The sequence below is a fragment of the Miniopterus natalensis genome, chromosome 2 (assembly GCF_054644295.1).
Source record: "Miniopterus natalensis isolate mMinNat1 chromosome 2, mMinNat1.hap1, whole genome shotgun sequence".
In the NCBI taxonomy this organism is placed as follows: domain Eukaryota; kingdom Metazoa; phylum Chordata; class Mammalia; order Chiroptera; family Miniopteridae; genus Miniopterus; species Miniopterus natalensis.
Window position 1 is genome coordinate 147,021,722 of NC_142082.1, and position 288,358 is coordinate 147,310,079.

The 288,358-nt window shown below is 36.8% G+C and overlaps 1 protein-coding gene across 1 annotated transcript; it reads left to right on the plus strand.

Moving 5' to 3' along the window:
* The first annotated feature begins 17,253 nt into the window (after positions 1 to 17,253).
* On the plus strand, positions 17,254 to 175,864 carry ADAMTS20 (ADAM metallopeptidase with thrombospondin type 1 motif 20). The gene is made up of 39 exons (XM_016201022.2): positions 17,254 to 17,403; positions 18,027 to 18,388; positions 41,105 to 41,267; positions 64,443 to 64,702; positions 71,644 to 71,727; positions 72,252 to 72,376; positions 73,517 to 73,557; positions 79,266 to 79,371; positions 81,814 to 81,960; positions 82,851 to 82,992; positions 84,621 to 84,725; positions 90,542 to 90,687; positions 91,888 to 92,069; positions 92,171 to 92,307; positions 94,453 to 94,570; positions 96,943 to 97,038; positions 99,359 to 99,525; positions 99,677 to 99,806; positions 104,398 to 104,524; positions 106,097 to 106,307; positions 106,425 to 106,589; positions 107,164 to 107,328; positions 108,792 to 108,911; positions 109,432 to 109,539; positions 110,311 to 110,475; positions 110,801 to 111,094; positions 112,027 to 112,188; positions 113,420 to 113,596; positions 139,254 to 139,421; positions 147,765 to 147,938; positions 148,021 to 148,191; positions 153,563 to 153,763; positions 154,449 to 154,578; positions 154,787 to 154,881; positions 154,970 to 155,064; positions 155,591 to 155,724; positions 157,973 to 158,064; positions 173,375 to 173,479; positions 175,775 to 175,864. The coding sequence occupies exons 1-39, from the start codon at positions 17,313 to 17,315 to the stop codon at positions 175,862 to 175,864; spliced, it is 5,751 nt and encodes a 1,916-aa protein (XP_016056508.2). The 5' UTR covers positions 17,254 to 17,312.
* Positions 175,865 to 288,358: the final 112,494 nt, after the last annotated feature.

Sequence of the window (288,358 nt, forward strand, 5' to 3'; positions counted from 1 at the left end):
AGAGGTTGCATTTACTGGAGGAAGGGGAAAGGAGCATGTTCAGCAGACCAAGATATCACTGTTTACTATATGAAAAATTAAGGATATAGTGAGAATTGCGAGATATGCTGTCTAGCAAGAACTGGTAATGAGATATTCTATAGAAGATGACCATGTCCATTAGTTATTCAATAGGCATTTCTTAAGTGTCTACAACTATAACCCTTGACATGCAGGTTCTCCTATGCTGGGATATAGGAGTAAGAAGTAGGTGGAAGTCAAATCCAAACCCCCTTTTCCTGGTGGAGTTGTTTTACACGTCTCCTGTGACTTACAGCGTGTCCCCCTGCAGCCACAAGAGGTTGCTTCTGTAATTCTGAATTAATTCTGTAATTCGTCAGAGGCTGCTGCTGCTGAGAGTTCACAGTCACGGCTGCCCCATGGATTCTGTTTCCTTTGTGCCTGTGTATACACTGACCCACATGCTTCACTGCTCCACCTCTCACCCTGTTCACATAAGCCGGCAGAGTCATGACTTGGGGTGCGTCAACTCCCCTTTGATATTATGCACATAGCCTCATGCTTGACAATACTTTCTTTTTTTCCATTACTCTGCTAGTCAACTAAGGTAAGAAAAAGTCTGCTTTTCTCCAATGAAATAACTGGTTCCTAAATAGCACCCTTTGCAGTGCCCTAGATATAAAAGCCCTTTATTAGGCTTAATTTCTTAAAATCCTTCATCTGAAGCTTCTAAACCCAATTATTGGTAGCTGGCATTGCTTACTATTGATCCCTCAAGTTCTGTATCTGGGCACTCTTGCTAGTGCCCCAGGACTAAGTTCTAATATCTCCACACTGATCATTGGGGTTCATCTCAAGACCTTACTTCTCACAGGTCCTGAGACCTGCTTGATCCTGGACTTGTCCAAGGGTTTCAGTCACTGCTCTTCTAAGATGACTTTTTGAGCTCACATGCAACTAAAATCCTCCAAGTTCTTTTTATTATTATTATTATTATTCTTTGATATGTCGGAAATTTACAGTGAATGTAGATTTGGGGTTTTTGTCTTGTACCCTTTTGCTACATGAGTAAGTATAATGTGAAACAGAATGAAATAAGATCAAAACCAAAAGAATACAGGAAAGGTCAGGGGAATACAGGCAAAGGACTAACTGATTCCAACTGGGGGAATCAGGTAACAATTTTAAGAAGAGGTGATATTTGAGCTGAGCTTTGAAGGGTGGGTTGGATTTTGATTGGGGGTGTGGAACATTTCAGATTAAAAGGCTGGTATAAGGCAGAGAGTTGTGACATCCATAGTACTTTGGGGAAATAAAACACACAGTCACAGAAGGTTGGGGGACCACAATATATTCTCAGAGATCCATTAAAAATTTCCCCTTCATAGTGGGCCCAAACATATGAGTCCAAACATTTGTGTTGGAAAGTGAATATACGGAGAAAGAATTATTGAATCCCATCTCTGAGTACTGAAAAGGAGTTCAGTCTTAATTGTAGGGAGTAGGTATCAGGAAAGAGCCTGAGCAAAGTAATATTTTTTAGAAAACTCTTGACAGCAATGTAAATGTTCGATAAAGAACTGCTAGATTGATGATAGGGTGACTCACTAAGAAATTGCCACCAGTTGAGAGCAAACCAATTTATTAACTTGCTTGGATGCAGAGAAAATGGATCAGGATATAATTTTGGAGGTCAGGAGGAAGGAATGGGCTGCTCTTGCTCTTCTCTGACTGATACTGCTGTTGTTAGCTGGCTGCTGGTGCCTCCTGTAAGACATATGCCAAAGCGCTCTTCCTTTGATAGAGGTTCTTTTGTGGCTGCCTCTGAGACTCACTCCATAGGCCTGAGGACCTCCACACGGTGCCATTCCCTGTCATGGGCGATACTCTCTCTCCAGCTGACCTTTCAGGGCAACCTTCTGTTTTTCAGGCTTCTGTCCTGAAAGTAGACCCCACCCAGTCTTTTTCTGTTGGATCCCTTTATCCCATCTTAGGCAGGGGTTAGGCAGAAAACTCTCTTAGGCCAGAATACAGATCACTTCTTTGTTATTGATTTGGTCCACCAGAACCCAGGGATTCAGGTCCTGCCAAACTCTGGAAATGAAAGCTGGCGTTTTCCCACTACTGCCCTCCTCTCTCTACTCACCCAGCAGCAATACATCACCTCCAGACTGCTCCAGGTGAGTTACATATCTAGACTCTCTTCTCTCCAAGCTCTACAGATTCATTAGGCTCTCTCAAGGATTCATACTTCACTCTTGTATTAGCCCAGGATGAGCCAAGGAGTTTATGCAGATTAGGAAGCATCCAGTTGGGGAATGAGGTGCCAGTTGACTTTCTTTAGGGGTATGCAATCCCCACCAATTCATCCAAAGACCCCCTTCCCTCTATCACTAGGGATTCATCTTATTAATTTCCCTAGAAGGAACTTCTCTAATGAATCTCTAGCCTTATCTAGAGATAAGACTGTTAGAGGCGATGGCCTCCGGAATAGTTGGAAACCTCTTAGTAAATCTGTGATGGTGTGTGTGCCTTTTAGAGCATAGACATGGCACTTGTTATCCATTGATCTCAGATCTGGAGCCTCAGCTGAAAATTCAGGAAAACCAGAGAAGTCCTATTTAACATCTTTTTCTATTCCTAAGTGTGAATATGAATAAAAAAGCTGTCAGTAAGAGTGTGGGCTATGGAGCCAGACAGCTGAGATCCATTTCAGAGTCTGCCACTTCCTGGCTGTATGAAAGGGACTCCCAGTACCTCATTTTTCTCAGCTGGAAAATGGGAATGCTAATTACACCTATTTCTGTGATATACTACTATGAACATTAAAGGAATTAATAAATTTAAAAAGCATAGGTATTGATTGACCATACTAATATCTAGCTACTATTACTTCAAACATTTTTTTTAGTATTCTCCCAAATTCTTTTTTTCTTAACCTAAATTCTTCTTATAGTGTTCTTTGCTTATTGCTCCTCTCATGTTATGATACTGGGGAAACAGTGAAGAGTATTAGGACATAATATTTTAATAATATCTGAGTTCAAATTATACTTTCCACTTAAGTGATGAATTAAAATTGATCCATTTCAGTTTGTTCAAAAGTGTTAAGATATTAATGTAAGGGTGAATTTTGTTCATTGAGTCAATGAATTGGAGTTGGGTAAAGTTCCAAATATTAGGAATTAATGTATCTGTGGGCTTATGGCTTTCAAGAATAGACAAGAAATTACAGGGCTGAGGATGAAGGGACCCAAGTTCAACTTATGGTCTGACAATAACAGAGTGTGGGAATATAGACAACTCATTTTATTCCCTGGGATTCATTTTCCACATTTGACAATGAAGATGTTTGATAAATGGATAGGAAGACAGTGTGGTGAAGAGTGTGATCTCTGTTCACAGAGAGAACTGGGTCCATAGTAGCCCTGCACCTTACCAGATCTGTAATCATGAGCAAACTATTTCACTTGTCTAAGCATCATTACCTTATATGCAAAAAGAGAATGTTAATAATAGTAATACCTGTCTCTTAGGGTTGTTGTGAAGATTGGAGAATTCATCTAAGTACTTAGCCCAGAACATGACACATAATAAGCACCACAGAATGTTATTTTAATAATAAATAATTAGTATCACTTTTTATTTTATGATTAAGTCCATTGGCCGTCAATTAGGGAAATCTGTATTTGTACTGACTTTATTTCCTGAGGTCATCCCTTTGTCATTTGCCTCCTGCCTCCTTCTACTGCTCACTTGATACATGAATTAAATACAATGATCTCCTTTTAGTCAGTGTACTTGGGTGTCTTTTAAATACATATTCTCCTGAAAAAGTAACAAATTGAAGGCATATTTATGTCTTTCCACATGAATTTGCCAGTAAGTAATCTACCTTCCCTTTATCTCATATCGATACTTTATACTGATTTCTTTTGTCCCTAATACATGACTCCAGTGTTTTATTTTCACATCCATCCACTTAGCATTGATTTCAATAAATATTCATCAACATTTATTAAGTCTGCCATGTACTTGGCCCTGTTGGGTCCTTGAGATACAATATCAGAAAGACATGATTTCTGGGCTCCTCAGGCTTAAAGTGATATTATCTGGAAATACAAAAAATCTTTTTATTCATGTATTTAAGTTGATCTTAAAGGCTGGCAAAGCTATGCAATTTCCATTAAGTGGCACAATTTTAGAAATCCTTAGAAGCCCCCCCCCCCCCCCCCAGTTTCTTGTCTACTGACGAAAATAGCCTAAACATGAGTCTGGTGCCACTACAAGCTCTTCCACCTTTGATGCCTTCTCAATACTTCCTGGTCATTCTAAGTGTCTACCTCAGCATCTCCCTCTGTGTCCCTGTCAAGACCAAAAGACTTTTCAAACTTTCTCAATTTACCTGAAACCTCTTAGCCTCTTCTCTGACCTTCATTTTAAGAAGGTAATTTATTTACCTACATCACAAAGAAAATGCTTCCTGTTGCTATACTGACATATTTATTTAAATTGTAACCCACCCTTTTACCAGCTGGATATCTCTTTGATTCCAGACCAATCCATCTACCACTTCCCAGGAGCCCATCTTGCTCCTGTTTCCTCTCTCAGCCTTCAACTTGCTCTGTCCTATCAATTTTTGAATATGCTCAAGACACCTATGCCCTTAAAAAGTTTAGAAAACACAAGCCATTTTCAACCATGTATCTCTCAGAGACCATTCTCTACATAATGAAGTTACTTGAAAAGGTGCCTAAGCTCATTTTCTACTCCTTCTTCCACCCTGGTCCACTTTCATTCTACCAATTGTTCCAGCAAGGTCATCAATAACTTCCTTACTGTAAAATCCAACAGATATTTATCAGTCCTCATTTTATTTGACCTCTCCCCACTCCTTAGTTAACTATACATGTCCTTCTAGAAAATCTGATTCTTAAATAATCTATTTTTGTGTCATATTTCAACATTTTGTCCTGATTCTTTAAGATGACATCTTGAAATGAACCTCTTAATAGCCCTCTTTTCCAATGCCAGCTGTGATGAACCAATCCCACAGAGGTGAGCATATCTCTATTCTTGTTCTTCTACTAAAAAGAGAAAAGATATGGAGGGTGAGAGAGGGGAGAGAGAGAGAGAGGAAAAAGGAGAGGGAGAAGGAGAGAGAAACAGAGAAAAGATTTCTTGGAGATGCTAGATTCAAGTTTTTGGAGAATGGCTGGTAGGGATTTGTGGTTACATAGCACTTAGGAACTACTCTGGGAAAAGTAAAACCCTGAGCATTATATTAAATCAAAAGAGAGGCACAGTGAGAGGGAATTTAAGCAAATTCACATGTGGGGCTTTATAATAATTGCAGAATCATGCCTGCCAATTCTCAGTGATTAGTCATAGATGTGGTTTCCATGGTGATTTTTACATAGCTCATACTCCCAAACTAGCTTCTCCTACCTTCACTATAGCTTACATTAAATGAATCAAAGCACAAATAAGGATAATTAATAATTATTTCAATGTTATAAATTCTGGTCCTGATCCTGGAAAACCACTGTCAAAAAGTTAGACAGTGGTTTAAGGTTAGTAACTTAGCCTATCATTCCTTACTTTGTATTTATTGAAGGAAATGGGGATCTAGATATTTTCAAATTTCCAAGTCCATTGGCACAAGCTCAGTGTGCATGTTGGAATTTTTGTTTCTCCCTGGAATGGAGAAAAGATGATGTTAAGAGGTGATAATATCTGGTCTACATTTCAGCAGCATTTCTATTTTGGATACCACAGTTTTTGTCTGTTCATAGCATCATCTCAAAAGGAAGAAAAAGTTAGAATAGCTAACTTTTTAATTTATATTTATCTAAACCTATGTGAGTGAAGAAAAACTCTAAAATAAATTATAATTTTTGAAAAATGTGGTGAATCGTATTGGAATAAAATAGCCTAGGTAAATTTTTGCTCACTGTCACATTCTCCTGAGTGCAGGCATTTAGTTGGCTCTTTGCAAACTGTGACTAGAGTCTAATATTACCATCGTGTTAGCCTGATAAATTTCCAGGTGCCTCCCCAGCTAGAACGGTCTTGTATTATTGCTCTTCCCATTGCTTCCAGAGTTCTATCATTTAAGCTGGACAGCCAGAGAGCACTTTCTTCTTCTGCCCTTGGGATGATGCCATCCTTCCCTTCATTGACTTGCTAAAGGCTCCTTGCCTTATTTTCACCCCATCCTAGTGGTATTCCACCTTATTTGGCATTCAGTCATGTCACTGGGGTAACTGCAAGCCTGGCTCCCATGTTCTTTGATCTTTTGCCATTTTTGGTTAAAAGCTCTACTGGTTAAGCGCCAGTGTCCATTTTCAATTTAACACCTTCTTAAAAGGAAGTTATTTTTGCTTTTCTTAAATATAGTAAATTGTTTTAATACAGGATTTTAAGAAATTTTAGTGGTAATTCTTTTGATTTTTTCTATACCTAATAGATTGCTAGAATTTTGTCTCATTAGCAAAATAAAATGCAGACTATATTACTTATTAAATAATTTGTTTAGAAGGAAGCATTTTATTTATATGGGCCTTAGATCATAAACTATCAAGACTGTATGACCAAAAGACCAATTTTCAGGAGCAAGACACTTCAGTTCTTTTTACTTTACAGAATTCCAGTATCAGATCATTAGAATAGAAACAACTGTGTACTTGTTTAGAAAAATTTATTTCCTTTTAAAGCAGTTAATTCTTCAAATTATATTTCATTCTTCATGGAATACTAACATTATTCTCTATAGAAAGTCAGTTAATATATTCAGGGTGAATTCACTGTGTCAAAAAAATACTATCAAGGAATTCTATAATATTTGTATGACAAACAGGTTATGGGCCTTAATATGCAGTAGAGTATAAAAGGTCAAAAGGTTACAAATAAGATGTAAAATTATGATTAGACCCATTGGAATTCTACATTCTCTTGGATAAAGTTAGCACTATATAGTTTAAAAGAAAACCAATGAATTATTCATGAATCCCTCAAGAGATCAAGAGAAAGTTATTAGATTTCCCTTTTTCCCTCTCTCTCTCTTTCCCTCCCTCTCTCTTTCTCTTCCTCCCATCCTTCCCTTTTTTTCTTTTCTAACTCATGAGTTAAATACCAGGAAATTAAGCAATATATTTTAATTAAATATGTTCTGTGGAAGAGTATATATGCCTTGTTCCCTTTTTATTTTTAAAGTAAAAATTGAATGTATGGTTAAGTGACTGATAATAGCCATGGAAGATATTTGTGCCAGAATTTTCTTGATTGTTTTGGCTTGTGAGATTCTAGTTATGGACTCTGGTTATTGAATTAAATCGTGCCTGGAAATAAACATCTACCCCCAACAGATTATCTAATATTTAATAACCAGAACTTCTTTTAAACTTTTTCCATATAGTACAAAAATAGTGTGTTTTTTATAATAAGATATTTAAATTTAAAAACTGTTTATTATGGTACTAAACACACATATACATTGAAAATAATACATATTATTATATGAAAATATGTGAGTTCAGATGTATGAACTTACACAATCAAACCCACCTGTACAACTAGAACCCAGATTAAGGCAGAAGGGAATCAATGGGGGGGAAAAAAGAAGACATCTGTAATACTTTCAACAATAAAGATAAATATTTAAAAAAGAAACAATGCTACCAGTGTCTTAGAAGCCCACTTATCTTTACTCCAATCTCTATTCTGCCCATCTCAGGGGTTAGCCACTATCTTCTAATGACATTGAGTAGTTTTGCCTGCTTTTGTACATTGCATTTAGAAATGAATCATAGTAGGTAGTGGGGGGGGGTGTCTGAGACTCTCTGAAGAATATTTATGGGAGGCATTTATGTTGTTGCATATATATTGTTGAAGGTTATACATTCTCATTTTGTCTAGAATTCCATTGTGTGCATATACCACAATTTGTTGCTCTGTTTTACTATAAATTGGCTTTAGGGTAATTTCTAGTTTTGGCTATTACAAAATAGTGCTGCTGTGAACATCCTTGGGCATGTCTCTTCTTAAAGTTACAGGTGCATTTCTTGTGAGGGTGTACTCGGGAGTCACACACTCTGCATGTGTTCAGCAGTTTCCAAAGCAGTTGTAGCAATTTGTGGCCCTACCAACAGTGTCTGAGAGCTCCCGCTACACCACGTCCTTATTATCACTTGGTAATTTCCTTTGTTCAAATTGATCCATTCTGTGGGTGTCTGGTAGAAGGGATAAATGTAAAATTGTGTGTTTTATTTACATTTCCTTGATGACTAATGATGTTGAGCGAGTTTCCTATATTTATTGGCTATTTTGATATTTTCTTTTACCAAATGTATTTTTAAGTCTTTTGGCTATTTTTCTGTTTGGTTATTTTTTTCTTATTTAAAGGAGGTTGTTTTTTTTTCTAATATATTTTCGATACAAGTTTTTGTGAGATAAGTGCATTACAAATAATTTCTCACACAGTTTTCATTCTCTTGATAGTGTCTTGAATAAAAGTTCTTAATTTTACTATAATTCCATGTATCATTTTACTTGTATATATTTAGAAACAAGTTCTTTGTAATATATATGAATTGTATGTAATTTCTTTCACATTCTTAATTTTTCTAATCGTATATTTTGATTAATGAAAATTTCTAATTTTACTACAATTCAGTTTATCATTTTTGGTTGATACTTCTGCATTCTTTTAAAGAAAATTTTGTTTAAGGTCTTAAATATGTTATCCTATGTTTTCATTAAAAGCTCTATTGTTTTATCTTTCGCTTTTAGATCTGCCATTCATCTGGAATTGATTTTGGGGTATGTTGTGAAGTAGGAAATCACATTTTAATTTATTATCAAATTTTATTTAAATTATTTAGAGATATGTGTTATTAAATACTAATATTATTAAATGTTACGTATATTATATATTATATAAATATATTATTACATTATTATTAAATATTTATCAATAAATCACCATTTATTTTTTTAAAATTTGTCTTTATTGTTGAAAGTATTACAGATGTCTTCTTTTTTCCCCCCATTGATCCCTCCCACACCCCCCTCAAGGAATACATGCTCATTGAAGAGAAAAGTGGAGAATAGATATCAATTATGATCTACTATCCAAGAATATCATCACTGATGCTGTGGTGTGTATCTTTCTACACACTGCTTTTGTTATTATTTCTTAGTTTCATTACTTAGTGATGCTATTATAAAAGTTATTATTTTTAATTTTTCTTAGTTATGTGAACTGTAGATAAGATGTCTAGTTCTTTCTCTTGGAACCTCACCCTCATCACCCATAACAAAAAACAAAACAAATATCCCTAGGATAATGTGAGTACCTTTTTACTTTAAGCTTTGTATATTACAGGCTAACTTCTCAAGTTGACTTTCAAGTTTTCCTTCTCCTGTGGCAAATTTTCCCACCGAAACGAGTTAAACACATTATCTTTACTATAATTTGAAGGCCTATAGTTTGTTTTCTAAGTCTTTCATTTTCATTGTATCTTTATTAATTCCTTTATTCTGCTTTCCTTTACTTTCCCCCAATATTTGAATTATTTGTTAAATTAAATTTGTATTACTTTTTAAAAGGGATCTAAAAATTTAAGGTTATAGATTTTCTTCTGAGTCCTGAATGTTACACAAAGACTAATACATAAAGTTTGTTTTCAAGATACAACTATTTTATTAATTATGTTATTTAAGTCTTTTATATTCTCACTTATTTTCTTGCCCCTTTCCTCTCTCATGAACTGATAGATGTAAATTTAAAACTCCCACTACTAATCTGTTCTTTCCTGTACCTACTTATAATAAAATCCCTGCAACATGGAGGTGGTTGCTCTGCTATGGAGTAATATATTTATAACTGCCATGTATTTATATATTTTTTATTTTACTTTATAAAATTGGCATTCTCTTCTGTTACTCAACATTTATTTTAGTATTAGATCTAAGTTAAAATTCTTTAGAAAAATATCCTCTGAGTTTTTGTATATTCAAAACTGTGTACCATTTAAACTTGAAGGATAGCTTGGCTACAATCCTTGCCTCAGATTTTTAACTTGAGGTACAGGGTGGGGAAAATGTAGGTTTACAGTTGTGAGTGTGCAAAACGCAGAATTTGTTGTATTATTTTTTATCAATGTATTATTTTCCATATGAACAATTGTAAACCTACTTCTGCCCCACGCTGTACAGATTAAGGACGTGATTTCACTGTTTTCTGATGTTGAATGTTGCTGTGGAGAAATATGAAATGACCTAATTATTTTATCCTTATAAATAACATTTATTTTGTCTGACTGCCTAAAAATTATTTTAAAGCCCAATAGCTTTACCAGGAAACGTCTTGATGTTGATCATTCTTGGTCAATTCTTTTGAGTCTTTCCAACGTGTAGATTCAGGTCTTTTCACTTCAACAAAAGCATTGTTGAATCACAGCTTTACATTTGTTCTGTTCCTTTGACTCTTTTTTCCTCAGGGGCTATTCCAAGTGTGTGTATGTGCATCTCCAATACATATCTTTTCTATTTGTTGTTTTCTCTCTAGTCCTTCCTCCCTACCTCCCTTCCCCCTTTCTCCTCCCTCCCTCCCTCCCTCCCTCCCTCCCTCCCTCCCTCCCTCCCTCCCTCCCTCCCTCCCTCCCTCCCTCCCTCTCCTCCCCCCTCCTTCTTACCTCCTTCCCTCCCTTCTTTTCTCCCTTCTCCCTTTTTTCCCTCTCTTTATTTCCATTTCAATGTGGTTGCTTTCCCCATTTTTTCCATATTCCTTATTGTTTTATTCATATGCTCTATTCTTTCTCATGCTCTTTTCAATTTTGTTTTTATTTTGTTGAGGTGGCCTTTTCTCCCCTACTTCTTTCCTGAGTTCTGCTAGATTATATTTTATTTGTTCTTACAGCCTTCCATATCTTTCATGGGTTCTTATTTCTGCTTTGAGGTCCTACTTCAAAAGTAATCTCTTCATTTTTTAATCTAAAATTTTTATCTGCTCCATGGCAAGATTTTTCTAGTGTTTTTCTTCACCTGTAGGTAAGTTTTGATGGTCTATCCCACACTTGTTTCTTACAGTCCATTTGCATTTATTGTATGCAGTCCTTTAATAAAAAACCAAAACTCACCCTTGAATTAACTGAATTTTCCTGGACTAGTTATTTGTTGGGGCTGAGAGGTTCAGAGTAACCTCCCAGCTGCTCTCTGTGTCTGCTGTCACAGAGACAGATGCCTCATGTAGCTCTGGCTCCTCTTTATTATTATTTGCATAGCCCACTTCTGCTTCTCTGGAAAAACACAGGCCAGGAGGACTTTTGCTAACAGACCTGCTCAGCTACTCATTCTCTGGCGTTCCACAAGAGGATTATAGCTTTCATGAAATGGTGAGCACTCACCTTCAGAAAATATATTTTTTTCTGGTGTTACTTGATACCTACCCCGGCTGAGCCTTATTGCTCCTTTCTGAATATTTACTTTTTTCACATGGCTCTTACCTCGCTTGTTCATGGTAACTGTTACCTGGTCTTAGTGCTTTTTTTTTTTCTTTTTCTTTCTTTAAAGCAGTTTCTAGGAGGAGAAGGTGAACTATCCCAATGTATAGCAATATTAAGCTTTTGTGTTGATTTTCTTGTTATACTTGAATAATATGTAATATTTGAGTCTAAAAGTAGTGGACATGCATGTGAAGAAATTCTCCAAGAATAGGGGAAGAACCACCTAAAAAGATTAGAAGTAGCAGTACCCCTGGCTCTTACAGGGCTAGGAATAGGGTCTGTTCCCATTAATCAGGCTGGAAAACCTTTTGAGACATGAACATTGGATAAAGTACACAGAAGGGTCTTGCCTCAGTAGCGGAGAATAATTATCCCTAGAGTGAGCACTGCTTTACTCTCATTTTTAAAAAATCTTAAAAGCAAGACCAGAAAGGCTCTAACTGTTTCTAAGCAACCTAATTACACCCCAGCGCAAAGAGCAAGAAGATGTATAAGAACCCAAAATTAACCAGCACACAAAAAATGCAAAATTCACAATGCATGAAACCCAGTCAGAAATTATCAGGGATTCAAAGAAGCAGGGAAATGTGACCAATACTAATGGGGGGGGGGGGAGATAAATCAGTTAAAACTGACCAAGAAATGACCAATATGTTAGCATGAACATTAAAAGAATTATTATAATTGTATACCATAAGTTTAAAAAGTTAAGTAGATGTACCTAATATACAGATAAGACCCCAACTAAAGTTCTAGGGATAAAAGTATAACACATGAGATGAAAGCTACATTGAATAGGAATAACAGCAAATTAGACATGGTAGAAGAAAAGGTTACTGAATTTAAAGAAAACAATAAAAATTATCCAAAATAAAACACAGGATGAAAGAATTTAAAAAACAGTTTCAGAGAGTTGTGGGAAAATTTTGTGAAGTGTCATAAATACATAATTGGAATCCTTGAAGGAGAGGAGAGAGAGAGGAACAGAAATATATATTTAAAATAATGGCCCCAAATTTTGCAAATTTGGTAAAAATAAACTCATAGTCCCCAAAATTCAGTGAACTCCATACACAAGAAACATGAGAAAAAGCACATCAAGTCCCACTATAAAAAACAATTGCACAAAACTAAAATCTTAACACAGTTACAAAGAGAAATACCCTAGCAGAAGATAAATATAACAGTTTTGTTTGTTTTTTAATTTGAAAAAACTCAAGCCCTGGCATTTCACTAAGTGGTTAAAGTGTAGGCCAGCAGACTGAAGGGTTTCTGGTTTGATTCTAGTTAAGAGCACATACCTCAGTTGCAGGCTCAATCCCCAGCTGGGGTTGGGGCATGTGTGGGAGTCAACCAATTGATGTGTCTCTCTCATATCAATGTTTCTCTCTCTCTCTCTTTCTCTCTCTCTCTCTTTCTGAAAAACAATGAAAAAAATATCCTCAGGTGAGGATTAAAAAAGAAAAGAAAAGAAAAAACTCCAATCAAGAAGAGAGTAGATCAATATCTTTAAATTACTAAAAGAAAAAAACAACACCACCTCAACCTAGACTTCTATACCCAGATAAAAAGGTTTCAAAACTAATGGTCAAATAAAGACTTTTAAAAATATACAAAAGTTGAAAGAAATTATCATCTTATTTTATTAAAAATGTTAAAGGAAGCCTTGAAAGCAGAAGGAAAATGATACCAGATGAAAATAACTGTTTAAATAAAAATAACAACAATTTAATATGGGATTTATAACATATGCTAGTTAAATGAATGGTGACAACAGCACAAGAGTAGAAGGAAAAAAATGTAACTGGCACACTATCACTTGAAGGTAGACAGAGATAAGTTAAAGAATTATACTATAAATTCTAGGGTAACCGCTTAAATAACGAAAGAAAGAGATATAATTAACAAAGGAGATTAAATGGAATGATACAACACATTCAGTTAATCCAAAAGGAGGCAGAAAAAAGAAAAAAGGAACAAACAGAATAGGAAAAATAGAAAACAAATAGCAAGATAATAGACTTGATTATAAACAGATTATTATATTAAATGTAAATGGTACAGATAGCTTAATTACAAGACAGAGATGGTAAAATAGGCTGGTAATTTGCTTAATTCTCTTTGGTATATAAATTTCAATATTAGTACTTATTTATCCAATGAATGTTTAATTTCTTTTTGTTCAATGGGGAAACAGCCTTTCGTGCTGAAGGTACTGCTTCAAACAGACAGTCCACAACATCTCCTTACAAGATCCTTATAATCTGGTATTGAATGCAGATAAGTAAATAAGAAATAGGAACAGACGGTAATAAGTGCTTTGGCAGAGGAATTTGATTCTTTCCTGCATATCTGGAAACAACAATGCTTTAAAAATTATTAACACAATGACCATAGCTTGAACCACTTTAATTACAATGATGAACAATTTCCCACGCCTACTACAATATATAAAGATTTTTTACTAAACAACTGGCCATTTGTAATTAAGAATGGAGCACCATCTATGAAGTCTTCTGCCAAACCTACTTCTGTGCATTTCTCAATTCTTTCCCCTATAGGTCAGTGAGTCTCAACTTGGGACAATTTTGCTCCCAGGGGACATTTGACAATGTGGAAATGTATTGGGTTGTCACAACAAGGGTGGGGTACTACTGGCCTGGAGTGGTGATTAGAAGCCAGGGATGCTGTTTAACATTATACAATGCACAGAGCAGCAGCTCACAACAAAAAAAATCACCTACCTTAAAAAGTCGATGTAGTGCGCTGGATGAGAAACCCTGAACTTGGGTGACCAGTTCATCCTTGATTGCCCACGACTTCCCAAATTTTAATATTGAAAGTGTAGCACCTCAGGAAACTCCCTAGTCTTAGGTAAACTGTGAAGATTGGTCATCCTATCTCCTACCTATTAATATTAGAAAAACAGACAGTATTCAAATAGTTGTTCCCTTTGGTATGAACATTCAGTCCCCTGTTGTAATGTAATAACAATCATAATCAGCATGAATATGAATTGAGCACACATTTTGTCCAGTATTATGTCAAGTATGTTACCTGTATGATCCCTTTAATCACCTTAACAATTGCATGTGATTACAGTTATTACCTCCATTTACAATTGATGAAATGTAAGTTTATAGAGTTTAGGTAAATTGCTGAATAATGCATAGCTGGTTATGGTAGAATTAGGATTACAAAACAAGATCTATCTTGTGTATAGTGACTATAATGAGCATATTCCTATTTTGCAAGATTAAAAAAAAGTATAGAAATGAAAACCAAAGAGATTTGAGTCTAACTGGCTATGTAATCTGGGTGAATTATTTAATTTTTCTTAGTACTATGGAGGAAATGGGCAAATTAAATGGGTTAACCTTTCTGAAGTTCCATGTATAGTGCTTAGTCTGTTAATGATATTTCATAAGTGGTAGCTACAATGATCAATGTGAGGAAATTGCTTGATTTAAATGGCATAGATTAGCTTACTGATAACATTTTCATAGGTAGCGGGAGGAGAAAGGAAGAGAGACTAGCAATGTGAATGTCCCAACAGTTCTAGTCTATAATGAAAAGGCATTGGAATCAGAAAGGATTTGTGGAACTCTACCTTAATTATTTAGATACTATATGAAATGTAATATTTATCTTCTATTAAATGAGGGAAATAATGCTCTTTACTGAACATTGTAAAAATTATAATGACATAGAATACATATCCCATGCATTTCCCCATTTCTTTAAAAAAGAAAAAAATGCCCTATTCTTAGAACAGTGTTTTCGAATAGAGCAGGTTGAAAATCAAATACTCCATTACAAATACTACTTTGAGTAACATCCAGTGATGGAAATGAAATACCTATTTTGCCTGCAGCCAGCAGTCAGATAGCCAATTAAACAGGTGCAGTTCTATTTTCTGTTATTTGTATGGGGGGGGGGGATGGCTCCTAAGGTAAAGATGCATTCAGAGCTGCAATGTAATTAAAATGACTCTAAATTATAATGTACTGAAGGTAACCACTAAATTGACAGGTATGGGTGAAGGCCCCTTTTTTGTTTAGAGTAACAGTACGCTTAACTTAGAAAAACACCAGTAGAAGTCTGTAATTCTGTGATGAATGAAATGACACTTGTGAGGAAGGGGTACAAAAGAAGGGGATTGATTGTGGAAGAATTACCATCCAAGCTGGGTAATTTCCTTGGCAAAGGTAAGATGAAACTCTCCTTCCCTGAATAAGATTGTTCCACATTTGTGGTGAACAACAGATGGACCAAGTGTGTGATGTAAGAGTGAAGAGGTATGCCACAAGAGGTCAATTCAAAGCAAACAGAAATTTCATTGTTGGGAGCTCAGAGAAGGAAGGACAGCCAGGGACTAAACTGAGAGTGTATTCCTTTGTGTTTGTGAAGATTTGCCCACATATCCCTTTACTTTTTCTTTCATATTCTTTCTCTCCCTTGGGTGGATTTCAAGACAATCTGACTACACCCTTCCCTTTTGTTTTCATACTGGTTATAGAGAGAAGCAGATATGGAACCTGCATATCAAACAGGTGGGTCTGGGAAATGAGAAAGTAGTTCTGAAATGCTGATTGCTTTCTACTGCTCCTGAGGTCCATCCAGTTTCACAGACAGCAAGTGACACAACTGGACTTAGAGCTTCAATAATTGTTTAGGAAGGTAACTGTGGATATGTGGGGGACATTTGGGTATTGTAAATGAAGAAAATACGATCAGTTTTTAAAAAAGTAAAACTATCAGCAGAAAGTCTCATAAAAATATTGACTCACAGGCGGGGCAGATCCAAGTTTTGTGGGGCTCGACCTTTATATAATTTTGGGCCCTTTTATATACCCGTTAAGTACAAACAATGAATATTAAAAGGAGAAAGTCACAATAAGTTATCTGGGACTTTGGAGACTGAGATCCTTTTCTTCTCGAATTTCTTTAGACAATTTCCAGAAATTCCCATCCAGAAGTGTTTTCTGATTGCAACCTCAGCTTCCCCTCAGCACCTCCAGCAAATTCCCAGCAACTCCTAGGACACACAGGGCCCCTTGGCAAAGGAGGCCTGGCGATCAAGCTTCATCGGTAGCATCCTCTGTCTACAACAGCTTCCCGCTATAGCTTATTTTATTTTGCTTGGGAAGCCGAAAATGACCGTGAAGCATAAATAACAGAAACTTTCCATCTGATGCTTGTTATTTCATTCTAAGAGCTGAACGCCTCACACACTTATCACCTATCCACCTCGGCCTCGCAGCCTGTGCGGGTCTTGGGCTTTACAGGTAGCGGGGTGGTGTCCGGCTGGGCCTCGGGGTGCTCCCCACGCTGCACGCCCGCAGCGGGAGCCCCGGGCACCGCACTCGGGGTGCAGCTGGGGGCTGGGGGCGGGCTGCGCGCCCGAGGCGAGCCGGGGCCGCGCCTCCCGCCGATTGGCCGCGGCCGGCCCCTGGGGGGCGGGCTCTCGCCCGCGCTGGCCCGGCTCGGGGTGGCTATATATTGGCACCGTTCCTGCTGCGGCGAGGCGCTTCCGAGCGTGGAGCTGGACCTGAGCGGAGGCTGCGGAGACCCAGGAGGGGGCTGCGGGGCTGCCGGGCGATGAAGCAGCGGCTCAGGGAGCGGAGGCTGGCCGTGTGGCGCGACGGGCCGGCCCGGGGCCGGGGCTGCTGCTCCGGAGGCTGCTGAGGCTCGGCGGCGGCCGGCGCGGGGAGCGGCGGGCGAGAGGGAGGAGAGGCGGCGGAGCGCGGGGGACGCCGGCTGGCTGGGCTTGGCCTCCCGGGTTGGGATCTCCCGGGTGGAACCATGCGGGTGGCCAAGTGGCTGACGGGGCTGCTCTACCAGCTCTCGCTCTTCATCACCAGGTCTTGGGAAGTTCACTTCCACCCCAGGCAAGGTAAGGTCACCGCGCGGCGCCTTCAGCGGCGAGGTGGGGGGCTCGGGGCCCGAGTGGGACAGCCGGACGGAGTTGGGGGAGTGAGTGGCTTAGCGGGTGGGGGAACCCTGGCTCCGCAGGGGCTCCTGAGACTCCCGGATTAGTCAGCCTCCCAGGCATCCCGAGAGGTTGCCCCTGCGTCGGGTTTCGAGGAATCGTGCGCGGGAGACAGGACTCCCTCCGGGGACCACGCGGTGGGGGCGCGTGGGGCAGGGGGGCGCGCGCGTCCGCGGGGCACGAGTAGGCGGCGGCAGGGAAGCGGGGAGGGCTGGGGGAAGGAGGTGGGCTGCTTGGGGCCAGGAGTGTCACGGGCTCCGCTGGGGGAGGGTGGAGCAAGTCGGGGGTGTGGGAAAGCGGAGCACTCACACTCCCAGAGCGCACGTGTGTGTGTGCGCGCGCTCGCCCTGCTGTGTGCATTTGTTGCGCCCCAGGATGTACCGGGACCTGGGACCTGGGATCTTTTGGTGGGAACGTTGGGTTGAAGAAGTTTGAGGCTGCGAGTTGGAAACACGTCGGGTGTATGTGTGTGTGTGTGTGTGCGGGGGGGGGGGGGGTGCTCCATGGCCCTGTCGCTGTGGTTGCAGAAGCGCTGGTGAGGACACTGGCCTCGTACGAAGTGGTGACCCCCGCGCGGGTAAATGAGTTCGGCGAAGTGTTCCCGCAGAGCCGTCACTTCAGCCGGAGGAAGCGCAGCTCGGAGGCGCCGGAGCCCGCGCCGGTCAGGACCCTCTACCGAATCAGCGCCTACGGGCAGCTGTTCCAGCTGAACCTGAGCGCCGACGCCGCCTTCCTGGCCGCGGGCTACACCGAGGTGCACTTGGGGGCCCCCGCGCGCGGGCCCGAGGGGAGCCACGCGGCGTCCCCAGACCTGCGCCACTGCTTCTACCGGGGCCAGGTCAATTCTCGGGAGGATCACGTCGCTGTCTTCAGCCTCTGTGGAGGCCTGGTAAGCTCCCTGGGGGTCCTTTGGCATTTGCTTGGGATCCAGTCAAGGGCTCCCGTTCGGACAGCCATGCAATGGGTTTCTTTGAGTTAGTGGTTGGTGACCCAAGAGATCAAAGAGGGCACTGGAGGGATTAACACCTAGGTGAGCCCGAGCCCGAGGCCGCTCCTTCCTGCAGTAGGGGTTGGGAAGGACTGCAGGTTTACCTGCTGTGCAAAATGAACTCCCCTGTGAGAAGCTGAGAAGCTCTTCAAAGTGTCAGACAGGAGGCTGGGTTAGTGAGTCAGGGAGTGGCCCGGTGGCCCCTGCTACAAGTGAAGTGTGGTTTTACTCAGACACATCCATTCCTGACCATCTGTTGAGGCAGAACCCCCTGCGCTTACATAATTTTGTTCCTTGAATTTAGAACGATAGAGGGAAAATAACCAATATATATATTATTTCAATATATAGATTTAAAAAGTTTGAAGGGAAGAGTGGGTTTTCCATAGTATGTGGAAGCCCATTAGTCTGTGCAGTACAGAAAAGGGAAGAGGTTGAATCTGCCTGTTTAATGCATTACATTAAAAAATATCGTAGAGTATCTACAGTGGCCTGGTGCCAGCAAATGGTCATTAGAGTGACAAGAGTAAAAGACAGAGACTTGACAACCTTATCATGGAGAGAGGAAATGAAACACACAGAACCCAGTATTTGTTTCTCTCCCTCTAAAACAGATTCTAAATCTTTTTCCATGAACTTCTTTCAGCAGTCTGGCGAAACCCCTTCTCGAAATTCTGCTAAAGTAATATCTTGTGTGTTATTTTACACACTTAAAATGATCTAACTGGCTTCCTTTTAAATACTAACAGCAATCAAAATGTTACAACTATTACAACTTGTGGTGCTATGATATATACTTCTTCAATAATGCTTTAAATATCTATTGGGGAGGGGTTTATTTACTATTATTCCAGTGGTGATGACTATAAAAGATCCGAATAGCTACATCAAGTCTAATGTAATACGAAAGTATCAGTTTATTGGTAACGAAGTCATAATGTCTATGGTTTTAACCTACAATCATAATTGTAGGAAATGTTAGATATCAGAGGTTAGTAAAAATAAAGATGTAATACTTTCCCATCTCAGTTCATGGAACCCGAGGTAGATAACACTTCTATTAAAACATATGAGCTCACTTCATCATTAACTCCTCTCAAATATATATGTTCAAGAAGAGACAACCACTAGGACTTTGGGTGCAGGATTCTAGAATTCTTCTCAACCAGCTTAGCTTCTTTTTTTTTTTTTTGGAGAAAACTTTAAAAGAATAGTCGCAGGATCTCCCTCATATGTGGAATGTAAAGAACAAAATAAACTGATGAACAAAATAGATCCAGAGACACAGAAGCGTGGAACGGACTGACAAATCTCAGAGGGAAGGGGGGATGGGTGAGAAGAGATTAACCAAAGAACTTATATGTATAGGTGCATAACCCATGGACACTTTTTTTTTTAATTGAATTTATTGGGTGACATTGGTTACTAAGCCATACAGGTTTCAAGTGTACACTTTTATAACACATCAGCTGCACACTGTATTGTGCACTGACTACCCAAACTCAAGTCTCTTTCTACCACCATTTATCCCCTCTTTACCCACTTCCACCTCCCTCCACCCCACCTCCTTTCCCTCTGGCAATGGCCATCCTGTTGCCTGTGTCTATGAGGGTTTTTTTGCTTTTCTCTTAATCCCTTCAACTTTTTCACCCAGCCCCCCAACTCCTTTCCCATCTGACAGCTGTCAGTCAGTTCTCTGTATCTGTGATTCCAATCCTGTTTTGTTTGTCTTGTTCATTAAGTTCCACATATAGGTGATATCATATAGTACTTGTCATTCTCTGACTGGCTTATTTCGCTTAGCATAATGCTCTCCGGGTCCTCCTATGCTGTCGTAGAAGGTAAGATTTCTTTCTTTTTTATGGCCAAGTAGTATTCAATTGTGTAAACGTACCACAGCTTTTTTATCCACTCATCTACTGGTGGGCCCTTGGCTATTGTAAATAGCCCTGCAATGAACATAGGGGTGCATATATGACTTCAAATTACTGTTTTGGGTTTCTTCCCAGAAGTGAAATCACTGTCACTAGGCAGTTCCATTTTTAATGTTTTGAGGCAGCTCCATGCTGTTTTGCACAGTGGCTGCATCATATGCGTTCCCACTCGGTGCAGTTCCTCCCCATCCTCGCCAGCACTTGTTTGTTGATTTGTTGATGGTGGCCATTCTGACAGGCGTGAGGGGATATCTTATTGTGGTTTTAACGTGCATTTCTCTGATAATTAGTGATGTTGAGCATCTTTTCATATGTCTGTTGGCCATCCGTGTGTCCTCTGAAGAGGTATCTATTCAGGTCCTTTGCCTATTTTTAAATTGGATTGTTTGTTTACTTGGTGTTGAGCTGTTCAACTTCTTTATACACTTTGGAAATTAACCCCTTATCAAATGTATCATTGCCCAATATGGTCTCCCATTCAGTGGGTTGTCTTTTCAATTTGTTGATGGTTTCTTGGCTGTACAAAGACTTTTTAGTTTGATGTAGTCCCATTCGTTTACTTTTTCTTTTGTTGTCTTTGCCCGAGGAGATATATCAGAAAAAATATTCCTATGAGAAATCTGAGATTTTTCCTGCCTATGTTTTCTTTTATGATTTTTATGGTTTCATGACTTACATTTAAATCTTTAATCCATTTTGAGTTTATTCTTGTGTATGGTGTATAGAGGTGATCTAGTTTCATTTTTTGGCATGTATCTGTCCAATTATCCCAACACCATTTATTGAAGAGACTGTCTTTACCCCATTTTTGCCGCCTCTGTCAAATATGAATTGACCTTGAAGGCATGGGTTGATTTCTGAGCTCTCTATTCTGTTCCATGGATCTATATGTCTGTTTTTATGCCAATACCAAGCTGTGTTGATTACTATGCCTTGTGCTATAACTTGGTATCAGGTATTGTGATCCCTCCAATTTTGTTCTTTCTCAAGATTGCTGAGGCTATTTTGGGATCTTTTGTGGTTCCATATAAATTTTTGGAATATTTGTTTTAGTTCTGTGAGATATGCCATTGGTATTTTAATAGGAATAGCATTGAATCTATAGATTGCTTTGAGTAGTATGGACTTTTAATGATGTTAATTCTTCCTATCCATGAACACAGTATATGCTTCCACTTATTTGTATCTTCCTCATTTTTTTTTTTCTTCAGTATCCTATAATTTTCTGAGTACAGGTGTTTTACTTCCTTGATTAAATTTATTTCTGGGTACCTTATTTTGTTGTTGTTGTTGTTGCAATTGTAAATGGCATTGTTTTTTTAGTTCCTCTTTCTGATAGTTCATTTTTGGTGTATAAAAATGCCACTTACTTCTGAAAATTAATTATGTATCCTGCTAATTTACTGAATTCCCTTATTAGTTCTAGTAGGGGTTTTTTTGGTGGAGTCTTTAGGTTTTTCTATGTACAATATCATGTCATCTGTGAATGACAGTTTTACTTCTTTCTTTCCAATTTGGATGACTTTTATTTCTTCTTCTTCTCTGATCACTGTGGCTAGAACTCCCAGTACTATGTTGAATAAGAGTGGTGAAAGCTGACATTCCTGTCTTGTTCCTGATCTTACAGGAAACACTTCTAGTTTTTGCCCATTTGGTATGACAATGCTATGGATTTGTCATATATGGCCTTTGTTATGTTGAGGTATTTTTCCTCTTGTCCCACTTTGCTGAGAGTATTTATCATAAGTGGGTGCTGGATTTTAGCAAATGCTTTTTCTGCATCTATTGATATGATCATGTGGTTTTTATTCTTCATTTTGTTTATGTGATGTATCACGTTTATTGATTTGGGGATGTTGTACCAGCCTTGAATCCCCAGAATAAATCCCACTTGGTCGTTGTGTATGATCTTTTTAATATATTGCTGGATCCGGTTTGCTAATATTTTGTTGAGGATTTTAGCATTTATGTTTATCAGGGATATTGGCCTATAATTTTCATTCTTTGTAGTGTCTTTATCTGGTTTTGAAATTAGGATGATGCTGGTCTCATAAAATGAGCTTGGGAGTCTTCCCTTCTTTTGACTTTTTTTGAAAAGTTTGAGGAGGATAAGTGTTAATTCTTCTTTGAATATTTGGTAAAATTCTCCTGTGCAGCCATTCAGTCCTGGACTTTTGTTTGTTGGGAGTTTTTTGATTATTGCTTTGATTTTTATTAGTTGTAATTGATCTATTTAGATTTTCTGATTCTTCCTGATTTCATTTTGAAAGACTGTATGTTTCTAGGAATTTATCCTTTCATTCAGGTTCCAGTTTGTTGGCATATAGTTGTTCATAGTATTTTCTTAAAATTCTTTGTATTTCTGTGGTGTCAACTGTTACTTCTCCTCTTCCATTTCTGATTTTATTTATTTGGGTCCTCTCTCTTTTTTCTTTTGAGTCTGGTTAAAGGTTAGTCAATCTTGTTTATCTTTACAAAGAACTAGCTCTTGGTTTTTATTGATCTTTTGTATTGTTTTTTTAGATTCTATGTCATTTATTTCCTCTCTGATCTTTATTATTTCCTTCCTTCTACTTACTCTGTGCTTTGTTGTTCTTTTTCTGGTTCTTTTTATTAAAGTGTTAGATTGTTTATTTGAGATTTTTCTTGCTTCTTGAGGTAGGCCTGCAATGTCATGAATTTCCCTCTTAGCACTGCTTTCGCGGTGTCCCATAGATTTGGGGCTGTTGTATGCTCATTTTCATTTGTTTCAAGGTAACTTTTGATTTCTTTCTTGATTTCATTGTTAACCTATTAATTGTTTAGTAACATGTTATTTAGCCTCCATATGTTGAGTTTTTTAAAGTTTTATGGTAATTGATTTCTAGTTTCATACCATTGTGGTCAGAGAAGATGCTTGATATGATTTCAATCTTCTTGAATTTATTAAGACTTGTTTTATGTCCTAACATGTGGTCTATCCTGGAGAATGTTCCATGTGCACTTGAAAAGAATGTGTATTCTGCTGCTTTGGGAAGAAATGTTCTGTAAATATCAATTAGATCCATCTGGTTTAGTGTGTTGTTTAGGGTTGCTGTTGCTTTGCTGATTTTTTTTATTGTCTGGAACATCTATGCACTGATGTCAATGGAGTGTTAAAATCCCCTACTGTGACTGTATTACTGTCAATCTCTCCTTTAATGTCTACCAAGATTTTATTTATATATCTAGGTGCTCCTATGTTGGGTGCATATATGTTTAGAAGGGTTTTATCCTCTTGTTGGATAGATCCCTTTAGTACCTCCTTTGTCTTTTGTTATGGCCTTTGTTCTGAAATCTACTTTGTCTGATATAGGTATTGCTACTGCAGCTTTTGTTTTTTTCATTTCCATATGCATGGAATATCTTTTTCTATCCTTTCCCTTTCAATCTGTGTGTATATTTTGTTCTGAGGTAGGTCTCTTGTAGACAGCATATATATGGTCCATGTTTTCTTATCTGTTCACCTACCCTATGTCTTTTGATTGGGACATTTAATTCGTTTACATAGTTATTATTGAGAGGTATTTATTTATTGCCATTTTATTTTTTATACCTATGTTCTTCTCTCACTCTTTTTTTTTTTTTTTTCATTCTTCTTAAAGAAAACTGTTCAACATTTCTTGCAATATTGGTTTGGTGGTAATGAAGAACTCCTTTAGCTTTTTTTTTTTTTTGGAAGCTCTTTATTTCTCCTGCAATTTTATTTTTTAAATATATATCTTTATTGATTTCAGAGAGAGGAAAGGAGAGAGAGAGAGAAACATCAATGATGAGAGAGTCATTGATCAAGCCCGCAACGGGGCATGTGCCCTGACCGGGAATTGAACCCCGATCGCCTGGATCCTAGGTCGATGCTCAACCGCTGAGCCATGCCCAGTTGGGTCTCCTGCAATTTTAAATGATAGCCTTACTGGATAGAGTATTCTTGGTTGTTGGTTCTTGCTTTTCATCACTTTGAATATTTCATGCCAATCCTTTCTGGCCTGAAGTGTTTCTATTGAGAAATCATCTGACACCCTTATGGGAGCTCCCTTGTAGGTAGCTGTGTTTTCTCTTGAAGCTCTTAAATTTCTCTCATTATCTTTAACCTTTATCATTTTAATTATGCTGTGTCTTGGTGTGGGCCTCTTTGGGTTCATCTTGTTTGAGACTTTCTGTGCTTCTGGACATATGTGCCTTTTTTCTTCACCAATTAGGTGAGTTTTCAGCCATTATTTCTTCACAGGTTCTCAATCCATTGTTCACTCTCTTCTCCTTCTTGTACCCTATGATGTGAATGTTGTTATGATTGATGTAGTTTCAGAGGTCCCTTAGATTTTCCTCACTTTTAAAAATACTTTTTTGTAGTTGTTGTTGCTCTGCTTGGGTGTTTTCTATTATCTAGTCCTCTAGATTGTTGATTCAGTCCTCTGCTAAATCTAACCTGTCATTGATTTCATCTAGTGTATTTTTCATTTCAGATACTGTGTTCCTGTCCTTTGGCCCTTAAAGAGAGCACCTAAGTTTCTAGCAGACTTCCTCCTCTTCCAGGCTGACTGCTGATTTTTACTGCCATATGCTATGCCTACTCCTCTTCCTGGCCCTGGTACTCTGGGTTAGGGATACCCACATGAGGTTGAGACACCACACTCTTCAGGTGGAACCTTTACAACTAAGATATCCCTCTGGCTTCTCAGCTGTTGCACATGGATATAGGCCTAGCCATCTTCGCATCACTACCCTTCTTACCAGTCTCTATGTGGCTTCTTCTGTAAATCCTTGGTTATAACACTCCTTTTCAGCTGTCCTTCAGTTGGTTATTCAGGTTGATTGCTCTATAGTTTAGCTGTAAATCTGGTTTGGCACCAGGAGAAGGTAGCTTCTACCTACTCTGCAGCCATCTTGAAATCTCAATGTTTTCTCGATTTAGTATTTTGTGTCAAAAAAAAATTCCAGATGGAAAGCATTGTTAGGAGTAATGTTTCTGCTCATGTTGATTCATAATGCTGGCGTAGTTCAAATTATTATTAATATCCACTTTTGAAATGAGAAAACAGTTGGAAATGTCTAAGTCTTAACAGTTCATCCTTTCTTGTCACTATCAACTTGGATATAGTGGTCTAAGTTATCATGCATTATTAACCTGATTTATGTATGCACTTTGCTTTGGATAGACTTATTGATATATCAGAATTTAATTTAACATTTAAAAAACTTATTTTCGTACCTGTGTAACTCAGTTTTATCTTAATTTCTTTATATTTGTAAGACTACATTGAGGGCATCAGTCATGGAAGAGATAGAAAATTTCCAGTAATACAACAAATAATTAGAGGTACCAGGATCTAAAAATATTTAGTAGTGTGATTATGGCTAATTAAAAGTCTAAATTATTAATGAGATTAGTGACATTTTATATTTCTCATTTTTGATATTAGTATTAAACATTAGCACTAAAACAGATGTATGTACGTATATGTATGTATATATATGTGTGTGTGTGTGTATGTATATTTGATTGTGTATTTTATTTCTACACTGACTCTGTCATTAACTTCTTTTAGATGAATAGTTTCATAAAATAGTGGAACTTCTGGTAGATTTTAGAGTCCATTTTTTATTATATCAGACTCCTCTTTTTAGTCTCAGATTAGACTTTAGATCTAGATAAAATTGTGGTACCACCAACCTGGCTCAGTTGAGTTTTTTGCAGTTGAGTCTTGATACACGATCCCCGAAATCAGTAATGCTAACCTTCTGGCCATGCTCTGGCTTGCTTCCTGACTTATCTTGGGGACTTTTTATCTGTGACTATGATGATCTAACTTTGACCTCTGTTAATCCAGTAAACCCTAAGGTTGATGTGTACTGAGGATTTTTAGAGTCAGTCTTACTAACTTAGAGAAGTACTCTTTTTTCATAGTTACTCTTAATCATAATTGGCTTTTAATCATGCATGGATGTCATACTTAATCATATGCTTTTTCTGAATATATTGAAATGAGCATGTAGTTTCCTCATGTTTTTCTGCTAATGCATGGTGCCTTATACATTGCTGGATTTAAGCATACATTGACTATTGATGAAAACTGACCCCATACAGGGCCATGAAGTGTTCTGAGATTTTGTATTTGGAAGGAGGGTGGGAAAATCATCCTGTTCTCCAGTTCCTCTGGTTTGTAATGTCCTTTGTGCCTTAGCCTCTTTGCATCCTTCTGGGACCAGCCACTGAATTCTGGGCCAGAGAACTTGTGGCATTTTTGGTTCCTCAGTTTGGGCTCACTGGCTCATTCTCTTGTAGGCTCTCACTGGTGCTGCATATCCCTCTGAGTTTTGGTTGCAACACCTATTTGATTTATTGTCTGACTGATGCATTCACTGTGTTACCCTCAGATGTAAGTGCCACTTGGCTCCTACTGCTGCAGCACCCTCCCCATGTGGGGTCATTTGGTGATGCAATTGGTAATCTCTCAGACTCTTCTAAGGATCTAAAACCCTCCATGGCATTTGAAAATCAAGGGGAATGTGGTGCTGGACTCTGCCACACCACACCTCTAATCTTGGTGTGTGTGTGTGCTGGGACTCTTTCAGAAGGTCCCTTCCCTCAATCCCACAGAGCATGCTGAAATACTTCTCTTGGCCAACCCCTTAAACTATCTAACATGTCTTCTTTCTCCAAGATCTTAAACCCCAGTGGAGAAGTTAGCACACATGCATCTTTCCAACTGTTTCCTTTGCCTCTATCACCCTTTTCTTCTAAATCCACTGAATTCCTATTACATCTCATTTATCTACCCTTTCCCCTTCCAGCTTTCTATTTCAGGTAGCATCTACCTTTCCTTTGTTTGGTGGCTGCTGAGAGTGTGACTTTTAGAGGAAAAGAATGAAAAACAAATTAATATTTTAAGGATATACCTTTATATACAACCATTTTGGAAAATTGGCACTCCAACATATGTAAATTCTATTTAGTTGTTAATGTTACTTTAATCCTAAACATGTGAACCAATGTTTTATTTTAATTTCTATATGGTTAATTGTTTTCCACTTTTAGAAGTCTTGGTAATTACATGTTTTTCTCTTTCATTAAATCACTGAACCATGACTAGTATTGTTTAGTTTTCTTAAGTGCTTTGAGCCCAAGAACCAGAAGGGGCTAAGAGTCTGCCAGAAGTTGTTTCATGTGAGTATAACATTTGCTTTTCTAAAATCTCTCTATTTTTTCTAATGAGCATATGTGTTTATCACATATTTTAAGCATTTTTGAATAGAAATTTATTTACACATTTCTAAAATCTACAGTAGATATTAAAATGGAGCTGAATCCTAGGATTACCTGTAAGTAATGTAATGGCTAACGAGATTTTGTTTTTAGTTCATTGATATACATTGATACAGAATGTATAGTTATCAGGTCTTAATCCTTCCTATATTCAACTATAAACTTCATTTTCATGGTCATATTATTGATCTTCTCATAATGTTGGTACACTCTTGCCAAAGTAGAGGTCAGTATTTAATAAGTTGGTGTATTCTGGGGTGTACTTGTCACAACAGCATGCATAAGTTGTATGGAGGCCACAACCTCTGTGCTCTACTCACCCTCTTCTCATATTACCTGGTAGGTTCCCTTCTTCCAAAGGCCCTCAGGGACTAACCTGACCACCTAGACAGTGAACACCACCATTTCTTGGTGGAATTTAAAGCAATGCAATCTTTTTGGTTGAAAGAAACAGTTTCCAGATGTCATAAAACCAGACACTGCATCTGGCTTGTACAGTATTCTCACGGAGTAGCTTGCAGTGGCTGTGTGTACTTTTTTTGAAGTTTCTTATGTGAACCATTCTGCAGCATGTCAGACACTAATGCTCTCTGATGACTGATTATTGAGTTGCTCTAGTAACTTCTTGTTCAGACAAGAAATAATTGTATGGAAACTATCAGTGTCTTTACTGGTTTTTGTCTATTCTGGGAAAATTTTAATTTTATTTTTTAAAAACTTCCTGTTTGCAGAGAACTAATATCACCCCAGATCATTACACACACCATTCTGTATTTGAAATTTTTTTTTGGAAAAATTCATAGGGACCTCCTTTAGCAATTCATGTATGTAGTCAAGTACTCAGTCGCACAACACTAGGGAGACTTCCTTATGCCTCTACTTTATCAGAATGTTAGTCAGGTCTTCCAAGAAACAGATGGCAAGATGGGATTAAATGTGCAAGGATTTTATTTAGAGGAAGTGCCTGTGTTAGAGGAAATAAGGAGAGAGTGATGAAGTCTGAGATGGGTGAAGAAAGAAGATGAAAATGTGGGGTAGAAGCATCTCAGGCTGTGGGGCAGTCTAAGGCCCAACAAAGCATGACTCAAGGCACATTTGGCTGAGAGAAGAGTCCCATGCCTCCTAAGAACCAGTTTACCCTTAGCATCCTTGCCACATTCAGGTATGACTTTGAGTAGCACTTGGGAGATATGGCTGGGGCACAAACACTAGGTTTTTTGAGGGATTATATTGTCAAAGAAACCATGAGCCTGGATTGAAAAACCCTTGACTGTTTTTGTTGTAACCTGTAGACTCTTAGAAGGATGGATCTGGGGCCCCTGGCCAATTATGCCCAGCATTCTCAGGGCCACTACAGAGTGACACCAGGCACATAAACACAGAATGAAAATAGCCGAGGAGTACAAAAAGTGCTGTGCGAACTTTGGGGAAGGAGTGACTCATTAAGATTGTTGTGAGACCTGTGTTGGAGAAGGCTTTGCAACTGGACTTTGAGTGATGAATAGACATGTGGGGAGAAGAAAACATAAGGGTTTCCTGTGCGTCTGTGCAGATGAAAAGTAGGGTGAAAGGGGAGGTTGAAATCAGATTGTTAAGGCTTGAAATGCCTTTCCCCTAAACTGCTACTCACCCTTCCAGATCCATTTTGAATCCTACCCCCATTCTTTCCTAGACATAGCTGACCAGGCCTTTCTTTGTTTTACCACTGGACATTTTATGCATAATATGTTGAATTGCAGCTACTTGTCCACACTCCTATCTCATTTGTAGATTTTTAAGTGTAGGCAGGACAGTAATATTTATTTTAGCATCCAATACAGCATATAGAAATTCTCAATACATATATGAATGAATGAGCTAAAGCAGCTTTTATGAATATGTGCCAAATACTTAGGCCAGCTCTTCTTTATATCAGTCATTTAGTGCAGGAAAATTATATTAGCAATTTTAGTTTAAGTCCTTGAACATACTTAAAAAATTGGTATAGACTAAAATCTTTTTCAGATGATAGCTAAGTTAATTGCATTCATATAGGCTCACATTGCACTCTTGTTACTTATGGCTTATTCTTGTTTTGCTTATAACTACTGTTTCCCATAAAATATAGTTAATTAAGTTGTTCCATTCATATTAATATTCAGAGGAAGAGACAGATTGTTCGTTCTTTTTCAACAAATATTTATCAGCCTTTTATGTAACAGCCACCTTTAGAAATTGGTGCATAATGTCCTTATTACAGTGGTATTAAATTTATTAATTAAAAGTATTCATGAACTACATAAATGCCTTATTACCATAGTAATAGCACAGAGAAAGCTTGATTGCCTCATTTCAAAAGAGACACACTTCTATGTACATTCTATTGGTGAAAACTTGTTGCCTGGTTCTACCTTAATGCAAAAGACTGGAAAGGAGGGACAGTGATATGACCAAGAGGAAGAGGGGAGAACAGATGCTGGTGATCACCAATAGTCTACACTACATGCTCCCCTTCTGTTCCCCAAATATCCCTTTGTTTTCTCTTCCTACATATCGAACATACTCATCTTGTCTCTGGCTCAGATTCCAGGATCTCTGGGTAATACAGACTTCTTCATAAAGTTTAGATGTGGCTCTTTGTGGTTTAGCAAATAATGAATTAATAAGACAGATTTGCACCTTCCCCTAGCCAATGTACAGCATGATCAGCATTCCTGCAACCCTAATCTTAACTTCCTGTTGAATGAAGTGAGATTCTTAGTAGTCACTGACTTATAGCAATTCTTGACTTCTTCTGGGGATTGTGGAGACCCACTAACCTGGAAGGAGGACGGTTTCTTGATTACCTCCCTTGACTGACCTTTCTGGGATGTCCAGTCACCAAGGTGTCCCTGGTTCTGTTCTCTGGAAGGGTCTTTCCCATCCTCCATAGCAGCATCCAAAATAGATTCTAGGGGAATTCAGGAATGTTAGAGTACTTCTGAGAGTCTATAGGTTACAATGAAAGCAGTCAAGGCTCTTTTAGTCCAGGTTCATGGTTTCTTTGACAGTACAGTATGAGGCAAAAGTAAGTTTACAGTTGTGAGTTTACAAAGCAGTTTATTCTTGTATTATTTATTAAGTATTGTATTAGTTTCCATATGAACAATTGCAAACCTACTTTTGCTCCACCCTGTATAATCCCTCAAAAAACTAGTTGACTTCTGGTGGCAGATCAAGTTTTGATAATTGCTTCAAGTTGGTTTCCTGTGACAGTTGCCAAAGCCTAAAAGGCATTTATGTTAAATCTGTGAATGCCAAGAATCTCTTATGAAGAAAAACTAAATACTAGATTCTCATCTTACTGGTAAACCAAATAATATTATAGCTATATTAAAGATGTAGAACCACATTACATATACCATAACCTTTAGGTATGGAAAACTACGAAGAGAGACATAACAAATGAAAAATGTTTGCCTAAATGATAATTGAAGAGTACCATATGTCAAAATAACTGTGAATTAAAAAGATAGACTAGGAAAATATATGCTATAAATATGACAGATGGTCTGGCAGGTATATGGCATTGTGTCCCTCTAGATATTGTACATATCTTTTCAAATAATATTGACTTATAACATTTGACAATATCATGAACATATTTCCATGATACACCTACAAATTAGTTCTTAATGGTTTATTGTTAAATTTCTAGTTGTTGTGATAACTTTACTTTTTATGTCTTCACAATTATTTTAGTAAGAGGTTAGGAGTCGCTGTGCTGAGAATCACTACCCAGACCCCACAAGAATGTGGCCATTTCTTTGACAGTTCTCTCCACTTTTAGTGAGTTTACATGACCTCAGAAACAACTCAGTGCCTACAAGAAAGAGAAATATTACAGAGTATAGTTCTTGTATTTGATATTGATGGGATATTTGAACTTGAGTCATTGGCTACATAATCTTGGGTAGATGAGTCTCAGGTCTTTGTCTTATTTTCTTGATCCTCATGGGCAAGGACTTGATGAGAGAGCAACCTCTTTTTGGGTGAGATATCAGCAACACGTCCTCTTTTTTGTCTCCTCTTACTTTTTTTTTTTAAATATATCTTTATTGATTTCAGAGAGAGGAAAGGAGAGGGAGAGAGAGAGAGAGAGATAGAAACATCAATGATGAGAGAGTCATTGATCGGCTGCAGCCCGCAACCCGGGCATGTGCCCTGACCGGGAATCGAACCCCGATCGCCTGGATCCTAGGTCGATGCTCAACCCCTGAGCCACGCCCGGCTGGGCTCCTCTTACTTTTATACTGGAGATCCGGAATTGTGCTATGGAATGTGGAATAAGGAATGCTGCTAAAAAGAGAAGATTCATCTTTTCAAAAATTTATAATGAATTTTTTGCTTTAGACTTCTGGAGCCAATTTTGTTTTCTTCATATGATTCATGCACTCAATGTGTGCTTATATACACTACAGTATTTCCTAGGCATGATCAGTGGTAGTATCACGAGAAACTCTCAGGCTGATAAACCTTTTGCATTGAACAGAGTATCCCAAAATAAAAATGAATCTCAGAGTTAATCTTCATGACCTTTCTTGCATAACAATTATACTTTGCCTAGGGTAAAAAGAGTGGCTGTAACATCTGTTTTTAGTGGAGAATTCTTTATCCTATTTCAAAATATATTCAATTTCAAAACAGTTACTGACATTATTTTAACACACACTGCCTTTCTCAGGAAATTAGGTAGATATAATTATTTCTATTTTGTTTTGCAAGTTATGGAACTTGAGGGTCCAAGACATAAAGCAATTTGCCCAAGGTTCCATGAGTGCAAACCCAAGACTAATACTTAGGCTCTCAAGTAACATCACATTGATTCTTATTACATGACACGATTAAAGATTGAAAACTAAATATTTTAGTCTTCATGGTAGTAATTACCAGTGACCCAGCCCTTAAGTGAAAATTCAATTTAATTAATAGTTGGGAGCAATTTGTTACTAAAATAATTTCTCAGTCTAGGCTATAATTGCCTTGTTCAATAGTACTTTATTTTTGAATGTTCTCTAGTTACCTAATGTAATAACTGTAAATGATGTGGGAAAAGAGTCCAAATGGTTTATATTTTGCACTTGTTTTTACCCTTCAGTGAAATCTGAGAGTATATTATTGGTTGTTGCTGTAGTACATGTGTTCGCCATGTATTTGGAAAAAAAATATATGGATGAATGGAAAAAAATATATGGATGAATGCCACAGTACTGAAATAAGAACATTTTGGAAAAACAATTGTATAAAAATCCTCTAAACATATAAAATTTTTGGCCTACGAGAGTAAATTAGAACCAGTTGTGCAATCACTTACTGCCTTTCAAAACAGTTGGCAAATAGAAGATCATTGCTCCAAATAATTGGGAAACCCTTGCCCAAGTGAAAACTGGTTTACTACTTTTAATAGTCATCAAAAGAAAGTGTTTGGAATTTGATTGACATTTCTCATGAATCAAATTGCAGTGCCCATCTGCAGATAGGCAGTTTCTAAAAATATGGCATGATCTAAATATAATTCTATGAACCACCTGTTTTGCTAAGTCTTCCAATTCCTTACCAGGTTCTTTTCCAAGTTAAAAAGAATTAAGTGCTTCCTTAGGAGCCTTTAGGCAGAGCACTAATATTTTTATTCTTTGAACAGAAAGTCCTCTGCAATAGAGTGGATTACAGAAAAATGGGTAGAATTAAAATGCTTTTAACTCCATTGATGAATATAGGGAAGTCACTTTGAGGATAAATTATTTGCCATTTATTCTTGGACTTAGTATTTGTTGAAGAAAAAGCCCTTTGAGTTATAAAGGCAATATTCTTAGCAGGCTGGGGTACTCTAGCCCAATTTACAAGGAGATGCTGATGGCCTCTGGGTAGAACTAGATTCACTTCTCACACAGGATTACAGGTTGCACCACGTGTGGTTTTATAGGAACATTATAAAGAAGTACCTCATAGAGAGGTTATGATTTAAAGGAGCACAAAAAATTTCCCAAGGTATAAATGTTTTCAATATTCTTGGGAAAAGTGTCACATTACTTCCAAGTAGTTTTCTAGGTAGATTTAGATAAGTAACGAGTTGCCTCATGTCTATTTGTATCTTTTACTAAGATGCTATCACATTTCCCATCTTCAGCATGCTTTTCAAAAAAGAAAGAAAGCGATTTCCATCGTCCATTTACTGAGATTTCAAAACCAGTGTCTTTATAATTTACAAGCAGAGCTGAAATTATCTTTCTGGGATGGCAGGAAAAGCTGGAATTTTGATATATATTGGAAAGCAGTGGTTGTAGTTAGATTTATAAAACAGGCACTGGTAAAATTAAATATGCTAGATGAATTCTGAATATATATATAGCTTTTTATTTTAAGACTATAATTTCAGTATATATGATGGAATTTCAATTATTTTAAAGCTTTTAAATATGTGTAATTTAATATATTAGCATATTACATAACCAGGAGTGCCTAGATGTTTTACTTTCTAGCACTGAAATAAAATTATGTAAATATTTCAGACAAGCCCCCAAACTACTATGACTTAAGAATGTTAGAGGGGGAAAAAAGATATTTCTAAAGGGCATATGGGGGAAGACACAAATGTTCTACCATAATGGTTAGACAAATGTTCATTTCTACAGATATGAATTGAGTGCCTGCTATGTTTCAGGTAATGTTTTTTAGGTTCTGGAACTGTAAAAATAGAAAAGACTTTGTTAGCTTTTGAGGAGGAGACATAGATCTAGTAATAATTATGAATGTAAAGAAAACTTTGTGACTATAATTGCCACAGTCATTTAAATGGCTTTAAGAGATTATTTGGTTAAAAGTGATTTAAAATGTATTTTTTACAATGAATTTAAAGCAATGATCTCAAAGTTATTAGTTTAAGTAATTTTAAGATATTTAAAATTAAGAAGGAAATGAAGCCTCCTTCACCAAAACTATGCTTATTATAGTATCTAAAACTCAGTAACTCATATTCATTTCTGAATTGGTTCTTCACAGAAATGCACTTTCTTTTCTATGTGGAAGATTGTGAGGTTTTAGATGCAGATAATTGTATATCTGCATATTCTGAAGTGTGGCAGGTGCTTTTTGATGTCAATCATAATGGGTGCAACTGTGCGCGGCCTGCACAGCAGCCCCTCCTGCATCTCCCCTTGGCGGCACAGCCTCCGCGTCCCTGTTCTCTCTGTCACTGGACCCTGCCAAGCTCTTCCCCATCACTGGCCTTCCAGTCACTGCTCCTCCTGTCTGAATGTTCTCTCAGAGTTTTCCATGGCTGCCTCCTCCTTATTCTAGCCTCAGCCTCCCCACACCACCCTCTGCCATTCTGTCTCCCTGCCTTATTATTGTTTTCTTTTTAAAATTTTTAATTAAATGTATTGGAGTGACAGTGGTTAATAAGATTATATAGGTTTCAGGTGTACAATTCTATGATGCAGCATCTCTCTATTGCATTGTGGACCCACCACCCAAAGGCAAATCTTTTTCCGTCACCATATATTTATTTTCTCCATTGCACCTGTTACTACTTGGCCTGCTATATTTTTATGTATTGTTTGTCTTTTCCCATAGAAGTATAGATTCTTTGAAGGCAAGGGTTTTTGTCATGTTCACCTTTGTGTATTTTGCCCCTAGAACTGTGCCAGACACATAGTATAGGTGTTAATTAAATATTTGTCAGTTATTTTGGAGGGTTTATAACAAGTGGTATATGATAACTACTACAGTGTAATGGGTCAGGCATGAATTGTGGAGCCAGGCTATCTGGGTTCATATCTTGGTTCTGTCACTTACTGGATATAAGACTTGGACAAGTTACTTAACTTCTGTGCTTCATTTTTGTCTCACCTGTGAAGTGGGGATAATAATATAACTCACCTCAAAGAGTTATTATTAGGTTAAAATTTATTCAAAATATGTATAAATGATATCTTCAGGACAATGATGTCTTCGGACTTAACTATTATTATAAATGCTTACCCTTGATTTAGCTTTCCCAGATTAGAAAAAGGGATCTATCTACAAAAGTTGACTGTTTAAGGGCTTCTTGCCACTCTCTTGACTACTAACAGATACAGGCCCTTCTTAGTTCATACCTTGATGGCTAAACATCCCCCTTGCTGGTCTTCCCAGAGCTGAACAATATTATTTAATCTTCCAAAGTTCTTGCTTTGGCTGCACTCCCCCTTCCTACTTCTCTTCAAACCAGTTAATAATTCAACAATGAAACCCTTCTCAGAATATTTTAAAGTGCCAAGATAAAATACAAAATTAATGAAATGGAAATATAGTTACCAAGATAGTTATGTGAACTTTTACGTATTAGCACATCAAATAAGATCTAATGGCAGAGCAAATAACTATCTTAATATTGAACATAAACAATATTTTGAGATCTCAGACACTTCATGTGATGAAAATATCTGTGCTTTCCACTGGTAGTACCACTGGGATTTGCTGCCCACATTTACAGCTGAAGAAATGCTAAATTTCAGTTAGAGGTTAATGATGAGGATGTCACTTTTTTTGTTACCCAAGTTTATGGACTGTCTTGATTGAGACATCCCTGCATGCAAGGGTCTCCACACTCCAGCTCCAGCCTGTGTGTTCAAATTTGTATCTTTCTTTGCTCAACACCAGCTGAGTGTATAAAGAGTGGGAAATAATAGCTTTGCATGGTTCAACAAGTATTTGCTGTGTAGCATGCCTGCCCGGTGTCAGGTACTATATTTAGCAGTGTAAATTCAGGGCTACATCTCAGCCTGTATGAAGCCCCCTGTGTGATGACAGAGAAAAATGATAAATAATAAAGAAATACATAAATACAATAATTTTTTGAGTAAATCAAACAATAATCTATTATAAAGAAGTAATATATTTTCAGGAGTAGGCATAGAGATGTGGTTATCTAGATAGCTGGTCAAGGAAGACCTTTCTGGCCCATTGCTGTCTAACTGAGACTTGCGGGATGAGATGGAAGCAGCCAGGTGCAGAGGGATCAGGCAGGGGTGTGAGGTGGAGGGTGGGAACTGGAATATTTTAGGCAGAGGGAAGAGCATATATGAAGGATGCTATCCCTAGTCATTCCTGAGTCCACCTCCTACTCTCTTCTACCTCCACCTGTACTGTTTCTAATCTTTCTAGTTTCTTTAGTAGCAACCAGGCAAATAGAAATATTTAGATTGTTTTTTCTTCCTTTGATACACAAGTGGTAGTGAAGTATATATCCTGTTTTACAATGTTATATTTTGGTTTAATAATTTTGTTGGAGGTCTTTCCATATCGCTACATGAATGTTTATTCTTTTTTTGCCCATAATCACAAGATATTCCGGTGTACGGCTATACCATAGTTTATGTAAACAGACCCTAAGCAATGGAGTTTTGAATTGGCTCCAGTATTTTGCTATTAAAACCAATGGTATAGTAATAAGCCTGTAAATGTTATTTCACATGTATGCAAGTGTACAGAATTCTCAGAAAGGGAATTGGCTGTGTCGAAGGGCAGATACATTTGTAACTGTGATAGATACTGTCAAAGTGCTTTGCGTTGTGATTGCACTGATTTACATTTTCAGCAGCAGTGAATGAGATGCCTGTTTTTTAAAACACACATTTCAAGTATGTTATAAAATGTCGGTTTTTCTAGTCTCACGGATGAGAATAGTTTCTCAGTTTAGTATTAATTTCTATTCCTGAGGGAAGTTTAACAACTTTTTTTATAGTATTAAGTCATGGTTAGAATGACATGTCCTATTCCAAAATTATAAAAGAATTCTGTCATGTTATCTTGCAGTGGTGTTGTGGATTTATTTAAAACCTTTACATCACTGGGGTGGGGGGAGGTCGAAGAGGGTCAAGGGGAGATAAATGGTGACATAAGGAGATTACTTTGGGTGGTGAACACACAATAAAATCTACGGAAATGTATTATAGAATTGTACACCTGAAACCTATGTAATTGTATAACCAATGTCATCCCAATAAATTCAATAAAATTTTTTTTAAAAGTTTACATCATTGATCCTTTAGAACTTATTCTGTGGGATGTATCTAAATTATTTTTTTCCAGATGTCTGTCTACTTGTTGCAATGCTATTAATTAAATATTCTCTTCTGCTATTGATTTGAGAAGCCGTCTATATGTAATAATAAATCCTGTATGATTTAAGGCTTATCATTTGCCCCTCTATTCAGTTTATTGGTTTTCTGGTGTACATGTGCCAGCTTTGGAGTATTTAACTCACGAGGCTTTATATTTCAATGTCTCCTGGTCCTAGTTCTACCTCATTGTTTTCTTAAAATTATCTGGCTATTTTAATTTATTTCCCCATATGAACTTTTGAAGCAGTTTACATATTAAAAATCTGTTGGTATTTTGTTTAAATTGGGATTTCATGTTTATAGAGTTTTTTGGGGACACTTGGTTTTCAAGAACCAGGCAGGTGATCCTCCCTGTTTGTTTTCTTTTGCAGCTCTCTAGCAGGGCTTCAGCATTTTACAGAGACCTTAAAAACTCTTGTTTGCTGATTCCTGGGCTTTTAATCTTTTTATTTGTAAATGGGGTTCTTTCTTCCATAATGCCTTTTAGTAGCTGTTTTTTATATGTGAAAACCATTGAAGCCACTGAATCACTTATTGTCTATAATAGTTTTTCAGTTAATTTTTATTTCTTAAGTTCTGTACTGATAGCATTTATGAAGATGACAGTTTTAACTCTTCTTGTCCAATGTTTTCATATTTCTAATCTCTTTTATCTAATTCTGTTTAATACAAATGATACTGGGCATCCCTGTACTTCTGACCTGAGTGGAAATGCCTAGCATGTGTCTTTTTTTCATGATACTGTCTTTGAGCTGTAATATAATTTATCTTAAGGAAGCATCCACCTAATTATATTTTATTGATGTTTTTAAAATCAAGGTGGTTTGAATTTTTTTCAAAAGCCATGTGTTTTTTTTCTATTCTAATAACTGATTATAATGAATTATATTAATAGATTTCCAATATTGTATTATACTTATATTATGATAAACTCCATCTCATCATGTAGTATTCTTTTTATGTTTTGCTGAATTTTGTTTGCTAGTACAATTTAGGACTTTTATCTTGACATTTATATATGAGCTTGTCCTATATATTTTTTGTTTAATTTGCTGCTGTCTTTGTCATGTTTTGTTGTAAGTTTACACCAGCTTCATAAAAATAACTTGAGTGTTTTATTTTTAAAATATTTTGGAACAGTTGAAAAAGGGACACCTGTAATATTTTAAACAAAAATAAAATTTTAAAAATAAAATAAAATATTTCGGGACAGTTGAAATAACAGTGGAATTATCTGCTCTTTCAAGGTTTGATGGAATTTCTCTCTGAAATCATCAAGGCCAGGAGGTTTTGTGATATAACTCTGATAACCTTTTCTATTGTTGGGTAGAAAAGGAATTTGTTAAAATTTTTAACATTCTCAGTTATTTTGGAAAATTATATTTTCCCAGAAAATTATCTTTATCATAAATTCTTTCTCTCACTGTTTCTCTGCTTTCCTCAGGCATTGGCATCTTGTAACTTTTTTGTTCCAACTGTCCTCCCATCACTGTCATCATAATTCAAGTTTTGTTACCTCTCTTCTGTCTTACAACTGCTAGTATTTTTTATGTTGTTGTTTTTTTGCTACCATATATCACACACAATGTTACCCTACAGTCTTACTCATTAATTTTTCTTTAATCTTCACCCTAGGGTATTTTTTCCATTGCTTTTCAGAGAGAGTGGAAGGAGGAGGGGAAGACGGGAGAGAGAGGGGAACGTAGATGTGAGCGAGACACGTGGGTTGGTTGCCTCCTGCACTCGCCCCACCAGGGCTGGGGATCGAGCCTGCAACCGAGGGACCTGCCCTTGGCCAGAATTGCATCTGGGACCCTTTGGCCTGTGGGCCGAGGCTCTAACCACTGAGCTACTGGCCAGGGCCTGCTCATTAATTCCCTATGTTATCCACCATCTGGTACGTGGCGGGTCTGAGAGGCATGCAGAAAAGAATGCGGGCAAAGCCCTACTCTCCTGGAGCTTATATTTTCGTGGCTAGTGTAAGGCAAAGAGTAAATAGACATAAATGCAGATATACCCAGAAGTGATAAGCGCTGTGACGAAAAATGAGCAACTGGGGGAAGACAGAGACAGGAAGCTGGGTGCCGTCTCGTGCAGGGCGAGGAATGTTGGGCAGAGACAGGAAACGTGTGGCGAGAGCGGCGGGGAGAAGTCCGTGAGAGGCGGGCGGCCGAGCAGGCCCGAGGGTGTCGAGGTGAGAGCGTGCCTGTCGGGCCTGAGGAAGCGCAGGCCCGGCAGCGGAGTGGAGAAGGAGCCACGGTGCCCGCGAGAAGGCAGAGGCCAGGGCTGCAGGCCGTCGGTGCGCTTGGAGGGACGGGTGGGACGGCGGGCAAACCGCAGGGCGCGTGGGCCGCTGGAGGAGCTTTGGATCCCACTGCGGGGCATGAAAAGTGATTCGCGTGCTTTATTTATTTATTTTCAGAGTGACGTGATAGAGACCTAAGAGAAGTTACTGGGACTCTTCTGTAGAGGGCTGTGGGCTGAGTCAGGAAGGGGGTGGCCGATGCGGTGGCAGACGTGGGAGACGTGGCTGGCTCGCAGGTGTGCCCTGAAGGCTGAGCAGTCAGGATTTGCGAGTGGACTGAATGTGGCCTGTGAAAGGAACAGCCATCCTCCGTTTATCTCCACGGACTTTTGGCCTGAGCAAGCTGAATAATAACGGTGCCGTGTACTGCAATAGAGAGCTTTTCAGAAACAGCAGGTTCGAACCAGAAATCAAGAGATTGGCTTTGGACACGATGAGGTTGTGCATGCTGCTAGTTATCTAGTTATCAAATAGTAAGTTGGGTATTGGATTCTGGAATTACGAAGACAGGTTTTTGTGAAAACTCTTCAGTGGCTCCCCATTGCTTACAAATTCTAAACTGTGAGCATCACATTTAACTTCTCGTTTTCCGGCCCCAGCCTACCTTTGATGTCTTGTCTCGCACTAGTACCTTACATAGACCAAGCCAAACGGGATTTTTAAAAAATTTCTAGAATGTGCTAGACTTTTTTTTTTTCCGTTTTGATGCTTTTGCCTGTGCCATGCTTTAGGCCTGGAATGCCCGTCACCTCAGCTCTGCCAATTGAAATACTGTCCGGTGTTCAGGACTTTATCCATAAGAGCTGAGAGAGGAAGGTGAGCGCGGAGGGGAAGCTTCATGTTTAGTTGATGACATTCAGTGAACAAACAGACGCCTGGCTGTCTTGCTTCTGGGTGCTCATTTTAACCTACGGCATAGTGTAGTTTCTCTTAGTGATGAAAAGAAAGTTGATTTTTATTTTTTTAAATTTTCAGATGGGAACATTTAAAGCACATGATGGCGAATATTTCTTAGAACCTATAATGAAGGCAGATGGGAGTGAACATGAAGATGACCATAACAAGCCACATCTTATATACAGACAGGAATTAAAGAGGAACTATTTTCTGCATCCTCATAAGCCTTGTGATGTTTCAGGTAAACTATGAAGCAAAAGTATTTGGGTTAAATTATGATACTATTTAAATCTTTTTATGGGTTAGAATTTGCATATTTTCTTTAAATATTGAAATATATGATATTTTAAACAAATTTTCTTGACCCATTACAAATCATCTAATGTCTGTACGCAATTTTGTTATAGCAGACTAAATTTAAATCCAAAAAAGTATTCAGTATATGAGATTTGTAGCAAATAACCATAGAAAGTTTTTACTTGAGTATGTTAGTCACGCTAGTATGATTAAATTTTTCTCAGCAGAATTTTAGATAATTAAAAAAACCGAACCTAAGTAACAACATGTTGAATTTTGCATGCTTTTTACTTTATATAAGGGAAATGTTGTATATCGTTTTCTGTGACTTACCCATTTTCCTCTGCTTGGTGACTGAGCTTCATCTACATTGGTGCATGTAGCAGCAGTTCATTCATTTTCATTGCTGTACAATATTTGATTATATCAGTTCATATGCCCATTTTCCTGTTGAACTTTCCTGTTTGCAGTTTTTCACTGTTATAAACAATGCTGCTATGAATATTCTTGTCCCCATCTCCTGTGTTTGAGAGCTTCTCCAGAGTATACACATAGATACTGGGTAATTCTCCATTGTTTTGCAAAGTGGTTTTATCAATTTTTTTGATACTCCAGCAATATATGAGAGAGGTCTGTTTTCATCATTTTCCCTCTAAAACTGAAGATTTGTAATAGATTACAACCTAGGATTCATAGATATTTTAAAAGTGTGAATCTGTTGCTAGTAAAATACTTGTATGTTGCATAAAAGTCATGTTAAGAGTTGTGTCCAGCCTGGCTGGCGTGGCTCAGCGGTTGAGCATCGACCTATGATCCAAGAGACCGAGGTTCAATTCCCGGTCAGGGCACATGCCTGGGTTGCGGGCTCCATCCCCAGTAGGGGGTGTGCAGGAGGCAGCCAGTCAATGGCTCTCATCATTGATGTTTCTATGTCTCCCTCTCTCCCTCTGTCTCTCTCTCTCTGAAATCAATGAAAAACAAGACGAAACATATTTAAAAAAAAAAAAAGAGTTGTGTCCACATATGTTCATGAGTCTTCACCATATCATTGTGTGTCGTTCTATGAAGAATGGAGAACGGCACCTGCAGTTATCATCAAAGTACAAAATCTAGACAAAAGAGTGGGATTAGAAAGGATTTATTTGAGATTGTAGGTGTCCATAAACTATAGTTCCAAGTAGTGAGATGCCATCTGTTTTGGGATATAATGATATGTAGGCCTTTGAAGGTTTTCCTGGCAGTGCACTTCTTAACCTTTGCTATTATAAGAGTGCCATTTCGGAGTGGTTCTCACTGTGTCTAAGGCCGTGTTTTAAATCTATTGACATAATAGATGCCTTTCTTATGCTTTTAATATGAGCATAAGGGTTTCATTTTTATGGTTTCAAAGAAAACACAAATGGGCACAGCTTCACAATAGAGTTCTACAGAAGGCAGCTTATGCTTGTGCTGATCTACCATTCAGGAGCAGCTTGTTTAATGAACTGTTTAGCTTCTTAAGAAGAAAACCACCAAGTAGACACTCTGAATGCATAAATGTTTCACCTAATGATATGCAGGGTTTAGCATTCACAGGCACTGTTCATTATCAGAGGGAAAATGGTTCAAGAGAAGCCAGGCTCTTTTGTTTAAAAATTTTTTATACTAAAGATTTACTATAAAAACTACAAATAAAAAGCAAACAGAAAGCTATGGGATTTAGTTTTCTTTTGTTCACAATATATTTTTCCATAACATTTATGTACTAAAATGTTGAAGGTAGTATGCTTCTTTTCAGTTCTTAAATTACTTCCATTTTTTGGTACAATTAGCATGCATATTTTTAATCACTAAAAAAGGCAATCAATTACTGGTCTAAGTAATTAGCTGCTAATTATCATTTTCATAAAAATAAGGTGTTTTGAATGTATTCAGTAAAATATTATTAAAGGCTTTTTTTCTTTCCTAATTCACACGTTGTTGGTCAGAAATACTTGTAGAATCTTACATTCCTTAGGTGAACCTTCTTTCAGGAAAATTCTTCAGATAGGCAGGTTTAAAGATTTAGCACATGAACCAAAGGGATTAAGTGGAAAAGGAAAAGTCATTGAAAATAAATTTCTACTGATGGTTTTAAGTTTTTTAAAAAATTCTTATTTATTTTAGAGAGAGAGAAAGGGAGAGAGAGAAACATCAATTTGTTGTTCCACTTATTCATATTCATTTGGTTGCTTCTTTTTTTTAAATTCTCACCTGAGGGTATTTTTCCATTATTTTTCAGAGAGATCAGAAGGGGGAGAGAGAGAGAAGGAGGGAGAGAGAAACATCGATGTGAGAGACATTGATTGGCTGCCTCCTACACACGCCCCCATCCCAGCTGGGGATGGAGCCTGCAACCGAGGTACTTGCCCTTGGCGGGAATCAAACCCCGGGCCCCTCAGTCCACAGGCCAACCCTTTAACCACTGAGGAAACCTGGCTAGGGCTGGTTGCTTCTTGCATGTGTCTTGACTACAACTTTGAGTATCAGGACAACACTCTAACCAACTGAGCTACCCAGCCAGGGCTGATGGTTCTCATTTACTGTGGTCCTAAAATGTTGCAATTCATAGTGGCTTCAGCTTTGATGAATTAGATTAAATTATTTTCAACATCAGATTTCACCATGTGCCTTGAGGTCATATGAGTTATATTTGGTAGCCATACCTAGCTGCTGAGGATGCCAGGCTCCCAGGTAGACATCAGACATGTTCTAAGTAATATCCAGTGGAAATGGTAGAACACACACATAACTTAAAAAATGAACTAACTCCCCTCCCCACGCACTAACAAAATTAAAACCTAGGGGGAAGGAAGCCCTGAAAAGACTGACAGGTATGAAAAAAAAAAATCTCCAGATTCTGTTAAGTATAGTTCTGCTATTGCTTATGGTCCAGGAGACAATCGGAGCTGGCCTGGTTCCTCAGGGAACCTGGTGAGCCCTGCTCCATTTCTTCGATTGCCACTCGGCCCCTCTCATCTCAGGGTCATGGGGTAGGAGTGCACAACATTTGTAGAGCAATAAATGAGGACTTGCTGTGAGTGAAAATGAAATATTGCTCAGTGCATTTGAGGTTATGTTGGCCAGCTTTAAAATTTCTGTGCTTTCTCTAATTTTTAAAAAACTTATTCTTATTGTCTTTGAGTCCCTAATATGTGTAAAGGATTATACTGGGTGAACTAAATCTTTCTTTCATTCAGGTCCTTGAAGCCCAGTGGGTGTTTAAAAAAACCCCCACAAACACAGAAATCTTACAAAACTGAGTCAAGGCCGCCCTAGCTAATGTTAGGAGCAATATGGTCTGTAGCTCAAGGGGCTGAGTAACAAACTGCCCTGGGTTTTACTAGGGAGGTGATAATTTAAACCACTTAACCTGCAAGGTGAAGGATTTTTAAGCCTTTTCTAAGCAAAAGGAAGAGGGAGGGCTTATATTAAAAATCCACCTGGGATTTGTTTTGATCAAGCATGGTAAGGTGACAGACATGGAGATAACTGCTTTGGAAAGAATTTATTACTTACAGTTTCTGAGAAAAGGGGACATGTCACCCACACAGGGCCACATGGGGCAGTATCTGGGCTGGTTAGGAGGCCAGAGGGGTGTGGGGAAAGCATGGGCAAAAGGCAGTGTTCCCAGAGCAGTGGGAAGTTGTTCGATGGGGTGTCACCTGTTGGACAAGAAGTGACACACAGATAATGGGGTTTTGCGGTTGGAGGGTTCGTGATATGATTTTAGTGAGCCCAGCAAAGCTGGACATGGAAGAAGTTTGGTCCTGTGATTAATGGATGACAAATCAATTGCAAAATCTGTGAATGTTGGCTAGAACGGATCTATAGATGAGCAGGAATAGTATTTTTCTCTTTAAAGTCCTGACGGGGAAGAGTGTGGGAAGCAGGGGAAGATGAGCCGCGAAGACACGCAGAGGCAGACCTCAGAGGACTTTAAGGATTTTGGAGGCTACCCCATAGGCATTGGGGAAACAAAGAAGTTTTAAAGCAGAGACATCATATGATTTCTTAGGATTTTACCCAGCCGGCAGCTTTATTGTTTAAAGATAGATTCAGATTTGAATGAGAAAAGACTGAAGCCGAAGGAGACTGATTCAAAGGAAGCAGCTATCTTGTCAACAAAGGATTTAAATGTAAAACAAAGTGCACAGAAAGAAGTGAATTGAAGATAATTTCCTTAAAGCTTTTTCTTCAACTTAGAGATGGTAAAGATTTTTTTTTTTGTGTGTGAGTAATCTATTTGGATATTTCTGTGAATGCATGAGAACTGTTTTTTGTTTTTTTTTCAGTCCTCACCCTAGGGTATGTTTGTCTTTGTTTTAATTGATTTTAGAGAGAAAAGGAGGGAAAGGGAGGGAGAGAGAGAAACATTGATCTGTTGCCTCTGGTACATGCCCCAACCGGGAATCAAACCCACAACCTGGGTATGTGCCCTGACTGGGAATCAAACCTGCAACCCTTCGGTGCACTGGACAACACTCCAACCAACTGAACTGCACTGGCCAGGACTGAGAACTGTCTTTTTAATAAAATCATACTTATATACAGATCATTTCCCTTTTCTTTAAAGGTGTTTTAATCAGCATCCAGATGTCTTAATGTTAGCAGAGGTCACAGTTCACTTAAGCTAGGAGTCGGGGAATAGAGTTCCACTGCAGGCTCTGTTACTAACTGATTTGAGACCTTAACTTCTCTGTCTTAATATAGCTTAGATAGTGGATGGTTAATGGATTAATGTTTCCTATATAAATGTCAAGTTTAGGGGTTTCTAACTTAGATACCTCACAGCTATAGGAACCAGGCAGTTACCAGAAATGAGTGAAATGAGGTGTCACTACGATGTCCACGTAGCCAGAGGTCAATGGAATATGTATGCTTCTGGCCAAAGGGACATTGGGAATGTGGGATCAGTATTACCAGATCTTTTGAATTTTACAGAGAAGTTAAAAATGTAGGGACAAAGGTTTGAGAGGTGAATTTTGCTTGTTAACTACCAATGTGCAATCTCTTACTTAATGATTTCTAAGGTTCCTATCACTTAAAACATCGGTTAATCTAGAGGCAGAGGATTGTAAATATGGCCATGACCATTGCCAATATTTTCAACTAATAACTTGTTAATGGTGATTTTAATAGTCAGCTCCAGCTTCTAAATATATATATTATAGACATGACTCTAGAGATTTTACCCTTCTGCCCACCCTTTGTTAAAACAACTCTTTCAAAGATCACTTATGACCTACTCGCCAAAAGCAATCTCTCTCACTGTTACTTCATTTTAGGGGAATTTTCCCTTTTTTTTGGCCTCTCTGACATACTTAGCTTCCAACTTTGCTGCTTTTCTTACTATTTGTCCCATTTCTCTTTCTGGTTCCTGTTACTGTTTTCCCACCTTCTAAGCATTTTTTAAGTGTTCTTGGCCACCATTTTTTATATAGTCTACATGATTTATTTTTCCTACTTCCCTAATTTAACTACTAATTTAAATGATACATATTTTTTAAATGATTTAACTTGAGCTTGTTTTAAGATTAAATCTCAGGTCTACAGCTGTCTGATGCTCATGTTTCTTGGTTGTCCCAAGGGGCATCCTGGAGTCAGTACATCTAATCCGAAGCCATTGTCTCTCTTTCACCTTCCTCTCTGTCCATACCACCCAAAAGAAGCCTTTTTTCTTTTAGTGCCGAAATTTCTATCTAAATTAAGCACCTGCTATGGTGGAAACTTAAGATGTGTTAATTTTTGAAAAAACCCTACTCTGTTAACCAGAGGAGACTGATTTCAATTTGAATAACAAATTTGCCTCAACTACTCAGGTCTACCCTTTTGCTTTATTTGTTAATCAGTGATCTAAAGTGCATGAGTAGTTTATTTTCTTAAGGAGCTATTTTTACTCTTATTGTATTAGTAATGTTCTTAGGTTAAATTTTTGTCCTAAACCAAAGAAAAATCTTAAATTGTGAAATTTGACCCATTAAGACTTTGAGATTGTGAATCCTATGGTATTAGAAGTACCTCATATACATTATGAAAAGCTCTACACTTTTCAAAGCACTCTTCATAGTCATATCTCATTGATCCTTAGAGTAACTCTGAGATACAATCATCCTCAACTTACAGATGTTTTCTGTAAGGGGAAGAAACCTAGTGGTGGTGTGACAGTTGTTTGTTCCATGTATACAGGGTTGTGTTATTATCTGACCTATTTTGTCAGTTGTGCTGTTTGCCATGATAGTGAGATATACACGTATTTAATAATGCACCCCAAAGAGAAAAATCCATCTTCTGTATATGATCCTTGCTTTGTGTTATCATTCTGTCTGTGGCAAGTCCCAGAGCTTTGAAGTCCTATTTTACTTGTGATTCTATTACCTAGTTTTATTTCTAATGAGGCTGGTGATTCCCACGTTGGGTGAGTTATCTAAAATGGGCAAAGGAGGAAGGGAACCAAAATGCAGCAACCAGAAGCACGTTTATCCGATCGGGTGCATTTCTAAAATACATTAACATGGAAGGTAACTTGAATGCCTTACATTTTAGGTGTGGTAACAGCATTCCTTTCTAGGAGGATGACCTGTCTATTCTGAAGAATTACACTTTCTTTTCTTTAATCTTCCTTTCTTTATACTAGGATTATATATTTTCATACTACATCATTAAACCGGAGACTGTTTTGTGGGTAGAAATAATGATTCGTTCTTTTTAAGTTTTGAAAGCAAGGTTAAAAAAAAACATTTTCTCTGTGATGAATCTGGAAGTACAGCAGAAGCTACACCATAGTTACAACCCCTAATTGAAGAACAAGCTGTGTCTGAACACAGTGTTGTACACAGTGGTACAGCACCACTTTCATATTTGTTCCCATCTGATTGTCTCTCACAGTCTGTGGAATTAGAGCTCATTTGTTGAGAGGAATTCTAATTTTTCCCCCTGCCCCTGTCAACTTGTTCTGGTTCATGTATTTATCAAGCCTACTTTTGAGGGAGAAAGGAGACTACTAGCCCTTCTTGGAAATACATGGTACATCTGTTTTTCTGTTCTACCTCCATTAAGAATTTTCCTATCTTTGCTTGATATTAGTCCGCTTCCTGCTGTGAAATTCATACGCAGGGTTTTAGTCACTTTGCAGCTTGGTAAAGTTCCTGCTCCGTTAAGAAATTTCGTCTTAATTTCTCCTTAATCTCTTCCTTCCACAGTGAGACATGTCTCCTCAACTTAAAACAAAACAAAACACAACCTTTTGCTCTAAATGAGTTTATTTAAATACTTCAGGTGCTCTTCACCTTCAGAGATTAAAATGTGAATGGAGTCATTTGTTTTAAGCTCTTTTACCAATTGTACCTTGTTACAGACTTGCATTACAGAAAATTTCTATTTGATTGTCTTATATTTAATACCTTCTTCATTCTCCTGTGGTTAGTGCACCTGCTCATAATTTTATAAGATCAAGAGTGCAGGCTTTGGAATCACCGGCCAAATAATTTACACCATCTTGCATTGTTTTTAAATTTGTTACATGCCTCTGCTATCTCTCCTATTAGTTTAAAGATTTGGTGTTTGTTCCTTAAAGTAAAAGGTAACATTTCCTTTCATTCTTCACATTCTTTACAGCAACTACTGTTACGAATATAGCTCTGTGTAAACAGTTGGGTTGTTAGTGCCAAAATGACTCTTCTGTTCACAGACAAGTGTTCGTTCAGAAGATGATTTGGGGCCTCATAGGAAAACCAACTTAGACATGCAAGTCAGAGAAGGCTTATTTGAAAAAAAAAATCTCATTATCTGAGACCCAAAAGATGAGTAGGGGTTGGACAGGGAAAGGGGAGAGGGTGAGAAGTATTCCAGATGAAAGCAGCAGTGTGTGCGAACACCTGGAGATGGGGCAGGGCGTGAACCGCTTAGGGAACTAAAAGTACTTAAGAAAAAGTATGGGATGCCAGGAGATGGCAAGATGATATAGTGCTGAGAGGTAAGCAGGAACAAGCTTATAAAGGTCTCTGTTAAGCTCTGTTAAAGGATTTAGGCCTTAACTTGACACCAATCCAGTGGGTGTTGGGAGTCATCTCCCCAAGTAGCTCAAAGTAAGGTTCTGGTATAGGGTCTGAGTATTATTTCGTTTGGCCTCTGCTAATTGCTGTTAATTGAAGGTAGAGCAATAATCAGCCAGCCCCGCCCTGCCCACTATATGCTAAGAATGAATGGGGGTAGGTACCCAAAGAAAAATCGGAAACTGTTGTGAGAAGTTAGATGAATGAGAAAATGCTCAAACAAAGGGGTATACATTCATGATATTGATATTTAAAAATTACGTTGGAGGTGCCTTTGAGCACCGCAAAAGGAGATGCCAACAACTGAGAAGTACAGAATGAAGGGGCTGTTTTTGACAGTAATAGATGAACAGCTAAATTTTGTGTTTTGAGAGAGATAGAATGGACAGAAAACTTGAGAGATTAGTAAGATACAGACTCTGGTAAAAGAAAGAGAAACCGGTACTGTTATTCTTAGTGTAATAGTTAACTCAGTTTTCCACTGCTGTGGTTTTTAATAATTTCACATGTCTTCTAGCAAATTGAGATTATCTCATGACTACCCCTTAGTTTTTTATTTGGGGGGTGGGAAGAGGTCAAATAAAAAGGCCAAAGTAATGTTTAGGTTGTGACTTTTAAAATCTGATCATGTAACAAGAAAATGGAAGAAATTTCTGAATGATCTCTCTTTCTTAGTATATCCACTACTGGCCCTGATGAAGTCAGTCATAGCCTTCAGCTGGAAGGAGAAAATTTATGGTATAGGGTCAATAAATCAGAAGCTTGCCCTTTCTGTTTCCCCCTCACCTTGGGCGAGGAGAAGGGACACAAACGAGAGTGCAGGGTAAGACGTGTGTACAGGTCACCCCGCTTCATATCCTGGGGTGGGGCTGGGCCCTGGATATGTGAAGAGAAAAGCTGACTGCTAAGAGGAGACTGTTGTTCTTGTTCCACATTAGTAACTCCAAAGGACGAGTCCTCAACCTTGCCCCGACATGGATTTGTTTATCCACTTATAAAATATTTGAGCACCTCTTCACTGGAGCTGCAGAGGTTCCAGGCCCGCTGAACATGCCCTATGACCAGCCTGTACAAGTACAAGTAAAGCGAGGGAGAAAGAGAGAAGGCAGAGTGGTAGTGGGGGGCTAGATCATGTAGTTAGGGGTGAATCCAGGTGTGGGGCCTAAAGATTAAACAAATTGGCAGGGTTAGGAAAAATAATAGAAAAATTATGAATACAAAATTTCTAGGATTCCATCCAAAGCCTTGGAACAAGGCTTTGTAACTGAGAGACCAGAATTTTAAGCTGCTGTAGGTTCATGGTAAATCCACCTCAACACGTAGGACATCGTAAGTCACAATAACAACTTGGACTATAACTCTTAACACTGGAAGCCACTGTAGGATTTTGAGCAGAGGAGTGACATGATCAGCTTACATTTTAAGGGGATCACTCTCATTTTGTTAGATGGAGAAAAGATTAGCAGAATTAGGGCATAAGCAAGGAGGGTTAGGAGGATACTGAAACAATCATGCTGAGAAATGATGAGGCCTTGAATAAGGGTGGTAGCCATGAGGTTAGTGAGAAGTGGCCTGGCACTGTGTCACTGTGTCCTTTTTGATGGTCAAGCTGATGGGTGGGTGGGGGTGGGGTTTGAGGGTTGAGAGTAAGACTTGTCACAGAGTATTCTAAGGTGGTTCTCCCTTCTCTCTCAGAGCAACTGGAAAGATGGAGTTGTCATTTATTGAGATGGGAACCACAAGTTTAGGAAGGAGTATCAGGAGTAGGTTTTAGACATTTTGAGTTTGAGGTGCCAATTAGAAATCAAAAGGGAGAAAAGACAATAGAATATATGAGTTGGATGGTCAGTATGGGGATCTGGGCTTGAGATAATAATTTATCTCAAGGAGTTAGTATATAAAGATGTTTAAAGATAGAAGGCTGCTTACAGGGAATGGACTAGATACAGAAGAGAAAAATATCCAAGGATTAACTATGAGACATGCCAATGTTTAGCGGTTGGAAAGATGAAGAGAAAAGTAGGAGACTGAAAAGTAGAGGCCAGGGAGATAGTAAGAAAACTGAGAAATGTGTGCCCCAAAGCCTAGTGAGGAAGGATTTTCAGAAAGTTAGGACTAATTCATTGGCTACATGGTGTTAAGAATTCAAAGAACATGATTTGGAGCTGATTACTGAATCTTGCAAACTAGGGATCATTGGTGACCTTAAATGTTATACAGACTGGAATAGGTTCAAGAATATTTGAGTGAATAAAAGTTATAAAACTAAGATATTATAAATGATTATCTTTAGGCCTTCTTTGTTGGGGACTAATCCTGTTGTGGTGAAAATCTTCATTTAAATAAGGTGATATAGTAAACGTTGGAGTATAGTATCAAATAAAATTAAAATACTTGTTTGAAATAAGACCTCAATCTATCAATAATTTCAAACTTTGGTTATTTCTTTTGCAAAATCCAAAAATAATGGACTTAATAAAACTATTGAAGCAATAGTCAATACAACCTTATTTTGTAAAAGTTAATTGAAATATTTCATAGAAATTAAAAATATTTAGCATATATAACATTTATTCAAAAAATATCCCTATCAGTGGATCTGCTTTGGACATTGTCTTTTCTTCCACTGGTCTATGTTTTAATCATTGTGCCAAAACTACCTTAAAAATATTATAGCTTTGTTATAAGTCTTGAAATGTGGTAAAAGAAGCCTTTGACTTTGTTCTTCAAGATTGTCTTGGTTATGCTTTTTAAAATTTTATTTTTCAATTACAGTTTACATTCCACATTATTTTATATTAGTTTCAAGTGTATAGCATAGTGGTTAGACAATTATTATATACAAAGCTATCCCCCTGATAGTTCAAGTATTTGCCTGACACCATACATAGTTATTACAGTAATATTGACTATATTTCTTATGCTGTACTTTACATCCTTGTGACTGTCTTGTAACTACTAATTTGTACTTCTTAATCCCTTCACCTTTTTTACCCAGTTCCCCATCCCCCTCCCACCTGACAACCATCAGCTTGTCTTGGTTATCCTTGACCCTTTGCATTTGACATATACATTTTAGAATCAGTTTGTTGGTTTCCATAAAAGGGAAATAATATGATTGAATTTTATTGGATCAACAGATCAATTTGGTGAAGTGGCATCTTTATAATGTCTCTTCCAACCCATGAATATGGTATATTGTCCATTCTTCCACATAATATTTTATATTTCTTCTTGGTATTTAGTCTTTAATGGTAAGTGGTATGATTTTTAAAATTTCATTTTCTAATTATTACTTCTACATAAAAATGCAAAGAATTTTTTTTATATTGAACTTATACTCAGCAACTTTGCTCATATATTCTAATAGTTTGTCTGTTGATACTTTTGGATTTTATACATGAACAATCATAGACAATTATTTATTCCCTTCCAATCTTTTAATCTTTTATTTATTTATTTTTATTGCACTGGCTAGGATTTCTAAAGCAACACTGAATAGAAATGGCAATAATGAAAATTCTTACCCCATTACCAATTTTAAAAGGAAAGCTTTCAACCTTTTCTAATATGTACAGTCTGTTGGTTTTCCTTAGGTGCTCTTTATATGATTAAAAAAGTTCCCCTAAATTCCTAGCTTAAGAATATTTATTATGAATGGATATTGAATTTTGTCGAAACTTTTTCCCTCCACATATACCAAGGTGATCGTGCATTTTTTTCCTTTGTTCAGTCAACTGATTCTCAAATGGCAAGTCCACCTTGTGTTCTTACCAGCCTGGGTTTGGTAATATTTTCTTTAGAATTTGCACATCTGTGTTTATGAGTGAATTTGGTTTGAAATTTTCCCCTGATTGTATAGGAAAAGATCAAAAAGAAAATTAGTGCCTACTGGAAAAGAATGATTCAAATAATGGGCCATGGTATATGAACTGCATAAGGACGTCATTGTCTTTATTTTATACACTCAATATTCTTTTAGATTTACTCATCAGGTAAAGGGCAGAAGTGAAAATAACACGATATATTTGTGGAGAGCAATAAATGTAAAATTTTCTTTCTAAGGTATTAGATCATTAATCAGCCATATAGCTCATTTGAGTTTTCCTCTGGTCGGTCTAGCAAACACGACTTAATTGCAGATGCTCAGTGAAGTAAATTTTAATCTCTGGCTCCCTACTGCTTAGCCATGCGATGCTTTCCTCAGGAAGGGGAAGTGAAGATTTTAATTATTTGCAATTAGAATGTGATTCAGTGTTGCAGTGTTAAGAAGCAGCTTCTTTAGAGACGTGAGACCTGAGACTGAGCTGCTCTCACGATGAGCACACCTGCCAGGGGAGAGCACAAGGATGGTGACAGGCCCCAGGCCCCACTTGGGGAACATCATTACTGCAGGAGTGAGAGTTGGGCCCATTGCCAGGCCAGGCGACAGATACACTATTTCATGGGGAGAACATCCAGGCTTCTGGACCTCCCCCAAGTGGGCTGCTTCCTTGGGCTTTTCTACCTTGGAAGGGAGCCAGAACACTGAGGGAAAAATCTCCCCCTTTCTGACCTGTTAGTCTGCAGTCTGCAGCTTCTTTTGCACGTACACAAATGTAGCTGGATGTGAGATTAATGTGGTGTTAAGTAAGATTAGCAAAAACATTCTTTTAAAAAGTGGTGTTTTGTTCTGAGGTGTAGTAGCATAAAAATACCTGCTTGAAAATAAGAAAGAGTTCAATCTATCAATGATCTCAGACTTTGATTTTCCCCCCACTTTTGTCAAAAACTAAAAATACTGGGCTTAACAAAAGCTGACAAAAGCAATGTGAATAAAAACTGATTCCATAGTAAAGATATTAAGTACTAGTAAGATACCACATAGTATTTTTATTTACTGAGTGCCTTTAATTAGACCAAATTTTTTCAATGTTAAATTTACTTTGGAAAATACTCCTTTTCTTATTTTTGAAAATCTTTTAAGAAATATGAATAGCTAGAGGACTATTTCACATGAAAATTCTATTTTCAGTCAAAAGCTGTTTCAGGAATTACAGAGCCTGGAGGAGTCAATTACAATGGCAGGAATAATGTTAGAATAAAGAGTAAGTTAAAGTCTAGGCTTAGATTACATTTTAGATTTTTGTGTTATAACTTTATTTTTCAAAAATATTCAATAAAAATAACTGATGTTATAGTTAATAACAATAGGAAATGTTCATACTCATATTTAAACAAGTTACTTCGTATGGAGAAGTAGTTTTATACCAATGCTTGAATTGATAGAGCAAATAGGTTATAATATTTGTAAATTCCCACTTTGAACTAACTTTGCATTTTGGGAAGATTTTAGAGTGCCTTTGTACTTAAAATGACCTCAAAGCATTTTTGGAATGACTCCACATACATGAGAAATATTGTCAGATAATGTGGGAACTCTGCTAGCTCAGGAGCAACTCATGCAAAAGTCTGGAGAACAAAGGGAGTTGTATGTTGTCTGGTAAATCATAGTAAGTGGATATAGTTTAGAAATGGACTTCCCCAAAGGCTGATGTGAAAATAACAAGATTGATAAGTAGAGTTTGTACTGTTATCAGTTTTACTAGTGTTAAGCTATACTCTAACTTCAGCAGCCACACGCACTTGCAAAATAAGCTTACCAGATATGTGCTCAATGTGAATTCCGAATAACTGATTTTTCTTTAAAGATTGAATTTATCTCAAAAGATTTTCAAACATCTTTTCAAGAAGTAATAGAGTGGGGGTTTGTAGTATTACATTGTTATATGTATAATTGTCCATCTAAAGTCTTCTAACTGCTGTGTTATTTGGTTAGTTTGTCTTAGTCTCATTTTGCTTAGAATTTCTGACAAAGAATAGGATTTGAAGATGTGGAAAAGCACTTTGCAAAATGCAAAGGGATACACAGTTCCTCCTCTACACTCTTCAAGTGTAGAGGTTGGGAAGCCAAAAGCTGGAAAGAGATATCTAGTGAGTATTCCTTCTCACCTAAGAAAGAAACATCAAAGGTTGTGAATTTATGAATGAATGTGTGCTTATTTTCAACTCATCATCTGTGCAAGAATTCTTGATTATTAGGAAAATCTGTCTTACATATCTTTAGAGCAATCCCCATGGGTTGGATTCTTGAGAATGTGGAATAAAGGGTATTCATTCTGTAATACTTGACCAGTGTACTCTTTGCCCTTTCAGCACACTTAGCAAAAGAAACTGGAATTTCTTACTGGATGTAGGATTAATGAGGGATAATGATGTAGGATTAATAGGGGATAATTTGGGGGGGTTCCAGTGCCCTCCTTTTTTTTAGGGCCAATAGAGTGAAAGGACAGTGCCAGATCTTTATCAAGTCTGTGCATCGTAGAGCTAAATCTATTTATATCCATGGACAACAGATTGCTGGAGGGAGTGGGGTGGGGGGAGGTGAATGATGGTATCGGGGGAATAAATGGTGATGGATGGACACTTGACTTGGGGTGGTGAGCACACAGTACAGTGTACAGATGATGTGTTGTAGAATTGTGCACACAAAATCTGTATAATTTTTAAGCCAAAGTTACCCTAATAAATTCAATAAAAAGGGGGGAGGGAAGGAATGTAAAATAAATATCAGAAAAAACTGAAATGTGTGCAGGGAATAAAAAAAAAAGCATTTATATCCAAATCTTGACTCAGCTCTATATTTTTATAATACATGGAGAACTAGACTCATATTTTCATGAATGTGAGTAGCTAGTTCCTTGTTTTAGTTTTGTAGGAGGCAGCATTTTCCATTATGATCCTGGCTACTAAATTCTTCACATTCTACATATATTACCACATATGACCTTTACAAGGGTCATGTGATATGGAACTCAGATGTAATAATTGATATTGAGGAAATCTGAATTCATTTCTTTGTCATGCCACTTACTCAGCTGGTGGCTGATGAAATTTCTTGTGACCTGTGTCACATGTCTGTGTTTCAAAATGTTCTCTGTAATAGTGACTGATTCAGGGATGCAGTGAGGACTAATGATGTAATGATTCTTTTATGTTTCAAGTTTCAGCTAGCCACAGGCAAGTCCACAATTTTCTGCACATTTATTAATAGTAGGTGCAGTTCTAATTATTAACTTGTGAATGCCTTGGAAAGAAAGCATTTTATAAGCTATGTGCCACAATTCTGTAAGAGTGGTTGAGATTTCTAATAATATTGACAAATCATAGAGGACTGGAGATTTTCAGAAGCTTTTGTCATAGAATACTACTGTTTTAAAAACTTAATAGGTTCCAAATTATATTTTATTATGTAACCATGGGCAGCTTACTTAACCTTCCTGTTTCTCATTTTCTTCATATATAAAATGAGGATAGTAGTACCTACCGTATAGAGTTGTTAATAGTAAAGGAGGTAACTTATGCGAAGTGTACCAGTACTTGGTACGTAGCAAGCACGCATTAAGTACTGTGTTTGTTATTGACAATAGTAGTATTAGTAACAAAATTGAATGTGGCAACATAGGACATATAATAGATCCAGAAAATAGTTTAAGTAATAAGAAAATATAAATTAGATTTCACAATATATATGATATGATTACTCTTTATCTCAAAGCATAGCCAATTCTTTGAGTTGGGAGTCTTGTTGGGCATTTGACAAGTGGTTTGAAATGCTGATGATCTAGTATATGCTTCATTTGTTTTATGCTTTCATGTTTAGAATGGGTGGTTACGTGCTATTGGACAAGTATAAAACTTGTGTTCTCATCTGGTCAAATACAATTCTGACCTCAGTACAGAGGCCAGAGTGAATTTCATACTTGACATCAGGAATGTCAAAGGCAACCTCTTCATCTTTGAATTGCTATCCTTATACATCGCAGGTAGTATTACCCTTCCTTGAAGTTTGGTCTGGTAAACCTTTTGCCTTGTTCCTCAATATATTTCTTTTTTCCACCTCCCTCCTTCTCTTCCTTTTTTCCATCTCCCAATTTTTCATCATCCTTCCTTTCTTCTTCTTAATCATTTTTGCTTCTTTTCGTGAACATCTGATGAGGACTTACCAGGGCAGAATACATTGCCCAAAAGTGTTCTCAGTCTTTAGAGAGCTTATAGCTTGATGGTAGTGGTGGTGATGAAAGTGTTTAGTGGTGAGCTGGTGGTGGTCAGGGGCTTGGACTTGATCTTATGGGCAGTGAGGATCCATGGAAATTTCTTGAATAAGAATGAGATAAAAGAGATATTCCTAAAAATGAATCTTTTTTTGGACATAAATGTAGGATGAATAAGAGAGATAAGAGATTGAAGATGGTGAGACTTATTTGGGAGACTCTATGTCTAATCTGCATTCATGATTCTAGTAACAGGTGAAAAAGACCTGAAAGATGTTAGAGGCAAGGGCATGGTTGACAACAGGTGCAATACTAGGGCTGCTTTGAAGGAGAAGTGGCAAAGCTTGGTCACCAGATGCAAAGGGTAAAGAAGAGCCCAATGGTAGTGTACAGTTTAGTGTGAATTATGAATATTAGAAGATTATCTCTCATAGTTGTAGAAATAAGGAAACTGGGAATAGGAGAAGAAAATGACAGATTTATTTTTGTATATTTTGAATATGAGGTGCTGATAGGATTTTCAAGTGGAATTGTGGGTTTCTAATTACATTTTATAACAATAATTTTTTTTGACAAAACGGACTTCTTTTTTTAAAAAAATGTTCCTCCATCTATAAAGTAGGTATATTAATGATAATTTCTCCCCATAATGGTGAGAAGTGAATGAAGGGATGCAGGAAAACTGTTTAATAGGTTACCTACACCTAAAATAAGTAATCAGTTGTGGTAGGTATTAATACTGTCATCAAATCCTTAAGCCAGAAGCATAGAGATAGTTAGATTAATATTGTGTTCAGTTCTAATGTCAGGTTCTAGCTCAATCCCAGGCCACTGATGGAGAATTAAGGCTAAGTTTTGAGTACCGCTCTGTGGCAGAGTACAATTAAGAACCTAATTTCATGCATTGAAATTCTACTCAAAGGTAGTACATGATCCTATTATAGCTTAAAGAAATTGTTCAAGCAGGCCAATCAGATTCTTGGTTTAGCAGAGTAGCTGTTTCATGTTAATGGTGGCATGCTAGACCCATGCTCATCAAAGAGCCCATCTGCAATGAGATAAGGAACTCATACCGGAGTGTAAATCAACATACTCCCTTTGTTATCAAGAAAGTCTTGCTATGGAAGGATTGTCAACTGAACTTAACAGTGCATTGAATAAACCACTTTTGAACTGCATATATAGAGGACTGCAAATTTCTGAAACTAAGATAATCCCAGTGTCCGATTTCTTTATTTTTCTTAAATAAATATAGCTCTATTTTAAAATTATATTCAATCACATGTATTAAGGAATTGATCAAAAGAATTTTTTTACAAGGTGTGGGACATTTACATTATTGGTAGAATTCCACTATTGTTGAACAATTTTTAGTAGTTTATATTCTTATGGATTATTAAGTTTTAACAGTCTCCTTGCATTTCAGAATACAGTATGCTGCCACAAGGATTATACTCACTGCTTATCATTGTTGCATGATGTTCGTGATTTGATGGTTTGTTTTGGTCTAAATTAGCTTTGGGTTATATTACACTTGTTATTAATAAATGACAAGAAGTCATTTTAACATTTGACTTGGTGGAACATAAATAGAAAGACAAGCATTGCATGAGATGATGTAATTGAATTGGCAAATGAGCTTTGAATATGCCCATTTATTTAGGGTATTTAGAAAGGTCACTTCATCATCATTTGTTACTCTGCTTAAGTATAAACATCAAAAAAAGGTAATGAGATTAAATGTTTAACTTGCAAAATAGTTATAAATGCTGTTTCTAAAAATACAATAATTTAAAAGCTATAGTAATAAAATAAGTCCATTGCAATGATTTAAAGGGCACTGAGATGTTAAAGAGTTCGATAGCTTTACTATCCCCCTCTTCACGTATCTACTACAGCCAAACAAGTTTGAGGTGTATACTCCCATACCTTTTTGGTTCATTATATAAAATTTTATAAATATGTACTTGTATATTTTATGAAAGTTTTTACAAAAATAGGATCATACTATACATGTTACTTTGCCACTTACTTTTTAAATTTAAAAACACACCATGAACATCCTTCCATATCACAACATATGGACCTAATTTATTTTTTTAACAACTGCATAGCTTTACGTTAATTATTCCTGTGATGAGGATTATTCGTTTAAAATGTTTTAAATGAAGTCTCTGGTATTTTCTCATTATAAAAGCTATTCATCTGCAAAATCATGGAAAAAATTTCAAATCATACTATACATTTCATTTTATTGTCTCCTTGCTTTAGCGTTGTTGAAACAATAGCGTGTGATAGTGAGGAGAGCTGTCATATTGTTTTAATAGTCATCAGTTTTATATATTACTATTTGCTAAGGACTTGTTAATAATATCATACATATTATGGATATATAAACCAATATGAAATACTACTTGGACAACCAATATGCAGGCACATAATTCTGCTTCCAGTTGCCCACCCAGTTTGTCCACCTGCCTGCCCATCCCCTGAGGCGACCATCATTCTAAATCTCTATAGAATATTCTTATTTCATTTGTTGCAGAGATTAAACTCTTGAGATCTGTATTGTTAACATTGTAATTGTTATTAAATTATGGTTCTTTTATTTTTCCTTTTAACTTTCATTATCAAACTATCTTTTAGTGGTTAAAACCACTAACTCTGGAGCAATATCCCCAGGATTTGAATCCCAGATGTACTACTTATTAGTTAATATATGGCTGGATTTTATCAATCCAATTCTATAAAACTTTTGCTTTTTGGTAGGCAAACTTACAACACCATTCACCTTTATTACAATCAATGATCTATTTAGTTTTGTTCCGTTTATTTCAGCTCCATTAATGATCAGTTGTATTTGTGAATTCCTTAATTTCTATATATTGTAGATTACTCATCTATAAAATAGAATTAACAATAGTACTTATACAAATGAGTGAATACAAGTAAATTTACAGAAATGTACTTGGCTTACAGTAAGCAATATGTGTTAGGTGTTGTTTATATTAATGATGCTCTAATTTTGTGTCTTTTTCTCCGATTTCCAAGTTCAGGTGTCTCACATTATATTGCCATGCCTTGTTTTTGTCAATATTTTTAATTTTAGCCATTTGAGTGGATGTATAATCATGTTTTATTGTTTTAATTTGCATTTTTCTGATTATCAGTAATTTTATATATTTATTGCCTTTAAGTTTTATCTTTTTGAGGTATTCAAGTCTTCCTTTTTTTTATTGTTTTTTTCCTTAATTGATTTGTAATTATTAATTATATAATCTGTATATAAGCTCTGTATTGTTTTATATATTTTGCAAATACCTGTCCAACTCTAATGGTGTTTTTCGTTGAACACAAATTCGAAGTCTTAATTTAGTCAAGTGAATAGTCTGTACAGTTAGTGTTTTTTGTGTCCTAAGGAATCATTGTCTTTTTCTTGATGAAAACAAGATCATAAAAATATTCTGTTACAGTATCTTCTAAAAACGTCATGAAACAAGTTTGAGATTCTTTCTTTTCAATTCTTTTAAGTGTATCTGAAAGAGTACTGCTCTTCAAACGTTTAGTGGTGTTTATTGGTGAACCACTTTGAGATTGGATTTTTTAGGAATAATTGATTAGGGTTCAATTTTTTAAAAGTTATATAGATATTTAGGCTTTCCAATTCCTTTTTTAAAAATCCCTACCCATGGATATGTTTTATTGATCTTATAGAAAGGAAGGAGGGGGTGGGAGAGAGAGAAAGGGAAAGGTACATTGATATTAGAGAAACGTGGATCAGTTGCGTCTCGCACGATCCCAACCAGGGATCAAACCCACAACCTTTTGGTGTACTGGATGTCACTCCGACCAACTGAGCCACCTGGCCAGCATGGCTTTCTAATTCTTTATGGGTCAGTTTTGATTGTTATATTTTTTAAGAAATGTTCTGCAAAACATTTCTAAATTTTGCTTATATCCTGTTAATGTCCATAGGGTCCTGATATTGGTTATTTTTTCCCTTATTTTTAAAATCAATCAATTCCTCCAGAATTGAATCTTTAAATTTGAAATTTATATATTCTTTTGTTCTAGAGAATTTTTTTCTGTGCTACATTATCTCCTTCAATGTTTTCATTTCAGTTTGGAGTCCTTATTTGTTTCTTTTATTGTTTTAGCACAGGGCCGTTTATTCTAACTTTCTTTCTGTCAGTCTGACTCCTTCAAGCATCAGTACTTCCTTAATTGGATTGTGTTCCTCTTTTTCTAACTAGTATTATCTGGAAAGATGGTTTCTTAGCATCAAGGCAGAACAGACTTTGGGAGATTTCTCAGACAGCGAGATATTGACAGACCTTGGTAACTAACCATTCAACTTTAAATTTTGCTGTTTTAGATACCTCATAAATGAAATTTCATAGGTTTTATCTTTTGTGACTGGCTTATTTCACTTAGCGTAATATGTAACAGAATTTCCTCCTGAATAATTATATATATATAGGTGCCCCCAAATACATATACACACACTTTGAATAATCATAAAGGCAGTGTTTATTAAAATACATTTCATTTTCAAAATTGAGCTATCAGCTGTTAAAGTGTGTATACATTTTTTTTGGACACCCTGTATTTTCTCTCACTCAATAGGTTGCCTTTTCATTCTGTATCCTTTGCACAGACTTTTTAAAATTTGACGTAGTCCCTTTTGTTCATTTTTTTCTTTTGTGGTTTGTGCTTTTGTGCCATATCCAAGAAATCATTGCCACATCCAATGTCATGAAGCTTTTCCTATGTTTTCTTTTAGGAGTTTGAATTTTGGGTCTTACTTTTAGGTGTTTTATCCATTTTGAGTGAATTTTTATAAATTATTTGAGATGAGTTCTTTTTCATTTTTTTTGCATGTGGATATCCAGTTTTTCCAACACCATTTGTTGAAGAGATTGTTCTTTCCACATTGAACTGTCTTGGCACCTATGGTGAACATCTTTTACCCGTCCACATGAGGGTTTATTTCTAGGCTCTGTATTCTATTCCACTGATTTATATGCTGTGACTATTCTTCTACAAGTTATTTTGTGGGCATGTGTTTTCCTTCTCTTAGGTGTATATGTAGGAGTAGATTTGCAGGGCCACGGGGAAGATACACTCCTGACTTCACTTAGAAATTGCTGGAGAATTTTCCAAAGTGGATGTACCAATACTTAGTATTATAGATCATTGAGATTTTAGCCATTTAGATGGGTAGAGTCACTTTGTCTCTTGGTTGAATTGTTATTGAAACACTCAAGTTATCTGAAATTTATCCTTAAGTATGTGTTCATTTATTATTTTTTCTACCCAATGGATTATAAGCTTTATGAGGTGCTATTTGTGCCTCAATTTCTAAATGTCCTCTGACATACAGAAGGTGCTCAACAAGTGTTTCTCTTGAATGAATGAAATAGGTGAATGAGTAAATCAAAACGTGAATGTTTGTCTTATCCCTGAAAGTGCTGAGATTTGTATCCGTAAGTATATCTGGGATCTTCTCCAGGGTCCAGTCACTGGTCATGGATGTTTTAGTGGTTGAATCACCCCAGGAGAAAAGAATGGTAGGACAAGGTTTTAGGACTATACACTCAGTTTGCCAGATTTGTAGAATCTCCCACTGAGATAAAATTTAAAACCCAAGAGCAAAGTAATATTAAAAGGCAGGATGGTTTTAGGAATTAGAAAGAGAAGTGCATCTGTGGAAACAATGTTTAAGAACTTCAGTTTCTTTCTTACAACCAAAGGATTTCTGCTTTAAAATGAAATAAATTATTTCTATATGAAACTGTAGTCTTATATTTATGACCAGTTTTTTTAAAAAAATATATCTTTATTGATTTCAGAGAGAGGAAGGGAGAGGGAGAGAGAGAGAGACAGAAACATCAGTGATGAGAGAGTCATTGATCGGCTGCCTCCTGCACGCCCCTGCTGGGGATCGAGCCCACAACCTGGGCATGTGCCCTGACTGGGAATTGAACCGTGATCTGCTGGTTCATAGGTCGAGGCTCAACCGCTGGGCCACGCCAGCCAGGCTATGTCCAGTTGTTATAGTAAAACTAAATCTTGATGGATTTGGTATTCATTATTTGGTTTATTAAGTATCCAGGACCTTTTATTTCTTCTCACCTGATTATTTTGGTTCATTTCTCTGTTCAAAATACTTTCACCAAACAAATGTTAGTAAATTAGCAGAGAAAAATGAGAAAGGAGAGGAGAGCAGAGGAACAAACTGAAGAAGGAAAATAGGACAAGCAACCATTCCACCTATGAATTTTTTCATTAGAACAGGGAGTCCAGAATTTAGAAATGGCTTTTATAAGCACATAGGACCTAAAAGTGGTTCCTATAATAGCCTCAAATGTTCAATAATTTTAATGCTGTATTTATATAGGCAAACATAAAGTAATGAAGTATTTTATATAATCAAGTATTATAAAATTTATATCAACATTTGATTTTCTGGGTTCAAAAAGCCGTCTTTTGGTCTATGGGCTGATTTTCTGTTATTTTTGGTGCTCTTGACATATTGTATAACAGAGTATGCTTTGTTCTATATCTTGACCTTTCATCCTACAAAGTGTGATTACTCTGTAGTGAGATTAAATGCCGTTGGTAAACTGAGGGCTCAGTTTACCCACTGAGAAAAACATAGAGACTCCTTGATTTATTTTTATTTTCTATCCAGTGGTTAATCTTTTTGATTACTCATAGCTGTTTAAATAAGACTGAGCCACAGTTTTGTTCGTGCAGTCTATGAAAATATGAACATTTTATTTACTGTGAATAGTAATGCTCATGATAATGCTGTATAACATTGTTTTAAATAATAAGTTTTTGTCCTTTTATTGTTTCACATTGGAAGCAGATGTGTAAGTATTAAATGTTTTTTGCATCATATTTTAGTCACAGAGTTTAATGACTGTGTGTTATAATCTTCCCCCCCAGAAAGTCAAATAAAGAGGACGACTTTACCTTTTCATAACTACAGCAACATGAGTGAAGATCTTAATTTAAAAAAGGAAGTAGTTTTAGGACACCTTTCAAAAAATATTTCACTGGAAAATGAAAGAAGTCAGTTACATTCCAGGAAAAAACGTTTTTTATCATATCCAAGATACGTGGAAGTTATGGTGACGGCTGACGCTAAAATGGTTCATCATCATGGGCCGAATTTGCAGCACTATGTACTAACTCTAATATCAATTGTAAGTAAACTTAATTCTTTTACATTTCCTAAAATGTTTGATGTAATGTTTTCTCACATTTAATTTTAAAAGTTTTCCCAAACTCTAGATGTAAATGAACTGTATCTAGTTTTAAGGCAAAAATAATTAGTTAAATTTAGTTCAGTTGTATAGGAAGTGCCCCATTCTGTTAGTTGTATAACTTTCTAAAACATGTAAAAATCTCTGCAGCCCCTTATAGAAAATACTTGATTTACTTCATCACATGAATGGCTTCCGCCCCCTAGTGACAGGGAAGATCCTAGTAGCACTGGTCTTGCCCTTGAAATCTGAATTTTAAAAATCTCACCCTATTTTTGCATGGAGAGGAGGGTATATTGTTTTTTACTAGTGATAAAGTTGGCCAAATCAGAAATTGGGATGCATGATATTTTAAGTCAAAAATATATTTATGGGGATAAAAGGATAAGCTATTACTAATAGAGCTGCTTTAGCAAATTGGGGATGTAAGATCACAGTAGCTATAAGAGTTCCTTTTGTGGTGTTAATCTCTTTTTGCTGTGGTGGTGCCCATATCCATAGAAAGAATTCTAATGCCCATGAAGGGTACCATTTCTGTGTTAGTGGTATCACTCTATATCACACATGTGCACACATATACGTACATGCATATACACACACATATCTAGTGTTTGAGGCATTTTTAGATCTAGGGCTGCTGTTTTGAAGTAATTACTAAAAGCACCCCCTTTCATGCTCGTAAGTATCCTGGGTTAGTTGATGAGTTATATGGTCACATATTTATACAGATTCAGGGTATTGGAACATATCTCATAGCTGGAAATGCCTTTATTCACATACAGGGAATTCAGGTCCACTTGGTTGAAAAGACTTGTCCAGGACACATCTGTAGGCCATTGTAAATTTCCCTCAGCTAGAAATCCCCAATTAAGTTCACTTAAAGATCCTAAGACCCAGTTATTTTTCTTACATAATAACATTTTATCTTAAATTCTTAAAAGTGCTAAGTATACATGGTCTGTGTTGCCTAAACACAATATCGGGTACAAAGTGGACACTCAAATAATTCTTGAAAGAAAAAAAAATGAATGAATAGGTTATTAAAATACCTTCCCCCCCGCCAATGCATGACATTATAATAGAAAAGAGTGATCCAAAATGATTTTCTGAAATTTATATAATATAGACATCTACTTGTTTTGTTTAATTGAATTGAATTTTTAAAATGACAACAGGGCTGTACATAGAAATTTATCCTGATGACACTTTTTTTTAACTTCTGAATGTGAGGTAATTATCTAGATATGTAATTTTCTGGGTGTATAATTATCTAGATGTGGGTGCAGCATGCTCATTATGAAGGGTTCTAATGAGAACACTGACATGGAAGATGCCAATTGATATGTAGGAAATTGTATCAATTATATGGAACATTGTGGGATAAACTTTGCAATTTTAAATGTTTAAAGGAAATGGTATTCATTAAGAAAAGTAGGGAGGGGTAGTGATACTGAAGGAAAATACTAGATTTTGTAAACACAACAGATTTTGAAGCATGTTAAATGACATGTAAGTCTGGTACCAGTGCTTTGGAAACACTAACTAGAAGGGGATAAGAACACACGAGTCATTTTCTAAGAGTAACTTTCACACGAGTCATTTTCTAAGAGTAACTTTAGAATAGCTACATGCAGTTTTTGGTGATAATGCCATCTTCCAAGAGTTTTATTTATATTTTATATTAAAAAGCAATTAATATAATCACTGTTTAGAAGATATTGTGGCATACCTTGAGATATGTGAAGCTGTCCAAGGGATGGATGGATAGATGGATGGATAGATGGATCGATGGATGAATCCTCACTCGAGGACATGCTGTTATTGATTTAGAGAGAAAGGAAGGGAGAGAGGGAGAGAAGGGGACAGAGAGGGAGGGGAGAGAGAGAGAAACATCGACCGGGGATGGAACCCTGGCCCACCTGGGTGTGCGCCCTGACCAGGACTCGAACCCGAGAGCTTTTGGTGAGGACAAGATGTTTGTAGCCGCCAGCTGGCCTGCCCGAGCTTCGCCCACGGGGGACGGGGGCTGCAGCAGGGCTGAGGAAGGGAGGGCGTCCCAAATGCAGATGGGCGGCCCGAAAAGGGTGCGAGGACTTCTTAAGTCTCTCTTTTGAGGTAGTTTGGGTTTTGCATATGCTTTTTTTTATTTCCCCTCTTCAGATGTCAAATTTCAGGTGACTTCTAAATTACCTGGGTTTAGTGGCTTCTTTATTTTTTTTCTTTTTCATTGAAATAATGTTCAGATAAGGATACAAGAAAGTCAGCAGACTTTAGGGCTTTGTACATATCTGGTTATTTATTAGTAAAGAACTGTGACCAGAGCTAATATTTGTAGGTATAAACAAGTTAAAGGTGAAGGTAAACTTGGAGAAAAAGTGACCCTTGTTTTTTCTGGAACTTTCTTAGTTTTAGTATTAAAAGTCTTATGTCCCTGGAAAGCCCTCAGTCCTGGGCAAACTGGGACTGTTGGTCACACTACAGAAAGATTGCAAAATGTAGTTGAACTTGTTTTATCTGCACTTGTGAAGACCATTTCCAAAATTGCTCTAAAGAGATAAGAGGCATGTTGTCTTCAACTACGTGTCCCAGATGTTTGCAGCTGAGGAAGGGGCCAATTTAAGTTTTACATATTTTGTCCTAATTTATAAGAAGGCATTAACTGACTGCATTTATTCAAACACACTCAGGATATTGGTAATGTTTTGGTCATAGTAATTTAGGAAAAACACACACCAAGAAAATGTGATTTAGACTTGGAATGTGATTGAGGGCCATTTAAAATTCAAAGTGATGAAAAAGTTTTTGTGTGTTGAGCTCCAGATATAAGGGGGAAATTGCTAGATATTTTCAGCACTGAACTAATGGATTATAATTTAGAGAGATTATCTATCCTTACCTACCCTGCACAAAGTAAAGAACTGTGTTATCTTTAGGTTTTTCTTTGCTTTAGCAATTTAGCAAAATGTCTGAGCATAGTGATAGAGAAATAATGTGTGTCATTTAATTAACTTTTTAGAGTGCTGTACTCATGTTGTAAACATAGCTTAGTGATCACTAGTCTAAGGGTTTTGGAATTCATGTTAAAATTAGCTGTGAAGAACACAATTGTGGTGTATAGTATATCTAATGAGATAAGAATGTTGAATGAGCAGAGATGTTCAATTATTTGCTATTCCAAAGCTTTTATCCTTATAGAATTTAGGTGACATCATCACATTAAAATGGCATTATTACACCACCAAGGTATGTATAAACTAAGACAATTACTTTCTGCAACAGATTGACTTTGATCATCAATGACTTACTGTTTAACAAACTTTGAAAATATTTTTGTCAGAGACATTCACGCTCCATTGTGCTTACAAAGGTTTGACTTTATAATATTCACCTTGTTATAAATTTAATGTAAATTTAAGGAGCATGATGTGATAGGAATTAGCCCTATTTATTAAAGCATCGTTACTGTTGTTTAGAGGCATTTATCAACCAGAGACCCTCACTTGCATCACATTGAATTACATTGACTTAATATCATTACCGTCAGTGTTTTGAGCTGCTTTTACTGGTGTTACTCAGGCCAGGACAATTTTCAACCACACTACAATAAAGACTGATTTGCTTTCATACTTTGTGACCATTTATGTTACCTTTTGCTTTCTTCAACTCAGTGTTCTGCTTATTCTTAGTTCTTTGCATGTTTTACTTTGTATGTATGTGGAATGTCATCATTTTCTAACTTAAAACCAAAATGGCATTTCTGACAAGAGTGGTGATCATTGAAAACAAAATTTGTTTACTTGTTAAAATCAGTTTTTTTTAGATGACTTTGAAGGTAAAGGTAAGTAAAAGGTATAAACTTTCAGTTAAAAGATAAATCATTCCTACAGCATGGTGATTATAGTGAACAATACTGTATTGTATATTTGAAAGTTAAGAGAATAGATCTGAAAAATTCTCATAAGAAAATAATATCTAACTATGTGTGGTGATAGATTTAATCTAAACTTATTTTATAATATATGCTTATCAAATCATTAGGCTGTACACCTAAAAACTGATATATTTTATGTCAACTCTCTCAATTTTAAAAATTGCTAAAATGATAAAAAAAAATGAAGGTGGCCTCTAAACATGTCATATATGAACATTTGCTGAAACTCTATATAAAAATTATTTCAAAATGGCTGTTCAGTTAATAGTGATAATAATTTTTTTTTTCATGCTTTTCATGAAGTATATTATGTCTAGAATTTTCTTGGAAATATTTAAACAACAAAATTCGTATCTCTTTCTTTACCTTTCACTAAATACCTATGAACTAATGCTTACTATTTGAGACCTGCAAACAAATATGAACTCTATGTGCCAGGGAAACACACACTTAAAGAATAAAAGATTTAATATGTTTTAATTAGAGCAATAAAAATTCTAATACATAGCCTTCTAAACTGTAGTAATTATGGTGATACATAGTGTTACGTGGCTTTATAGCCATGTGATCATCCATCTGCCTGATTCACAATTCAGCTTAACTGAATAGTTATTCATTAGTAGCGTCTTTAAACATTCATATATAATAAAGTACATATATAGAGTATGAGTGTATAGATTATAAAGGTCAATATATAAAACAATAGAAAGTGCATACAATTACGTAAGATGACCTTCTTAAAGAAACAGTTTAATATAAAAGCAAAATATCAACCTGACGGGTTTTGGGGGTGTGTGTATAAATAATGATTTACATCAAACCATATGTTTTTGTATCTTTTACTCCCAGAAGAGTGAGTTCAAGGGTAGAGATCATGCCTTATTCATCTCATCTAGTAAGCAACACACACAGGGTTTGACAGGCAGGAGATATTTAAGAAATATTGAAAGAAATAATGAAACTGATGCTCTTGGATCCTTTGCTTTCCTTTCGGGTATACTATGATAACTAATTTGAAACATGAACTAAAACTAGCATTATATATAACATAGACCTTTTATTCTGAAAAAGTTGTGTAAACGGTAATAACAATAACTACCATTGATACCTATGACCCAGGCCCAGATCGGACTGTTTTCTGTACAACATTTCCTTAAATCCTATGGCAGCCTGATAAGTAGGTATTATCAAAAACTGGTAGTTAGAATTTGAACCTAGGTCTATTTAACTTAAAGAACTATGCTTTACATTGCATAATAATTATTTGAATTATCTTTTTCCTTAGATTTTAAGGAAATTTTGCTGTACTAATATATTTAAAAATTTACTGTCAGAACACTGGGAATATGTTTCCAAATTCCAGCCAGTAGGAATTTACTTTTAAATTCGCAAAATCAAAGTATAACTCTGAAGTCACAAATATGGGTCTACTTTGTTTTCTCCAGTAGACATATTTTTAAAAGTTGCATGGAAAATGAATATTTAGCAATTCAGCTATAGATTTCCACAGCTCCCATTTTAAAGGGAACAATACTGCAGCGCTAACAGGCCTGCTTGAAATGACCAGTCATCTGATTTGTCCCATTTTAACTTACTCTCAAACCCACCGGGGCAACCACAACTCTTGCCAAAAATGCCACCCGCAAAGCCAAAGGCCTCACTTCAGGGAGAGATGACAAACCTGTGTTTGTGCTGCACCGCTAAAGCCATAGGTAAGGTTCTAGAATGTGTAAATCCATGCTCACCCTGCAGTGTCAGCATCTCCAGAGATGCTTTTGGCTCTGGTTTGGGTAGCACTGCGTGTGGCATTGGAAGTAGGAGAAGCACTTATGTTATTTATTGTGCTGGTGTAGTGAGGGCTCCACTATTTCCAGCAAATTGTATTCGCCACAAGATCAGTGACCATGTCTTCTAGCCAACAAAGCAAGGAGTAGACGCTGACTGTTTATTAAATAACAGAGAAGTAGCACCTCCTGAGGCAACAGTCGTCTTGGTTTGGGCAGTGGTCCAGGAGATGGTGATCCAGGTTTCAGAAGCAATTTGTATGGCACAGGTGGTCCACGTCCATAGAGTTATGTCACTAAAGGGGTGCAAGGCAGAGGCACTGGCCATGGAGGGCACTCCTACTGCAGTGGCAGCCTCTCTGATGGCTACAAGAAGAGGGTATGAATTAGTGAATTGGATAGCACCTTAAATGTGAATCACAAACTGAGCCCATGCAGAGTGCCTGATAGACTGCGTTCTCTAATTTGGAGAATGAAGAACCAGGTAGTGACCTATAACCTCTTCTGTGGCTCTTTATATGATTCTGGATGATTCTATCTCTGTGGATTCCAGTAGTGCTAAACATTAAAAATCATAAGCGTGCTCAGAATTGGAAATACGTAACCATGGCAGAAGAGATCAGGTGAAACTACCAGAAAAGAATAGATGAAACTTACATATTTATTATGGAGTATTGTGGGCACATAAACTGGATTGTGACACAGAATTAAGTGAATTTCTTGCTAAATCATCCAGAACAGTATTTTCCAAGCTCCAATGCATGCTCAAATTGTATTAAAATGCAGATTTTTGACTCACTAGTCCAGGGCAGGACCTGAGATTTTGTATTTCTTATCAGTTCTAGTGATTTGGATGCTGCTGATCCATGGACAGATCTCAGTAGCAAGGATTAGGATACTGGTTCTTAAAGCTGGCTTCACATTGGAATCATTAAAAAAAAATTCTGAGGAATTTGAAAGATATTGATGACTGAGTCTTAACCCTAGAGATTCAGACTTAATTGGTAAGGGATGTGGCCTGAGCTTCAGGATTTGTGAAAAGTTTCTTATGAGATTCTAATGTGCAGCTAAGTTGAAGAATTGATGTTTTCCTGGACTGGTTTCAATTTACTTTTGAAAAGAAATATTCATTTTAGACATCTAATCTTACTTTTTTTTCCTTGCAGGTTGCAGCAATCTACAAGGACTCAAGTATTGGAAATCTTATAAACATAGTAATTGTAAAATTAATTGTAATTCATAATGAACAGGTAAGAAATAGTTCTAAAATTAATAATCTTATTTGTCGTAGGCTCCTAGCATAAATATCTGACTATGAAACTTACTAGAAATGAGATCCTTTAAAAATTTATGTTTAAAAAACTCGATTTGGAAAGGAGTGAGGTTAACTTTTCCTGTTATGATGGAAATAAAATGGAATAACAGCAGAGGAAGTAACAAATGTTAATAAACAACAAAAATTTAAGCTTAAAAATATCTAGGTATTTACTTTTATAATCTTATTATTGAATGATTTAAAATATGGGAATTTTTAGAAGGTAGTGTTTTAATTTTAAATACTGGATGATTATATTGAGAAGGTCTAATTAGATTCTGTTTTGATCACAATGTTGGAAGCATTGCTAAAACATGTTTGCGATCTGAGGGAGAGAGCTGCCACTTCATTAGCCTATTAAAATGCGATTGGACACGTTGCACGGACACTGACAAGCTTTGAGGGAGAAGAGGCCATGAGTGTTTTGCGAAATACTGAAGTACATATTTTTTTGCACAGGAAGGACCAGTCATCAGTTTTAATGCAGCCACCACGTTACGCAACTTCTGTTTGTGGCAACAAACGCAGAATGTCCTTGACGATGCTCACCCTTCCCACCACGATACTGCTGTTCTTATCACGAGGTAGTTTCAGAAATACAACACTTCCAGCCGCAGTTGCTTACCCTTTTCTCCTGCATGCTCACTGATACTTCTTGTTACCTTAATTCTTGATCAATAATAAACAGCAAGAGAACTTGTATTACAAAAGGTATCATTGAATGAAAACATTCTTCTGTTCTTTCAGATCAGTATACTAATTGATTCCTTAGAAAATTAGTACAGCTAGGTTAAGTAATGGTATGACCTAAACAAAATAATTACCTTATTGTATTCGTGGCAGAAAAGAGAATTGGGAAAATATTTAGAAATTAACTTAGGGAACCGAGAACAGGTTTTGTTCATTTCTCTCTTGATATTTCAATCACTTGGGAAAGAAGAGCTTTTGAATTTACCTGATTGTCCAATAAAAGTGGTCCTTCTACTTAAAAAAAAAATCTATCTGTTCCTTGTTTTGATGCTCAGTGCATGTCTTAATTGCTAGACTGCTTTTGTTATGTTTTTTCCCCCCAAACTTATTTAATTACATGAAAAACAGCTTCTGCTATTATAAAATGATCCATTTTATAAGCACCACTATCCATTGTTAATTTATACCTTTATTTCAGCAATATTGATGCTAATAGAATATTTACATCCTAGGTTAATTGGTTATTTTGTTGGTTGGTTAATTAAAGGAAATAAATCTCTCACTTGAGGGTAAAACTTCAAGAAATCTCACCTTTTAGAACCCTGAGATTAAAACATTTAGTCCATATGTAACTGGAGACATACAGTCCATGTGCTTCATCTCTTTGCAAAACTAAAGCAGAACTGACTTAATTTCATACACAGCAGACTATTATCAGTCCATGGTTCTGCTCTGGATTGTAGTTTAGAGGCCAAGCAACAAAGACTGTAGATAACAGCTTAACAATGGGATGGAGAAAGGGCTGTAAGAGGAGACCGTAAGGGAAGAACTGTTTACAGCAATCACTTTTGTATAGTACCCATTGCTCACTGATATGCACAGCTCTAAGTTTAAACTTTTTGAGAGCTTATTAAGAACTGGATTTTAGAAGTCAGTTTGTGGTAATAATTAAAGCTTCTTTATCTTTGTTTTGGCTTGTTGCAAAAATATTTTCTGAAAATGCTTCAAAATAAATCTTTTTATTTTATTTTAAGGGAGGACATTTGTGGAGCCAGAGAGAAATGTGACACATTAGGTAAGTTATTTTGTAAATTAAATATAGCCTATAAAATTGTTTATGGAATTATTTAAGATGATGTGTAGGTTATTTTACATTTTAATCATTTTGATCAGTTGTCCTGATTAATGATTATAGTTGTCACTATTATTTGTTTCTGCTTCTGTACATTTTAAAGAATAATAACTAATATGTGCCAATTACTAAATATCAATTGCTGTTCAGAGTTTGACATATTTTAGGTGTTTTAATTTATAATATTTGATTTATACAAAAGAATACTTAACAACCTATATGCAAATTTAAAGCAAAATAATAAAATGAACAGCCATGAATCCACCACCAGATTTAAGAGCTAGAGCTAGAATTTTATCAATATGGTTATATGGCCTGTGCTAAGTCCTATTCTGTCGCCTTGCATTTCCCCAAGAGGTAGCCACTACTGTGAATTTTGTATGTGCCAGCACCTTCTATTTTTTGCAAAAGTTTTAGTACATATGTATGTGTCCCTAAAAGAAATTATTTGGTTTTGCTTCATTTTGAGCTTTGTAGTTGTATTTCATACATTTTCACGCTGTATAATATTTTATTCAAAGTTCACATATCCTTATATCCTGTCAGTGGGCATTTGGGCTGATTCCAACTGTGTTCTATTATGAACTTAACTATAAGAGCTAGGGTATGGTCTTATGATTAGAATTGCTGTGTCAGTAAATGTGCTAATGTCCAATGTTATAAGACTTACCAAATTATTTTCTAAAGTGGTTGTACCAACTTACTCCTTTATAAATAGTATATCAACTTTCCTTTTGATTATGTACTTGTGAACAAAAGCTATCTTCAGATTGCTCATTTTTGCTAATCTGAATGTAATATATTTTACTGCAGTAATAATTTTCAGTTCCATTATTACTAATGAATTTGAAGTGTAATATTGCCTATGACATTTGTCTTTTTAAAGAACTAATTATTGGCTTTTTATCTGTTGTTTTTACTTCATTAATTTCTGCTCTATTTTTTTATTTTACCAATTTACTCCTGCTGATCTATTTGTAATGTAAATTGTCTGCTTAGCCCTGGCTGGTGTGGCATTGTCTTGTGCACCAAAAGATTGGCAGTTTGATTCTCAGTCAGGGCATATGCCAGGTTGTGGGCTAGGATACCCCACATGGGGGATCAATGTTTTGCTCTCACATTGATGTTTCTCTCTAAAAATCAATTAAAAAAAGAAAAATCTTTTTAAAAAAATTGTATGCTTAGCTGGTAAGTATCCAGGATATTTTCTTTTCCAATTTTATTATTTAAGACTATTCATTTACTTCAATGTATCCTATTGTTGTGTCCCACAAATTTTGATAGGTATTTTTTATGTCATTCAAAATTATAAAAAATTTTAAGTACATGTAAATTCTATCATGATTTCTTTGACTTATTATTTAGAAAACTATTTAAAATTTTCTTCTTATTGAATTCTAGTTTAATTTCATTGTAGTTGGAGAACATGATCTATATGATACCAGTTCTTTAAAATTTTTGATATTACCTTTATGGTCTTTTATGTAGGCAATTAAAAAAATGCCCCATGTATTTTTAAAAAGTTTCTCTAACTATAGTACACAGGCTTCTCCGTGTCTGTTAAATCAAACTTGCTAAATTGTTGTTCAAGTCAGCTTTACTAATTTTTTGCTTGGTAGGTAACTAACTTGAAACATGAGTATATATCTGCCACTCTCTCCATATAGTATTACAACTATAATATTACAACTCTGAAAAATTCCCATCCTTCCCACCCCCAAGTTTGTCCTTATATTCTATCTGCTCTCTCCTGGGACCCCGATTATATTTGTATTCTGTCTTTTTATTCTGTTTTCCATGCTTTCATTTCTTTTTCTCCTCATGTTTTATCCAAGCAGCCCTAACATGCATTTTACTGTTTCTCTCTTTGGCTGCTTCTAATCTGATATTTCAACCATCCTCTGGATTTTCCATTTAACGTATGATTTTCAATTTAATAGATCCTAGTTAGTTCTTATTCAAAATCTGTGTTCATTTTGTTTACATTCTCTTTATATTTGCTCACATTTGTAATTGCCTTTCATGTTTACTTAAACATTTCATTTGGAGTAATTTTATATTCATCTCTGACAGTTCCCACATCTTAAACAGTGAAGGCCAAAAATGTGGCTTCTGCTAACTTTCTCTTGTGTTGACCTGTTTGTATGTTTGGCGATCTTTGATTGTGAGCTCATATTTACTTAATATTAATCCATGAGATTAAGGGTGAACGGCTTTAAAAGAATGTACTTTCTTTCAGAGAGGATTTTCTGTTGTTTTTGCTGTTACCCAAAGGGTGTTACTATAACCAGAGTCCCTGACTTAATGTGGAAAACTCAGGATCAGATTCTGTACCTTGAGGCTTCCTCCAGCAAGCTCTTAGTCTCTGAATCATATTACTTTTAAAACAAATGTTTTTATTGATTTTAGAGAGAGAGAGAGGAAGGGAGAGGGAAAGAGAGAACCATCGATCGGCTGCCCCCTGCATGCCCACTGCTGGGGTTCCAGCCTGCAGCCCTGGCATGTGCCCCGACCAGGACTTGCATCGGCAAACTCTTAATGCCTGGGTCGATGCTCGACCATCTGAGCCACCCCTGCAGGGCTGGCTCATATTACCTGTGTCAGTGTTTGCCCTCAGCGCATCTTCTGTCCTTAGTATTCATTGCTTACCCCTTAGGATTTAGTTCAGGTCTAAATGTGTGTGTGTGTGCACACGTGTGTGCGTGTGTGCAAGCATGTTGTATGAGAGGGGCAGGGAGAGAGTGTGTGTTAGATTTTGGAGGTTACAACTCGATCATTCTTGTAAAACATGTGAGGTCAGTACTCATTAAAAAATAGTTTTTATTAATGATCTAGTTTATTTGCATTAGGAGGACCCTTTAGAAACTCTAATCTTCTACAATTGTGGAAATAAACATCTGCCACTCTAATTATTACAACAGGCCCCGTTCTCTCCTCTCTGGCTTTGTTCGCTATATTTTATCAGTCAGTCATCTCACAAGAATCCATGAATGTATTTCTTACATTATCTATGTCCTGTTTTCACATCTTTATACTAACAGTATGAAAATATCTGCCACATCTTACTGTTTTTTTAAATGATTTAATGCTAAACATTCTGGACTAGTCATGGAGAAGTGGGTGGTTTCCTAGTCCCCAATCATTTTTTTTGTTTTCAGCCTCTAAGCACATAAATCATAGTGACATTTAGAAACAAACTATGAAAATCAAAGTGTTCTTATTAGTCTGTTAAATGAAAGGTAATGATAATGATAGCTGATATATCTGAGTGGTTTTTATATACTCTATACTATATTAAGGTTTTACATGATTTAACTCTTTTAATTTTCACAACAAACCTATGAAGTAAGAACTATTCCAATTTCATAGATGAGAATGATTTTCCCAAGGCAGCACATCTAGTATTCACACAAGATTTAGTATTTTATTTTCTCATCTAAAACATATGGGAAAGTGACAAACTGGGGGTAGCTATTAATGGCAAACATAGAATGTTGGTGGTAGTTCCCAGGTTTCCCGCTGTGTCTTCTCTTGCCGGCACTGCTCCCGCAGTCTCTGAGCACGTGTTGCAAGCGCGTTGGAAAATGGCTTTTGTTTCTCAAGGTGGCTAGGTTAGATGACCTGTGCAGCTTCTTGCACTTCCATCGAGAGAGCGTGTAGCGGATTAGGGCCCATGCTGCTTTATTCTCTCTTTGACGCCTTTAGAGAGCTCAGACCCAGCTCGAATGAATCCAGGCACAAGCCACCGACAAGCAGCTTGGGCCCGTCACGCTGTGCACTCACTTCCATTTCTGCTGGTCTTTGTTTATGGGCATATTTGAGCGTGGTCTTTGTTCACATACAATGCGTATTTTCACAGGTCTGCCATGAGACAAAAATGGTCAGATTAGAACATATCCTTAAGCATGAAACAAAGTTTGGGTGGTAGCAGAGGCAATATCATGTTTCAAATACCTCCATGTCCCTGAAAATAAATATATTGGAATCTGAGCCACTTGACAGGTTGAAAACACTAATGAAGGCATGGAGAGTAGCAGAATATTCATGACAAAAATGTGTTGAGTTGTAACTTATTCTGACAAAGGAGAACTATAATATTGACAAAAATGGGCTAAATAATTTTACATACAATATGAATTCTATAATCTTATGAAAAACAATAATTTCCTCATACTTTGAACAGAGGGCTGTTAAAAATTTTTCTGTCTTTTTTTTCTTTCTTGCTTTTGGTCTTGATTCTAAGAGAAAAGTCTTTGGCGTGGGGGTGGGGGTGGGGGAGGTTATGCCCAAGTAAGTTTTTGGCCCTGGGGTCAGAAAGAGAGCAAATCTCTCCTTATTGCTAAGAAGAAAAAAAAAAGTATTGGTGAATGAACTTATTAGTCTGAATTTTTCCAGCATTTTTAGATTCCTCAGTTTAACTTCTATTTCTTTTAAAGCACAACAAAATCATTCTAATTGTTAGGATATTTACTATGAATGCTGGGAAATTGTCTGTTTTTAGCTTTTATGAATAAAAGAATACATAAAAGTAGAGAGCTAAAACACAGAAGATAATACAAGTCTACTCTATATTAAGACATTTCTAAATGCAAAAACTTTACAGTAAGAAATTGGTTATATGAAACATTTTTATGAAAGGAATCATTGTAGGGGAGTAGTTAAATTTACAAGCAAATATTGAAGGATAGTAATAGCAAAAACCATGGTATTACGTGAAATTAAAAAGTAAATAAATGAAATGAAGCTTGGTTGCTGGAATATGGATTGTTTTAATGAACTCTTATTGTGAATTTCTTATTAGTTTATTTTTAATGGACTCTATCGACTGTAATTACTGTCACCTTTGGTGTTTGGCCAGTTCGTACTATCGTCTTTCAGCAGCACATTCACGTGGCATGTTATTCTTTCTATAAGCGTGAATAGATGTTAATATATGATACATTTTCTGTTGCTGTAATAGTTATAACATTAAGTGCTTGCAATAATTCTTGTCATAATCTGTTTTATTTAACCTGTATTAAATGCCAGGTGCTATTCTAAGCTTATAACATATACAGAGTGGGGCAAAAGTAGGTTTACAGTTGTGAGTACATGAAACACAGAGTTTATTCTTGCATTGTTAGTTATTAATTATTGTATTTTCCATATGAACAACTGTAAACCTACTTTTGCCCCACCCTATATTTACTCATTTAATTGTCGTGATAACTGAATAACTGTATGCAGCCTGGAAACTTAAAAAAAATTAAGGAGAATTCATAGATTATTGTGTTCCATGCTGCTTTCTTTATTAGTTGTTCTATTACCAACTTCATTCATTGCCTTTCTTACAATCTACACTAATGTGATCTAAAAGTTTATATTTCCTGCAAGAAATATTCTTTTTCTTTTCCTGTTTAATAAAAATTGTTTGTTCACCCCACATTTTCAGATTATTTTCTTTAGTAAAGGAATCCAAGAATTTGTTAAAAAGACTTCAACTGCAGACAAATCATTTTTTTTCTTTACCTAAAATGCTCATACACTGTTAACAGCCAATTCTGCATTCATTTCTAAGTAGTAATGCCAATGGTAAATGCTTTAAAATTTAGTTCTGACTTGATGATTTGGTGTTTCCTGTTTTGATGAAACACAAATGTGAAATTTTTCAGGCTTAGCGGAATTAGGCACCCTGTGTGATCCTTTACGGAGCTGCTCCATTAGTGAAGAAAATGGACTCAGTGCTGCCTTCACCATCGCCCACGAGCTTGGGCACGTGTAAGTACCTCCCTCTGTCACCTCAGTAATATGCCTTCTATCCATTCCATTTAGTGCGCCTAAAATTCCATCTTCAGTTAAATAATTAGCACCTTTGAGTCTTGAACACCATTTTTAGTGAAATTTGTATCCCTGAAATGCTAACCCTGGCTCTTTTGTGATCTATGTTAGGTCAGATCAACAGACTAAGCTAAGAACTAGAACTTGGGGATTCTTTCATTTCATTACCTGTGCTGGGTCACATGGCAAGCGCTTCTGGCCTCTACCCCTCATTAGCCTATCATGACCAGGCCCTGTCCCCTCCCATCCTAGGGGAGGGCCTACAGGGGCTCCTGATTATGGGCAGCTCCCCCAAATATTTGTGATACCAGATCATTTCTTGCCCTTGTAGCTCAGAGCCCCAGCAGAGAATATGGTATGTGGGAATTATTTTTATTTTTAATTCTTACCCTAGGATATTTTTCCCATTGCTTTTCAGAGAGAGTGGAAGGGAGGGAGGGAGAGAGGAGGAGGAGAGAGAGAGAGAGAGAGAGAGAAACATCGATTGGTTGCCTCCTTCACATGCCTCTACCGGGACCAGGGATGGAGCCTGCATCCGAGGTACGTGCCCTTGACTGGAATCGAACCCGAGACCCTTCAGTCCCCAGGCCGATGCTCTAACCACTTAGCAAAACTGGCTAGGGTGAAATTTCTTAATGATTGAAAGATTTTGAAAAATGTTTTCTCCCATATCTATAGTTGTGTGTGTGTTTTCTATAAAAATTTGGGATTCTCCCATCTGCTCCCGCATTATTAAAAATTCTACTGGGGTTCTATGCTGTAAGAATGGAGGCCGTGACTTCCAGTGATACCTTTGGAGCTCCCATGGAAAGTCAGAAACCCCTCTACAAACTCATCCTCTGGAAAATGATCCTGATGTACCCCCAGAACTCCTGGGATTTGCTAGTAAGGAATTGAAGCTTGAGTTGCCTCTTAGCTTGACTATGTTTTCTTTTCCTGGTCATGCCTTGACATACATATTAGTGTATTCAGCTGGAACAATTCCAAGAGGAGATCATTTTTATTAAACTGGTGCCTCTTCAGTTCCCTTTTAGGATGGTTATGTCTCATGAGCATCAGCAAGATACACTCTCTGATTTTTAAGTTGTTTCTTGAAGTGGGGGATAGGATCAGGAACGTAGCTGAGGGCCATAGATGCATTGCAGTGACATGCGAAAAGTACTGTTTGCTGGTTTAGAAGACTGTTCTTGCAGACAGCACCCTCTTAGACATTTGTTTTCTTCCTTAGAAACTCTTTAGGTGTCTTTAGAATATGGGTAAGTAGTTTAATTAAAAGACTGATTTAAGTAAGAGGTAGTTTCAATGTTCCTTTTAAAAGTGAGTTTGTACTTGGGTTCTCAAAAGAATGCATAGGATCTGTTGCTGACCAGCTAACTATTTAATATTGCTCTTGTGAAGATTTGGTCGCCTTTTAGGAATGTATTTATTATTCCAGTCTGCTGATCATCACTTATTGATTACAGATTAGGAACTTGGGCTGTTTCATATAAAATAGCTGGATATTATAGAATGATATGGAATTAGCGATTAATGAAGTCCTTTTTTAAACATTGAATTTATTGAGGTGACATTGGTTCACAAAACCGTACAAGTTTCAAGTGTATAAATCAATAAACATCATCTGCACACTGCATCGTATGCCCATCGCCCAAGCAAAGTCTCTTTTTGTCTCCATTTTTGCCCCCTTGCCCACCTTCACCTACCTCCACCCCCCTTTCCCTCTGGCTATCACCACACTGTTGTCTGTGTTTATGTGTTATATATATGTTTTTTTGGCTAATCCATTCACCTTCCTTCATCCAGACCCCTTCCCACCTCCCTTCTGACAGCTATTAGTCTGTACCATGTATTCATGCCTCTGGTTCTGTTTTGTTCATCAGTTTATTTTGTTCATTAGATTCCACATATAAGTGATATTATATGGTATTTGTCTTTCTCTGCCTGGCTTATTTCAAATAAGTCCTTTTGATACTGTACCAATAATCAGTGGTCTGGAATTTAGTGTGGTATTTCCTTTACCTCATCTTTCCGCACATCTGAGATAAGCATGTTGAAAACTGCCAGTATTCTTATGTGAACGCTTTGCTCTTGTTGCAAGGAGGTGAGCCAGATTCCAAATATTTTGATTGTTTGGATTAAGATACCATATTAACTGAGTGCTACTGATTAAAGTTATAATCTAGTGTTTCTCAGGGATTAGGTGCTTTTTAACATGAAGGTAACCAAGTTTTATAATGCTTTATGGAGAGATCAAGATACAAATTCTGATGTAATCAGACTTATCTGCATCTTACATTATAATATGATACAAATATAAGAGATTTGTTACTAATGTTGTATACATATTTTAGTATTCTTTTTAATGTCTGTTTTTATTTTTAGATTTAATGTTCCACATGATGATAGCTTTAAATGTAAGGAAACTGGAATTAAACATCAATATCATGTGATGGCTCCAACTTTAAATTACCACACAAGTCCTTGGACCTGGTCAAAATGTAGTCAGAAGTATATCACCGAATTCCTAGAGTAAGTCTTATTTTATGACTTTCATTAAATTATTGAACATTTATTAGATTATAAAATATGAAATTTGTGTGTTCTTTTAAAGTGATTCAATTTCTGTTTAGTTTTTCACTGTTTAAGCTTACATTCATTGTACAAATGGGTGTTTAAAAACATGAAGTCATTAGCATTTCACTCTTAAAAGTTTTTTTTGAGAGGTTACAGTTCAGATCTAGCATTTCCCTACTATTTATCACTTTTCTAAGTCCTTTAAATATATTTTGTGCTCTCATAGCAATTTGCAAGGTAACTATTACCACCCTAATTTATAGATGAGGAGACTTAAATATCTTATCCCCAGCTGTGCATCCTGGGAAGTGGTGGAACCAAAAGCCAACCCCCAAACCTGCCATTCCTGACTTTTACACTCCTTTCTTAACAAAACCTCTTTGAAGTGGAGATGGAATAATACTGTTTCAAATTCCTTTGCTTTGTTGTCAATTAGAACTGTAAATGTACTTTCTCAAATGACTTGAAAACTTGTTTTTATTTGTACATTTTGAGTTTTGGGGCATTAGATATAAGGCATTACTATTGGATAGCAAAGTAGACCGAAAGTATCATGTGACCAACATATAAATTTTTGTTTCATAAATTATATTCTGATGGATTTGTCTTTTTTTTTTTTTTTTAAATTGTACCTTCAAGGCAGTAGTGGGGCTCAAATGAGAACAAACACATAAGAAGTCCTTTGAGGTTTCCTTACTGACTTTGATTTGAGCTGGGTTTTAAATTATGAAAAAATACTGATATTCTCTTTGGAAATGCAGAACTACAGAAAATGTGATGGAGAATCTTATACTGACATGCGTCGGTGTATATTCACGATATTTTATTTTCTGTCATCGGTACAGTACTGGTCATGGGGACTGCCTCCTGGACAAGCCAAATGGAAGAATATATGACCTGTCCTCACAGCTCCCTGGATTAATATATGATGTAAACAAACAGTGCGAGCTTATGTTTGGTCCTGGATCACAAGTGTGTCCCTATTTGGTAAGAAACAGTTTGTCCTATTGTTTGAAAATTACCATATAGTTGTAGTTAGAATGTATTTCAAAATGTATATTCTCTTGAACAGAAAGTGAATTAAATATATCTTAAAAGTTTTTAAGTGTTAGCCTGGCCGGGCGTGGCTCGGCGGTTGAGCATCGACCTAGAATCCAGGAGACCATGGTTCAATTCCCAGTCAGGGCACAAGCCTGGGTTGCAGGCTCCATCGCCAATGATTCTCATCATTGATGTTTCTATTTCTCTCTCCCTCCCTCTCCGTTCCTCTCTCTGAAATCAATAAAGATATATATTAAAAAAAAAGTTTTTAAGTGTTAGAAAAATTTGGTGTTTCTTAGAATGGGGTTTATAAAAAGGGAAACTAAAATTCATTGAATACTTATTACATGACAGGTACTGTGGTAGGTGCTTAAAATTTATCTTTAACAAAATCTTATGAAATATTCCCATTTAGAAACAAAGCCACAGAGGGGTTTTGAAAATTAACTGGATTTAAATATTTACTTTCAAATGATATTACTTTGGGAACAGGGGGAGAAAATTGTGAGACATTTTTATATTTTAATAACAAGTTGTATTAAAAGACCCAGGAATATGATAGACTACATTTTAATTTTCATAGATTTGAATAAAAAGAAATGACATTTGTGGCCTGTTGTCTAGTTTTCATTAAACTCTAAGTTATTTTTAGGGTTTTTCATAGGTTAGATACAGTACTAGATTGTGAGAATCATTGGACCAGAAATGCAACCTTATTTATTCATTTGAGTAAAGATATATCCGCAGTGTTCATTAAGGATCTGCCACATAAGTGCCATAGAATAAGTGCTTGTTGACTGTTGAACGAATGAATGAAAGTTACTCAACAGTGAGTACAGGGACATACAAAGCATATTTTATAAAGTGAATATTGTTCCTAAAATCATAAATTCATAGTCACAAATTTTAATGAGCATTTAAACATACACTATGGAGGGGAGAAGATTTACCTTAACTTTTTACATAGAGGATATATTTCTTTCTTTTTTGTTCCTACCTGATTTAGACACTAAATAAACTTTGAATTTAAATTCAGAAAAAGGAAGGAATTATCTTGGGTATAGTTCCTGTGAGCCTCCATGGATTTTCGTTTCTTGTGAAAACTTCAGAACCCTTTATTCAAAAGTTGAAAGTCTGCATTATATTTACAAAATAGGAAACCAGTATACATTATACAGTATTTCTATGCACATTATTCATACATTCCACCATCGGATCAAAGGGGGCTTTTGGAAACGCCTCGTGAATAACATTTAACAACAAAAAGTCCTTTAGAAAAATGTCTTGCAAAGAGAGAAAAATGCCTCACATCATTTTGAATATGTCCACTCCAATTCATCTCTCCCATTGTTCAATGTATGATGAAAATCTGAAAGTTAAAAAACACTAAATGCTGCCATTTTATGCATTTAGAGCAAAATCAATGGCTAGGACTTAGTGAAGATTTTTTGCTGATTATTTCCAGCTCTGACCGTGAAACCAGGAGCTATATAAGATCAGTTCGTGAACTGACTTGACCCGGTAGTTGTGGCATTACTTTTACCCTTGCTTGCCCGCCTCCTGTTCCTCTGCAGAAGCAGTGCAGGCGTCTCTGGTGCACAAGTGCAGAAGGAGTTCACAAGGGCTGCCGTACTCAGCACATGCCTCTGGCGGACGGAACCAGCTGTGGGCCTGGGATGGTAGGTTTTCTCCAAGGGTGAGTCTTGTATCGAGAGATTTTCCAAGGAAGTGATGGCTCTGCGTGTCAGCACTCTTCATCATTTGCTGTCAACTTCTGTTCTGCTAGTCGATTTAATATTATTGCCATGTTTTTTTGATGTAGTATGGTGTCTAGCGAATTAAAATGATAATTTTACTCTATTTTCAAGATCTAGCAGATGAATACTGAAGTTACATATAGTTATCATAAAAATAAATACATATGTATATATAGATATCTAAGTATATCATAGTTTTGTCATTAAAAATGAGTATAGCCCGGCCACTGTTGCTCAGTGGTTAAACGTCCTCCCATGCACCAAGAGGTTGCCGGCTCGATTCCCGGTCAGGGCACATGCCCGGGTTGTGGGCTCGATCCCCAGTAGGGGGCGTGCAGGAGGCAGCTGATCAATGACTCTCATCATTGATGTTTCTATCTCTCTCTCTCCCTCCATCGATATTGATGTTTCTGTCTCATGGGTGTTTCTATCTCCGTCTCTCCTTCTCCTTTTCTCTCTCTCTAAAATCAATAAAAACATATTAAAAAAAATAGGTATAAACATAAAGGTCTCCTAATATGTCAGCAGCTCCCCAAATACAAAGATTTACTGTTTCATACAGTTTTTCCCATAAAATTCAGTTAAGTATAACTGAAAGTTTTAAGTGTTTCCTTTGGATTTTATTGGTTCTAATTATATTAAAATACAGGATATCCCTACAATAAACTCCCTACCATACTGCATCTTTACTGCTCTAACAGCAGTCATGAACTTAGGTAAACCGGCCCTCATGATGTTGAGTCACAGAGCTCACTGTGATAATGAAACGTATCATATGTGAAGATGAAATGAGATTGTACCTGGTGCTCCAGCATGAAGTCAAGTTATTCTGGCCTTGGGAGCGAGTATTGTCTGTACAGAATAAGGTGTAGTCTCCTCTGAGCTACCCCAGTGCAAAAGGAGCACTTCTTGGCAAGGGGTTGGCTGGTGCTGCCCAAGCTCACGTTAGGCAAAAGTGAAAACTTAACATGAAGGTCAGTTCAACGGCTGAACTTGTGTCTTTACCGCCTGTTGCTTCATTGAGATGTTTGTACCAGCTACTGCCCTTTTCCTGCATCACTTTTCCATCCAAAGGCATGTTTTTTCCATGGATATCACTCACATGACAAACGAATTATTAAAGTTTTCATAGGAACTTCAGCAATTTTTGCAGTATCTGAAGTACTCATTGAAATGGTTTTGCACTCAAATAATTTTAGGATCAAAATTCTAATGGAACTCGTCATATTTTAGATTTAAGCTGAAACTAAATTTTAAAATTTGAACTTTATTTAAAATGTCTATTTTGAAAGTAAGAATCATTTAAAAAAACACTATTTTTCTCACTTCTTGTGACTAGTACTTGCACTTGGCTTTTTTTGAGGGGTAAGGGGCATTTGTGAGAGTTACTGATTATTTGAGGGTGAGCAGAGAAAAACCTCTGAAGTTTGAATACTGGTGTATTATTGAATACTAAACCTCTGGGATATTAGAAAGAAGACTTGCTCCAAGGGGCTCACCTGATTCAAATCTAGGATTGGGTTTTAGTGCCTTAGCAAATTTTTAAGTTTCTGTATTCCATGGATCTTCAGGCTTGACTTCATGTGGTTGAAATAGCAATTGATATATTTATAAATATCAAGAGATACACTATGTATAACTAATTCATTGTGCAGTCTAGATTGAGTTTGGGCATAAACATTTAAAAAAAATTGAGATATATGAGTAAAATGCACATATCTTAAGTGTACAGTTTGATAGGTTTTATCAAATGTCGATGCACACATATCCAACATGTCTATCAAGAAAGTTCAGTCTTGCCCAGCCAGAGTGGCTTAGCAGTTGAGCATCGACCTAGGATCTAGGAGACTGCAGTTTGATTCCCAGTCAGGGCACATGCCCGGGTTGCAGGCTCGCTCCCCAGTGGGGGGCATGCAGGAGGCAGCCGATCAATGACTCATCATTGATGTTTGTATCTCTCTCTCCCTTCCTCTTTCTGAAATCAAAAAAGACATATTTAAAGAAAGAAATTTCAGTCTTGACTCTTTGTAGACATTTCCCTTCTCCCTAGAGACAGCTCCTGTTCATGTTTCTATCTCCATAGATTAGTCTGTCTGTTCTTGATTTAATATAAATGGAACTATATCGTATACCCCTTTGGGGGTGGAGATGGGGTCAAACTTCTTTTTGTTCAACATAATGTTTTTGAGTTTCATCCATATTATTGTATGCATCAGTACTTCATTCCTTTATGTTGCAGTATAATTCAACTGTACAAGTGCACCATAATTTGTTTACCCAGTCTCCTGTTGATGGACATTTGGATCATTTCCAGTTTTTTGCTGTTATGAATAAAGCTGCTGTGAGCATCCTTGTACAGGTCTTCTTATGGGCATATGTTTGCATTTCTCTTGGGTAAATAGCCAGAGTAGAATTTCTGGGTCATAAGGTAGGTGTGTGTTTAACTTCATATGAGAGTGCCAAACAATTTTCCAAAATATGTGTACCATTTTAGACTCCCAAAAGTAATGTCTGAAAGTTCCAGTTGCCCTGCATTCCTTGCCAATTTTTAATATTGTGTTTTAGCAAAATTTTAGCTATTCTAGGGGGTGTAAAATGGAATCTCATTGTGGTTTTAATTTACATTTCCCTGATTATTACCAATATCAAGCCTCTTTTCATGTGATTATTAGCCATTTGAATATTTCCCCAATGACATGGTATGGTGGGCATGGATTTTTTGGAATTAAGGTAAATGTGATGAGACACTGAGACTTACTTTAAAGCCCATATAGATTGAAAGCAGAGGTGGTATTTGGGGTAACTACATGTGGATCATGATAGTTCCCTCTTTTAATTAATTGAAAGCAGTGAGCCCTTATATTGCATTAGCATTAGCAATGTCCTGTATTAAATAGTTTATTCAGGAGAAATTTTAAACAAGTGTCCTGTAACTTTGCCTTAACACTCTTCTTTACTCCATTTATCTTGTGACTATCTTACATGTGAGGCAGTCTGTTTAATGCTTTTGTTAATAAATTCATTTTTATGAAAACATGATGAACCCATTTGACAGTGAGCTGATTTACTACATGGTGACTAGTATAACATTTTATCTTTTTCATGCTCTGATCTCTCTCTTTCACACACACTCACACACACATACACACACACACACACACACACACACACACACACACACACGAGTGCATGCAGGGATTTTTGAACTATTTCTGGAAGATGCCAACAAAATTTACATGCACATAGTACAGTCTATCCCAAGATTTTGCTTTTGCTCACTCCTATTGTGGCTTTCTTATATTGAATGATTTTGTTCTAATGGAGGGCACAAAACATTTTTCTTCTAATAGAATTGCCTATTGTATGTATTTATTCATTCCACAAAGATTTATTAAGGGTCTGCTATATGATCAACTTAGATCAACTCTCTTGTGGTTAGGGCAGGAGTTCAATTTGGGGTTTCTACATTTGAAATGTTGAGTAGACATTCAAGTGAAATTGAGGAGGCGGTTATATATACAGTTGGGAGACCAGGAGAGAGACCTGGACTAGGAGTGCTTGTTGGCACTGAAGAATCTAGGGCTAGGATCTGAGCCTGGGGACATTCAAATGCTGAGAGATTGGAAAGAAGAAACAGTAAAAGAAACTGTGGAAAAGTAATCATTAAAGAAGAAAGAATACCAAGTGTGTGGAGCCCTGGACACTAACAGGGAAATAGTGTATCAGGAATAATAATTAGCTATGTCACATACTGCTAAGTCAAGGAAAACAGACTGAAAACTAGCCATTGGTTACACATTGTCAAAGGCCATTGGAGATCTACCTGTGAGCCTTGGAGGTTGGGGTATAAAGCTTGGCCAGGGTGGGGTTATGAGGAAATAGGCAGAGGGAATTAGACAATGAACATAACCCTTTCAAGGAGAAACCAGACAGTAGCTGGTGACGAAAGTGAGATCTAAGGAAAGTTGTTATATTTTTTGAAAAAAAAGAGTATGTTTATATGTTAATGAGAATAGTCTAATGGAGTATTTTCAAACTGTCTCAAGTAGACCATTCTTTTTTTAAAAAAAATCCAATATTTATTTGTACAAAATGATAAAAATGATTGACTAGGAAAATGAAACAAAGGAAGATATTCAAAATGTAAGCCAGATTTTCCTATGGAAAAAGTAGTGGCTCCTTATAAAAAATTAAAAATAGAATTATCATATGACCCAAATACCACTTCCGGGTGTATTTCCAAAGGAATTGAGACCAGGGTCTTAAAGAGGCATTTACTCATGCTCATAGCGGCATTATTGACAGTAACCAAGAGGTAAAGCAACCCAACTGTCCATCAGCAGATGAATGAATAAACAAAATGTGGTATATATATATACAATGAAATATGATTCAGCCTCTTTTTAAAATTCAATTTATTGGGGTGACATTGGTTAATAAGATTATATAGGTTTCAAGTGTACAATTCTATGATATATCATCTGAATACTGCATTGTGTGCCTACTATCCAGTTTCAGCCTTTTTAAAAGAAGGGAATTTTGGCACATGCTACGTGTATGAACTTTGAAAACATTACGCTAAGTGAAATAAGCTAGTCAAAAAAGGACAAACACAGTATGATTTCAATTATATGAGATATCTAGAATAGTGAAATTCATAGAAATAAAATGGAATGGTGGTTGCCAGGGGCTGGGAGGAGGGGTGAATGAGGAATTATTTAATGGACACACTGTTTCAGTTTGGGAAGATGATGATTTCAGTTGGGGAAGACAATGATTTCAGTTTGGCTAAAAGGTTGCACAACAGTGTGAGTGTAATTTATACCACTGAACTGTACACTTAAACATGGTTAAGTTGATAAATTTTATGTTAACCATAAAAATAAAAATTAAATTAAAATAGATGTAAGCTGATGTTAAAATTATTAACTTCAATAAACATAAACTTACTCTGTAAAACTCTTAACAGTGTTTCTAAATGCTTACTCTCAATTTCTGCACTCATCTCCTCACAGACTGACAGTGACCAGTTCATACACCGGCATCAGGGCATGAGCTGCGTTGTTTTCATGTTGTAGAGTCTGGAACAATGACGTAGGGGAGATGACAGAACTGAGTGATGCTCTGAGAAGTGAGAAGGGCTGAGATTAAGTGGATAGGTGGAGGGGTTGACTTGGGCTAGGATCCTGGATTTTTCATGTATATGAATAGGCAGGAAGGCTGAGTTCTAGGTTAAAACGCTGGGTGGGTAGAAGGGGTGTCAGATTCTGTAAGTTTCCATTTTCTTCATGAAAGTAAGAAACAAAGTGATCGTGGAGACTTTGGATGAGATGAAGTAAAAAGTTAGCGAAAAGAGTTAGAGGGTGATAGATAACTGCACTAAAAAAACCAAGCATGGATATATGCTATATTAATCTACTATTTGCTTTTCTAAAAACATTTTTTATTTTATTAAGTTTTTTCAATATTTATAAGTGTTCCATAACCTAACAAGACTAAATCTCAAAGGCAAGAGCTATTTTTTATTCTTTTGCATTCCATAGATCTTCTTACAGTTATTCCATAGATACTCAGTAAATAGTCATAACATGGCGTTAAATGTAATCCCATCTGAATTAACATTTTGCTTTAAATTGTATACACTTTGTTCATCTATTTGTCTTTATGCTGCTGTTGTAGTTACTCTGGTGTTCTGACTAGATCTACATGAATCACTTCTTTTTGTGTTATTTTTATAGCATTGCCACCATGGGCTCTGTGTAAACAAAGAAATGGAAACTCGTCCTGTAGATGGTGAATGGGGACCATGGGGACCTTACAGTTCTTGTTCAAGAACATGTGGAGGTGGAATCAAAAGCACAACCAGGCTCTGTAATCGCCCCGAGTATGTCCTTTTTATGTCACTGTAAATTAAGATTATCTCAAGGCACCAGAAACTAAACATCAGTTTCATTCACTTCTAAACCGGAGGTCAGTCTGTAAGTTTCTGAGATTCAGAAAACTTCTGGAACACTTTAAGCCATATTACTTTATATCTTGGTAGATTCAGGCCTTAAAAAAACTGAATAGATAAAAATGATCTTTAGAATCTGAATTGGGACAGAGCCTTTTTTTTTTTCTGATTTAGTGTGAATTTGAGAAATAATTATACATAATGACCATAATATAATGGTTCTTTTTTTGTTTGTTTTACATTTATGGTATTTCTATTGAAAGCTACTTTTTCCTTTTAACTATGTTTTGGCTCTCCTGGAGAAAGTATGTAGTTTCATTACCAGTTTTTTACTGTTTTGTGTAATTCGACAAGTAATATTTTCTTTCTTTGCCTCTTAAGTTATAGATGGACCCATGTCTTTAGCTACAACAAGTACTGGAGCATATCTCCTCTCATACTTATTTAAAAGGGCTTAGAGATTCCGTAAAGACTTTAAAATAATGTTTCTGTTGTTATGTGATATATAAATCGGTAAGCAATCTGACATTTTTCACTTAAAATCTGTCAGCGAGAATTTTTAGTGCAGAAATGTGACATATTCTTAATAAAATACGAGTTTATTTGAATTTTAGAATAAATTATGTTAGAAGTCTCTATATGAAGAAATGCTGAGAAAAGAGTTTTCATTTTCCAGCATAAACTGAAATAGATGGATGGATATAGAGTGACATCATGAAACTCTGTGAACTGAGTGATAAGGAGCATGTATATGACAAAGACACATATATTTCTTCTTTTTTTTAACATGGCATTATCTTTATCATCTTTGGCTCGCTATGTCATTCCTCCCCGCACCCCAGAATATGAACAAACCATTTTTTGAAGCTTTCAAACAAATTCCCGTTATAGTTCCTTGTTAGTTAATCAAGCCATGAATAAGGTATCATTTCTGTCGTCCAGGCCACGGCGTCCGCTAAGATGGATATTTTTAGGTTCTTAGCCATGGAATTGCTTAAAAATGATATGACATACTTCTGTTATATTCAAAGTGTTAGTGGGACATCCTGGAAAGGAATGGAACCGTTTTAGAGGTAAATGGCAAAAATAATACTGTACTGATGTGCTTTAAAATGTAATGAATTTGACTAGGCCAAGAAACGGAGGCAAGTACTGTGTGGGCCGCAGGATGAAATTTCGATCATGTAATACTGATTCATGTCCAAAAGGCAAGCAAGACTTCCGTGAGAAGCAGTGCTCTGATTTTGATGGTAAACATTTCAACATCAATGGTCTTTCCCCTAATGTGAGATGGCTTCCAAAGTACAGTGGGAGTAAGTAATTAGAATGTTTTTGATGTGATTCTTTTTCGAGACGTTGGAACACACGATTATATGACTGTACACCCCAAATTTGATTTTTTTTCTTCTTACAGTTGCCATAAAAGATCGCTGTAAACTCTATTGTCGGGTTGCTGGCACCACTAACTTCTACCAACTGAAGGACAGGGTTGCCGATGGTACGCCTTGTGGAACTGAAACAAACGACATCTGTGTTCAAGGCCTGTGTCGGGTAAGTCAACTTATTATGGTTAAAGCGACTTTCAGAAGACTGTTAACTTCTGCCGCTTCAGAATACACTCTTGTGAGTTCCAATACGGCAGCCTTTGGTGACAGCCACACTCTCTGTAGGAGCATCATTAGGGGACTTGGTTTACTAGGTGATCTGCCATCAAGAGTAACTCATGAAGCATTCAGGTAGGTCTGCCAATTTTGTTGTGCGTATGGTACTCAAAATCAAGATACGGGATCAGGTCAGCTTTCTAAAAAGATAAAAAACATTAGGACACAAGGGTTGAAAAGTGCTTTTATCCTTCAGAGGTGGCCTTCTGTAGTGTTACCCTGCCTCCCTCTTTCCATTCTTGTCTCTACGTCTCAGGTACAAGCAACAAGCATTTACTGAGTTCCTACTAGATGTCAGATAAAAGGATGGAACAGAGTGCTAGCCTCTAAGGGGCCACAGATTTGCGAGGGAGATAGGTAGGTAAACAGTTACAGGGCAGTGCTGCGGAGCCGCCTGCACGGTGGCTCGGGGTACTGGGGAAGGCCGTGGGTAAAGGCTTTGGAGAATGCTCATGGAGGGCGTGAGGCTTGAGCTAGTTATTGAGGGTGAGTAGGTTTTAGAAAGGTGAGGAGGTATGGGGACCAGGGTTGGAGGCAGGGGCTAGGTGTTGGTGGTTCTGTAACTTTTCCCCTAGCATCCTTGGAGATCCTTAGAAGGATCTGGAATTGAGCAAGAGATGGGATTTGGTTTGCACGTCAGAATCTTCAGAATATGCTGGGTTAGGAGAAGGCTGGAAGGAGATGGGCCATTTAGCAGGATTCTAGGTGAGAGCAGATGAGACCTGAATTCAAGCGCATACATTGCACATGGCAATCTTAAAAATGGGTGATGAATTTGAAAACAAATGTAATTTTATGAACTTATCTTTTGGTTAAGTGGAACTTAATAGAACCAAGTTCTCCCTATAACCAAGTATCTATTACCAGCTACTCAGGTGATAAAAGACGTTGCACACAAAGTGCTAATGAGATGTTCAACGGAACTTAAAATCACTTACACATTGGAAATACCTTAAATACTAGAAAAAGGGTACTCAGAGGCCTGAAAAGCTTTTTTTATCTAAATCAACAGCAGAAAGTCATATAAAATGAAAAAAATATGATTACCTAAACATATAGATGCATACTATTTTCAGAAACTATCTGGTTGAAATTTTTATTTTAGAAATATTTGCCTCTTCTATAAATCATGAGCTATATGAAATTTTCTTACTTTTTCAACCACTAAATTTAGAGGAGTCATCCAGAGAACTAAAAGTCATTGCCGCATGTGCAGAAGACACTGTCTGTCTTGTTCTTTTAAACCCGTGGAACAAACCATTTACTTTCACCTTTATTTATGTCGTCATTCTTTTCATAAACACTTTTTATTATGCTGGATGTTAATTTTGGAGAAATAAACTGTTTCTTTCAGCTGTACTCAGTTTATTCCCAGGGTTCTAATGTTATGAGTTTAAAAAGAACATGAATCATAAAAGACATCTTTTTAGAGTTATTATTTTTTTAAAAATTCTCACCTGAGGGTATTTTTTTATTGATTTTGGAGAGAGAGAGAGAAACATCAATCAGTTGCCTCCCATACCAGGACCGAACCCACAATCTGGGCATGTGCCCTGGCCAGGAATCAAACCTGAAACTTTTTGGTGTACAGGACGGTGTTCCAACCAAGTGAGCCACCTGACCAGGACTGGAGTAATGTGTTCCTTACATAGTCATATTTTTTGTCCCTTTTGAATGACATTTATTTAAAGAGTGGTTTTCAAATGATGGATATAGGAATCGCTGTTGTTGTTACAATGTGGATTCCTAGGTTTCACCTTTAAGGCTTTTATTCAGAAAATCTGGGACTCTGCCTTTTTAGGTGCCATCCCATGTGATTTTGATGCAGGAGGTATGTGAACGACTCTTTGAAAAACACTGCTTTTTCAGCCATGTGAACCAGATATGTGAAAATATCAGAAGACATTATGAGAAAAACCCTGCTGTATTCAACCTCCTATTAATTGAAAGAATATTTGTGAAAAGGACTTCATAAAGCACCATGTTTATCGTTAGTCATTTTTATAACACTGATTTTAATTATTGTATTTTGAAGCAAGCTGGCTGTGATCATGTGTTAAACTCCAAGGCCAAGAGAGACAAGTGTGGTGTGTGTGGTGGGGACAATTCGTCATGCAGGACCATGTCAGGGTTCTTCAACAGTGCTCATTACGGTAAGCTGTGTGTCTGCTCCTGGTCTGCACTTGTATTCGGTGTAATCATGGTGTATATAATGCAGGTCTAATAGCGATGGTTTGTTACTGTTTTGTCTACTTGATACCCTTAGTTAAAAATGACTGCTAAAGAAAAACTTCCTAAATATAAAAGATTAAATTTTATACCAGATGTATCCTTGAATTAATGAATTCACCTGCTCAAGGCAAATCCAATTTATTAGGTGCGTTTATTAGAGTAAATCCACTGCTATTTGCCACTGATGTGTGAACCGTCCCCTCCAGTTACCGATGTGTTCTTATTGCTGTTCCTGTCATCTAATGTATGTATTCATAATGTTTCCAGGAAGCTTGCTTTTAATTATTTTCATTATTTGAATTTTTTTTTTTTTTTTTGTATAACCTGGCCTATCTTTTGTGTTTGTTACTGATGATATATTGAAAACTTTAATCGAATATGAAGGATGAAACCATGAACTTAAATGTGGATTTGTGATTATTATTACATTTGATTTTCCAGGAAGTATCTGGGTTACGAGATGTAACTGATATTTGGCCATGATTTCATTTTTCTTCAAAATTGTTAAGAGAATATAGCAGATATTTTCCATTCTAAAATTTTCTGGGAAACATTTTTTCTTTTTTCTTTTCATGGTAATAAAAACAGCCCTTTAAAACTTTGCTTGCAAAATAAAAATGTATTCTTACAGTTTTATTGTTCAGCTTTAAATTATATTCACATGTGTTAGAGCACAGTTAAGTTAGTCTGAATTGCTTCAATTTAAGCAGTATATTTTAAAACAAAATATACATTTTTACTTATATTAAAAGTATAGTACATTTCATACTCTGATGATACTTACAAATCCTAGTCCCTAGATGATTTGATGTTTTTTTCTAGTTCTTATGATTCATTATTTCATGGAAGCCATACATATTTGATCCCCTTTTATAACCAAGGGCACAGATTTATCAGTCTGATCTTGTATTCACTGAAAAACATTTTTTTTCTGTAGAAAACCACATGCACCAAATTAGGATCATGTATTTAACCTTGCCAAAATTGTACTATGAATTAATCAGTTTGTAAGTGAAAAAAGATGCTAAATTCATCCGCATGGTCTGAATAGCATTTGTTACATCACTGCCCCCTGGCGGTAGCTTTCATCTTGTCACTTTTGCCAAGCCTAAGAATGGCTTTCTGGAAAAATATATAATAGCAAAAACAAATAGTGAAGGTTGTAGGAATATTTTATAGTAAAAAAAATCATGAATTAAAATTATTCTCGTAGACTGATAGCCTGCAACCATATCCATATAGTGTTTACAGAATCATCAGACCATTCATCACCTTATATTTAAATGTGATGCCTAAGAGATATAAATAAGGCTGCTCTAAAAACATGCAAGGTAATTTCATATCGGAATTGCAAACTTAAGCTCTTTTAAATTTCTTCTTCTTAAATTCATTCCATATTTATCAAAGTTCGTTTACAAGAAAAATTTCAACTTCTTTTATTCATGTATTAAATAGAAGGGGAAAAAACTATAAGGATAAAGGAAAAACTTAAAATTAGTATCACTAGAGCAAATGAGACTATTTGGACAACGATGAACTATGTAACATGAGTATTTTTAGCGTAGGGAAAACTTTCCACTCTTTCTTAATAATATGTTTACTATAGTGTTTCCATATCTTTTGAGCGGTGCTGGTGTTGGTGAATTAGTTCTCATAAAATAGAAATATTGTTTTCATTTCTCTCAAGTACATTTTTTACTTTTCTCTTGACAATTTGTTAGTAGACTTAAAAAAATAATGTAAAATGTTGGGGGTATCTACAGGGATTTCTGCTTACACTAGAAACTAAAAGTTTAAGAAAAATATGCTTCTCATTAACTCACATTATTTTGCTCCTTACTAAGTCTCTGTGTACACATATAGCAATGACCAACTATTTTGATATCTTCTTGGATTTGTGAATAACATCTAGAATACTGTATTTAAAAAAAAAATTAGGAAACATAAAATGTAAAATTAATAGTAAAATTTAAAAATGGATATGTGTATTAAATATCTCAGGAGCTAGCTTCATTCTTATTCTATACTCAGAATTTTAGAAGTAAGAAAAAATAGGAAATGTTCTTTAAGAATTCCAAACTCTGTATGTTTCTAGATAACAACCACTTTTTCTCAATTCTTAGTAATTCATATAAGGCATTGATTAAAAGAGAATAAGCACTGGTATCATTTAGCAAAGATAAAATGAAATGAAGTCTGACTATACAATTGAAAATTTTCAGCTATTCAGCAGTAACAGCCTCTGGACCATCTGTTTTTTGTGAAAGTTAACATGTATAAAATTATATTGCAGGTTATAATGTTGTTGTAAAGATTCCCGCAGGAGCAACCAGCATTGATATTTTTCAGCACAGCTATTCTGGAAAACCAGAAGATGACAATTACCTTGGTAAACATTTCTAGTAAACAGCACCAATATGTGGTTCGTGTGCGATTTCATGGAGGTCTGCGGTTGATGTAAATTCTTGGAAGGCAAGCAGAGACCCCTGACAAAACATGCAATTTCAGTTCTTACGGAGTTGAGTCGTCTGACTCCAGATACATGTTTTCTTCTGAACTATACACTATATCTTATTTGAAAAATATGGAACTAAATTCTGAAAAGTAAATTTGTGTTTTCCCCCTCAGAGTGTTTTAAATAACCAAAGATTGTATCTAGTTTAAGTTCTGTGTTTATTGAGAATAAAACCCTCTTCTATCTTTTAATCCAAAATCAATTAGAGACTTGTTTGGGGTTAGATTTTTTTCTTAATTTTTTTTTTTTTACCATGTAGTAAAAGGATTTATATATAGTTTTTTAAAAGTTCTTACATTAAAGGAAGACAGAAGAAGAACTATGGATTCATATTTTTTGATGTTAATGAACATAGTTATATTGCCTTTTAGCTATTTCTAGAGAACAGATTTCATCTCTTTTTTAATTTTAGAAAGTGGCTCTTAGGTTTAAGGAATTTCATTTAGGCCCAAAGATGAAGAGAATGCTTTATAAAGCTTTTCCTTCTGCCTGAAAAATATTTTAATATTGACTTATGTATAATTCACGAAACTAGAGCAGGTGGTATGGAGCTGAAATTCAGAAAGTACCTGCTTCACATTAATGAAATGTGAAACATTGGCTCAAAAAAAATCAATGCCTAGAACTGAGGATCTGAATCTATAATGAACAGTTTCACTCAGGAATTGCACTTGGCATGATACAGTCAAATATAAAGGGAACAACTGCTTAATGGATGCAGGACTTTGGGGGGCGTGATGAAAAAGTTTTAGAACTAGGTAGAGGCGATGGCAGTTCAACACTGTGAATGTACGAAATGCCGTTGAATTGTTCACTTTAAGATGGTTAATCTTATGCTACGTAAATTTCACTTCAATAAAAATGCAAAAAAATTCTCAAAGAAAATCAAGAGTAAATGTTTTGATTATTTTTTGACATTTGGTTAATATGTCTCTCTTAGGTTCCAAATGTAGATATTTGTATCTTCCTAGGCATGGAAAACAGGCTCTGCCCAAGTTTAAAAATTAGAAATGTTCACCAGTAAAGTAGCAAAATACTTCGTAAGAGAACTGCTAGTGACAGTATCAAAATCTAAAGTGAAATGAGCAAAATAAATGGGAAATCATCGCAAGGGATTTCTAAAACATGTGTATTTATAAAATTTGCTTTGGTAACTAAAAGTAGTGAAATGGATACAGTGTTTGTCCGCGCAGTTCTGCTTATTTCCCTTAGTTTTTATGGCGCTGATACTCCCGTAAGTAGGCCTGCGCTCGTTGGCTCAAGTGCAGATTACGGAGAGGAATTTCCATTTTGAAGGATAAATGTAGAACTTTATTGGTTCTTCATTGAATTTAGTGAAGTATACAAAGACAGTCATGACAGTCCATCCAGACATAGAAATATCAAATTTATTTGGCAATAAATACTTCTAGGCAGCTTTTTCGAGGGGTGTAGTATTTTTTACGAAGTCTAGCCATAGGTAACTTGTGTGCCCTGGGTGGGGTTCCCTGGAAGACCAAACAAACGTTTTCCAAACAGGTTATTGTTCCACTGAGAAGTATAATACAAGTAAAGGAGGCAAAAAGTATTTGATTAATATGGAATTTTTATTAGCGTAAAATTTAAAATATTAGATACCCTCTTGAAAATTAAAAAAGCATGCTTTACAGTTTACACACCGTAATAGAATGTTTCTTCCTGAGAAAGACCCAGACCTTTAGAGAATCATGTAGTCATCGCATGCCTTTCAAACACTGACCCTAGAGTTTTTTTTAATTTTTATTTTTTTGCTCCCCTAGAGTTTTAAAGCTTTGCACATTTTTTCCAAGATAAGCGTAAATGGAATGTTGCCACGGTGTAGCTGCTCTTTCTTTCCTTGCCGCTGGTGACCAGGATCGTTTTAGCTGATCTTTCTGCTGGGTCCAGGACTTATTTCTATTTTCCCACTTCTCACATGTCCCTCCTGAAGCTGCAGGACCTGGGGAAGGGGATGGAAAAGCGCAGGCCGAGTTTATTTTAATGTCTTTGGCTGGTGTGCTGAAGGTTCCCTACCTGCTATGGGTTAGATACCGAGTTGTAGAAAGACAAAGGTCATGGTCTCAATATTGATTTACATCTACAATCTTAATTTCAATAAAGGATTCAATTTTAAAAGTGAAAGCGTTTTCTGGGCCCCGGCCGCTTTCGCTGCTTCATGAGTGCCGTTCCCTTCCAGCGCTGTCTGACACTCAAGGGAACTTCCTTCTGAATGGGAACTTTGTCGTGAGCATGTCGAAGCGAGAGCTCAATGTGCAAGGAGCTCTTTTTGAATACAGCGGCTCCAACAGCTCCGTGGAGCGAATTAACAGCACCGACCGCCTGGAGGAAGAGCTGGTTCTGCAGGTAAACCTCGGGCCTTGACCAGGGCTTGGCGTTAAGCGCGTTGGTGAACTGGGTGGCCAAGCGCTTTGCATTGATCGGCAGATACCAAATGCTGTCTCGTAGGAATATATCTTTTTAAATTAATTCTATGCTCCTCTGTATTTGTATCGAGGTTCTGTGTGTGGGTAACTTATACAACCCCGACGTGCGCTATTCCTTCAACATCCCTGTGGAAGAGAAGAGCGACCAGTTCACCTGGGACCTACACGGGCCATGGCAAGACTGTACCAAAATGTGCCAAGGTACACTGGCATTCAAAGAGACGGAAGGTGGGGCACGTGGGTCTAACTTGGGGTCATTCTGAGCCTGGCTCGTACCGTCTGGCAGAGTTCTCCCTGCAGTCCGCTCCCAGGCAAGCCCGGCGGACATGCGAAGCTTTCCTGCCTCTCCCCCCTTCCCACGGCTCTCCCCGCTCTTTCTTTCTGTTTCTTACGCGTAGCCTCATTTATCTCCCCCCATTGCAACATTCCGCATTTCCACTCATTTCCTTTCCCTTCATTTTTTTTTTTCTCCCAGTCACAAAAATTCCTCTAACTTGGATACTGTTTCCTAGTGAAATAAGCCCCCTCCAGCACTTCCCCAACTCCCCTGTCTACTCCTTTTAGCGTTGGAGTATGAAACTCTCTTTTTTTCTTTCATTTCCCTTCTGTGGCCACAAGAAATACATATTTGTACTGATGGCATGAATCACTGAAAGGAGCGGAGTGGGAAATGGAGAGTTTACAGTAGGGAAAGGAAATGAAAAGACTGGATTAGTGATGTGTAGTTCAGGGTGCTTGATTGTGCAATAGGTTTGTTCAAATCAGTAAGCATTCACCGAGTGACCGCTTTGTTTCAGGTTACTAACAAGGCCGTGATTCTGCGTTCAAGTTTTAAAGTCTCGCGGGTGAAACTGAGTCTGAGTAGGTCACCTTAGTTTATAACAGTAAATGCGGTGCTGCAGGTAAACAGAGAGGACCGCAGAGAATGTGGAGGGAGCGGCTTGTGAGGTTAAGTCTGAAGGCACCGGGAAGTTTGTCTGGAATGGAAAAGCAGTTCCCGTGGGGACTGGAGAAAGGCGTGGGAATTAAGGGAGCAGTAGGTCAGAGGAGAGGATGCTGCCAAGAACAGCATGGGCGTGAGCTGAGAGAAGGTGGGTGGCCCGAAGCAGCGACCGCAGATGATGGGACAGTCTCACAAACTGACCTCAAGGTGCCACAGGCGTTGTGGCATCCTGTTCAGCAAAAGGCACAGCCTTGGTCCTGTGGTGTCGGCATAGTGTGGTGCCCGGGTGACTGTGTGGGAACCAGGTGCTCCTGGTGGGCAGCGTCTCGGGGAGGGACACTGAGGGAGATGACGACGGGCCAGCTGGGACAAATGCTCTCAGTGGGAACAAAGAGCTTTGATGACATAGCAGGAGAAGGAATTAATTTTCACAGAAAGACCCTGGACATGCTTTATGGGACAGAATGGAAGTTTTGGGAGCTGGGGCCAGCTTTTGAGGATTGAGTGGGTGAGCTGGTCTGTGGCCGTGGCTGTGGGAAGCTGGGAACAAATCCACGGAACGGGGCAATGAAGGAACGTTCTGAAATGTGAACACACCAAGGAAAGAAGAAGAACTGAGATGGAGGGTAGGACAAGGCACAGTGAGATGGTCTGGGAGTCTGAACCAGGAGAGGTCTCCGACAATTGTGTGCACCCGAGAAGAGGAACTATATTAATTCTATTGCCACGTGGTGAAACTATGATTAATATTCTCTTTTTTTGCATGTAACTTTCGGTTTCTCTAAAGTTAAATTTCCTCAGTTTTATTTGTTTTCTGTGTACTGAAAATGATCAGTCCTCAAACTTTTGGTGAGAACTATACATTTTGTCTGTCGGTTTAATCTGCCGGCTTAAATTTTTCTTCACTTTTCCTTCATCTGCTGCTACCACGGTCCTCTTTCTCTTGTTCCAAGTAGTGTTGTTTTTTAGGCCTGTTACATGGCTGTCATCTTGTGCTTTACTTTCATTATTATCCGGGGAAATCTTTTCGACTTTCTTTTGTGTTGGGTTTCCTGTTTTCTAAATCCCATGAATTCCTCTTTTTGATTGATTTCCCCCACTGGGTGGGTCATATCCCCCAGTATTTTCCTGAAAAATGAAAGTAGTTTTCTGAGGCCTTTCATATTTGAAAATGGCATGTTTGGCTGGTATAAAATTCTAAATTAGATTATTTTCCTTTACAATTTTGAAAGCCTCCTTTCCTGGCCTGTGTTCTGATTTCCTGTGATCCTTTCTGTTGTGGAAGTGTTGTGGATTCCCTCTTTAGTTCTCATGGTGTGAAATGTCAGGACGATGGGCCTTAATGTGGGTGTTTCATCTGTTTTCCTAAGTTATTAGGATGCCATTCCAATTTGGAAACATTTTCTTTGACTTGAGAAAGTTTATCACATTATATCTTTGATCATTTTCTCACCTTAAATTTCTCTTCCGCCTTTCCAAAATTTGTATTATTTGGATGTTCGACCTCCTGGATCGATCACTTATTGTCTAATTTCGTCATCTTATTTACATTGTTTTCTTAATATTTGTTCTCATGTATCTTGCTTTTATTTCATGGATGCAATATCTATGTCTCTGAGGGTACTAATCATATCTGTAAGTTTTCTTTTGCTCCCTGACATACCTGTTTCAGTTGTATTTTGTTTTTATTTTGGTTTCGTTGTGTTAGTGGCTTTCCTAAAATGTCTGCCTCTTTTCCTGCTTTTTTCATAATTCAGACTAAAATGCTCAAAGTCCTGTGTGGGTCAAACACATCAAGTAGAGGCCTCATTATTGAGTAATTGGATCATGAAGTAGCCTTTTCGTGTGTTATTGGGGAGAAGCCCCAAACGTCCTTGTCAGTGGATCTTTTCTCTTGGGCTGAAGAGTCTTCCAAGAGAGAAATTTTCCCATCTTCTGAAGGTCAATGAGAGTACCAGGGAACCATAGAAGTTGGCTTGGAGCTAGAGGGAAATGAAGAGAGTCCAGTGGGCCTGGATCTCATCATTCAGTATGAAGACTTTTAACCCCCTATTTTCAGTGCAGTGCTTCCCCAACTTCCTTCAGTTATGTCTGTCCCCTCAAGTTCACCTCCTCTGGAGCTATGGTAGCCACCAGGCACAGGTGGCTAGTCTACTGGAATGTACTACCTATGAAATGCACAATGGATTTGGAAGGCTTACTATAAAAAAGAATGTATACTATATCATCCATAATTCTTATATTGATATCATGTTGAAATGCTCATTTTTGAATATTTACAGTTAAATATAAATATCAGTTTTACCTTTATCTTTTTACTTTTTTATTGAATACTGGAAAATGTAAACTTACATATGTGGCTCATGTTCTGTTTTTATTGGACGGTGCTGCTTTCAACCTGAAGGGTAGGAGTCTAACCATTCTTTGTAAATACTTTTCAATCAGTTCTGCATTTTTTCAGGCCTGCCCCTCACACATTAACCTCCTCAGAGGAGCCTGGTGTTTTTGATTCCTGGGCTCCTCTTGGATTCTATGAATGGTTTGTTTCTTAGTCACTTTCCCCCTCCTCACAGGCTTAAGTTTCAGCTTTCTTGGCTTTGTTGAACAGTTATTTCCATCCACTTTTCATATTCAGAATTTCCTTTTCTTGCCTACTGTGTTTCCTTTTTTACTCTCTGTGTTCTTTTAGGTTTATGCCTTTTCAAAGTTCCTTATAGTTATTTCAGATGGTATCTAGGAAGGAGTGGAGATAAACATGTATGTTCTTGTTTAGCTAACTGGAAATATACCCTTGAACTTTGATGAAACAGAAATTTGATCATGTCGCTGACTGCTTCAGCTCTTTCCTCTGTCCCCACTGCAGAAAGTGTGAAGTTTAATCTACCCTGGCCCATTATAACCACTCCTCTTAGTTTGCTTTTGTTGTGGTTCTGCTGCAAACAAACTCCCGCCAGATCTCAATGGCTTGGAACAAGAAAGGTTTATTTCTTGCTCATACTATGTTTTGGCTCTTAATTGACTGTGACTTTTCTTTGTTTGGTATCTGTGCACACATCATTAAAAAAAAAAATCAGTAGACCTTATTTTTTAGAGGCGTTTTAGGTTTATGGAAACATTGAGCAGAAAGTACAGGAATTCTCTGTCTTCTCCCTTCTTCCACTTCCATTATTAACATCTTAGATTACTGTGGCACATTGGATACAATTACTGCATTATTATTAACTAAAGTCCATTGTTTACATTGGGGTTCACTCTCTGTTGTATATTCTATGAGTTTTGACAAATGTGTGACAACATGTATTCACTATTACAGTATCATGCAGAATACCTTCACTCTCCAAAAATTCCCTCCCTCCATCCCCTCCTGAGTCTGTGGCCACCACTGATGCCCTTGGTGACTGTCCATGCCTTCCTTTTTCACTCACGATTCCAGGCTGAAAGCTCGGCCCATCTGGGAAAGGCTGTCTGGGAGACAGAGGGGAAGGGAAGCATGCAGTGGCTTCAGGGCTTCTGCCTGGAACTGGAATAGGTCACCTCCCCCTTACAGTAGGTTGGCATGAGCCTGATGTTAATGGGCAGGGAAGTGTACTCCATCCATACCTGTCCCACTTTTCTTGTCTCTTCACTAAACAAACCCCTCAGTCTGTCAAGATTGAGCTTACTCTAGAAAGTCACTCCTGACTAGATTAATATACTTGTCTATCCTGTATGCTGTGTTGGATTTTTATTTTTATTTTTTTTGCTTTTTTAGCTGAATCTTTTAGGCCATTAGCAGAATTAAGTAATTATGGAACATCTGCTTATGTGAATTTTCTTTTTCTTTTTAATTTTCATTTGACTTTGGCCAAGGTCTTCATAGAAGAAAAATCACCTGCATACGTAAGAGTGACCTTACAGCAGTGCCTGATCAAAGATGTGACCACCTACCACTTCCACTGTTTGTGACTGAAAGGTGCAATACAGACTGTGAATTAAGGTAAAAGGGAACCAATATAACCAGTGTATAATGTAACCAGATTAAAGTCAATAAATGTGATAAGATGTCAAGCATCTAGTGCAGTGCCTGGCACAGAGTGGACATGCAGTTAATGCCAATCCTCTGTCCCTGCCGTTATGAAATTCAGGTTCACTACCATATTGTGAAACTCAGCAGTTGGTTTGAATTTTTGGTTCATAGTATTTGCTGAATATCAGTATAGAGATCCTCAATATTCGTGTAGGAAAGAGAAACAAATTTGTCTGTAAAATGTGTACAGGTAAACTCTAATCTGAAAAAACATGGTTTAAAGATCTGAAAGGATACATTTCATAGCATGTTTCTTTAATTCCCATTTACCTGATGAGCCAGTGAGCTTTTAAAGTTTGAGTGTTAGAGAATCACTAGATAGAGAAATCAATTTTATCTGCATTTTCTCCCTTAAACATTAAGGGGCATGACCTAGATCATAGCAGGGAAGTCTGCACTTCTAACATATTTCTTGTCATTAGTTTTTTGTGTGATTAGTCTTAGACTGAAGCTAAGAGCAATAACCCATCTAACGAGTGATAGTTAACATTCAAGAATGGCCAGAACCTCCTTCACCCAAAAAGGATGAAAATTTTCATATATTTATGATGATATTTGAAGATATATAGTGGGAGCCCAGGGGTAGAACTGCCTGTATAAGTCACATCACTGCATTGCAGTGGAGTGAAGCACAGTGAAATCCTTGAGATGCTATTGGGGATGGAAGCGAACTCCGTGCATTCTAGGCTTTTTTATCTTGGTACACTACTATTGTATGATACATTGCTGGACTATAGTTGGAATAATTGGGTGAAAGCTAGATTTTACTTGTGGGGGAAAAAAATGTTTTCCCTGAAGATGTGTCTAAAAATAGGTCACATGAATTAATAGGAAAATGTGATATGCTCTACAAAAACCTAGTTTACCACCTTTTAAAGGCTTTATCTATGTAGTCAGATTCTCAGTATTCCCTGATCATAACTATGGAGGGGTTGCATAGGGAGACATTACCTGATTACGAGTGAAATATATTCAGTCACAGGCTTAATTGTCCAATTACTGCCACTAAATAATTGGGTAATCTTGATCTAAACCAGCTGTTTTCAAAAGTTTTGGCAAAGCGTGTGGTTTCAAAGCTTGGGTTTGCAAAGCCGCCAGCAGGTGCCAGAGTCAATAGGTACAATGCTGGCTCCTATCTCTAACTTTCACCAGACCAGCTACATTTTTACATATTTGGAGAGCAAATTAGATTTTATTTGTGAAAAAAGTAATATTTCTAACAAAAAAAGTCAAGTGCTTATAGCATTTGAATACACACCACCTTTGGGCCTCATTTTCTCATCTATAAAATGAAAGTTTGGGCTATATAATCTCTAAGAACTTTTTATTTCTGAGTGATCTATAAAATGCTTTCAGATGGCTTGTTTATCAACTCTAGCATAATTTTGAAAATTGAATCATATGCATGAGTTTCTCTGAATCCAGTTTTTAAATTGCATCTGTTAGCACACCTCCTAAGTTTCAGAACATCCTTCCTTCTAGGTGGCACATCATTGGCAAAAGTGAATGCTCGTCCCATTGTGGGCCAGGACACAGGTCCTTGGATGTCCACTGCATGAAGTATTCCGTTCATAAGGGACAGACTGTTCCCGTAGATGACCACTACTGCAGTGACCAGCTGAAGCCGCCTACCCGAGAGCCCTGCCACGGCGACTGTGTCTTAATAAGGTGGCATTATTCAGAATGGTCCCAGGTACCAATGCAAAGTAACTCTTAAGAAGAGTTACCCCTTTTTTCTCTAATTACATATTTGTTACTCTAAAGTATACTTTGGTTGTCACCACTTGTTGTTTGTTTGTTTTTTAATCAGTGTTCCAGGAGTTGCGGAGGAGGGGAGAGGACCCGAGAATCCTACTGTATCAGCAGCTTTGGCCACCGCCTTGCTGACAGCGAATGCCAAGAGCCGCCCCACGCGAAGGCTGAGAACTGCAATGAATTTCCCTGTCCCAGTTGGGCTACCAGTGAGTGGAGTGAGGTAACATTAAATACACGAGGCTTAGAACTGTCACGATGTCGCGTAGGGAAGCTTTGTGATCCAAGGCTTTATGTAATTCAAAGCTACTTACAGTTCTTCCATCATTTTGTAAATAACTTTGTTATCAAGCAATAAAAATTAATAAGTGCTTTGTTGTTGAAATATTTACAGCATGTGGCTAACAGTAACCTTAACTGGTGTTTAATCTGTAACCATTTTCCTAAGAAAGTCCCACTGTCCACCATAGCCTGAGATACATATTCTAAGGTTATTTTTGTACCTTTGTTCCTAGGACAAATAGATGTTGCCCTGGGATTTGGGCAGCAAGTTTGGGTGGCTGATCTTACTCTGTGAATAAATCTGGAGGAGTAAAGGGAAAATGTCTTAGGAATGGCCTTCGAACTGTATTTTAATATGCAAATTAATCATTGTATCATTTTGTAAGGCACTGTATTAATATTGAAAATAAATAAAGTAAATGTTGAAAATAAATAAATATTGAAAATAAATAAATATTGAAAATAAATAAATAAATATTTTAAATAAATATTGAAAATAAACACTGTTCTTCCAGTGTCTTGTCACATGTGGAAAAGGAACAAAGCAGAGGCAGGTGTGGTGTGAACTGAATGAAGATCATTTGAGCGATGGTTTCTGTAATCCAAGTACCAAGCCCGAATCCCTGAGACCATGTGAGCTTCATATGTGTGCCTCCTGGCAAGTAGGACCCTGGGGTTCTGTGAGTATATGATAAGGGTTTTTCTGATTTAATCCATCCTTCAGAATAGCACAAATGTTGTGGTATATTCATTCTTTTAGTGGATGCAGCTAAATTTGGATCGGTTTATTGGAAAAATACCACTGAAGCAGCAGATCCTTATCTGCAAAATGTTCTCAGTAGTGCTATTCATTTGCCCTGGTAAATATTTCAGGTTCACCTTTGAATTCGCTTTTGTTAACCAAGTTGCTACAAATTTTATGCTCTCAGCAGCTTTGTTTATAAATATGTCCATGTTGTTTCTAAGTTATCTTTACTGTGTTAGAACAGGCAGTGTTTAAAAGCTTGGCCAGAGAGGAAGCTGGGAACCTGCAGGATGAGCAGCCGTCGGGCTGGAGAAGGGAGGGCAGTGCATTCACCTGGGGGGTTGCCGCAGGTGACGGGAAACCTCTCATCTTCCCTTCAGCTTTGCCTTCTTTCTCTCTTCCTTCTTTCTCTCTGGAATTTACTCAGCATGTGTGTGTGTTACGTGCTGGGAGTCAGCTCTGACTCCTGGTGACCCTGTGAATGGGTGACGTCCCCAGAGTCCCGTCTGTAACAACCCTGCTCAGCTCTGTAGACTCATACCCATGGCTTCTTGAGGAGTCAGTCCATCTCATACTTGGTCTTCTGCTCTCTCTGCTGCCTTCTGCTTTCCCCAGCATTGTTCTTTCCCCCCAAAACCACAACCCTGCCCTCTCATTATGTGCCCAGAGTAGTAAAGCTTCAGTTTTGTCATTTTGCCTCTAGTGATACCTCAGACTTACTTTGCTCTAGGACCCACCACTTTGTCTTTCTGGTAATCCTGGCTATCCATAGACCTCTCCTCCAACATCGTATTTCAGTTAATCAATTTATTCAGCCTACTAAGTGACATACATACACCAGGTGGATTTTTAAAAAGTATTTAGTTTTCCTAAATTCTATGGACTCTGCCTCCAAAATGTCAGGTCTCTATTGATATTTTTACATGTTTTGTTCTTTTTTAAAATATATCTTTATTGATTTCAGAGAGAGGAAAGGAGAGGAAGAGAGAGAGATAGAAACATCAATTATTAGAGAGTTATTGATCGGCTGCCTCTTGCACTCCCCCAACTGGGGATCGAGCCCGCAACCCGGGCATGTGCCCTGACCGGGAATCGAACCCCGATCCCCTGCATCCTAGGTCGACGCTCAACCACTGAGCCATGCCCGGCCGGGCTACATGATTATGTTTTAAAGATACAATAATAACTGTCCATTTTAACGTCAATATTTTATGAATATCTATATAAATTTGAATAAATATATGCAGAGAGTAGATTTTCTAATAGTTTAGAATCTGGCGTAAAGGACTATTAAAAGATCTAGTGAAAGTATATTATTAGCTGTGTATTTATTAAAAAATGAAGTTTCTGTAATTTTAAAATAATGACAGTGTTTGAGACCTGCTTATATTCCCTCAGTGCACAGCCGCCTGTGGACATGGGTATCAGATGCGTGCTGTGAAGTGTGTGGATGAGCTGCTCAGTGCCGTGTTGGACGACAGGGTGTGCCATGGAGTTAGTCGCCCTAGTGACAGGCAGGTAAAGGACACTTATTCGTGGATTATAAAAAAGAAAGATTTCTGATATAGGAGGATTACTGATGTGTCGGAGTTGTTTCCACATGTATTTTCCCACTGTGTGCCTTAAGAACGAGTGTGCACGTTCATGTGCGTCAGAGAGAACTTAGCGCTCTTGGTTTTGCCAGCTTTATAGCTTCAGGAATGATTTTTTAATTCTTTTTCTGCCATTGGATCACTCATTTAACATATATTCCCATCTTTTGAATGGCAGAAGAAGGACTATATCTATATGAATATCATGAACTTTTAAAGTGTGGCCTGCTGTTTAAGGATTCAGAGCCCTACTGTCCCCTTCAGGCCCTTGACAATACTTGATATTTCGGGGAGTGGAGTGGGAACCTTTATATCATTTGTTTGCAACGAGTATGCAGCTGTTCTTGAATTAGAAATGTGGAAGAAGAAATGGAGCGCAGGATTTGATGTACTTCAGAGTGAATAGTTAACTGACGGCTTATGAGATCCATTTTTCTCTTGCGCAGGACTGCATAGTGACACCGTGCCCACTTATCCCTAAAATTGGGGCCACTCCATTACCAGCTGTCCCCATGGGAAAGATAGCGCAGTGGCGACATGGTTCTTGGACTCCAGTAAGTGAATTTTATTAAGAGGGACAGTGCTTTGATTATTGGAGGCCATTAGATATTGACATAACGGTTGCTACTGATTTGCCAGGTTAATGTATACCTTCATTCTCGGGTATTTTGACGGCATGGAAGGAGCTTGGGGCTTAGAATTAGGTAATTTAATGGCCAAATCCTGCTGTGCCTTTCCAGAACTCTGCATCTCTGGGCAAGAAACTTAAGTTTTCTGGGTCTATTTTCTAATCTACAAAATGAGGAAAATATGTGACAGGTGCTTATGAGAAGCAGATGTGATATGAGGCTTTTTTTTATTTTTTATCAGCCTTTATTTAAACTACTGACATTTTCATGTTTTTCTAAATGGAAAGCTTCGCTTTAACTGTATGTGGTATATATTTTAAAGCTTAGCATATTCTCTGAATCAATTGCGGATTCATATCTCCTCTATTACTGAGGTCTTCAAAGATATTTTAAATATCATAACATTCTCTTATATAAAACGCTTTTCATATCTCTGATTTGCAAATAACTAATCGGTAGTCCAGGAACTTGAGTGCTCTACTCTAAGTATCGTAAATATTTAACCTGGGAAACTTGTGATCTACGCTGAGTGGTAGTCACTGCCCCGTCTCCGTCATTGCCTCAGAAAGGATGCCAGGTGATATCATTTACGATTTGGTTTTTCAAGAAACCTGATGTGTTAGAAGTTTGAGCAGCAGCTGCCTGTAAGGGAAGGAGGGGTCCTCCTTAACCTTGGTATCACCCAACTCTTTTAAGTGCTCTGCGTCCTGTGGAAGAGGTCACCAAGCCCGCTACGTGAGCTGCCGCGACGCCCACGACCGGGTAGCAGATGAGTCATTCTGCGCGCATTCGCCCCGGCCTGCCGAGGTCGCTGTCTGCTTTAGCCCTTGCGGGGAGTGGCAGACGGGGAACTGGTCACCTGTAAGTATTTTTACGAGAGAAAAATGAAATAAAAAATTTAAATATAATTAATAAGTTCAAATTGGCAGTCACAAGATAGTCCTAAGGATGTAAAATATGGCCTAGGGAATATAGTCAGTAGTATTGTAATAACTGTCTATGGTACTAGAGTTATGGGGGGATCGCTTGGTAAGTTATATAAATGTCTAACCAGTATGTTATACACCTGAAACTAACATAATATTGAATGTTAACTGCAATTAAAAAATTAAAAATAAAAGTATTTGATATTTAGTATAGTCTTGTAGTTTATCACGTTACAAATGTTGTCTAAATTTGTGACCAGTGTTCAGCGTCCTGTGGCCATGGAAAAACAAATCGACAAGTTTTATGCATCAAGTACTACCACCAGCCAATTAATGAGAATTACTGTGATCCTGAAGCTCGCCCCTCAGCAGAACAAGATTGCAATGTGGCAGCCTGCCCGCCCACCTACAGCAACTTTCCGAGTTCCTCGGAGCAGCCAAACCATTTTCCAGGCAGGAATTTTCCATTAACTCACAAACCAGAAGATAGTGGAAAGTGGGGGGTCCATCCATCAATCAGAGGAAACCAATGGAGAACAGGACCATGGGGATCAGTAAGCCGTCTTTATTAAGTTATATTAATTCTATAATTTTGTTATATTATAGCCTTTTAGAGGATGTGTATATAATGACTTCAAATGCTTTTAATGCTAGATTTATCTGAAGATCAATAGTTTAAATCTTACAGGGATTAAGCAAGTTTTGATACAGATAGCAAATCCCCAGAGTTTTTATTGAATTATACACTAATGTGATATTATGCTTACAGAAGAACGCACTTAAAAACAATCAGATTACAGTCCATTTTAATAAAAGCAAGAAGAAAATCTTTTAAGGCTACAAAGGTTTATGAAAAAATCAAAACCAGAAATTGATAGCAGTGCAGCAAACTGGTGTAAAAACACAATAAACTACAGAAGGTACAATTGTATTTCATATTTTACATGAGATTAATGACACAAAATAAAGAAAAACAGGAATATAAAAGTTAAGTTACTTAACGCTATTTATTCCTTCATATTGAGACCTGAAAACTTTAATTTCTTTTTACTTAATACTTAGGACAGAGGTGAATTTTGTCCTATTGCAAGCTTTAAAACATCACCTTTCCATGGGACGGATGACTCAGCACTCTAGAGATGTAAATTCTCCCCAAATTGACGTATAGATTCCGTGAAAGACCAACCAAACTTTAAGCCTTTGGGGGGACAGAGACTGAGTTGTTTCTGAAATGTTTATGAAAATAAAAGAGTCAAGAATAGTAAAATAAAACAAAACCAAACAAACAGAAAAGACAAACAAAAAAATCACCTTTTCATTAACAAATTATAATGAAGCCCCTACTAAAACTCAGGCGCTCTGCCATTTTCTCAATTCAAATTATGACTCCAGTGAAGGGGGGCAGTTAACGTGGGGGCCTGAATCTGCACCCCAGCAGTAGCCTTGCCGCGGTGCGGCGCCCGCAGCGAGTGCCCTGTCTCCGCAGTGCTCCAGCAGCTGTGCGGGCGGCCTGCAGCGCCGGGTGGTGGTCTGCCAGGACGAGAATGGACAGAGCGCCCACGACTGCGACGCCGCCTCCAAGCCCCCGGAGTCCCAGCACTGTGACCCAGGACCTTGTCCGCGGTGGAACTTCGGCAGCTGGGGAGAGGTGAGCCACAGCGTTTCTCCGAAGACAGCGTTAAGCACTTCTACTGTTCCTGTCAGATAATCTTACTTCACTATATGATGCAGGATGTATATAATTGTTTTTATCAAGTTAGTAAAACCATGTTCTTTTAATAGATATTCTACCATGGTATATATCCACTTATTCATGACAGGAAATATATACTCTAGATTTTTAAACAGAATCGAATAAGGCTAGCCGATATGTCTGTGAACCTAATACCTTTTTAAAATTTAGTATATTAATGTTTTAATTTCTTAGAAAATTGGATTGATGTAGAGATAAAAAATCAGATTGATATATAGGCCATGTTTATATCTTATTACTGAGCCACTCGTTTGATGAATCTCTTAAATGATTATTGAGCACTTCCTTTATGTCCTGGCATTCTTCTAGTTACTTTGGATATGAGGATAATTTTTTAGATGGTTATAATGAATACTAATCTCACCTATATTATGGATGAGAAGACTGAGAAAGACATTGGCATTGGATGAATAAACTAAACCACTCATTTAATTAGTCAAATATTTTTGCTTAATGGTTTTTAGTACATATTTTTTTCTTCATACGAAACTTGGAAATCATTTTTTAAAGATACACTTCTGACCAAGTGCTTATAGATATCAAGTAACATTTTTATTTCTGAATTTAGACATGCTTATTGCAAAAATTCAAATAATATGATACATTTCCTGCCAGACTTCTGTTCTATATCGGTCTAGAAATAGGGTCATATTACCCATGTTGCTTTGCCCCTTGTTGTTTTACTTAATATATACTGAACATCTTTCCATGTTTAGAAATTTAGATCTGCCTTATTAGCTTTCATAGCTACAGAATAAATCTACTGATAGGATACGATACGTTATATAGTTAATACTTAAGTAAATCAGTTTTGTTTTTGACTTAAGTAAATCAGTTTTGTTTTTGACTTAACCTGCCAGGCCCTAACCTATCGAGAGCCTCTATTATAGATCCTTCACATTTTATTGAAATATCTTATAGTACTAATTCTCAAAATTTTGTCTATTTTTTTAAAATTATGGAACAATACTTTGATTTATTTTTAACCAAGGAAGAAATGTTGACAATTACGAAGAAAGGAGACATTTTAAACTGTAGCATTACTAATTATGTATTAAACACTGAATAAAGCGGTATAATTTTCTCTTTAAAGCCACATGGTTTTGAATTTTCTTCTTCTTTTTAGTGCACACAAACATGTGGCGGAGGAATGAAATCAAGATTTGTAATATGTCAGTTTCCCAACGGCCAGATAGCACAGGAGCAAAACTGTGAAATCTTACACAAGCCACCTAGCGTGGCGCAGTGTCATGTGCATGCTTGCCCTGATGATGTAGCATGGCATCGGGGACCGTGGAAATCGGTACGATAGTATTCTTATTTTTATCCTATTTTGTTTTGTTTGACTATGTCCCTTTTACTTTCATTTCCTGTTTTATCAATTGTGCTGCACACACTATATCTTCTCATTATTTTTTAAGCAGACCCTTGGTCATCTTGGCTTGTGTTCTTAAATGCGATAGTTTGAAAGAACAAACCAAAGTACTGTAATATATGTAATAGTTTTATATGTATTTATTTTTTTACAAGTGAATTTTGACCCATGGTACTATTCTAATTGAAATGTTTTACTCTGGTACATCTTTGGCTTGCCTCTAATTAACCAGAAATGTTTGCTTTTTTCATTTGTATCTAATGTTAACGTTGTGCTTGTAACAATGGCAAATTAGGGCGGTGTCTTGTTTGAGTGTATAACTGTATGTGGCTTTCTTTTGTCTGTCAATGTCCAGTAACTGATCTTTAAAACTTTGTTTTTATCATTGTTAAACTTAGTATTTTGTTTGGAAATGTGAAAATATTATATAAAAGTAAAGACAGAGAAATTTACATAACTAAAGTAAATTAATTGTTTACACTTTGTTACATACATCATGGGAAAGTATGATTTATATAGTAATTTATATGAATATTCATTGCTTCCACTGTGTGGAGTTACTGTGTTTTGGGGATGTTTTACTTTTTTGTTTATTTTTTGGAGCCATAGACAAAATTCATAAATATTTTTGTGAATGATTTATTTTTTCTAGTATTTTTCAGATATCCAGGCTTTGAAGAATAATTTATATTTATATATTGAAATTAGCATTTTGGTCACTTTTGATATTATAAATCATGAATAACCAAGTATACTTCATTCAGGTGAAAACTGATTTGAGTCTATAATTCTATTTATAATTAATTTTATAAAACTAAACAGTTCTTCATTTGAAAAATAATTATAACTCTGGTTTTGTAACCAATTTAGATGTGTACAGTTGTCTTTGTTTGTCCAAGTCAAAGCTTTACATTGATATGTAAACCCAATTCCAATTATGCTATTTGAAAAGTAGCTCAAGTTCTAATTCAGGTGGAAATTCATCTTTACAGTCCAAGTGTGACTGATAAAACAACAGATCATTTTAACTTTGTAGGAGGATCTTAAAGTTAAATTGCTGCACCAGAGAACCATCATTTTGTGGGAATTAACAAAAGATATATTTTGCCATAAAAAGCATCCACATGCTTGTTTCATAAAATGTTGACTGACCATCTGCTTTTTCTAGGCACTGTGCTATAGAATAAAGACATGTTTCTTACCCCTATGGAGTTTACAGTCTAGTTGGAGAGATTTGAAATACTATAGAAACTCACCACAAAAAGAGCATTTTTTTGGTTAGCCATCTTAGATTAGAAATTCACTTTCTCTTTACTATATCTCTGTTATATTTCCTTTTTCATTTTATTGGTTTTAGTTTGAAGCCTAGGCCTTCATAAGGCTGTGGATTGCCTTCTTGGAATTCTGCCCCAGTTAGGAAAGCAGACCCCTCACCGCTAATTAGAGATGGAATTGTAATGGCATTTGTTTCTGAGCACAAAAGTTTCATTTTCCTTATTCATGACTTCTTTCATTCATTCCCATTCCAAGCATTAAACATTTACTTAATGTCTTCTGCTTTGGGCAAGTTATTGAAGTATTTAAAATTATTTTTAGTCAGATTTTGTACTTAAGCGGTCAGCAAACTACAGCCAATGGATTAAATCTGGCCCACTGCGTCTTTTTGTAAATAAGTCTTATTGGGACACAGTTGTGCACATTTGTATGTATTATCTCTGGCTGCTTTTGCACTATAAAGCAGAGTTGATTAGTTGCAATAGAGACTGTATGTATGGCCCTCAAAGCTAAAATATTTACTATTTGGCCCTTTCTCGGGAAAGTTTGCTGACTTCTGTTTTATTCAGTAAACTTTATAATGCTTTTAAATTTTAACATAAAATGTAATTATGATTATAGAATATTAGAATTACAGGAGCTTATTTGCGGCCAGTTTTAGATTTTTTAACCCTTAGCTTAATATTTTAAAACAACTTAAGTTTACCAACCTTCTCTGTATATTCACTGTGGTATTCACACAAATTCACACAATTATAATTGGCCTATAACATCACGTAAGTTTAGGGTGGACAGCATCACACGATGTTTACATATTGTGCTGGAATATATAATATTCCAATATATTTGTGTCATGCTAGTTTTTGTATGCAAATGATGTCATAATGGAAAAACCTTGAATGTTCATTAAAGTCCTGTGCATCGCTGACTTCTTCAACCTCACAAAAACAGATGAACAAGAAAACAGTGATAACCACAAAGTACAAAATAGTGAGACAGAAATTACACAATTCATTGTCTACTACGTGTCTGTTCCAAAAGGAGTTCATTGAGTAATTCAGTCTTTGCACTAGTGAAGAAATGTAATCTTTATTTTTCTGAAAAATTGAAGGTGAATTTCAAAAATCACAAATGTTTATATCAGAATTTTTACAAACTTATTTATTTACCTTTTATATGTATAAAGTGCACATATATATATATATATCATTAGAGTTTCTGGATTTCTTTTATTATATGAAGAATTTTACTCCTTAAATTAGCCTTTTATATTAAAAGGGTTTAAGGGATCTGAAGTTTTGTTAAAGCCAGATATAACCTTTTACCTCTTTCAGTGTTGCTACATATTAGCCAAACTTCAGAATACCTCTTATTAACATATCAGGTTAATATTCTTTCATGGGTAACTTTAATTTCAATAATTCCTGTTCACTAGATTAGAAAATTAAGAAAGTGTGTGTATGTATGTGTATACATATACGTATATATGAATGACCTGAAATTTCAGAAACACTTTTCATTTTAAACCAAAATTAAAGTAGGAGGTGCTAAATCATTAATTAAAATGTAACTAAGAAGAAAGTTGTTAATGTACATGTACATTTCCTGCATGTGAGAAATCTTGTAATAACTTACAAACACGATTAAAGAAAGGAATAAATAAATCTTAACCTATGTTAATTTAATGACTATTTTTTGTGATTAGTCAATGTAAAATGATTGTATTTTAACCCTTGTTTATTAATGACATGTGTTGTGGCTTTGTGCTTTGCATAATTCATATGTGTATGTTGTATTTTTACTCCTTTGATTAATACCTAAAATGTTTTAAGTCACTGAACAGATCTTGTGATGAATGCCTCTTTTCTTTTGGTGGTATATTTTTCTTAAATAACAACTGTTCATTTCTCTTATTAAAGATTTCATTGTTGAATAGTACATGTTTTTCTAATTTTACTTAGTATATATATAAGCTGCTGCTATTTTTAAGATAATTCTGTTAGAAACTAACATTGGTATTAAAAACATGATTTGTTGTTTAGCTATCAATTTTCAAATACTATAATTTTTATAGTTTTTTATATATTATAAACAATGAGTAAAAATTTATGATACCAAGTTATTTAGTACATTAAAAATAGATGTGCTTATGACCAAGATAGTCTTTAAAAGGTAAGTAAAGTTTTATTTTTATTTTTGCTTTCATATATATAGTAAGGAATATTACACATACCATAATCAAACTGCTTAAACAAATGTTCTTTAAATAAATATATATTAATCTCTCTATATTTTCCCACTAAGACTCATTTTAGTGATTCATTTTCTACATGTTTTTTTCCCTGCATAGAATGAAACCATATTTGGTAAGAAAAATAATGTGTATTTCATTGTGTTCTGGAACTGATGATGACCCAATAGAAGTAAAGAGAGTATTTTTTTTCCATTAAAGATTGTTTTTTCACACAAAAGTGAAAAAGTTGTTTTGAAAAAAATGAAAGCTCTGTACTTGAACCGTCTTGATTCTAATATCTTCTCCCAGTGTTTCTTTTTTAAAAGAATAGACTTCTGTAGCATTTTGTAATGTGTATATCTATATATCTCTATCTACAACTATATATATACATATATAAAAGAATAGGCTTCTGAAGCATGTTGTAACGTGTATATAGATAATATATATGCTATATATACATAGCGTGTATATATATACACGAAATCTCCATATTGTATAAAATATATATCGTAATGCAACAGAAGCACTTCCAGAAGAGAGTATGTGGTGGCAGCACACAGCCAGTAACTGTGCAGTTTGCTGATTTGATCAGCTTTATGTAGCAGAAGGACACTGAGGGTCTGAGCGGGGGCTTAGGCTGCCGCCTCCACAGCAGCTTCCCCTCAAGGTGCAGTGTCCTCAGGATGACACTTGTAATCGCCCCCATTGCCCCGAAGGCCCGCAGCAGCCGGGAGAGCAGGTAACGGAGGGGCAGATGGTTTCAAGAAACCGTCAATTCTTTGTAAAGGGGAGTGTTCAGTAACACTTGGAGTAATTATTTTCTTAAACTTGGAAAAGACACACAAGTGTAATCATAGGCTGGAAATCGATTTTGCTCCAAATTTATTATAGAAATCTTTAATGATTTATGTTTCCATGTGTTCATTACCATATCCTTCAGCTACATTCATGGATGCTTCCCAAAATTATGAACATCTCCTACATATCAGGTGGTGTGTGCTAGTCACTAGAGATAGACCAGGCACAATTCCTGTATAGAAGGAATTTGCAGTTGAGTGACGAATATAAATAAACCGGTGATCAGAATGCAGAGTGGGATTCCTTTCTCATTTCAGTAACAGCCATGTGATTTATAGTGTTAGATGAACAGAATGATAGAATCGGGTTCTATTATTAGATGAATAGAATAATAGAATTAGTAATGAGAATTGTACTTGACAACACAGTAATTCCGCCAGTGAGTCCCCCCAGAAGCCTGAACTGGTGGAATATGTTCTGTTGTAACCGGCAGGAGATGAGCAGCGAAGTCCCTACCCTGGGAGGCTAGTTTAGCCTTCACATGGTGGCCGCATCTTCCCTTTTTGGCACGTGTGGATTTTGTGTCTCACCAAAAGGGAAAATACGGAAGGATTTATCATTTTCCCTAGATATGCTGCTCTGAAAATACTTTTGGAGCTCCAAATGGTCCTTGCAGGTTTAAAGTGTATGACCTAAGAAAAGTTTAAGTAGATAAGACCTCATTAATGATGAGATCATGAATGAAGAAACTTTCTGTGACTGTGTCACGTTGTGTGAAGTTAGAGCATAGAGTTTAAAATAACTAAAAAACATCCTGACATGAAGTGGCGATATGCCGTGTTTTTCTTGATATTTGTATATTACAATGAAAATGCCCTTGTCTTCATGGTAATTATGTTTTCCCACACATAATGCTTCTGAATATTTAAGAATCTCTGGAAAAATAGATCTAAATATTTTAGAACATATTCTACAGTGTCAATGTACTGTGTGAAGAGACTTTATATAAGATATGTAGGCATTGTTAATATTAGTGCATTTGGTCACCCTAAATTTTTTTTATATTTTGTGTCAACTTCCAGTAGTTTGAAAAAATTATTTTAGTTTCTATACAGGAGTGGGTAAAAGTAGGTTTACAGTTGTGAATATGTGAAACAGAGTTTATTCTTGTATTAGTATTTACTATTATTTTTTATACAAACAACTGTAAACCTACTTTTGCCTACCCTTTATATAAGTCAAACATTAATATTTTTACATCTCTTGCCTGACATTTTCTAGATAATTGATCTCAATTTTTTGATCATATATACCTTTATCAGTAAAAAATTTTGAGCACTTACCCTTATATATTTTTATAGTATATTTATACATTAGAAACATACTTAATATATAACTATATTTTGTGATTTGTAGGACATATACAAATGTGACTTTAAAAGTATGAGGTGAATATATAGTTAAAATAATTTTTACTTTATGAATAACACTTTTCTCTCACTGCACTCTTATAATCATATTTTTTAAAAAGTGGTAGAATGTTTCATTAGTTTTGAAAATTTTAGGTCAACACTGTTATAGCAGTTCAAAAATCTGGTTGTTTCAATATGTGCTGTCAACAGCTTCTATGGCTGAAAAATTACCTTCCAAAAACATATACCTTCATACAGCAAAGGTTATCACTGATGTTCCTTCCATATATTAGTAAGTGATTTAAAATCCAGTATACTAATTATTCAAAGCGTTTGTTGAAACTTGTCTCACAAATTTTCCTTTTCCCTGATGTCATTCAGTTCTTGAAAAGTACTGGAAAGTGTTCTATTTTTATATTTTAACAAAGTTAAATAAAACTTTGAAAGATTTGGAAGCCATTTAAACAGATTAGAAAATTTTGCTTCAAAGCTTTAAAAGTAATACACTTCTGAGAGTTTTTATAGTTGGCATGTTATTAATGATAACAAAGTCACATAATACTAGAAATTAGCACAATTTTTCAAAAGCAGAGGCTTTCTCATTCACTCTTAAATATCTTGTTTACCTTAACAGATAGAAGATAGGTCTTTTTAAAAATTATCTGTTAGATATCACATTTTTATCACTATCATAGGAAAAAATTAGCAAATGTGGAACAAACCTCTTTTTGAGCAGGAAAATTAGGAAAGTCATGATAATTATGAGATCAGTAAAGTTTGTATTCAAAAGATTAAAAAACTTGGGCAAGGAGCCAAGGAGTTGACTTGAGAGCACGGGGATTACAAACTGCAGGTTCAGGGGCCCATTGGCTGGAACGTAACTTGATTTTATATCAGTCTCATGTAAGAGAATATAATTTTGATTTCACCAAGAGAAATATAAACTTTCATTTACCAAAAGAGTTTGAAGAGACATTCTTCTCAAGCCTGCTGAAATGTTAAATATTAAGTGCAACCTAGATCTTGTGGTTGAGGGAGTTGTGGGGTCAGAATGCCCAGGTTTGAGTCGACTGCCATCATGTAAGTGCGTGGCCTTTGACAAGCTACTTAACATTTTTTAGAGTTTATTTTCTTAGAATAGAAATAGTGGCTACCTAAAGAGGACACTTTATTAGGGTTAAATGGTAAAGTGGTTGTCATAGAGCCTGCTACATAAAGGATCAATATATTTTGCTTGTCATGATCACTTACCCAATAAGAAGTAGATATTCCCTAGGAATTCCTCAAGGAGCTAAAAATCTAAATACAGTAGATAAAGCTAACACATCAAAAATCTGAAATGAGAGCCACTGAAGCAAGTTATACTCTAGCATGAGAGAAATCAGTTTGGGTTGGAGGTTTTTTCTTTCTTTCTTTAATTTTTATGGAAATAAGACATCCAGCACGATTTGAAATCATAAAGGTACAGTTTAATGCATTTTCCAAAGTGAACACGCCTGTGCAGCCTGCGCCCAAACCAAAAATATCAGTGGCCCCAGAAATTCACCCGTGTATCCCCTTAAAGTCACCAAATAGGTAACAGAATAGGTAACCCCTATTCTGACATCAAATATCTTAAGTTGCCTGTGTTTGAACTCCATCTAAATGGAACTTAGATAATTTGCTTGTGAGAGCAGCAATGTTAGGTTTGTGAGATTCATTATGTGTGTAATTTTAGTTTCTCATTGTAGTCTAGTATTAATTGTATGCGTTGAATAAATCTGATTTGTATTACTATTTACTTTCCACTTGACAAGGAGTTGGGATTGTTTTTAACTTGAGGCTTACACATAATGCTGCTCTGAACATTTCTTACCTGGGTCTTTTGGTGAACATGCTCACGCAGATCTATTGGATATGTAGCCAGGAATTGAATTGCAGGATCTTAGTAGATGCATATGTTCAGGTAGATTCTATCAGGCGGTTATTTAAGGTGGTTGTCTGAGAATTCCAATTGTTCACATCCTTGTCAGCACTTGGTATTATCAGACTTTTAAATCTTAGTGATTCTGGTAGGTGTGTAGTGGTATTTTTTTTGTGTGTGTGTGGTTTTAATTTGCATTTTGTGATGCCCAATTAAGTTGAGTGCCGACTCATATGTTTATTACCAGGGGGATTCTTCTTTTCTAAAGTACCTATTGAAATCCTTTGTCTATCTTTTTATTGAATTTTCTGCTTGATCTTATTGATTTGTGAGAATTAAATTTTTGCTTGGCGTATAAGTCCCTTGTGGAATATATGTATTGAAGAATATCACCTGTACATTTCAGGCTTTAATGCCATTCAGTCTCAGCCGTAGCTACTGAGAAGTAGCAATAGTAAAGGAGTTTCCACCTCTTACCATTAAATAAGTAGATGAAAGATTCAGAGAGAGCCTGGCTGGGCACGGCTTTGCGGTTGAGCATCGACCTAGGATCCAGGCGATCAGGGTTCAATTCCCAGTCAGGGCACATGCCCGAGTTGCGGGCTCGATCAATGGCTCTCTCATCATTGATGTTTCTGTCTCTCTCTCTCCCTCTCCTTTCCTCTCTCTGAAATCAATAAAGGTATATTTAAAAAAAAAAAAGATTCAGAGAGAATTTAAATAGACAAATATGAGAACAGCATGGCTAATGGCTTATGTTTATAGTGAATATTTATTTTTAATGACTTAAAAGAAAACTTTTGAGGAGCTGAAACTTGCTGCTTTAAGTAAGAAAGATTAGCCAATCCTTGCTCCAGTTCTCTAAAAAAATTCCTGACTTACAATTTTCATGAGTTTCTATTGCTGATTCATTCAGTAGATATTTATATAGCAGATACTATGTATTAGTGATGTTTACTAGATATGAAGAGTAAATCAGGACAGCGTTCATATTACAGCAGGTAAAAAACTTTTCAAAAAAGATACTCATGAAAACAAATGACAAATTATTTTTGAGACAAATGGTCCTTTTAATGAAATATTTATTAATAGCAAGAAATACCACTCTAAATAATTAAACTAGTTCCAAAACATAACTAACAACATAATTGAAAATACTGTATCAAGAAGTCAGAATTCTATGAAGGAGAACTTGGAGACAATAAATACACTAATTACAGTTGTAATTACAATTGTGAGGAAAAGGCTTGCCTACAGTAGAACCAGTTCTATTTCTAGCCTTTAATATTCTTGAGGCAGGGTTATAAACATATCTTCAGAAAAGTTTTCTTCTAATGTAGTAGATTTTTACCCATAAACAAACCCAAATATATTCAATAGGTAAAACCAGAAAGCGCTTTGTGTGATTAATGATTAATCATTCCATTTGGGATGCCATTCAGTCCAGTGTGAGAATTAAAATGTACAGATTATACTGTATAAATGATAATATGTACTCAGTGAGAGTATATTCTTTTTAAGGGTCTGAAAGAATAAAAGGAAATACATATTGCCACACCAATAACTACTGACTCTGTTCTGCCACAAGACAGTTCACATCCTTTGATCTGAGGGACACATCTTCACTGTTTATTTGTGGGCCTTAGAAGTGTCACATTGGGAACAGGGAAGGTGACCAGGCACGGCCCTGCCCTCGCTCCCAGACATTTCTTCAGAGGCAGGAAACAAGCGCAAAAATAGTAGCTCATAGGGACCCTGACTCCATGTCAGCATTTCTCTGCTAAGTTTAGATCTGTCTTAGATGGAGCCAGGAGGAGGCCCCTCTTATCCCACAGGGCACCCTGTAGAGCCAGACCACCAGCAACACAACTATCAGGAAAGATCTATCACGCGAAGCTCTTCTCTCTGTGTTATTTTTGGTTGAACTAAAGATCATTCAACTCTACCTCATTCAGAAAAAACATTGCATATTTACAAGATCTTTGTATGCATTTGCTCATATGTGTGTATATATATGTATATATATTTAAGCTTCATCAGAGGACATGGTTAGAGAGGAAGGGAGAGAGAGAGAAAAAGAGAGAGAAACATCAATCGGTTGCCTTCTGGATGGGCCCAACCAGGGACTGAACCCGCAGCCTAGGGATGTGCCCTGACTTCCAGTCAAACCAGCACTCTCTTGGTGCACAGGATGGTGCTCAACCAACTGAGTCACCTGCCGGGCTGCTCATATATTTTTTTCTACATAGCATTCATTCATTCATTCATTCATTCATTCATTCATTCATTCATTTGTAAACATTTATAGATGTGGTTTCTGCCCTTATTGAATTTAGAATTCTTGTTTATAATTCATTTCATCAACTGTAGTATGTGGATAGAAAGTCTAGCTATTTTTGGTAGAAAGTCTAGCTATTTTTGACGATGCATAACTTATCCATGAAAATCATCCTAATATCCAAGTTTATATTGTGTTAATAGGGTATTCCATTTATTTAGATATGGCAAAGTAGGCCATTATGAGTATGGTCTATAGTGAGGAGTGCTTTAGAGATATTTTTTGTGTTTTACGGAATTAAATGTTATCTCCAAGTTTTTCTGTGAATCTGAGGATTTTTACTTTTGAAGTCAAAATATGGAAAAAACCATATTATGAGTAAGACTCATTGACTGGGAAGATGGTTCCTTACATATTTTTTGATGCTTAGGAAAACTCCAGGGAATTTTTTAAAAGGAGAATTAGTTGGAAAGATTTTAGCTTGCGGTTATAATAAAAGCAGATTCCTCTTTGGAAGTCTGTTTTATCAAAAACTAAAATTTAAAAGTCTGGGAATAACTTTAGGATTTCATTTAGATACCTGATGTCACAATACATGAAGAAATATAAAATGATCAGATTTATTTGATGGTTTTTAAGAACTAAAGGATGGCATATTCTCCTACCAAACAATGCCCCATAATTCAGATACACAGAAATGTGCATATTCTCATTTGAATAAATGATACAATATTTTTATAAATATATATATATAAAGAGTTAAATTGTGATTCTTGAAATATTTTAAAATTACTGTTTTTTCTCTTGGTATCATTTTAAAGATTAGGACAGAAACTTCCAATTTTCTCTTTCTTACCCTTCTGCAAAAAGAATACATTGTTTCAAGTTTCTCAACTAAAGTGCCACAGTTTTTAGTTTTTATATTTTTAAAATTACATTTATTCTCAATATTATTTTTAATTAGTTTCAAGTGTGCAGCACAGTGGTTAGGCAACTATATACTTTACCAAGTGTTCTTCCCTATATTTCTAGTACCCACCTGGCACTATACATAGTTATTATAATATTATTGACTATATTTCCTATGCTGCACTTTCCATCCCCATGACTAGTTTGTAACTACCGATCTGTACTTCTCAGTGCCTTCACCATTTTCACCCAGCCCCCCACCCCCCTTCCTCTGGCAACCAACAGTTTGTTCTCCGAAACTAAGGGTCTGTTTCTGTTTTGTTTGTTTATATTGTTCTTTAGATTTGACATGGAATTAAAACCATATAGTATTTGCCTTTTTCTGTCTGACTTATTTTACTTAACATAATACCCTCTAGGTCCATCCATGCTGTCACAAATGGCAAGATTTCATTCTTTTTTATGGCAGAGTAATATTCCACTATATATATGTATCACCTCTTCTTATCCACTCATCTACTGATGAGCACTTGGGTTGCTTTCAAGGAACATAAAGGTGCATATATTCTTTCAAATTAGTGTTTTGGGTTTCTTTGGATATATGCCCAGAAGTGGAATCACTGGGTCATAAGGCAGTTCTATTTTTAATTTTTTGAGGTAACGCCATACTGTTTTCCATAGTGGCTGCACCAATCTGCAGTCCCATCAACAGTCAAAGGTTCACTTATTTCCACACCCTCACCAATATTTATTGTTTGTTGATTTGTTGATGATAGGCCTTCTGACATGTGTGAAGTGATATCTCCCAATGGTTTTGATTTACATCTCTCTAATGATTACTGACATTGAGCATCTTTTCATATATTTATTGGCCATCTGTATGTCCTCTTTAGAGAAATGTCTATTTAGATCCTTGACCCATTTTTTAATTGGATTTTTTTTTGGTGTTGTTGTATAAGTTCTTTATAATTTTGGAAATTTACCTCTTATCAGATGCATCATTGGCAAATATGTTCTCCCATTCAGTGGGTTGTCTCTTCATTTTGATGGTTTCCTTTGCTGTGCAAAACCTTTTTAGTTTGATATACTCCCATTTGTTTATTTTTTCTTTTGTTTTCCTTGCCCAAAGAAATCAGAAAAAATATTACTTAGAGAAATGTTTGAGATTTTACTGCCTATGTTCTCTTCTAGGAGTTTTATGGTTTTGAGTCTTTTTTTTTTTTTTTAATATATCTTTATTGGTTTCAGAGAAAGGAAGAGAGAGGGAGAGAGAGAGAGATAGAAACATCAATAATGAGAGTCATTGATCAGCTGCCTCCTGCAGGCCCCCGACTGGGGATCGAGCCCGCAACCCAGGCATGTGCCCTGACAGGGACTCGAACCCCAATCGCCTGGATCCCAGGTCGATGCTCAACCGCTGAGCCACGCCCGGCCAGGCGAGTCTTACATTTAAGCCTTTAATCCATTTTGAGTTTATTCTTGTATATGGTGTAGGAAGGTAATACAGTTTCATTTTTTTGCATGTATCAGTCCAATTTGTCCAACATCATTTATTGAATAGACTATCTCTACACCATTGTATGTTCTTGCCTCCTTTGTCAAATGCTAACTGACCATTTAAGAAAACTGGGTGACCACTAAAAACTGAAATTTGATGCAATATTGAATATGTATGGTGCAGTCTTTATATCAAGGATAGAAATACATTTTACAGCTATGTTCTTTACAGTTAGACAATTGTTTTGGCTAATGAATGAAACTAGATGCCACAATTTTGAGAGGGTCATAACAAAGGAAATTGGGATAATTAAAGAGTTGGACTAGACAGATAAAGTTAACCAGAAAAACACAAAGAGAAAAACAACTGTCTTCAAATATTTGCCCTGTGAAATGTGATGTATTCTCACTTCAAAGTACAGAATAAGAATTACAGGTGAGTGTGTCATATGTATATATATAAAATCAGTTTCAGCTCAAAATGAGAAACAACAACCCCATAGTTTTCCTAAAAAGAAATAACCACTTCTTTTCCCTGTATCTTCAAAAAAACAAAAAACAAAAGGGAGGCACATTTTTCCATGTGTGCAAATCTAAAAATGTGTCTAGGAAACCCTCACATTTAATTAGTAATTTTGCTGCTTATAGATTGAAAATCATTTCCCTCAGAATTCCTAAGGTGTTGCCTTCTCCTTGTGCACGCTCAGCTATGACGCCTGGGGACCCGATTCCCAGCCTTTGGTGTAAGCCCTGTCTCCGGGCCTGGTATCCCCTCTCCATCTCTGCTGTTCTGATGCTTCATGGTGAAGGGACTCAGTGTCTTAAAATCTAGTTTGCAGGGTGTTTCATGGGTCCTCTCCTTAAGGAGACTGGTGTTGAGAAATTGGTTGTCTTATTTCTTTGATAATTTCTCTGCAGATGTGTGCATTGTTCTTTCTTGAATCATCAGGATTCTTGGATTGATTCTCTAATTCTCTCGTTTTTATTCAGTTTTATATCTCTCATTTGTTTTTACTTGATGCTAACCTGTCAGTACCTAAACCATCTACTGAATACTCTTTTCAGTTATATTTTTACCTAGCAAAAGATTCTTCTCGCATTCTGATCGTTTAGGGGGCACAGTATTATATTCTTGCTATATGCATACAGCTCCCTCCTTGTTTACAGTGTGTTTGGTTTTCAGGGTGCTTCTCTTTGCCTCTTGGTCCCTTGGACTTTTCCTTTGGTGCTAGAGTGAAAATGGTTTTTTTTGGTTTTTCTACTGAAGTTTTCCTTCAGATGTTGATGAATCTCGGTATCTCATTCTTATTTAAGAGTAAAGCACTAAAGAATTAATCGAAAACTGTGCATTTGCATAGAGTTTAGTGACTGATGATTTTCCCTGTAAGTCAATATTTGAAGTGCTTTTTCCTTGGAGACCCAGTTTCTCAGAGAAGGACCCCTAATGCCCTGCCTGTGGTGAAGACAGTGTGGGCAGAGAGACTGTAGGTGAAGACTCAGTGTGAGGGATTCCCTGTGTTTCCCCCAGCACCCCAACTCCAGCCCAAGCAGCTTCATTTCTGCAGGAAACAGGCCCCTGACCTGGCTTCCAGGCGCCTAGTGGCCCAGGGCTTCTGCAGGGGCAAGTCCGCCTCGCTCCCCAGTGATCTTCATTTTTTTACCCTCTTTATATCTCTTTCAGTTACTGAAATCTACTTTATTTACTTGGACTTTGCGGGTTGAAAACAATCGAGGGGAAGAAAGGAACACATGTGGCCGGCCACTCCTCTGTCACCGAAACTGGCTATTTTTCCAGCCAGATACCTGCTTTCTCTGCTTCTACCCCCTTTTCTCTGCTCCATCTTCCCTCTGAAAAAAATCAAAGTGTCTGAGGCGTCTTCCGTCTGGGTAAACAGACTTTTTCCCGGGGAGACACACAGGGCCTTCCTGGAATGCTTTGGGGTGACAGCCTTCCTCAAGCGACCGCCGAATGAGCTCTCCCTGTAAGAGCCTCGCCGGCCCCTGCCTTCCACCCAAGTGTCCCCCTGAGACGCCCGTGCCGCGGGTTGTAGACCTACTAAGTTTTCTATTTTCTCGGCATCTGGGGAAGGAAGCGTGAGCAAGGGGCGTGGAGGTTTCATACGCATTTGGAATATTGAGTCAAGCGCCGTTTCAGGTTCAGCCGCACGTTATGACCGTGAATGTCACACCTGCACTGGGGCCCAGGTGCCCTCGGCTGAGGAGACAGGATGGGCAAAGTTTAGCTGAGCACCAAACGTAAGTCTCTGACTCCAAGCTCCAGGCCCTTTTTATTACCCTCCCCTCTACTCCTTAGTAATAAAAACTCTGAAACCCCACCTTAAATTGTAACATAAATAATTCATTTTTATCTTAAGATACTTTTTAAATTAGCTTAAATTCGCTGACATATTAAATCAATCCCTAAAACATTCTTGCCTCAAAACTTTTATTGCACATGATAAATAGACATAATTATGTGGAATGGGGATTTTAATTTCAACTCTGACTTTTCCTTTGTCAAAGCATTCACAGAGCTCACTTTATATTTCTCATCTGAGAGCTCTCTGTGCATACTCCTTTCAGATCTTTATAGCCCTACTTAAAAGCAAACTTCTTGGCTTTATTTCTGTTAACTCCCACAGCTAGCACAAAAGCGTTTGTAGAAACGTGAAATGGTAAATCGCTATTCTGCTGGCACTTGATTTTAAGAATTTTGTAAATGTTACCATAGTAACTAGTGCCTTAAAAATAAAAAGTAAAAAAAAAATTAAAAAGGTATGCTTTAGTTGTTTTCCTGATCTCTTTACCTCTTTATGGTCCCGCCCACGCTGAATAGATTTGCCCTGTTCCATCCAGGAAGGCAGATGCTCATGATGCTCATGAGGCTCCCAGGGGATGGATGGGAGTGGGGTTTCCATCATGGGGTGTGCCATACAGTCTTATGAATCCCATGTGCTGAGATTTGTATAAAGACATCCGGAAAAAGTAAATTCACAATAATGGCCCCAAAAGAATAGTTAAAACTAGACAAGATTTATATTATTCTCATACCGACAATAACATTTTTTCCCTCTTATCATGTAATTATAAAGATTTGTGTTACTCAATGAGTCAATAAAAACTGCAAACAGGAACTCTTCAAATGAGTTCCACTTGCTAAACAGATTTTAAAGAGGAGTTTGAAATGTGCATTACCCCTTTGCAGTACAAACAAACTACATACTATTAGACAGAAAGGTAAAAGAATAAATTACAAGTCATAAACTAATGGCAGTTTTTCCTGAGTGTTTCTTGCTACAGATAATGCTTAACATTTTGAATTCAAATCACATTTACTGTTGCTTTTAGCAGAATAAACCTGAGTCCAATACTGTCCATAGGTTTATAATAATTGCTTATCAAGTCTTACTATTGAACAAAACAAATCCAATAATTGAGTAGCTATCAGTTAACCAGGTGACTTTTCAATCTTGATTTTCTAATATTTATTTTATGTGTGGAAAATAATATTATCTGATAAGTGAAGATTTCTGTATAAAGTACTTCCATGAGTTATTGCAACTCACATCCAGGTTTTATATTTGAAAGTGAAAATAATCACAAAGCTTTCCCAAAGTCATAATTTAGGAAATATTAACAACTATATTGTAGTAAATTATCTTTAAATGTTTACTTCCAATTGAATAAACCATGTTGCATTGACTAGCTTAAAACTTTAAATCTATTGTTGTATGCATATAAATATATACACATATACATTCAAAAGTAAAATTTTACAACATAAAATATAAGTTAATTTTACCATTATAGTATTATAAAGATATGAATGTAATGGAAGTTTACGGGATGTTGGTTATTAAGCATATATTTCTTTGTCTTTTAATTTGGAACTCAACATTTTTGCAAGTGAATCTGACTTTTAAATTTTTTAAATATCTGAAAGTGCCAATTTTACATATAATAAGATGTAATGCAGTAGAATGAAATATTTCAGTAGTAAATATTTTTAAAACCAAATGCTGTCTTGGTTTATTAAAGCTAGTTAGTCAAAGGGTGTCTGTAACAGGCTAAAAAGGAAAATTTTAAACTCCATTAAACTTTAAAACTCTCAGTATAGTCTTTCAGGAAATACTATGAATGGGGCCCCTGTTGATAGATTTAGTATCTCACTCCTTAGTGCACATATGCGTTGAATTAAAGGAACAGTAGCAGTATTTTACAGATTTGACACTAAATATGCATATTTTGGTCTTTTTGTTTGTTTGTTTTTGTTTAAACCGAGCAAGAGATACCTTACTCTCCTATACTTGGGCTGTTTTACTCTATTCTAACTACTTCGGTGTTTTACTTCTCTAATAATTGAGGAGCTCAGTTTAAAATAGTGTTCCACTGTTGTAGAGAATGCCCTTAATTGCAAAGTAGTTGTATAGAACTTGTATCTAAGATTTTACTATAGTGAGAGGCTTTTCTTTTAGATATGTAGGTGTCATTAGCTTCCTGAAGATTTTAAAAACCATGTTGTTCCTGGGGTTTAGATAGAGCCTCTATTTTATTTAAGGAATGTTATAGGCTTAAAAATCAGAAAGAAGAAATAAAACGCACATATGCACGGATGCATATACACAGTAGTGTTTTATTCCACAGAATATCTCATTTCTGGTCTGTTTTGATCTGAAACTCTATCACTTCCTTATTTAATGTCATTTCGTAGACAAACCTCTTGTTTCATAACAGTATTATAAAGACATTTAACATAACCGCCAACGCATCATTTTAAAAAGACTCTAGCAAAATAGCTACGTTTAAAATTTTTCCACTAAAATTTTTGACTTTGCTACAGAAACATGAAATTACTGAGTCTGGCAAGAGAGCAAAACAAAAATGAATCATGCATGTTCCTATATTGAGAAATTCATTGATACTTCTGGATTTTTCCTGCAGACTAAGGAATTTCCTTGAGACTAAGGAAAACACAACTAATCCTCTCAAGTTATTCCAAGAGAGACACTCAATACCTGGTTATGTTTTAGCTATTACAATATGCTTGTTTTTAAGTCAGAACCACTCCATTTTATACATTGTAAATTCATGCTTCTTACTCAGTTGCATTTGCTTTGAGGGAAGTGATTTCTGGTTCGTAATGAGAAGGCTGAGACTTGTACTGGGCAATGATGGCATTTCTGTGAGTTTAGCTCTCCTAAAGCAAAAATCATGTGAATTCTTTTGTCACAAGGGAGTAGGTGGTCCTTGGTCATCTGAAGAAATTAACTAATACCTGCCATACAGGAACAATCGAATGGCTGTGACACGGTTGTGAGCTTTTACGTTTTTAACAGATGGCTACGGACCCAACAGATGTCATATCTAGAAATAAAGTAAAACTTTGTTTCTTTACCTGACTGATGACTTACTAGGGTTATGTTTTGAAAAAGCAATCAGAAAATTCCAAGTATTTTGAAAGGCAAAGTGAAATTTAGTAATAGTACACCGCTTATTTTTATACGGTTTACTGTTTTCTTGTTAGTCATGTTTTATTTAATAGCAACATTAGGAAACTGAAATAAAGGTAAATGGCTGAGAGAGAAAAATTAATATATTTATATCCAGTTAGATTATTTAATACAAGTGAAAAACTAAATGCCATAATTTTTAACCATCCATGAAATGCTTTGTGATTAAGCAATATTAAATAAAATGTTTATAATAGTATTATCACATTTTGAAATATTGTTTAATTTTAAATATTTTCCTGATCAGCAAATGAAGAGGAATGTTAAAGAAGCAGTAGTTTTATTGTTACAAGATACCTCTAGTTCTGATTAACTGACCTTGAATGACTGACTGTTCTCTGCTGATTTTATTTATTTATTTTTAACAGTTTATTTTTAAGTTATAGTTGACATACAATATTATATTAGTTTCAGATGTGCAACATAGTGATTAGGCACTTAAATACCTTACAAAGTGATCAGCACAATATGTCTAGAACCCACCTGGCACCAAACATAGTTACTATGATATTATTGACCATACTCTCCATGCTGTACTTTACATCCCCATGACTTATTTTATAACTAGCAGTTTGTACTTGTCAATCCCTTCACATTTTTCACCATTTCCCTACCTGCCTCCTGTCTGACAACCATGAGTTTGTTCTCGGTGAGTCTTTCTCTTTTGTTCATTCATTTTGTTTTTTAGATTCACATATATGTGAAATAATGTATTTTTCTTTCTGTCTGACCTAATTCATTCAGCATAATACCCCTAGGTCCATCCATGTTGTCCCAAATGGCAAGGTTTTTTTCTTTTTATGGCTGATTAATATTCTATTGCATATACCATACTTTCTTCACCCATTCATCTGTTGATGGATACCTAGGTTGCTTCCATATCTTGGCTAATGTAAATAATGCTACAGTGAACATAGGGCTGCATATACCTTTTCTAATTAGTGTTTTGGATTTCTTCAGATAAAAACCCAGACATGGGATTGCTGGGTCATATGACAGTTCTATTTTTATTTTTATTCTTTGAGTCATTTTCATACTGTTTTCCATAGTGGCTGCACCAGTTTACAATCCCGAAAACAGTGCACCAGGGTTCCCTTTTCCACATCCTCACCAACACTTACTCTTTTTTTGTCTTTTTATAAAAGCCACTCTGACAGCTGTGAGGTGATATTTCATTGTGGCTCTGATTTACATTTCCCTGACGATTAGTGATATAGAGCATCTATTCATATGCCTGTTGTCCATCTGTATGTCTTTGGAGAAATGTCTATTCAGCTTATCAGCCCATTTTTAATAGGACTGTTTGATGTTGAGTTGTATGAGTTCTTTATAAGCAGTTGTAAAACACATAATACAATGATTAATAATAATAGAAGAATGAACTCTGTGTTTTGTGTACTTACAACTGTAAGCCTACCTTTGCCCACCCCTGTATTTTGGCTTATTACCCCTTATTGGATATATCACTTGCAAATATGTTGTTCCATTCAGTAGGTTTCATTTTCATTTAGTTGATGGTTTCTTTCTTTCTTTTCCCCCCTCACCTGAGGATATTTTTTTCATATTTTCCCCCAGCTTTTTTGGGGGGCGTAGAAAAAGAGAGAGAAAGAGAGAAACATCGATGTGAGAGACACATCTATTGGTTGCCGCTGGGAGCTGAGCCCACAACTGAGGCATGTGCCTATGACAGGAATTGAACTCTAGACCCTTCAGCCCGTGGGCCGATGCTCTAACCACCAACCACTGAGCCAAACCAGCAAGGGCTAGTTGGTGGCTTCTTCACAGTGCAAAGTCCGTTTAGTTTGCTGTAGTCTGATTTGTTTATTTTTACTTTGTTGCATTTACCCTAGAGGCATATCCAAAACAATATTTCTAAAACCAATGTCAAATAGTTTATCACCTGTATTTCCTTTAGGACTTTTATGGCTTCGGGTCTTATATTTAAGTCTTTAATCCATTTCAAGTTTAAAGTTGTGTATGGTGTAAGAAAGTGGTGTAGTTCCTTTTTTTTGCATGTATCTGTTTTGTGTTTCCAACACTACTTACTGAGGAGAGTAAGTCTTCACCCGATTGTATCATTCTTACCTCCTTTGTCCTAGATTAATTGACCGTATAAGCAGGGGTTTATTTCTGGGCCCTCAATTTTATTCTGTTGACCTATAGACCACACTGCACTATGATTGTTTGTAGTGTAGTTTGAAGCCAGGGACTGTTAAACCTCCAACTTTGTTCTTTTGTCTTGAGGTTGCTTTGGCTATTCAGGGTCTTTTTTGATTCCCTATAATTTTAGGGTTATTTGTTCTAATTTTGTGAAAAATGCCATTTATATTTTGATAGGGATTGCATTGAATCTATAGATTGCTTTGGGTAAGTATTCTTCCGACCATAAACATGGTCTGTCTTTCCAGTTATTTGTGTTCTCTTCAGTTTCTTTCATTATGCCTTATAGTTTTCAGAGAACAGGACTTTTACCTCCTTCATTAAATGTATCCCTGGGTATACTATTCTTTTTGATGCAATTGTAAATGGAATTGTTTTCTTAATTTATCTTTCTAATCATTTGTTATTAGTGTATGAAAAGGCAACAGATTTCGGAATATTAATTTGTATCCTACAACTTTACTGAATTCATTTATTATTTCTAATGGACTTGGGGGGGCTGGAATCTTTAGGGTTTTCTATATATAGTACCATGTCATGTGCAAATAGGGACAGCTTGACTTCTTCCTTTAGAATTTGGATGTGTTTTACTTCCTTTGCTTATCCAATTGCTGTGCCTAGGATGTTCAATACCATGTTCAATAAAAGTGCTGAGAATGGGCACTCTTGTCTTTAGAGTTTTCTGAGTGTGGCCATTCTCTTTATTCTTACCTAAATATTTATATGAAATGGGTATTATTTTACCAATATTACATGTGAAAAATAGAGGTTCAGTGAGGTTAAATAAATTACCTCTGGTTACCCAGCTTGTAAAGTCTGTAAAAGGCAGTTTGTGCATGACTAAGGAAGAGTGTAATAGTTACTTTTCAGGGCTATTTTGTTGCTTATTAAGGTACATACCAGTTCTCTTAGTGTATTTACCACTACTGTCAGAGAGGATGGCAGATCAGATAAACACAATAGTTATGGAAGCCTACACACACACACAGACACACAGACACACAGACACACAGACACACAGACACACACACACACACACACACACACACACAACACAAGGTTTTCCATTTTCTAGACCTGAAGATACATTTTATTTCCTTATTTTGTTTAGCAATTTGTTTCCAGAATTAATCAAGTGTCTCACAAATTAAGTCAATTCATTCACTCTTCTGTAGTATTCTTATATGTAAACAAACAAAGCAATAATCCACATTTCAAATATCAGAAGTAATCTTGTTCTGTAATATACAGCTAAACTTTAGAATAAGAATAGACTTGCCCCTAAGTTAATCATAGTAGAGTGGACTAATTGATTCCAGCTCTCACCCCTCGGTACTGAAAGCACCGGGTAACCTGCATAACTGCAGAATCTATCACAGCTTGAGGGCTTGCAAATTCTGTATTTGTTTTGAATGTCCTGTTTTCTGTAAGTAGACATTTGTCTTCACCTAATCTGTAGGAATGGATAACTTAGGTTGCCTGCATTTAATGTTGCCACCTCTGAAGTGTATATCTACGGTTCCAGAGTAATGAAAAAAATCTGAGAAAGCGTTTAAGACAATGTCAACTAAGGATGATCAATGCTTTGCACAGAATGCTGTCAATGAATTGTACAGTATTAATAAGACCTCAAGGGGGTAGGATGGTTTCAGAGATATAAAATAGAGAAAAAACAAACAAGAGGTTACTGGAGTGCCAGAGAAAAGAACCGACATGTTGGGTATTCCTACTAAATGGGATATTTTTGTGGCATCTTTGCAACTCAGAATGTATTGTGGTTTGAGGCAGGAAGGGTAGCATTTCACTATTTATTTACTGTAATATTGCCTCCTTCCAACTAACACATAATTATTGGTATAACATGTTCTGTTTTACTATAATCCCTACATGAATTTAATCAGCCATGATAAAATAATCTACTTATTTTTCTTCAGATATTGGGAGAAAAGAGCTCTACTTTAAGTGAAACAAAGGAATAATTTTTTAAATGTTATCTTTATTGTTGAAAGTATTACAGATGTCCCCCCCCTTATCCCCAATTGAACAAAGGCATAATTTATGTTGCAATACTTCAATTTTCTATTTTTTTCTCTCAAGGAACTTGAGTTTATTGACCAATAAATATATTTCATGGAATCTAAAGTGTTTTAATAAATTATTTTCTAGTTTTTGAAAAACAAATAATCATTGCTTATACCAAGTATCAACATCAGTTAATCGGCTGATATTTATTGTACTTGCCACTTTGTGGGTGATCTAAAATGCCCTTGACCTCCAGAAGGCTGGGTAGATAAAGCATGTGACAAAAGTAGAAAATGATGAAGTGCTAAAAACAGAGTGAGCCTCAGACAGAAGAGTTCAGAGAAATGAATGATTGACATGTGTTTACCCTAGAAACGGGCTTGACTTAGAGCTTTAGGATAACTAAGATTTAGAAAGCACCAGAGGAAGTGGTTAGTGGAGGTAAAAAGGAAGTGATATGAATAAGGCACTATTGGTGAGTGACTATATCACATTAAAGAGAAATGATTATATTATGCCTAAGTAGAGCAAAGGTTGCATGTTGAAAAGTAACAGAAAGTAAAGTTGGAAAAGTATGTTAACTGAAATTTGGATCAAGAAAGCAAGAATGAGTATAAATTTTGGTTTTTACTATTAAAGACAATAGAGAGCCATTGTTAGTTGTTGTTTTTTAATATATTTTTATTGATTTCAGACAGAGGAAGAGAGAGAGGGAGAGAGATAGAAACATCAATGATGAGTCATTGATTCGCTGCCTCCTGAACGGCCCCCCACCGGGATGGAGCCCGCAACCCGGGCATGTGGCCTGACCAGGAATCGAACTGCCATCTCCTCGATCCTAGGTCAATGCTCAACCGCTGAGCCACGCCGGCCGAGTGCATTGTCAGTTCTTGAGTGTTAAAAAAAGCAATATGTTTAAAATTATGTTTAATGGCCTTGGTTATAGATTAGAATAATGAAGAAAAGAAAGAATCAAAGATGACCTTGAGTTAGAATATGCAGTTTTCTGAAGAGTAACCTTAACTTTGATAGTGTATTGCAGTGTCCAAGTTTACAGTCCATTCACAGACACAGCTTATAGAGAAAATACACTGCTAAATTCTAGACTGAATCTTTAATGTCTCCTCTTATGTTACATAGTTTTGTAAATGAATTGGTGTTTCATATCAACAGTTAACTGCATACTTACTGAGGGATTCTTGGATTCTTGGCACTGTTAACTCAGAAGTTTACAAAACAGAAACACCTGGGCAATGTCTAGATTAGGCATATTGAAATATAGAAAGTCATCCATCTTTGTTCATCAACAAACTTACTTCTTCAAGATTGAGTTGAAATATCACTTTCTCCTTTAGTTCTTATGAAATATCCCAGAGAGAAATGACTAGTTACAATGAACTTCTTAATTCCATTATAATTTTTTATTGTATCATTTTTTGTAGTGTTTTTTTTTCCTCTGATCTTTATTGGGTTTAACATTTAACATCCACTCTGGCATTATTCATTTAATGGATGGTATGTGTCATTTAGATAACAAGCATTTTGAGGACAAATCAAGGGCAAAGGCAAGAGATGGTGCTTAATGAATCTATAATTCTTGGTATATTCCTAGAAAACAATGTTCATAATAATTAAATAAAGTAATATTTATCCATTTTTCACAAGTACTAGTGTATCACTATCATAAAAATTCACAAAAATTATTACTTTTTTAAATGGGCTAACAGGGACAGTAATAAATTTTCTTTTGTTCAAATGGTCACAATTTAAAAGTTAGAAAAAAATAATAATACACCTTAGTAGAAAACACTTCTGTGCATGAATATGTATGTATCCTCCCTGAGAGTATATGCTTGATACTTGTTAATATATGAGGCTTTGGTATAAAATATGTTACACTCTTTGAAAAATAGTGAAGTAAAGAAACAGGCAGGAAAGTGCCCAAGATAAGTGACCAAAAAGAGTAGAGCATATTGGTAGATCTGAAAAGACAGTCAGTCACTAGCAGGAAAGAATGTACACTTCATACAGTTTAGGAGACCTGTGGGGATTTTCACAAAATTAAGTGTGTTAAGTGGAATGTAAAGGCTGTGTGTGTTAATGGGAAGAGAACAGCTCAGATATGATAACAATAAGTCAATAATCAAGACACCAATTTAAATTAATTGTCTGCACAAATGGGATTTAGTATTGCAGTTAATATAAAAAGGTAAATCATTCCCAAACTATTTTTTAATTTAAAATATCTTAAAATGTATCTAAAAATCTGTTTTAGTCTAACAGTCTTTGAACTCATAATATACATAAAATGCATACTATATGATCTAATGTTCTCAGAACTCAGGATATGTTTCTAAATGAAACCATATGTGAGCAGCTGTCTCCGTTATGAGAGGACTTGCCTGGAACTCGTGTCTTCTTTGCTTGACTTTTCCCTGGTGCCTGGGTCATGCTCACAGTTGTCAGCATCCTCTCTGAGACTGTATGAAGGAAAACCATAGAAAAGGAAACTGATGTTTACTGAAGATGCACCAAGTGTGATAGGACTGAGTGAGACATTTCACATTCTTCATCTCATGTTAATCTTCATAATAAACTTGTAGTTCATTCGTGGTGATATTCCCAGTTTATAAATGAAGAAACCGAGGCTTGGACAGGAGATGAAATGTGCCTAAGGTTACCCAGCTAGTAGGGGGCAGAGCTGGTATTCAACGCCAGAGCCCAAGCTCTTTCCACTGCATTGCACTGGCCTCACTCATAAAATGGCAACTGGCTGAAAAAATAAATTCTAATCATTGTTTTACCTGTATCTTTATAGAGGTTTTAGTTATTTTGTTGTTTACTAAATATTTTGGAAGGTTGATGGTAGGGAGATACATCTTACAGATTGATACAAAAATAAACCCAAGCTGAATTGCACTTTAAAAATATACATTTTCAGCTCAGCCAGCATGGCTCAGTGGTTGAGCATCGACCCATGAACCAGGAGATCACAGTTTGATTCCCAGTCAGGACACAAGCGGGGCCTGCAGGAGGCGGCCGATCAATGACTCATCATTGATGTTTCTGTCTCTCCCTCTCCCTTCCTCTCTGAAATCAATAAATGCCTTTTTTTTTTTTTTTTTAAGAAAAACCATACATTTTCAGTTTTCTTAATCACAGTTTTCTGCACTGAGAGATCATGGCATTTTTTAAAACATCTCAAACATACTTTGCAGTCTGAAAAAGCATACGGGTTAACAATAGAGGAGGTAGTGACTATAAACAATCGAAAGCAAGTTTTGTTGGATTATCTGTGATAACAGGAGTTAACTCCAGATAGTCCTTAACCTTAAAATATCTAAAATCATTTATGTGCCAAAAAAGTGCTTGGCATATTGTAGACAATATTTTTAAATAGAATAAGTGGATATCTTATATCAACATTAACCCAGGGCAGATTGGCAACTTTTAAATTCTCTCTAATTAGAAATATCAAAGTATATCTTAATGAAAATGAAGTTTTGATTGCTTCAAGTTGTACTTCTTGTAGATATATTTAAATGAAAATAAAATGAATCAAGTGCATTTGTATTTCTTTTCTAGTGTTCAGCTTCTTGTGGTAAAGGTTTAAAGTACCGCGAGGTGCTTTGTGTTGACCAAGTTCAAGGGGCATTAGAAGAAAAGTATTGCAGTCATCTACAGAAACCTCGAACTCACAAAGCTTGTAGATCTGTCAGGTGCCCTGCATGGAAAGCCAAAAGATGGAAGGAGGTATGTGATGTATTTTATATTTACATATATTTTTTGCATTTAAAAAGAATATCTTAATTCATTCCGTATGCTTTCAATAACCTTGAAAGTTTTACTCCACTAAAATGTGCTGTATTCTGTTAGACATTTTTGTACTAATCTCTGAATTAATGCTGTACAGTGTTAACGTATTTGCTAAGTCTATAGTTAAATAACAAAAATTAGTCATTTAATTTTTTGTGGCTGTAAACTTTATAAGAAATTCTGTTACTGACTACTAGGGGGCTACTGATGATCATAATATTGTTCCAGGTATCCTAACAGTAAAATACATATGATAATGTATTCAGTAACTGCCTTGTTTCCACACCAAAGTCTTGGATTTCAACTAATGTTGCATTTTGGAAAAGGGACTGTTAAGTTCCAGAAGGAATCATAACTGAAAATTGAAAGTTAGGTGTCAGAACTAGGTGCTCAGCCCGACTAAGTCTGGAATGCACACACACTTCGAAAAAATCAGCAAAATTGAAGCTGTACGTAGGTGACATCCAGGCTGAGAACTGAGTTTATAAAAGAAGAGTGATCGATACCTGCCCTGGCATAACTCAGGGAAGCAAGCTCAAAAATCTAAATTAGGAGAGGCATGCATTTCAACATGGATGTCAAACAAAGAGCAGCTTGGGAAATATAAGAATCAAGTCCAAGAATGAAGTCGGAAACATTAACTAGAATAACTTCCCAAGGCCTGATTTCAATGGAGCTGGGCTTTCAGCTCAGCCTTCTGGCTGCTCTCAATAGTACCTTAGGGTGCTTAACCCATTTCTTACAGGGCCTGGCCCTGAAACAGGAAAAAGAAACCTATTTTCTGCTGATGGAACTTCCTTGTCTTTGTCTGATGTTGGAACTATGTTATTAGAAAAATGGGGGTGCCCCCTGACTTCTAAGTCATCACCGTCTACTGTGAGTTCAGAGCCTTGGTGCAAGGCGCTGCGTTTTGAGCGCCATGGCGTCAATGTGTTGTTATTGAATAAAAAAGCCCCCAATGCAGTGAGCATCTCAGGGGAGGTGGCCTCTGTCACGTGCTAAGGTGCTGAGAAGTGTGGTTAACGTTCGAGTGAAAAGTAGGGGCAAACACATCTCTGTGTTTCACCCCCACAAAACATATATTCTCGAGCATTGTCTTCTACATTTGTTAGTAAATAACACCAATTTTAATGGTTTAGCAGAGGTCATGATTGAAAAGATCTCCTACTAACCCGTTTTATTTAGCAAGTGCCACTACCATCTACTGAGTTGTTCAAGATAGAAACCATCCTGTTGCCTTTTCCCTTGACCCCAAATCAGTCCCTCAGCCCTTTCTCTCAATTCTATCAAGGCAGCTCCAGAATCTTCCTTGCCACCACCCATCTAGCGCATCGTCACCTGATCCCAGGTGTACCATGGTGTCTTTACATTGAGCTTTGCCATTATTTACCTGTGGGCAGTGTGAGCTGTAGCAGAACTTGAATGTGACCTTGTCACTTGGTAACTTCTATGACTTACTGTTGTCTTCAGAGGGTAGGTGTAAAATCCGACCCGTGCTGACTTCCTCAGCCTTGTCCTAGGCCGCCGAATCTCAGGGACGATGGGTATCTTGTTCGCTAAGCACTTAGCTTAATATTTCTCACTTTGAATACTGCAATTGAGTTTCAGAAGCGACATGCCACCTCACGATGTATTAGTTATACATTGCGATTTTGCTTACAGCGGGGCTTTGCCTTCCTCTATGGGGACCAAGATGTGGCAGAATAAGGGTGCAGCGTAAAGGCGCCGGCCCAGCGCGGGGCAGATGCCTCCCGAGTGACGCCAGGCCCGGCTGCTGGGGGACGGGAGCGGGAGTGAGAGCCTCGGCTGCGTGGCCACCGTTCCTGCGGGGCCCCAGGGTCCTGCTGCCGGGCAGCTGCCGCAGCTGCTGGTGGCTGGTACTCCGGAGGGACACTTCCTGACCCTTGACCTCCAGCCCCACAGCCGTGAACCAGTCATCAGGGCTAACAGATTGGCCCTGGCCTACCACCAACTATGAATCTGTAAGATTCACTGCAGGAGCCTGTTTCAGGGGTTTCTAAGATGCGGACAGGAATATTCAAAGGCTGTAAGAACACTGATGCTCTTGTCCGGAGGCCGCTTTCTTCCCTTTGACTTGGTTTTCCTTGTCACAGAAATTAGCCTCAGATGCCCACACAGTCCCCACATCTCTGCCAGAAACAAATGACCGCTTGTGGAGCCGTTGGCTTTTGATTTACTCTATAAAAAGCACCCGCATGAAGTTAATTAACAGCTGCAGGCTGTCATCGCACTGCATATAATAACATATTCAACAGAAGGGTAATTTCGGAGGTAGTTAGGAGATAATTGCTGGTTGCTCCTTTGTTCTGACTGCATAAATTGTAACATTGCTTTAATACAATCGTTCACTATCAAATAATTTTATTTTATTACTATTTTACATTGTACCTCAAATGGAGAGACTCATTTGGCAAATCGTGACCAGAGAGGGGCTCAGATGAGATGAAGTAATACTCTTCACTGGGTACTTGATATCATTTTTCAAATGAAAGGATTTAGTCATGCCTTTTAATGACTGCTGCTAAGTGGGAACAAACACTGCTCTACAAGGCTGTGTGTCCTCTGGGTCAGGATATATACCTTTAGAGGCCAATTAAAAAATAAATTATTTTTTAAAAGTATCCCCTCCTTCCTGGAACCAAAAAGGATATTTTTTTCCACTTAATTTTACCTATTTGGGAATACCAGCTTCACTTATAAATTCCAGTTTTTAAGGCTAGCATGGTGCTAGATTCTTCATTGTCCATGCCTCATCTACTTAGTTCAGTACCATCCAAAGTAATCTTTTTTTAATTGAATTTATTGGGGTTATACTGGTTAATAAAATTATATAAGTTTAAGGGTTACAAGTCTATAATACATCATCCATATATTGTATTGTGTGTTTACCACCCCAAGTCAACTCTCTTTCCATCCCCATATCCCCCCTATATTGTCTACTACCTCCCTCACCCCTATTTCCCTCTGGCTACCACACACTGTTGTCTGTCTATGAGTGCTTTGGTTTTTCCCCCATCCAATATAATCTTTATGTTAAAAAAAAATCCAGAATTCTCACTTCCCCTTGATCATGGCAAACCTGCGGGACATCTTAGAAAGATACCTGAAAACACTCACTGAATGCCTAAAGAATATCCTACGGAATCTAGAACCACGTGACATCAGCCACTTGCCTGGTTCCCCTTCTCTGAGACCCACCATTGCCTTTCTAGTATTTTAAGATCAGAGCTGGAACCCAAAGCTATACAAGTGCCAAAATCTCACAAATCTACTGGCCAGTGCCCCCTTTCCCAAAACCCTTGCCCTAGTTTGGAAAGAAAAAGAAGCTGTATGCTAAATGCTAGCATGTTTAAGTATTTTGTATTTCTGTAATCTCATATTTTCTACCTTTCCAAAAATACATAAATCTATGTTTCTATATTTTCAAAAATTTCTGATGTATACAGATGTCTCTCTCATAGTATAAAAAGATAAATCTTAATTAAGTCCCCACAGCCCCTGGCCAAGCACCCAGACCCCTTCATCTCCGCACCCAGGCTGTGTTGTTGATACCAGCGAGGCCAGGCAGGAGCCCGAGGACGGCAGGGCGTGTGCTTGCTCACGGGCTGGGTGGACTCTGCCTCGGCCTCTCCTAGCGAGTGTCCGCAGTTCTGTTTTGCGTCCTGTGCTGCCTGTGACCTCTCTACCATCTTTCTTGATACCTAAGATGGCCTTTCTTGGACTGGGCTGAGATGCCTAACACTTTTTTGGTTTGAGGCATGTATCAAGAAACTTTCAAGGCAGAAATAATTATATCTCCTTAAGAAAAGTGAAAAAAATGGGACTAAGAATGGAGCAGAAAGGAACAGTCACTTCCTGACACTGTGAGAGACTTGGTATTCCTCACAGCTGCAGGTACTATTTCATTCATTGTGCAGATGAGAAAACTACTGCTTAAGGGGGTAACTAGCTTGTGCAGGTCCCAAGCCAGGAAGCGTGGGGGGCAGGCATTTAAAGACAGGTCTATTTGAACTTTCCTTACTCTAGTTGCTGTCATACTTATTAAATTACTATCCTTAGACATAGCTCATTCTTTATTTTCTGAGCAACATACTGCCCCTCTTACAAGGGCTCCTGAAATCAACAATTGCAGTCTGTTATTGCACCACATGTCACACTGCATTCAACGGAAATGTAATTTCTATGTTGTCCGGAATTCTTTGCACACTTATTTATGTTAAAAAGTCTGTTGCACAAATGTATGATTTGATTTAGTTGATTACATATTAAATATGATGTAGTTGCTCAAATCACTAGTAGCATATTAGGCTACGTTAACAGATAAATAGTATCTAAACTTTTGGCACCAATAATCCTGGTCAGAGTTTTGGAGCAGTGCCTATTACAAAAGTCTTAACAAATGACCAGATTCCCAGAGAAGCACAATCAAATGGTGACAACTATTCAGGATTTGTCCTGTCCTGTTCTGTTGCAAGTAGGAAAAGCCCCGGTCATTAGTGATTTAATCTCAAAGAAATGTATTGCCTGGACACTGGAAGGCTGCTGGTTTTAAGTTTGATTCAGCAGCTCCACAATATAAGTTGCTGGGTTGGCATGTCTGTGAGTCTGTTGGTCAGTTCCTAATATTCCTAACATAACTCACACAGTTCCAGGCCTCACCTTCATCTTTCTCATGTGAAAGTAATATGTACTTGTTCCATGTTGGTAAGGAGGAAAGATTCTGGATGGTGGGTAAAAGTTTAAAGAATATTTCAGCTCAATGTAAGTGAATATTTGCTAACGTTAGAGTTATCCAAAAATGGAATGACAGCTTTCATGATATCATGAACATACCCAGATGGAGGCTATAGAAGTATGGGCAGGTTTGATATCATTTATTCACTATTAGCGTCAAAGGGATTTCAGAATTGAAGAGAAGTTGAGATTAGATATTCCTGGAGTCTTTTCTAACTCAAAATGCTGCTAATACTACTGCTACATTATTGATTTACTTGAAATAAACAATAGTTACAAATAACCAACTATAATAAAACCAAAACCTTACTCCATTAATAAGAAATTATAAATAATGTACCAAGAGAGAAGATGTCACTATTTTCATTTTGATAGCTATTTATTAACTAGCAGTGTGAGTCAGCCTCGATGAGCCTATTTTTAAAAAAAAATTTTTTTTTAAATGTCTTTATTGATTTCAGAGAGAGGAAGGGAGAGGGAGAGAGAGAGATAGAAACATCAGTGATGAAAGAGTCATGATTGGCTGCCTCCTGCACACCCCCTACTGGGGATCGAGCCCGCAACTGAAGCATGTTCCCTGACTGGGAATCGAACCTGGATCTCCTGGGTCCTAGGTCGATGCTCAACCACTGAGCCACTCCAGCCAGGCGAGCCTATTTTTGTAATGCATGTTCCAACATTTCTTTATTTTTGCTCTATAATATAGCCACATTGATTATACTACCTGTGGATGGGCTAAAATTCACCTTCTCCACTTCCACTGTCAAGTCTTTAAAGTGCCAGTCTTTGCACTGTTATAATATATTTATGTATAAATAAGATAATTGGCTGATTTTTCCTGTTCAAATTTAATTACACAGTGTTGGTGAGTTAGTGCATTCCCATCAATTGTTTGTGTTATACGTGTAACTATAGCCTCACACTGGCTTCATATTTGTTACTTGTATTAAAATAATGCTTATAAATATGTAGTTCTATAAAGCTATTGAATAAGGGTGCATATATTGGGATGTACCTTGGGAAATCCTTCTGGTAAGTCACTTGACTTAATAGTAGGTGATCATATCTTCCCAGAATGACTGGAGGAGGAATGGGCTGGGCAAAGGCAAGAAGTTCTGCTTTGAAAATGTTGAGTTTGAGGTACCTTTGACATGTCCATATAGAAAATATATGAAAATTCTTAAATACATGAATATTTTTTGTAAGTATGTGAAAATTATAAATGTAGAGCTCAGAGTTATGACCAGGGCTAGAGAGAACAGGTTTAGAAATTATTGGTACACAGAAGAAATTGCTCACAGAGAGCTCAGAGTGTGCAAAGAGAAGCAAGTTATAAACAAAACTCTGAAATATGGTAACGTTTCAAGGCTGAACAGAGAAACTAGAGTCAGTTAAGAACTTCCAGAAGGTGCAACCTCAGAAGAGGAGAGAGAGCTCTGGACCAGAGGGACGTCAGTCACAGAAGCCAGGATGGCTCTGCAGAAAGTGGTCAGTGGCGCTGAATATGTCAGTGAGGTTAAGATTTGAAAAGTGTTTATAGGATTTGGCAATTAGGGTTTTCGAGATCAGGCTAAGAAATATTTAAGTCATAAATTATCTGTTCAAATCTAAAACCACATTAGTTCACTCTTTTTTACTCTTATCTCTAAGAAACTAAAAAACAAATGTCACTAGTTTGTCCCAAGCAGTAGTCCATTTTGTTTCCTTTCAGGAAAGAGGTCCACCGAGAGCAGTTACACAGAGTCTCAGTGGATTTATCTAAACACATACTGTGATCAAAGGAGAAATAGACTATTGTGGTTTACTGAATTATAGAAAATTATATTGTCTGATAGAACTTCTTGCTAAACTATGTTTTGTGAGTTATATTTTCCAGGTATTTTTTGTTCAGGTTTAGAGGCCGGAAGTTTTCCAAATGTAATTTATATTTGTGAAATTATCCTGGGAAAATGTTTGTAGGATCCTTATATTATAGGCTAATCATTTTCACAAGAGGTTCAGATAAGCTAAACTACATACAGATATTTTAGTCTACGTAATATTGTGCCCTTCACAAAGCACATGTTATGTTATTATTGTCTCTGTAGAAAGGACCTGTATGTTTTGTGTGAAAATGTTCAATGAGTTGACACAATTCGACTGCTTAAGCATAAAATGAAAGTCAATATAAGTTTGTAGATATGTGTAATGTTCTTCATAGGTTAAAAAAATACAAAGTATCTTTCAAGTCAGTTTCTGCTTATACACCCAAAATAGAAAATAATTTTAAAGAGCCTTTAGAATAAAAATGCTGCACAGCCTGTGAGAGGAATTCGAGTCTCCCAGGTGAACTAAATTCTTACCTTTTGTGGGATTTTAATTTTCATTCATGATAAAAACCATATACTGTAGATATATATATTTATTACTCTGAGAAAAAATTATTTACTCAGGAACTTGTACAGAAATAGAGAACTTAATGAAGACCTGATTTTTTTACCCTTATAATATCCATCAGCAACAGTGATAAGCCCCTGAATATCACTCAGTCCCCAAATTATCACTCAGTGTGACTTTCAATCCCTTCTGGAACAACAGGAGCATAAAACCAAACAAACTCACACATTAAATAAGTATCATTGGATGTTCCCCACACTTTATTAATGTTGGCATCACAGCTTGGTTGTGGCCAAGCTGTGTTAATGAACCGGCATCCTAGAGCTGAAGATGCCAAGCCCTTCCCTCCCCCTGGGGAGCCCAGTGAGCACTCAGAGCCTGGAGTCGGGAGGAACTGAGCTTTAACTTGCATCACCACTAACTTGCAGCAGCTCAGCCAAGTGACGGAACAGCTCTATCTCAGGTCCTCAGCCCTGGGACCTCCTTTGTGGAGCTGTTGCCAGGAATAAGTGTCTGGAAAATGGCCTGTGAAATTTTACAAATAACACAAAATTGTCATTGTGCAGATAAGAAATATGAGACCTGGAGAGGTTAAGACAAGTTTGTCTAAGTTTATGTTGACCCAACCAGCTTCTCCAAACTTATCCATTGAAATATGAGCACGGACCAACAGATTAGCAAATACCTGGATCCCCCACGTAGAGCAAGCACTGCAGGAATAAAGATGAATATAATACAATCTTGGAGATTATTGTTCCTTTGAGGTCCGTTATGCAGACAGTGTAAGGATTTAAGTGATGTGAAAAAACAATGTAGAATGGTTTCATTGTGTAGTTTTATAGATGTTAGGTACATTTAAGTCAGAAGAGAGTGTTATTAATTGAGCTGGAGTCTGGTATAACATGTCATATAACTTTTCATAATTTCCAGAAGACTTGAGTGGATATTGCAAAATAAAATCTATTTGTGTAGATGCTTCATATCAGACAATCTTGAACATACTTACTGCATGTGTTTTCTATCTAATGCCTCATATAACATCAAGCTATGTTTAAATGAAACAAGAAAATGTCATGAGAGTATTTTGCTATTTTTACACAGCTGAATATTTGTTAGCTAATTGTGCAAATCTTTTGGGCTTTTTTGTAGTGCTCGGTGACCTGTGGCTCTGGAGTTCAGCAAAGGGATGTGTACTGCAGGCTGAGAGGTGTTGGTCCGGTGGCTGAAGAAATGTGTGACGGGTCCAGCCGGCCTCCCTCGCAGATGCAGTGCCGGCGTCAGGACTGCGCGCGCTACCAGTGGGTGGCAGGAGAGTGGCCCGACGTGAGTACTGACGGGTAAACTTGCAAAGACACCGCAGGCAGGCCCTGCACGTGCGCCACTCATTCCGTCCTTGCGTTTCTAGTGTTTGACGTCATGTAAGAAGAAGGAGACACGCCGGCAAGTGCAGTGCATGGACGCACAAAACACTCAAGTGAACGATAGTCTCTGTGACCCTGCAACCAGACCTCTTTCAATCAAAAAGTGCAAGAACCCTCCCTGCAAGTATATTGTACTAACAGCAGACTCATCTCAGGTAAGGCAGAAAAAGGGAAGTGGAGAATTTTTGCTTCTGAAAAAAACATACCTGAGTCTAAAATGTGCCGCAGTTGAAACAGTCTAAATTGGAATATGGGGGCAGATACAGTATGAATTTAATCTAAGGAATAAAGCCACTGACGGATGGTGCAAATGAATTAACAGCAACATGGATGTCAAACAACTTAGTGCAGTTGTGAAGTGTCAGTTACTGCCCACTGTGAAATCAATTCCCGGGAACAGTTTGGCAAATTGGCCCTGCAGAGCTGCCTGTTTTTAAGAACAGCTTTATTGAGGCATAATTTACAAACAATAAGCTACATGTATTTAAAGTGCACAGCTTAATAAGTTTGGATGTATGGATACAGAAACACCATAAAGCCATTACCATATTTAAAATAAAGAGCATCTCCATAACCCCCCCAACCAAGTTTCCTTGTATTGCTTTGTAATTCCTCCCTCCTTTTCCCCTCTCCCTCCCCCACCCTACAGGTAACCCAATCTATTTTCATTTTAGTGATCTGTCACTATATTAATTTACATTCTTAAGTTTCATATAAATGGAATCATACAGCATGCACTATTTTTGTTTGATGCCTCATAAGTATTTGGAGATTCAGTCAGGTTGTATGTATCAATAATTTGTTTCATTTTATTATTGAATACTATTTCACTATATGCATATCTTTAAGTCCACTGACTTTTTCTTCTGTGGTGTCTGATTTGCCATTTTCCCCACCCAGTCTATTTTTCATCTCAGATAGTGAAATCTTCTTCTTTAGAGATTAGATTTGAGCTTTTTTACATCTTCCATGTCTCTACTTAACTTTTGAACATACTGGAGTTATTAATAACTTTTTAATGTCCTTCTCTGCTAATTCTGACATATCTGTGTGTATTTACAACTTAGGGAATTTTTAGTATATCACAAGTTTGTGCAGCTATCACCATAATCTAATGCTAGAACATTTTATCACCCCAAAAAGAAACTCCATACCCATTAGTAGTCACTCCACATTTTTTCCTTCCCCCAACCCCAGACAAACAGTTTTTTGACTCTATGGATTTGCCTGTTCTGGACATTTCATATAAATGGAATCATACAATGTGTGACCTTTTGTAACTGGCTTCTTTCACTTAGCATGATATTTTTAAGGTTCATCCGTGTTATAGCATACATCAGTAACTCATTCCTTTTTGTGAATGACTAATATTCCATCGTAGGGCTATGATACATTTTGTTCATTCATTCAGCAGTTGATGGACAGTGGGTTGGCTTACTTTTTGACTATGATGAATAATGCTGTTAAGAACATTTGTGTGCCAGTTTTTCTATGGTATACGTTTTCAATTCTCTTGGGCATATAACTAGGAGTAGAATTACTGAGTATTATGATAACTCTGTGCTTAACTTTTTGAGGAAATTCCAAACTGTTTTCCCCAGTTGCTGCACCATTTTGCAGTTCCTGCCAGAAATGTATGAGGATTCTGATTTCTCCATGTCCTCATCGACACCTGGTATAGTCCGTCATTTTGAATATACCCATCCTAGGGGTATGAGTGGGATCTCATTGCATGTCTGAATTTCATTTCTCTAATGACTAATAATGTTGAGCATTTTTATGTGCTTTTGAGCTATTTCTATATCTTCTTTGGAGAAATTTCTCTTCAAATCCTTTGCCTGCTTTTAAATGGGGTGGTTCATCTTTTTTATTGTTGAGTTGTAATTCTTTATAGATTTTGGGGTACCAAAGTCACTTATATGAATTGCAAATATTTTTACCCATTCCATGGGTTGCATTTCGCGTTCTTGATAATGTTTTTTGATGCACAAATTTTCTTAATTTTGAAGTCAAATTTACCTATTGCTTTGGTTGCTTGCATTTTAAGTATTATATCTTAAAAAAACTATTGACTACCCAAGGTCACAATTCTTACCTATATTTTATCCTAAAATTTTATAAATTTAGCTCTTACATTTAGGTTTTCTATACACTTCAAATTAATTTTTGTATATGATGCAAGGTGGGATCCAACTTAGTCCTTTGCATGTGGCTACCTAGTTGTCCCAACTCGATTTGTGGAAAAGACTGTTCTTTCCTCATTGCATTATCTTGGCATCCTTGTCAAAAACCACTGGTCATGAATGTATGAGTTTATTTCCGAACTCAGTTCTATTCCCTGATCTGTGATGTCTGTCCTTATGTCAGTACCACAGTCTTGGTTACTATAGATTTACAGTCAGTTTTGAAATCAGGAAGTGTGAGAGAACCTACTTTGTTCTTCCTTTTCAAGATTATTTGGTATTCTGTGTCCCCTACATATCCTTATGAAATTTAGGATCAACTTGTCATGTTCTGTGTAAAAGCCAAAGAGGATTTTGTTAGAGATTACAATGAATTCTGGTCAATTTGAGGAATATTACCATCTCAATGAGTCTTCAAATCCATGAACATGAGCTATCTTTCCATTTATTTAGGTCTATTAATTTCTTTCAAGGATGGTTTATAGCTTTAAGTGTACAAGTGAACTTCTACTTCTTTTCTTACGTGTATTCCTAAATATTTTATTAATTTTTTATGCTTCTGTAAATGAAATTGTATTCAATTTTATTCTTTGATTGTCCATTGCTAATGTGGAAATACAATTGATTTTTGTATGTTGAACACATTTATTGGAACTAATTCTTGTTTGTGCATGGATTTTGAGGACTTTCTGTACACAAAAGTACGTCATCTGCAAATACAGATAATTTTATTTCTTCCTTTACTTCTGGTTGCTTTCACTTTTTCTCGCCTAATTTCCAGGCTACAATCTCCAGAACAGTGCTGAATAGAAGTGGTGTAAACAAACATCATGGTCTTGCTGTTGCTTGTTAGAGCAAAGTTCTCAGTTTTCGCACTTAAATATGATAGCTATAGCTTTTTTTTTTTTTGTAGATTCCCTTGATTGGTGCCCTTCTATTCCAGTTTTGCTTAGTGTTTACACCATGAAATGTGTTGGATTTTGTCAAAAGCTTTTTCTTCATTTCTTGAGATTCTTGTGTGTGTGTTTTTCTATTATTCTACAGTAGAATAGATGCATTCCATTAATTCATTTTTCATATATTAAAACAATCTTATGTTCTTATAATAAATCTCACTTGGTCATTGTGTATAATCTTTTTTATGTGTTTCTGGAATTTTTGGCTAGAATTTTGTTGAGGATTTTTGCATCTACATTCATAGAAGATATTGGCCTGCAGTTTTCTTGTGATGTCTCTGCCTGGTTTTGGTGTGAAGGACACACTGGCCTCAGAGGATGAGTTAAGAGGTGTTCCTTACTCTTCTTTCTTTTGCAAGAGTTTTGGAAAAGTCAATGCTAGCTCTTTAAACATTTTGTGGACTTCACCAGTGAAGCCTCTGGTCCTGGGCTTACTGTGTGAAGTTTTTTGATTATTAATTCAATCTCTTTCTTTCCTATCAGTCTATTCAGATTCTTCCTCTTCTCCAGGGTTTATTGTTATTGCTGTTTGTTATTGTTTGTTTGTTTAGTAACTTTCCTGAATTCACTGTAAAGTTTGTATTCTCTGTCACGTGTAGTCACTGAAGTCTCTGCTTGATTAGTTTAGTTTTCAGTAAATGATTGAACAGTGATTCCCTTAGGTACCTGAAACTGAATAATCTCCAGCTTTTGCCAGAGGCTTCTGTGGGCATGTGCAGGCACCTTTAACACTTGGCCAGGCCGCTGACAACTCTTCCTTAACCTCAGGTCCTGCTTGTATAGAGCCTTGAGAGCATAGGCCTTTTTCAGGTGCTTCCTGAGCATGTGTACAGTCCTGCACAAGTGCACAATCCTATGCATGCATGGCCTTCTGGAATCCTATGAATATACTGAGGCTTTTCAAAGCCCTATGAACATCCCATTTCCCAGTTTTTCCTTTTAATTCTTGTTTGGTGAGCCGACTGTTTGTCCCAACTGTGATCCATCTCTTCTGGAAGCTGCAAAGTTAGACAATGGACTTAAATTCAACAATTCAACAAATGCCCCTGGAGGGGAAAGTCTTTTAGCACTGGGTAAGCTCCAGTTAGGTTAAAAAAAGCCTTGCAAGTGGGGTCTTCTAGAAAACCACCAAATAGTTCAAATAATCACAAATCTTTGCAATGGAATCGTTGCAAGATGCCTAGTCTCATTCTGCCCCTTTGGTGGCTGCCAAGCTGCTGGTTCACCGTATTTGCGGGGCTATTGATTTTCAAGGCTACTGTGGAGCAGGAAAGGGGAGAATGGGAGTAAGGCAAGCCACAGCATCGCAAAGCTCCCTCTTCTGAGATTTAGCCTTGGCTATTGAATAGACGTTTCCTGGATTGTTGCAAGCTTTTGGTTAATTTCCAGAGATCTGAAAAGTTAATTCTGACAAATTTTGCCAGTTTTCTCATTGCTTTTATGGAGGAGAGAATTTTCACAGGTCCTTCCTCTGCCATTTTTACTCACCCCACTGGGCCTGTTTTGATAGACGGATTTTTCTCCTTATTATGGCCTATATTTCCTTGCTGCGTTGCCTGCCAGTTATCTCTTTCCTGCTTGTCAGACATTATGAATTTTACCTTCTTGGCTACTGGATAATTTTTATTCCTATACATATATTTTGACCTTTGTTCTAGAATGTACTTATTCTGTCTGGAAGCAGTTTTGTCCTTTCTTGTCTCACTCTTAAGCTTTCTCACGTCAGACCAGTTCATTGTTTAGGGTTTATTCCCTTGTACTGTGCAAAGACCCTTCTGAGTGGTCTAGATATCGTAGAATGCATGCAGGTAAGATTTGCCAGTCTGGCGAGAGGGACCAGACTATATTTGGTCCCATGTGAGTGGCAGATACAGTAATTTCTGTATCTTTTGATTGGTTCATTCCTGGGCCTCAGTTGGTGCCCTCACATGTGTGTACACACTGGTCATTACTCTGCTGTTCCCTAATAAATGTCCTTTATTTCAGGTAAGAATCCTCACATATGTTTTATTTCTCCAAAGCTGCACCTGTTGGGAGATACATTTTCATTCAATTAAGATAGTCTTAGTAGTGTAATGGAAAAAACAACAACAGGCACTTTAAATAGAAAATCTAGCCTGGATATGGATCTTTTCCATTTATTGATACAACTCTGGGAAAGTTACTTAATGTCTCTTAACCTTCATTTACTCATCTGTAAATGAAGCTAATGAATAAGATTGTTGTGGGGATAACATTGGATAGTGTGTATGTATATTTATATTAATATATTCACATGTGTGTATGTATATGTGTGTACATACACACACACACACATGCACCTGGTGAATATTATTAGGCCTGGTTAAGTTTAAGGATATCGTCTCCCCCTCATAATTATTTTTCAGTGTGCTGGTAACTGTGGATTTAGTTACCGACAAAGGCTTACATATTGCACTGAGATTCGGTCCACTGAGAGACATAAGGTCCATCAGCTTCGGCCTATAGACTATGGAGAATGCCCTGTGCTGCCTTCAGCTCAGGCTTACAAATGCAATCTTAGGAGCTGTTTGCATGTGGCCACTTGGAAAGTTGGAAAATGGAGCAAGGTCAGTATATAATTATGAATTTAAAACTTTCTGGATGAAACTTTCTAGGTGTGAGATACCTATGTATCTGCATGTCTAACCAGATCCCAGAATTGTTTCATACCCTTATTGTCTAAAACCCACTTTGTTGGTTATTTGTAAAAATATCTTATCTTTTTTATGTGCTTTACTATAACCTGCTTCTATGTATTCCTCGGAGAGCCTCACACAGTGACTTGCATTTTGAGTAGATACTTAACCAATAAATATTTTTAAGTGGAGAAGTAAATAAATCTAACATGTGAGTAATAAAAGTGACTCACACTATATTCCATTTCCAGTTTAATGGATGGAAACAAGTAAATATTGCTTTCCAAACAGCATGTAACAATGAGAAAAAAACTAAGTAGTTTTAAGAACCAACATGAATTAATGTTTATCAAGTGTTTATAATATAGTGTTGATATAACTATACGAAATAAATGAAAAGAAGCCAGTAACTGAGAAATGAGAGATTCAGGCTAATGCCTAAGAAATCCTCCCAGCTGTGACTGTCCAGTCTCTAGGGTATTTTTGTATCTACAGTAGGTCTAGCCACTACTGGTCATCAGTTTGTTCCAAAAGGACCTAGTCTGAGAGGAGATATGGATTTACTGGCCTTATTACCCATGATACACTTTACCTTCAAATTTGACTCTGTTCACAGTGCTCAGTGACCTGTGGGGTTGGGATTACGGAGAGAAGAGTAGAATGCATGGCTGAAAACGGTTGGTCCAGTGACTTATGTTTAAAGCGTTTAAAGCCAGATGCTCAGAAGAGATGTTATGTCAATGACTGTAAGTAACAGACTTCAAAAATCTACCTAGTACCTAAGTGTTCCTAAGAGCTTTAATTAAAATTTGAAAGTGAATATTTGTAGTAGTCATATACTACACAAAATGAAGTGCCTATTTTTTTAGTATAATATTTGTATGATTGAGTTAAATTCGTGCTGTGTTTGTAATTTGTTCATTGTTGACAAGTTGTACCCACTCATCCTTGAAGGCAAGACATTTAGCAGCTGCAAAGAAATCCAAGCAGAAAACAACATTACCAAGGATGGCGACTATTACCTTAACATTAAGGGAAGGATAATAAAGGTATTGTACACGCAGTTCCTATTTGATTTTAACGTTGGCCGTTGACTTTGGAGAAAAGCTTCTCTAGATGTTTGCATTTTCCCTTTAGGTCTATTGTGCAGATATGCACTTGGAGAACCCCAAGGAATATATATCATTGGTCAAAGGTGAAGAAGACAACTTTTCTGAAGTATATGGTTTTAGGTATGAGATGTGGTTTGGCTTATCAGTGCATTTCTTGTGGTCCTTCAAGAAAATCAGAGGTTCCAGCAGTCAGAGTGATACTTGAATAGCATGCAAGTGGGACAAGTAATTCAGAAGCAGATGACATATTAGGACCTAAGTCAGGTGTTGCCGATGCCTGTTCAAACATAAAGTCTTGAGTATTAACATGTACTCATGGAGAGATGGACTGAGAAGGATACTGTGGGCGAGCAATGGGAGAACAGAGGAAAGGGAGAATTTAAGCCCTATGTGTATTTTCATAAAAGCATATTAATTCCAGTAACAAAAGCTAGGAGATCTAGAGGTGAATTATTTTTCCACTCGTCTTGAATTTCCCATTGGTAATTTCATATGTTGACCTTGAGTGATTTTTACTTCTTTCTCATTTAACTTATAGACATTGTCATATTGAAGACTGTATCTTTTACTTTCCACTTCCAAAGCTTACCTACATTGTGGGCTGATAGCTGTATCTAATACTAAAAATATTCTAATGTTGTTACAGGCTACAAAATCCATATGAATGTCCTTTCAATGGAAGTAGGAGGCAAGACTGTGAATGTACAAATGACTACCTGGCTGCTGGACACACTGTTTTCAGCAAAATAAGAATTGATCTCACTTCTATGCAAATTAAAAGTAAGTGCTGAATCTCTATCGTAAAATGAAAAGTTGCTCTTTGCTAATGAAAGTCCCACAATGTGCTGGTATATATAATAGCTAAGGCACAGGGAAGGGCTTAGCATTGGGCAATAGTTATTTAAATTATTTTTTTAAGTTATTGGTTATATACTTCCTTTGCAATGACAAGGACCTTGGGGACCCTTAGTAAAGATATAGTGGTGAGGATAGCGATAAGATACATAATGCCCTTCCAAGATGTGGCCCTCTACCATAAAATCCCCAATTACATTAAGGATGAAGTTAATATCTCAACATAATTGTATAACTGTTTGCAGGGTTTAAAGTAATTCAGATTACAATTTGTCAAGTGTATTCCCATACATTTTCTCAGTTGATCTTTTTTGCAATCCTCTCCCAAGGATATTTTTTCCATTGATTTTCAGAGGAGTGGAAGGGAGAGAGAGAGAAAGGAACATGGATGTGAGAGACACATCGATTGGTTGCCTCCTGCACACGCCCTGACTGGGGGCCAGGGATCGAACCTGTGTGCCCTTGGGCGAAATCAGACCCCAGGACCCTTCAGCCCGCAGGCAGAGCCAAACAGGCGAGGGTCTATTTGATCTGTTTAACAATCAGTTAAAGCAGAATTGCATCACATTGTTGCAAGTGACACAAGGAAGATGCCCTTATAGAAGTTAAGTGACTTGTCCCAATTCATACAGTTGGTAACTGGCATTGAAGGTAGGTAAAGTCCCATTCACAGATCCCAGACTGTGGATCTGCTGCTTTTTAGGAAGCAACTTATAATATGGTCAAGTCAAAACATATCTGTGAAGCCTAATATCCACCGAGCAGCCTGCCAGCCTGAAGGTTACATATCTACAGGAAAAGGCAAAGAAGTTAGTTTTAGAAGCAGAAACTCTAAATCACAATTGAACTACCAGTGCCTAGCACAGTGCATAAGCCATAAAAAGAAACAAATACATAATCTCTAAATCACAGTCATATGATAATGACTATTGTTAGTGGTAACAGTGGCTACATTTACTGAAAATCCACCATTGCTGCAGTGGGGACGCGTCACACTGTGACGGTTATGATCGTGAACTCTGGAGTTAGGCTGGGCAGAGATTCTCTGCACCATTTACCAGTTCTGTGACCTTGGACATATCTCTTTAAGCCTAAATTCCCTTCTCTGTAAAATCCCTCTGAGAAAATCCCTCTTAGGGCTTTTTCTTTCTCTTTTCGTTCTTTTTCGCTTTTCCTTTTTCCTCTCCCTGCACCCCCCTTTTTGGGGGAGAGGCGTTAGTGGGGATTAAGCGATAATTCCTGTAAAATACCTAGCAAGTGCCTGCATACAGTAAATGCTCTATAAATAATAATTATTACTTAATGATGTATGTGTGTCAGGTAATTAGCATCGCTGAGCACATAATGGGCGCTCAGTAACTTATTTGCTGTTTATTAAGTTGTTGGTTTTCATTAATTTATCAAACAAGCCTGTCATTTACCAGGCATTGGACTGGGCCCTGAGGATACGATGTTAAATGTGTACTCAGCTTCCCGGTCTCTTCCTTCCTCAAACTTGTGTGACAAAAACACCCAGTCTCGGCTAAATGAAACCTTTCACCTACTCTGCCCTTGCACCATGAATCTTCTGTGTGTCAAATAATACACTGCCCTTAAGGCTTATCTCACTTTAAATGCATGACCACTGAGCTTGCACGGACCCTTCATGCTGCTGAGTAATCTTATTGCACTTCCCTAGTTAATTCCCTTCTGGCTTAGTTACAGATGTGCCTGCCATTTCTTAGGGCAATTTATGAGATGAACATTTCTGTATTAAAGAAAAATTATTTGTGAGAGCCTGATCTATGCTATGTACTAAAACTGTATAGCATTTTTGCTTAAAAATTTGAATTAATTATATAAATGCATTTAAGAATATAATATGAGCCCAGCTGGCGTGGCTCAGCGGTTGAGCATTGACCGAGAATCCAGGAGATTGTGGTTTGATTTCCCCGTCAGGGCACATGCCGGGGTTGTGGGCTCGATCCCCGGAGGGGCGTGCAGGAGGCAGCCGATCAATGACTCTCTCATCATTGATGTTTCTGTCTATCTCTCTCTCTCTCCCTCTCCCTTCCTGTCTCTGAAATCATTAGACATATTTATTAAATATATATATATGAACACTATGTTTTGGATTGATGATTAGAAAAGAGACAATGTCTCATTGCTGAAGTTTTTTTTTATTACATTCTAGCTACTGACCTTCTATTTGCTCAGACAATATTTGGAAAAGCAGTTCCATTTGCCACCGCTGGAGATTGCTATAGTGCTGCCAGATGCCCACAGGTATTTCATATTTGTTTATTTCTCCCTAACTATGAAAAAAATTGATACTGTTTCTCTTCATTCATTTTCTTGATCATAATATTGCAAGAAACATAAGTAAGTAGAAAATGCAGACTTCTTACATGAACTTTATTTCAAAGGTTATAGTAAGTTTTGAAGGATTTTTGCCAATACTAGGTTTGTTTGAAAGGTGTAATAACAGGAATTTTAAATTGTTTAGATCCTATTTCTTCTTCTACAATGCTTTATCATTTTTAATCTTTCCACTTAGTCCATGAAAATCAATGGACATATAAGGAATGGATCACATGCATGCGACTTTCTTTCTATACATCAGTTATATTAGTGACCTGGGTCTGGAACATTTCCAGAATAACTTTTTATCATCTGTGAAATGGTACATTTCCATGTCTTTATTCTTTTTTAATCTTTCGTTTCTGGAGTTCTCTATACGCACCCTTCTATGTCATCTCTGATTTCCAGAATAGAGTGTGATTCCTAGAAAAAACATACTAACTCATTTTTTAAAAGGAGATTTTCGTAAGTACATGTGAACAACATTTTTATGATAAGATGGAGAGATATAAAGTTTACACGAATATAGCATTGTTAGATAGATTTCTAGCTAATTTATAAAATTGTGCACAAAAGATAGTAATTATAATATTGATATCATTTTTTAGAGAATAGCTAATGGTTTGTCATAGCCTTCTGTTCTTGGAATTTCCCATTCACAATTTTCATCATATGACACAGAAGGTACACTTATGTTAGACAGAAAGATCATTTTCTATATTGAGAGAAAAACTTAAGGGAGATAAAAAGACACTGGAATTATGGGCTGAACCAAATAAGGAAATGCAGTTGTAATAAATACATAAATCTTAGGTCCAGAAGTGCAAATAGAACTTGATAATGGCATAAGACTAAGGTCTTTGATTCAAGCACAATGAGTTCGTTATAACCCATGGAGAGCATGGGGTGATTTCTAAACAACCTAATATAATCATAAGGTACCAAAGAATAATACTGAGACCAAAAAAGTTATTTGTACTTAACAATGAAATATTATATTTATTTTTTAATTTCTGTTGGGAAAATAAATTTTTATCTAGGAGTAGGAGGTGGCAGCCAGGGGGGAAAAAAAGAGGGTTTAAATCATGTCACAGAAGGACAACGGAAAAGGGCCAGGAAAGGAGTAGAAGGTTATAACTATTTTTATTATTTATTTATTTATTTTAAACATATCTTTATTGATTTCAGGGAGAGGAAAGGAGGGGGAGAGAGATAGAAACATCAATGATGAGAGAGCCATTGATCAGCTGCCTAGCCCGCAACCCGGGCATGTGCCCCAACCGGGAATTGAACCCCGATCTCCTGGATCCTAGGTCGATGCTCAACCGCTGAGCCACGCCCGGCTGGGCTGTAACTATTTTTAAATAATTAAAGAGCTGCAAGCAACAGGAGTGAGGTCAGTGTGTGTTACTTCAGGAGACATTAACAGAGCAGCAGATTCCAGCTCAAGATAGAGAAGGCCTTTGACAGGGACGGTTACCATAAAGAGACCCCCAAACCTGAGGCACAAATAAATCACTAATTTTTGCCTATATTTTTATAAATTGATCTGGAATCCTACAACCTTGCTGAACTCATTGATTAGTTGTAATAGTTTTTTATTGGATTTCTTAGGATTTTCTATATACATGGTGATGTTATCTACAAACGAAGGTAGTTTCTTTCCTTTGCAACCTGGATACCTTTTATTTCTTTGTCCGGCCTCATTGCTCTAGCTAAAACTTCCGCACCGTGTTGAACGGAAGCGGTGAGTGGACATCCTGACTTGTTTATGATTTTAAGGGGGAAGAAAGCCTTTAGTCCTTCTTCATAAAGCCTGTTAACTGAGAGTGTTTCGTAGATGTCTTTGACCAGGTTGAGGAAGCGCCCTTCTACTCCTAACTTAAGTGATTTTATCATGAAAGTGTTGGATTTTTGTCAGCTGCTTCTTCTGCATCTATTGAGAAAATCCTGTGGCTCTTGTCCATTCCTGTAGAGATATGGTGTATCACACTGATGGATTTTTGTATTTCGAAACAACCTCACATTCCTGGGGAGAAATCTCATGTGGTCATGGCATACAATCCTTTTTATAGATGTTGCTGCATTTGTTTTTTATGTTGAAATTATTCATGAGATATTGGTCTACCAATTTCTTTTCCTGTGATACCCTTGTGTGATTTTGGTATCAGGGAAATACTGCTCCTGTAGAATGAATTGGACAGCGTTTCTTCCTCTGATACTATTTTGAATAGTTTGTGAATAATTAATTCTTTAAATGTTTCATAGTTTCATCAGCAAAGCCATCTGAACCTGGACTTTTTTTGTGTATGTGAAAGTTGTTTTAATTAGTAATTCAATCTCTTATTGTAGATCTATTCAGATTTTCTAGTCCTTAAGTGAGGTTTGGTAGTTGGTCTTTTAGGAATTTGTCAGTTTCATCAAAGTTATCTAATTGGTTGGCATACGGTTGTTCATGTTATTGCTTTTATAATCCTTATGTAGTCCTGTGGGACTTGCAGTCAAGTTCTTTCATTCCTGATCTTAGTAATTTTAGTCTCCTCTGCTTTTTTCCTGGTTTGTCGATTTGGCTCTTTTAAAAAAAAGCAACTTTTGATTTTGTTGATTTTATCTATTTTTCTATTCTTTATTTCATCAGTTTCCACTCTATTCTTTTTCATTTCTTTCCTTCTGCTTGCTTTAAATTTAATTTGCTCTTGGTTTTCCAGTGTCTTTAGGTAAGAGGTTAGTTTATTGATAATGAGATATTTTTTCTCTTCTAATAGAGGCATTTACAGCTGCACAATTTCACTTCTTTTGTTGCATCCTTGAAGTTTTGATACGTTGTGTGTTTATTTTCAATCATCTTAAAGTATTTTCTATTATCACTTACATCTTCTTTGACCTATTGGTTATTTAACAGTGGGGTGTTTCATTCACATATTTGTGAATTTCCCAAATTTCCTTCTGCTATTGATTTTATTTTCATTCCACTGTGGTTGGAACACATTTCCTAATATTTAATCCTTCTAACCGACTGAGGCTTGCTTTATGGCCTAGCATATGGCTATCCTGGATAAAGTTCAGTGTGTGCTTGGAAAGAATGTTCTGGTGTTGGGTGAAGCCTGTCAGGCCTAGTTAAAGTAGTTTCACTCTTTGACTGCCTCGCAGATCTTCTGCCTAGTTGTTCTGTACACTGAAACTTTGCAAGTATTACTGTTGAATTGTCTGTTTCTCACTTGAATCTTATTGCTTTATTTACTTTGTGGGTTTGGTGTACATGATTATAATTATACTTTCCTGATATATTTTCCCTTTATCATAAAATGTTCCTCTTTAACTGTAGTAGCTTTTTTGTTTTAAAGTCTAATTTAAAATCTAATATATGCTTGTTTATAGTAGGTGGTATAAATGTTTTCATACCATTTACTTTTAACCTATTTCTATTTTTGGATAGCATCTCTTTATATCTTTGCCACCTATGGAGAGCACTTTCTTGGATCTCTGCGGTTTGATTGCATTGCTCAAGGTCATTACTGATACGTTTGGATTTATACTTGCCATTTTAATGTTTGTTTTCTGTATGTCTTATGCTGTTTTTCCTCCTCTGTTCCTTCTTTACTGCTGTCTTTTTTTATTCAGTGAATGCTTTCTAGTGTAACACTTTAATTTCCTTAATAATTTTTCTTTATTTTTTAAATTGCTTTCTTAACGGTTGCTTGAGGGCTTACAATATACCTCTAATTGGAATCTATTTCAGATTTATACTACGTAATTTCAGCGAAATACCAAAACATTAGTCCTGTAAAGGCTCTGTTTCTTCTTTTTTTGTGCTATGCTTGTTAAACATATACTATCTACATATGTAACAAACTGAATACATTTTTATAATAGTACTCTGTATATGAATTTATGTATTTTAGAAAATGTGAGAGAAGAAATTAAAAAATTACTTATCCATAGTTTTTTAATGAATCTTTTATTTAACATTTCTGATTCTCTTCATTTCTTCCTGTAGATTTTATATAAACTGGTGTCATTTTCTTACTCTAAAACAGCTTTGTTTCCACCTGCCTCATTTGTGCCATTATGATAAAACATTTTTATATAGTACAGCTCAATAATATAATTATGTACATGTTTGTTTATATCATTGCTTTTTAAGTCAGTTAAGAGAGAAAAGAAATATGTAATTATAGTGCCTTTTATAATTACCTTTACCAGTACTCTTTGGTTGTTTTGTGTTGATTTGTATTAATGCCTGATGTCACTTGATTACAACCTAAAATTTTTCCTTTCCTTTAGTAAGACAGGTCTACTAGTAACAAATCCTCTCACTTTTGTTTATCTGGGAATGTATTTATTTTGCCTTCATTCTTGAAAGATTGATTCTCTTGTTATAAAGTTCTTGATTTACAGCTTTTATTTCTCAACACTTTAAATATATCATCCACTACCCTCTGGCTTCTAGATAAACAATGGAAGTCAACTATTTATCTTATTGGGGTTCCCGTATATGTGGTAATTTTTCTCTTGATGCTTTCAGATTTTCTCTCTCATTCAACATTTTTACTGTGACATATTTGGATGTGGATCTCTTTGTGTCTACCTAACTTGGAAGCTTTTGTGCTTCTGGGATGTATAGATTAATGCATTTCACCAAATTTGGGAAGTTTTTAGAGATCAACCAAAGAACTTACATGCATATATGCATAACCCATGGACATAGATGGAGAAGGCCTGGGGAGGGTGGAGGAAGGGGTCATTAGGGAAAAGAGGGGGACATCTGTATTACTTTCAACAATAAAGATAAATTTAAATTTAAAAAATATTTCTTCAAATATGCTCTTTCTCTCCTCTCTGTTGGTACTCCCATTATGCATATGTTGGTGCACTTAATGGTGTCCCTCTGTTTCTCTGAGTCTTTATTTTTCTTCATTCAATTTTTCTCTCTGTTCTTGAGATTGTATCATATTTATTGATATTTTTTCAAGTTTTCTCATTCTTTCTTCTCTCACCTCCAATCTATTGTTTGAGGCCCTCTAGTGAAACTTCCATTTTGGTTATTGTACTTTTTAACTCCAGAATGCCCCTTTGGATCTTTTTGTAAGTATAATTTATATTCCTTCACTGATATTTTCTATTTGATGAGACACTATTATAACTTTCTTTACTTTTTTAAACATTTTTGTTGTTGTTGTTTTTCTTTGAACACATTTATAATAGCTGCTTTGAAGTCTTTATCTGCTTAGTCTGACATCTGAAGCCTCTCAAAGTTTGTTTCTGTTGCCTTGTTTCTGTTGCCTTTTTGCCCTGTATATAAGTTGCCCTTTCCAGTTTATTTGCATGTCTCAAAATTTTTTGTTGAAAAATGAGCCTTTTAAATAATATATTTTAGGAACTGTGGATACTAAGTCTCCCTCTTCTCTAGGACTTGTTTTTGTTTGCTTGCTTATTTGTTTTGTTCTTTGGCTGAACTGTTTCAATGACATCTATTTCCTTTGGAATGTTCAGTCTTTGTTATTGTTTCTCAGACAGTGCAGCTTTGGACATGTACACGGTCACCATGATTCTCCTGGAATAACAGGCTTTTGTTGTTGTTTTAGCTGGGCTCTCTCTGATTACCCCTTTTCTTGACTCCCCATTAAGTTTCTAATTTATCTGTCTCTACAGATTTTGCACTCAGCTCTTAGCCTCCACTAATTGCTAGATTATTGGTGTATGCTAAATTACTCTATGGTTTGATCCAATTCAAACCCTTTGGTCAGAGTAGTCTTATAGGTCAGTCTTTAGGGACAGGTTGGACCTCACGGGGAGCCCTTATTAGCTGTCCCTTTCCCTGATTCTTTCTGTTAAGTTCTAATTTGACCTACCACTTTGTTTGTTGCTCCATTAAGCTACCACCATCTTCCTCTTAACTGTGTACTACTAAAATTGTGTTTATAATAGCACTTTTAGGCTTGAACTTCCCCATGCTCTGTCCCAAATAAGCGCAGTTCCCTTAAAAAAAGCTATGGAACTTTCTGTTCTTACAACTTGATTCTCCCTCAAGGAAGAAACTTTGGATCAATTCTGTGTATCCAGAGTTAGGGCCTACTTCTCAGAGTAACACATCCACTTTATACACAGGATACTAGGTCACAGTAGGCCCTGGTGTTCTTGGTTTGCCCTTCTTACCATGGAACCTCTGCCCTAACAGTTACCTGAGTGGGGATGCCTCAGGCCTTGAGTGGCCTGCCATGCCTGAGGTAGCTTTTCTGTTCTATGAGTAAGGACTGAGTGACAGAAGGGAGCTTCAGACTCTCAGCCACTCTTACCTTTAATAGATCTTTTCTAGCAGAGATGGGTGATATGAGAAGCCATGGTGGCTTACTGCTCCCAGGGAGAAAACTTAGCTCTAACAGGAATCTGGGGGAAATAAAGTCCTGTGTTCTTAGCTGCACCCATCAAGAATATAACTATCATCTTGAGGTGGGGGGAGGAGAGGATGGGCCATTGTTTAAATGTCACAGAAGCTACTGTTCTTACCTAGAGTTCATAGATTTTTTTCATAAATATTTATCTGTTTGTTATATAACATTAGGACAATTTCCAGAGACATTAAAATGGCTGTTGTATTTTATAACTTTTACCAGTTATGGTTGTTTTACTGGCTATATTTTTAAAGGTAGCTAACTTTGCAGAAGAACCTCATTTGGTCTTTGAGGCTAGTTAAGTTCTATTCATGTCCATTTCTCTCCTTCCCTACTTCAGTCATATTGGTCTACCAGATGATTGGTCTACCTCCCAGATGCTGACTCTGATCTATATCTTCTATTCAGTTCTATTCCCAGGACTGTCCTTCCCCTTCTGAACTCCCCTTTCTTAAGTTTTATACTGTGTCTCTGTGGACACCTGTTCTAAAGTCAAGGAGGGTAATATAAAACTTCTAAAATTCAAAACAATATTTTCCCTCACATATGGACTTTTTAAAATAACACTTCCATTTTGACCCTCTTAAATGGAGAGTATTCATTCTCCAATGAGCAACCCATGTCAAGGCTGGCCAACTTTATCCAACATCTCATTCTCCTAATTTATGCCTTTTGGCCATTTACTTGATGCAATTGGAGAGAAGTAAATTGAGATTGCTACCAAGAGATATGAAGAGTCTGCTACAAGATCTTATAGATGCTATTGCTTTGGAAATATCACTAAGTTCTGGGACTCTGATTTTTTTATTACAAGTTGAATTGAGTAAGGTCTGATCAATGAGACAACAGAATTCACAGGAGACTGATATACAAGTAAATCATATACTTGTCAAGTAGAATCAGAACTCCTTTTATCTCAGTGAGCTTTCCTTATAGGAAATATCTTAACAGAAGGCTAATTATTATAAACAGAATATTTCTCAATGAATGGAAATCTGAATAAAAGTTATTAGCACAATCAGGTTTTAAAATAAGGCAGCTATTTCAATTAATTTCTAACACCCTTTCTTCAATTTCCATGTAACTGCGTTTCCCCTTACGATATCTTGAAAAAGCTATATACTTGTAAACTACATAATCCTTGTTTATAGTTGGAGAAACAGACACTCTATGTTAACAACCTGTCCAACATCCTTGGTAAAGTCAGAGGCAGAACCAGTACAGTAATAAAATACTCCTCTCTGCTCATCAAGGTGAGATGCTTCCCTCATATAGTTCTCCAGCCATTTGTGGAATACAAAGCTCTAGTTCCAAAATTAGATGTTATCAGGCAAAGATATATGCTGCCAAAAGGAGCTATGCTCATTCAGTCTGTATTCAACTGCCTGAGGTTACTGTTACAAAAAATATACACTGCCATGTATTCTTTGAGAAGTTCTGTCAAATATATAAACCAGATTCTGTGTTAAGTTACACAGCATTTGCATGAACACTCTCCAGATGTTTGATGTCACAGAAAGAACTTATACTGTTTGGGATTCATCAAAACCACATCCTCTGTGTTTGCATATGACAGGGCACCCCAGGACATGAATGCTAAAAAGAGAAGGGACACATATGGCACTCTTTAGGGAAAATAAACTTTGCCACATTGCAATATAAGATGAAGTTTAAGGAGTGTGGTGTGACTTTAGAATTCATATATCAAAAGTGAAATAAAGTGTTTGGTACTTTTTACAGAGCCACAAAAATTTAAAAAAGCATACAATGTATCTTTTTAGCTGTTTTGTGATTATTATTGATTACATAAGAGCAAGAGAAATAACCACATTCAGCTAATGTCTGTGGATCATGGCCAGCATTCATTTTGAGTACTCAGAGCCTGTTAAGTATTTTGAACCTATATTCTTTATTATTAGGGTGCAGAGTTTTATATATAAAACTCCATAAGATCTACCCTTTTAATTATATGATTTAGATCTTCTTTCTCTATATTTTTGCCCATTTGATCTGTCTTGATACTAAAAGTGATGTATTAAAAAGGGTGACATCTGTAATACTTTCAACAGTAAAAATAAATTAAAAGAAAAAGAAAAAATTTCCTATTATTATGGTGTTTCTATGACCTTCATAAATCTCTTTGCTTTAAGTGTATCTCTATCATATAGTAGTAGTTGGGTTTTGTTTGCAAGCCAATTGGAAAATACTTTTCTTTAAATAGATGTCATATCCATTCACATTAAATACATTTAAAAAAAAATAACATGCAGTATAATTGCCTTTTTTTGGTATACAGTTTTAACATATGTACAGATTCATGTTGCCATCAGCATAATCAGAATATAGAACAGTTCCCTCCCACTCCCTCTCACCTAACTCCTGGTAAACACCGATCTGTTCTCTGCTGCTATAGTTTTCCCTTTCTGGAATGCCATAAAAATGTCATAGAAATAGAATCACACAGTATGTAATCTTTGGGGATTGACTTCCTTCACTCAACATAACGTCTTTGAGATTAATCTGTGTTGTGATATATATCAGTCATTTGTGTGGTTTTTAATTGCTGAGAATTATTCCCTCATATGGATATTGTATAGTTGTCCCGCAGTTTGCCCACTCATCTATGGGAAGAAAATTGGTTGTTTACAGTTTTGGAGATTGTGAATAGAGCTGATATGTGCATTTGTGAAAAAGTTTTTGTGTGAACATATATTTTCATTTCTCTAGGATAAACACCTATGAGCAGGTTTGTAGAATTATATGGTATGTGTATGTTTAACTTTATAAGAAACTGCAATACTCTTTTATAGAGTAGCTGTACCATTTTGTATTCCCATCAGCAAAGATGAAAGTTCCAGTTGTTTTGCTTCCTTGTCAGCACTTAGTATTGCCAAGTTTTTTTTTGTTTGTTCCCCATTTTAAGTGGTATCTCATTGTGGTTTTAATTCACATTTCACTGATGGCTAATGGTGTTAAACATATTTCTTGTGTATATTTTTCATGTCTTTTGTCCATTTTAAAAATTGGGTTGTTTCCTTACTGTTTAGTTTTGAGAGGTTTTTATAATTCTGGATACAAGTCTTTTGTTGGACATGACATTTGCAAGTATATTCTTCTGGTCTGAACTTTTTCTTTCTCTTGATTGTCTTTCAAAGAGGGAGAATGTTAAATTTTAATAAAAGTCAAATTTATTATTTTTTCTTTATGAGTTATGTGTTTAGTATCATATTTAAGAACTCTTTGACTAACTCAGTTACAAAGATTTTTCTTCCATGTTTTCTTCAAAAATTTTTATAGTTCTGTTTTACATTTAGCTGTATGATTGATTTTGAAGTCTAAGAAGGTTTTTGAATATAGACATCAATTGTCCTAACACCATTTGTTGAAAATACAATATTTTCTCCCCTTAAATGCCTTTCCCCTTTTTTCAAAAGTCAATTGACATATTTATGTGGATCTATTTCTGGACTCTCTATTATCTTACCTTGATCCATATGTCTTTCTTCTCACCAACACAGCACTGTCTTGGTTATGATACTTTTATAATGAGCATCAAAATAAGGTAGTGTGGGTCCTTTAATTTTATTCCTTTTAAAAAAATTTGTGTAACTATTTTAATTTTTTGTCTTTCCTTATAAATTTTTAAAATCAATTATTTACATTAGATCTATAGGTCTAGATTACATTTATAACAAAATATGTATAACACACTTAAAATTGTATTTTTTTATTAAATTTTTTTTTTAATGTTGACATTATTGCAAGAGTCCCCATCCCCCACCCTTTGCCCACCTACACCCTCACCCACCAATCCCTTCCTTGGCTTTTACCAAATTATTATCTGTGTTCATGGGATATGTGTATATGTTCTTTAGCTATTTCCTTCACCTTCTTTATTCAGTCACCCCCACCCTTCTCCCTTTGGGCACTGGCCAGCCTATTCCATGTATTCATGCTTCTGTTTCCATTTTGTTCATCAGTTTATTTTGTTCATTAGATTCCACATATTAGTGAGATCATATGGTATTTGTCCTTGTCTGACTGGCTTATTTTACTTAGCATAATGCTCTCCAGGTCCATCCATGCTGTCTCAAAGTTAGCACTTCCTTCTTTTTTACAGCAGCATAGTATTCCACTGTGTAAATGTACCACAGCTTTTTTATCTACTCTTTGAAACAGCACTTTGGCTGTTTCAGATCTTAGCTATCGTAAGCAATGCTGCTATGAACGTAGGGATGCATATATTCTTTCTGATTAGTGTTTTGGGATTCTTAGGATGTATTCCCAGAAGTGGGATTGCTGGGTCAAAATATAATGATGAAATGAGCACACATGAAGCAACAAGTAAGTCAAAGAAGTGAAACATTAAAACTTGCATCTACCTGTATGTTTCTCCTCTATCTTATATCCATAACTACTTTTTCCTTTGATGCAGCCAATTACACAAAGGCAAATGCTTCATATTCTTAAATTTCTGGTTCTCTTGAATTGATTATTTGAATTTTACTTCTTTCAAAGATTTTTTCAATCACAGTTGCTGTACAATATTATATTAGTTTAAGGTATACAACATAGTGATTAGCTGTTTATATAACTTACAATGTGATCACCAGTAAGTCTAGTTCTCATCTGACATCATACCTAGTATTTACAATATTACTGACTATATTCCCTATGCTGTACTTTATATCTCTGTGACTGTTTTTATAACTGGCAACCATCAGTTTGTTCTATGAGTTTATTTTGTTTGCTAGATTCCACACAAATCACATGGCATTTATCTTTCTCTGTCTGACTACTCTGCTTGTTCCTCTAAGTCCATCCACATTGTCACAAATGACAAGATTTCTTTCTTTTTTATGGCTGAGGAATATTTCATTGTATGGATATACCAATTCTTTATCCATTCCCCTATCAAGTAACTTAGGTTACTTCCATTCTTGACTATTGTAAATAATGCTGCAGTGAACATAAGGGTGCATATATCTTTTTGAATTAGTGTTTTGGATTTCTAGTGAAATTCCTAGGTCATATGGTAGTTCTATTTTTTAACCTTTTGAGGAAACTCCATACTGTTTTCCATAGTAGCTGCATTAGTTTACAATCCCACCAACAGTGCACAAGGGGTCCCTTTTCTACACATCCTCACCAACACTTGTTTACTGATTTATTGATGATAGCCATTCTGACAGGTGTGAGGTGATATCTCATTGTGGTTTTAATTTGTATTTGCCTGATGATTAGTGACATTGAGCATCTATTTATATTTCTGTTGGCCATCTGTATGTCTTCTTTGGAGAAATGTTTATTCAGTTCCTCTGCCCATTTTAAAATTGGATTGTTTGTGTTTTTTTGGTATTAAGTTGTACAAGTTTCTTATTTATTTTGGATAATAAACCCTTATCAGATGTATCTTCTCCCATTCAGTAGGTTGTCTTTTTGTTCTGTTAGTTTCCTTCACTGTGAAAAACTTTTTAGTTTGATGTAGTCTTATCTGTTTATTTTTACCTTTTGTTTTCCTTGCCTGAGGAGACATTTCCTAAAACATATTGCTAAGAACAATGTCAAAGTATTTACTGCCTATGTTTTCTTCTATGTGTTTTATGATTTCAGGTCTTAAATTTAATTCTTTTATTCTTTTTTAATTTATTCTTGTATATCATGTAAGAAAATGGTCCAGTTTCATTCTTTTGCATGTATCTGTCCAGTTTTCCCAATACCATTTATTAAAGAGACTGTCTTTATCTCATGTATATTTTTGCCCCCTTTGTCATAGATTGACCACTTAAGTGAGGCTTTATTTCTGGGCTCTCTATTCTGTTCCATTGATCTATGTGTCTGTTTTTATGCCAGCACCATGCTGTTTTGATGACTATGTCCTTGGAGTATAGTTTGGTATCGAGCAGCACCGTATCTCCAACTTTGTTCTTCTTTCTCAAGATTGCTGTGGCTATTCAGGGTCTTCTGTGGTTCCATATGAATTTTAGGTTCATTTGTTCTAGTTCTGTGAAGAAATGTCATTGGTATTTTGGTAGGAGTTGCATTGAATCTGTAGATTGCTTTGGGTAGTATGAACATTTTAACAATGTTAAGAATTTTACTTCTTATAGTGCCCTCTTCTAAAAAAGATGTCAAGAGTAGAAGGGGAGGTAAACTTTATACTACTTTTAAAAAACATTTTTTTAAGCAGCTCCTATGTTGAGCTAATTTTTCAAGCTAAAGATTATATTTAAGGAGGTTCACATTTTAATCTTAAATGAAGTATTTGGAATGGAAGTAATTACTTAAAACATTTATTCAATCATTTATTACTTCTGAAGTCCCACAGGAATGTACCAGTATCCTTCTCATGGCATCTTTAATTCTCTACATCACGTCACATTTATTTACACACATATGCTATTTTACTTATCAGGTTTATTTTTTTTTTCCAGTTTTACTGAAATTTAATTGTCATATGACATTTTGTTAACTTAAGGTCTACAGCATAATGATTTGATTATGTACATGTTGTAAAATAATTACCACAATAAGTTTAATTAACATCCGTCACCTCACATAGATATAATTAACATCCATCACTTCTCATAGATATGAAATTTTTTCCTTGTGATGAGAATTTTTAAGATCTCTTCTCTTAGCAACTTTCAAATATACAATACAGTATTGTTAACTACAGTCATCATACTGAACATTACATCACCGGAATTTCTTTATTTTATAACTGGAAGTTTGTATCTTTCGACCACCCTTGCCCATTTCCTCCACCCCTACCCCTGCCTCTGGCAGCCACCAACCTGTTTTTCACTCATCAGATTTGTAGTGAGATCTGTCTCTGTCCTTCTACAGTACTTGACACCATGTCAGTCACTCAATTTTGAATGAGAGAAATGTATTTTTACCTCTAGCAATAACATCTTAAATTTTAGATGCATTGCTTTACCATTTCTTTGAGATTGTATTATATTGCTTTTTAACAAGGACATAAGTAAATTTCATGAAAATTAGTTCAGAGAAATGGAAAAGCAGCTATGTCTAGACCTAACTGATAGTGCTAATGACGACCTAAGTCTCTCAGTAATCAGTTTTTTCCTTTCACTTCCAATGTATATACATTTGAATGCTTCCACACAACCTTGAGCAGGAAGGTAAAGAATAAATAGAAGAATAGAATATTTGGTTTTGAAAACACCACATGACCCAGCCAGGACACTCAATAAGTGGCTGGTGATAGGAAACCTACATCACACAAGGTACTTCCATTCTTAAGAAATGTTATTTGGTGAGAAGCCTGTGTATTAGTTAACATCAGATGGAGGTGTATAGTGCAAAACCTGTATCCGATTGACTAAGTATAAAATAATAGAATGTATCCTTAGAATTAGTTCTCATTCAAGTATTTACCAATGTAAAATATTAATATGTCTAGTGTTATTGTCAGTCATTATGGAGTGTGAAGGGTTTAGATGTGTATGGATTTACTTTTTTAATGCTGCACTTAACTTATCCACTCAAAGACACTGACTGAGTAGCAACCTCGTCCCTCTTCTGGGCTCTGAGAATGCAACAATGAAGCAAACATACAGGTCATATTCTAAATTTCATAACCAAATGAGACATGTAATAAGAAATTTTCTTTGGAATTTATCTAAAACAAATTATTTCTATTATGGGGGAAATCCTCCATATGTTATCATTGTGTTAAAATGTATTTGAATCTCTATTAATTTAGATTTCTGAGCAATGTTATATATTTCTTATTTAAAACCAAAATAAACTAAATTGATCTAAATTATTACTATTGCTAAAACAATTACATATTGTAAATATATTTAAATACACTTAGCCTTTGCTTTCATGACAAGGTAATATTTTCATTCACATAATATAACCCCCAGCGTTTTATTAGTCTTACTTAAGATTCATGAGTCTTATCCATGGGATATTGTGATGTGATCTAAGAATGCCTTAATATCTCTGAATCTGTATGTTTATTGAATCTGTATATATATAGTGAACATTGGCAGTAGATGTAATTAGCATTAAGTACTTCTACTTTTCAATGTATAATTCTGTATTGCAAGATCATGTAAATGTGACACAAATTTTACCTGTTTTAGTCATGTATTTTCTCAGTTAAGATATTTAAAGTTTAAGTTTTAATGGGCATAGTCTGAAATAGTTTGACTTCAATGATTCTGTCTTGAAAAGAATTAGATCATAAAGCCACTAGGGGGCTCACATGCCATGTGTGTAAATCATGAGGTATCACGTCCACATATACTTTGGGTACTTAAAAAGGACCTAATAGCTGGGACACTAATACAACATTCAGTTGTTTTCTGTGGTGGGTTAGGAAGTAATATTTTTAACACCAAAGGCACAGTAATAGAAGATTCTAGAAAATTCATCAAACAGGTGTGGCTTATCAGGGAAGTCAGCAACTGGAGGTCAGAAACTGAAACTGAATAAATGGTCAAGCCTGGTATCAGTCCCTATGAACATCTCCGTCAGGACTCTCCTGTGCTACAGGAACACTGGCTCTAGCTGTTAAGTCTTAGAGTTGGATGGAATTACTTTCACACAAACAACATTATGTGGTATCAATCCATGTGTCTCTTGTATGAGAAGACTTATTTGTAATCAATTTTTAAAAATTTACCTTAGAGCCATTTTCTTTAGAGCAAGGTTGTATCAATATCCTTTCATTTTATAAAGGAAGACCCTTCAAAGGCAATTTGAGTCCTTTCTTATATAATTCACATTCAGGTGTTTCCTGCCAAGAACATTCTTAAATATTTGATAAATTCCACCTATTTTGGTTTTGCTTTGCTTCCATCCAGGGGCAGTTCAGCATTAACCTGGCAGGAACTGGGATGCAGATTTCCAGCACCGCCAGGTGGCTGGCTCAGGGCAGCTACGCCTCCGTCGTCATACACAGATCGCAGGTAAGTCCTGCTGGACCAGGGCGCCTGTTTGAGGTGCTTCTGTGCTGTGAACTTACATTAAAGGTCTTCTACCTAAATTTAAAGTTATGAAGTTAGTGACTAATGAGTTATTGCATAAATGGAACATAACATTGATTTATGAAATTGGGTTCATTTTTATTAATGTGCATGTGTTGGTTTTATACACATACAAATTCTTGCACGGGCTACAGAGATGTGAACATGAAATATCAAACGCCGGGGCACATAGATTGTATCTAGCACAAGTTTAGGGCTAACGACTTGAAATGCAGGTACTTCAGAAAGAGGTAGTGCTTTTAACTATAATTTTTAAGGTCTGTAGGTTTTAATATTTCAAAGGGAGAGGTAAATTTTTGGTTTATTTATCTCACTGCTTTGATTTACTGATGGGATGGTGCTAAGGCCATTGGTCATTTAAAAAATACCCTTTATAATACTCTCTTTAAGAATAAGGACTATTTTTATGGTTTTATACATATTTTCCTCTATCTAGAAAACAATGTTATTTGCTTTCACCTCTGACACATACAAGGTGGGGCAAAAGTAGGTTTATAGTTGTTTATATGGAAAATAATACAATTAATAAATAATAATACCAGAATAAACTCTGTGTTTTTTGAACTGTAAATCTACTTTTGCTCCACCCTGTACATTCTCTAAAATAGAATCCATTTAATTTTTCTGCAGGTATGATGTGCTAGCACATACACTTTAAGAGGTGGCTTCTATATTTAGAGTTACCATGTCTTAGCATGACTCTATCTGTAGTAAATCAGGATCTACATTATACCCGTTATGGTATTGTACATAAATCAACACCATCAGTAGTCTTATGATTGCTTTCTTTTGATAAAAATGACTTCTATTATGCTCCTATTTATAATGAATATTAGTAAATAAAATTCAATTTCCTGATACTATAGAGTTTAGACATAATCCTTCTGAAGACTATGAAATTGTTTTAATTAGTAATTAAAGAATTAAATTTTTGTTCTGTATATGGGTAAGCAGTAGGCTTTTAAAACAAATGGGTCTTTATTTGACATATTTAGGTCTAATCCATTTTGGTAGAAGTATATTCTGAGCAGGTATAAATATAGAGCGCTCAATGAAATATTCTGACCTTATTTATCCAGTTTTTGGATATCCTTTGGTTGGTTAAATGTGAAGACTGAACTCTGCTGAGGTCAGCAGTAGATATGAATATCTCATACAAGTATTCCTTTTGCTTCTATTTAAGTTTTACTCTAAAGATTAATAAATTATTTTCTTTAATTGACAGAATTTCCACCTTAATCAAAATGTTGCATGTGAAGGTCTTTCCTGAAATCTGATGTCTGGTGTGAAACTGAAACCCAAATATACTTATGTGGAGGCAAACATATTTTCATTTGCCAGTAAATTTAATAAAGGTTAGGTTTTTACTTAATCTGGGATAGGAATGTATGTAAATTGGAATTTTTACTGCCATTCCCTTCTTTTCTGTTCACTCAGATTCTTGAGAGTAAAAACAAAACAAACAAAACAAAACAAACAAAGCCACACAAACTTCTAAAAGAAAAGTCAACTTCAAAAGCCCCTGATCTCAAAACATCCATCCCAAAGTAGTCCAGTAACCCTCCCTTTCAGTTGAAAGAAAAACTGCAAAACAACTACAAAATAACCTTACCTTTCCAAAAACAGGAGTTCAAACTGTTTTTGCCTCATCATATCAAAATTTTTTCAGCCTTTTGACTTTTGGACCTAAAGATGGAAGGCAGTCTAGGCAGAAAATCTGTCTTGTCCTGACCATGCCTCTCACCCACCGCTGACCATCATTCAGTCCATTGTTTTAGCCCCTTCTATCCTTTTCTCCAGTCTGTGTTTCTAAAGCTCCAGTGAGACGTTTGAGGTTAATGGGGTAGAATATGACTTGTATACAGTTAAAGTCAAGTTTGTGTGATATCTTTTATTTAGTCTATGAAAATCTCAAACTCACTAAAGCAAATAGATACCTGGATGAAAAATATGTGGGTTGCAATGAATCGTCTAAATTATATTTTGGTTTATAATCATCAAGAAGCTGATATGAATCTCAGGTAGATTAGCTCATTGCCATAACCACCAGTTTCCACCAATCCTGAAATGGTATGAACTTTGACCTCGAATGTAATTGTGATAGGAAACCTTGGCTAATGATTTCAGCCAAATGATTAAAACATTTGCTTTTTCTGTCATGTGCATGCACCAGCTTGTATCAGATCCACCTATCTTTCTGCCTCTTCCTATTTTCAGGATGGAACCAAAGTCTACGGCAGATGTGGAGGGTTTTGTGGAAAGTGTGTTCCTCACCTGACTACTGGTCTCCCAGTTCAAGTAATATGAACATTCAGAAGTGAGAAGTATTGTCCCAGCGAGGAGATATTCTTCGGAACCTGCAAATAACTGGTGCTCATTTCTTTTGTCTTCCCTTCCTGAGGTTTCCATGTCCAAAAGGTCTGTGCCTTTTTTTAGGGTGCTCATCAGGGAGTCAAATCCCCGCTTAACTTTTTCAAGGCCTTCAAAATAAACATAACAGATATATGACTCTATTCAGGATCTGTTTTTGAAAGGACATAGCTATGGTACAGTATACAGGGATGTTTGAATGAATTATACCGAGATAATGTTGCAGTTAACAGCTTGACCCGGACCACAGTCATACCTATAAACACACATGCAAATCTCTACTCAGTATCCTACCCTACAATGAAATGTTTATTCTACTTGTTAAAGAAGAGCAAGTGAAAATTAGGAGAATGAACTTATTTAAAGCTACCATAAACATTATTTCATGTCGGGTGAATAGTTACTTTGAAAAGTACATAGCCATTATACTTACTGATACAGCATAGATACCTTGTTTTATAATTTCTTTAATTTTTAATTGTGGATTATGGTGCTTCAAACTTTAAAAATCCTAAAATCGTGGTATACTTTTGTATTAAAAATGTGTTCTTGGGTTAAATACTAAATAAGAACTTTTGTGGGTATAATACAAAAGAAGATATAATATAGTAGAATTTGACTTAAAACACCTACCTCTAATTTAATTGTGCTTATAAGAGCAATACATTGTTTTTATAATGTGTGTGCTCTCTCTGTCTTTATAACTCTTACATATGTATATATCTACTCTTAAAATTCTATTTTCTCAAAGGTTTGTACTGTATTTTATTAATCAAATAGAGAAGTGAGGATTATTGAAATTTGGAGATTCAATAAACATGCAAAATTTTTATTAGAGATTTTCAAGTTATTTTCTTTCCAAGGTTTCTTAAAGCCAGAACATAAAAGATAGTAAAAATTAAATACTCATGGACAAATTCTCAGGTACTGAGTTTTTTCAGGTGAATAATTGTGTATTATAGGATAATGTGGTTTTAAATTAATCAGAGAAAAATAATATTTTTCTATGAAACCTACTCTGTAAACCAAAACTGAATCTACTAATAGAGTTTGCCAGTAAATAACAGTATATTCATTTTACCCACAAAGTTTTTTTCCAAACATTTATTAGCAGTAGATTGTACCATATAAGGTACTAAAGCAATTTTGTGCCAATGTGGTTAAACATTTAGGGATCTCTGTATCAGAAAAAAAGTATGTTGCACTATGTGCCTTAAATCAGTTACAAATATTAATATGAAATGTGTAACATTAGCTAGAAATGTTTTCATTCATAATTAAAATCTTTTAAATTTATAAACATTTAAATAATAAATGTATTTGTGTGATACATTAACACCATGTTCTCATTTTCCTTCTTTTACAAAAATGAATCCTTCACCAAAAAGTGTCTCTAAATCTAAAATTACTGCAGAAATTCTAAGGAAATGTTTTATTCAAATTATTGCAGTTGGGATGGAAACAGCGGTCTGGTGGCCACCCTTCGGTTGGCAAAGGGAACACGAGCAGGAGGCTGACAAAAACTTGCAATGCCTTTAAAAGCTTCTGTTCCTACAAGGGTTGCCACTGTCTATTCATATTTAATTGGCCAAGTCAAGTCACATGACCAAATCTTAGTCAATGGGGCAAGAAAATATACTATTTTATGTATAGTTCTTTGTTTGCCCGAGGGATTCATACATATATCCTTAACCTATCACAATATACCTCAAATGTTATAAACTCCAAATATATTCTCATATAAATTTGTCAAGTTTTTTTTAAAATAAGATAATATAAAATTGTCCTCTATATATACCCACATATTTACAATTTCCTGCCCTCTCTCTTCTTTCTTATAGATGTGTTTCTATTATTTCTCCTAGCGTGAGCCTGCTGGCACAAATCCAGCTTTATTGCTCAGAATGTCCTTAATTCACCTTCACATGAGTGCCATGGCTCATTGGTTCTCCTCTGATAGCCCATTCTTTCTCAACCTTAAAGAAAATTTCTCACATTATTCTACGCTATAAATGCTTGAATTTCTCTCATGTATTAGCTCATTGTGACCTCCTCCATAAATATTTCCTGGACCACTGTGTTTGGAATGTTTTATTTTTAATTCTCCATGTATTGTATCCCTGTTGTTACATCACTTACTGTTTTCTACTTTATATGTGATTAGGATTTTGACCACCCACTTTACCTGCTCTTCAAGACAGTTCTTTAAGGAAAAATTAGCACTTGCTTAGTTTCTATTTTATGCCAGATATTGAAAGACACTTTATATCCTTATGTAATTTAATCTTTACAACAACCTTATGAAGCATCACCATTTTCAAGGTCATTTTATGTAATGGCAGAAACTTTTAGCACAGTGCACATCTGTCCAGACACAAAGCCTTTCTTTTTATTCAACCCTGTCCTTCGCTTAATGACAGAAATGATATTTTATTCTGAATCTCTCGTGGCAACTATCAAGTGTTGTCTACACAGTGTAGATTTAATATTTTATTGTGAATAAATGAAAATACTTAGGAATTTACTCCCACAAGAAAATATATGAAAGCATCTATATGAGCTATAATTTACAAATATTTGGTGGGATTGATGTTTTATTAAAAAATGAAGAGCCATCCCAAGCCATCAGAAAGATGCAGGTCTCCTGGCGAGTTCCATCATGCCCCAGATTGGGATTTGTGAGCCAGACGAGATGTGAACAAGCCACCGTGTGCACTTTCCGTCAAGAGTAAGTGTTGTAAGTCTACTTTAATTTGTATGTTTTAAATTATTTTCAAAAGATGCAACACCTAAAAACACTGATGGGAAAGAAGATAGAAACAAATTTTGCAGTGACAACTCATTCATAATTTGGTACAGCTTTGATAAACACAAAAGTTTTATGTTGCCACAATAATTAAAAAGAAACAGAATTGATTTGTGTTTGTATGTATTCTTTCTTGATGCCACTCATCAGGATAGGATATATTTTTGCTATTAAATATCACTACTACTCAACATTCTAATTTGTAAACATTATTTTCAACAACAGATGACTCACGCTTTTCTTATTAATTTTTTTCTTATACTTTAGCTTGTCTTTTAGTTGCCAACTTTCTAATTAAATGTTTTGTTTAAAGGTAAATAATAAGACCCAGCTGAGCATTAGTTTTGTCACTTATTTTTTTAAGATAACATGATTATTTTTATTACACTTTACTTGCCATGCTCCCCTCTCCCCCCGTAATGACTCATCTTTATTTGAAACAGGAAAAATTATTTACAACTGTCAACAGTGGCATCTGCTGGCCACTCTTAACTATTCCTCAGTAGGATAAAGAAAAAAATGGAAAATAATTTTTCTCTGCAATTTCCTGAAGAGCTTTAGGAGCAACTGCTTGCAATGCAACAGGCAATCAGTGTTTGTGTTTTCCTTAATTCAATGGAAAACATTAATACCTATATATCCATGTCATCTCTATATCTATATCTCTATCATACAAACACACTTTTCCCCCCCACTATTTCAATCTGAGAACATTCTTAACAATATAAAACCTTCCTTGGTCTCCAGGAGCAAATAGAGAATTTGTTTTAGTGCAATAATTTTTTGGGGGGTGGGGATCATCTTTATGCTATAAATAGAGAAAACTTGGATTGGGAGCAAGTGCTTGGGGACACCCAGCTTTCTAGACCAAGTGCTAATATTAAATTGTGTAATAGTAAACTTTAGGTTTGTTTCCTCAGCTGTAAAATTAGAAGTTCGAAAAAACTTCTAAGGTACTTTTCAGCTGTAAACGTTTATATGTATGACTTGTTTCTGGTGCATTATTTTGCAGTTACTATCTGATAAATAAATAAAGCTATTTAGTATTCAATGTGAGTAAAAAATCCCAGTTCTTGGAGGGGGTAGATTACCAAGCTCCTCTTTTACTTTTACTATATAGAAACTGTTAAATTTACCAAACAAAGCAAAGATATGCTCCTTTCATAGTTTAATACCTAGTCTTTCATAGTTAAGAAGGGCTGAGGTTTTTACATGTTCTGACATTTTCTAGCTGTGGTGTCTCATAACAATGTTGTAAAGTGTTTGTTAAATGGGTAGAAGAAAAATTTCCCTGCTTACCTTCCTAAAATAAAACTATAAGGTTTAATGAGCTATTGTTTGTGAATATGTTTTGATTAGTAGAAACTGCCAAATTAGCTACATTCCCTTATTTTAAATATAGAAAATAGCTTTGAAAGCTATAATAGGCAGTAGAAGGCAGGTCCTGGGGGTCTAAATTCTAGCTCTACTACTTATGTAAACTTTGTGACCTTGGGAAAATCACTTAATCTTTCTGACAAGCAAAAACTAAAGGAGTCCTTCACCACTAAAACAATTACACAAGAAATGTTAACAGGTCTTCTTCATGCAGTAAAGAAAAGACCATAATCAGAAATAAGAAAATATAAGAAAGAAAAAAATCATACAGGTAGAGGCAAATACAAAATTAAAACAGAAAATTAGCAACTTAAAAAACTAAGGTAAAGGTTAAAAGACAAGCAGCAAAATTAACTATAACTATAATAAAATAGGAGATACATAAAACAAAAAAATATAAATTACGACATCAAAATCACAAAGTATGAAGGGGGAGTAAAAATATAGTGCTTTTATAATGTATTTGAACTCAAACACCTACCAACTTAATATAGACTGCAATAGATATAGATGGATATATATGAACCTCATAGTAATCACAAGCCAAGAAAATACAAAAAGACCCCAAAAAACCCAAACACACACACAAACACAAAGAGAACCCAAACAAACCACCAGAGAAAACCAGTAAATCAAAAGGAAAGAGCTCAACAGAAGAACCAAGAACTATAAAAATAACCAAAAACACCTAACAAAATGTCAGTAAGTGCATACCTATCAATAATTATTTTAAATGTAAATGGACTTAATGATCCAAGAAAAATAGACAGGATGGCTGAATGGATGAAAACACAAGACCTATCTATATGCTATCTACAAGAGACTAACTTCACTGAGACACACACACACACACACACACACACTGAAAGGAAAGGCATGAAAAAATATATTCCACACAAATAAAAACAAAAAGAAAGCTGGAGTAGCAATACTTATAAAGAAAACACTGATTGACATAAAGGGAGAAATGAACAGCAATTTCAAACTATATTACAAAGCTATAATAATCAAAACAGTATGGTACTGGCACATAGACACATAAATCAATGAAACAGGGTCTAGAAATAAACTCTCACTTATATGGTGAATTAATCTATGATAGAAGAGGCAAGAATATACAATGGAGAAAAGACAGTCTCTTCAATAAATGGCGTTCAGAAAACTGGACAGATACATGCAAAACAACAACAAAAACACAAAACGACCACTCTCTTACACCATATACAAAAATAAACTCAAAATCAATTAAAGACTTAAATGTAAGACCCAAAACTATAAAAGTTCTAGAAGAAAACACAGGCAGCAAACTCTTTGACATTGCTCTTAGCAATTTTTTTGGATATTTCCCCTTGAACAAGGGAAACAAAGGCAAACATAAACAAACAGGATTACATCAAAGAGGTCTGTTTCTAATTCTAATCTTATGGCAAATCATAATCCACATAAAGTAGTTAAATTTCTTTTCTTGGTCGTCATAGTTTTTTGAGTCTTTTAGACTTTTTCTTAAATAAAATTTTGGGATAAAGACATGCATTTCACAACTATGCAAAATAAAAAACCTGGGTCTCCAATAGGTTTTAGCAGTGATAAAAACAAATGGAGTCTTGTTTAAAAATAAAAACATAATATCTGATTGTATATTTTTAGTGGGACATACCTGCTGCCAATATGTCAGCCTAAGGATAGCAGCTCTACAACCACATTTGAGGGTGCATATCAAATGCATCTCTTGAGATGATCAACAGGTCATTCTCACCCTGTTATATGGTGAATTACATTGATTGATTTGTATATGGTGAACCAGTTTTGCATTCCAGGAATAAATAAATCCCACTTAATCATTGTGTATGATCCTTTTAATGTGCTGTTGAATTTGGTGTGCTAATATTTTTGTGAGGATTTTTGCATACATGTTCCTGAGGGATTGGCCTGCAGTTTTGTGATTCTTTCTCTGGCTTTGATATCAGAGTTATATTGGCCTCATAAAATGAGTCTGAAATGTTCCTCTTTTATTTTATTTTTTTGGAAGAGTTTAAGAAGTATTGGTATTAATGCCTGTTAAAATGTTCTGGTAGGATTCACCAGTGAAGCCATGGGGTTCATCACAACATTACAATAACTGAGACATGGAAGCAGCCTAAATACTGATTGACAGACAAATGGAGAAAGACAATGTGATATTTACATACAATGGGACATTACTCACCCTTAAAAAAGAAGAAAATTCTGCCGTTTGTAACTTCATGGGTGAACCTGGAGGACATCATTATAAGTAAAATAAGTCAGACACAGAAGGACAAATACTACATGATATCACTTATATAAAGAATCTAAAGTAATCATACTCATAAAAGCAGAGAGTAGAATGGGGATTGGCAGGGGTGGGGGTGGAGCAGGAAGGTGTCAGTCTAAGGTACCAAGTCAGCTCTACAAGGTGAGTAAGCCCTGGAGAGCTACTACACAGCACGGAGCCCGTAGGTAACAGTACTGTGTTGTATACTTAAAATGTTGCTAAGATGGTAGATGTTATGTTAAGTATCCTTCCCACAAATAATAACAACAATAAATAGAGAAGAAAGAAACTTTTGGATGTGATAGATATGTTTATGGAATAAATTGTGCTGATGCTTTCATAGGCACCAAACTCATTAAGCTGTATACATTAAATATGTACAACTTTTTGTATGTTAACCATACTTCAATATAGTGGTTTTAAAATTAGTTTAAACACAAACATTTTATTTTCCATTCCAAAAGAACATAGCATAAGGAAATAAAAAGCACTGGCAAGTGCACTAGAGAAGGAGCGATTGGAACTATTCAAATATGTAAGTGAGCTGGTGCCCCTTTGACACTATGAGCCACAGTCAGTAGAGGATGCTGTTGCATCTTTTATAAAGTGCTCTTGCAAAGAGAGCTTTCCGGGGCTGTGACCCTCCAGCAAGGGCAAAAAGGGAAAATAAAAATGAGTTGCAGGGATGGGGACTACCTGGTGAAATGATTCACGCAATTTGACTTCCTGTTGAGCAAAACAGCAAGGACTGAAAAAGCTATGAAAATGCAGGGAAATTATAAGCAGATGGAGACTTTGGTGCCAAAACTGTCCTGAGAGTAATACTCCAAGGTGATTTTAAAGACAAGGAAACTATATAATTGAGGCACTTGTACACTGCTATCTCCTTCAATATATGATTTAGTCATCATAGGAGTTGACCATTCCTGGATTTCTGGAAGCTCGATCTTAATTAAACAACATCGCTCTAACATAGGATATGGGTTAAGACAACTTTGATTTGCTCCATTGCTTTTGGACTTTTTGGCAGGGTTAAGTGTGTAACTATGGTTTGCAGCACTTTTCCTATTGGCTCAGGCTGTACATTTCTCTCATTTATGCATGGAGATGTGTCTTGGAATATGTTTACAAAAAAATAGTAGAAATCAACACAGGCATTTGATTAAGGCTGAAAAATCCTCAAGGTGGCGCAATTACATGGCCATAAAAAGTTCAGGGGCAGGCAACCACTGGCCAGTTCTACCTTTCTCTAGCTTGCTATGTGAATTCGAACAAGCTGTTTTATCTCTCTGAACCTCAATTTCTTTATAAATTACTCACCACAATTGCTTACATATAGTAATCCTCAATATGTGTTAGCTATTATTTATCAATTATTTCTCTCATTTCCTTTGATTTTAACAACAGTTAGGAGGTGAGTGAACAAAGTATTTTTGTCCCCACTTTAGAGATAAAGTTAAAGAGGTTTGGAGAGCTTGAATTGCATGCTGACATTCCCACGCCTAGTAAGAGAGAGGGATTCCAATTCAGCTTTGTCTGAAGTCAAAACACGCTTTTTTTTTGTAACCTACACCAGGGCTTCTGGTGTAATCATTAATGGGTGTGAGGATCATCTGTAGATCCTGGTGAAACACAGTTTCCAACTCAATGGAACTACAGTGGGGCCCGAGGTCCTTCATTTCACACCTGCTCTGAGGTGGCCAGCAGACCAGCAGCATTTCCTGGGAGCAAATTAGACCCCAGATCCACTGAATCTGAATTTGCATTTTAACAAGATCCTGGAAAATGAATTTGTTCAAGTTGAAAAAGTACCGGTCTAGAACAGGAGTTGGCAAACTCTTTCTGTTAATGACCAGATTGTAAATATTTTAGGCTCTGCAATCTCTGGTGATTCCTTTGCACATTAAAGTCTTACAAGCTCAGGTTTAATCCACACTTTCCCCCTGCATGAAAACGGAGTCGTGTCTGATGAATTAAGGCCTCACCAGGGACACACAAGCACTGTTTCCCTGGACAAGCTCCATAAACATCAAGGCTCTCAATTTTTGCCTGAAAACAAGATACCTTCTAATGGAAAAGCACCTATGTCTGAGACAACAGAAATTTCATCTGAGTGGGAATGTCTGACTCCGTGAGAGATTTATCCACCATTTTATGATGCCTCTTCTTAAACTCTAAGTACACCACAAATATACTAAAACAAGAAACTTAAACAGCAGTGTTCATAGGAACAATGTGGGACTCTTGATAGAAAGCAGATGGGATCTACCACAAAAGATCATTGGAAGTTCTGGGTAAGACCCAAGAATTTTCCTTTGAAGCTGTTTCACAGGTGATTCTGAAGCGGGCGGCCCGGGGATATCTTGGGAGACCCTGGCCCAGGCCAATCTGGCTGGAACTGGATTTGGCACCCCTGACAGAGGAGCTTGAATGAAGTCTCAAAAAGAATGGACAGTGGAATTTCAAATGATGTCCTTTTAAATCTGACAATCAGGTTTCCACAAGTTTACAAAATTGTTGGATGTATCCACTAGAGGTCATGATTGAGTCTGTATCAGCCAAATTTTTATTAGAGCAATAGTTCTCAAGCCTGGTTTCAGGATCTTTTTAAACTCTTAAAAATTAATGAAGATCCCAAAGAGCTTTTGTATAGGCAAGTTATGTCTACTGAGATAGAGACAGAGAGAAAGAGAGAGAGAGAGAGATACAGGGGTGGACAAAGGTAGGTTTACAGTTGTGAGTACGTGAAACAGTTTATTCTTTTATTTTTTATCATCACCTGAGGATATGTTTATTGATTTTAGAGAGGTGAAGGGAGAGAGAGAGAAACATTAATTAGTTGTCTCCTGTACACCCTTGAGCGAGGATCAAACATGCAACCTAGGGATGTGCTCTGACCTGGAATTGAACCTGCACCCATTTGGTGTATGGGATCATGCTCCAACCAACCACCACCCAGCCAGGGCAAAAAAGTTTATTCTGGTATTATTACTTATTTATGTATTATCGTATTACGAATTTGTATAATTTGCTTTATTATTGTTGTTGTTATTTTGTATCCTTACTTATGATATATCTTTTAGGTAATGATGGCTGATAATTTAACCTACTTTTGCCCATCCCTGTATAATACTATGTATAGTATTAGAAATAAAATTGAGAACTTTAAAAAATATTATTAATCTATTGTGAAATAACTATAATAAACGATTACATGTCAATACAAATATATTTTTATGAAAAATAACTATATTCTCTAAAACAAAAACATTGTTATTGAGTCGAATGGCAATTGTTTATGTTTTTATAAATCTCTTTAATGTCTGGTTTAAGAGAAGACACCTGGCTTCTTATACCTGCTTCTGCATTCAATCTTTTCCTATGTCACACATCATGGAGAACTCAACTGTGAACTTGTGAGACAATGAGCGTGACAATGGATATTAATACTTTAGCATTATTATGAAAAATTTTTGACCTTATGGACTGTCTGGGTTCCCTAGACCATACTTTGAGAACCACTGCTTAGAACAATATTTAAGATGTCCTTAAATATTGATTTCTATAATAGTCACTTCAGCATAATTTTATTTCCCTTTGCTAAATTGGAAGTTCTTTGAGAATGCCTTTGTATAGCAATCAAACTATACACAGGAGTTTTCTTTCTAAATGTGATTGTTAGTCCTATTTTAATGAATAAATAAAAAAGTCTTGATTTTATTATATGAAGATGCTGCTTGCTACTTAAGTATTTTAAATGAGGTTCCCAAAAGAACAGTCAACCTTTTACCTAATTTCTTTAAAATGCTAGAATTTAAAAAATCAGAGGGAATGAATCATAAGATGTAAGTTTATAATACAGTATATAGACTCAAAGCTGATAATTCATTGCTTAAAATGTTACTTAATTCTCAAGACTACATTCATCGTATCGCAAAAAGTAAAAACTAAATTCAACTGCGACTTAGCAGAAATTTGGAAACATTTTAAATAAAAATAATTTATATGGAAATGATAATAATTTTAGGTAAATATTTTATAACCTACAAAGCCACTTGGAAATAGTCCACACAGACAAACTCTATAGTTCATGATGGTTTTCTTTCTTTTTATTCAAACCATATAACCATGTTTATAGCCACGTCTGTCTGTTTATGTATATATTTCTCCACCATGCCTGAGGAAGACATATGCGAAGTCTCTTTATATGTTTTGCAGTACTATCTATTAGGCTGTCAGTCTGAAAAGTACCAGTTCAAAATACAGTTGAAACAACAAAATATCCCCTTAGCAGCTAGCAGAAAGCAAGAATGAAGTTCCTGTCTTCCTTAATGTTACTATCCCCCCCTATTGTATCCATTGTAAGATTTTCAACTGCAAACTTTCAAATTTGAATTTTCTGTGAATAGAATATTTTAAACCAAAACAGTTGAATCATTTGAGCTCTTTTCCCATGGTTGAACCACGAACAAAGAACAGGGTCTACACTAAATATTCATTCAATCCAGCTAAACTTCCTTTAAAAAGTCTGCACTGTAATTTTGTCTTACAGTGGAGAAACTTTTGACATTCAACAGACCAGGATTTTAAGCTCAGCTTCAAATCTTTGGCAGGTTAGTACACATTTCTGAGACTCTGTGTCCTCATTAGTTTTAAACAAAAAAAGATAATAATATTTACCTTGCAAAATTTTGATCATTTATTCAAATGACAATAGTTATGATTTATGGGGCATTTTGTATGCATTATCTTATTTAATCCATACAACAAACATAGGCAATAACTACTGTGATTTTCTCATTCTTGCAGAAATGCTAATTTCCAAACAATTTTCTCATCTATTGAAATATAATTTATATAAAATAAAATCCATGGATCTAATACACAATTAAAGTACATAAATGATATAGAGAAATCTTGATTTTAATTAACTTGCTAATTGTTGAGCTGGGGATTTGAACCTAGGTAGTCTGGTTTAGAGTCCATACCCTTGACCCTGCTTTTCACCTTCAGCCGCTTTTCAATTTAATCCTGGAGTGTAGAGATAGAGAGCGTGTGTTGTAAAATTATGCATATCACAACATATATGTTGTTTTAGTTATATTATTTACATGTATTAAATATAGGCTACACAGCTTCTATCATCTATTAGGTTACCCATTTTTAAACCAGATTTGCTGAATTAAGTAGTTTTATTTTTTTCTTATGTGAATACACCAAAATAGCTTATATCAAATTATCCAATGATAGCAGACAGAACTCTTTATATAATCTCTTTCAACTATGTTATTAATCTTTTCAAGCTTGAGACCCTTGTACTTGTATTTCCCAACTCCAAGTCCACATAGGCTGATGATGGGCAATGATAAGTGCTTGCTGGAAACTCATGACTCACAGAGTTTTATAGAACATGACAGTTGATAATTTGCAGGCCATAGAGAAAGAAGTTAACTGATGCAAAAATACATGTTGCTCTGCGTCATTTATAAAGTTTCTCATTGATGTTCTTTTGTTCCAAATCAGGTTTAAGAGATCATTTTACCCAGTTACATCATTTATTTATTTTTACTCTAAAACTAAGGATCTTCACTTTGAACAGTTTTATTTAGGGTGGGACTGTTTCTGGGAAGGATTTGTAGAAATGTAAAGTATCCAACTACATGAGTAACAAGCATGATCTCATAAACTGAGAAGCTAAGGATAACATAATGGCACTTTGTATTTGGATTATATTCTTCTTCTAAGTTGCTGAAAGCACTCTATGGACAAATGCTGAATTTTTAAACTTTAAAATGGACTTGTAAATGAAGAAAGAAACAAATTATGCTGCTTAGAGCAATCTTTTGTACTTGCTCCAAATCATGTCTCTCTTTACAATGACTTTGAAGATGATTAAGCTAAAACAGAAAAGACAAGAAGGAGATTTACTTGGATCCAGGCATTCATTATAGGTAAGCTAAATACCTCTTACCCCAATATTGCAGAAGTAAGATGAAAGACAAAGTAGAGAAAGGAGAGAATAGGTTCCCCCATTAGAAAAATCTCTTCATACAATCCAACATCAGCTTATTTTTGGTTATTTATGTGACTCACTTTTTTGTTCATTTACAAAAGTTTATTCTTTGTTGTGCAAAATGTGCTTAATAAGTGTATATTTTAGCAGATAAAACAAGTAGTTACCTGACCTCGAAATTTTACATTTTTAGAAGTGGAGGTATACAAATAACTATAAGGTTGGGTGGAATTTTGCAAGCACCAAAAGACAAGTTAAAACTATATAACAGAAAGAGTTAGAAGTAGACAGAATCGTCAGGATCTTATTGAAGCACAAATGAAGTTTTTGTGGAAGAGGCAGCATTTAAATGGTGATTTGAACCATGGGTAGCATTTCTATAAGCAGATGCTTAGAGGGAAAAATGATTAAATATAACTTGTCAAGTAGAGGAAGTCGCGTGGACAAAGGGCACACAGTGGCAATTTGTGGAGCATGTAAATGGAGCACAAGTCTTGCTTGAGTGAAGCATAAGCAATAGGAATCATGAGACAAGAGATATCTTGGGACAAAATTTGACAATGAACTGTGGCAAAAAGCCACAGAAAAATTCTAGCTGGAAACTAATATCATTAGAACTGTGCTTAATAAAGGTTAGTCCGCAGGGGAGCCTAGTGGGACGTGCAGGAGAGAGGAGAGTGAGACTGTCACCTTCCTGGAATAACCAAACTAAAGTGATGGAAAGTGGCCATGGAAAGAAAAAGACAGAACAGGACCCAAGCAATCTTGCAGAAATAGAGTCAATGGGACTTGGCGGCTGAGTGGATGAAGGAGAAAAATAAAGGGAAGATTAATAGGTGACAGGCTTCCACTTGGAGTAGGATGTAGGTCACAGCAAACCAGTGCTCCTACTGTAACAACTAGAAAAGCTGGATAATTTTTTAAAATCCTATTTTAAAGGCATCAGGCAGCTATGTAAGTAAGGATTATTAGAACAACTAAAATTTCAAAGAGGAGGAAGCTTCCTGAAGCGAGCTGATGATCTCTAGTTATTTTCTTTGTTTCTACTACGTGATTTTTGCAGATTACGAGCATGTCCACAGGCAAACTTAGGGCTTGTGTAAGCAGAGAGCATATTTGCTGACTTCTGCTCTGTTCAGGAGGCCAGGGGCTGGGCCTACAGTCTAAGGGCAGAATGAATGTATTGCAGTATCTTAGTACTCAGGAAACAAAGACCTGCTTTAAACCATTCCACGGGCCTCTCCATCATGATGTTTGACAGGTTGTGAAGCTACTTTGGGCAGGGGCCTGCAAACTCTGAACAGCAGGGCCTGATCTCCAACAGTCAGGGTTGAGGGGACAGAGACCTGTTAGGCTCTCATCATAGGCCAATTCTTAGGAATACAGGAGACCCAGAGGCAGATGATATGGGCAGAAGGAGAGGTAGAAATTCAGGCCCAGTGAATTCTCTGCTAACCTGGCAGGGAAACCGGGGAGCAGGTATTGTCACCAGGGTTGTCTCGTGCTACGTTGAAATGGCCAGGCCTATAGAACTTGCTCAATGACCAGGTGCACGCTGCCCTAAGAAAAGCAGAAAGACTTGGGGTGAACTGCTTCTCTGAAGTGGAGTCGGGCCCTGAAGGAGCTGAGCAGGAGGCTGTCTGCAGATAACACTCCCTACAGCAGGGCAACAAGGCCTTTCTTGAAGGTCTGAAAAATACATTTATGTGTCTCCCAGTAAATGGACTAAGTAGTTCAAGTAAAAGAATAAGATCGTCAGACTGGATAAAGAACCAAATGATAGCTACAGGCAGCTTACAAGAGACCTCTTAAATGTAACTACACAGAAAGCTCAAATAGAAAATGATGGGGAAAAATCTTATCACACAAACACTACCAAAAAAAAAAAAAAAGCTGCTGTGACTATAGTTATAATAGGAAACGTAGACTTTAAGGCACAAAGCATATTGGAGATTAAGAAGAACTCTTCAGAATGATACCTCACAGCAGAAAGACCTCGGTCATAAATCAGGGTGCACATAATAACAGTTTCAAATCTGAATAGACAAATTCCCAATCCTAGTGGGAGGCTGTAACACACCTTTCTCAATTAGATATGGAAGGTACAGAAGATGTAGTTTACACTTGGAGAAGACAACATCTAACAATAATATAATCACATTTTTCAAGTGTACATGGTCGTTTATCAAAACAATATCAAATGGAAATGCTATAAATAAAAAGCATGATGACAGAAAAGAAGAATGCCTCTAAATGGCACCAGCGGTGGATTCGACGGCGAAGGAAAGCATTAGGAGCCTGAACATAGGTCAAAAGGCCTTACCCAACCTGCTACACCACGAGAAAAGGGATCGGAAAGAACGCAACAGAGCATCCAAAGCTGTGGGGCAATCAACGTGTGATCGGGATGTCTGAGGAGACGAGAGGAAGAATGGAACTAATGCTGCATTCCTCAACAAACTCTTCTCTGTCAAGAAATGTTAATTTTTTGAGTTACTAATCAGATTTTTTCTAAAAAGAGTTTATTGATATTTTTTTAGAGAGAGAGGAAGGGAGAGGGAAAGAGAAAAAAACATCTCGGTGAGAGCAAAACATCGACTGGCTGCCTCCTGCACGCCCCCTACAGGAGACTGAGCCCCCAACCCGGGCATGTGCCCTGACCGGGAATCAAACCAGCGACCTTTGGTTACGCAGGACAATGCTCCACCAGCTGAGCCACACCAGCCAGGGTAGCTAATCAGATTTTTAGAACTAAATGTATTCACAGGTTTTGCTCTGTATTAAAACATGAGATTGGCCTATAGTTTTTCCTCTCCCCTCCTTTTTCTTTCTCAGCCTCTCCCTTCTTCCCCTCTTCTCTCTGTCTCTCTCTCTCTCACTGTCTCTGTGCATCTGTCTTTCTTCCCTCTTTTTTGGTACTGTATCAGGTTTTGGTATAAAGGACTCTGGTTTGATATAATGAGCCAAGATGTTTTATATTCTTTTATTATGGTCTGGGAAAGAACCAATTTATTTTGAAATTATCTGTATATAAAATGAGAGAAAAATGAGCTGTGGCACTTTCTTGGGTTTGTGCCTTTTACGATAGAAGAATTTTAATAATGTTGGCGCTTGTTTTCAATGCTTGAATGGCAAACCAACCCCATACTTGGAGATTTAGAACTGATTCTCTCTCAGGTCTGCAGACGATCTGGGGCAGCTCTGTGTATCTGTTGACCTGCTCATTCATCTACACATCTACTGGGACTGTGATGTCTGCTGGGCTCTGCTGGCACCTCTGTGTCACGTCTCCTCCACCCTCCTTAGAGGTGGCTAGCCAGGGCATTTTTTTTTTTTTCATGGTTGTGTCAGAGGCAAAAAGCAGGAGCAAAGAAATACCTGAAGCCTCTGAAAGGCTAGGCTCAGACCAGCACACGTCCCTACACCCGTGTATTATCGATTAAAGAAACTCTCGTGGCTAAGCTCAACGAGGTAAAGAGGTCCACAATGGCCAGGGTGTGGAGATATGTCGCAGGAGGAATCTGCATCACATTTCAAATCCCTTCTTTTGTAATAAGTTTATGGAAGCATTCTACTCCTTCTTGGGTAAATGTTTATATTTTGCAAAGAATCAATTTTCTCTAAGTCTTAAAAATGCCAACAATAAATTATAGCTGGCATTATTTTATATTTCTTATATTACCAACTGCACTATGTCTTCTCCTCATTTCTAAACTTGTGTCATTTTTCTTTGTTTTTTTCCCTTAACCAAACTTGCTAGGATTTGTTGTTTTCTTATTGGCCTTTTAAATAATGCAATTTGGGTGTATCTATATCTTCTTAAATATTCTGTTTTTGTTTTTTCCCCCAAGATTGTTATTAATTTTGTTTATGTAATTTCTTTTGGTTAATTTTGCTGGTCTTTTTCTAATCTTTACACTGTGTTCCTTCTTTATATTTGAAGGTATTCCAGCTTTAGCTATAACCCATAGGTTTTGGTATAATGTTATCTCTTTTTACTGTATATAGATTTATAATTTTAGCATTTAGTTTGTGAGTTAATGGTTCGTTAGAAAGAAAAACTCTTAATTTCTAGATAGTTCCATAATTATTTCCCCATTACCTTTTTATATTTTAGGGACTTATGATCAGAAGTTGGAGCCTATAAAATCTCTACTATTTTTATTTCATCTAGGCTCCCTTTGTGGCAAAATAAATTGATTTTGTATCTATATCAGTAAAATTAAAAAACTAAATTATCTAGTATCAGGAAACAACATTCTGTCCCTCTCAGTCATGCTCTCTCTCTCTCTCCACACACACACACACACACACACACACACACACACACACACACACACACACTAAATCAAGGAGGTTGGTGCTTTAAAAATTATTTTACACCATTCTTTTACTTTTTGTTTTCTATTGCTAAGTATATCTGATCCTGAAGGAGTTGCATGAAATCTGTCACTATGAGTTCATTCTTATCAAGTTCTATGTATATATTTCATATTTTTGTTTTGCATAGTTATCTGCTGTTTTGGGGGGCATATATGAGTTAGGACTTTTAGGGAGTACGATGTCACTATCCTAGTTCATAATTTTAATGCTAAATTCCACCTTGTCTGTTATCAATATTGCCATTTCTGCTTATTTTTAATACTTACCAGATAGTTTTTTGCCTATTCCATGATTTTCATCTATTTATTATTATTGTTTTTAGTTCATTTCACCTAAAAAATATGTGCTGATTTTTTAACCCAATCCCCAGTCTCAGTCTTTTAAGAGGGAAATGAATCTTAATCACTTTTAGTTTTTCAAATATATTTGATTTTATGTCTGCCCTCTTTATATTGGTATATTTGACTTTGCTATTAAATTTTTTAAAGCAGAATTAGAAGTTAATTGTGCTATCAGTTCTATTAGTAAACTTTATCATGTTTGTTATCATGGGGTGATGGTGTAATTGATGGAGAGATGCCAACAGAAGAAAACACAAAATGTCTTTAATGACAAAGGACGTGGAATGTGAACGGTATCCCTAACAAAGGAGTGAGGGTTCCACCAGTGTAAGAACCGCCTTCTGCAGTTCTTCCTTGCTCTCCCTCACATCCGCCTGTGCTGAAGACCGGCTCGCTCTTCAGTAGCAAGTGGCTGGTATAAACAATTCTAGCACATTCCAGAATGTTTAGAAAGATACTGGGTAGAACAAAGCTCAATTTCCCAAAACCCAGACCACTCCTCAGCAGACTCAGGCTTCAGTTTGTCTGAAGTCAGCTCTTTCTACTCATTCCAGGGCCCCAAATTCCAGCCATGTCTACTCAGCAGAACTTTTCTTTGTTCTTTATTTCCTTAATATATTTCTCTTTGTTTTCTCGATAATTTTATGTCTCAGCAGGATTATAGAGAGGACGATATTATCTATCAATTAAACATATCAAAGTATTTGATCATTGCTATTAATCAAATGACTTGTCTTTTCTGAACTGCCTCTATTTTTAGTAAAAATTGAGCACTGATCCCTTGACTCCCATCAGTAGGTATGACTTTTCTCTAGCATACTCTATATTTTTTGTCTTTTTCAAGCATCCTCTTAGACATGTAACCTATCACAGGTTCAACTTGTACCAATTATCCCCCTTTTCCAGGAGGTCATAAGTTATGCTGCTACTTCCAATTCAAGGAAGTTTCTTTTTCATTTTGCTCTAATATGAGTTTAAACATTTCCTATCTTACCACTAAATTTGGTAAACCATGCTAAAATAGACCTAGCATACAATGTGTTCAAATTAGGGTTTTCCCTCATTTTGAATTCTCCATTTCCCATTTCAGTAATCCTAGAGTTGGACCAAGGTGTTCCATTTCCATTAAATATGCTAATTCTGTGTGGAAAAAAACAGGAAATCCCAGCCCACTGCAAGTACACTACAAATACTACCCAAGCATAAAATGCCTGATAGCTCAAAGAGTACCCTCCTCAATAGACAAGAGAAATGAAATGGACACCACAGAAAATACAGCTCTTCAGATTTTACCTAAAACTCTCCTCTAATTATTCATGTTCATGAGCATCAAAGCCAATTTTAAGTCAGTTTTAAACTTTTATCTCAAGAAGTTTTAGTAGTGTTCTCTAGTTTCTTAAAAACTTTTGGACAATTGTAGATGCAATTATTAAGAATACTTTAATCATAAGTATGCCTCGGTCCAGTCAAAACCAATTAAGAAAGAATGCCAGAAAGTACAATCAAATTGACATTAAGAAATGTCAGCAATGTTTACAACGTTGCCTCCAGTTCAAAGCAGGGCAGTTTCTTTAGGTCACAATATTTTTATGTTGTGTTCCACCAGAAGCAGCTCATAAAAGACACTCGAGTATTTAGATCATGTACAGCTGTGGATGATACCACCCACAGAGAGTGAAGCTCTGACCAGGTGTGAGAAATTCCTTTTTGCCATTCCCAAAGGGATTTGTCAAGGGCGGGGTCCCGAACACCCACCACCCTTCCTGAGCTGCCTGGTCTGCAGCCTCTGGCTACATGCCTGCAGTGAAGGTCAGTTTCCCAGAAACACTTCCTTTTTTGAAGTTTGTAATCAAACACATATTTCTCCATTCTTCTACAAAAATAAGATACGGACCCACTGCCCAGCACGCTAAGGCATTCTTGTTTCCAGCTGTGTGTCTCCTCGCTAAGATAAGGCCTTTAGCACATTCCTGCTTCCCCATGCCTCCTCACTGACAGAGGAGACCTGTAAGAATATTTCCCTTCTTCCCTCTCTCCCAGCCACATCTCACTAACTTACAGATCTTACTAAACCAGCTAATGTTTTTCGTTTCAGCCTACCATTAGGGTTTCCGTTTAAGTATCGATTTCAAGTATTCTGATTTAATATTTGATTGAATCACTTGATTGTTGATATTGAGATATTTTTATATACAAAAATGGCAATTTTTAAAAAAAATATGGTTTTTGTATTGATTTCAGAGGGAGGAAGGGAGAGGGAGAGAGAGAGAAACATCAATGATGAGAGAGTCATTGATCGGCTGCCTCCTGCACGCCCCCAACTGGGGATGGAGCCCACAATCCGGGCATGTGCCCTGACCTGGAATCTGAACCTCAAAATCCACTGAGTGAGGCTGGGTAGGCCAAAAATGACAATTTTATATAGTTGAATACATTATGCATTCCCATTTCCTTTATCATTCACTTGTATTTAACTACCTAGTCTAAGATATTTTAAGCAACTTATTTTAGTCTGGTTTCTCTATTTTATTTATTGTTGGATTTTAATCCTTCTTGGAGTCTTCTTCTCTGTTAGGACATAAATGACATTTACTAAGACAGTACAGTGTTGTGTAAAGCTTCAGGGCACACACTCTAGAGCCAAATACCAGGGTTCCAACCCTCCACTCTGTCAAAATCTAGGTGTATGAGATAATGTACTATATACAAGTTCCTGAACTTTAGCAGAATGAGGATAGTAAAAGAAACCACCACAGTTGAGTAAATATCGGTAAAGTGCTTAAACAGTGTTTGACACAGAATAAGTACTGCAGAACTATTTTATATCCACATAGAAAGGCAAATTATTTTTTCTTTTAACCTACAGGTCAAAAATATTTCAGAAATTGACATCTTATAGCTTATTTGTATCTTGCTTGGCTTCTCTGATTATGAGTAAAGACCTGTGGGGTTTTAGATACTTCTGCGTAAGGGCCCTGGCAGTGACCTGCTTCCTTCTGAAACTGCTGGGAAATCTAGAGTATGTCTAAGAGGTATACTCCATTTGTTAGTCAACTCAAGGGAAAATGACTTTTCTGATGAGGTCTAGTCAAAAATTCAAGACATCATTAACGTAAAGGAAATGGAAAATGCAAATAAGGGCCCTGAGAAATTTAGGGTTGTTTATGAGCGGAAACAAGATAGATATAAAATTTTAATTAAATAAAGATTCCCTTTAGTAGTTAAGTTGTAGAATGTAGAAAATTCCCTGTGACATGTCCCTGCTGTTTTATTAGCACTGATGTCTCACTGAGTGGGGTATTAGGATGAAATCCTAAGCAAATATTTACACTATCTCAAGAACAACTCTAAGTCAGCTGTTAGGGGAAAATGGACCATGTCAAGGAAGGAAAGAAATTTAGACTTTTGTAACCTGTCTCTGGCATAAATGTGTAGAAATTTGAGAATAAAAGAAAGATACAAGAACTGCTCAATTAAGAAGTTATATTAAGGGTAGGCTACAGGCCTGGTGGGTGGTCCCTTAGGAGAGAAGTAAACATGGGAAATAGAGATCAGTAGCAGAGAAAAAATACAATTGAGAAGAAGTAAAAGTTTAGAAAATGTACAATGAGTAAACTGATGAATCCACCATATAAAAATAGATTAAAATCAGTTTCAAGGGAAAACTTGGAAGAATAGGCTGTACCCCTAAAACAGGGACAGGGGCAAGGGGACCATGGTAAAACAGATCCTGTGGAATTTCCTAAGTCTCACAGCAGTCAAAACTGTCCAGTTTCTCTATTTTTTTTTTTTTTAAAGCAATGACTAAGAGTTTATTCTTTCAATTTTACCATTTGATGTTATAAGTTAATGGCTGTACTGAAAGAAAGAATATGGTATAAGGCAACATAAGGAATTCTTGGAATCTAGATGTTTAAGACTGGCCAATACTGACTAATTGGGAGAATTGGGAGAGTCTAGTCATGTTGGGTTCACTAATAATAAACGGAGTTGTCTCTAGTAGGGTAAAGAAGCTATTTCAAGTCCAAGCTGAATTCATAGATTCAATGATATTTTTATAGTTTGGAATATCTTTTTTTTTTTTTTTTTTTTTTTAGCTAGGGTGTTCTATGTCTTTGAATGATGAACTAAGACCCTACCAGAAAAAAACAAACAAACACATCTGAATAAAATAATTATAAAACCTGGAAGTAATACATAACACAATGACCTGAAGTTACTGGGCACTGAACAGAAGACAGACCTGGTGGGAGTTCATGCTCATTTGGAGTAGGGAACATAGGGAGCTCTTTACAAATAAATTCCGCTTTTCACTGCTTTTATTCTGGGTTAAGTGCAGTCCAGAGGCTACACACAGAAAGGGGTTCACATGGAAAGACCCAGATTTTCTGTCTGGGGAAGCTAGAAACATGTAGCCACAAAACCTGACCCATTGAAGAGAGCAAGGAAACCTCACAAGGGTAAAAACCAAAAATGGGTTCCCCAAATTTGCTTGCCCATTATTGTTGACTGATCCCTGAACCATGCATACATAGAGCAGACTCAAAACAGTCCAGCTAAAGGCAAAATAACAGAATTGAGATTCCAGTGAAATCTGGAAAGTTTGAATTTCAAGACCCATTGAGAAAATTACTTTCTAAAACTAAAAAAACAATGCTCATCAGAGAAAAATAACAGAATCTTCACAACTTGAAATTTATAATGTCTAGGATACAATACAAGACTACCCAAAATATGAAAAACCAAGGGAAAAAACCCACATTCTCAAGAGAAAAGAAAATCCAGTCTGAACCTTTAGATTAATTACATATTCAAACTATCAGACCAGGATTTTAAAGCAATATTATAATTATCTTCAATGATGTAAAAAAAAAAAAAGATAAAACTAAAGACATGTTTCAATGGATGAAAGTCTCAATGGAGAAATGAAAATTCAGCAAAGAAATGGAAACCTTAAACAGAACCAAATGGAATCTCTAGAACTGAAAAATAAACTTGATGAAATAATGATGACCGAAACAAATGGGGGTTGGGGTATTTTCATGAATTGCAAGACCATTTTTATTCATTACAATATTCAATTTTGTTAACTTGGCAATCTTTCCTAAACCAATCTATAGATTCAATGCAATTCTATTCCAAATAGGCATTTTTGAAGAAATTGATAAGCTAATTAAAAATATTATACACACTCACCTGCTTTTTCCCAATATAAGCAGCCACACCTGCCTAATTGAATGACGTAGATTCTAGACTCTGCTGTGTTATAGTAGTTGTCAACTCACACATAACAGTATCAAGTTAGTCTGGTCTATTAAAATATCAACTCTGTAAAATGCCTACTTTCAATCTTCATCTGATTGCATGTGTATCTCAGGAACAGAAAACCAAAGTCCCACAAAGGTTTTATTTCACAGTAAATAAATTAATACACATTACAGAAGGGTCCCTGGATGAAGAACTATGAAGTGACACAAACATTTTGTTTTGGATCCTGTCCTCTGACATGTTGGCCAAGGTACTGTGCAATCCCTTACCTAAAAGTTACTAAAGTAGTCAAGATAGCTGATTTGTAAGCTGGTTAAAAACAGGAAAGAAGAAGGAAAAATAAAATATGTGAAAAGCAAGTTGGTGGTGTAAAATTTCTTCCCCTTTCTTGTATTTGTTGAAATAAAGCAAATCATTTCCAGGGGTGCCACATATGGAGTTCTCTTTACCAGAGAACTTTACTGCTCACTTAGCAGTCACATTCTTATGGGACCAACAGGACTTTTTGTTTTTGTTATGAGAGGCATAACCTATTAAATGAGTAAGGTTAAAAACGATTAGTATATAGAGAGAGCGTACATTCATTGTTGAACTGTTTTGAGAGGGTGTGTGTGTGTTTCATCTTTCACCTGAACCTCCACTGTGAAATACCACTCACTGTGAGAAAAAATAATGTCTTCATCTCTGCCTTAGCCTTTGGGACTCTGTCTTGAGTCCCCAGTGAGCCTGTAGAGAGTGCCCACTGTCTGGATGGATGGGGAGCAGGTGTGCAGGTGCTATTCTCATGGGCACCTTATCCACCAGCTGAAAAGTGCTCAATCTGTTCATGTGTCACTGGTGCAAACCCATAAAATCTGAGAATGGGGGTCCAACACGTCCATGAGAAATAATTTAAACCCAGCAATTAAGTCTGGAGTAATGACAATAGCTTGGCTTTCAAAATTGGTATGCTATCAGCTTTGAGGTCCTCACAAAGTTGGCAGTCATTAATATTAAAGATAGGTTTATGTTGACAACTTCCTCCCCTTCAATGACAACAAACTAGTTAAGGCCTCAAGGAAAACAACACAGTGACCCTGGAAACAAGAGCATTAAAGCAGATGACAGGAAGAGCCACTATTTATTTCTAAGCGATAGTCAAAGAAAAACTCAGCAGGAATTTTCAGAAACGAGTAGCTTGTTTGGCTTAATCTCAGACCACCTACCAAAGGAATGCATGTTTTTTAATTGCTAAATTGTAGAATTAATTTATTCCTACTCATTTTTGTTTCTCTTTTAGTAAGAAATGCAGGACTTCCAGAAACCAGAAAAAAATGACTAACGATACAATATTTGCCAAATATAATTTAATAAATACTTCTACTTCAAGTGGATTTATGTTTTCTAAGATATACTAAGTAGATTATTTGACTTCAAAATTTTTAGTTTGTGGCACAGGAGCTAAGTTAAACTATATAAATCCCTCCCCCCTTGAAGAATGTTTACTGTGAGGCAAAATGGAGCTTGATTAGTAGTGTTACATGAATACATCAGTACAGCTGGGCAGAAAATAAAAGTCTATTCTAGAAAACTAGAAAAGAACCCAAATACATGCTTTTGTGGCTTCACTTTTATGAAAGAAATTGGCAGGGGGTGGGGTGGGTGAATCTGTTGAATAAAGAATTGTTATGCTCATCAGGGTCCAAAGACAAACATCAGAAATTGATTCAGGGATTCAGGTCTGTTAAAGCAATAAAAACAGTTTGTTCAAAATATTTTGAAAGATACTCCAGAATCCTGAGGAAGGTTAAAGAACTGGAACCCAACATGAAAGGGAGGCTGTGTAGCTAGAACCACAGGCAAACCATGCTATGCCAGGAGGCCAGCAGGAAGCAGGGCTGTGCCACTGAGCACTGGATGGCCAGCTTGCCTCACTGGTGCTGAGCCCTGGTCATCACCCCTATAACTTAGGATACTCCTGTCATTTCACTCCTAGAAACTGAACACTGCTTCCAACATTACTGCCCTCAAAGGAAATGGCCACTGTCTCTACATAGGAGCCTTAGAAAATGAGTATGTAGCTTTTTTTTTTTTAAATGTATTGGTATGACATTGGTTAATAAAATTATACATGTTTCAGGTATACACTTGTATAGTACATCATCTGTATATTGTATTGTGTGTTCACCACCCCATGTCAAGACTCCGTACATCATTATTTATTCCCCACTTTACCTTATTCTACCATCCCCACTCACCCCCCTGGGGCAATCACCATTTCGTTATATGTGTCCATGAGTTCTTTTTCTTCTTTGCTTAACCATCAACAAAATGAAAAGACAACCCAGTGAATGGGAGAATATATTTGCTGATACATCTGATAAGAGCTTAATATCTAAAATTTATATGGAACTTATAAAACTCAACACCTTAAACAAACAAACAACCCCCCCACACACACACACACAATACAGTTAAGAAATGGGCAAAGGACCTGAATAGGCACTTCCTCAAGGAGGACATACATATGATCAATAGACATATTAAAGGATGCTCATCATCACTAATCAGACAGATGCAAATTAGAACCACAATGTTATCACCTCACACCTGTCAGAATGGCTATCATCAATAAATCAACAAACAACAAGCTTTGTGAGGATGTAGAGAAAAGGGAGCCCAGATTGGTGCAGCCACTGTGGAAAGCAGTATGGAGTTTCCTCAAAAAATTAAAAATGGAACTGCCTTGTGACCCAGTGATTCCACTTCTAGGCATATATCCAAAGAATCCCAAAACACAAATTTGAAAGAACTTATGCGCCTGTAGGTTCATTGCAGCAGTATTTACAATGACCAAGATTTGAAAGCAGTCCAACTTCCCATCAGTAGATTAGTGGATTAAAAAAGCTATGGTACATTTACACAATGGAATAATATTTGGCCATTAAAAAAAAATCATACTTTTTGCGACAGCATGCATGGACCTAGAGAGAATTATGCTAAGTGAAATAAGCCAGTCAGAGAAAGACAATACCATATGATTTCACTTATATGTGAAATCTAATGAACAAATAAACTAACAGAGTGGAGACAGATTCATGGATACAGAGAACAGACTGACAGCTCTCAGAGGGGAGGGGTTTGGGGGCTGGATGAGTAGGGTGAAAGGATTAAGCAAAGTATGTAGCTCTTTTAGATTCCATAGTAGGACACAATTAATTCCTCTCTCCTCACAAAAACCCAACAAATACCTACTTCAGTCCATCCTAGCACAATATTAAGATTACCTTTTTTTCATACTTAAAATTAAAAAAAAAAATCACTCATAAACAAAATGTACCATTGCTCATGCAAATCCAAGCACTCTCATTCTCTCAACAAATGGAGCACCTAAATTTCTCATTAGGGGATACACTTGATTTCATGTTCAAAATTTGAGGGTGGTTTTTATTTTTACTCTAGTTAAATCAAGATTATGATTCAATATCATACCAGCTACGGACAAAGTTATAAATTTAATAACAATCCCAATATGTATCCTATGCACAATATTGACAGGAAAAAATTGTGAAGGTATATGTATGCACACACACATGCATGCACTATATATAGATATTTATATGTGCATATCTATATATATGCACACACATATACATATACATGTATGTTGTATATAAAATTATATACACATACCCATGCATATGACTATATAAATACATCTGCAAGTATAGGCATATATATAAACATATACACATGTAAGAAGTGATTATAATAGTCATTTTCACAGTATGTCATAATCTTCACTGTATATTTGACTTCCTTTTCCTCTTCTACTTTATATTCCAGCTTCCTTTAACCTTGATATACACCCAGTTTTCAGTACCATACATGGTAGCAAAACTAAGCATCCTCAGAATTTCCTGTGTTCCATCAAAAGTCCTCTCAGCCCTCGCTGAATACCAACAGCAAGCCCATCTGTCCCTGATAGTAAGAATCAATTACTCCAACAAACAGAATAAATCTGTTTTTCCTCATTTAGCCAATGGTGTGAAAAATTCCCAAATGATAAGCTGGCACTTTTATCTTCCTATTCAATAAAGCCATTGTTGTGTCACTCGGTGAAAAATAAAACAGAGCCAACTCTCGGTCAAGATGACCGAGTAGGTAAATGCTGTGCTCGCCTCTTCCCATAACCACATCAAAACTACAACTAAATTATAGAACAATTACTCTTAAGAACCTCCTGAAGACTAGCTGAACAGAAGTCCTATAACTAAGTATATAATGAAGCCAGGACAAGACTGGTAGAAGTGGTGGAGACATGAAATAGGCAGGCTCCACATCCATGGCATAGCGATTAAGAATCATGAGGGATATCTAGGTTGGGGAGATCCCTATTGAGGAGTGGGAGTGGGTCACAGTTTCACCCAGGATCCCCAACCTGGGGCACCAGTGCCAGGAAGAGGACTCCCCATAACAACTGGCTGTAACAATCAGCAAGAACTCAGTCTGATGAGATGGAGAGCTGCTGAAGTCTCAGGCATTCCTCTTGAGAGGCTCATGCTTGAACTCACTCATTCTAGGCTCTAGTACAGGGGCAGCAGCTTGAAAAGAGCTAGTGACACACAAGGGGGAATTAAATTGACCAGCTTCAGGGTGAGGACTGGAGGGGCAAGGGTCAGGGCAGCTCTTTCCCTGGAAGGAAGTGCAGGCAAGCACCAGTGATCCTTTGTTGAGCCCTCCCTTCACCCAACAGGTCAGGCACAGGCGGGCATCACATTTGAGCTCTCTATTAACCTGGCTAACACTGTTTGACCTACCCTGGTGATTTCCTGAGACCCTGCCCTACCCAGCTCACCCACCAGGCCTCAATCTCTCCCAGCAACACTTCCACATAAGCAGCCTGCCTCAGCTTACACTGTGGAATTTCCTAATATCTCTCAAAAGTCAACAAACAACAAACAAGAAATGGTTGGCCTCAGAGTGCCCTGTACCTCTTGTTAAACATCCCCAAGCCTGGCACAAGTGGCAACCTGTCTCAACTTGCATTGTAACTCCCATCAGGTGGCCCCAAACCTGGCATAACCTATGACCACTTTGGCTTGGAATGCATCTTTAACTAAGCAGTCACAAGCCTGACACAAATGGTAGCTGGCCTTAGCTCATACCATGGTGCCCACAAAAGAGTTCCAAGCCTGACATTAGTGGCAGCCAGCTTCAGTTTGCAACATAGGCTCTCCCACATGCCTCCAAGCCCAGCACAAGCAGCAATCAACTACAGATCACTTTGAAGCTCCCACCAAGTCTCCCCAAGCTGAGTACAAATGGTGACTGAATTTGTCCTGCATCAGAGCCCCTCCCAGGAGCCTGCAGAACCAACATCCTAATATCCAGCTTCTGACCATGCAAGAGAATCACCCAACCAGCCCCACTAATGGCACACCTGAAGGGCAGACTCAGTTGGCACCAGAGCCTTACAAAAGTGACTCCCATGCCCTCACACAACAGCTTGTCCACTGTAGTCAAGACCAGCTCTAACAGCCAGTCAACCTTAGGGTCAATACTATCCACTGATGTACCAACAGCAATCAAGGCTCAACTACAACAGGAGGGCACACAACCCACACAAGGGACAACACCTCTGGAACACACAGCTAAGGTGACCAGGGAAACTGAGTGACTGGGTCTCAGAGAACATCTACTATACAAGCCCATGTTGCCAACACTGGAAGATGTTGCAGATCTTCCAAATACATAGAAACAAACACAGAGTGTTGATCAAAATGAAAAGACAAAGAAACGTGTCTCAAATGAAAGAACAGGACAAAACTCAAGAAAAACAACTAAACCTAGTGGAGGCAAGTATTCTACCAGATACAGTTCAAAACACTGGTAACAAGAATGCTCAATGAACTTAGGGGAGGAATACATAATCTCAGTGAGAACTTCAACAGAGATGGAAAACAACCAATCAAAAATGAAGAATGCAATAACTGAAATGAAGAACACATTAGAGGGAATCAACCACAGGCTAGATGAAGCAGAGGACCAAACCTGTGATCTGAAAGATAAGATAATGGAAAGCACCCAATCTGAACAGCAAAAAGTAAAAGAAATCCAAAGAAATTAGGATAGTTTAAGGGACTTCTGGGACAACATCAAGCATACCAACATTCACATCATAGGGGTACCAAAAGGAGAAGAGAGCAAGGCATTCAAAACCTATTTGAAGAAATAATGACTGAAATAAGTAAAGCTTCCTTAACCAGGTGAAAGAAATAGACATACAAGTCTTGAAAGTTCAGAGAGTCCCAAACAAGATGAACCCAAAGAGGCCTACCCCAAGACATCATAATTAAAACACCAAAGGTTAAAGACAAAAAGAGAATCTTAAAAGCAGCAAGAGAAAAGCAATTAGTCACCTACAAGGGACATTACTTCTCATTTTTCAGAATAGCTATCATCAATAAATCAACAAATGACAAATGTTGGTGAGGATGTGGAGAAAAGGGAACCCTCATGCATCGTTAGTGGGATTGTAAATTAGTGAAGCTGCTATAGAAAATAGTATGGAGGTTCTTCAAAACATTAAAAATAGAACTACAATATGACCGAGAAATTCCATTTCTCTGTATTTATCCTAAGTAACTCAAATCACTAATTCAAAATGACATATGCACCTTTAAGTTTATTGCAGCAATGTTTACAACAACCAAGATATGAAAGTAACCTAGTTGTCCACCAATAGGTGAATGGATAATAAATAGGTGATACATGTATGTAATGGAATATTGCTCAGCCATAAAAAGGAATGGAATGTTGTCATTTATGACAACATGGATGGGCCTACAGGGTACTATCCTAAGTGAAATAAGTCAAACAAGGAAAGACAAATACCATATGATTTCACTTGCATGTGGAATCTAAAAAACAAAATAAATGAGCAAACTAAACAGAAACAAACTCATAGATACAGAGAAAAAAATTGATGGTTACCAGATGGGAAGGCGTTGGGGAGACGGGTGAAAAAAGTGAAGGGATTAAGAAGTACAAATGGCCAGTTATAAAAATAGTCATGAGGACATAAAGTACAGCATAGGGAATATAGTCAATAATATTGTAATAACTATGTATGGTGTCAGATGGATACTAGCTTTATCAGGGTGGTCACTTCGTAAATTATATAAATGTCTAATCACTATGTTATACACTTGGAACTAATATAGTATTGTATGTCAACTATAATTGAAAAATTAAAAAAATAAAACAACAGAAACAATGATTTTGAGAATAGAAAACAAAATTTTGTGAGTGGGTAATTTGATATGATTATGAGAAATTCCTCATGTCTACCTTTTTAGTCTCAGACTCCTATATTATGTCTAGAGAAGAAACAGTATCAGTATATTGGTCACTGGTTTAGAACATAAACTCTTTCTTAAAGGACAGCATATCAACCTTACAAGGCATTGTTCCCAGATGGTGGGATTAATAAGTCTTTTACAAAGCATTGAACCATTTGGTAAATCCAGCTCCTTAGAGGAAATGGAGACTTCATTAGAACAGTGAATTTATGGATATCAACTATAGGCCTTGAACATTTTATATATATATATGTGTGTGTGTGTGTGTGTGTGTGTGTGTGTGTGTGTGTGTGTGTGTGTGTATATAATGATATATGTTTATTGATTTTGGAGAGGAAAGGAGAGGGAGGGAGAGAGGGAGGGGGAGAGAGAGAGAGAGAGAGAGAGAGAGAGAGAGAGAAACACCAATGATGAGAGAGTCATTGACTGACTGCCTCCTGCAAGCCCCTTACTGGGGATCAAGCCAGCAACCTGGGCATGTGCCCTGAAGGGGAATAGAGCCTCAATCTCCTGGATCATAGGTCGATGCTCAACCACTAAGCCATGCCAGCTGGGCTAGGCCTTGAACATTTAATTGTAAAGTGAGACTATATGTAATGTGGGATATAATGATGGCATATAAAGCATTTATAAAACCACAGATAATGGTGCTGGAGGAAGTATAGTAGACAGAAAAAGTAAACACATTTAGAATAAGTATCTTTAAATGAGAAGAAATTGAAATAGGTGCTTCAGCCCATGAAGAAAGCATTCCATTACAATCAACCAGCCACCAGGTAATTATCTAGTTGCCCTCAGATAGTGGGAACTCATGGTAGGTTGTTGTTACTTGTAAACTGAGAAGTCAATAACTGAGTCAACCTTGGTGAAAACAAGTCCATTTTGTTAAGTCCATGCAAGTCATTTATCCATGAGAATATCATACTTTTCATCAAGGCCGTCTGCTACTAAGAGGCAATGTGTATTACATGGAGGTATAAATATAGTACTTTCCCTTTGACCTGAAAGCCTGTCACTTTTGGTTGGGTCCAGAGCAGGAGAAGGAGTTCTAGTTAGTACACTCAGAACTTCTGGTACTCTGACATAAAGCCATTGGTAACGATGAGAAGTGAGACTCAAAGATATATAGAGAACTTGTCAACAAGTGGGGCTTTTTCGTGGGCATTCACAGGGGGCACATGGAGGCCACTTGGGGAGTTTTATCTCCAAATCTTTTCCTAAAAATTTTTGAGTCACAGACTTAAGATTTGTAGGTATCCCTGTCTTAGACCATCATCTCTCTTTCCACTGTGGACAAAAAATAAAGTATTTTACTCAATTTTTTTTTTTACACTCGCCAAATATTCCTTCTTATCTACTGTGGTCACACTTGAGTGGGCTTCTAATGCATCCACAGACCATTTCCAGCTGGTGCTACAATATCAGGAAAACATGCTTGTAAAATAATTCAAATTAATTATGTCTTTTCAGTCATCTCCTCATGGTAAATGCCCCCATGAAACCATAAGTGGTGCTGAATAAGGGCTGGTAAAGCAGCAATTATAGAAAGGCAAGAAGTATAAGCAATTGGCTCATGCAACTTGTTTCTACAGGACCAATTCAGATCTAGTCCCCCTTTTTTTTTACTTCTACTTTTGATGAAGTACTGCTTGGAATGTCTGAATTTATGTCAACGTAGATTATAAAGCATCCAGTTCGCGTTAGGCACCCTGGATTGCATGGTCACTTAGTGTTCATTTACCAGGGTAAAGCTTTTCAAAAAAAAATAGTTGCCAAAGAACCTAAAGCCATGCTCTGAAATCCTAGGGTCCTACACGATAGTTCTCTGCTGGTTCGTGCCATATGCTTCACATGGTGTTTTAGTCTGCTAGAAATAGTTTGACAACCATTGAAATCACTGTGTCAGGTGAGTGGCAGAACTGCATTCACTGCAGCCTGAACCAATTGGAGCACTTTGTCTTTCTATGGAATCAATGAAGCCTGGACAAAGGTTAAAATGCTGTATTTGTACCTCAATAAAATATACCTTGCCTCCAAAATGCAAAGAAACTCACTAATTTCTATTTCTCTTTCTAAGTAGCATAAGGCACAGTATAGAGTTCTTAACTTTAAAGAAGATATCTTTAAACGCTCCATTCATGTAGACAAGTGGTTGGCAAACTACAGCCTGCAGGTTAAATCTAGCCTGCTACCTTTTTTTTTTTTAATAGCCTGTGACCACTGCTTATGTAATTACCTGTGTAATTCTTGAATCTTCCAGGTGAGTCTTCTCTTATAGGCAGTGTAGAGCTGGCTCCTGTGTTTTCTATCTATTTAGCCAATCAGTCTTTTTATTGGAGAGTTTAACCTATTCACATTTGAAGTAATTACTGATGCAAAGGGACTTACTCTTGTCATTGTGCTATTTGTTTTTTATATACCTTATAATTTTTTCTCTCATTTTCTGCACTATTGTTTTATGTGTTTGTTTGTTTTGTAGTAAAATGTTTGAATTCCTTTCTCATTTTCTTTTGTGTATATTCTATAGCTATTTTCTTAGTGGTTACCAAGGGAATTTCATTTAACATCCTAAAGTTATAACACTAAATTGAATTTGTGTCAGCTTAACTTCAATAACACACAAAACTCTGTGTGTTTTTTACAGTTCCATTCCCACTTTTTTTGGTTGTTAATGTCACAAAATTACATCTTTACATATTGTGTGCCTCATTACAAAACAAATAGGTCTTTCATTAATTGTCTCTTTTTAAAGCAAGAACTGTACTAAGTCATGATAAAAAGTTAGTCCACACCCTCAAGGAGTTCATAGTCAGATGGTATTGTCATTATTTTGATCCACCTAAATAAAATCCATTCCTAAGAATTGCAAACTGTCATTATAGAGCTATGTTTTTTAATTGAGGACAATTTTGTATCCTTGGAGACATTTGGTAAAGCCTGGCAATATTTTTTGGTTGTCACAATTGGAGGGTGCTACTAGCACCTAGTGTGGAGAAGCCAGGGATGCTGCTCATCCAAAATGCATAGGGCAGCTCTTCCCCCCCAAAGATTTTCTAGCTTCCAATCAATAGGGGACTGAGAAACCTTGATCTTAGAATTGCAATTGGCTGCCTTCACTCCCCTTATCAAGAATATTTTACTGATCTTTTTTTTATTATTATTCAAAGTATATCTGAGAAAGTCTGATTTCTCTGATTCTTAGTGATAAAAATACAAATAAAGACACGTTAATAATCTATATTTTATGTAAGTCCTTCAGCAAACTTCCTCTCTTTAGATCTATTTGGATGGGGGTTAGTTTAGAAATAATCTAGTCCATCAGAACAATGGTGTAAGACATACATATTTTAAATTCATAAAAGAAGATCACTAAATAACAGCAAAATTAGTCTTTTGCTGAAGTAAAATTTTTCTTAAAAAGCTAATAGTATCCACCTAACTTATTCCTTTGAAAACTTAGAGTTTTGCATTCTTTATTTTCTTAGGACTATTTGGAACACCTTCCTAGTGTGTTATTTTACTCACGTGAAGGAAAAGAATTATATCCTCATTAAGGTTATTTCATCGTCTGCAAAGTGTTTATTAATACTTTAAATTAATTACCTTTGCTCTTATACTAAAATACTCATTATCATCATCATCTCTACCTTCTGATTGTCCTTCAGATTCATAACCTGTTTAATCTCTTTGTGGATACACACAAATCAGATTTAAGGTTCATCAAATTGTTGAATTCCAGTTACATATTTTGAACTTGATTTTAAACCAGTCTTAAAGTCCTCATATGCTTCACAAGATCTTTTACATCCAGTAATAAAGATATTATTTCAACCTAAAAAAACTTAAGATTAACTTCTAGTCAAGTTATCCTTAAAAGATTTATTTCCTCAAACAAATAAAGATAGAGCTTAAAATAAAAATACTATGCTCTTTGGGAAAGCTTCGTGATGAAAATGTGTGAACGGATTAATGGTTGCTCCAGGGAAAGGTGTAATTCACATTCTGAGAGGAGCAGCTGTTCTATGATAAATGTACTGGGGGTTACACTTCTGGTTTTTGATACCTGACAGAACACCTGATTGACATCTAGCAAGAATTCCTCTTCAAATCGTGTGTTTGGTTTCTGTTGTTTTTTGTCTCTTACTATACTCTAGAATATGGCTGGTTTTATTAGACTGCAGAGCCTGATCATTACGCCCTTCACGTAGCAGTGGTATTTCAGCTGGTATTAATTTTGTTGTCAAAGATACAGCTGTTGTAGGAAATATTTTGAATTTTTAGTACCATCTGGTGCACTGAAGTGGTAGTGCTCTGAGTATTGGCATCAATCCACTTTCTAAGTGGGTAATACTAGTGCTCTGAAAAGGGGGCTGTCAAAATGGGAGATGAGAGAGTCATTAATCTGAAATGTTTTCATCCTTGTAAACACCACAGTACAACAATTAAAACAAATATTTTGTATGTGTGCATGTCAGCAATCCTTCAGAAGAGTTCACCATTTATATGCAACATTGGCATAAGAGTTCACATCCAGTAACTTAAATATCACAATAAAATAATAAAACAAAAACTGTAGCTGCCGGTGAGGAGAGAAAGATGTGTCAACGTTGGGCTCTACCTTGTTAAGGGAGGCAATACATTGGTACCCAGGTAAACTGGTTTCCCCCTCCATCACTCCTTGTCATCAGATATCATATTCAGATGTTCACTGAACTCACAATGTCCCCCCAAAATAGGTATTGATTGAATTGGTATACAATAAAAAGCAATTACTTATGACATAATCTATTTTTTTTCAAAGAATTGGAATTTTTTTTGAAATGATTATTTCAGCACCTGAAAGTTCCCCAGAGATCAAAATATAGTAGAAATAAGACAGCCAGGTACTTGCCTAGGATACAAGTCTAAACAGGGTACTAAGACATCAATGGGACATAATGCATGTAATGCAATTTTTAAAACATGTATATCAAAAATCCTTATACAGAGGAGTATAAGTGGTAGAAAGGACTCTTTTCATAGGACAATCTAAGTGTGGGGTGAGGTACACTCCCAAGGGTGTTTTTTAAGATAAGTATATTGACTTTTGTTTACAGAGTGAGATATGATTTGGGAATCCAAGATTGAATTTTTAGAGAGAACAGTTTGAATCATGATGTTTTACTTCTGTCCATTCTCCATGCAACACTCATGCTCTAAATGGTGAACACTTACTTACCTAAAGAAAGTATTTTGAACAAACAAAAAATGATTTGCTTCCCAGGGCACTTATAGGTTTTATAATAACTCAGACTCAGAGAGACATTGTATAAATTGTAAAGTTACAGTACAAATCCCTGTAGGCTGAGAGGTATATATGAGGCCAAAAGTGCTATAAAGTTTCAGAGGAAAGCAGGCTTTTATTCAGTGGGTCAAATGGGCTGAATTAAGGAAAAAGCATTATAGAAGAATGGGCATTTTAGCAAAACCTTAAGAAATAGGATTTCAATCACTGGTTATAGTGAGATGTCCAAGAAGAAGAAAAAGAAGAGCTAAGGTCCAGAAAAAAATTCAGGGTGTCTGTGAAGCAGCTAATAGTCTAGTATTGCTGAGGTATGAAGTCCTTGTAGGAGAATAGTGGGAAATAAGATGATGAGGGTCAAGTGTACACAGGACATGGAAGGGCTTAAATGGTGAGTTCGACCCTTTATTGGGAAACTTCTGCAGTGTTTGAGAGACAATAGAACAGCATGGCCACAGTGGAAGAATGGACGCTGGGAGGGGGTGAGAAAATAGAAGTTTGTAACTCATTAGTTGGGTAATGCAATGAGTTAAACTTACTGATGGTTAAAGAGTTGATGATGCCCGGCCAGGCTTGGCTCAGAGGTTGAGCATTGACCTGGGATCCAGGAGATCGACGTTCAATTCCTGGTTAGGACCCATGCCCGGGTTGAAGACTCGATCCCCAGTAGGGGGCGTGCAGGAGGCAGCTAATCAAGGACTCATCATTTATGTTTCTATCTCTCTCTCCCTATTCCTTCCTCTCTCTGAAATCAATAAAGATATACGTATTTTTTAAAAGAGTTGATGATGACTTGAATAAAAATAAATAAAAATGAAAACAGAGACAAATACAAGCAATATTTTGGAGACAAAAGAAGTAAGACTTAGCAACAGAGCAGATGTTGGAATTCTGGTGGGATGGGGAAATCAAAGAAGGATAGAGAGTTTACAGTGTGAACCGGAATAAAGCAATCAGGAAATGAAGCTGTCATGGAAAAAATGTTGAGGTGATGATATGATGGGTAGAGTTTGGTACATATTAAGTTGATTTTAATATAATTCAGCATCATATCCTTCTTTTAGCATTTCATGATAGCAGAGCATCTGGTGAAATCATAATGACTACCATTTACTGAGCTGCTATAAGTCATCAGTTATAATGCAAGATGTTTTAAAAATGCATCCCCTCCCCCCCAGACCCTAAAACATCTCTGGAATATGTGTTCATGCATCCTCATTTTAAGATGATGAAACCAAAATTCTGATAGGTTAGATTATCTGATCAAGGTGATGTAACTAATAAGGAGGAAATGTGAAATTTGACTCTCTCTGTTTGGCTCTACTAGACAGAAGAATTAAAATGTGATGGAAAGGCCGTAGCATTGGGAGACTAACAGAGGAGCATTTGCTTTTAGGGGATTTTATCTAAGTTAGAAAAGGAAATGAGAAATAAGAGACTAAGCAATTCTCCTGAAAGATAGATTTGTTCTATACAGTTAAAATAGCATGTCACATAGTCTTCTGATTGATGGCCAGTAAGTTGTTAAAGTTTTCCAATAACTGTAGGATATACCTGATTTCCAAAACATTAAATCCTAAGATAATAGGCATCTTAGAATAGAAACTATATTGTATCAAACTAAATTTTATGAAACTATATTATATGAGGTTGGTTATTGTTTTCAGATTGATATTGTCTGTCACCAGAAGGAAGTTTCCTCTTTTATTTCTTGCTAAATATGTATCTTTTTCTATTTTTGTTGTTTTTAAATAAGAAGAGATGTTGGGTGGGATGCAATGATTTCATTACAGCTTTTAGATAAACGTGTTTATTATTTTCTTCTTTTACTTCTCTTATTCTGCCACCCCTGCCATCCAATTTGGCTTCCCCATTTACCTCCTCCCAGATTATCTCCTAAACTCTCCATTTATCCCCTATCTACAACTGGTCTTGAATACATTCTTGCTGCTTTATAAATCATTCCCTACACTGCAGCCCTTGTGATTATTTAAAAGTGTAAATCCCTATCCTGCTTAAAACCTCTCGATATGGTCTCGCTGCATTTTAGATAAAGACCAAAATCCATACAATGACCCCAATTTAAAGCCTGTGTACCCTGGGCTCCACCAGTCTTTTCAGAGTCAGGTATAGCCAGGAGTGGGTATAGCCAGGAGAAACGCTGCCTTTGGGACTGTCTTTCCTAATCAGGATCATGAAGGCTGGGCATATTAGTGGGCTGCAAAAATGATACAATTATTGTCCATTTCACCTGGATTTCTGACACATTGATTTCTCTTTGTTTCTTAGGATGGATGCCAGTGTTGGTCTTCAATGTGTACATTCAAGGACATTTTAGCTGGAAGTCAAGGGAAAGGGTCAGGTTTGGGAGTTGGAGTCATGAACCAGCATTTCTAATTCTCCATGTTAAACTAGACATCCTCCTGTTACATCAAAGGTCTGTAGCAGGTTTAAGTCTTTGGTGACCATGTATTAAATAGCACTCAAAGGAAAGTCATCGAGGTAGTGGTTCCAGGGAAGTCAACTTTTTTCTCTCACCACCTGTCTCCCTTGGGGGCTTATTTGAGAGTCAGAGTCATACTCTCAGGGTACACAGACTGGAGGGAATCATATCTCAGAAACAAACCAACATAAAGTCTTTTTCTCAGCTAAAACCTAATGTTTTACTGTATATATCAAACTTCAGAGCTCAGTTGTATAAACCAGACTGATATACATTCAGGTTCTCATAATTTATTATATACCTTGCATCTAACTTGAACACAAAACATGAAAACATCTCATTTATTATGTGGAAATATTTAATCTGTACAACCCAAGACATTTACTTCATTCCATGTTCAAGCTTTTTTCTGAGATTTAAAAATCACCAGAACATAAAGATAAACTACATTAGAGAGAAACAGCTGAGAAATCAAAAGAAAGGTACAGGAGAATGGGACTAGGGCAATGTAACTGAAACTTAATTTGGAGAGAAACACAACAATGATTGGATTTTCCAGAAGGAGGCTAGCAAAGCATTGAATTAATTAATCAGACACCACTCTCTCAAGAAAGCCACCACCCTCATCTTTCTGGGTTGGAGAGGGCTTCTCCTGGCAACACCCCTTCTGATAATATATAACTTTCCCAGCTCCCTTTTTCTCCTCCTAAGTATGTTTTGTGCCCATTTAGTCTAGATGGTTGTCAGCTAATGTTTTAAGCTAAGCAATACAAATATTTTAGCTGGTTCTATTAGGTTAGTGTTATCTCTCTCATTAGGACTGAACTGTCATAACTCAAAGAAGTTACTCTAATGGTGGCTATTGTAGAGACCATGGCAGCCGAAAGAGTGATGGGGGGCCCTAGATCTCCGGTGACCCTTAAATCATGCACATAAGCAATTGCTTAGGCAGGCTATGGAAAGTCACCAGGCCTCTTTGTTCAAAACCTCTGCCATATACCTGGTGTGTGCACTTGGGTGGCTGAATGTACTGAAGATAGACAGAGAGTACTTTCCAGAGGATCAGCTAGCTGAACTATTCTCCTAAACATGTCCAGGAGAATTGACTGCTACTACTGTTTCATGGTTTAGGGGAAACTATGGAAATCTCCTCTTCTGTTGGCCCCAAATATACTAACTCCACCCCACCCTCCTTCCCCAACTGGTCTGTGACAGAACCTCAAATTCTAGAACTGAAATTTCATTAAATATGCCTCTGCAATGAAAATTCAAATGCAAACCTTAAATTTGTAAACATCTGGGAAAGACAACATATTAGGTTACTATCAACGTAGTAGTATTGTGAGAAAATGAGGTATCTAGCAAAGAATTTAGAATATGCGGGATATATCTCTATTTTCTATTTTGAAGTATTTCTCCTCAGCCTAAACTGTGAGCCCAATAAAAGAAAAAAATATCCTTAGATTCTTGAAATCATCAGAAATCCTCAGAGAACAGAAAAAGGTGTGTGTGTTTAGGCACGGACAAGTAGGAAGAAGGGGAATGGCAGAGCCTACACAACTGAGTTTCTGCTCTCTGCCAAATCTCTTTGCCTCCTTAATGCCACAGAAATGAGACACCTCTAGACAGTCCACGTAGCAAATCCTTGTAATAATATCTTAAGATACCTCAGACGGGGCACAGGGAGAGAAAAAATAAATATAGTAGCTGGTTTCATGCAGAACATCAGCTCAGCAAGGACAAGGAATGGAACAGATCCATGGTTCAGACTTAACATACCACTGAGTACCTAGACTATTTCCTGAAATGAATTTCTTGGGTATAAATAGCATACCTAGTACTACAAATATATATATACTTTTTACTAATGTCACTGTTCCTGGACTTCACTTTGAAATGCATTTGAAAATGCAGTGCACTTGGTTAAGGAAAGTTGTTTTTGGAAGTTGAACAGGCAGTATGGCTAATGGGACCAATGCTTTAAAATTACATTTAAGGACAAAGTAATATTTTTAAAACTATGTTTTTATTGATAATCCCTTCTATTTTTATTTGTATTTCACACAGAGATAAATCCTTCACAAATTAACGTAGAAAGGAAAACAGACAGCAATAGTTAACAACTTGCTGACATTTCTTAACCAGATTAAACAGATCTTGTTTAACAAACACATTTTTAGTTTAATCATGTGATGAATGACTACAATGGTCTCATGGATATTATTAGAAAATTTAGAAAATCATTAGATGGCATAAAGGGACAATTTCAAAAGCTTTACTTTCACCAGAAATAAATATTGTTAACATTTTGATGTATTTCCTTTCAGAATTTTTTCTGAGAGTCTGAGTGTACAGTTAGTGGGTTTTCTGATTACAGCTGTTAACCTTTTTTCTGATGTGCAATTATTTTGATTTGAACAAATAACTTTTATTTTAAAGTTTGAGACAATTGGGGAGTTTAATCACTGGAAATGTATTTGATCACATTTAATAATAATTGTTTATTTTTAAATGTAATAATGTTATTGAAATTATATTCTAGACATAAAAAGTGAATATTAGTAGTTGGAATGGTTATGACGTCTTGGATTTGCTTTAAAATAATCAAGGCATGAGCCCAGGTAAGGTGGTTCATTTGGCTGGAGGGTCATCCCATACACCAAAAAGGTTGTGGGTTCGATTCCCAGTCAGGGCATATGCCTAGGTTGTGGGTTTGAGCCCTGACCAGGGTGCATATGGGAAGCAGCTGATCAATGTTTCTGTCTCTCTCTCCTTCCTCTCTTTCTAAAAAAAAAAAATCAATAAAAACATATCCTTGGGCGAGGTTTAAAATCATCATCGTCATCATCATCATCATCATCCAGGGATGAAGTGATATAGGCTATGAGTTAACAACTATTGAATATGAGAGAGGGATACTTAGAGGTTTATTTGACTATTCTTTAATGAAAAGTTTAAAATATTTTAAGCAAGTTAAAGGCCATCAGGCTGTACCTCATGGTATAACAAGTTATATATATATTCATAAACACCCTTAACTTCACTAATTATGTAACTTAAATTTTCTATATTCATTTTTTTTTATGCCAGTTTGACTTGTTAAAAGCTGAAATTGCTGTGTAATGTAATTGGTGTGACATTGGTGTTTAACAAACTGATTATTTTTTTCTAAGATTTTTAAAAAATTTATCCTGAAATTAGGTTACTTATTCTATTAATATATCATTGTTCTTTCTTCATCTGTGTTTACATTTTATTGACATGTCTCTCTAGTCCCACTTAAGTGTTTTGTCTTACGATGTAAATTCCACACTTGTTTTCTTTCCTTTTTGTTGTTTTTTCTTGCTAATTCTTGAGCATCCCTTTGTTGTTCTGGCTTTGGTAGTTGTTGAACATTCTCTGACATTTGTTTTTAGAATATATGCTTAAGAAGCACATAGGTTTTTTTAAAAAAATAAACATGATTTTTAATTAATTGAGGAGTAAAATTCATTAATGTTTCTTTCATCAATTCTATATTTATAGTTCTTATACTGAGTTTAAATTTTTTCACTCACTACTATGTACATGTGGATGGATACACACTTATTTATACTCATGTACAAACAACATATGGACCATTTTTATTTTCTTCCAAACTCTGCAAAAATTTGGTAGTTATATAAGCTGCTTTTAGTTCTACTAGTAATAAAATTTAAGTACTATAAAAACATTCTTTAAGCTTGTTTCTATAAATTTGAAAGCCAGGAATGGAAACGTTTAGCTTAACTCCACCCTATATAAGATGAAAAAGTCAACATATCTTTACTTTCCTGTCCACACCCTTCCCATTTACTATTATTTGTTGATATAATATAGGGTTTGGTTTCAAAACACTGTTATTAAGTTGTTGACACAAGAGAGCTTCTCTTCGGTTTGTTTTAACTTACAATTCATTTCTATAGAAGGTACAATAACAAAAATATCTAAATAACGTGTTTTATTGACTTTAATGTTCATCTGTAATTTTACATTCTGACTTATACATATTTTTATATGAAACATTAGAGTGTGTATATTGTAAAGCATTATATTATAAGACACAGAACTCCAATCTCACTTTATATTGTTTATTTCTAAATCTATAGTACTAATAGAATTTTTCTTCAAACTATCCTATGAGAAAATGTAAGGGGAGGGAAAACCTCCCTACTCATTCTATGAGACCAGAAATACCCAGATTTCAAATACCTTCAAAGACATTACAAGAAAGAAAAGCCACAGACTGATATGCCTCGTGAACCTGAATGCAAAATTCTTAAGAAAGTTTTGCAAATAGAACTTAGAAATAAGTTTTACCAGATGATATGTCATTAGCTAAGTGAGGTTCACCTCAGGGATACAAGGTAGTTGTATCATTTGATGACCAATCATTGCAATTTACCATATTAAAAAACTAAAGAAGAAAAAACATGCTCTCAGTAAATGCAGAAAAACCATCAGGTAAAATTCATCACTTATTTATGATAAAAATTCTTAGTAAACTAGGAATACATGAGAAATTTCTCCACCTAATAAAGGCCATCTAACATAAACCTACAGCGTCATACTTAATGTTTGCTTTATATAATCAGGAACAAATCAAGAAAGTAAGCTCTCATTTTTAATTCAATATTGTGCAGGAAGCCCTAGATAGACTGGGAAGGTAGAAGTAAAACTATCTTTATTCATACACAATATAGAATCTACGTAGAAAATCCTAAGGCAGTCACAAAAAAAGTATTAGAAATAATTAGAGAATTTAATAAGTTCATAGAATGTAAGATCAATATAAAACCTTTTTCTATTTCTAGGTGCCATCGAAAATTGGAAAGGAGAGGAGGGAGAAAAGAAAGAGCAGGAGAGAGTGGTTGGGGGAGGTGAGTGGAGAAGAGATGGGAGCAAGAGGGAAAGAAACTTAGTATTACTTTGAATACTTCAGCTTTGAGTCACTTCAAATAGTACAACAAGGGAGGCGGGACTGGGAGATAGGAATAAACGAATTCACTTAATATTGAATAAATCCACTAAATATTTGAATAGCTGCTCTATGTATAACAGTATACAAGATGATAGAGATATAACTCATCACAGCATATACCTCCCTGTACCTTAAATTTTAGTTGAAAGACAAACCCATAAACAAACAATTATTTTACAGTGATGATGAATGCTAAAAGTACTTGGAAGTGCAGTGTGAACAGAGTGGACAGGCTTGGGTCTGACCTTAGCCCACCCTACATTTTACTGGGTAAGTCCATATATTTCGTGATCTGTTGATTCAGTTCAAATGCTATGGACCGAGGGCCTAGTACTGTCCATGTGTTACTTAGAGGAATATGCCTCATTCAGCACTCATCTTTTGTAAATATTTCATTTTATCTGAAATTACTTGGGAACTCCTGTTACTGAATACGTCACCCTTACCTCTCAGTTAGTAGAACAGAGTTAACAGGAGAGTGAAAATGGCGATAAGACAAGATTATTGTTTTGCTCTTGGATGTAAACATCTCTGGTTTGCCTTTTCGTAGGCTGCAGTTGGCTGTTGTGATAATGTTTGGTTGACATTATCACTCAGGTCCCTTGTCGTGGGGAGTGTTGGGGACACCGCTGCCTCGGGCTCCCTCTTTGGGCTCTGGGGCCTCTGCAGGGCTCTCCTTTGCCCACCACTCCCCTGCCTCCTCCCTTCCCCTTCCTCCCTGCTCGGATGTACTATTATATCCACAGACTATTTATTGTTGTGTCTGACAACTCCTCCCACCCCTAGAAAAGCATAACTGATTTTCTCTTTATGAAATAACTTCCACAGATTGTTTCCTCTTTTATTATAAAATTTCTTGGAATGTCAAAAGCATCGAGGAGCACAAGCTCTTTAACTCCCTCTGTCTCAGGGGATGAAGATTCCCAGCACATGGCAAACTTCTTCCTCCCTCGCTCTCCGCTCTGGCAAAATTTAACTCTTCTCAGCAATTCTCATAGAAAGTAAGCCTCCAATATTATAAAAATCCACATTTAGCCATAAAGTGTTTTCCGTTTCCCTTACAAATATGATTTAAGAACACACTTTTGAACCTATCGTCCTCTGCTCGCTTCGCATGAAATGATCACGAGTCATGTAAAGTTTTGTATTTTCCTGACTATTGGTAACTAAAGCTAACTACACACACATTTATCTCCCATACGAATAGCTTCGTACCTTTAATTACAAATATATTGACGGTCCTTTAATTTTTTAAAATTGGTTTCTTTGGTCCTTACATGCCACATTAGCAGAAAACCCAGCATCTTGCCCACTCCCTGTCTAAAAACTGTGTGGATCGCTGGCCCACTCCACTCCGTTTCTCACGGCCATGTGCTGTCTTATTGTCCCCAGAGCCTCACAGGTAGTGCCTGCCGCTGCTGAGAAGGGTGCCTCCGTTCATGCTGCATCGGGAAAGGTGCGGCTTTAACCCCTCATCTCCTCTAGCTCACTGGCCAGCAGCTCCCGCCTCGTGAGCCTCGAATCGGCCTGCCCGTTCTTGCTGGCACCCACGTGGTCCACCGGGGCCACTCCTCTTCCCAGGACTGTGGGAAGTCCCTTCAGAGGCACTGCCTTCAGCAATCCCGAAGTGATTCCCTAGCCCCCTGTGCAACTTAATATTGCTGGCACTTTCTCTCATTGAGAAACACAAACACATACACGCACGTTTAATCTCTGGTGGGACGGTGCTTTTGATAGGAAGTCTCATTATTTGTAAATAGTATGGTATTATATATGTATGCGTTTGTGTATATATAAACATACATAGACATAATACAAAGTGTTTGTATATAATGTATATTTTGTTTGTGTTGGTTTGAGCTTATTAATTGGCTAAAAAATACGCATTAAAATAATTATGCACCAGCCACTGGATATAAAATTTAACAAATTATAATCTCTCTCTTCAAGAAATTAAGGAATCAAACCAATAAGCAATCATGATGCTGTATAGTAAATACCATTTAGAGTTACGCATAAAATATAGATATTTTAGGCAACACTCAAGCATGAACTTTATAAGAGAGGAGCAAATTCAACAGAATCATGTAGCTCACAGCAGACTTTAGTTCATGATTAGGCCATGAATCCATCACTCAATTCCCTTCTTCTGTCTGGATTCCTGATACACAGTGTTGTTTTGTGGTTTTTGTTATTGTTAAGTTTTATTTCTAACACAACACATTCCAGGTATATAGAGAAAGCATACAGTATAACCTCAATAAATATATGTTTTATAAACCTCGAATGAATAGACCAATTGCACTTCTGCAGTGATGGCGAGGGAACCTGTATACTGTTTGTAGAGGCTTTTGGGTCTAAGTACATTTTGTTTAATTATAACTTCTGGCACAATCAATATGTTGCATTTAAAGAGATCATTTGTCAGTACATGGGGTCCTCCACCAGCAATATGAAGTGTTGTGCGACTTAATAACAAGCATCGAGAAGTAAGCTTATTTTTTTCCTAGTCTCTTTCACACTGCACCCATAATTCTATGTAATATAGTGGCACCTCGGTTTCCGAATGTCCCAGAACTTGAACCATCTTCCAGAACGGATGACATTCAGAAACCCAGGTACCACTGTACACTTACAGTGGAAACCACAGCAGAAGTTGAAATGGTGACAACACTGTCCACACACTGACTTGCAAATTGTTTCACAAGTTTTGGCTATAACTGGGCTATTTGACACATGAAATTTTGATAAAACTTGGAAACCTTAATATGTTTAAATATTTTTAGTAACAAAGAAATTGTTGCCTTAAAATGTTTTATTCTATTTTGGATTTTTATTATGAATATCTAAATCAAAAGGGGAGAGGAGCAAAAGGTAGAAAAAACACTTTATAAGTTCATAAGAATCTCAATCTATTTTTTATAACCAAAAAATTACTGGTCTAGGCTGTTAGGTAGTTTTAGGGGACTTCACTTCATCAGATGCTGAGCAAGACCAGAAATACTGTGGGAGCTGTTTAGCACCATCTTACTTGTGTGCAATTGTGTGTAAGTGTTTCTGGAACCACTACCCAAACAGGTCCTTACATAAAAAAAAATGCTTCAATGACTACATGCTAATTTAGCAGAACTTGAATGCAGTTTTGAATGGAATAACTTAATAAACTTCAGTGATTGTATAATGTATCTGGGGTGGGATTAGGGAAGAGGTTAGACTAATTTTGACCTCTACAATCCTTAACCTAATGTCTTGAGTTTAATAACAATTTTTGAAATATGAGAAAAAGATGTCATATTTTGCCTATTATGGGACCACTTGAAAACCTTAATTTGATTGGCACCTATTTTGTAAGGAGGAGCATCGCTGGGGAAACAAGAATTCCAAGTCACAAGCACTAATAAAATGATTAGGCCAGAATGGACATGTGTAGGCAGGCACTTTTGGGGACGCGTGTGTGCACCTGGTTAGAAGATAGCTCTTGGCAAAGTGAGGAATTATTGGGCAACACGTTTATACGTCTTGCAACAGGGCCTTCAGGAAAACACAGATAGCAATATTTGTCCAATATTACTTTTAATTCTTTTGAATTTGTCCTTTCTTCTGAGAGGTAAATAAAGGCATTTGGTATTTGTTTTGTTTTAAAGTAACAGGTACCTTATTCAACCTCAAATGTGACAGTGTGGGTTGTGTGTCAGGTTATACCAGTTCAGCTTTGTCCCTTTTAAATGGAAATAATGCAAAGAGACTCCTTGAAGTAAAAGCTTAATGAAGCCAACTTCCCAAAGTACCAAGAAAGATCACTCAGAAAAAATGAAACTGCAACATTTGGTACAACTTAGTTTGCCCATCTTCTTGAAACCATATTAGTTTTATTAGTATTAAAAATTACGGTTGTGTCAGTTCTGCAGCTGATAGTGGTTTGGTTCAAACCAGTCGGTGGCAGCTGCAAAAATAAGGAAACACCTTGTCTGCTGCCATGAGAGGATTAGGGTGTAGCTCACAGCAAGCCAGCCTGAAGCAGACTACCTCAGGCTCGCCATGTAAGAATCAAAGTCACATGTCTCTACATGAGCCATGTCAGCTGAGGAACTTTCAGCCTAATAAGCAGAGAAATGTAACCACAAAATCCATGAGGCTTTCTACATGGAAAGGACAAATACGTGAGGCATTCTTTTTTCAAGCGCAGCAGTTTTTACTGCAGAGGCCTGTCCCATTCCTGCAACTCTCCACTGCCACCTCACCCCTCAAAGATTCTCTGATGAGAGCTGGTTAGGAAATTTCTCGAACAGTATAGGGCTCTCCTCCAAAAGCAGCGCAGTCTGCTTTTCTTCAGCCTCTACAGCTAATTCATAACCCATAGACTGGTATCATTCGAAGTGTTCTAAAGCCATAATCACAGCAGGAAGTCCATTTCCATCCACATCCAGCATATGTAAAAGCTTCATGAAAAATATTTACCCTTACAATATGTGATGCACTCAGATAGTTTCTATTTTATTCTATTCTGTTTAAGTTTTCATGGTTGCTGCACACCACCAAGTTGACTTCATTACACACAAATAAGTCATGAGCCACAGTTTATAAAACACCGCCAAAGGTCAGTACTTCTCATGTCCAGCTGTGCATCAAATTCACCTGGGGAGTGTTTTCAAAACAAAAAGCCAAGGCTGGGCAGTGGGGAATGGAAAGTGTTACTGAAGGCAGGCAGACAGTTCTCCCCCCATACTTGCTGCATGACTTTGAGTAACTTACTTAACCTCTCTCTCAGTTTCAGTTTCCTCATCTGTCAAATGATGATAATAGAATCTTCCATACAGAGCTGTTGTGTGCACGAAATAATATGTCTACTTTAAGTCTGAAACGTGGTCAAAAGGAATTAATGTTATTCTTAAGAATCTTTCAACCACACTATTTCTACACTTGGGTTGTATTACTGATGTCTAACGAGGATTTTTTTACTTGTCCTAATCTGCCTTAAATGCTGAGCCATTGCTAGAGCCAAAACTGGATTAGAACTCAGTCACTTCATTAATACCTTCCCTGGCTTCTAAACTGGAGGTACCTAAGGAGGATACTAATGAGGTGACCTAGTCCTAATCTCATTTTGGCCCCCACTACAAGTATTAATGATGTGACCAGGGTTTAACCTGTTCTTGGCCTCACATATATGCTGGTGTTCAAAGCACGTGAAAACATGTTTTTCAAAGGCTATTAAAACATCAAATGATGAGCCTAGTTGTTTCTTTCTTTTAAAAGGTACATGATTGAGAGACATAAAGGGAAAAAACAGTTAATTAGAAACCCCTAACATTAATCTTCCATGAGATCCTGCACCAATTTTCCTGAAGAAACTATGGTAGATTGCAATATGTGTGGCTTAAGTAAATATTTAAGCCTTTCCAGTGAATTATGCTCAATTTAGCACAATATTCTCAATCCATAGGTCCTAAATTGAATCAAGTAACAAGGATTTATGGTAAACTAACACTGACCACAATAAATTAAGTGCTATGAGGACGCTGGGATCATTTGAAATGTGGTCCCTTCATGCAAAGTGCTTACAGTGTGCTTGACAGAACCCATTTTAAAACACAGTGCATTTGCCCGGCTGCCATGATTCAGCACTTGAGCACTGACCTATGATCCAGGAGATCTCGGTTCGATTCCCGGTCAGGGCACATGCCTGGGTTGTGGGTTCGGTTCCCAGTGGGTGGGGGGGGGGGGTGCAGGAGGCAGCTGATCAATGACACTCTCATCACTGATGTTTCTGTCTCTCTCTCTCCCTCTCCCTTCCTCTCTCTGAAATCAATAAAGATATATTTAAAAAAAAGGGGGGGGGGAGAGAGAACACTTCCTGATCTTGACATCAAATGGGTCCCATTATAAAAACAAAAAACCAAAAACCAGAAAACAAACAAAAAAACAGTGCATTCATAAAAAGTTTGAGGTATAGTAAGATCAAAAAATCAGGAGACAAATGATACTATTTATAATGATTGGTCAAAGGGATGGTCACATGAACTAAGCTGGGCCAATCAGAGTGCTTCCACTGAGATTCCAATTGTAGATGCTGGAGAGACTGTCTGTATCTTGTGGGTTATAGGCTGCAAGCATTAGAGACCTGGACTTCCTTGAGCTGCTAAGGCATGAGAGAATGAGGCAAATAGGAAGAGAGACAAAAACATAAATAGACGTTTAGAGAGATCTAAGAGATGGATAAGCTTCTATTATTGTTTGAGCTTCTGGATTTAATCAGGTTTAAATGCAAACATCTTCACCCTCGGGCTTAACAAATGTATGAGCCAAGAAATTTCCCTTTTGCTTAAGATGTTTTGAGTTTCTGTCACTTGCAACTATTGCTGACACAATAAGATGTCTACAAAAGGTACACATTCTTTTGGGCACAGGCCTGTCCAAGTTAATGAAGATATAATGAAGAAGAATTTGAGCTAGGGTGTACTTTTATTCTTACATAGATAACTGTTGCCTTGCAGTGAGCAGGTTCTCCAGATCAAGGTATAAAAAAGGCTGTACTTCAAGTTGGAAATAAATGATATATTATTTTGGAATGGCCCTTTAGAGAAGCAGAATAAGATCCCAATGACAAATCAATCAATCTGTCAAAACCAAATACTAATCATCTGCTCTGTGTCAAGAAATGGGACATGTACAGGAGGCTCCAAGAGAAAAGGGACATACATGGTCACTACTGTCAAGAAGCTCACTGCTTACTGGGAAAATATGGACCCAAAATACCAGACTATATAGTAATGAATACATGGTAAGTTCCCAAGTGAACAGTATGAAAATATCTTAGGGCTACGTATGTTCAAAGGAATAAGCAATAGCAATTGAATGGAAGTGTGTAGGAACATTGTTTTTTCCCTTCTCTCTCTCTCTCTCTCTCTTTTTAGAGGAAGTGTAACTTGACCTGTACCTTTAAGTAGGGGAAGATTTAGCAGAGAGAAAATCTTTGCCTACAGAGAGAAAATTCCACATAACATACACTGCTCTATCAAGAGCCAATACCAGACTGAAGGAAGTGGAATTTAATGCAGCAGAAAACCATCTCTTTACTTCTACCCCCATATCATTATTTCTTGATTTTTATTCTTTAAAATGAAGATAAACAGATTTATTAAAAAATATAAGTCACATACTGATCTACACAGTCATGATTCTTGCCCATTATGGGTTTTCATCTATTTAGAAATTTCAGGAAAGAAGGCATGCTATAGTTTTGAGTAATATCTATAGGACAGGGCAACTAATGCAGATTAAGGAAAGTCAGAGTAGGATTTTTAGAAAAACTAGCACCTAAATGAAAACTTTACTAAAGGCTGAGTGGAAGTTAGCCAAGATTCTGGAATAAGTGTGGCATGAATGTTGTGAATCCAAAGAAGGTTAAAGAGTCAAAGGGGCAACAGATGAGATCAAACTATGTAGGAAAAACCATAATAGCACAGAGCAGCTGTTCTCCAAGAACATGGACCTCTGGGGCTCCCTGAGACACTTGCAGGGAGTCTACAAAGTCAAATAATTTTTGTAATAATGCTAGCGTGTTACTTGCCTTTAAAAGCTCATTTTCTCATGAGTGTGCAGTGGAGTTTTCCAAGGTGCATTGGGAAAATCTACATAAAAAAATGAACCAATATATTCTAAATAACAAATCATCAAGATATAAAAATCATGCATTGATTAAAAAAAACACATTCAAGGTGCAAGACAGGCCAATGTAACAGACTACAAAAAAAGTTTATTAATATGGTTTCAGGTCCCATATAGAAACTAATCTTAAAGAGACTACTTTTTGAATTTGGATATAGTATAAAAGAAGCATAGTCATAATTATCTAAAGTGGCTATTAAAATATCCTTCCATTTACCAACTCTGTATATGCATGAGACTAGGTTTTCTTTATATTCTTCATCCAAAATACACATCACAACCAATTGAATGCAGAAAACACTGCATTCAAAAGTTGGACAATCTATCCAACTTTTGTTAAGCCAGACCTTTAAAAGACGTTCAAAAGTGTAAAACAATTCCACTCTTACAACTGACTTTTTGGGGAGTGGGATGGTATATAGTTACTTTGCATAAGAAAATGTTTATTACTGTTATTTAAAAAATAAATCAAATGTTTTAATATTTCTCAGGTTTAATGTTTTAATATAGTAACTATAGATAGATATAACCCACAAAAGCTCTTTAGTGTCCTTATAACTTTTAAGAGTCTAAAGGGCCCAGCCAGCCTTGGCTCAGTAGTTGAGCATCGACCTAGGATCCAGGATGTCAGGGCACATGCTGGTCGGTCGGGGGCATGCAGGAGGCAGCCAATCAATGAGGACTCTCTCATCATTGATGTTTCTCTCTCTCTCTCTCCTTCCTCTCTCTGACATCAATAAAGATATATATTTTTTAAAAAGATATAAAGGGATTCTGAGACCAAAAGTTGGAGAATCATGGCCACAAAAAGTGATGTAGGGGATTCTGTTTCCTCCCTCCTGGAGATCTCTTCTTTTCTGGACCCTGCGTGATGGCGGAATATTCAGTAAGCTCTCTCAACAAATGTTGTCATCTCTACTTCACTCACTGTCTCCAACAGCCCATTGCTGTAGGCCTGAGTGAATAAAGGGATGTTGCTCTCACATCACTACCATCTGCTTTTGGGCTTGAATCCTCCTTTCCCATTGATAATGTGTCAGAAGTAATAGCTGCTATTATGACAATTTACGGGAATAGCGTGAAGATCGATAAGCAGCAAGATCAAACTCATAAATGTATCTGCGTCTCTGCAGAACGCTCTGGATAAAAGCCCAGATGGACTGGGAGACAGTGCTGCTTCCCCATGGCTTTGAATGTTTTACATTACAAACGGTAAAGCTTTAAGCAGGTGGCAGAAGTTATGCCTTATTCTCCAATTCTGAACCAAATACTTGTGGAAAAGATTATGATGAATAATCCCTTATCTTTAGTAGGGAAAAATGTCTGATTGCTTTCTTTGCTTTGAAGCTGCTGATTATTTCTGGCTGTTTGCCCCACATTTTGATCTGAAGCAGTTCCCTGGGTGCCTTTCCTTGTGAGGTCCATCAGGAATATCTTCCTGATGACTTTTTACTGGGATTTTCTATTTAACACTTGGCAGCTGAAAGATTTCAGGAAAAGTATAAAGCATCCACTCAGAGGCAAAACTCCACAATCTTCTTCAAGAAGATGGTCCTGACATGAAATAGAATGGCAGTGGGGGCAAGAGTGACAGCTGCAGCAGGGATGCAGAGCAGGCTGTGCCTCTCACCTGGCTCCTGGCCTGTGGCAGCCCTGCTCTTCCAGGTGCCAGCCTCCCCGGGGCTGATTCAAGGGAGGCATTAGGTTGCCCTTTGGAATGGGCACAGTCCACCCCTTGAAAGTGAGTTGAGATGATCCCATTCTTTTCAGTTATCAATGCTGGCAATTTTGATGCCATGTTATCAGTGAGAGGACATTCTTTTCAAATAAAAATCTAGCTTCTGCCAAATTTTGATGAAAAAGAAGTCTTTCCCATTCTTTTCAAACATTTTTTTAAAATGTTTGCTTTTCCAATTGAATTAAAATCAAGCTTAGTATAAAAGATTTTTGTTTTTTTCTTACTTGAATTTGCTTGTCAAACCCCTTTAAAGTGATATATAAAGTGTATATAGTAATCGTCCAAAAATTCTCTTTCCCCGCTTGCTTTTATTGATTAAAAAATGTTTTGTTTGTATCAATGCTATCTATTAAATTTACATTTTAAAAAATGCATTAAGGATTTTTAAAGTCAATTCTTTAACAGCTGAAAAAATTATGCACAATTATTTATAAAATACATGAGTGCCCTCTCTTGTTTGCTCAGTTTTACTAATCAAATAATTTTCTCTCTATAGCAGGAAACAAAATCAGCCACCTTTAATAACATAATCTATATGTCTTTCTTCTTTGACAATATGATATATAAATACATGACATTTCATTAAGAAGAGAGGAATTTACTGGGAGAAAATAAATTTTAAAGTGAGCTCAACTTTTATAAGAAGTTAAAATGATAGGTTTTATTACACAACTCTGATAGCAGTTTAAATTTTTTTTTTTTTAATCTTGGAGGGTATATGAAATTCAAGTAAGCCTGGCTTTTAAGATGAGTTTCCTTTTTGTTTTGACTGAAGTGACTGCACAAGTTCTAATTTCCCAGAGAACTAAATCTAAAAATAATAATATTCTGATTTTCACTTTTTTTTTAAACAGTTGAAGGTAAAGCAATAAATATGCCTGTTGTTTGGAGCCAGTAATTTCTCCTCTTGCTGTGCTGTAATGGAGCTGCACAAAAGGACAGACTGTGGCCTGGCCCGGCGTGGATCAGTGGTTGAGCATCCACCTAGGATCCAGGAGATTGTGGTTCGATTCCCGGTCAGGGCACATGTCCGGGTTTTGGGCTCCATCCCCAGTGGGTGGGGTGCAGGAGGCAGCCAATCAATGACTCTCTCATCATTGATGTTTCTCTCTCCCTCTCCCTTCTTCTCTCTGAAATCAATAAAGATATATTAAAAAAAAGAAAAAGAAAAAAGAAGAATATTTACTTATCATTTCTCCAGCCTTATTATTTTCCCTAGAAGGTTACAACTGGACAAAATGTACACAGGTCTCTGTGCTAGGTATGAAAGGCCAAATTGAGGTAGAGACTTCTGGTAGATAGAAGAACTTCCATGAACATCATTCATGCTACACTCAAGGAGCTTAGTGACGAACACTCTGCTATGGTTTCAGAAATCTTATGCCATTTCAATTGCAGTCCCTTGAAAGTTTTAAGTGAAAAAGCACTGGACCCTGCATAGTTGCCTCCTGGAATCTCAAAGGAGTTGGTTTTCACCACAAACCTTTCATATATAATGAAAAACCTTTTCTGAAGGCATTTTTCAAAAAAGCAGCACAGGTTTCTAAATCTAAGAACTAGATCCTGCCTCCCCCTTTGCAACCCCCTAGTTCCCAGGCCCCACCTCACAGGGTTTTATACTCTTATCAAGTGTGCCGGTTGCCAAATGAAGTATTTCAGTGCTACTACAACTGCAGATGTCGTGCTGACTTCCACCAGGTGGTGGAAATAGTGCTAAGGATCAGATCTGTCCACACTGTGTATAGGAAGAGTCCTTCAAAAGGTGGCTGTAGCTGTTTGCAGAGTCTAGGATCACGTGCTCAAAGAGGATCTGATGTTCCTTTCCTTCTAAAATAAGCTGTTAGTGATGTTATCTGGATAATTTCAATAGTTCACTTGACTAAAGGTCAGCCAAGTATTGTAAGAACGAGATCACCAGTTAGTAGAGGTGAGCCTGGTATTGTGCCTTTATCAGGAAACTATATGTAGTAAGTAGGGTATCTTCACGGCTACCCTGTAAAGCAGAATCTATCATCATCTCTATCCAGGGTGGTTAAGTAACTTCACCAGTGGCAAATGGCTAAAACTGACTAGACAGAGCTACAATTTGAACTTAGGTGTCCAGCTCCAGAGTCCAGGCTGCACTTATTCTAGCCTTCTCGCCACACTTAGCTGTTCTTCAAGGCTCTGTCTGTCAGCTACTTCCTTTCTTGATTCTCTCCGCCAATCATAATCTCTCTCTTCTGAACTCTCATAACGCTACCTTTAGTCTTTCTCTAATGCCGATTTGCTACTCAAGTTTTTATTATTTATGCATTTATGTCTTTTTTCTACATCTACACTGAGAGGTCATCAGGATGGTATTCACATATAATTTATTTTTGAGAGAAAGGGTACTTACAAATTTGGTGGTCATTCACAAAATAGCATTTTAAAGCCATTAGATTTACAAGCTCTCATTCTAGTCACGAGTCTTTCATTAATACACATCTTATTATTAATGGTCAGTTATTAATAGAAAAGTAGTTTGCTGCTCTACATCATTACTGACAGAGTAACTAAGAGACTGTCTCATGTATGTGAGGAGCTTTCTGGGGAGCATTTTAGTATAAAATTTAGAGGCATTATAGACAGAAAAAGGAAACAAATCATTTGTACAAGAGCGATGGAACAATAGTGCAGAGAATACAGAATGTTCTGATTTGAACATGGGCACTTGGAATGAATTGCAGATAATATTGGGGGAAAGAAGGCAGAAAGCACATGGAGACACAGGGTTCTTAAGAAAAATGAACCAGGATCCAGTCAGTTCTGTTTCATTCATCCAGGAGATCAAATATCCTTCTCCAAGGGTTCAACTTGACTGGGAAAGGGAAAGGTGAAACTTATTTAACATCATTACTTTCTGGGTTAAGAATTTTTTTTTTCCCTGATAAAATTAAACCAAATAGCCTCAAGTTGTTTTGACTGCTGATGGATGAGATTTGGAAACGAGAGTCTGGAGTCATGAGAAATGGCAGCTATGTTGGGTTGACTGTGATTGTGTGTGGTACACCGCTTTGATGTCTTCTACTTGGCCCAATGCAATGGATAACTTCTAACAAATTCAAATTTGCCAAACAAATAAAATAATCTGACAGCTTGTGAGGGTGGGAAAAGATGTTGGTTCATTTCCCTAAAGACTTATCTCATAGAAAGGCCATATATTACGCAAAAAAAGAAATATACTGTAATTCAACATTTCTCTGCCAGAAAAGGCAGCCAGATTTTTATATTGTTCCGGGAAGGAAAGTGATCTTTCTGCAATTTCCATTTACTCCTTCCTTCCCAAGCCTAGGACCTTACTCTCTTGGAGATGGAAATGATATTGCAACATTTTCAGAAAGTGAAGCTTGAAGGTACAAAGAAGTTTGATTGTACCAAGCACCAGCCTCCCTCCCTTTCCTCAGTTGAGACCCATTGTTGTCTGTCGCTTCTCTGCTCTCAGTTTTAGTGTCCTGGTTACTTTCATCACCTGTTTCTCTGTCTGGTCTGACCCTTCACCACAGCACTGTGGTGTTCATTGTAATAACCTGTGGGCCAAAATGAGCTCACACTGATTAACATAGAGAGTGTAATTCCATAGGAATTTTATTATAATTGAGCAATAATTCTTGTGTACCTATTTAAAAAATGTATCTGGAAAGCAAATGATAGTAGAATATTTCCCCAAGGCTCTTAATAACTATCTATTTTTAGGGACCCTCTCTCTATGCTGTTGCTCTCATTAGCTCAAGAGTCTTGACAAGAAAAAGGGTAAAGGAGGTCAAACGTTTTAAAAGTTATTTTTTACTCCAAACCTGGGTGTGTTTTTTAAAATAACCTTCACCCGAGGATGTGTTTTTGTTTGTTTTATTGACTTTTTAGAGAGAGAGAGCCATGCCCCGACCATTGATTGAACCCTCAAGCTGGGTCTGAGGCCCGACTGGGAATCAAACCTGTCACCTTTTGGGTTACAGGACCATGCTCCAACCAACTGAGCCACCTGGCCCGGGCTCCAGGCCTGGCTTTATTGGTCACAATGTATTCCTAATGTGCTGCCCAAGGGCATCCAAAATAATCGGAGTGAAATAGACAGGAAACTAAATTGAAAACTGACCATCTGCTAAACACATATTTCCGCATCACTGTACCCTACCCCAACACCCTGTAGGCAGGATAAGCATTTCGTTCCCTTATTCAGTAGGTTACTGCAGGCTATTTTTTGGTTTGTTTTGCCCTGGGTAGGTTGCTGAAGGGGATGGCTATTCAAAGTAGGTCTCAGGGCAGAGATAATACAGAGTGCTTTACACACATCTTCTTATCTATGAACTGGTTAAGACTGCCTCTTGTAAATTAATGGAGTCTCCAAGAGGATAATGCATCCCACTCCACTGTTAATAGTTTTTACCTGTTTAAATGCTCCAATTCCAAGTAGTGATTTATGAAATAGAAACTGTTTTCTTCTCCACTTCACCCTCTCTTCAAATCACGCCCCCCCCACCTCCCCCAAAAGACACACACACATGCATGCACATGCTTAGTAAGCTGCATACTTATAACACAAAGTCAGGAAAGCCTTCCATCTTGAAATGAAATACAGTTGAATATCCCAACTAGTACCCCTTAATAGTGTGGTTTAGCTATCAATGTGATTAGCCAATTATTTGCCCTAAATGGTATTTTTTCACCCTCTAAGGCTAGGTGTTGTCCCTGTTATTTCTCACAGTTCTTCCTAGCCATCCCTACCTGGTTCACAGCACCAGTTCCTTGAACGAGTTGTCCTAGCCACATTTGATAATGTTCCTATGGGTTCTAACATGTAATAAGTGGATTAGAGCCGGCCTGGTCTTGGGGAAAATAACTTTGGTAACCTTCCCTCTCTACCCTGCACAGTATGAGGCCAGTTGATAACAGAACAGAACATTCGCTTTCTTTCCTTTCATTTTGTTATTTTTCCCGCAATCCAATGAACTCTTTTTTTCCTAATTAGTTTTCTGCTCAGCAGTTTATCAACTTTGTCTTTTTCAAACTAAATGGATCAAACAACTCTAGATTGTTGTCAAGAGACAACAAAGTTAAGTCATTTGGGGAGAGGGTAAAAATAGCTCTAACTGAATCTCTACTGGGCTTTGGGGAAAGCTAAAATATGTTCCTTTTTCTTTCAAATTGGCTGGCTGGCTTCATTCTTTCCTCCAAGCATGGCTGTAAACTGCATTACTTTTTTTTTTTTTTTTTTTTATCAACAGTGTGGCAGAGTTTAGATAAAGCAGGGCGATCCCAGTCAGGCTTTTCCTCTCCTGGATGAAGACAAACAACACAGTATGTTTTGTCAGTATGGATTTCCCCATCAAGATAGTCACCAGCTCGGTTCTCCATAAATGTTATTAAACTGCACATTAAACAGCCTGTCTGTGTGGGTACTGAGCCCAGAAGTGCCTGACAGCTAATGAATAAACATATACTTTATTTCTAGCAAGGCTTTTTTAAAGAGTATGGTGCCTGAACACTTTTGGCAAAAAAGACCCACTTATTTTGTTTAAAAAACACATATGCTCACATGGAAACATAAGAAAACCAGGCAGGGTGTCACTCCAATGCCTGAGTTTACAGATAGGTAAATCTCTGATGATTTTGCCTGGAGACGGTCAAAGGGACCGAGCCCCATTCAGTTCAGAGAACATGCTGCCTCCTCGTTTCCAGGTTCATACCCGAAACCCAGAGCCCAGTGTCACTTGTCCGTCTCAGGCTCTCTCCAGCGCACTTATCTCTTTTCCAAAACACAGGGATTTGTGGATACAGAGTTGAAAGGCCTTTTTCCAAAACACAGTCAGTTTAGTCCGTACTTAGAAACAGAAACATGGTTTTAAAAAAAAAATCTGACAAAGACAGCAGGTATACCCAATATAGAGTTTGGAGCTAGAATTTTCTGTGTGTGTGGTATAAATCTCCTTACTTTATATTTGTGGGCTGACATTGTTTTACTACTTTATGAAACATATACATGCCTAGGTTAAACCATTTACCTTCTTTAAGCATTATGGTGAAATAATGAAGTATTACTTATTACTTTTTCATCTCACAATTAATGAATTTATTAGCCACATTTTCATAGTTTATCTGAGACATCCGAGGCCACTGATAGCCAAGGATATTAGCACAGAAAACTACTTACTCTAACTGTACAGCACAAAGATTATAGCTCAGTTAGTGTATGTGGAAGTAATGAAACTAATAAGGCAAGTGTGATACAAATATGTATACACTATATGTGGAATTTAAAAAAACAAAGGCCACCTCCTAACCACACCACAGTGCCTCCTGGTTTACCAAAGTAGGATAAACTATTTATGAAACTACTACTTCTCTGGGTGGCTGAGACTTTCATCACCCACCAGGTACAATGAAGCGTTTGAGAGCTGAATCCCTGTGACCATGTGGACATGCTCAGAGGAAGGCCAGGCCAGTCATGATTGATTGTTCTGTGGACAGCATCCCGGGCTCATCTCTGCATCATCACCTTGGCACTAAAACTGTGGTTAACAACTGGTCATCTTGGGGCTGGGCGCCTCCTGATGAACTCTGTGCTTTAGAACAAAGCCATCATTCTAAGGAGTAGTTCAGTGTGTTCTAATGAACTGAAAGAGGCAGAAAGTAAAGGCAGGGAGATACTGGCGCTCTGCTGGAAAGCAGGGTCATTAAAAATAATGAGCAGTCTTTCACTTCCTTCTTTTTATTAACTTTCTGCAGAGGACAACCCGGCACTTTATTTTCTAGCACAGTCTCCACTTTTATAATATCCGTTAGCAGATGGCTAAAACTTTTCCACAACATGCTCCATAATACTTAGAACCACCCTGGAAAACACTCAGGGCCTTTTCCTTTCCCCATTTTTTTTTTTTTTTTTTTGCCCTGTACATCTTAGAATTGGCTTTTGCAATAACTCCCTCTAAGCTAAACAAAAATCTGCCATCTCTCCCCACCTCTAACATAGACAAAGGTAGCATTTTAGGGGAGAGCTGAAAGCACAGAGCAAGGGCAGAGAAAATGACTTTAAATGCTCATCCTGAAGTGCTATCCGTTCCAAAGTTCTCCCTCAAAATGCCCCTGCAGTACTAATTCATGTGTAAGAGTCTCTAGGAAGGGTTTTGACACTTAATTGTTGGCACCATTTTGCTATTCAGAATTTTGATAGGAGAAGAGAAGGCTGAATGAACCGGGTGGTTGGTAAAAGGCCAGACTTTTGGTCTTGAAGAGATTTCTAGAATGAATTATGAAACTAACTGCTCTGAGTTAGTACTTTGTTCCTTTGGAGAACTGCTGCCTCGGTGCCAAATAGCAGAACTGAACTCTGATCTCTTTCCCTGCAGTTAATAACTTGAGCCAAGCTTTTGATCAAAGGGAAGGAAGCACAGGGCTAAAACCTAGGGAAATAGTCAGCTTGACCAGAAGTCCCTGTGACCTGTGGATGCAACAGACCCGGGCTTCTATTAATCAGAGGGCAAGAGAGGAAGTAGGTACTCAAGCTACCTATTTTATGCCAGGCATGTGTTGGTTACTTTATTTACACTTTCATTTAATCCTCACACTAACTGAAAAAATTTGGCATTTTTATCCATGAATGAGATATAGAAAGTTATGATTTATTCATTTTTTATTCATTCGACAACTATTTATTGAACAATAACTATGTGCTAGGCATGGTACTGGATGCTGGGGGAAAATGGTAAGGCAGACAAGTGCTTGCCTTCACAGAGCTCACAGTTTCATGGGGATGATAGACATCACATTTGAAAAGCCTGATGAAACATCACTGAAGGGCAGCTTCAGGTGCTCGAGCAGGTACAGAAAATAGAGAGATTATTTACTCAGCCATTCAACACGTGATTACTGAAAGTCCACAGGATAGACTAACTTTGAGGTCTACTCAAATGAACCGGATTACTTGGGAAACAAAGTAAGGCTCTTATGTCTGTGTTAATATATGGACATATAGCTATTGCCCTTCATGTAACTGAGGGACTGAATTTTTAATTTCAAAAGTGATATAGGGTTGGTAGATACCACATTTGACAGTACAGTTATAGGTAATTCCTGTGGGGCCAAAAGTATTCTGAAATGTGTCTCCTCTACCATCACCTTTGGAGATATTTGGGTATGAATCAGTCTAGGAAGCTTAAAGGAATTTATTTCTGCTGGAGTCATACTGAGACTCCTCTAATCTAGAGGAATGCTGTATTTCTGTGTTGGCTCCAAGGAAGATAGAGGTAGCTTTAAGAAACCAAGTCCAATCTAGACACTAATTAGATTCAACTCCAAATAGAACTGGATTAGTTCTTAAACCAAACTATTCTACTGCGGTTAGTCAGTCTAAAGATAATCCAGCATTGGGCCATTTCAGACAAGAGCAGAATTCCAGGTTCCCTGTAACCCCTCATATATGGTGGGTCCCAAGCCCTGTTCTAATCCCAGACAGAGTAAGAGGTGGGAGGGCAGATTAACCTCTGGTGATCTCAATTACCTACAGGGAAAGCGGATTCAAATCCCCAGCTCCCAGGGTCAGAGCAGCGACTACAGGAAACATCACACTCACATCACATGCAGGGGCATACACATGGGCGCGTGCGTGCACACTCACATACACACCCCAGCCTACACACACACACAGGCACCGTTGCGGGTTGGTGTCTCTATCAGACTTGGCACTGAATACGTCTTTGACGCAGTTATTTTGTTAAGATTCCTACTCAGGGAATGGAGTAAAAGACAGGATGTCTTAAGCCCACCCAGATAATGGAACTGAAATTACTTTAGATCATTTGCCAAAGCACCTAACTTATTAACTGAGCTTGTTTTAAATAAGAAAATGCCATCTACCAAGCAATAAATAAAATTAGTCCTGGCAGATATTTCATTATTCATGTCAAAATTTTCCACATTGCTATTGACTGAAGCTCCCATATTTGGTAGGTCTCTCGACCTCAGAGACATATTCGTTCAGCTCCAGACTATTTCTTAACACCATAGGGTGAGATGCACTTCATGTTTCCTCTCGGATAGGCTTTGGATCTCTCTCTCTGCGTTGGGTATCCGGGATGCTACTTCTGTAGCCAGCCACTTGACCTCATACCCGCTATAAGGTGACGCACAGGTTGCTGACATCACTGAGCTGCGTTACTCACTCAAGCAGTCGCGGGCAGGCCGCTCCTCCACGCCGGCCGGGGCTCCTGGCAGCCGCCTCCGGAACAGCGGGAATCGGGCTCACAATGATCTCTTGTCTTATTCTTAAGGGAAGGAAAGGAATCAGACCATTAAAAATATGATACATATTGTATTTTAGTATGCTAGCTAGTTGCCAATTATCCCCTCAAAAATTGGTCTTATGCAAGCACTATTCAAAAGGAAATTGGCTTGGGGCACGACTGAGCTCAGATCATTTCACGAGATAATAGTAATAAAAGCTTCCATTTATTGAAAGCCAATAATGTGCTAAGATATTTAGTACACAAAGTCATTGTTAGATTCAGTTTTCACAACAAGCAGTAAAATAGAAACAATAATTCCTATTTTTCAAGTGAAGAAACGTAACCTTTACGAGCCCAAACAGCCAGTCTAAGATCATACACTTTGGAAGTCACAAACCCATGTAGCTCCTATAGTCTGTGCAATTTCCATTTCACCAGTCTCTCTTCCTGTGAGTACCATCCTGGGGGGGGGGGGGGGGGAGAGAGAGAGAGAGGGAGAGGGAGAGGGAGAAGGGGGAGGAAGAGTGCCCAGTTGTGTAATTTTATCAGGTTAGTAGAAAGTGATGAAATGTTTGCCTTTCAAATGTTCCCTTACCTTCGCCTAGCACAAAACTTAGCACAAATGAGGTGTTTAGTGAATAAAACAAAATTTTAAAAATCTGTTCTCAAAATATTCATTTGAAATATATTTTTGAGTGTGTATTATGTGCAAACCTTTTATTAAGTACTGGCAGACTGGGGGGAACAGGAAAGAAAAGGCCCTTGAATTTGCCAGCTCAGATTCTGGTGGAGAAAAGGCAATGAACAATGTGATTCCTGATGGTGCCGAGGGATATAAAGAAAGAACACGGCAGTGTGGTCCGATGCTCTAGAGTGACTGGGAGGGGCAGGAGCCGAACTGAGGCTGAGAGATCAGGGAGGACTCGCTGGGGAGGCGGCCTTTGACTGAAGAAATAAATGCCAACAAGGAACCGTCAAGGTCTGTGAGGAGAGTGTGCCAGGCAGAGGGAGCATCATGCGCAGCGGAGGGAGGGAGGAATCAAAGATGCTCCTTAGGGTTTGGTTGGACCATTTACTGAGACTGGAAGACTTGGAAAAAACAATCATGCGATGGGAAATCAAGAGTGATATTTAATTTCTAAAAGGTGTTTTTTATGATGCTTACTTTTACCAAACAGGCTTCAAATAAAATATCTTACTTCTGGTGATTTTATATAAAGATTTTATACGTTTATTGAATCCATCAAATATTTTCATTTTGGAACAAACAAACAAAAAAACCCCGCAAGAAATGTTTCTAAGTTTCCTTTTAAAATTAGCTCTATTTTATTAATTTTAGCTCTATTTTACTAATTTTAATAAAGGAAAAACAGAAAGCTTTGGAAACATCATTTCTACTTTTTCAGACTCCCTAGGCTATTTTTTTAAACTACTCAAGGTATTCTTAGACATATTTTTAAAAGAAAGCATGCATTCAATCAAAATTCAGTTTTCTATTGGATTTACTCAAAAAGGTACATAAGAGGTCATAAATAATTTCTTTTTTTCCCATGGGCCTATAGTCCTTGGACTTGAGGAAGATTATGAATCAGCAAAATCTTTCCTTTAAAAATGCAATGATTTATAAAGTCAGGTCTGGAAGAAACAATATAGTTACATCATTCCAATCCAATAATTGCTACAAAGGTAGCAAGAAGAACCTGCCATCCTTTGTGGAGAGAAGAGTCAAATCTCTTAATCCACTCTTGGAAGAAGAGTTTCTTTAGCAGGCAAATTTTAGGGTTGTGGGAAGAGCATTCAGAGTCAACACAGAAACAAAAGCTTGGATTTTTTTGAGCACATAATCTGCCACATGACTGGGCAATTTAACATTTTCTGGGTATATGTACTTTAGGAAAAAAATTCATTTGAAAGCGTCAGCATCTGATCTACCTTGATGCTTTATTGAATTTTATCAAAGTACCTTTGCTCTCCTGGTTTGAGGACTACTTCAGAATATTAGAAATATAGCAGAGTTTTAAAGGTGCATTGGCTTTTAAAGTTGTTACCTTAAAACTATCCCAAAGAAATTATTTGACAACTATGAACTTAATTGTCTACATATTTGGAGAGATATTCATTTGTCTGTCAGAGTTCTGAAATTTGTATAGACAGAAAAACTGGCAAGTGGCTGAAGGTTTTATTCTTTAATTAGACATTTTAGTATCCGGCAGTGCTACTATCTTCCCTAAATATATCATCTTAATATGAATGCCTTCTCACTGTAAATTTTTCATGTAGTTGGAGATTCTTATAAGTAAAAAGCACATTCAGATACAAACTTAATTGAACATAAAGTATATCTTAACTAGTTTTTTAAACCAGTGATTTAATGTCCATAAGTTTCTAAGAATACTGATTTCATTTAAAGATAATTATAAAATCTAAATAAATTAAAACATGAAGCCTGTATAACTTGGTCAATTTCTGCTGACTGGTAATTATAATAACTAAATATATATTTGTCATGACAGAGGACTACATAAATTCTAATTAACCTTCTATAGTTAGATTTAGTTGCTGGCCATTGTTTATAGAGCTGGATGATTTCTCCTCCTTATGCTAATTGTGAAAGCAGTAGGGTATGCAAGTTACTAGAAACATCCCCCACTGATAAACGATGCATTTGAAACATTGAGTGAGTATATTCTTTTATGTCATTTATCAGTTGATTAAACTCTCCTAAAATGCAAGCTGATATGGCTGACCCCACCTTTCAAACCTCCAAAGAATCATTTATGTTGTCAATAACGTCGCCAAGACAACAAATGCATTTTCTCTGCATTTCTTTTTAAAAGCCTGGAGGCTTTTAGTTATCCTTGCAAAGACCCCAGATTACAGTGCATCTATAATACTATTTATAATAATATCATTAGAATTCCGTAACAAGACCTGGGGTGGTTGACCTGTTCGGTATGCAATGCAATAATAGATGAGTTTTCCAGACTACAGTTCTGAGGAAGAAAACCTGTTGGAAAAGAAAAGAGGGAAGGACTTCAAGGGTTGTTTGTTTTCTTTTTTAACTTGGCTTTTCTACACTCCTTTCTCTAAGATGCCATTTGTACATACAAATCACTTGAGTTTATTTTTAAAACCCACACAGAGAGATATTGTTTTGTTGTGGTTAAATCCCAGTCAGTAGAAGCTCAAAGCTTCCCATTGTGAGAGGAAATGAAGGCTGGCTGGGTCTTTAAGAGGCCTCTGTGTACACGTGGCTCCTTTCATCTCAGGCTTGTAATTGTTGTGATTCAGCGCGGAGCTTATTTCCAAAGGTGGCCTACTGAGAAAATCCTCCAGTATCTAACCCAAGGTGCATTAAAGAAGTTTGGTGCCACAAATGAAGCAATGTTTGCATTTATATTAACAAGCGAAAGGGCAAAATCACTTTCGTTTGTCACCTGAAGCTCCTTCAGTTGTACCAATACGCTGTACTGCTGGCGTCATCCTATCTCTAAAAGATCCAAGGCACTGATGAAATGCAACCAAACATCAAGACAGATCAATGACAAGGGGTTAATATCCAAAGTATATAAAGAACTCATACAACTCGACACCAAACAAACAATCCAATTTAAAAAAATGGGCAGAGGATCTGAACAAATAGTTCTCCCAAGAAGACAAGTCACCAACAGATATATGAAAAGATGCTCAACTTCACTAGCTATTAGGGAAATGTGAATCAAAACTACAAGGAGATACCACCTCACACCTGTGAGGATGGCTATTATCAACGAGACAAGTAACAATAAGTGTTGGAGAGGTTGTGAAGGAAAAGGAATCTTCATTCACTGCTGGTGGGAATGTAAACCAGTACAGCCACTATAACAAGCAGTATGGAGTTTTCTCAAAAAATTAAGAATGGAATTACCATATAACCCAGCAACCCCTCTTCTGAGTATCTACCCAAAAAATTAGAAAACATTTACTTGCAAAGATATATGCACCCTTATGTTCATTGCAGCATTGTTCATAGTGGCCAAGACATGGAAACAACCAAAGTGTCCTTTTGTTATCTGTGGAAGTGGAGTTCTTAGGGTGCCATGAGGAAAATAATTTCCTGAGGACCTCATGGAAGGATGGGGTTTCATGGAAGGCTTTACTGATTACGTAATTAAGGGAATTCCTTTCCAAGTTCCCATCTTTATCCATCTTGCCATGGAAGAAATCCAATCTTGACTTCAGCAGCACCAGAATTAAGGCCACTGCCCCGAATTTCTGTTCCATATTAAAGTACAGTCTAGTCCAGCATCTGGCTAGCTTAGATTATGTTCCCAGCTACAGTCCACTGTGTGTGGGGTCCACATGGCCAAGGACCATTTGGCTGCTGCTTAAGGCTACTTGGCTATGGAGAGAGAACAGGTGAGTGCTCAGATGAGTGCAGGTCATGGATCAAGAGAGTGCAAGAATGAACAGTGGACAAAAGAGAGGAAAGACTTTGGGAATTTTAACTTTTCAAGATTCTATGCACTCCTGATGGAGCTCACCCCTCCAATCCATTGTTTCCCAGGCTATATTGACAGGCAAGTACCTTTCCTACATCACCCCGGCTTCATCTCCCTCTTTGTGCCCATCTCCCTCTTTGTTCAATTCTTGCCCCCAGTGATCATCAGGGAATGGACCTGTGGTTCCTTGGAGAGTGTGAAGCTGTAACTTCCTGGTGAAGCTGCCCAGATGACCATCCTTATAACATCAGGTCTCCCCTTGGCTCCCTTCTGTTATTAATACTAACTAGCTAATTATGATGATAACACATTGATAGAGAATTGGTTAAAGAAGGTATGGTACATACATACAATGGAATACTACTCAGCCATAAGAAAAGATGAAATACTGCCATTTGTGACATGGAGGGTCTTTGAGAATATCATGCTAAGCAAAATATGTCAGACAGAAAAAGTTAGGAACCATATGATTTCACTCATATGTGGGATGTAAAACTGAAACTCGTGGACACAAATAACAGTGTGGTGGTTGGCAGAGGGAAGGGGGGAGGGGGTGAAGGGAGTCTTAAGATATGGTGATGGGAGAAGGTATGACTTTGGGTGTTGGACACACAGAGCAATATACAGACTTATAGCATAGAAACCCACACCTGAAACCTTTATGTTCGTATTGACCACTATCACCCCAATAAATTTTTTATAAAACACCCTATATGGGACATTGCTACCGTTGCTTATAATTACATGTAATTAAACATATTTAACAACTGGAAATAAAAATTTAATATAGAAATCTACTGATAAATCAAAAAAATTTAAACCCTCTTACTTTCTGAATAAACTAAGATATAGATAACATAGAATTGTTTACCAAGTGATAGAAGTTGTAGTGCCCATAGTTTATCAAAGGTAGCAATGTTCCATATAGGTTTTTTGTTTTAATTTATTGAGGTGACAATGGTCAATATGAATATGAAGGTTTCAGGTGTGGGTTTCTATGTTACAAGGTCTTCATATTGCTCTGTGTGCCCCTCTCTTGCTCTGGTGTGGCCCAGCATTCAAGAGCATGTGAAGGCACATGACAGGGCAGATGATAGTTCATCAAAATATTCTGATAATTTCAAACCATTTATAAAATTTTGGGAATCACTGGTGTATTCTTTTGTTTGATGCTATTGTTACTAGTTAAAAGATGCCCCTATCTGAATTACAAATGGACATAAGAAGACTGATATCTCCACATTATTTTGATAGTATTAGATTTGCACTGATACCTTGCTGCGGCCAACAAGAGGCTGAGTACCTTGGTCTAGATCCAGATGGCCTGCATTTCAACCCCACCAGCATTACTGGTATCACTCACATATGGGTTCAGTATTTTAAATCATTCATCCTCTAGCATGGAAGACCTGTATTTCAATATTTTAATGGCCAATATTTGTAGTGGTGCTTACTAGCTTAATATTAGCCTACCTAGAGTGTTCTAGTCTTCATAGATCACTAGACTAGAAAGTCAAAGTCTAATTCCCTTCAATCAGCCAATCATTAGAGCTTACATCATAATTTCTAGAAACTTGGCTTTGACACTCGTGAACACGAAGTGAGAAGGTAAAACAGACAAATATTTATGCTGTTCAATTTTCATGAATCTAGTAAAAATGACCATTTAGTACAAATCAAGCACTGGATATATTTTATTTCATCCAATCCTTGTATCAACTCTGTTTGGAAGTATTGGTACGATCATATTATAGGTGGAAAGCTGAAGCACAGAGAAGTAACCAAATTATCCAAGGACCAATAATCTGAAAGTAGAAAAGACAGAATTCAAATCCTTATGACATATCTCAGAGTCTGTATTATAACCACCATGCTATACTCTCTTCCTATTAAGTAAATAATTAATGTATTTTCTCTAAATGGTCATTCTTGTGTAGTAAAATCAGTAGAGCTTTGGTTTGAATTCTGGTTTCATCACTCATTAGTTGAACTTTTAGCAAAATTATTTTATCACTGTAAACTTCAGTTTGTTCATCTCTAAACTGGAGAGTAAATCCTTCGTTGGAACAATTGTTATAAAAAAAATAAAGTGATTACTGTTGTACCTAGAACATAGTAAGTCTTCGATGAATATCAGTTGTGCACTCTAAAATGCCCTCATTAGCACTCTGAGGGTAATGACCATATCTAGTTGATTGTCATAATTATAATGATAATCATACTTGCTACCCTCTACATATGTAACCCTCATAACAAGACAGACATGTTTTCAGTCTTCTCCTTACATTAATTCATTCAGTTCTCTCAACGACCTTCATTATACATGAGATTGGTATTACTATTATCCCCATTTTATAGGTAAGGAAAGAGAAGCAAGAAAATCAGGCAACTTGCTCAAGGTCACCCTCAGAGACCAAATGGTTGAACCTGAGTTTCACCCAGGCAGCCTGGCTCCAAAGTGTGTGCTCAAGCCACTTTGTTCATTCTTAGCATTTACTAGGGTTTCAATAAATATTTGTAGCGCGGCGTATAATTCCTGAAATTCCACAGTTATTATTTCTTTTGTTAGCTTTAAACCTCTGATCTCTAAGAAATGTGAAACCTGATGGTAGATGGCCATAGTTTTTTCACTTGAACTTTTATGAAATTGTTCATTGGTCCTATAAGGATAACATATTTCAATAGGAAGAAGAAAATAACAAACAACAAAAATGACCCAGTTAAGAAGCTATACTAAACATGAGACTCCAAATTTGGGTTCCAATCTCATTAGCCTCCTGAGAATCTAATACTTATTATGCAGAAACATTCTGTTTAATTGAAAAAAGAAAAAGAACCATCCTCTTTTTTATAGATTGGAATCAAAGCAAAAACAGTATTTCTAGAAATTTACAGAATTTTTCAGAAAATGGATAAAATAAAACACAAATCAGAAAATAATTCAATTCTGATTCATCTTTTGGTCTACGTTGTCTCAAGATACATCAAATATAATCAGCAATTTAAAAATCTTATTAGAATCTGAGAAAAAAAAATTTCTTTGATTAAAAAATATTTTTGGATACTTCATCTCAGGTGTCCAATTCACAGTCTGCTTTGAATTTGTTCGTATATCATTGTACAAGTAGGCCATCTGAAAACTGTTAGACACAAATATTAATAAAATTTGTTCTTAAAAATAAGCAAATGTTGTTTAGTGCTATTGTTTAATCTCTATTATTTCTTTTGAAGGTTTACAGAAGAAGTGTAAGTTCAAAGCAAACTTCTAAATATCTTCAATGATTTTTTTTTAAATAAGAGAACATTTATTTAGAAAGTCTACCTCTGTAGGTAAAAACAGTGAGCCAGCTGGGCTTCATGGGCTTAGGAAGTAAGTTACAGAGGCAAAAGAAGGGTCCTTGGAGCTTAAAAGAGAGAAAGGGAAAGGGAAAGGCCCAGGCAAGCTCCAGAAGAGGAGAGTGCAATCTTCAATAATTTTTAAGAGATAAAGCTTCCCTGGTTAGGTTTATTTTCTATCCTTTGTTGAGATTATCAGTGAAACGATATTTTATCACATTTTCGGTGTTGAGAAACCACAAACCTGACAAATGCAAATAGGTTTAAGTATGTTATCCTGTAAGTGGTAAGAATTCCTTTGAGACCTGAGAGGTTGCCTAATGAATGGAAGTCACAGAACTAGTAATTCCTTAAGTCATCTTAAGGCCATCTCAATCCAATGCCTGAAGTATTTACTACTACACATAAAGCCAAGTATCAGACTATCCAAAAATTGTTTCATGGAAAAGGGAGGATCTAAAGACTGTCTAGCCTTAACTAATACTAACAACTTGGAAGTTGACACACACATCAGTCTTTAAAGCAAAAGTTCTTCAGGAGAGATGTGGGAGGTGCTCATTCTTTAGGTCTAATTTTGAATGCTTGGGTGAAAAATACCATTTTGGATTTGTTTCAAAGTTAACAAATGAGAAACCATGTACTACCTATTTTGAACTTAAGCAATACTCTCAAGTGGGAAATTCAGAAGTTTTTTAGAAAGACCTCAAGTCATACAGTGGTAAGACCATGGGTTCTAAAGCCAGACAGTCCTCAGGTGAGTCCTGCCTCCATTTTTATTGAATCTCCTCTTAAATGCCTGCTGCTGGTGTCCCTCTGCCTGGAGCCCTCTTCTCTTAGGCAGGCATGAGGCTCACTCCTTCTTTTCTCTTAGGTAGTTACTTAAATTCCCATCAGTAGGTCTTTCTCTATCCAACCTATCTCTGGTGTATGTACCCCATGTTCTCTCTTCCCTGCTTGATTTTTCAGCATAGCTTTTATCACCTATGTTATACCTATGTTATAATTTATTATTTTTTGTTGTTCCCATCACTAGACTATAAGTGCTGTGAGGTCAGGGGTGTTGGATGTTTTACTTCATGACTCTATCCTTAGCACCAGAATTACGTCTAGCACAAAAGGATGCTCAATAACATTTACTGAATGAATGGATGATGTTTCACTTCTTTAGTCACCCTCCAGGCCTTCATGTAAGAAATGCTTCCTGGTGTTCCACGTCCTGGGAAAGTGAGACACTCCTTTTCTGTATCTTGACAGCACTTATGCTGTCACTGTGGGCTCCATAATGTAAGCGCTGTTAACCTCACTCTTATTCTTAACATGGAGAATATGTTCAATAAATAAGTAAATAAAGTTAAGCAAATGATCAATGTCCGGAGTATCACACTTAACAGTGATTGTTCAGGAAATCTTACATTGTATCAAATCACCAGTTATTCCAGAGAGAAAAATAGGTAATTTGGTTATGTTGTTTTTTTGGCTATTATATCATTCCATTCATAAGAAGTTGGGTGTTCACTCTGATGAGCCTACTGCAAATCAAACCAAAGACAAATTTTCTTCAGCCATTCACATTTTCCATATTTCTTTCAATGCCCTCACCCTAACACACACACACACACACACACACACACACACACACACACACACACACCCTGAGACAGTTTATCATCTAGTACAGCATATTATTGTAATATATTCATTTACATGAACGTACTAGCAGGAATTACAAGACTCCTAAGTATCTGCTTTTTTGCAGAGTGTTCTGTGGAGCGGAATAAGAGGCAGAAGCCTGATCTAATACAGGAGAGAATGGGAAGGGGGAGGGAGAGGCCCGGAGGTGATGCAGCTACACAGACCCCCAGGGCCTCGCTTTGGCCCAGGATGCCAGGCTGGCCTCCAGCATGACTCCATTGGAAGCCCCCTCAGAAGACTTGGCTTGTGTTACTTCCTGCCCCAGTCAGACTTGGCTCAATAACTGGAACAGGCCAAAGCCTGCTAAAGAGCCCATTAGTAGATTCAACAGTCAGGACCTGGGGGAAGGGAAAGGGGAAATAAGGCAAGCACTGAAACCTGTTAAAACAACATTAATTCCCCTTACGTGTCTTCCTTTATCAACAGAGCTCACATTGAAGACTTGTGAAAGATTTGAAATTCTAAAAAGGGTTTTCTCTGCTGGACACTCTTTCATACCCAATATAAGACACAGAATTATATTACATTTCTAATAATATGAACCTGAAGATGTTAGACATCAAAATTTCCCCAAAAAAGAGATCTGAAATAGTCTGACACTATTAGTCTAGACTATATGAGTAGTTTGAAGATATTATTTGTCTAGAAGAGAAATACATTTATAAACGGCAAAGAAACTGGGACAAAAGGCAGATACATATGGAGTCACACTGAGAAACTCAAGTAGGTAGTTCAGAACATCAGCCTCCAATATTGTTTTTCAGAGTGTCCAGATAAATGTTGATTTTTTAAGATGGCAGCACTGCATACCTAGGGTATTGTGAAACTTCTTGATTTTCTTGGGTAATAATAATAGCAATACAACCGATACTGTGAGTACTCACTATAGGCCAGAGAAGAAATTTTTAAATGTTTTAGATAACACATTTAATCCTCATAACAGATAAACTCACAATGCCTGGCTTCTGAGACATCAGCTATCTCACTGTACTTCTCAGGGAATTACGGTCATTTTGGAACATCTGTGCTTCCTTCCTAAAGCCCCATTCTCTGATGACTTGCGACTCTTAGTCATTCTCGGCCTTGGCTCTTAATCACTTTTCGGACTGTGGCTTTTGTTGTATTTAGCTCTTGGATCCTCTATCATACTAGGAAAGTGACTTTGCTGTACACTTCCAAAAAGGCTTATCTCTCAGAGCCCACTTAGGATTTGCTTTTCTGGTACAAACTGAGGGTTGGCACTGATTTTTATTTCATGCTGTCCTGCAGCTGGGATAAAATAGTCTCAAGACCTAGAATCAATTTGAATATTGACAATTCCATAAACAAGTTCACCATATGCTAGAGTATCTAATGCCTTGAATACACATTTTCCCCCATGGGTTGTGACCAAGATTGCCTATCTTTAGACACATCCCAAGTGAAGACTTCTCAAAGTGATTAAATGCATCCTTAGGCTCTTCTAAAATCTTCTTAAAAATTATAATTTTGCACCAAGTATTTCAACACACAACTTGGCAAATATTATCCTTTGAATATTTAAACTTAGCTGAATTGCAGGCTGCAGACTTAATCAGGTGGTACTGCCTTATATCATCCTAAACCAGACACTGAATTGTTGGAGGAGATTAAGTACCCACCATTGTCAGCTTTCTATGTGTCTCAGTCTTATGATTTCATGAGCTGCAGCACCAGGAGTTACCAAAGGGAGGAGGGCTGTCTCATTCATTGCTCTCTATCTAGACTTAGCTAAAAAATTGAAAGATAATTATGATTTTGCCTTTGGTATTAATTCAATAAATGCTTGTTAAGTATAAATTATGTTCTAAGTAGTGTGATAGTCTGTGGAGATATAAGAATAAATAATAATGATAATACTAATAACAATCATTAAGCTCTTTGCTAAGCACTAGAGATTTATTTATTTCAATTGATCCTCACAACATTATGATAATTACACTATGAATATCCTGTCATCTCATTTTATAATGAGGAAACTGGAACACAGTAAAGTAACTTGTGCTTTATGGTCACCCAGCTAATACGTACAGGAGCTAGATTCTAATTCTGACTTCAGTCTAAATTCAGGGTCCCCCCTTTGACCACTCCATGCACACACATTTATAGAATAAAGATCAGACAGATGTGCAAATAAATTTAGGACTGTTTATACTTATGCTTGACCTATGAAATTTTAAAAATCCCTCTTTCGTAGGTATTCTTCAGCTCCATCAGTGTGGGTAGGGTTAGAGGATTCTGCTCTGCAGCATGCAGAGCTCAGCCAAACGAGCCTGGTAGCTCCATACTGAGTTGTATTGGAGGCACTTCTAGGTTGTTATAAAGCAGGGGAACTAACAGAAAGATCTCATCCATGATTCTGTGACCTTAAATTTTTTATTATAATTTCTGATGACGAGATCCACAAAGTAAAAATCAATAGCTGTTGTTTGTTTGTTTACTACTGCAAATGCTAAAAGGTAGAGGCATCTATTATTTCTTCTCCCATCAGTGTTTTAGCATTAGAGGTTCACAATAAAGTGTCATCAAAACATTGGCAATGTTTTTTTTCTTTTTCAGTTATTGGAGCTGTTGGCTAGTGTGGACAAAAAAGGGGTCCTGTAATAAAACTGAAAAGTGCAGTGACAGAAAGTAACCTCATAGGAGATCTGATCATGAACTCTTAACTGGACAGGTCATGGTGGGTAGTCACATCCCAGGCATATAACTTTTTAGTAAAAGGTTTATCTTTGCCTAAGCAAGCCTTGTTCATTGTTCTTGTGTAGCTAGGTTAACAGACTTTTGAAATACCAAAGTAATCCTTTCCAAACCCCCTGAAGACATAAACACGCTCAAGGGAGCATCTGAGATCTTGGTTCCCAGCATTGTCATCAGTTTGACTCCAACAAATTTAACTCATAAAAATTCTCTACAGGCTTGGACATTTTTACATTGACACTAGAAAGTTAAAGGTTAGAATCATGCCTAGATAATAAAGAGCTTTGTAGACCATGCTAAAAAGTCTAGACTTTATATTTTATATTATTCCATTTCAAATGCTCCAAGCCCTAACATGGTTTCTTCCCAAGACCTAACCACATACTTATACTAACATTTGATAAAGACTCTCTCCTATGTTAACCTTGAGTCAGGCTCTTCTGAGTCCTTTTTGACTAGGCCAAGACTTGGGCTCTGCTCTGTCCTTGGCCTGCTGTTAGGTTTTAGCAAGAATCTGGCTGAGTCAGTTTAATAAAAAACACACCCACCCTTGATATCTTATCACTTTGGCCTACCTTCAACAAAAATCCTGTCAAGTCAGGTTAGCAGAATCCCCTTAGCCTTGATATCTCCTCTTAGTAATTTTCCATTCACTGTCCCCCACCCTGATCCTTGGCTACAAATCTCCACTTACCTTTGTATACAGAGTTGAGCCCCATCTCTCTCCTCTACTGCAAAATCAATTGAGGTAGTTTCTTTAGAAAAAAGTCTTCCTTAGCATCTTTAACAAGTGCCATAAAAATATTTTAACATTTTTTAATGATTTTTTTGGTTTTATTAAAAGTAACTGTTTAAATCAACTGATTTTTGTGGATTTTTGGTTAATCACTGCAGATGTGCCATGTGCTTTGGCAGAATTTCAAACTTCATGCCATTACCTTTTCAAGTATTCACATACACACACACACACACACAAATAAAATAGACTAAAAAATACTGACTCAGAATTACAGATGCTCCTCAACTTAATGATGGGGTTATATCCTGGTAAACCCATCCTAAGTTGACGATATTATAAGTCAAATGTGCATTTAATACTACACTGTGGAGCTGCGGTTGTTTACCTGTTCTGATTCCACCTGACTGGGGGCTATGTTCCATTGCCTCTGCCCAGCATCATGAGAGGTTTGGACTACATATTACTAGCCCAGACAGATCATAATTTTTCTACAGAATGTGTGTCTCTTTTGCATTGTGGTAAAGCTGAAAAAACATCAGTTGAAACATCATGTTGGGGACTGTCTGTGTACCTAGTAAAGCTGCTTGGTTGGAACATTTAAAAAATATATGGCCTGAAACCTGTCAAGTTCTAGGATAAGGCTTGCAAATTAACTCATAATGATATTTAGTTTTCTTTGATAGAGAAATAATATTCAATAGTGTAAAAAAAAGTCTATAAGTAAACTCAATTAAAAGCAAGTAAAAGAGCTAAGCAGCTTGAATTTGATAAAGAAACAAGTGATCAGAAACCATTAGGGCTCAGCTCAATTTGCAACCTTACACCCTTTTTCTTAAACATAATATTACTGTTGAAGGGAAGTAGTTTAAAAATCTTTTTAACTTAAGACATTTTTACATATTGGAGATATTTTAAAAGTTGTATTTCACTCCAGAAACTGAGATTTATTATAATTACCAAAAGTACTATTTCCTGTTACTAGAAAGGATTTTTATGTGTGTTTTCCACCCCTCACCTTCTGAATATACACTGGGTAGGTTATAACCAGATGGACCAAACCCAGAGAATGTAGACCCGTTGAATTGTAAACATTCCACCCTCCAGCCTTAATCTTATCATTCAGATCATTCCTGCAAGAGTCCTAAACCACATTAAAATTATTACCTGGGGGGCATTTCTAACTGCTAATGAGATAAACAGGATGTGTTAGTTGTAATTCTAAAAGCTTGCACAACTTGACTAGGCTTTCAGGCAGTTAGCTGACCAAACTGTTTTTGACTTTAGGATCAGCTCTCCTCCTCTTCCCCCTCCACTCCCTCTCTTCCTCTTCTTGAGAACCTCATGAATAGGAGCAAACTCATTCTATATAAACCCTCTCTAAAGTCCATCTTTAATGCTGGCATAAGTTTGGACAGACTTCTCTTACAAGGATATTATTTTACGGGTGATTCCAACTTTCATTATAGGGAGCTGTGAGTAGATTTTCTCCAGGTAAGTGAAGAATAAAGATGAAACATTCCAAAGGATTTTAGTGTGTAACTTTCTGAAACTATGATTTAATTTTCTGTAATTATGAAGTCAAGCATTCAATACGAAGAATAATAATCACCCATGCACCCACAGCCCAAATCTATCAAATGTTGATATTTTTGCCATAAATTTTTAAAATCTTTTTTAAAAATAAAATATTTCAGGTTGTTGAAGTCCACAGTGGATACTTCCTCAGCTCACTTTCTTTTCTTCCCAGATATAACCACTTTCTTAAACTTGTAGCTTATTACATCCATAAGTATATCATCACAAATGATATATTTACTAACAGTGTACTGTATCTTTTAAAAATTCTATTCTGTATGTATAATCTTTTATACTTTAAAAAATTAAATGCTACATATATGATTTTGGCTGGTATGTTTTTAATTGTTCCATTGTGTTTCATACCCATTTTCTCTTGCTGATAGACATTTAGGTTATTTCCATCTTTTTCCTACTATAAGCAGTTAGGCGTTGGTGCTGGAAAGTTGAACAGAAACAATCTCACAGAACATCAACAGCAAACAGGCCATTTGGTGCCTGTGATAGATCAGGACAAAAACCAGGGACACTATGTAACTATGTTTGAATATAGACAAAAAAACATGAACACTGTTCAAACAACAAAAATGACCAAACATCCCTCTATCATCATTAATATGAGTAACTGCTTCTTCTTTACCAGTTATAGCTTTAAATTCATTCTAGACTCCCCTCTTTCTATATGAGCTTTAATAAAATAATCTTACAATTACCCCACTTCCATACAACATTCAACTCAGAGCAAAGCTACACTTCTTACACCCTCCCCGTGTCACCTACACAGCTTATATCCATAACAAGTTCTTTCTGACCCCCTCTCACTGAGATGGTTCACAGTTCACCGCAGTGAATGTTCTCCCAAGTAAGAAACCCAAATTGTTCATCCTGAGGTATGTTCCTGGTGGCCTGTGTCTGGAGAACACAAACACTAATGAAGCTGAACATTTTTTCATACGTACGTTGGTCAGAATAACAATAGAAAGTGTGCATTAATTTTGTCTTTAAGGTAATTAGAGAGGGTCAAAGCTTTCTATGGTCTGCTCTTGCTTTGTTCTATTTTCTGAATTGCCTGTTTGTGCCTTTGACCATTTTTCTACTGCATTGTTTTTCATTTTGTTATATACTCACAGTTCTTTATGTTTTCTAGATATAAAATCTTTGTTTTTTATTTTTACATAGTCATCTTTATTGATTTTTTTTATGGTTTATGATCTTTGTGACCTAATTTTTTTCTTATATAAGGGTCATAAATATATCCTTATTTCTATTCTATTTCTAATAGTGAAGTTTTGCTTTTTAACACTTTGGCCACTAATCTCTGAGAATTTATTTTGTATAGGGTAAGAGGTATCTATATATTCCACTTTTTTTTTTTTTTTTTCCCAATCTGGATAACGAATTTGTCTAATAAAATATATTGGACAGTCTTTCCTTTCTCTATCCATTTATAAAGCTATGCCTGACATTTATCAAGTTTCCAAAGATGTGTGGATCTGGTTCTTGATTCTATCTCATCCGGTTGTTTTGTCTATCCCTGCACCAGTATACACTGTTTTAATTATTACTGTGCCCTATTCTTTTCCATCATAATACTTATTTGGTAATTAAATATGTTTTTCTGTAATGTTAACTTCCTCCTTGAATGGTATGATCTATGTGGTAGGCTCCGTGTTTTGCACAGTGCCCAACACACAGTAGGGACTCAATATACATTTGTTAAATGAACGAATGAACAAATGGAAGAAGAAATTAATATTAGAATATAACCATAATACCAAGTCAATGATCTGACCTGTAGCCACTTATGGCCTCCTTCAGGTCCAGGTCTCCGCTCTTGTAATCTGGGCCGATTATTGGGGTTCTGTAATGGTCTTCTTGATGAACTTCTCCATTTTTGCTCTTCCTCAGAAAAAAGAGTTGCAAGTCTGTTCTTATTGCTTTATTTGGATTTCATCCCACCTGTATATTATCAAACAGAAATACTTAAATTTTCATACAAGTGAAGATTTTCTTTTTTCATTTTTTCATTTCATACTCTCCAAAGTTTTCCCCAATAGTTGCATTAACTTTTTCTTTTTTCTCATAATAATAATCTTAATAGTAAGTGCTCATATAGTGAGTACTATGGGCCAGGGTCTGATCTATAAGTACTTTATATTAATGCATCTAATCCTCCAAATATCCCATAGGATATGCTCTCTTATTGCCGTTTAAAGATGAGGAAACCAAGGCACAGAGAGTTTAAACAGCTTTGTTAAGGTCACTCAGCTAGCTGTGACTAGTTGTGATTAAACTCAGGCTGTCTTGGTTTAGGGTCCAGGCTTCTGAGGAGGGAGAGAATTTAAACGTCTGTGTTTGTAGCTTATTTTATATATATATATTACTGATTCTAAATTTTGAATTGAATTTTTAATCATTTTTTTATAAAGGTAATGTTTTAATTCCATAAGGGGGATATTCAGAGGTGGTTCTTGCTTCATGTGTGGAAACTGCAGAGCTGGCCTCTCTAAGCCTGCACAGGTATGGCTGGAAATCCTAAAAGAAGACAGATCCTCCCTCTTTCAGGATCTACATATTAGAAAGTATCACAGGCACAAAGGCACCCATACACAGGACCTTTTCTTCTCTGAGTTATCTGTTTTTTTCCTGTCAGATGCTCTCTAGTATTCGACTGGAAAGCTTCCTTTTGCATTCTATGGGCTGGGTGCTGGCAAGCAAAATCAGGAGAGGAACCAACAGCCACCCCTAGCCCCACTAATCACCTTGCCCTCCCCTAGCACAGCTTTTAATCTCTTCTACAATATATTTGTTTAGCCTGCTTTTAAGGTCTTTGTATGCATGAGAGTCAGGGTTAGTTATTAGATTTGGTTTGTATTTAATAATTCCCTTTTTTAAGCATACAGTCCTTTAATTGTAGTCTTCTATTTCTTCCCATAATTGCCAAAACAGAGTTATTAGAGGTTCTATCAGCTAGAGTGGGTTCCCACTGTTTTGTCCTTTGAAAAATTTAAATGTATTTTCAGTTGGGTTTCCTCATAATCTCCAGGCCAGTGATATCCCTGTGCTGTATGGACTTCTTTTCTTTAGTCTTCCTTTACTGTGATTGAATGGGGCTGAGGAGGAAGGTAAGTTGAGCACATGTGCTCAATCTGCCATCCTGAACTGGCTGTCAGACAGAAATAATATGTGAATCCTTGAGAAAGATTTCAAAATTTCCTAGATATGTTGTGTGACTTTTACAGGTATAGAACAATTAATTTGTACATGACTACCCTAAACAAATAGAGCCATCTGCTAGAACATAACTAGAAGGATGCTAAAGATCAAAATTAGGTAGTGTTTTGCCGGAGTTTTCTTGACTTCTCACTTACTAGTGATACCTTCTGTCACATGCTCTCATTTGCTTATTTCATGGTAAAATCAATTCTCCAGTGTAGTGTCATATTTTTTTCCAGATAAGGTAAAACAAAGAACAAAACATTTTTTCTAAAAATATACTAATATTGTAATGTATATTTTTTAAAAATCTGTCCATAGTCTTTAATATAGTTAGTTTGGTCTACCAACCTCAAGGCAAAATATGAAGAAAAAAAATTATTATTAATTCTCACCCAAGGATATGTTTTTATTTATTTTAGAGAGAGAGGGGGAGAGAGAGACCATCGATTGGTTGACTCCTGAACATGCTCTGACTGGAGATTGATCCTGCAACCTAGGTATGTGCCCTGACCTGGACTCGAACCCACAAACTTTTGGTGCACAGGAAGATGTTCCAACTGAGCCACTCAGTAGTGCGGGATATTATTATTAATAACTTCTTTTTACTGATTGTAAAAGTGGTTCATGTTCATTATAGAAAATAGAATGCATACAAGCATAATGAATGAAGTAAAAATAAACTTATCTCCTAATCCGATCACTAGAATGAGGAGCTTCTTGAATCTCAGCTTGGCCTGTGACTTCTCAGAGTGTTTAATAATAGAACCAAGAAAGGCATCAGACATTTTGTTCATCTGGTCTTATTAACAATCAATTAGTAAGTGGCTTTCCCAGAACATACAGAAAGCTGCCCTAATGAAGATTTGGAATACTTTTTTACTCTTCCAAGTCATAACTTTGGCTCAAAAGATTTGACAAATTGTAATTTTTCTCACGTATGCTTGCTTTATTATTTTGGGGGGTCAAAAATAGAGATTCTCCAGTCATTCTATACTGACTCTGAAAGTCAGCAATTTCAAACCTGGTTTGTCTGTATTTTTCCTCTTTTTGTTTGTGCAAGTAAGACTTGAAAAATGCATGTGGGTTTCAAAACTCCTGCTGCGCCAGCCACGATTTCCCATAAAAAGGGAACATTTATTTGTGTATATGAAGTCCTGGACAGCAGTACTTGGTCAGACGTGAGACAGATGTATGTGTGCACAGCTGTTTGTGTTTAAGGACAGAATACAGACATAAATAAGGTTAGATATCCTTGGTTTGATGCTAGAATATTTTCATACACCATATTCAAAGGAATATCTGTCATAACTGAAAACAAGGGGAAATTTATCAGAAACAGAGCACAGACCCCTTCCCCAGAGCCAGGATAAACAAAACCAATATGGGCCTATCAAGCTATGGTCTTGTAAAATAAACTTTATTGTGCAAAAGAAAACCACCTTATTTATTCGTAAAAATATTGTCAGATATTTCCCCAAAGTCAGATAGTACTGTCTTCTATAAGATTCAAGAGTAGAAGCAGCGTTTTCTGGCTTGTGTGTCAGTATCAGAATTGCTATTACGTTTAAAGCTAATACCACTGGAAAAGAATGCTTCATGAAACAGCGCATTGCTGTCTTTGCCATTAAGCTCCCTCCCTGGCTAAGGCAGACTAGCAACCCTTTCCTTCCCTATGAAAAAAGATTTATATTGAAACAAAACGGCCACTTGTATACTACATTTCAATGGCAAAATGAATCCCGGAAAGACCTTTGTCTCTGCATGGTACTGAAAGCACAGGATAACAAATAACAAATCTGAGACCCAAGGTCACAGAGAGTCCCAGAGAGAGTCTTAGAATTTGTTCTATTGCTATGATGACTCAGAAGTTTAAGAAATGCCTCTGAAAAAAGGCTAACTGGGAATTTTGCTAATTCCTTTATTTATTTATTTTTATTCTAACTCTCTAGCCAAATCCAATTAAGAAAAAATTATTTGCATTATGCGCTATCTGGGTAAAATAATTGACTTGTGACGCAAAATTCATCCAAATAAATTTTTCTAAGAGATGGTCTAAATAATACTCATTTTCACACTATCTTTGCCAAGAGGTTCACATCTCAAACCCTCTCTTCCCTCTCCCCAGGTCCTCCCTCCAAGAAAATCCCTTTAAAAGTTCAGAGGGGCCTTCAAAGTAACTACGCACTTTGTTTAGAAGGTACTCTTGTTTTGATGAAACTCCTAAAACAACTCCTTTAAAGGGTTTGTTTAAAAGAATGCAAGAAACAGAGATATCCATAAGACTGAAATGCTACACTTTATTTACATAAGTTTGGACTTTGAAGAAGTGTTTTGTTTTGTTTCCTTGTCAACCCAATAAATCATATTGAGAATCATGGGTGACTTACAATGCTCAAGGCCTGAAGAAGACAACTTGGAGTAGCCTGTCCTTTTAACCTCTCCTCTGGTAACCTGGCCGTTATTAGTTTAAATCATATAATGAAAACAGACGACTAAACAATAGAATTGCTTGTTGCAATCTCTGGCTGTATAATTAAGGATTCCACACTGTGTCTAGAAGTGGATACAGTTGTTGAGATTTCACAGGTCTTCAAAATTGTAAAATCCCCTTGATAATGTATACTTTATGTAGCACTTATTTAACACAATTTTTAGAATTATGTTAAATTTAGAAATATAACAGAAAAACCACGGAAAGAGAATAAAATTATGCAGCAATGAAAAGTCCTTTTTATTTTCTCATACTGGAAATTAATACATAAAGTAGTGTTACAAAGAATTTTATACTATAAAATAAAATGTTTTTTATTGCCATGGATATACAGTGGTAGCCTGAAAATCTGGCGGGCAAATGTATGCTAAAGAGTTATATATTTCCAAGAGGAAGCTTTTCAAATAAAATTCTATTTTGTATAAATTCCTTTTGTTTCTGTTCATTTTCTGATTTGATTATTTTATTCTCAATCTATTTTTACTGAGTATTGTTTCAAGAATAAAAATGGAAGGCTGCTAGAGAGAAAGCAAATGTGAAAAATTTACAAGGTAAAAAACATTGTTGCAAGTCACAGAAAAACTCATGCTACCTATTGAGATGCAAAGGTTTTCCTGACAACTACTCAGAGCCATGCCCATGCCTGCCAGGGAAACACCTACAACACGGATGACAAGGGCTTATTTTGTCTGTCCCACTCCACCTGCTTGGACAATGTTAGTTTTGCAAAAGAGTCAGTTCTCCCATGTGGAAAAAAACGGAACAAAACAAAGCATGTCGTGTCCCATCTGTTGGTGTCATCACACCTGAGGGGCTTCCGTGTGTAACCCTTAAGCTCAGGCAGCCTCAAATTTTTTTTTTGGTATCACAAGAGCTTCATCACTCCATCCTGCTTCCACAAACATGTGTCACAAATAGATTCTCTTCTTTGGTTCCTCCCCTGTTGCCCCACCCTAACACACACACACACACACACACACACACACACACACACACACACACATCCCATTCACTCTAAGGTTTCTAAATCACTGAGCAAAATAACTAGTTTAGGCACAGATTTCTCCCTTCTGGACCTGAGCAGCCTCTCTGAAGCCCACCCACCGGCGCATTTGTCTTTAGACTCCTTCCTGTGAAGGGGCTGCTTCCCTGCCATGACCTCTCCTCTCGGTGGCTTGGATGTCCAGCTCCTGGCCAACGAGATATGAGTGTGTTGGAGAGAGTGGTCAAGAGCTGTGTCCACCTCATTTTAACAGTAATATTCAAAGCATACAGAAAATTACAGATAATGATATGATGAATATGTGTCTGTAATCATTATCCAGCCCTATTAAATCTCAATCTTTTGCCATATTTGCTTCAGATCTTTTTTAAAACATAGGTTAGATATGGTTAAGATCATTACACCAGCTTTGAATCTATCCCACCTCGTTCCCATGACATATATCAAGGTCAACACTAATCTACATTTGGTGGGTATTGTCCCCTTACTTGGCTTTGTCCCTTTACTGTATCTGAATGCATCCATAAACATTGTGTAGCATTGACTAGCTTGTTATGCACCCATATATTGGTATTTTATTTTATATTTAATTCTACAATCATTTTTCTTTCAATATCATATGGTTGAGATTTATAGATGTTTATTTTGAGTTATCTCAATGTTTGTGCTCAGAAGTGTATAAATAAATTAGAACCTAAAAATGTGCTTTTTATAATGTTTATACTTTGGAGAAGAAATTTTGTTTGTAAGTAATTAAAAATTTTCCCCAAAATATTGCACAGAACTACAGAAACACTTCAAAAGTATATCTTGTTGCAAAATTGCCAAATTAAACTCCATGTGTGCCCACTTGCCAGCAGACAAGTAATTACCTCAAGAAACAATAAATTAGTTGACATATGACTCTGCATGGCATATTCCCTCCTTACTTGTAAGATAACTATATCCCGGATAACTGCAAATATCCATCAGAATAATTTATAATGAAGAGTTTTCTTTAACAAAAATAACTTTGTTAAGCCAACAAGAAAAAAAGAAGCTAAAAAATATGCATACATTTTTATGCTATTAATATTTAGAAAAACATTGACAATATTAATTATTGATATGCTGTCTGACATTCACAGAAAAATATCATGAACATACTTATTTGTGTGAAAGATTATGTCCAATATTATTTTTTTTAAACTAAGGAGTAAACTGGTTAGCTTTCCTAAGTCAATTGTAAAATTTATAACCACAAGAGGGAGCCTTGAGTGAAAATTCCATAGATTCACAGGCTTTGTTCCTTAAATTAGTGATACAATGATAGTAAAGAACCAAACATAAGAAGAAAGTGGTGATAGTAGAATATTGAGTCAGCTGTTTTATATGTTTTATTAATGTACTGTCTAAAAACGTATACATGATCAATTTTCAACCAACAGCAATGTTTGTTAACTAGGCTCAGAAGTTCCCTTTGATTTGTAACGTATTTATTAGCAATGGAAATAACAATAAAAGTTACATCTTCTCGAGCTTTTAATATATGTCAGACACTATATAGTGTACTATACATAGAAAGATTACTGTCCATAATAAATAGAGTATAATTTTCTTCATAATCGAGGAAGGTAGGATTTTACAGTTTGTTATTATTTGTTTGTTTGTTTGTTTATTTTGTTTGCTCTTTATTGTAGTTGACACTTTATCTTAGAGTTTGGGGAATTACAGTTTAAAGAGGTAAAAGTTTTCAAGGTCACTCATCTAATAAGTGGCAGATCCATACCCAGACCTATCTGATTCTAAAATAGGGTTGTCATATTTAACAAATACAGACACAGGACAAACAGTTATTTTAAATTTCATGTACACAACAAATAATTGTTTAGTATATGTAAGTCCCAAATTCTTGCCTATATATACTAGATAATTACTTGTTTATTTGGAATTCAAATTTACATGGATGCCCATGTTTCACTGGCAACCCTACCCTAAAGTTGATCCAGCATCTTAACTCAGTGCTCTCAGGAACTAGAAAGTCTGCCCTGGGATGAAGGAGGGGACAGCCATGACTGTTGGTTTGGACCAGTGAAGGTCAGTTGTAAGCATCTAGATGTCTCTTCAGCATTACCCAATAGTACAATGGTTCTCATATTTTGCTGGGCATAAATGTCATTAAGGTGTTTATTGGAGATACATATTTTCCACCAGAATCTTTGTACATTTTTAACAAACACTCCAAATGTTTCTGATGTAGGCAGTCCTTGGCCTGTTCTCTAAGAAATAGTATAATAGCTGCCCTACTCAAGAAAAATGTAATAACACTGAAAAATATGGTAGAGCCTGACCGGCGTGTCTCAGTGGTTGAGCATTGATGTAGGATCCAGGAGATCGTGGTTCAATTCCCGGTCAGGGCACATGCCCGGGTTGTGGGCTCGATCCCCGGTTGGGGGTGTGCAGGAGGCAGCCCATCAATGACTCTCTCATCATTGATGTTTCTATCTCTCTCTCTTCTTCTTCCTTCCTCTCTCTGAAATCAACAAAGACATATTAAAAAAAAAAAAAAAAGAAAGAAAACTTATGGTAGAAAAAGTAAAAGTTATGTTAGGGGCAATGTGGACTTCCCTATGAAGTCTGACTACAGTGATTAGAAATGCAGTCTGGAAAAACAAGCTGAGAAAAGGTCCAGTTGAACTTTATATTGTCCTGACACCTAGAGGTCAATATTTTTTTAATGGGGTAACCAATTAAACCCAATGTGCATTTGATAGTCTACTACTGTTCTTCTGGAAACTGGTTGTGGGAATTAAGACTGGGTCTTTGAACACACTATACACATCAAATGTTAATATTCCCTTTTCTCCACTGCTATATTATTCATTTCCATGCAAAGCTTACTCTAAGTACTCGGGTTGGCCATTCAGAGAAGAGATGATTCAATCACGCTGAACTTCTTCCAGATTTTGAAATTACTTACTGATCTTTAGAGCCTTCACGCAGATTAAGAAATTAAAATAAAAATCAATTTAAGTAAATCAGTGCAACTAAATGTTTTTCTGCTAAATGTTATAAAGGAGCTCAAATTCCCAAGAAATCTTAGAAAGATATGATTAAATTACTTTAGATTTCACCTCCACATTCTTTTGAGTAATGCCTGTAGGCATTTCAGTATTCACATTCTTAACCATTACATACACTTCCTCACTTAAAATATACACAGTATTTTATAAAATCTTGTTATTTCAATCATTTGATAACAAAGTTAATCCAGAATTGAGGAAGTGGTGCTAAACATGGTGAGGAGAAAGTAAATGGTAAAGACATTTTGATGGTAGAATCTGTTGCCTATCTAATTTAACCTTCACAAAAATACTATATGATAGGTATAATTACTGTATGTTGCAGATGGGGAAACAGGTCCAGAGAGTTAAAGTTACTTTCACAATATTATATAGCTAATAAGTAAAAAACTCATTACTTGAACCTTGTGTGTTTGAACTATAAAAACTGAGATTTTTAAAAAAATTTATCTTTATTGTTGAAAGTATTACAAATGTCCTCCTTTCCCCCCCACTGATTCCCTCCCTCTTGCACCCCTCCCCCCAGGCCTTCACTACACTATTGTCTGTGTCCATGGGTCATGCATATACGCATATAAGTAAAAACTGAGATTTTTTTTCACTAGTGATACTAGTCATTAATTTTTCAAAAGCAAAATGAAAGTAATTTTACACAGGACCTGATACAGAACTAGTGTGTAGAGAACTGAAATAATTTTCTTACAAAGATATCTTCAAGAATGTTAAGAAAAATGTATAGATTTTAGGAAAAGACCAAAACAAGCCTCTGGGGTACTGGTAGGTTTTATCTATGTATCTAGAATTGTTTTGCTCCAATGGATACGTGGTTTAAGGATGCTGAAGTTAAGTATTGCAAGATCAATGTAAGAAATAAGAATACTTTAGTGCAGACATGCCATTTGTAGTAATGACATTAAAAAATTATAAATCTCCCTTTAGTATTTAGATGCATTATTGAGGACCTTCTACATTCATATGTTATCACAATTAATCCTTGCAACCACCTAAAGTAGTTATAATTATCACCAATGTTTACAGATGTAAGGGAAATGAAAAAGCTTGATTTTTAATATCCCACCTATATAAAGTCACTAGCTTTGCGACTAGGACAAGAGAGCCTACTTCCCTAAAGCTCACCTGAAAAACAAGGATTACAAAAATTGGTTGAAATATTCAGAATTGTAGTTTGGTAATGTGTATCAAAATGTAAAAGATGAATGGCCATTTGTGCAACAAGTTCACTCTAAGAAATTTCCCTAAGAAGTTAAGCATTACAACAGCCCCCAAATTGGATACTAGTGTGAAAATTAATTAACCCAAAGGACATAATCATACCAATTTTGAAAATCATCTCCTATCTCTTAGAAAATCCCATAATAAGTTGTTCAAGTTGGGGTGGGGGTGCAAGCTCACCATGAGAAAGCCGTCTGTCAGACACTGGTAATCAATAGCAATTTGGGGGTGAGGGATGAAGCACAGAAGAACTGAAGGCGTAGCATGGTGAGAAGCTGGAACTAAGTTTAAGAATGACCAAGGCATTTTTAGCAAAATGAATACATAATATAAAACATAGGAAGTGTTCGCCATGCGACGATAGTTTCCTTTATCTCCCGAAATCTTCATTGCCTCACACAAATGATCACTGTGTGGAGAAGGTTTTTTGCAGGATATCCAGGTGGACTTGTGTTCTGATCTAAACAGAAGAGGGGTAATATAAGCAGAGAGGAAATAACCATTAAACCAATTCGTGGAAGCAGGAACTCAGACGACCAGTAATGATAAAAATAAACACCTCTTATGAATACATAGAAATCTTTGGAGAGGCACTGAATTTCCCACAACTTGTGGAATAGAAATGGAATCAATTATGTCTAGATCTTAAGATGAAAGTTGACACCTGTCGACCTTTGAATTATAGATTATGCACAAAGATGATGATCTTTTATATATTAAAACAGTCACAAAAATTTCAAATTTTTATTTATCAGAGAAAAGAATATCTGAGTTTCAGATATTAAATATTGAAATTAAGAGAGACAAACTTATTTAATATGCTCACAGAAACTAAAAGAAAGTATGCAAATATAAGTTAAGTAGAAAGATTCAAACAAAAATGCCAAGAAAAATTTAAAAAATACTCTAGAAATTGAGAAAATATAATGGTAAGATAATATAAAATGAATGGCTAACAAGCTAGTTAAATATATAGAGAGAGAACTGGAAGTTGTGATTGAAGAAACTGTTCATAAGACAAAGTAGAAATGAAGATATAAAATTATAAGAGGTTAAGAGGTTAGGAGTCAAAGATGATAAAATAACAAGGTCTAACATATATCTAATTAAAGATCCAGAAGGGGATCTCTTTCTTTCTTTATTTTTAATCCTCACCTGAGGATAGTTTTCCCATTGTTTTTCAGAGAGAGTGGAAAAGAGAGAGAGACAGAGAGAGAGAGAGAGAGAGACAGAGAGACAGAGAGAAGGAGAGAGAGAGAGGATTGAGCCTGCAACCAAGGTACGTGCCCTTGGCCAGAATCAAACCCAGGACCCTTCAGTCCTTGGGCCGAGGCTCTAACTAACCACTGAGCCAAACCAGCCAGAGCCCGATGGAGAGTTTTTTAAAAAATGAAGAAGCCACCATATTTGAACAATGATTGAAGATTTTCCAGAATTGTTTAAGGTCATCTACTCCTGGACAGAGGGAGGCCAGTAAAGCTTAGGTAATAAAAAAAATAAAAATAAATTTACACTTAAAAATTATAATAAAATTGAAACAAAGAAAAAGGGAAGATCTTAAAAGAATGACAATAATAATGATGACTGACTTAGCAGCAGCAATGGAAGCCAAAGGATCCTCACCAAAGCAGTTCTACACAGGGCTTTCAGGTATATCCAAAATGATCCCAGGTAGGATATTTGAATGCAAAGAAAAAGGATTCTAAATGTGTAGGTAAATCATAAAACAAGAGTAATAATGCTTAGTTAATGAATAATAAAACAGGATAGAAAAAATACTTTGGAAAATGAGCAAACAATTAGGTTCTGCCTATTAATTTCAACATACAGGGGATTTATGAAAATCAATTGTAGGTTTAGCCTTTAAGATAACGTCACCAAATTTTAAAGGATTAACATCATGCAGACCTCATTTGTTAACCTCAATGCAATTCAGAAATCACTGACCACAGAAACCAAAGCATAAAATTAGAAAAATTCTATACATTTGAAAAATTCTAAAACATACTTAAAATTAAGAGAAATGAAAATACATAAAAAAATGAAAATAAGAGCTTTATGTATCAAAAAGTAAAAATATTGATAAAAGGAAGTTTACTTTTTATCCTGTCATAAAAGAAGAAAATGACACAAGATGCTTTGTTTTCACTTCTGTACATTTCAAAAACAGAAAAAACTAAACATATACAGGGTTTTCCCCCCAAATGTATACACATTGTAAGAGCTGATGGCTCAATTTTGAAAACAAAATGTATTTTAATAAACACTACCTTTATAATTATTCAAAGTGTGTGTATACATTTTTGGGGACATCCTATATTATATATATTAACAGGTTTGCCAAGTCTGTAAAGAAAAGTAAGGGAATTATTGATATAAACCTCAGAGGAGTGTATGGTTCCCTCTGCTAAGTACAAAAAAGGATGAACTTGGGAAGGGTTTAAATGGACTTCTAATTCCCAGTAATTCTCTATTTCTTAAACCAAGAGGTGGGTTCATGGATATTCATGATATTGTTATTATTCTTTAAATTACACATATATTTTATGTATTGTATATTTTTACAACAAATTTTATAAAGAGAAGGAACTCCCTAGCAGAAAATCATGGATAAAGTCTTAAACAAATTCATAAAACAGCTATTCTATGTATAGTATATTCATACTCTCCCTTTCTCCCTCCTCTCTCTCTCCCCACCCCATCTCTCTCACCCCCCCCCCCCCCACACACACACATCCAAAGATACCTTCCAAGTACATAGTCAGTGTCTATTTCCAGCAGAGCTGAGAATCAGGGACACAGAGAAGAAAACAACGTGAAATGAACCCAGAACAGTGGAAGCAAGGACCATTGATGATATTGTGTCACCAAGTGAGGAATATGTATAATTGAACCCTCCATCCTTGTGATTCAGAAAAGCACAAGAAAACAGAAAATTCAAAAGAAATCAGACAGAAATAAAAACTTAAGGAATTCCCTTCTCAAGGAGGCCATGCTTGACTACCCTATTTAAGTTGCCATTCAAATCCTCTATCAAACACTGTCCTCTAGTCACCATTTCACTTCTCATCATTTTTCCTTTCCTTCCTCTTTTCCTTTCTAGGCAAGAATTTCTTCTAACTTTTCTCACCTAGTACCTTGAACAATGCCTGACACATAGACAACGAACAGTATCTGGTACAAAGGCAGGCACTCAATAATTTTTTTTTTTTTGAGTGAATGAAAAAAAAATGTCTTAAAATTTTGGTTATGAAGTAGGGTTAGAAGAAAATGATGGACCAGGACTGATTTAAAAAATACATAAATAAATGTGAGAAAAACTGATTCTCGTTTATATGCTCGTGGAAAGGATCTTCTAGCAAGGGAGAAGTGGAAAAAGTATGAGTTAGAGAACATCAACGGAGTGAGTTACCGGAGAAGTCAGAGATAGTGGGACCTCACTCACATGGGAAAGGATTGGCCTTTGACTGGAAAAAGGACATTTCCTTTAAGAGAGAGAAAAAAAAGTGCAAATCCATGTGGGTGTATAGATTTAACTGGTCTGAGGATGAAGGGCAGGAAGGGAATGAAACAAATTGCCAGTTGTGTTCTGAAAATACAAAATTTACATGGTGAAGCTTAGATTTGATGCCTAAATTTTGGTCCTTGAGTAAATTTTGTAAACTGCTACCAAAAAACCCCAAAACAGAAAAACCACCAAAAAAACCAAAATAACATTTTTTTATACAGTCTTTCCAATGGAAGAAAACAGATACTTTTTCTCTAGATCTGAGGAAAGAATAGTGCATGAGCTAATTCATGTGCCTGGCACTGAGAATTTGTTCCTTGGGGGAACTCAAACCTAATTATATCGGTGCCAACCTAGAGCCGGTCTGGAATTCATTTTCCCCATGGTAGCGATGATGTGTCACACACAGAGCAGCAAGAACATGCTTATAAATTGTGTACCTCAAATAGCTCAGGCTCAATAAACTCTGGATTTCTTCAATTACCACCCAACAAGACAAAACTCATAATGAATGTTAGAAAAATCTACTTTCATCTTTAATGATATATTCGAATGAGTTTTGAAATTTGAAGATTTTATCATCATAATGATCTTTCCATGCTAATCATTTCAATTTTTTTTTTTAGATGGAATTTAGATTTTAGCTGGCTAAAATCCAAGTAATGCCCTTGTTAGGAATTTCAAACATAATCATTTTGTTCTTAAAAAAAATAAAAAAGGTAAATGAATGACCCAGTTTATAGAAACTCCTGAATTTCTTTTAGAAAAAAGATTACTGAAAGGAGCCATTTATGAGACAGGTAGTTCCTCATGAATGTGACTCCACAGCTGAGAGATTAGAAAGCTTTACCCCAACCTTGAAAACATGTGGAAGAACCCTAAGGAAGGCAAAGAAGATATGTCTACAAAAGCCTACCCCCAGGGAATGAAATATTTCAAAGTAAAATCCACCCCAAAAATGTCTAAAATTACTCTGTGCTTAATTTTTCCCATTCCAGAGGTGTTAAAACAGAACTTAGCAACATTTAAAAAATCTGTGTGCTAGTAGGCTTAGAGGATGAGTGAAGAACAAAGTTTCAAACATGCACAAAGTATTTCAGAAATTATCACTCAGTGTAGGGAAAAAAAAAACCCATATAAATTATTGAATTACATTTGAGGCAGAATGCAGTAATTTTACTTTGTTCTTAGGTCCCTATATATTCTACTATTTATAAAGTTTCCCCTCAACTTTTCATTAGTAAACTAATTTTTGAGAAACAGAATAGGTAGAAGAAAAAAAATTTTGTTGTTGTTTTAAACACTTTTGCTCTTGCTGAGTACAAAGTACCATATGTTCTCATATTTTTGCCTCACCTTGTCAGTATAGAACTAGTAAGACTCAAAAGACCTCCTTGCTTCCGGATGTTCTGAGTTTTTTAGTTTCTTAATATCAATAAAATTGTATATTCAAGCAAGGGTTAATTGTACTATGCTCATTTACATTTTATGTCAGTTGATTCATAGCTGATATCCATTTGTTCATAGTTTTAAAAAGACATAGATGTGAGAGACTGAATATACAAACAGCCAATGGGCAAATCACTTATAAACATAGAACTCTGACCCACAACCTTCAGGAACCGTTATTTATTGTAACCAGCCCAACTAACTCTAAGTCAGACTTTTAGGTCAGGTTGCTAACTAGAGCTACTAGTCCAGGAAGCCAAACAATAACCCCTGCAATAATCAGCCCCAGATGGTCAGAACTTGATTAATAATTTCTCTTTTTTTTTACCCTAATTCCAACTTAGAGCCAACCAGAGAAAGCCAAATATGTACCCCACATTTCTAGGACACCACATTTCTAGGTAGTTTGCCTTCAGCTTCCCCATGCCAGGAGCCTCTCTTGTCAGGGCATACCTGAAGTCTTCCCTTTTTCTGTTATAAAGCTTACTCACCTCTGTGCCTGCCTCTAGTCTCTGCAGGAAGTAAAGGACAGTAGCTGACTCTCTTGCCATAGCAAGCTTGGAATAAATAACCTTTCCTTGTTCTCATCTGACTGATCATTTATTTCCATATGTTCTGTTATCATTTCCACTCCAGCCGGTTCTTACGGCACCTGCTCTTTCTTCAGTAGGGCCTTTACACCTCAGTCTCTCTGTGTGGAAGTCTCTCTCCCCTCCCCTCCATGCGTAATTAACTACTACTCAAACTTTAGACCTCAATTCACAACCCCTTCTACAGGATTCCAACTAGGGCAAATCAACATAACTAGGTAACTAGGTCAGGTTCTTCTAGCACCAAACACGTCTCCTTGGAAGATGTAAACATTGTTTGAATCAAATTAATAGCCATCTGCTCTACTATATTTGAAAGTTCACAAGGGCGGGAACTGTGCATTTTGCTCACCATTGCCTTCTGAGATCCTAGCCTCCACACAGAGGGTGCTCAATACATATGTGCTGACTTGGTAAATGAAGCAGTGATTCCTAAATTACTACAATGGAAAAGAAATATACCACTTAATAATAGGGTCTGGGAGTGATTGACCTCAGGAGGCTCTAATCTTTCTGAACCATTCACCTTTTTAAGTAAGGCCCATAATTTTAAACATACTGTTCCACTGGAAGTTTTTCCAACTATCTCCCCTTGATCCCATGAGTATCTTCATCTTTTCTTAGGTGTTGGGCAAACTCTTTGCTTCGCTTAAGACTTTGCTGTAAATGGTAGTGTCTCAAACAGCTTTGATGCCTCAAGGCTGACTGAGTCCGTCCCTGGCCGTCTTACCTGGTCCATACTTCTGAACTTATTGCTGTAATTGTTTATTCCCATTTTATTGCCTTCAGTCCCTGAACTCCTCAAGATAAGAGCCTATATTCTATTCATCTTTCACTAAAAGAAAGCACTACATGGTTGAATGAATTACTGAGCCACAACAATTGATTCGTTTTACTGTGTGCTAATCGGCTACCAACAGATCATACTGTTATTTCCACTTATCATCACAATAACCCTGTGAATTAGACTACATTTTTCTTTTGTAGGTGAGAAAGATGAGTCTGAGATATGGGAAGTGTCTTGTTGAAGGTCACATATCAAGTGAATAGCAAAGGCAGACTTTGAATTCAGACATGTCCTACTCCAGATTCTGTAATCTGAACACCATACTTTACTATATTTAAAATGGACTAAGTTCAATTCAGTTATCTAAACTTTTAGTCTTATCCAATTTTCTCTTTGCCATATAATATAGTTCCTATTTATCCCTAAAATTGTCCTTTCATTGTCTATAGACACCACATTTATGGAATAAACATAAATTCATGAACTAAAATATTTTATCTTATGCATTCCTCCATATTTATGTTAAAATATTGTTTAAATGATAACTTTAAAAGTGGTACTCTTTTTTTCAAAACATGTCATTCCTTAAAATTCTAATTCCTAAAAAGAGTATTTATGTTTAAAATGTATACACTTAAGCACTGCATTTTGACCCTTACTTTATATTCTTTTGTATTTTTTAATTTGGAAAGTAGAATTTGCTCATCAGTAAATTATTCTCATATTTATTTGCCTAAATTCTCTATAAAAATGGGTTTCTAGGTAGTTATATGATCAGTTAAGGCCTTAGAGGTGATTTAACATCATAGAACATCAAAGCCCATTGTTGACATTAATGTGATTAAATAAAAATCAGTAACGTTTGAACTGGTTCTCAGTGTGCTATTTGCAAAATGTAAAATACTCATTAAATGTAACCTAGAGTTTATAAATTGATTTATGTCAACACATGAACCAAACACTACCATTTACTGCTACATGCTTTTTATTAAACACATCATGAGATCAAAATGGCAGTTAGAGTACTTTATTCTTTTTTAGCAAATGGAAATATGAAGCTGTTGCCTGTATTTAAGAAGGTAATAACAGGCATTTTGCATTTTTTTCCTAAGCACACTACAACAGCTAGAGCTCAACTAGTATTTCCTACTAAAAATAGACCTCAGTATGAAAAGGAAAGAGGCAAGAAAGAAACAACAGTTCTTTCCTCTTGCAGAAAAAATTACATATAGATTTTATATCCTTCCCCTTCATTCGTGGAATATCTAAAGTACACTTTAATGCTTTCTCCCAATTATTCACTTTCTTAGCATAGAGAAATTTACTTATATTTTTATTTATGTAGTTTTTTAACATCTGGTAAATACTATAAAGAGATAGTTATATAATCCTCAAAGGAAAACAGACTGAGAATAAACGAGGACCGTCTTCACCAGCCAACGATGTGAATGCCAGACAAAACCACCTTGGTGATATTTTCCCTTTATCTTCTCTTCTTTTTTTGCTATTCCTTATTTTTCCCCCATGATTAGGAGTAAAGTCAGAGACCAAGCATCTGCCCATGTGCAGTATCTAGCACTCGGCACACACTGTACGCTGTCTGAGAGGGAAGAATGAGATGTTGTTTTGTTTTCTGCTTAATATTACCCCTCAGGAGATGGCCATGATAATGACTGGGCCACTCTGCCCAGTGTTCATGATGTAGCATTTTCATTGTCGGAAGAAATAAAATAAAAAAACATCAGAGGATGGAGGGATGCGAGGGGGGTGTTGTTAGAAAACTTCTGAGATCCCAACTGGGAACATTTAAATCAAACAACAAAGAGCTTTGCTTGACTGAAGCGGTCTTAGTGATTTTTAAAACAGTAAATTTCACATCCTTAATTTCATTGCATCCAAGATGCCAATCATTTATAAGACACATCCTGATTTCAGAGTTGTTAAAATGTGAAAAAATTGATTTTAGAAGTAATGTAATATGGCAAATATCTGGATTCCCGGCTTTTTTCAGCAAGTTGACATATTGGACCACATGGGGGCTCTGGACTCACGTGTCAACATTAGTTTCTGTCAAGCACTGGCTGCTTCATTTGGTTTCCTTTCCTTTCCTGGCTTCCCTTTCTCTCTCCCACCCTCCCTTCCTCCTCTCCTTCCCTCCCTTCCTTCCTTTTTCTGTCATTAATTCCACACATGCCCATTTAGCATCTCCTAAGAGCAAGGCACCGTCCTAGGCTTTGGGGAGACACTGGTTAATGAAACAGGCAACATTCCTGCCTTCAAAGAGCTTACCTCTCAGCTAGGAAAGACAGACAATACATGAGTAAATCACTAATGTGATAATTTCAAAAGTGGAAAATGCTATGAAGATAATAAAACTAGGACATGAAATAGTTATACGGGAGGCATGTGTTATTTTTGATGATGCAATAAGATCAGGAAGAGGAGACCTTTGACCTAAGCCTTTAGTCATGAGAAGGAGCTATTTCTGGAAAGATTTTCTCCTACCTTTCTGGCCCATCTTTGTGTGTGTGTGTATATATAGGTGTGTGGTGGCGGTGGGGGCAGAGCGGAATTGCTTGCTTTTTATCTCCTTTGGAAGACCTTTTCTTTGCACTTACTTGCTAGTATCCCCAGTGCTTTCCCTTGATCTGCTTCTCATTTTCATTTATCTTTGAGGATTTTATCAAAGGTTTAACTATGACTTAAATATTGAGGATTCCAGTGTTTTTATCTTGAACTCAATCCTCTATCCTGAGCTCTGAAACCATGTTTCCAGCTCCCTGGAAAGAGCATCTCCACCTGGAAAGTTCTGAAGCACTACACACTTCAGGAAGGCTCGGGTTGACTTAATTATTTCATCCTTAAGTTTCCCCTTCTTCTGAGGTATAGTAATAATTATATTGTATGCGCTATTTTATTTTAATTAACAAATACTTTTATTGTTCTTATTATGTTCCTGAAACTATTCCAAATGCTTTACAAATACCGCATGCAATTGCATATTCATTGAAACAAGGGATTTTGTTTTTCTTTTTAATCTCTTTATCTCTTTTTTTTAGCATACAAAGGACATTCAATAAATGTTAGGTGCAAAAACAAATAATGAATCAGAAAATGAATAAATGTATACAATAAATGTAGCTATAGAAAGTTAGTTAAGGACATATCAAGACGGCGGAGTAGGTAGCAGCTGCACCCGCCACCTCCCGCAACCACATCAAAATTACAGCTAAAATACAGAACCACCGGCACTCAGAGCCTCCTGAGATCTGGCTGAACAGAAGCCCCACAACCAGGGAGCTGAAGGCGCATCTAGACCGGCAGGAGGGGCGGAAAAGTGGGAGGATCCGGGCTGAATGGGAGACCCAGCAGTGGGCCCACATCAGGTGCCTCGGGTTAAACCCGGGAGGGAATCTCAGTGGTGGGGGTTTCCAGGAGGAGTGAGGGGTCCCAGCCCCACAGCAGGGCCCCAGCCCAGGGCTCCAGGGCCGGGAAGAGACATCCCCACAACTCTGGGCTGTGAAACCAGCAGGGACTGTGGCTGAGGGTCTCGGAGGCTGCGGGAGCCCCAGCAGCTCCTCTTAAAGGGCCCGCGCATGGACTCACTTGGACGCGCTCCCTCTGAGCCCAGCGCCGGGCGGCAGCCTGAAAGGACCTGGGACACTCGGGGAGGAACTAACCTGCCTGAAGTTGGGGCGAGAGGTGGAGGGGCAGCTTCCTCCCAAGCAGAAGAGCTGGCAGACGCGACTGCTCCTTTGGCGAGTCCTCCCCACACACAGCTGGCAGGCAGGCACCATATTTGAGTCGCCAGCACCTGACTCACACCTTTGGCCCCGCCCCAGTGATTCCCGGAGGCCCCGCCCCTCCCCACCTGCAGCTCATCCAGGCCATTTCCAGGGGCTTTTCTGTGCAAGTGGCCTCTCAAGCCTCATGCTTAGGACTTTCCTGAAATCTCTCATACAAGCAGCAGCATGCCCCATACGGCTTGATAAGCGGCCCCAGGCCTGGCACTAGCAGCAGCCTTCATTGGCTCACAGCTTGGCCTCCCCTGGACACCTCCAAGCCCAGCACAAGCAGCAGCTAACTACGGTTTGCTGTGTAGCTCATGCTGGGCTGCCCTGGGCAAGGCACTGGCACAGGCTGACCTTGCACCTCCCAGGAGGTCTCAGAGACAGTGCATCTGGTGGTCAGACTCAACCACACTGGATTACAACCCTACCACATCCACGAGTGACACACTCAAGGGGCACACTTGGTGAACACCAAAGCTCCACTGCAGTAAATCCTGCTCCATAGGGGTGTCTCCAGCACAGCAGCTCTCTGGCTATAGTTGCAGCTGGTCCTCACAGCTGATTGGTCTGGGGGTCAGTTCCTCCCAGTGATGCCAACAGCAACCAAGGCTCAACTACAACAGGACAGTGCACACAGCCCACACAGGGGAGCACCTAGAAGGCCACCTAAGGTGACTGGGGAGGCTGAGCCACTGGACCCTACAGTATACCTACTACACAAAGCCACTCTACCAATTCCAGGAGACATAGCAGCTCTACCTAATACATAGACACAAACACCTGGAAACAGACAAAATGCGGAGGCAAAGAAACATGTCACAAAGGAAAGAACAGAAGAAATCTCTAGAAGAGGAACTAAATGAAATACATCCAAACAAACTAACAGATACAGAGTTCAGAATTTTGTTTATAAGGATGTTTAAGCAGACTATTACGAAAATAACTGAGAAAATCGATAACATAATAAAGTACAATTTGAAATGAAGGATACACAAACTGAAACAAAGAATAATTTACAGGGAGTCAACATTAGAGTAGAGGATGCTGAGAATCAAATCAGCAATTTGGAACATGAGGAAACAACACCCAACCAGAAGAACAAAAAGAAAAAAGAATCCAGAAATATGAAGATAGTATAAGGAGCCTCTGGGACAACTTCAAGAGGCCCAACATTCATATTATTGGGATGCCAGAAGGGGAAGAAAGAGAACAAGAAATTGAAAACCTATTTGAAAAAATAATGACAGAAAACTTCCCCTACCTGGGGAAAGAAATAGATTTACAAGTCCAGGAAGCACAGAGGGTCCCAAATAAGAGGAACCCAAAGAGGCCCACATCAAGACACATCATAATTAAAATGCCAAAGGTTAAAGACAAAGAGAGAATATTAAAAGCAGCAAGAGAAAAGCAGTTAGTTACCTATAAGGGAGCACCCATACGACTGTTAGCTGATTTCTCAACAGAAACCTTGCAGGCCAGAAGGGAGTGGCAAGAAATATTCAAAATGATAAAAAACATGGAACTACAACCAAGATTGTTCTACCCAGCAAAGCTATCATTTAGAATTGAAGGTCAGATAAAGAGCTTCACAGATAAGAAAAAGCTAAAGGAGTTCATCACCACCAGACCAGCACTACAGGAAATGTTGAAGGGTCTTCTTTAAGAAGCAGCTAATGAACAAAAGAATCTGATGAACTAAATAGATCCAGAGACATTGACGCAGGCAACAGACAATCATATTTCAGAGGAAAGAGGGAAGGGGGGTGGAGGATGGGAAGAGATTAACCAAAGAAGTTATATGCATAATCCATGGACACAGTCAATAACGGGGTGAAGGCCTGGGGAGGGGGTGGTAGCGAGGTGGAGGGGATCAATTGGGTGGGGGGAAATGGGACACCTGTAATACTCTCAACAATAAAGATACATTTTTTTTTAAAAAGTTAATGAGTGTAGCATTGGCTATATTGGGTTAAATAAAATATATGATCAAATTTTAATTTGTAAAATATGGCTAGTAGAACATTTTAAATTAGATATGTGACCATTATATTTCTTATGGATGGTTCCATTCTAAGAATGTATTTGTCTCTGTGTGTGTGTGTGTGCTTACACACATTTCACATTTCTTTTATTCTCCTAAACTTATTTTTATCTCGTAATCTTAGTTCTCATATTTCCCTTATTTCTCTATTTCCCCCCTCTCAGTCATTTTGATCCTTCTTTTCCACTCAGCGTGGACCCAAGAATGATGATCTGACCTCTACTTTCTGTGTGCTGTAATCTTTCTACCATGTGTACTCTACAAAACCTAACTTTAACTCAGCACTGCCTCCATTATTTTTCTTATGCACGTAGAGAACATCACATAACTGTATCAACTAGAACTTCTACAGATTCAGAGCACCAGCATGACTGGACCCTCACTGCTGCCTGGAAATCATGTAATTTGTGTCTGATCAGCAACCCTTCTCATTTTCCTCAGTAATAACTAACTTTCTATAGTTTAAGATTTCTCTAGAGAATTTCTCATACCATAAACTGCATGACAAGATCCAGAGGGTGGCTTGGAGAGCTGAATGGAAGAGAAACTCTTTAGAATAGTACAGTCCATAAGAAATATATGTCACATATCTAATTTAAAAAAAAAAAAATTATTGATTTTTAGAGAGAGGAAGGAAGAAAGAGAGAGAGAGAAATGGGAGAGAGAGAGAGAGAGAGAGAAACATTGATGTGACAGAGAAACATCGATCAGTTGCCTCCCACACATACTCTGAACAGGATCAAACCCATAACCAGGTATGTGCCCTGACCTGGAATGAACCCACCACCTTTTGGTATTTGGGTCAACTCCCCAACTAACTGAGCCACCCAGCCAGGGCTCACATATCTAATTTTAATTTTTAGTAGCCACATTAAATATAGTAAGAAGAAATAGTTAAAATTTGGTAATGTATTTCATTTAATCCAACATAGTCAAAACATTATTTTAACATGTAATAAAAATATAATAATATATACAATATATGACAAGAGTGAGACATTTTACATTTACTTTTTATACTCATCTTTGCAATCACGCATGTACTTTACACTTAGCACACCACAGTTAGATCTGGTCACATTTCTAACGCTCAGCTGCCATATGTGGCTAGTGGTTACCCCAATGGACCCAGCAGATCTAGAACTAAGGAGGTCAGGGAATGGAGATGGTTGGGCATGAGATGTGTTCACTACATGGCTGCTAAAATCTCCCTGGATCTCAATGGAACTCAGGTACCATAGAAGAAGACAGCATCAGATACCAAAGATGTGATCACCTGAAGGAAGGGAAGGGATTAGAACAATCAGGTATGCCTCCTGAGAGTTTAAAGAGTGGAGAACCTTGTTTCTACCTATGAAGTTTATCTTCATGTTGTTTCTATCAGTAAGAGTGTGAATACATATAGGGAATGTTTTACTGGTTTTTCAAAGTGTTCTTTTGAGAACCAAAGATTTACAACTGTTCTTTCATCTAGCTCTAATCACTTCAAAGTTATAAATACATGTTTTGCTCTAAAGAAAACATTGCAGGAAAACTTCAGATTTTAATATAAAGAGGTTCTCTAAGCATTTCCACCTATCTGGAGAGTTGTACCACGGCTGTCAACACAAAAGCTTTATGGAGAGTGTGAGTCTGAAAACACACGGCTAGTGAATGAGACACTCAAACAGCTTCCTCTTCTGTACCTGTCTACCATCTACCAGTGTGTTTCCTTTTGTTTTTTCCTCAGGAGAAAAATAAATGTTAAATCTGTTAAATCGCCAAGTGTATTTAAAACTGGTTTTTAATATAAGATCACATCTACACATTGTCTTCCTTTTAAAAAAAAAAGGAATAACCTAAGTTCTTTTAGAACAGAATTTCAATTGGCTCTGGAAAATGATGATGGGTTTCAGCTTCCTGAAAAGTCCAATTATGATGCTATATTTTTTAAATGTCTTCATCATACTATCAAATGAGGGTCACCTCCAAAATAGACTTCAGTCTATTTGACTGTATGACACATGTGGGTTTTCATGTCTATGTTGCTCTTCACTGTATCTCTGATGCCAATAATCACTTCTTGGTTATGTGATTAAAAAGTGAACTGGAAGTTTCTAAAACCATTTTCTTTAGACCACTGCATCCATGCATTAAGCCTATTCCAGAGGGTGTACTGATTCCAAAAACAAAATAGGCCCAGTAAAATTCTACCATCCCTTTCTCCTCAAAATCCAATGACTGCTGAACCACTTCAATGCCCACGGACACCAGAAAGAAGACTAAGCAAAAGCAAAGCCACAGAAACAATAAACATTCAGGCAGATTGGGGGGACATTAAGCAATTACTGGCTTCTGGCTCTGTGCTAGTACATTATGATAAATATAAACTATTATGTCTTACTGCTGATATTTTACCTTATGGTGTTGCATCTGTGTTTAGCCAAAAAAAAAAAAAAAATGCCAGATGGCATCGAGAAACCCATTGCTCACTATACAAGAACAATGACATATATGTTACACATAAACAGGCCAAGATCCTGCAGTTACAAGGGAGCCAGAATTTCTCATAACCACTGTGTCAGGCTTCACAATGAGTAGAGTACAGACCCCTCGGAATATTCTTTCGTGATTTTCCTAAGGATAACCATACACCCTTAATTATGTAACTGTAGATGCAGCTTTGAACTTTCCTGCCACTCACCTCCACACTTTAGAAGACTGTAATTTCTAAAGCTCCGCCTTTAGGCCGCCAGCTGTTGGTTTCCGATTACACTGTCTTTCTGTCATCCTATGGTAAAAGATAACCTTTTCACACCACTTCATGATGATGAAGGACCGGTAGAACAGCTACCCAAGGAATTCAAAGTACATTATAATTTTTCAACCTGATTTGTCCACTCATAATTGACTCCTGTTTCTGGGGAAACCTTTTTCTATTGTTGTAAGAGATGATGATTTTTATGTTAGCTTGGTTATATTCAAATACCATATGTAGAAACTCTTTGCATGAAAATATTAAGAATTGAGTTTGGTGACATAGACTAGATTATGATATTAAAAGTAATGTAGATGTTTGTAGTATATGCCACATGAAGGTCCTGAATAATGAAATATTGATCAACAACTTTGGCTTTTCTTAGATTGTTCCAAAGGAAACACACTTATTATTGCAGATCTTGTCTTATCATGCATTGTAAATCTGATAGCAATAACAACAGGTTTAATCAATTATTTACAGCACATGGATTATCAAACAATCTTTTCTGGGGGAGAATAGCCTTGCATTTACTTAAATTGAGTTTAAGGAATTTTTCAGAGATTTCTGGTCATGGTAATACTATAAATTTATGTATTAAAATCCCTCCATACCAATCCAAACATAGAGCAATGAGAAATAAAAGAATAGATAAAAATATATAGCTGTATTTTAACCTAAAATCTCTGTGAACAAGAAACAAGCTGCATGAAGGATGAAGCACGGCCCTGCTGGCCCCTGTCACTGAAAGATCCTGGGAGTTGAATTCCTACAGTGCCACAGGATGAAAACTCCATAAACAGGTTGGGGAACTAGGTCCAAGTTCATGAAAGGAATGCTGGGCCTTGGGTAGGACTTTTCTACCCTGGAAAGACATTGAAGAATTCTGGGAACGCTGTCTGGGGCTATGGTTTTTGAAAGCTTCTGGAAGGAGCAAAAGGAGCTAACAATCAGCACCTGTTCCAAATCACCTGCTGATCCAGTGACTAAATTTGTAACTTCCTCAATGTCACCATGGGACAGCAGTCTACCAGTGGGTACAGAGGGGGCTGGGGAGGAAGAGAATGGTAAGTAATGCCCGCCTATTATGAGTCCAAGTGTGAGTCTTCTAATCACACAAAGAAAATGTAACATTAAGAAAAAGAAGCAACAAAATCGATAAAAAGAAGTTATATTCACCGGTGGCAAAATGTAAATAATAGAGAATATTAAAATGACTTAAACATATGTTAAGAATCTTGAAACAGGTAAAAAAAAAAAAGAAATATAAATTATAAAGCATGGGTCAATATCTATAAATTAAGGTCAAATGAATATGAAAAATGACCATTTAGCAATTCCTGAAATTAAGAATACAGACATTGGATGGAAGAGCTCAATAGATAGGAATTCTAGACTGGACCTAATCACAGGAAAAAATGTGATAGTACTTAAAATTCAGCCAAAATAAAGCACAGAAAGATAAGGGGGGTGGAAAAAAACAATAAAGAAATTGGAGAAATGATGGTTAGATGGAAAGGCTCCAGGATGGTTCTAATAAGTTTCAGAAGTAGGGAATAAAGGAAATTGTGAAGAACCTGTCAAAGAGATAACGTCTGAGAATTTCCAGAACTTGAAGAAAAAAGAAACCCAACAAGTTCTCAGGCTGAAATAGTACATTAAGAACAGCTTAGACTGAATAAAATCTACACCCAGATTCATCATAATGAAATGGCAGAACATCAAGCATGAAGAAACAATCTTGAAAGCTACCAGAGAGAAAAGACAGCTGGCCTATATAGGGTCAAACTAGACTGACAGCAGATTTCTCATCAGCCAAAATATATTTCAAATTTAGTCTTAACTCGTGTGTGTGTGTTTTTATTAGTGACTTCATTTTTTTAGAACAGTTTAGGTTTATAACAAAACTGAAAAGGAAGTACAAAGATTTCCCATGTACTCCCTGCCCCCACACATGCCACCACCCTTATCAAGAGCATTCACCAGAATGATACTTTTTTTATATATATACCGGGAATGAAACTATACTGACACATCATCACCCAATGCCCATAGTTTATTTTAGGGTTCACTCTTGGTGGCTTATTTCAATTAGTAGTATGCATTTAATGTTATCCCATACTTTTTCATGGCTCAGTAGTTCATTTCTTTTTAGCACTAAATAATATTCCATTGTCTGGATGTATCACAATTTATTTACCCATTCACCCACTGAAGGACATCTTGATTGTTTCCAAGGTTTGGTAATAATGAATGAAGCGGCTAAAAACATCTGCATATGGGTTTTTGTAGGGACATGAGTTTTCATTTCCTTTGGGCAAATATCAAGGAATGTGATTGCTGGATCATATGGTAAGAGTATGTCTAGCTTTGTAAGAAACTGTCTTTCAAAGTGGCTGTACCATTTTGCATTCCCACCAGCAATGTAGGAGAGAGAATGCCTATTGCTCCACACCCCCACCAGCATTTGGTGTTGTCAGTGTTTAGGATTTAGGCTACTCTAATAGGTGCATAGTGGTATCTCATTGCTGTTTTGATTTGCATTTCCCCTGATTACATGCGCTCTTTTCATAGGATTATTCGCCAGTTGTATATCTTTAGTGACAAATCTGTTAAGGTCTTCAGCCCACTTTTTAAATTGAACTGTTTCCTTATCGATGAGTTTTAAGAGTTCTTGGTATATTTTGGATACCAATTCTTTATCAGGTGTATCTTTTGCAAACATTTTCTCCTGTTTCTGACTTGTCCTTTCATTCTGCTGACCGTGTCGTATGCAGGGCAGAAGTTTTCATTTTAGTGAAGTCTAGCTCATCAATAATTTCTTTCATGGGCCATGCATGTCTTTGGTGTTGTATCTTAAAAGGCAGCACCATACCCAAAGTAATCTAGATTTTCTCCTATGTTATCTTTCAGACATTTTATAGTTTTCCATTTTACATTTAGGCCTATGCTCAACTTACGAGTTAATTTTTAACTTTTGTGAAGGGTGCAAGGTCTGTGTCTAGGTTCCTTTTTTATTCTGCATCTTAATATTCAGCTGTGCCAGCACCATTTGTTGAAGAGATTATCTTTGTTCTATTATTTTGCCTTTGCTCTTATTCAAAAATAAGTTAATTATATTTATGGGGGTTTACTTATGGGCTTTGTATTCTGCTCTATTGATTTATTTATCCATTCTTTTGCAAATAGCACACTATTTTGATTACTGTGGTTTATAGTAAGTCTTGAAGCCAAATAACTTCAGTGCTCTAATTCTGTTCTTTTCCTTCAATATTATGTTGGCTATTCTGGGTCTTTTGCCTCTCCACAGAAACTTTAGAATTAGCTTGCTGATAACCATAAAATAACTTGCTTGGATTTTCATTGAGATTGCACAGAATCTTTAGATTAAGTTGGAAGGCACTGAAACCTGGACAACATTGAGACTTCCGATCCATGGACATGGAATATGTTGGATGAAGTAGTCTGTAGATGTCAATTATATTCAGTTGATTAATGGTGCTGTTTAGTTCAACCATGTCCTTACTGATTTTCTTCCTGCTGGATCTGCCCATTTCTGAGAGAGGGGTGTTGAAGTTCCCAACAATGAGAGCAGATTTATCTATTTCTCCTCACAGTTCTATTAGTTTTTGTGTCACATAGTTTGAAGCTCTGTTGTTAGGCACACACGTGTTAAGGATTATTATGTCTTCTTTGAAAATTAACTGCTTTCGCAGTATGCAATGGCCTTCTTTATCCCTGATAACTTTCCTTATTTTGAGAATTGCTCCATCTGAAGTTAATATAGCTACACCTGCTTTATTTTGATTAGTGTTAGCATGGTATATTTTTCTCCATTTACTTACTTTTAACCTATATATATCCCATACATATTATGGGTTTCTTGTAGATAACATATAGTTGGATCATGTTTTTCTAATACACTTTGAAAATGTTTTTTAATTAATGAGTTTAGAGCATTGACACTCAAAGAGATTATAGATATTGTTGTATTCCCCTGAAGGCAGGCCTGGTTGAGAACAACAGAACACTCTGGCATATTTCAAATGATGCCTTTTCTTTTCCTCCTGCTAGAGGCACAAGGTGATTTTTCTCTAATATTTACTGTGGGAATCTGGTCAAACTCCTGAGAGTAAATCCCACAATATTGTACCCCCCCTCCCCCCTTCATGACCAGGTCCCTCTGTAGACTTTAACTCATATTTTTCCACACTGAGCCTCCAGCAGTTCATCAGTTATAGTCACAGCACTGGTTCCTGGGAAGGTTTCCGCTCCTGAGTCTCTGCTCTGGTAGGCCTTCATTGTACCTACCTGTCTGACCCTCTAATCTTGGGGACAGCAGTTTTCCCTGTGTCTTTCCCTCTCTTCTGGATCCAGGAAGAGTTTATTTTTCAGTCTGCTCAACTTTTTACTTGCTGTTAGGACAGAGTGGGCATCTCTAAGCTGTTTACATGCAGACTGGAAACCAGAAGTCTGAAGTCAAGTTTTCAGCCCTAAAAGGGCTGAGAAAAGTTGTGGCATGTAGGAGCAAAGCCAAGTGAGCCAGGCATGAAGCATAGCTGCTGAAAGAAGGGAAGGTCCGACCTGGCTGATGATTCTGGAGTTATTTCTGATCTGAAGGGCAGGAAGTTAAGGCAGATTTAATTCAGCTCCTGCTACTGTGAACTTTGATGTCCCATAAGTGGAATTCTAGAAGCTCATTTCTAGAGCAGCATTTCCGAAAGCTCTTCCATGGAACATTGATGGGTGAACAAAAATCTTTGTCTAATGAACAAAAAGGTTCCATTGTCAAATATGATTGGAAACTGCTGGGTGAAACAAAGTTAGCTCTCTTTGAAATAGAATTTGTCAGACCCATATCAATATGCCCTATAAATCTCTAAGATGAGTGTTTAGAATGAAGAGTATTTAGATTTTCAAGCTTCTTTGAATTTAGGTCACTATTTCCTTGGGCTAATGAGATAATCCACAGCACATGCTTTGGAAGAGAAGCTTTTTTAGACTTATCTAGTCTTAACTTTTTCACTATATTTTTTGACAAGTCTCTGGAGACACAGTAAAGTAAGCAAACAAAATTATGCTCCAGTCACTATAAAACTCACCACAAACTGCCCAGCCCCAATGATTAAAGACCGTGTTAGTTAAAGTGGAGTCTTACATTTGCCAGATTGCCCTGTAGCTCAATCATACATTTGTCCATTCTGCCTTCCAGTCCTCTTTGCCTTCACTGATTACGGGTGGAGTCGTTCTTGCAGCTATAAAGGTCACTTGTTAAAGGCTCGGTCATTCTTTCTGTGTTTTATTGCTTCTGGAACCTACGAAGAGTGTGAGTTAAAGCAATCCCAGAATCATGTGTTAAGCTATACATAACTGGATTGTTTAATAACAGTTTGTGCCATGAATGTACAGAGTCCACAGCCGATGAATAACTCATCTGGTCCTAGTCTATTTCAGGGCCTGAGAGGTGCTTCCCTTGAATAAACATCTAAATGCCTCTTGGAAAGAGTATTACCAAAAGAAACAGAACTTCTGAATTGTTATCATCTTAATAGAAAATTTGATCTTCCCATTCTGGTTGCTAGAATGATAACTACAAAAGTCAGATGGATATACCACTCTAAATATCCTCATATAACTTAGTCCTGGAAGGTCTTTCAATGTAAGATTTCATACAGAAAAAAAGGATTATACAACAATGATTAAAACCACAGTGAAGAGTAAAAAGTAAGCTCAGCTTTCTATGTAAATAACAGTGATAACATCTAGCACTTACAATACGTAGTGCTCACCATGGCCTAGATGGCCAAGCACTTTCCACCCCAAAACCCATTTAATCCTCATGAAAAGCCTATGAGACAGGGCAGGTAGCCTTAATGTCTAGAAACACTCACAACAGACATTGTAAATGACTCATATATCTTACATTACAGTTGATGATATGTTCAATGTGCTGTGCAAAGTCGCAACAAATGTGGTGCATTAATTTATTCCCATCAATCCCTATGCGTGCATCTGATGCGTTGCCTCAGACGACCTCTGTTTTTTCACTGAATAAACCTGTACTTTCAGCAAATCCCAGGAGAGGTAAGTCAGAGGGGTTTAAAATATGTAAAATAAAATTCAATATCATAATAGCATAAATGCTTCTGAATTTTATAGCTACTGTGTATTATTATCTTCATTTTAAAGATGAGGAAATGGAGGCTCAGAGAAGTTAAGTAATTTGCCCAAGGTCACAGAGCTGGAAGTGATGGAGAAATGATTTAAATCAAGGCGATCTGACTCTAGGTTCCGTGCTCTTATTGGAACCATAAATAAGTAAAACAACCTATAAATCATATACAGTAGGGTTTTGATATAAATTTGCTGGTCCAGTGCAAATTTTTATCTTTATTTCCCAAAGTACTTATGTATTTATTTGTGTCCTACTCTGTTGTGTAGCAGGGGAGTCATTTATCTTTATCAAAGCTTTTATTTTTTATAATTGCAAAACTTTTTAGGCTTTCTCAGTGCCAGTCCTAAGAAAGTCTGTGGTGCAGAATGCTGCAAACTACTCATGAGCAGCAGGACTGGCCTCTCCTGCTACTTTGCAAGCTGAGACAACAATATTCTATTTGTTTTGTATGGAAAGAATAACTTCCAGTAGGGTCCAAGCTGAACAAGAGCTGAATGAATGTGTCGATACCATTATGCTTCCTGTTAGACTCTATTAACCAGCCACCCAATTTTTGATATGTTAGATTGACTGTTAATCTCATGTCTCCTGCCATGCAGGTCCCTCTACATGTCATTATATTCATGGATATATACACATACCTCTATGGCAAAGCAGAATGAATTTCAAAAAGTACAGTTTTCACTTGTTAACATGACTTCCTAATTCTATTTTTTCCTCAAATGGCAAACTCCTGAACACTCTCCCTCTCAAGAATGATGCCTCAGACCAAAAATAAATTTCGGCAGCCCATAACCTTCAGGGTGAAAAGTCAATCAATTAGGAATCTGCTCTTTAATATAGAATTTCTTATAAGTCCATGTACAATCAGGAGACTACTACAACCAGCTTTATAATTACTGGTGAAAGGTTTCCACAGAAAGGTGTCATAAAGAGTGTGAAATCTAAGGAAATATGAACTGATACAAGGGAGGGAGCAAGGAAGGAAGAAAGGGAGGTAGGTAGGAAGGAACAAAGAAAGGGGAGGGAAGAGAGAATATTGAAGATTTAGAGAGGAACTGATGCATGTCCATCTAAGAATTGGGTTTAGGTAACAAAGGGAGTACCTGGCTTCAAAAGAACACACACTGTCAGAAAAACAAATACTGGAGGTATTGTTCTGAATACACCTACAATTTTTATTGGTTTTTGAAATTTAATATCTGTGTCCAGAGAAAATTCTCTACTTTGAATCAGAAGGAATAAGGATGCTAAGTCATCTGTGCCAGAGACTTGACAGACAGGTTCCTAATTATCAGGAATGAGTTATAAAAATAGCCAGATCTGGAACAGAAGGAGAGGGAGTGTGTCCTCCAAGGAAGGTTACTGTTCATGTCAGATAACCTGTTCCAACAGCCTATTCTTGGATAACAAACAATCTTAATTTGATTGAACCTAAAATACTTAATGCTTTTTTAACTCACATATTTGAACTTGAGTTCAGCAATTAAATATTTTGGAAGCTAAAATATATGTCAATTTCTAGAGGAAATAAATTCTGTTATAGAGGGGATAGCTGCACAGGGCTACGTTATATGTTTCTGAATAAGAAAATCCTGAGTCTAAGGTATCCATCAAATGTCTAAAAAATGTTTTACCTGGAAAGTTTTACTCTGCAGTTTTAAGATAATGAACTATGTCTCAGCCATTAAAGTAGCAGCTTAAATCCATTTCAATTATTTCCCACTAAGGTGAAAGACTAGCATGAGGCAATCCTATGGAAAAAATGGAAATATGCAACATTAGAACTACAAGGAGCAGCATAATATATGTATATATTTTTAATCCTTGCCCGAGGATATGTTTTTATTATTGATTTTAGAGAGAGAGGAAAAGAAAGGGAAAGAGAAACATCAATATGAGAGAGAAATATCGATTACCTGAATCCCATACTCACCCCAACTGGGGATCCAACCAGCAACATAGGTATGTGCCAGATGGAAATCGAAACCACAACCTTTTTGGCGGTATGGGCTGATGCTCCAACCAACTGAGCCACCCAGCTGGGGCGAAGCAGCGGAATATATTTTTAAAAATATGTTCTTATTGATTTTAGAGAGAGGAAAGGAGAGAGAGATAGAAACATTGATGAGAAACATCGATTGGCTGCCTCCTGCACCCCCCACCCCGCACTAGGGACAGAGCCTGCAACCCAGGCATGTGCCCTGACCGGGAACTGAACGGGTGACTCGCTGGGGCATGAGCCATGCTCAACCAACCGAGCCACACCAGCCGGGCAGCAGCAGAATATTTTAAGAAATGAGCATATTGCCTCTCAGAGTTCATTGTGCTATGCGATACAGCTACTAAAAAGATGACAAATAATTTAAACCAGAAATCATAGCAGTAGCCCAGTAACTGCTCCTCTGGGCTTTGCCACTGTTGCTGTTGTTGCTGGTGTTACTTTTACTTTGCATCTGTGCCCCATACATCTATGATATGACATATCGCTTGTAAGTTTTAATGCATAGACATTCAGTATTGTACTCTGACTTAGGTGATCAGTCTTAGCATTAAAATACCTGAGAGGGTCATTTCCTCGACTTACACAAGATGATTTGGTTTTACTTGTGTGATGTTGGCGAAGTCATCTGAGATCTTCTTACTGACTGATCTGCTTTCCTTAATTTCTTCTGAAAATCAGAGCAAAACCCTTAGCTTCGTACTGATGATACCCAATTAATATTGGGTCATTCATATTTTCCAAGATTACTACAGCTACTTCAAGCAGTAGGGAAAAATACTTTCTTTGAATCTCCCAATCCCTGTGTTCTACAAAAAGTAGTGGTCTGTGCTCCATTGTCCTCATTTTTTTCCTTAATCCTATAACAAATGAAACAATTACATTAAAAGATACAAAACTGTTCTTGTGCACTGTCTGCAATTGTTCTTGTGCACTGTCTGCCGTCTCCCAGTTTCTATTTCAGGAATGGAGACCGAGGAGATGTGTCTGCTTTCTTATTGCAGTGCCTCAGATATCACCATATGCTTGTGGCTCCTTAATACATGCTACTTGATGATTGATTTATACACTCCATTTACAAGGTGTTAATGTACAAAATGGCCGAATTCAGTCTCATGTCTCAAATTAAAATACATTTTACATTTTACATTTTTTCAGTAACGTCTTTCTGTAAACAATACTAAATAGCACTTCAAATTCGTCAACAGCTCTTTACGATTAGTTGATATTCTATGACAACCAAATGTATGTGAAACGTACAAATAAATATGTTCTGTGTTACATGAACAATGCACAGATGGTTTTAAATTTTTATACTGCATTTATGGCCTGCGTATTTTGTAAGGTTTATTTATGGCGACTAGTCTGGGGAGTTGTTCTGAGATACAGACTATTGCAAGCAAAATTCAATAGAACTTCAGAAAGTAAATGGGGGAAGCAGGAATACTTTGTTTCATTAATACAGCAAAACTCTGTTACTTTGGTCTAGCACGTATGTCCAATATTCATTGCATGCACTAGAAAATGCCACATATTTTGTCAATTGTTTGCTATACAAACAATTATTTGAGAGCTAAACATTAATAAAGCAAGTTCAAATGACCTTCCAGGCTTAGAAACATGGGTCCTGAAAATAACATAACCCATCACACTAATAAACCTGCCTCCATCTCTGATATTCAGATTTGAAATCTGAAAAATGGAGAAAGTATCACCTACCTCACAGGTTAAAAAATAGTAAAACGAGATAAATTATTACACACGGATGGTGAGATTTTAATATGTTAAATGAGATATATAAGTAGGCCCTCAGTAATGACTGTTCTTATTTTTATTATGTCAGTTTATCTTCTTCCAGGGATGTGGAACCAGCAAGAAAAGTCATGGGAAAGAAGAAATGCACGAGGTCCAATGCCATAGTAAGAAATTTGGAATTGTATTCAATTGTCAGTCGAGGCCACTAAAAATGTTTTAGAAAGAAAAATTAACCTGATTTGAGCTCTGCCTGATAATAGTGGTTCACAAATCTTAGGGTTCATGAGAACTACGGGAGTGATTGTTTAAAATGCAGATCTAGGGACCTCACTCTGAGAAGTTATGGCTCATCAGGTTTGATATGGAATCCAACCGATTCTGTCACTGAAGTCCTGGGGTCACATGTTATGAAATGCCACTTTAGAGAACTGATTCCAAATGCAATATCCAGGGCCTTTGGGAACTGGAGAAACTGGATACAGAGGTCACTTAGAAACTTGCTACTCAAATTGTGGCTGGCCAGCCAACAGCATGGAGGTGACCTGGGAACTTGGTAAAAACGTAGAGCGTAGGGCCAAATGCAAAACTTGCCGATTCAGAATCTTTATTTTTTTTCCAGCTTTTATTGAGGTATAATTGATTAAAAATTGTACATATTTAAAGTGTACTTAATGTTCTGATATGCAATACATTGTGAAATAATCATCACAAGCTAATGAGCACATTCATCTATCCATCACCCACATGGCTACTTGTCCTTTTAAATTTCGAGTATACAGCACTTAGCACATTTCCAGTGCACAATGCAGTATTGTTAACTATAGTTGCATTGCGTTTTAAGAAGATGCATAGGTA

What these genes read in the sequence shown, in the direction of transcription:
- ADAMTS20 (XM_016201022.2), top strand. Translation starts at nt 17,313, where the DNA reads ATGCGGGTGGCCAAGTGGCTGACGGGGCTGCTCTACCAGCTCTCGCTC. An exon ending in CCAGCTGTGGGCCTGGGATG is followed by an intron (nt 84,726 to 90,541) that starts GTAGGTTTTCTC and finishes TTATTTTTATAG; the next exon opens with CATTGCCACCATGGGCTCTG. An exon ending in GAGATGTTATGTCAATGACT is followed by an intron (nt 154,579 to 154,786) that starts GTAAGTAACAGA and finishes TCATCCTTGAAG; the next exon opens with GCAAGACATTTAGCAGCTGC.